At 40.2% G+C, this 288358-nt stretch overlaps 4 protein-coding genes, 1 long non-coding RNA gene and 1 pseudogene across 11 annotated transcripts; 3 read left to right on the forward strand and 3 right to left on the reverse strand.

Moving 5' to 3' along the window:
• The first annotated feature begins 2170 nt into the window (after positions 1-2170).
• Positions 2171-97536, forward strand: AHCTF1 (AT-hook containing transcription factor 1). Of its 6 annotated transcripts, none has more exons than XM_061382436.1 (36): positions 2171-2233; positions 19372-19499; positions 25683-25936; positions 29211-29391; positions 34852-35059; positions 36823-36939; positions 38342-38426; positions 39770-39920; positions 41714-41846; positions 41932-42113; positions 42531-42592; positions 43449-43577; positions 50140-50230; positions 51295-51384; positions 52547-52687; positions 53348-53452; positions 54316-54409; positions 55950-56073; positions 56230-56286; positions 57147-57293; positions 57840-58027; positions 66990-67134; positions 67215-67346; positions 68014-68164; positions 68621-68771; positions 69102-69209; positions 72813-73005; positions 74449-74652; positions 75332-75746; positions 80552-80675; positions 82598-82695; positions 83658-83866; positions 85370-87203; positions 91727-91860; positions 92925-93007; positions 95714-97536. In XM_061382436.1, the coding sequence occupies exons 2-36, from the start codon at positions 19379-19381 to the stop codon at positions 95901-95903; spliced, it is 6831 nt and encodes a 2276-aa protein (XP_061238420.1). In that variant the 5' UTR covers positions 2171-2233; positions 19372-19378; the 3' UTR covers positions 95904-97536. The 6 variants fall into 6 exon arrangements, 5 of the variants coding, with proteins under 5 accessions (XP_061238420.1, XP_061238416.1, XP_061238419.1 ...); XM_061382432.1 differs by lacking the exon at positions 2171-2233 and adding an exon at positions 2615-2699; XM_061382433.1 differs by lacking the exon at positions 2171-2233 and adding an exon at positions 2798-3135.
• On the forward strand, positions 97014-177575 carry LOC133227664 (kinesin-like protein KIF28P). Its single transcript, XM_061382439.1, has 23 exons — positions 97014-97220; positions 105220-105414; positions 114446-114649; positions 118602-118637; positions 123983-124207; positions 127107-127261; positions 135096-135207; positions 136344-136411; positions 138901-139010; positions 144161-144267; positions 145604-145694; positions 148931-148985; positions 150469-150592; positions 152076-152220; positions 156086-156204; positions 156849-156956; positions 162792-163066; positions 164976-165110; positions 165966-166132; positions 166370-166476; positions 166744-166891; positions 167481-167674; positions 176627-177575. The coding sequence occupies exons 1-23, from the start codon at positions 97014-97016 to the stop codon at positions 176777-176779; spliced, it is 3240 nt and encodes a 1079-aa protein (XP_061238423.1). The 3' UTR covers positions 176780-177575.
• Positions 177576-177872: 297 nt separating this feature from the next.
• SCCPDH (saccharopine dehydrogenase (putative)) lies at positions 177873-207871 on the reverse strand. Its single transcript, XM_061382437.1, has 12 exons — positions 207537-207871; positions 205309-205421; positions 200033-200113; positions 197702-197831; positions 195348-195397; positions 189082-189212; positions 188313-188430; positions 187124-187243; positions 186975-187031; positions 181282-181393; positions 179767-179848; positions 177873-178514 (listed from the first exon to the last, which is right to left on the reverse strand). The coding sequence occupies exons 1-12, from the start codon at positions 207724-207726 to the stop codon at positions 178409-178411; spliced, it is 1290 nt and encodes a 429-aa protein (XP_061238421.1). The 5' UTR covers positions 207727-207871; the 3' UTR covers positions 177873-178408.
• A 16419-nt stretch (positions 207872-224290) lies between these two features.
• Positions 224291-236149, reverse strand: LOC133227665 (uncharacterized). 2 transcript variants are annotated; one of them, XR_009729905.1, is made up of 6 exons: positions 235227-236149; positions 234756-234780; positions 230093-230140; positions 228793-228840; positions 226767-227364; positions 224291-226395 (listed from the first exon to the last, which is right to left on the reverse strand). It is a non-coding gene; the product is annotated as an uncharacterized LOC133227665 (long non-coding RNA). The 2 variants fall into 2 exon arrangements; XR_009729906.1 differs by having other exon boundaries at positions 224291-226819.
• A 21346-nt stretch (positions 236150-257495) lies between these two features.
• Positions 257496-261272, forward strand: LOC133227666 (histone H3.3C-like). Its single transcript, XM_061382440.1, has 2 exons — positions 257496-257913; positions 261019-261272. The coding sequence occupies exons 1-2, from the start codon at positions 257611-257613 to the stop codon at positions 261124-261126; spliced, it is 411 nt and encodes a 136-aa protein (XP_061238424.1). The 5' UTR covers positions 257496-257610; the 3' UTR covers positions 261127-261272.
• Positions 261273-274788: 13516 nt separating this feature from the next.
• On the reverse strand, positions 274789-286673 carry LOC133227669 (hypoxanthine-guanine phosphoribosyltransferase-like; annotated as a pseudogene).
• Positions 286674-288358: the final 1685 nt, after the last annotated feature.

The raw sequence follows: 288358 nt of genomic DNA on the forward strand, positions 1-288358 counted from the left end.
GGCTCAGGGCGTGTGGGATTTTAGCTCCATGACCAGGGATTGAACCCCTGCCCCCTGCACTGAAAGTGTGAAGTCTTAATCACTGGGCCTCCAGGGAAGTCCTTGGCATATGATTAAATGACCGAAAAAAGATGAATGAATGAGACCTTTAAAGTAGAAATTCAGTTTACAAAGCAATTGAAATAAAAAAGCTAATAGTTATGAGGGAAGCATTTGAAAAAAGTATAAGATCCAGTCTGTTTTCAGTGTAGCTAAGAGATGGGGGCATTGGGTGGATGGATGGAGTCAGAGACAAAAGGGGAAACATATAAAATAATACACACAGCATATTTTCAGCACAAGTTTTTAGTGATTAATATGGGCTGAAGTTGGGAAGATTTTGTGAGAAAAGAGTCTTAGCTGGACCATTTTCAGTGGAAGATATTGAGAAGCAGAAACATGTTTGCAGGGAAGTGAAGAAAAGATTCTCAGGAACTATGCAGGGAAATAAAACAGGACAGGTAGGATTGGTCCAGATTACACACAACTGTACAGAAACCATGCCAGCATTCTGTCAGTAATTATGGAAAGAAAGATTGAAATCTGAAGGATAGTTTTAGAAACTCAGTTTGGATAAGTTATGATGATTTTGAATTTTACAACTGGTAATAAAATGCTTGTCTAAGGAATCCATTGAACCTCTAAGTCATCCTTGCTCTACCAGCATTCTGGAGTTGAGAATCTACCTCTTCAGATTATAGAGAAGTACACCTATGAATTGAGGATAAAATGGTGCCAAGGAAAGGAAGTATAAAATGGAGAGCAAGGCAAGGACATGAATTCGCACAGCTGACTGCAGAGCAGTTTCTGTTTGAAGAAGTCTATTTAAAATAGTTAAGACAAACAATCAAAAACCTCTTTAACTTTTTCTCTGCCACAACTTAGCCAGTGCCTTTTGTAAACCACTATGTTTCTGAGGATCCAGTGGATAAAGAATCCGCCTGTAATGCTGGAGACCTGGGTTCCATCCCTGGGTGGGGAAGATCCCCTGGAGGAGGGCACAGCAACACACTCCTGCCTGGCCGGCTGCAGTTTATAGGGTCGCACAGAGTCGGACACGACTGAAGCGACTTACTTAGCACACACGCCTGTTACTTTTAGAGATCGCTGTCAATAAAGAGAAAAAAATGTGGGGAAAAAAGAATATTACATTTCTAAAAGACAAACTTTGACAAAAATCATATGGGAAAGGATAACAGAAAAGGATAAACTTTCCTGATTAAAACAAAAGTGGCTTGCTAGAATCCTACCCCTATCTCCCGTTTTATTATTTTTCTTATTTATTATTATTTTCACTTTCATTATGGTTATATTCCACATGTTTGTTTGAAAAGTGTGTGGTGCTGGGATTAACGTCAAAGATCCTGTGTGCTTAGTCACTAAGTCGTGTCCAACTCTTCTGCAACCCCCATAGACTGTAGCCCACCATGTAGTTACTGTCCATGGGATTTCCCAGGCAAGAATACAGGAGGAGGTTGTCGTTTCCTTCTCCAGGGGATCTTCCCAACTCAGGGATCCAACCCGTCCCTCCTGCATTGCAGGCGGATTCTTTGCCACTGAGACACCAGGGAAGCCCGTCAACTTCAAAGATATTAACCATAAATAAAAGAAATTCCACAATGAAACCCCAGGGTGACCAAATATGCAACACTGATTTGGGGTAAATTTTTGATTTAGAAGATTACACTAGATCTCGTGAGCACCTCTGGCCACGAAAGCACGCCGGCATATTAAAAAATATAGAAGGGGTGGGGGAAGAAGCTTTCCCCCAAAGTTTGGGGGCTTTCGGCACAGAAAGTCGGAGCAGGGAGAATGAAAAACACCGAGGGCAAAGATTATCATTCGGCCGCCAGCAAGCGGAGCCAGAAGATAACGTGGCGACTCGCCCGCCACAGAAGACTCTGGGAGGGATCGTGAGGCGGGCCCTACCTCGGGTACAGACTACCACTCCCAAGTCCGCCCTGGGCTCAAGGGCTGGGCGGCCAAAGAGGCTTAACGCGCAAGGCATTATGGGACTCGTAGTCTTTGTTCCCTTTAGCTCTTTGGAGGCGGGGAGCTCCTGTTTTATGTAAATACCCGGCCCTTCCAGACCCTGCTTCCTTTCCTCCCTTTCCCTCCCTCTACGTTCTTTCGCCGAGAGTTTGAAATTCCCGCAGAGTAGGCGCCCGAGGCCGGAACCCTCGCGAGAACTCAGGTCTCCCCGCCGCGATCTCCTGTCTCCCACCTCCCCGCCCTTCCCTGCCCCTCCCCTCCCCTCCCCGGTGAGTGGGACTCCGTGTGTCTGCCGGGGGTAATGCGCAAAGCCGGGCCTGCGCTGCCGGAGCGGAGGAGGCAGAAGCAGAGTCGCGTGGGGAAGGACCCGGAACCGCGGCGCAGGCAGTGGCTGCGTTTTACGCGCTGAGCGGTCGGCCGGTCTGCAGCCGGCGAAGGCGCTCGCGGGGTGGGGGGTGTGTGGATCTGAGCTGGCCGGGGCGGTCGCAGGCGGAGGCCCGCGAAGAGGCAAGCGGCTTCCCCGGGGCGGAGGTGAGCGCGCCCTGCCCGTGGCGGCCGTGTCTCCCGGGAGATGCTGTGACGGACTCGCGCGGGAGGAGCTCGCACCTCGCCTCGCGCGCCCCACTGGACTCTGCGGCCGCGGCGGCTCGGTCACCCGCCCTTCTCTGGTAGGGGGAAGGGAAGCAGGGGGTTGGGCCGGGGCGGCGGAGGGTGGGTCGGCGCGGCCTGGGCCGGGAGCCGCGGCCCGGCATCTCCCGCCGCGCCTGGCCCGCCGGGCCCTCCTCGCGCCGGGCCTAGGCCATGCTTATGGCCGTTCAGCGCGCAGCGGCGGCCGGGCTCGCGGAGCCGGCGCGAGGGAACGAAGGCGGGCGTTGGCGGGTGCGGCACGCTCTAGAGCTCCGGGAGTTTGTTATATAACCTCCTTCTCTGCCGAGCGGCGGCACATGGCGGCGGAGAGGCGCCTCGGGGTCCAATCCCCGCGCCTAACGCGCCGGCAGCTCGGTCCTCACTCTGTCCGGGCGGGCCTGGACCGCGGCGCCTCTTCCCCACGGTTTTCCGATGCGGTTGAGACCTTGGCGAGCTTCTCCCCTGGGCATCCTGCTGGTACTTTGGATCTCTGTTCCGTTGATGGGTGCTCCGCATGCTGCCGGGCATGGCTATGATGAGTCTCGGGCGGAGAAGTTTGACCGGTGATTTGAAAAGTGCAGTGAATGGGTCCGATAAAGGGGGTTTAAAATAACTGTACATCTTGGAGTGGCTATTAATTTGCTTTGCCTTGTGCCACCTGGAAACTTGAGGACGATGACTTTTGTTACTCGTTGACTGTTTTGGGGGGACGTGGGGAGGTTAATTTGTTCTCATAAGCCCGCGAGGTTCAAACTAGCCGTCATTATGTTTTTTCAGATAGGCAGTTTGAGAACGTAATTGATAAGAATCTGGGTCCTTTAGAATAAAATACAGGTCTCTTGGAAAACTTACTTCAGTTTATCCTTAAAATTAAAGAGACAGTAGATTTTAAGAACTTTGTTTTAGTGCTCTTTCATTGATTGAGTCTGGGAGGAGAGAAGAAATTAGGATCGATTTACTGATTTTGGAGGATTTGACTATGGATGACAAGCCCAGCTCAAGTTAATGTCTTGAGGGATGCTCGTGTGTTAAAGCGCAATGGGAAGCCTGCATTCTCCCCGTGCTGTAGTTTTTGATTCTGATTTTTCAATAACCTAGTTCCAAAATGTCACCAATCGCAAACAGCAATAATAATTATATTTAAAGTTTCAAAGATTGTTATACAGCAGTTTTGGGATGGACATATATTTATTTTTAATTTTAAGGAATAAAAACTTGTTTCTTTCCTAACTTTAAAAAATTTCCGGAGATTTTTCACTTTTTTCTTCAGAATAGAGTTTCGTTTCCCTTGCTGAGGTCATCGGTCTCAACAATAAATCTTGTCTACTGTCCACCCTCAACTCTTCACAGATGTATGCTTCAGCTATTCCAGAATCATCCCCAGTCCTGGGCCCGTTTTCTTGAAGATGTGCTTTGATGTTCCTTTGCCCCTGTCCTTCAGCCTGGAGTGCCATCTCTGCCTTTTCAAAGTTGCATGTGTGCTCAGTCACTTCAGCCCGTGTCCGACTCTTTGTGACCCCATAGACTGGGACCTGCCAGGTTCCTCTGTCCATGGGACTCTCCAGGACAGAATACTGGAGTGGATTACCATTTCCTCCTCCAGGGGCTCTTCCTAACCCGGGCATCGAACCAGGAGTTATGTCTTATGTCTCCTGCATTGGCAATAGGGCCATTTTCAGCTTTCAGATCCTCCTTAGCTTAAATGCCGTCTTTTCTATATACTTTAATTTCTGTGTATCCCACTTCTTTCCTGGGATCTCACAGAGTATATACCTTTACTGCAGCATTTATTTTCTTGGTTTATTATGTATCTCCTAGAATGTAAACTCCTTGAGGTCAGGAAGTAGGTCATCTTTGTGCCTTTGTATTGCCTCCCCAACGCAATATTTTAAAAGTAGCTGATGTTTGATAATTGTTTTAAGTTTGAAAGAACAACTACTAAAAGACTGGAAGTTTCTGGGTCCATGGATAGTTTACATTTATATCATAATTTTTAGTCTTTTTTAAAAAGTAAAAATGCATGCAGAATGTTTTGTAGAAATGTTTGCTCAGTATATGCTGCAATACAGTTATTGAACAACTAGTTTAGAGTTTTATTTTCTGTGGTGGAGTTCAGGAGCTTTCTAGGATGAGTGTATTTCACACAGCTGATTTTTGGTATTGTGTCAGTATCTTTCCCAGTACCTTTGCAGAGTTTGCTTTGCTTCTTAATATTGAAACAATGTATATTTACTTAAAAGTAAGTTAGATCCAATATTGAGTTTCTTCTTTTTAATACACTTTGTTTTTTAAAGCAGTTTTAAGTGGAAGGCACAGAGATTTCCAGTATTTGCTTTCCCTGCTCCAGTTCATGCATAAATTTCCCCATTATCAGGATCCCTTAGGAGACTGGAACATTTGTTACAATTGATGAACCTGTATTAACACATCATTACCCAAAGTCCCTAGTTTACCTTACTCTTCACCCTTGTTGGTATAAATTGTCTGGATTTGGAAATGTATAATGGCATGTATCTACCATTATAGTAGTTCATCATTCAGGGTAGTTTTCACCGCCCTAGAAATCCTCTGTGCTCCCCTGTATTTCCCTCAGTCTCTGTTAACCCCTGGCAACCACTGATCTTTTTGTCTCATAGTTTTACCTTTTTCACAATTGTCCTATAATTGGAATCAGGCTTCAGATTGACTTTCTTCACTTTATAATTAGAATTTAAGCTTTTTCCAAGTCTTTTTCTTTGCTTGATAACTCATTTTCTTTTCAGCACTGCATAATATTCCATTGTTTGGATGTACCACTATTTATCCATTCACCTACTAAAGTACATTTTGATTATTTCCAGGTTTTGGCAATTATTAATAAAAATATCCGTGTGCAGGTTTTTGTGTTTTATATAAGTTTTACCTAACTCCTTTGGGTAAATACCAGGGAGCATGATTGCTGGATCTTAGGGTAAAAATATGTTTAGTTTTGTAAGAAACTGCCCAGTTGTCTTCCAAAGTGGCATTGGACCAGTTTGCACTCCCAGCATCAGTGAATGAGAATTCCTGTTACTCTACATTCCCACCAGTGTTTGATTGTTGTCAGTGATTTTGGTCATTCTGCTAAGTATGTAGTGGTACATCATTGTGTGAATATGCATTTTCCTGATGACATAAGATGTGGAACATCTTTTCATGTGCCTATTTGCCATCTGTATATCTTTGTTAATGAAGTGTCAATATCTTTGGCCATTTTTTAATTGGGTTGTTTTTTCGTTGGGTTTCAAGAATATTGAGTTTTTTATAAACTTGATTTTGTTATTCAACATGTCAATTCTTGCCTTGCTAGTATCTTAACATAGTAATTTATGACATGTTTAGGACCTGTTGTAAGGCATTGTGACCCTCTGGAAATCACAGGAGTAAGATATGATTTTTGCTTTTTGGGAATTCATAGTGTTCTGGGGAAGACTGACAAATACAAATAGTGGATTTCAAAAATCATTTTTAGGATTGCTAACATAAATGTGGAAAGGAATGAGCTCAGAAATGAGATTAAATAGGAAAGGATTGATTTACCCAGACCACACTGGGAATCTCGTCGTTAAATGATGTGTGGGGCTTTGGCAGATGGAGATGGAGGATGGAACCGCTTAAATAGAAGAATGAATATGCTAGTGAAGGAAGGGCCTTGGGGAGACAAACCTGTGAAGATAGGCTGACCCTGCCAGATTGTGGAGGACTTTGATTACCTGTGGCTGAAGATGTCAGTCTTCATATGCAGTAGAGGAGTCATTGGAGGTTTTTGAGAAGGGAATGACAATCCATCTGTGCTTTATCAAGAAAATAAACAAAATTTTCATTGACATTAGGCACAGTGTTCCTGCTCTGCTTGTCTAGAACTTGGAAGAAATTGAAAGTTCGTAAAGTACTTTTTAGAGGTTGGCAATATTATGTCATCAAGGCTAGGACTCTACCTAATTTTGTACAGTACTAAACATAGCTGCTTGATGTGTTTTTATGAAGATATATATATATATATACACATATAGACATAGATGTCTTTATATAAGATGTTCTTTCTAATATACTTTTTAGAAGTTCTCTTTAGTGTGCTTAAAATGTTAAAAATTCACACTATAAATTCAGTATCTGAAAGGTCCTGAAGCCAAAACCAGTTTTTGCCCTGTATTTTCAAAATGCTCGTGTGCTCCGTTGTGTCCGACTCTTTCAACCCCGTGGACTGTAGCCTGCCAGGCTCCTCTGTCCATGGAATTTTCCAGGCAAGAATGTTGGTGGGTTGTCATTGACTTGGCCAGGGAATCCTCCCAACCCAGGGATTGAACCCAAGTCTCCTGTATCTCCTGTGTTACAGGTTGATCCTTTACCACTGAGCCATCGTAGAAACCTATTACCGATTCAAAGGCTAACTTCTAAATTTGGAAAACTTTTTCTTTCAGTGAACGTTTTTTTGAACTCCTTTTGTGTCACAATTGACCACTTTGTTGTCAGGAAATGACCCTCTTTATTCCTGATAATATTTTTTGCTCTGAATTCTACTTTGGTGTTATTAAGTTGCTTCTGTTTTTTTTCATTAATGTTAGCATGATACGTCTTCCGTTATTTACTTTTAACCTATCTAGGCTTTTTATTTAAACTTGGTCTTATTTTTTTTTAATCCAATCTGACTGATCTTTGCTTTTTAACTAGAATATTAATGTCATTTTGTTAATGTAACTAGTGATGTAATATGGTTAGGTTTCAGTCTACCATCTTCCTATTTTTTTTGTCTCATTTTTCTTTTCTTTTTTTAATATATTGGGATATAGTTGATTGCTTCCCTGGTGGCTCAGACAGTAAAGAATCTGCCTGCTATGCGGGAGACCTGAGTTCGATCCCTGGGTAGGGAAAATCACCTGGAGAAGGGAATGGCTTCCCACTCCAGTATTCTGGCATGGAGAATTCCATGGACAGAGGAGCATGGCAGATGAGTCCATGGGGTCGCATAGTCGGACAGGACTGAGCGACTTTCACTGACTCATAGTTGATTAACAGTGTTGTGTTAGTTTCAGGTGTGTAGCACAGTGATTCAGTTACATGTGTCTATTTCAGATTCTTTTCCCAGTTAGCCATTTGTTCTTTCTCTTTTTATATTATCTTTTGGATTTTATTTTTATAATGATATTTTATCTTTCATTGGCTTATACTTATTTCCGTGTGTGTGTGTGTGTGTGTGTGTGTGTGTTTAGTGGTTATTTTAAGGTTTCTAGTGTACATCTTTAAATGATTACAGTCTGTCTTTAATCAACATAGTATTTATAGTATAAGAACCTTGTAGCAACATGTTCCTCTCTAGGCCTTTCTGCTGTTTTGTCGTTTGTCTCCCTTGTATTATAAATATGTTATGAACTCCTGCTTTAAATAGATGATTGTCTTTTTTTTTGATGATTGTCTTTTAGATGATTGTCTTTTGTTTTCTTTTTTGATGATTGTCTTTTAAAGAGATTTAAAAATAAGGAAGAAAAGTGTTTTGACCGTTTTTGGTGGTCTGTATTTTTTTACGTAGATACAGGTTTCTGTCTGGCAGCATTTTGCTTCTGCCTGAAAGAATTCTTTTAACATTCCTTGTGGTGCAGATCTGCTAGTGATGATCTCCTCAATGCTCCTATGTCCAAAAGGTCTTTATTTTACCTTCATTTTTAAAAGATAGTTTCACTGGATATAGAATTCTAGATTCACAACTTGCTTTTTTCACAACTTAAAATACATTACTCCACTGTCCTTGCTTGCGATGTTTTCAATGAGACTTCTTTGAATTATCTTTGTTCCTCTGCAGTGTACTACTTTAAGATTTTTTCTTTGTCCCCTGATTAGGATGTATCTTGGTGGAGTTTCTTCATGTTTCACATGCTGGAGGTTTACTGACCTTTTTGATTTGTTGCTTTGTTCAGTTTTCAGTCATGTCCGACTCTTTGTGAACCCCATGGACTGCAGCATGCCAGGCTTCCCTGTCCATCACCAAGTCCGGGAGTTTGCTCAAACTCATGTCCATCGAGTCATTGATTCCATCCAAACATCTAGTCCTCTGTCGTCCCCTTCTGCCTTCAGTCTTTCCCAGCATCAGGGTCTTTTCTAATGAGTCAGTTGTTTGCATCAGGTGGCCAGAATATTGAAGCTTCAGCATCAGCCTTCCAATGAATATTCAGGACTGATTTCCTTTAGGATTGACTGGTTTGATCTCCTTGCAGTCCACAGGACTCTCAAGAGTCTTTTCCAACACCACAGTTCAAAAGCATCAATTCTTCGGCACTCAGCTTTCTTTATGGGCCAACTCTCACATCCATACATGACTACTGGAAAAAAGTGTAGCTTTAACTAGATGGACTTTGTTGGCAAAGTAATGTCTTTGCTTTTTAATATGCTGTGTAGGTTTGTCATAGCTTTTCTTCCAAGGAGCAAGCTTTCCTTCTGCAGTGATTTTGGAGCCCAAGAAAATAAAGTCTGTCACTGTTGCTATTGTTTCCCTATCTGCTTGCCATGAAGTGATGGGACCAGATGCCATAATCTTAGTTTTCTGAATGTTGAGTTTTAAGCCAGCTTTTTCAGTGTCCTCTTTAACTTTCATCAAGAGGCTCTTTAGTTCCTTTTTGCTTTCTGCCATAAGAGTGGTGTCATTTCCATATCTGAGGTTGTTGCTATTTCTCCCGGCAATTTTGTTTCCAGCTTGTGCTTCATCCAGCCCGGCAGTTCACATGATGTACCCTGTATATGAGTTAAATAATCAGGGTGACAGTATACAATGTTGATGTACTCCTTTCCCAATTTGGAACCAGTCTGTTATTCCATGTCTGGTTCTAACTGTTGCATCTTGACCTGCATACAGATTTCTCAGGAGGCAGGTAAGGTAAGGCAGATAATTCTCATCTCTTTAAGAATTATCCACAGTTTATTGTGATCCACACAGTCAAAGGCTTTGGTGTAGTCAATAAAGCAGAAGTAGATGTTTTTCTGAAACTCTCTTGCTTTTTCCATGATCCAGTGGATGTTGGCAATTTGATCTCTGGGTCCTCTGGCTTTTCTAAATCCAGCTTGAACATCTGGAAGTTCATGGATCATGTACCGTTAAAGCCTGGCTTGGAGAATTTTGAGCATCACTTGGCTAGCATGTGAGATTGGCGCAACTGTGTGGTAGTTTGAACATTCTTTGGCATTGCCTTTCTTTGGGATTGGAATGAAAACTGACCTTTTCCAGTCCTGTGGCCACTGATGAGTTTTTCAAATTTGTTGTCATATTGAGTGAAGCACTTTCACCATCTTTTAGGATTTGAAATAGCTCAATTGGAATTCCATCACCTCCACTAGCTTTGTTTGTAGTGATGCTTCCTAAGGCCCACTTGACTTCGCATTCCAGGATGTCTGGCTCTAGGTTAGTGATCATACCATTGTGGTTATCTTGATCATTAAGATTTGTTTTGGATAGTTCTTCTGTGTATTCTTGCCACCTCTTAATATCTTCTGCTTCTGTTAGGTCCATACTGTTTCTGTCCTTTATTGTGCCCATCTTCGCATGAAATATTCTGTTGGTATCTCTGATTTTCTTGAAGAGAACTCTGCTGCCGCTGCTAAGTCACGTCAGTCGTGTCCGACTCTGCGACCCCCATAGACAGCAGCCCACCAGGCTCCTCCGTCCCTGGGATTCTCCAGGCAAGAACAATAGAGTAGGTCGCCATTTCCTTCTCCAATGCATGAAAGTGAAGTTGCTCAGTCTTGTCCAACTCCCAGCAATCCAATGGACTGCAGCCTACTAGGCTCCTCCGTCCATGGGAGTTTCCAGGCAAGAGTACTGGCGTGGGTTGCCAGTGACTTCTCTGTGAAAAGAGCTCTAGTCTTTCCCATTCTTTTGTTTTCCTCTATTTCTTTGCATTGATCACTAAGGAAGGCTTTCTTATCTCTCCTTGCTATTCTTTGGAATTCTTCATTCAGATGGGTATATCTTTCCTTTTCTCCTTTGCCTTTTGCATCTCTTCTTTTCTCAGCTATCTGTAAAGCCTCCTCAGACAAACATTTTGCCTTTTTGCATTTTTTTTCCTTGGGGATGGTCTTGATCACCACCACCTATATGGTGTCACGAACCTCCATCCATAGTTCTTCAGGCACTCTGTCTATCAGATCTAGTCCCTTGAATGTATTTGTCACTTCCACTGTATAAGGGATTTGATTTAGGTCATATCTGAATGTTCTAGTGGTTTTCCTTACTTTCTTCAATTTAAGTCTGAATTTTGCAATAAGGAGTTCATGATCTGAGCCACAGTTAGCTCCCAGTCTTGTTTCTGCTGACACTATATAGCTTGTCCATCTTCGGCTGTAAATAATATGATCAATCTGATTTCAGTATTGACCATCTGGTGATGTCTGTGTGTAGAGTTGTCTCTTGTGTTGTTCGAAGAGGGTGTTTGCTATGACCAGTGAGTTCTCTTGGCAAAACCCTGTTAGCCTTTGCCCTGCTTCATTTTGTACTCCAAGGCCAAACCTGCCTGTTACTCCAGGTATCTCTTGACTTACTGCTTTTGCATTCCAGTCTCCTATGATATAAAGGGCATCTTTTTTTCTTGCTAGTTCTAGGTGGTTTTGTAGGTCATGGTTTTGATCAAATTGAGGAAGAGTTTGGCCATTAGTTTTCCAGATATTTCTGTCTTCTCCCTTTGGAGATTCCTAACACATGTATTAGGTCACTCAGATTGTCTTATAGCTTACTGATGCTCTCTCCTTTCTCTCCTCACCCCAGTCTTTTTTTCTTACTGTGCTTCATTGTAGTTTCCACTATGAGTGTTTAAGTTAACTAATACTTTCTGTGTCTAATCTGTTAATCCCATCCAGTGTATTTTCTCATTGCTAGAAATTTGATTTAGACTTTTGATCTTCCACATCTTTCCTTAATGTGTTCATGCTTTGCTCTATCTTGTTGGATGTAGGGACTCTAGCTAGAATAACCAACTGATTTGCGTTTCTTATCCAGTAATTCTAACTTCTGTGTGATTTCTAAGTCTGTTTCGATTCTCCTCGCCCCACCCCCCCACCCCCACCCCCCCCACTAAAGGGGGAAAGGGTCGTATTTTGCTGTTTCTTTGGATGTCTGCCATTTTTCAATTGGCAGACACTGTGAATTTTATTTTCCTGAGTACTGGATGTTTTTGCAGTCATTGATATATTCTTGAGCTTTGTTTGGGGATGCAGCTGAGTTTCTCGGGAACAGTTTTATTCTTTTGAGGCTTGCTTGTTTTAGACCAAAACAGCCTTTAAACAGGGCCTGATTTTTCTCCCCACTACTGAAGCAGTCAATACCTTTCTGAGTACTCTACTCAGTGCCCATGTGTTAGGTTTTTTCCCCCCACTCTGGAGTTATACCTGGGCCTGTGGCCATTTTGTGGATCATTTCCAGTGTCTCTGGATCATTTCCCTGGTCTTTGGTACTTTGCTTCTACGCTTATGCTAGTCACATGAAGATTCAGGGGACCCCACTGCAGACCCCTGGAGTTCTTTGTGTGGCCCTTTGTACTACAGTTCCTCTACCCTGTGAATTCTAGCCACCTTTGGAGTTCTCAACCCTGTTTCAGTTCAGGGAGACCCTTGGGCCTCATTTGGGTTCCCTCTCAGCTCTGTGTCCTGGATTCTCTATACACAGTAACGTGGGACAGTCCTAGAGGTCATTTTGTTTTTCTTCTCTGTGCTACCTATTGTCCTGTTTCTGAACAACTTGTTTTCATATATTTTGTTTCTTTGTTTTTTTTAAGGTGGGAGAATATATTGGGAATGGAAATGACAATTCTATTCTTGAATATTATGACTGAGCCGTTTCTTCTACATCATAATACTTGTTTGTTTTTTTTTTTAATTAAAAAGAGCGTAACAGAAAATACATCTAGTCTGAGAAATGAACGTTTATTATATTTCATTAAAAAAAAATTGATTATTGTGCACCTGTCAGATGAGTTTTAAAATCACTTTGTGAAAGTCTTCCAAAAATTCTTTTAGGGTAATGTTGATTGAATTGCAGTGATCATGGAACTTTTTTGCTTAATGGCCATGAACATGCCACTGATTATACTTTGGGTAAAGCTACCCAAAGTGTTTGGAATTTTGAAGGTTTTAGCTCTAGAGAAATGATTTTGGTTTCAAGTTTAATAGGAAAAATGTATTCACTTCAGTTTACCATTAAATTCTTTTAAATCAAGGTTATAAAAGGCCATCAGAGGTGAAATCTCATAACAATGAGATTGTAGCCTTTTCTACCTCAGTTCAGTTCAGTTCAGTTCAGTCACTCAGTCGTGTCCTACTCTTTGCAGCCCCATGAATCGCAGCACGCCAGGCCTCCCTGTCCATCACCATCTCCTGGAGTTCACTCAAACTCACGTCTATCGAGTCGGCGATACCTAAATTTGTGTAAAATTTTCTTTGGCACTAAAATGTTTAGAACAGGGATGTAATCAATTTCTGAAAACATAATGCTTTCAGCATCTAAACTTGAGCCTAGGATGTCATGTAAATATAAGATGTTAATATAAGAGGCAAATGAATGTACAGTACTTTTCACTGACTATGTTATAGTAATAATAGTTTAATTTATGTTTGATTATACTTTGGATGTGTTTTGGATAAAAAAAATTACACGTTTAATGACTGGGAAATCTCGAACATTACTTTTTTTTAGTTTTTTGAGTTAATGCTAACAAATATGTTTTTTGAGGTAGTTGATTAGACTTTTGTCTATAAAATAGCATTTATAGCCTGAATAGAAAATTGTAGCTCATGTTTTATTAACTTTCTGAGTAACCTTTTCAAATCTGTTTTTTCTTTTCACATAAATTGGTAGTGGGGCTAAGTACTTGCTAATTATAGAATGACCAGAAAGAACAGGAGACTGGAGATCAAAAGACCAATAGTCTAGTCTTTGACAAAGACTGAATCACTGGGATGCAGAAATTTATTTATTTGTAAAATGAGTGGGTTTCATTGACAGTTTGTATTGCACGGTAAAGGTGGAAAAATAAACCACTTACTATGTAGTTAGTCAATATTCTTTGCCCCCTCTAGTGAAACTAGTAGGGTTAAAGCAAGGAAGATTGGAGCTGTCCCCTAAAGAACTTTCTGGTTGGGGATACGAAGAGTCAGTTACAGAGTGCGATAAGTGCTGTCCGTGATAGGGCAAGTACCAGGTTCATCAGGAACAAACAGAATTGTAACTTAACCTGGACAAGGAAAGTTTTCTTTGTTTTTTTGAAGAATCATTGTTTTAACTAAGTCCTCAAAATTTCTGCCTAGTGATGGAGTCCTTAACCCAGAGAAGAAACAGAAGAATAGAAACAAATCTGTAGAGAGGACGGAGAAAGATTGTTTCATTTTGGAAATGTTGGCTTTGAGGTATCATGGTAGCATCGAGCAGCGACATAGGGAATGGTTAGTCATGTCTGTCACTTTGGAAGGAATGTGGTGTTGCTATCTTAGAATATTTGAAGCCTGGATTCTTTCTTGTGATGATCTGATGATGAGATAGAGGATATATAGCATGGCATTTTCTTTTTTTAAGAAGAGTGATATTTTATTAATTTTTATTGTTCTCTGCTCAGTCTTAGTGATGGCACTCGGGATCTTCAGTCTTTGGTTGCGGCTTGTGGAATATAGTTCCCAGACCAGGAGTCTTTAACTTGGGCCCTCTGCATTGGGAGCTCGGGGTCTCTCTGCCACTGGACCACCAGGGAAGTCCCAAAATGGCATTTTCTTGATTGTTAAGTGAATATTAATATTAGTTTGATTGGCACCTTCTTCCCATCTTAGGTTATATAAATATCGCCTGTATTTTCAAAGTTTTATTTTTATTTTAGATTTTTTTAATTCTTTAATTATTGATTTTATAAAAATGAAAGACATTAAAAAAAATTGAAGCCATATCAAAACTTAAAAAGAGAAGAACAAATCACGTCAAAGTAAATGTGCTGCTGCTGCTGCTACTACTGCTAAGTTGCTTCAGTCGTGGACTCTGTGCCACCCCAGAGACGGCAGCCTACCAGGCTCCTCCCGTCCCTGGGATTCTCCAGGCAAGAACAGGAGTGGGTTGCCATTTCCTTCTCCAATGCATGAAAGTGAAAAGTGAAAGGGAAGTCGCTCAGTCGTGTCCGACTCTTCTCGACCCCATGGACTGCAGCCTTCCAGGCTCCTCTGTCCGTGGGATTTTCCAGGCAAGAGTACTGGAGTGGGGTGCCATTGTGCTAATATGTTGTATTTCAGACATCGCTGTAGCCAGATATACCAATAGAAGATTTCATAGAGATTAGTTTTATGAAATGAAATAGACTGTAAATGTCACTTTTTAGAAAGATTTCACATACAGAATAGTTTTATGAAATGAATAAAATTAAAACGTTATTTTTTAGAAAATTAATTTTATAAGAAAAAACTGAAAGGACAGGAATTTAGTAATTCCTGTATGTAGTAATTTATGATAGTTCCTTTAACACATCAATCATTTCTTTCTAAAGGTGATAGTTTTTGGTTTGGTTTGGTTTTTAAGAAAGATCTTGTAAGCATGCGTGCATGCTCAGTTTTTCAGTTGTGTCTCTTCGACCTCTCAGTCTCTTTGTGCGTCTCTGAGTTGTGATTCTTTGTGACCTCATGGATTCTAGCCCTCCAGGCTCCTCTGTCCATGGATTATCCAAGCAAGAATACTGGAGTGGGTCGCCATTTCTTTCTCCAGGGGATCTTCCCAACAAGGAACTGAATCTGCATCTCCTGCATTAGCGGTGGATTCTTTACCACTGAGCCACCTGGGAATCCCTATCTTTTAATGATGTTTGTTAACTATTGTTTTGCCATAGATTTCAGTTTGGTAGTACTGATTTTATTTTCTGAGAACTGCTTGGGCTGAGTGTTAGAATTGTGTGTAGTCCCTACTGGGGAACCTTGTACCTCATAAAATGACTCACACCTGGTTGATATCATTCTCCAGCTAGAGACTCTCCTTTGGACATTAATGCCTTTCTCCCAAGAAAGTAGCACAGTGCCCTGGAAAATGGCACTCTAATGAGGTCCAGGGCTTTCCTGATTGTTCAGTTGGTAAAGAATCTGCCTGCAATGCAGGAGACGCCCATTCGATTCCTAGGTTGGGAATATCTGCTGGAGAAGAGATAGGAGGTCCAGTGTATGTAGTATGTAATGAGAGGCTTTTTGATCCGGTGTTTTCCTCGGGTTATCTATATTCACCCTTTTAATTTACTTCTTTCCAAACTGAAGAATATTCAAATTCTATGGATTTTTTAACTAATCTTTTTTCTTCTGTATTATTTCATTCTGTACACATACACATATAATTTTATTCGTTTTGTAGATATTAGAGGAGTATTTAGTAGTATGTGTGTGGATGACTTGTATAAATTTGGTCTGCCAATGTGTAGCTTCTTTGCTGGAAATGAGTAGCAGATTGTCCCAGTAACTTTAACTGAATAGTCCATACTTATGCTCTGGTTTGAAATATCCAAATATCATCTATATTTTTGTGGTTCTGTGTCTAAATTACCTGTTTCAGTGACCTATTTGTCCATTACTAGCATATTATAATTATTACAGTTCATCTATTTACCAGTACTTTGACAAACCATTCTTTTTGTATCTTAGAAGTTGTGTTTGATCATTATTCTATCTGAAACCTTCCTTTAGAATTCCCTTTAAGGAGGATCTGTTTGTGCAAAACTTAAAGTTTTTGTCAAAAAATGTGTTTTCATATTTGTTTGGGGGATCATTTCAGTGATATAAATTATATGTTGACAACCATTTTTGCTTAGAATTTTAAAGATATTCCAGACTTCTGACTTCCACTGTTGTTGAAAAGTCACTTCTTTTTATTTGATCTAGAATTTACTGCTCTTCCTGATTTCAGATAATTTGTCTCTACAAATCTGGGAAACATCTTTTAGAATATTGTCTCTTCCTTGCTGTTAGTATTATATTTTGGGGAATTCTGAATAAACATACATTAGATTCTTTTTCCCCTGTATTGTATGTAACTTTTAAGTACTCATCTCTGTCTCTTGTGCTACAATTTTCTCTCTACAGCTTTTCATATCTTTTGAGTTTGTTTTTGTTGACTTCAGTTCAGTTCAGTTCAGTCGCTCAGTCATGTCTGACTCTTTGCGACCCCATGAATTGCAGCACGCCAGGCCTCCCTGTCCATCACCAACTCCCGGAGTTCACTCAGACTCAGGTCCATCAAGTCGGTGATGCCATCCAGCCATCTCATCCTCTGTCATCCCCTTCTCCTCCTGCCCCCAATCCCTCCCAGCATCAGAGTCCTTTCCAGTGAGTCAACTCTTTGCATGAGGTGGCCAAAGTACTGGAGTTTCAGCTTTAGCATCATTCCTTCCAATGAACACCCAGGACTGATCTCCTTCCGAAAGGATTGGTTGGATCTCCTTGCAGTCCAAGGGACTCTCAAGAGTCTTCTCCAACACCACAGTTCAGAGGCATCAATTCTTCGGCACTCGGCTTTCTTCACAGTCCAACTCTCAAATCCATACATGACTACTGGAAAAACCATAGCCTTGACTAGATGGACCTTTGTTGGCAAAGTAATGTCTCTGCTTTTGAATATGCTATCTAGGTTGGTCATAACTTTCCTTCCAAGGAGTCAGAGTCTTTTAATTTCATGGCTGCAGTCGCCATCTGCAGTGATTTTGGAGCCCCCAAAAATAAAGTCTGACACTGTTTCCACTGTTTCCCCATCTATTTCCCATGAAGTGATGGGACCAGATGCCATGATCTTAGTTTTGTGAATGTTGAATTTTAAGCCAACTTTTTCTCTCTCCTCTTTCACTTTCATCAAGAGGCTTTTGAGTTCCTCTTCACTTTCTGCCATAAGGGTGGTGTCATCTGCATATCTGAGGTTATTGATATTTCTCCCAGCAATCTTGATTCCAGCTTGTGCTTCTGCCAGCCCAGTGTTGACTTAAGTAGGTACAAAATAATTATTTATTGAGTGGGCACACATATTTTTGTAAATAACAAAGAAGCATGGTACAAAGAATACCTATGTGCTCACTACCACGTTTTAGAAAAAGAAAGTTAATTACTTGAAGTCCCTTATGTATTCCTCTCCATTCCAGTCCCCTTTCTTTCCTGTCACTTTGTGTTTATGATATCTTTTGTTTTATTCAGTTTTGCTACATGAGTTTGTATTCTTAGGCAATATTTTGTTTAGTTTTGCAGTCTTTTAAACTTTATGTAGGGCTTCCCTAATAGCTCAGTTGTACGTGTAATTCTGCATGTGTTTCCTCTACTTTTAATATATGTTGATGTTGGTCCATATTGTTGCTTTGTAGCTGCTACATTCTCACTGCTCCATTGAGGTTTTTCCCCCCTTGAGTTCTAAATTTTACTTATTTCATTTTTCATTCCAGCAATTCTTCCCCTGTTCCCCAAATTGTTTGACCAATTTTCATTGTAATTTTTAGTTTATTCCTCATTAGCAAGCTAAATATTTGGTTTCTTTAAACCTATTAAACATACCTATTTTTTATTCTCTTATTTCAGTATCTGAATGAAGTCTTTGATAGGTTAATTCTGCTTGCTATTGATCATGATATCCTTGTTTTGTTATTTTGACTGTAAGTTCATTTTCTGTGAAACTTCATCTTTGAGAACTCTTGAGATTCCAGAAAATATTTGGTAGTTTCTGTGGGTTGCTTGGAGCATTACCAACCTGAGACTGCTTTATAAGATATTTTTCACCAGAGTATTTTCTGGTACCATGCCTTGAATTCTGGCTACTAATTTGTATGAAGGGAATTTTTCTTTTTTGTGTGTAGAAACTTTCAGTTGTGGTCAAAATGAACTGCTCTCTCTCCTGCACAGAGAGTGTTTCTATCACTCACCTATATACTGATGACACAGCCCTATGGAGTTTAATGGGGTTGCAGGGAGGGGCGCGGGAGGCCCTTAGCTTCCATTGGCTTTGTTAGCCCTAAGGTTTTTTTTCTGTGGACCTCAGGATGCTCAAAACAAGATTAGGGTCACCAGGACTGTATTTAGTAGCTAATCATCAAGATCCAAGCCAGCTTATATATCTTGCAAAATTCCTACTGTTTCTACATTTGGACTTGCCAGTAATCATTCAAAAAGATACTTTTATAGTTCAGCCATCATTTTTTCTTGTTTACAGTGGGAAAGTCATTTAGGACTTTCTAGTCTTTTATATACTGGAAATGAAAGACAATTTTTTTTTTTTCCTATCCAGTTAAAGACATATACCACACTCAATTCCTGAGGTTACTGTGAGTTTGGCATTTTTCCTGGACTTTCTCCTCTTTTACTGTGGTGGTAACTTTTCTAAAACAATATCATTTTTTTCCTGTTTTGTGTGTGAAGTGCTTATTGAGAGTGAATGTAGCAATAGGACTAATTGCATTGAACCCAGTCTTCAAAGAACCTGTGTAGCATTCATGTATATCCTTAGGACATCTGGCTTAATGAATCTTTACTCTCCTCAGGCTGTATGGGAAATACTTTCTTAGAGAATATCCCAGACTTGGAGCACATAATATGTATTTCATAATCAGATTTTAGTTTCCGTTTATTTACTTTTGTATGGTATCATTTTCTTTTTCTTTTCTTTTTCTCCTTCTGGATAGAGATAATGAAATGTCTTATGGTACAAATATATAATAATTTTACTTTAAAAATTATTTGCAGTGGAAGTATGCGAGACCTAACGGCGCAGGTGACAAGTGGTCTTCTGCAGTTCCCAGAAGTGACTATCCAAGCCCTTGGAGAAGACGAAATAACATTAGAATCTGTGCTTCGTGGAAAGTTTGCTGCAGGTAAAATAATATTGCTGAAAATTTATTTATTTGATTTGTAAGATAAATAATAATAAACATATTGTGATTCCTTTAATGTGGAAGAAAAAAAAGCAGAACCCGCTTAGAGTGGTCTTATATGTAAGTATATTACATCTACAACTACATATGTAATAATTTCTACCTACTTGAGCACATTTTCATTGAATATCCTGGGATATTATAGTTCATTTTTCTTTATTACAATAAGATCAGATCAGTCGCTCAGTCGTGTCCGACTCTTTGCGACCCCATGAATCGCAGTACTCCAGGCCTCCCTGTCCTTCACCAACTCCTGGAGTTCACTCAGACTCTCGTCCATCAAATCAGTGATGCCATCCAGCCATCTCATCCTGTGTCGTCCCCTTCTTCTCCTGCCCCCAATCCCTCCCAGCATCAGAGTCTTTTCCAATGAGTCAACTCTTCACATGAGGTGGCCAAACTATTGGAGTTTCAGCTTTAGCATCATTCCTTCCAAAGAAATCCTAGGGCTGATCTACTTCAGAATGGACTGGTTAGATCTCCTTGCATTCCAAGGGACTCTCAAGAGTCTTCTCCAACACCACAGTTCAAAAGCATCAATTCTTCGGCGCTCAGCCTTCCTCACAGTCCAACTCTCACATCCATACATGACCACTGGAAAAGCCATAGCCTTGACTAGACGAACCTTTGTTGGCAAAGGAATGTCTCTGCTTTTGAATATGTTATCTAGGTTGGTCATAACTTTCCTTCCAAGGAGTAAGCGTCTTCTAATTTCATGGCTGCAGTCACCATCTGCAGTGATTTTGGAGCCCAGAAAAATAAAGTCAGCCACTGTTTCCACTGTTTCCCCATCTATTTCCCAAGAAGTGATGGGACCAGATGCCATGATCTTCGTTTTCTGAATGTTGAGCTTTAAGCCAACTTTTTCACTCTCCACTTTCACTTTCATCAAGAGGCTTTTGAGTTCCTCTTCACTTTCTGCCATAAGGGTGGTGTCATCTGCATATCTGAGGTTACTGATACTTCTCCCGGCAACCTTGATTCCAGCTTGTGTTTCTTCCAGTCCAGCGTTTCTCATGATGTACTCTGCATATAAGTTAAATAAACAGGGTGATAATATACAGCCTTGATGTACTCCTTTTCCTATTTGGAACCAGTCTGTTGTTCCATGTCCAGTTCTAACTGTTGCTTCCTGACCTGCATACAAATTTCTCAAGAGGCAGATCAGGTGGTCTGGTATTCCCATCTCTTTCAGAATTTTCCACAGTTTATTGTGATCCACACAGTGAAAGGCTTTGGCATAGTCAATAAAGCAGAAATAGATGTTTTTCTGGAACTCTCTTGCTTTTTCCATGATCCAGCAGATGTTGGCAATTTGATCTCTGGGTCCTCTGCCTTTTCTAAAACCAGCTTGAACATCAGGAAGTTCACGGTTCACATATTGCTGAAGCCTGGCTTGGAGAATTTTGAGCATTACTTTACTAGCGTGTGAGATGAGTGCAATTGTGCGGTAGTTGGAGCATTCTTTGGCATTGCCTTTCTTTGGGATTGGAATGAAAACTGACCTTTTCCAGTCCTGTGGCCACTGCTGAGTTTTCCAAATTTGCTGGCATATTGAGTGCAGGACTTTCACAGCATCATCTTTCAGGATTTGGAATAGCTCAACTGGAATTCTATCACCTCCACTAGCTTTGTTCATAGTGATGCTTTCTAAGGCCCACTTGACTTCACATTCCAGGATGTCTGGCTCTAGGTGAGTGATCACACCATCGTGATTATCTGGGTCGTGAAGATCTTTTTTGTACATTTCTTCTGTGTATTCTTGCCATCTCTTCTTAATATCTTCTGCTTCTGTTAGGTCCATACCATTTCTGTCCTTTATCGAGCCCATCTTTGCATGAAATGTTCCTTTGGTATCTCTGATTTTCTTGAAGAGATCTCTAGTCTTTCCCATTCTATTGTTTTCCTCTATTTCTTTGCACTGATCACTGAAGAAGGCTTTCTTATCTCTTCTTGCTATTCTTTGGAACTCTGCATTCAGATGCTTATATCTTTCCTTTTCTCCTTTGCTTTTTGCTTCTCTTCTTTTCACAGCTATTTGTAAGGCCTCCCCAGGCAGCCATTTTGCTTTTTTGCATTTCTTTTCCACGGGGATCGTCTTGATCCCTGTCTCCTGTACAGTGTCACGAACCTCAGTCCATAGTTCATCAGGCACTCTTATCTATCAGATCTAGGCCCTTAAATCTATTTCCTACTTCCACTGTATATTCATAAGGGATTTGGTTTAGGTCATACCTGAATGGTCCAGTGGTTTTCCCTACTTTCTTCAATTTACGTCTGAATTTGGCAATAAGGAGTTCATGGTCTGAGCCACAGTCAGCTCCTGGTCTTGTTTTTGCTGACTGTATAGAGCTTCTCCATCTTTGGCTGCAAAGAATATAATCAATCTGATTTCGGTGTTGACCATCTGGTGATGTCCACGTGTAGAGTCTTCTCTTGTGTTGTTGGAAGAGGGTGTTTGCTATGACCAGTGCATTTTCTTGGCAAAACTCTATTAGTCTTCGCCCTGCTTCATTCCATATTCCAAGGCCAAAAATGCCTGTTACCCCAGGTTTTTCTTGACTTCCTACTTTTGCATTCCAGTCCCCTATAATGAAAAGGACATCTTTTTTGGGTGTTAGTTCTAAAAGGTCCTATAGGTCTTCATTAGAACTGTTCAACTTCAGCTTCTTTAGCATTACTGGTTGGGGCATAGACTTGGATTACTGTGATATTGAATGGTTTGCCTTGGAAACGAACAGAGATCATTCTGTCGTTTTTGAGATTGCATCCAAGTACTGCATTTCGGACTCTTTTGTTGACCATGATGGCTACTTCATTTCTCCTGAGGGATTCCTGCCCACAGTAGTAGATATAATGGTCATCTGAGTTAAATTCACCCATTCCAGTCCATTTCAGTTCACTGATTCCTAGAATGTCGATATTCACTCTTGCCATCTCCTGTTTGACCACTTCCAGTTTGCCTTGATTCATGGACCTGACATTCCAGGTTCCTATGCAGTATTGCTCTTTACAGCATCGGACCTTGCTTCTATCACCAGTCACATCCACAGCTGGGTATTCTTTTTGCTTTGGCTCCATCCTTTCATTCTTTCTGGAGTTATTTCTCCAGTGATCTCCAGTAGCATATTTGGCACCTACTGACGTGGGGAGTTCCTCTTTCAGTATCCTATCATTTTGCCTTTTCATACTGTTCATGGGGTTCTCAAGGCAGAATACAGAAGTGGTTTGCCATTCCCTTCTCCAGTGGACCACATTCTGTCAGACCTCTCCACCATGACCCGCCCGTCTTGGGTTGCCCCATGGGCATGGCTTAGTTTCACTGAGTTAGACAAGGCTGTGGTCCTAGTGTGATTAGATTGACTAGTTTTCTCTGAGTATGGTTTCAGTGTGTCTGCCCTCTGATGCCCTCTTGCAACACCTACCATCTTAACTTGGGTTTCTCTTACCTTGGGCGTGGGGTATCTCTTCACGGCTGCTCCAGCAGAGCGCAGCCATTGCTGCTTACCTTGGATGAGGGGTATCTCCTCACTGCTGCCCTTTCTGACCTTCAACGTGGGATAGCTCCTCTAGGTCGTCCTGTGCCCGCTCAGCCATGGCTCCTTGGACGTGGGGTTGGTCCTCCTGGCCTCCAGTGTAGGGTTGCCCCTCCCACCTGCCGCCCCTGCCCTCGGGCTTAGGGGCGTGGGGTATCTCCTCCTGACTGATGCCCCTGAACTCCGACACGGGGTAACTCCTCTCATCGCGGCCCCTGACCTCGGACGCTGGGTATCTCCCCGCCGCTGCCCCGCCCCGCCCCGACCTCGGACACCGGGTGGCTCCTCTCGGCCGTTCCTCCACTGCCATAGTCTGGCACTCTCGGCCGCTGCCCCTAACCTCAGACTTGGGGTAACTCTTGTCCACCGCCCTTTGGGCATGGGGGTCCTCCCGGCTTCTGCCCCTGACCTCGGATGTGGGGTAGCTCCTCTCGGCCGTGCTTAGCGCGCCAGTCGCAGCTGCCTGCGCTTAAGCGCGCCGGTCGCAGTCAATACCATATATTTTATACCTTTCAGTATTGAGTATCTGCATTTAAAAAGTAGAAATAATGCATGGCTGATTTTTCTTTATAATTAGGCAGTTTTATTGGTGATAAGTTTAAATTATTACCTGAATAATCGTATGATTATATCATGGAAAAACCTGATTGTAGTGCCCTATGTGTGCATGCTCAGTCACGTCCGACTCTTTGCGACTGTAGCCCATCAAGCTCCTCTGTCCATGGATTTTCCCAGCAAAAATACTGGAGTGGGTTGCCATGCCCTCCCCCAGGGTATTTTCCCACCCAGAGATCAAACCTGCACTGATAGGTGGATTCTTTACCATGGAGCCACCTGGGAGGCCTGTAGTGCCCTAGGTGATAAAATATATTCAGGAAGTCTCATTTCTTAATTCCATTAATCTGAACAATATCTTAATAATGATCATGTTTTAAACTATGTAATATAGCAGAGAATTATACCAAAGAAACCATTAAATTATGGATTTCAGTCTAGTGAAATATATTGCAGAAGACTTCTCTAAAAATGAATGTGATAGCCACCCTTCCTAGCACAAAGACAATAAAACATATAGAGTAGTAGTAATTTAGCTATTTATAGAGCTGTTCTCTTGACTATTAAAGGTAATAACACTACTTCTGTTATATACTAGGCACCATAACAACTTTTCATTGAGGGAGTACTAGGTTTTTCTAATTAGGCACTTGTCTTTGTAACTGAAAATCAAATAGGTTAAGTAATTTGGTCCCAGTACACAGAAAGCAAGTTGTAAAAATGAGCTTTGAACCCATGTTTTCTGGACCCCACTGTGCCATGCTAAATTTTAAAACTATCAGCTGTAGTCTAGTATATAGAGCTACCTATTTAGATGCGTGGTTCAGTTCAGTCACTGTCGTGTCCCAACTCTTTGTGACCCCATGGACTTCAGCACCCAGGCCTCAGTTTAGTAGTAAAAGTTACATTGTTCATCTGACTGTTGAAGGAGAAATCCCAGGGTCTAGTTCTTGATTCTTCACTTCCTGTATATTACTCGTCAGCAAGCAGATCCTTTTAGTTTTGCCTCTGAGATGAATCTCTAGTCAGTTCACTTTCTTTTTTGCATGGCCACCAACCACACATAGGTTGTCATCTCCCTACTTCTGCTTTGGCCCCAGCTTTTTATCCATTTGCTGTTTAGCAGCTAGACTGACATTTAAAAACATAAATCAGATTGTCACTGCCCTGCTTAAAATCCAGTTACTTTACATTGCATGCGGAATAAAATCCAGACTAGACTAGCCAGGGGCCATAAAGGGCTTCTGGTATTTCTTATTATTATACTAGTTACGTCTTGTCTCCTAGATTTTGAACTTTAAAGTGACAGAATATGTGTTATATTTTTTAACTCCTGTAACATGTAGTTTAACTCTTAATGTATAATGTAGTTAACATATGAGTTTGGGAGTTAAGGAGACTTGGTATCCACTTTTGGCTCTGGTATTCATAGCTCCATGGGTTTTGGGCAAGTTATTCATTCATACAGTTGTATGAAAGTTTAGTTGCCTTATTTCTGTATTAAAGTGTAACAAGGAGTAATGAGATAATTTAAGCATATATATAAGCATATTTAAGCATATAGCATGGTACCTTTACTGAATGGTTATTTTATTCTTATTGCAGTAGTAGTTCAATTTATTTTACTGTTTTGAGGACCACTCTGTTCGTACTCTTGCCTGGAAAATCCCGTGGACGGAGGGGCCTGGTGGGCTGCAGTCCATGGGGTCGCTAGGAGTCGGACACGACTGAGCGACTTCACTTTCACTTTTCACTTTCATGCATTGGAGAAGGAAATGGCAACCCACTCCAGTGTTCTTGCCTGGAGAATCCCAGGGACGGGGGAGTCTGGTGGGCTGCCGTCTATGGGGTCACACAGAGTTGGACATGACTGAGGTGACTTAGCAGCAGCAGTAGCTGTTCTATAAATGCTTAGATTTCAATTTGAAGATAATGAGTTATAGATTATATATGTAACAGAGCTTACTGCTGTTTAGTTTTGTTGTATACAATATTAAAATAAGCAAAATTTTTAATTTCTTTTTCCTTTTAGGGAAAAATGGACTTGCTTGCTTGGCCTGTGGTCCACAACTTGAGGTAGTGAATTCTCTAACAGGAGAGCGGTTGTCTGCATATAGATTCAGTGGAGTAAATGAACAGCCTCCTATAGTCCTCGCTGTGAAAGAATTCTCTTGGCAGAAGAGAACTGGATTGTTAATTGGATTGGAAGAAGTAGAAGGGAGTGTTCTCTGTCTTTATGACCTTGGTTTATCAAGAGTGGTTAAAGCAGTTGTTCTTCCTGGACGGGTAGGTACTGCTTAAGATATATGGTATTTTGTTTTCAAAACTAAACCCCTGCTGGTTACATGGGTATGTTCACTTTGTGGAAATTCATTGAGCTGTATACATTTATTTTTAGATTACTTTTTGGAAATTTGTTGTTTTTCATTAAAAAGTTTAAAGAGGTTAAAAATATTATCAAAACAACATAACATTAAAACTTTCCTTGGCTAAAGAAGATATATGTATATATACATACATAGTGGAATATTTCTCGGTCATCAAAAGGAATGAAATAATGCCATTTGCAGCAACATGGGTGGACCTGGAGATTTTAATACTAAGCAGATTGTCAGAGAGAAAAATACTGTATGTGAAATCTAAAATATACGGATCAACATATCTATGAAACAAAAGCAGACTCACAGATACAGAGAATAGATTTGTGGTTGCCAGAGGGGCTGAGGGGAGAATAGAAGAGGGAAAGATTGGGAGCTCGGGATTACCGTAGGCAAACTATTCATAGGATGGATAAACAACGAGGTACTGCTGTGTAGCAGAGGAAACTGTATTCAATATTCTGTGACAAACTGTAATAGAAAAGAATATATAGAAGGAATATATATATGTATAACTGAGTCACTTTGCTGTACAGAAGAAACTGACACACCACTGTAAATCAACCATACTTAAGTAAAATTTAAATTATAACTTATTTTTGGTTAGAAAATTACAAAGTAAAAATAATGACATGTTGTGTTTTAATCTTTCATATGACAAGTATCATCTAAGTCTTATTCTTACTTCCAGTTTTGTTTTACGAAGACACTGAAAATTTATAAAAATACTGTGTTCATTACTATGACATTTTTTCCTTGCCTTTTTTATTTTTTCTCTTTTAATTTGAGCCTTGGAGTAATATGGGAAGTATGTCTTTATTATCATTTATGATTTGACTAATACATTTAAATAGTGGGTTTCTTTATATTCACATTTGTTAATTCTAACATACATATGCCTTCTATATGCCAGATATCTTATCTGGTAGTAATTATAGTAATCGAGTTGTTTCTTCAAATTTATTACTCCTCTTTTTCCATGGTGAGAAAATGTATGCACTCACAAATACACACAGTCAAAAATCATGGAGGAGTAGATGCCTGTGTGAAAGAAGTATGCAACTTAGATGCACACAAAAGTATATGTAGGCTTGTATGCATATATATATGTTATGTATATAGTCATAGAACAGAATTTTTAAACTTAAAAGGGAGCTTAATGACAAAAGATAATGTTTTTATAGTGAAGAAACAGACCCAGTGGGCTAATGTAAAGTCTAAAATAATTTATAGCCGGATACCTTATATGTACTTGCCAGTGATAATGATTTTAAAGACCAAATTATTTGGCAGTTTATTGAGTGCTTATTGTAAATCAAGCTATGTGCTAGATTTTACAAATAAGTAGATGCTAGGTTTTACAAATAAGTAGATAAATTGAACCTAGTCCGTGCTGTCCAAAAAGGCTTGTAGTCTAGTAGGAGAAGACAGATTATAGGATTATAGTATAAATAAGTATTTTGATACATTTTAGCACTCGGAACATGAAGAACACCTGGATGACTTCTACTCAAAAAGATTGGACATTTCAGGCTAAGAGACCCACCATGTAAAAAGTCACAGTATATGGAACGTTTGGGAAACTAGACTTATTTGGAATGGCAGGGAAGAGTAGGAGGAGGAAGTGGGAGCCAGAGATGGTGAAGATTGAGATTGTGAATGGCCTGTTGTGCAGTTAGAGGCCTCCTTCTAAAGTCCATAGGTGAAATTTTTAATTGAAAGCAGCATTGTAGTGTAAAAAGCCCTTTGGTTGGGTAGTTTAGGTAAATAAGGATGATGAACTGAACTGAGGAAATGACATAAGAAGTGAAGACTATGGAACAGATTGCAGAAGTATGTTCCAGAGGTGACATGGACAGAACTTGTTGACTTTTAATTGGATGAGTGGTTGATACCAGATGAAGTATAGGGAAGGCAAAGACTGGGAGAGGAATGATAGACATCTTCAAAAGGAGTTCAGTCAACTGACTTTTTTTTTTTAAACAAAGGCACAGTATCCCCTCTTAAATTTGCTTTTAACTGCGTTTAAAATTACTTAAGGTAGCATTATCAATAGCTTCATATGTAGTATTTATATGAAGAAGGCAGATTACTTATCCTTCACTGAAGGAATTACAGAAAACATACTTCAGTTTTATAGACATTATTACCATAATTTAGAAAAGGAAGATAATCCATGAAATTACAGCTTTCAGAATTAGAAAGAATGTTTTGTGTACTAATGAAATACTGAGAAAGCCAGTGTTTTGTCTGTAATAATAGATTATAGCCTGAAACAGACTTTAACCTTACATTAACACGTAAACCACTGATAGCAAATTTTCTCTTTTCTTTCTAGGATGTTCATCAGTATTATAGTAGAAATCACCAAATACTTATTTATCAAGTATCGTACCAAATTAATTTCTGTGAATCAATAGGAAACAGAAGGAAAGTTAAGTGTAAACTAAAACCAGACTATTAGGTATAGACATTGAAAATTTGACTCATGAAGTGAAAAGGGAAAATAGAACTCCATAGTGCAACTACAGTATGATTTTCTTTAAGTAATTTCAGTCCTTGTTAAATTCAGTAATCCAATTAGTGTGAAAGCTTGGTGTGAAGTCCATTATAATGTAGTCCTTTTAAAGGTTAGACCTCTTCAGGGTTTACGGCATAAAAAGGACTTAAAAAAAAAAAAACCCCGCAAACAGTAAATTTTTCTGGAATGACTCATTTTTCGTCTTCTTCGGAGAAGAGGCTATATATACTTTTACAGTAGCTGGTTTAGAGTTTTAAAGTGAGAAGGATCTAGGTTTGAATTTTAATGGCTTAATGACTGTGTTACTTGAATAACTCAGCTAAACTTTCTAAGCCTCAGAGTGTTTCATCTTTAAGTGGGTGTAACTATATATAGTCCCATATCAAAGGGTTATCGTGCATTGATTAGCATAATGTCTGGAATATGGTAAATTCTAGGTAAACATCAATTGTTGTTCCAACTGCATGTTGTAATTCTTACATCTGAAGATTTCATAATGTTACTCAGATTCACAAGTATCAAATGCAGATTTGTGCTTCTGTATTAGAAATGTTAATATCTGTATAACTAGTAACCTGCTTTAACTTCAGAATTTGTTGCTTATGTATTTAATTGTGTTTTCTCACTTTGAGGAAAACAAATGATACATTCTACTTTCTAGGTAACAGCTATTGAACCTATAATTAATCATGGAGGAGCCAGCGCAAGCACTCAGCATTTACACCCAAGTCTGCGATGGCTTTTTGGTGTGGCAGCTGTGGTAACTGATGTTGGACAGATCCTTCTTATTGATCTATGTTTGGATGACTTGTCATGCAGTCAGAATGAAGTAGAAGCATCAGGTAATTAATTAGTCATTCTTGGCTTAAAACCCAAAATTGAGCACCTGAATATTCTGATGCATTGCTGCTGCTAAGTCGCTTCAGTCATGTCTGACTCTGTGCGACCCCATAGACGGCAGCCCGCCAGGCTCCCCCATCCCTGGGATTCTCCAGGCAAGAACACTGGAGTGGGTTGCCATTTCCTTCTCCAATGCATGAAAGTGAAAAGTGAAAGTGAAGTCGCTCAGTCGTGTCGGACTCCTAGCGACCCTATGGACTACAGCCCACCAGGCCCTCCATCCATGGGATTTTCCAGGCAAGAGTACTGGAGTGGGGTGCCATTGCCTTCTCCTTTAACAGCAGCTAGGCCTATTATATTGGAGCTGGTATACTTGGTGACAGCCTTAGTGCCCTAGGACACGGCATGCTTGGCCAGCTCCCCAGGTAGCAGCAAGTGCACGGCAGTCTGGATCTCCCTGGATGTGATAGTCGAGCACTTGTTGTAATGCGCCAGGCGCGATGCCTTGCCAGCGATGCGCTCAAAAATGTTGTTGACGAAGGAGTTCATGATGCCCATGGCCTTGGACGAGATGCCGGTGTCCGGATGGACTTGCTTCAGCACCTTGTACACGTACACGGAGTAGCTCTCCTTGCGGCTGCGCTTGCGCTTCTTGCCGTCCTTCTTCTGGGTCTTGGTCACAGCTTTTTTAGAGTCCTTTTTAGGGGCAGGAGCAGACTTAGCCTGTTCAGGCATGTCTATATGGATTTTTTTTTTTTTAATAATCAAAAAAGGGGGAGTCAAAAACTTGTTTATATGTCTTTTTAAAAATTGTTTGCTTGTATTGTTTTATTTTGTGCACCATGGATATTTTTTGCATGAGTTACTATGTTTTATTGATGAAGTGTTTATAGACTAAAGTAGTTCTTGAAAGAGAGACATGTTCCCAGATACGCAACTGAATAACATCATTCAGGTTATTAAGTAAATACCAGAAGAAGGGCTTGAAAGGTATAAAATCTTGATCCTTATTAGACAATATAAAATTATCCAACTATGTAGGATCTAACACTGTTTTTGGCATACTGTTTATGTTTCTGTGGTAAGCCCAAGATAGAAATAAAGTAATTTGATAGAAAACAACAGTAATTTAAAAGTCTTCCCTCACAAAATAGCATCTTGAAAAAGAACTAAAGCTTAATTAATTAGTAAGTAAAGAGAGGGTGGTGACTCAGTGGTAGAGAATCCGCCTGCCGGTGCTGGAGACAGGGCTTCCATCTCTGTCTTCCAGCAAGATCCCACATGCTACAGAGCAACTAAGCTCACGTGCCGCAGCTGCTGAGCCTGTGTCGAGAGCCTGGGAGCCGCCACTGCTGATCCCACGTGCCGCAGCTACCGAAGCCTTCTGGGCCTAGAACCTGTGCTCTGCAACAAGAGAAGCTACCCACATTGAGAAGCCACCACATCCAACCAGAGTGGCTGGTGCTCACTGCTAGACAAAAGCCTGCCCAGCAGCGAAGATGTAGCACAGCCAAAACTGGATAAATAAAAATTTTTTATAAAATGTAGAGAGACAGTTTCCCCTTTTAGTACTATTGTGCTTAGTCGCTCAGTCATGTCTGACTCTTGGAACCCCCTGGACTGTAGCCTGCCAGGCTCTTCTGTCGTTGGAATTCTCCAGGCAAGAAGACTGGAGTGGGTTGCCATTTCCTACTCCAGGGGATCTTTGCAACCCAGGAATCAAACCCGCATCTTCTGCATTGCAGGCAGGCTCATAACTCATTGAGCTAGAGGGAAGCCCTTTTTTTTCAGTATTATGTATATAAGTCTTCTCTTCAGTAGTAGTTTGCTTTTGTGATTTATGTTACTATTGATTGGTTTATGTAGGAAGAAAAGCTAACCTAAAAACTTTAAAAAAATGTGTGTATTATCTATAAAGTTTTAGGAAAGGACTATTTAACCTTGAGGACCTTCTTGATTTTTAAAATAGTCCTGTAATATTAGTTCAGATCTTTTAATTTTTGTATTAGCTAAGAAAAAGATGCAAATAATCAATATTTTGTCCCAATATATAATAATATAATAATTAAGAACTGTTGGTATGTAATAAAACTGATTCAGTCAGTTTAGTTCAGTCGATCAGTTGTGTCCGACTCTTTGCGACCCCATGAATCACAGTACACAAGGCCTCCCTGTCCATCACCAACTCCCGGAGTTCACTCAAACTCACGTCCATCGAGTCAGTGATGCCATCCAGCCATCTCATCCTCTGTCGTCCCCTTCTCCTCCTGCCCCCAGTCCCTCCCAGCATCAGAGTCTTTTCCAATGAGTCATCTCTTCGCATGAGGTGGCCAAAGTACTGGAGTTTCAGCTTTAGCATCATTCCTTCCAATGAACATCCAGGACTGATCTCCTTTAGAATGGACTGGTTGGATCTCCTTGCAGTCCAAGGGACTCTCAAGAGTCTTCCCCAACTTAAAACTGATCAAAACTACAATATTTTGGTAAAAATTATATTTGACAAGAAATTGAAGAACCAGATTATCTGATCAAAATTTAGATCTGCAAAATATTATGTGGAAGAGTTTGATTTGGTAGATATAATGGCCCCACATGCACTTAAGGGAAAAAAGTTCTCATAGTGATGGAAACTACACCTTGAAATTTGATATGTATTGAGGTCTGATTGATCTTAATAAAATCTTGGGTAAATGAAAAAGAATTGATTAGTAAGAATGGCAGTAACTAAAAATGAATTTGTGGACTATTAGAAATGATTTAGCTACTCTTTGTAGAAAATTGATGAAAGAATTAAATAAGCTTAATGGAGTTTTGCTCCAGAGTGTGTTTTGTGCATGATATCATTATAGTTATAAGGCTAATTAAAATACCTGTATTCATAGTTAAAACTCATCAGATCAAAATAGTAGAGTTGAAAACATGTTTTATTTCAGTAGTCAGTAGTTCCTTTCCACACAAGAGTAATTTTATAGTGAAATTTTATAATTTTAATTTTATAGTGAATTTTTTCTCAATTAGAATTAGGAAGCTGGTGAATTTTATAGCATACAAAAAGTTTGAGTTTTGGAGTTTAAGCAAAATGTATATTTTTGTTTACATAAATAATTTATGATTACAATTATTTAGACTTCACTGAAACACACATAACATAGGAAATGAAGTTCCTAAGATTTATCATACTGTAAGTACTGTTTTTAACTTTTCCAAACTTAACAGTGTTTCTTATACATCTTTACACATATCACTTACATAAAGAGTTCTGCTTTATTCTCTTGAATAACTTTGCAGTATTCCATTGAATGGATTAGTTATTTTGGCAAAGTTTTATCATTTGCTATTTTCTGAGGAGAAGAAAATCAGAAGCAGGATTGATTAGGGGGGTACTCAAACAAGTATAATGTGATAGGATTTTTTGCCTCTTCATTAACAGCATTGAGGGAATCTACTCTTGCACAACAGTTATAGCAATAAACGAGCCTGAATTTTTTTTATGTAAACATTTGGGACATTCTCAAGCAGAATAATAAAAGAATTCCCACAAACCTGTTACCTAAGTTCAACTTAGTTTTCAAAATTTACCATATGTGCATCTGTTCTATTTCCCTTTCCTCCCTTCTCTCTTTGAGTCTATTAATTTAAAGCAAATAATGATTATTTACTACTAATCATGATGCAATTTACCACTGTTAAAAGTATTAATGATTAATTGGTATAGCGTTAATTACTAGTCCATAATGAAATTGCTATGATTTTCTCTAAAGTATCTTTTTGCATTTGAATTGTTTGAACCAGTATCCAAACACATTACATTTGACAGTTTGCATCTCATGTCTATTTAAATGTAGAGCAGTCTTTCCTCTATCCTCTCCTTATTCATTTATTTATTTTTAGTTCCACTGTCTTGCTGAAGATATTATTTTGGAATGATCTATGTATCTTCACGTGGTGTCATTTACACTTTATATTTTCTGTAAATGTAAGTTAGCTCAGATTAGATTCAGATTTAACATTTGACAGGTATCTTTCAGAAGTGCTGGGTATTTCATAATGGTTCACAGCAGGAGGCACATGGTGTCTTGTTTTATATTTAGTGATCAGTGAGTGGGTTTAGGTGATGACAGCATGATCCATCAACCTTAGTACCAGTGGTTCTCAACTGGGGGTGATTTTTTTGCTCTCTAGATTTTTGGTCATGTTTAGAGATAATTTTGGCTGTTAATACTGGAGGGAGAAGGTGCTAGTGGCATCTAGTAGATAGAGGCCAAAGATGCTGTTGACATCCTATAAAGCGCAAGACAGCCCCCACAACAGAGAATTATCTGACACAAAATGTTAATAGGGCCAAGGTTAAAAAATCATACTTGAAATTAGTTGTTTCTCCATTGACATTGTTGCCTAGATCTCTTATTTCAATAGGGCTGCAAAAATGCTTTTAAAGTTCTGTTAATCTGAAAAGAATTTTTTTATTAATTAGGTGTATGTGTTTATCTTGAAATACAATTTGTATAGAAAAGGCAGAATAAATGCATATGTTACTGTTTCTTTAAGTACTGATTTTCCAAGTAAGAAGCTGGTACTCAGCTACTTTCAGTGGTTCAGTAAGGTCTCTTATAAGTAAAGAAGGTAGAAACTCATGGGGTTTTACATAATACTTAATATGCTTTATTTGTTTATTTTCATTATTTGTTGTTGTTGTTCTCAAAAGTGTCCTGTTTTTGCTAACGAAGGCACCTTCATGGAATCTGACACATCACCTTAGATTTTGATAGCTTCCTAGATTTCTGGCACAGGATATACCAGGCTCATTGGAGAACCAGCCATTCTCCGAGGGGAATATTTAGGTTGTTACTCCTAAATTTGAATAAAGAAACCATCAGCCTTATTTATGATTGTTATGGAAATTAATTCTTACTTACTTATTTGTTTTTGGCTGTGCTGGGTCTTTGTTGCTGGGCGCAGGCTTTCTCTAGTTGCGATGCCCTGGCTTCTCACTGCAGTGGCTTCTCTTGTTGCTGAGCATGGACTCTCGGGCTCTCAGGCTTCAGTAACTGTGGTACCCAGGCTCTAGAGCACAGGCTCAGTAGTTGTGGCGCACAGTTACCCCACAGCATGAGGGAATCTTCCCAGATCAGGGATTGAACCCGTTTCTCTCTCCTGCACTGACAGACGGATTCTTTACCACTGAGCCACCCGGGAAACCGCAAGAAAATTAATTCTGTTAAAACGGGTAACATTTGATATGTACTGTGAGATTTTAAAGATATTACACAATTAAATGTGTTTTGAAAATTATAACATTTAAAATAACGGTGGCTAGTTCATATAGTCAGTATGCTTTGTTATCACTAATCTTATTTTAATTGACCCCAGTAGTTTTCAGTTGCTGATTGAATAATGGGTGACATACTTGGTTTTATGCCATTTAGAGTTTGTTAATCTTACTTGTCCTATTTATTTTTTAGACCTTGAAGTTATAACTGGCATCCCAGCTGAAGTACCGCGCATCAGAGAAAATGTGATGCGAGAAGGACGCCATCTGTGTTTTCAGTTAGTCAGCCCATCAGGAACAGCCGTTTCAACCCTTAGTTACATAAACCGGACAAATCAGCTTGCTGTCGGTTTTTCTGATGGCTATCTAGCACTTTGGAACATGAAAAGCATGAAAAAAGAGTAAGGACAACTTTTTAATTATTTATTAGTAATTTCTTTCTGAATATACTCATTTACTAATATTTAAAGATTAGCATAAACAGGAAAAAATAGGGTAGACTAAGGATTGAATGCATAAGTTTCCATTACATGAAATCATGACTTAGTATAAAAAGGAGTGACTTAGTCAAAGTCACTCAGTCGTGTCCGACTCTTGTGACCCCATGGACTGCAGCCCGCAAGGTTCCTCTGTCCATGGGATTCTCCAGGCAAGAATACTGGAGTGGGTTGCCATTTCCTTCTTGCACATCAATTTAAGTTGAGTCAATGTATTTAAAAGGAATTTTGCTGAATTTCCTGCTAGTCCAGTGGTTTGGATTCTACACTTTAACTGCTGTAGCACAGATTCAATCCCTGATCAGGGAACCAAGATCCTGTAAGCTGCATAGCACAGCAAAAAAAAAAAAACAAAACCAAACCTGGCATTTTAGTCATTGTGGAATTCAGTTTGTTAGTAAACTTTGACTCTACTAAGATATCTGGTATGAATTCTTTCTGAAGTACTTTTCTGCATAACCATATGTGTAAGGTAGTTTAGTAGTTCTCAGTTGACAGGAAAAAATAAAGACTTTTAAGAAAATTACAAAATACTGTGTTTAAAATTTATATGCTGTCAAAAACTTCCCCCAAATATAATTGTATTGATACTTTTTAATTAAATCTTTATTAAAATTATTGAGGAATCCATTTTATTAATTTACCTTTATTTATTGAATTATTGAATTACCTCCCTTTATTGAGGGAGGTAAGGCACTATAGGTTTTAAGTCATATCTCTATTGAGTTAAATAGATACCTATTTGTCCTTTAAGTTGTCAATTTAATATTTCTTCCTTTTTCTTCCAAGTAATATTAGAATATTTTCTTGAGTAACTTGTCTTTCAGATGAGTCAACAAAATAGTCACCTTTCCAAACTTTCTGCTCAGTTTGTCTCACCAACAGATTGGTACCTACTTGGCAGTGTTTGGTTGATTATAAATGTTTGCCAAGTTTGAAGTGAGGGGGAAAGAGAGAGATGGAAAATAACAATGTATATATGCCAGACCTGTTTTTTTTTTTTAACCGTTGGTTCTTTGATGATACTGAGGTGTCAGTAGCCCCTAAAGTAAACATCGACTGTCCTTGCACGTCCTCACACTCAGTTTTTCTGCACAGTGCCAGTGATGCAGTGGCAGTGCTGTTGCCTAGTGGCTCCCTATGGGAATTCCGTCTCCACTGTCTTTGTTTATACCCTTCTATCAGCTCTTGTCTTTGAATTGCTCACAAAGGAATGCCTGGAGAACCTAGCTTCTAGAGGATTTTCTTGAACACTGTGTTCTCGTCACTAATAGCTCTTTTTCAAGGGCTTTGTGAGGCGTCTTCAGATTCTAACTCATTCTGTTGCAGTAATGGGAAACTGACCCAGCTGCAGCAACTGAAGTGAAGTGTTGTGACGGTATTTCATCTCTTTCTAGAGTACCTGTTACTGGGGAACAGTACGTAGTGGCATACATTTATATGACTGGAAGGAATAGTTCGTGCTTTAGTGATTCTAACCCTTCCCAGTTCTACCTGGGAAATGGGGTGCCATGCTCATTTTCTTGATGTCTTGTGCCCTGTGTGTTTTTGAAGATAAGATGATTGTAAGAGCAGTAACCCAAATTCTTACATGAGGCATCTTCTTCTTTTTTCATGAAATTGTAACTTAGAAGTATGAAGTGTACTGGTTTTTGTGCTTGTTATAGATACTACACACAGTTGGAAGGTGGAAGAGTTCCTGTGTATGCTGTCACTTTTCAAGAACCTGAAAATGATCCTCGTAATTGCTGTTACCTCTGGGCTGTTCAGTCTACACAAGATAGGTAAATGTGATATATCTGGTTTTTAATAGTATTTGTCAAGAATGGCATGGCAGTTAATTTCTTTTGCAAAGCTTTGTGCTATATTGCCTCTTTTTAATGAGAGCCACATAATTCAGTGAATTAGTAAGTGGCCATTGAAATGACTTTAAAAGGTAAATAATTGTTCCTATATGTTTGAGTAAGTCTGAGATATAAGTAAGAAGAAATTGTGCTTGCTTGACTTGTTTGGATATAATATATATTTCAGAGAGTAAGCTGATAACACATTAGTACGCAACTTCTTATTCCTCAGACAATTTTTATGGCCTTCTGTGTTCTCTCATAAGAACATTTTTCCTCTTTTATAATCTCATTCCTTTCTTCTCTTGATTGTATATGCCTCTCATTTTTATGTATCCCTACTTTGTTCTCGAGTTCTTCTCTTGTACTTGCCTTTTGCAGTATATTCCTAAGGTTAATTTGGTTAATTTTCCCTTCTCTTTCATAAGCTTTAATTTTATCTCAGTGTAGCTTTTGAGAAATCTTTCCTTTCAGTTTAATTTCCAACTGGTTAAGCTCATTCATTTCCAGTGCTGGAACAGTGTAAGTATTGATTTTCTCTTATTTTTCATTGATGTTTAGTGCTTTCTTTGGTGTTCCCAATACGTTCTCTTCCCAAACCTGTTCTACTTTAAATTCTAAATACCTGAATTGTGGTCAACTTAGGTTTTTGTGTTAGATTTCCTCACTTTGAGGTTTTGTCTTAAGCTTTAGTACATCAGTGAAGGAATAATTAATTGATTTAAGAATTAAGTCACTTAAATTAATTTAATTAATTAAAAATTAATTAATTCTGATTTAAAGAATTCATTAATTAATTGATTGACAGATTCACTTCTGTCAATCCTGGAGGAAAATCAAAATAAAAATATGGAGACAGCTATTGGAATAGTCTTCATTAGGTCCATATTTCCATCCAAGTGTGATGTGGGCTGGCAGCAGCTTGAGTAATGTGCCTGGTGAAGACTCCATGTGGTGAATAAGAAGACATTTATCTCAACAATTTTTGTATCCCATTTATTTTTTCTTCCAATACTGTCTAACTAAAGCACACCTATGAAAGACAGGGAGAAAGAATGAATTTTGAGTAGCTTTATAGTCTTCCATGTAAGATGTCACTTAAAATATGCAAGCAACATAAGCTTAAGTTAATTAGAATCAATAAAAATTAAATCGGCTATTATTTCAAAGGACTACATTTTGTGAAAACAACCAAGTAAAACTAAATTCTTTATAACAACTTCAGTTTTGTCACATGCACTCAATATTGTACCCAAATTAAATTTATTTGAGCAATAAGAGGTGCTTAATGCATTAATATGGTATTTAGTATTTCTCCTCAGCTAATTTCTGTTCCTTTCAGTGAAGGGGATGTTTTGAGTTTACATCTGCTTCAGCTGGCCTTTGGTGACAGAAAGTGTTTGGCATCAGGACAAATCTTATATGAGGTAAATGGTGATATGGGTTGATAGTATCAGTTTTATTGTTTGGCTATTTTAAGTCTTTGTTTTAAGCTATTGAGATATTACAATCTTTTCTTCTATTCAAGTTAATACTGTATTCATAATATAATGTAAAAAGTATTAGATTTAGGAATCAGGACACTGGTATTTTACCAAGGTGGCAATCTTAAAATCTTCAGGTATAATTTTTCTCTAGAATGAAGAGATTAGACAAGACTCAAGCTTATGGCCTAGTTGGTAGCCAGGAAAAATAACCCCACTTTGTTGCTCTAATATAACAAGCAGTAAGCCATGGGGTAGACTTTATAGTCTGGTTGCTTACAGTTGTAAGAGAGGATAAATACATCTAGCATTTTAAGTGACTATTTTTCTGACTGAATTCTTGAGGAAGTAGTGAAGTGCTGCTAATAACCAAATAACCATATTTGGTTAGCTGTCACAATACTTTCTCTAGAACAGGCTTTTTAACCTTGTATTTGAGGGTGTGTGATTGGGTTTTAGGGAATTCATGAAGCCCTTCAATTTTGTGTGGTATTTTTATGATCACAGTGTCCATGTCATCCCCGAACCCCCCTCCTCCAACTCTCCAGTTCCACATCTGTGGATTCAGTGAATCTTGGATCAGAAATATGGGGGGGAGGAATTCCAGAAGGTTTCAGAACACAAAACTTGAATTTGCTGTGCCACAGCAACTATTTATATGTCATTCACATTGTATTAGGTATTAATAAGTGATCTAGAAATGATTCAAAGTCTATAGGAGAATGTGCATAGGTTATATGCAAGTATTACACCATTTTATATAAGAGACTTGAGCATCCACAGATTTTGATATTGGAAGAAGGTCCCAGAACCAGTTCTTCATGGAGAACAAGGGAAAACTATGCATTCTTCTAGAGAAAATAGAAGCTATTCTTCATAGCTTTTGTCAGATTCTTACAGGGATCAGTGAATAAAAATTTAAGAACTAGAGCAAGAACTTCAATGAAAACAAAGAAGTAGGTTTGCTGGTTTAGAGAATATGTATTTGTAATTTCATTGCTTAGGTCCAATTTATACCCCAACCAGTAATGCATGAAGGTTCCTGTGTTTGATAACAGCTTTAGAAGATTTATTGATAATTATTTTTGAGAAACAAAATCAGCCTTTCTATTTGTGTTTTATCCCATGTGTAAATTTTAGAGCTTTCTTGAATAATTTGTTCTCTTCCGTCTTTTAACTTTTTTGTTTTCTTTATATTGTGTGGAAATTCTTGAACATTTAATTTTAGAATAACTTTTTCTTAGAATCCTATTAAGACATAGATTGGTGTACATTTTGTATTTCAGGGGTTGGAGTACTGTGAAGAAAGATACACACTGGACCTCACAGGTGGCATGTTTCCTTTGAGGGGACAGACTGGTAATACCAAACTTTTGGGATGCCAGAGTATAGAGAAATTTCGATCTCACGGTGACAGGGAGGAAAGCATGAATGAAGGTTGGTTTAAAGCACTTTTATTATATATCATGTGAATGCTTAAGATTTGTCTTGATTTAAGATATATGACAGATATTGGTTTCTAGAGTTTGTACTCCTGGCAGTTAAAAAGTTGGAATACTAATTGTGGGATTTATTTAGAATTGTGTGAGATCCGAGGTATTTCTTGTTCTCCAGATCGTGATGTGTAGAACTCAAGAATTGAATAGATTAATGAGCAACCTCTTTATTTTTATCCGCCTCTCAAAACAGACACACACAAAAAGGTCTCTAGTTGTGACTAGTATGAGTAGTCTCTGAATAATGTTTACTTCTGTATTTTTTGAGACATACACAACAAACATGCTTTGTTGTCTTGAATTTTTTGTTTCCTCTAGTTGTTCTTCCTGGTAAATATTGTGACAGAATGAAAATGGCATAGATTTTAGAATCCAACATGGATTCAAATCCCAGCTCTGTCGCTGGTTGTGAAGATGAAGTTGCTCAGTCGTGTCCAACTCTTAGCGACCCCATGGACTGCAGCCCACCACGGAGGAGCCTACAAGGCTCCTCCATCCAGGGGATTTTCCAGGCAGGAGTACTGGAGTGGGTTGCCATTGCCTTCTCCAGGGAATCTTCCCAACACAGGGATCAAACCCGGGTCTCCTGCATTGTAGGCAGACGCTTTGCCATCTGAGCCACCAGGGAAGTCCTTTCGCAAATTATTTAACATTTGTGACTAAGCTTTTGTTTCCTTATCTGTGAGTGGAATAATACATTTATACCTTCTGCAAAGGGTGGTTGTTAAGAATTGAATGGGACAACATGATAGGTTTATTCAGTTCTGAGAATGCTTAGTGGGGCCCTGGTTTAGCTTGTTCCTATTGGGATTTATTCTCATGTATAGCTTATTCATCCTAGAGATTTCCTCTGTTCTGGTCCCCATTTTTCATATCCAACTAAACATGTCAAAACAGAATTTATGGAACTCTGTCTCTTACTCCCCACTCATATCTTTTTTATATTTCCTATTAGTTATGTCTTGGATTTTTACTTTCCTTTTTCCTTCTATTGGTCTCTCATCTTTGTTCCTATCTTTCCATTCCACGTACCATTTGGGTGCTTGTCTCTCTCCCCTGCCACCAGTGCCTTAGCATATAGCTGGATCAATCCTTCTCAGCTAGAATTCTTCTACAGAGTTAAGCCCTAAAGCCCAAAGATATCCATTTTAAGTATTGATACTCTCTGGGCTTCCCAGGTGACTCAGAGGTAAAGAATCCTCCTGCCAAAGCAGGAGATGTGGGTTCACTTCCTGGGTCAGGACGATCCCCTGGAGGAGGAAATGGCAACTCACTCCAGTATTCTTGCCTGGGAAATCCCATGGACAGAGGAGCCTGGCAGGCTACAGTCCACGTGGTTTCAAGAGTCAGACATGACTGAACTTGCACATGTGTGTGTCCACACACACACATAGTCTCTGGTACTAGCAATGATTTATTTGTGGGAGAACTTTCATTCAAATCATTTTCTACTTTCTCCTTACAGCATCTTGAAGTTGCCAAACTGTTAACTGAAGACAAGCCAAAGTTACTGTTTTTCTGATGAATGCATTTTAATAAGGTCTTCTTGAAATAGAAAAACAGTCAAGATAGAAGTGAATGAACCTCTTGTTACAGAATAAATGATAGAAATGTGTTTTAACAAATCAGATATGAGTTAAACCTCTTAATTTATGGGAAAATCTTCCTACTTATATTTGTTGTATTTATTTTGAGATTATTTATTCTGTTTTTAAAAATTATCTCTTCTTTTAGCTCTGTCTCCTGACACCAGTGTTTCAGTCTTTACCTGGCAGGTGAATATATATGGACAGGGAAAGCCTTCTATATATTTGGGGCTTTTCGACATAAATCGTTGGTACCATGCACAAATGCCAGATTCGTTAAGGTATGATTTCTCTATGTATGTAAAATTCTCTAGGAATTTTTATGTGTAGTAGTTTATTGACTTAATTGTATACAATTTCTTTTAGATCAGGAGAATATCTGCATAACTGCTCTTATTTTGCGTTGTGGTCACTGGATGCTGTTGTAAGTAGGACGTCTCCACATTACATCTTGGATATATTAGTACATGAGAGAAGTTTAAGTCGAGGAGTTCCTCCCTCATATCCACCTCCTGAGCAGTTTTTTAACCCAAGTACTTACAATTTTGGTATGTATTTATTTAACATTACTTTTTGAGAAAAATAACATGTAAGAGTATGTATATTTGTGCTGTGTGTAGTGTATTATCATTCATTTCTCATTATGATTAGTTAACATGTATGGATAAGTTACGATGTTAATTTGATATATGTACACAAGAAATTTAATGATTGTATGTTTTATAGAAAAATTATCAATATTTGAATTTGCTGTAAAACATTAACTATTTCATATTAACTTGTGATAAAGTTTGGTGTCTTGTTAGGATAGAAATACAGGAACAAATTATTTTAAAATTTATTGTATGTAGTAATACCATGCCTTGCCTAGTAATTTGTTCTTAGGATAAATTTTGTTGTACTAATACCATCCCAAATATAATGTGTAACTGGATTTTTTAAAATCTTTTTTTCTTTTTTTTTAGATGCCACTTGTTTGTTAAACTCAGGAGTTGTTCATATAACTTGTACTGGCTTTCAAAAGGAGGTGAGTAAGAAATAACAATTTGGACAGAGTGTTTCTTCTTGAGCTGAAGTCAGATCATGGATTTAAACTTTAGTGTTATTTATATAAACTACTCTTTCATCTTAAAAGGTAGCTTCTGCTAGGTATATGAGATAGCAGCTAGTAGCATCAATTACTGACGGCAACCTTCTAGGAAGAGCTATTAGGGTGTTTATAGCAGCTTTATATGGATGTTAGCTCCTGAACCCTAAGCAAAAGTAAGTCAATACCTTCCTTTACTCCATCTTCTTAATTCTCTTCCTTCTTAAAAAGCGTATGGGTAAATGAAGTAATGCAAAAAAGGTACCTGGCACAGTGGCACAGTGACCGGCTCAGAGTGGATTATGTTGAAAATACTTTTCCAGGAAAACATTAAGTGGCATATCCTTAAAATGATAATCAGCTAGATATGGATGAATGTCATATTTATACTTCATATCAGATCTCTTTCACATTAGACCAAGAAGAATAAACTGCAAGCTTTTTCTTTTGTGTGTATTAAGTTTGTTAAGATCTGTTACCAAGTCTATCAGCCTTACAGAAGATAACAGGGTTACCTCATATATAAGCAATTTAAAATTGCTTTTTCAGTAGTACTGATAATTGCATTATCAGTAGTAGTATTTGTGACTGACAAGCATTGGTTACCTCAAGAACCTATGAGCTCTTTTCCTTGCAAGAAGTACAGAAAAGTAGTCTTCCACAATTTTCATTCAGTGCCTTTTAGTTTTCTTCATACTGTTAAGTGTAAAGTAGGATAATGGGTTTATTGGTTATTCTTAAATTTGATTATTTGAATTGATTATTGACTGATATCTTATTAATCATTCTGTTATAGACTTTGACTTTTTTAAAGAAATCAGGACCATCTCTCAATGAAGTCATTCCTGATGGTTATAATCGATGTCTTGTGGCTGGCCTTCTCTCACCAAGACTTATTGATATTCAACCTTCCAGTTTAAGTCAGGTGAGAGATTTTTAACTCTTGTTGTTTCTTTTGGATCATGTCATTAGCTTTCTATTACAACAAAAATCTATTAATATCTTAAAAAGTAAGTTAAGTAGTGTAATGCCAGCTTTGCATGTCAGTAGCTGTGGTTCTTGGATTTGGCTTAAAATTCATACCTGCAGGATCCCATAGGTATAACTTGACACCAGGTCTATAGGCTAGTGAAAAAAAAGCTGACTTGAAACTCAACTTTCAAAAAACAAAGATCATGGCATCTGGTCACATAACTTCATGGCAAATAGATGGGGAAGCAAAACAGTGAGAGCCTTTATTTCCTTGGGCTCCAAAATCACTGCAGATGTTGACTGCACCCATGAATTTAAAAGACTCTTGCTCCTTGGAAGGAAAGCTATGACCAGTGTAGACAGCATATTAAAAAGCAAAGACATTATTTTACTGACAAAGGTCCATCTAGTCAAAGCTATGGTTTTCCCAGTAGTCATGTATGGATGTGAGAGTTGGACCATAAAGAAAGCTGAGAGCCGAAGAATTGATGCTTTTGAACTGTGGTGTTGGAAAAGACTCTTGAGAGTCCCTTGGACTGCAAGGAGATCCAACCAGTCCATCCTAAAGTAAATCAGTTCTGAATATTCATTAGAAGAACTGATGCTGAAGCTGAAGCTCCAATACTTTGGCCACCTGATGGGAAGAACTGACTCATTAGAAAAGATCCTGATGCTGGGAAAGGTTGAAGGTGGGAGGAGAAGGGACGACAGAGGATGAGATGGTTGGATGGCATCATCGACTCGACGGACATGAGTTTGAGTAAACCCCGGGAGGTGGTGATGGACAGGGAAGCCTGGTGTGCTGTGAGTCCTTGGGGTCACAAAGAGTTGGACACGACTGAGCGAGACTGAACTGAACTATAGGCTAGGAAACATCATGGATGCATCAGGCATGTCATGAGTAGAAGTCATAGTTGTTTTAATAAGCCCTTGATGTGATTTCTGATGGTTTGAGAACCACTGCTCTATAAAAACTGCTTTTATGAAAGCCTATTAGTGAAGATTCCAGGTTTCTGCAAAACACAAGAGAGTTACGGGAGTCAAACTTAGTAATGGAAGACAGGCTTAATTTCCCAATGGATACATAAATAAAAATATTGTAAAATCCACACAGTTTTTAGAGTCACAATACATTTTACCAGTCAGGAGACATTTTTAAACAGTGTTGTCTAGTGACAACTTAAAATTCAACATTTTAACTTGGTATTTGCTGAAAGTAAACAAACCCCAGGTCGTTTTTCCTTGGAGAAGGAGAAAATGTTTTAATAACTCTTTCCCCTCAAATAATGTTTGAATTAAGTTATTTAAATAATTGCAGATATGTAGCGTAATGAATTGTTAGGGAAGGAGCCTTTTAAATATCAGATGAATTGTGAATATTGCTGCTGACGGTTTAACACCTGCAGTTGGACTCTAATACCTAATGTCATGAAAATAAGAGAAATAGTCAATCTATTATCAGGATTTTTTTTTTCCCTTTCTCCCCTCCTCCCTTTTGTATCACTGTACTGAGCAAATATTGACCATGTAGTCATGTTCAGTCAACCCTCGGTACCCGTGAGGGATTGGTTTCCTGGATGCCCATAGATACCAAAATTGAAGGATGCTCAATTAACTTATCGGAGAAGGCAGTGGCGCCCCACTCCAGTACTCTTGCCTGGAAAATCCCATGGATGGAGGAGCCTGGAAGGCTGCAGTCCAGGGGTCGATGAGGGTTGGACACAACTGAGCAACTTCACTTTCACTTTTCACTTTCATGCATTGGAGAAGGAAATGGCAACCCACTCGTGGGGGAGCCTGGTGGGCTGCCATCTATGGGGTCGCACAGTCGGACACAACTGAAGTGACTTAGCAGCAGCAGCAATTAACTTACATAATAAGGCATGGTATTTGCATATAACCTGTGCACACCCACTTATGTACTTTAAATCATCTCTAGATTAAAGTACTTAATACAACATACACGCATGTTAGTAGTTGCTGCTGCTGCTAAGTCACTTCAGTTGTGTCCGACTCTGTGTGATCCCACAGATGGCAGCCCACCAGGCTCCCCCGTCCCTGGGATTCTCCAAGCGAGAACACTGGAGTGGGTTGCCATTTCCTTCTCCAATGCATGAAAGTGAAAAGTGAAAGGGAAGTCGCTCAGTCGTGTCTAACTCTTAGCGACCCCATGGACTGCAGCCTACCAAAGCTCCTCCATCCATGGGATTTTCCAGGCAAAGTACTGGAGTGGGGTGCCATTGCCTTCTCCGCAGTAGTTGCTGGCACACCTCAAATTCAAGTTGTTTTTTTTTTGGAACTTTCTGTAATCTCCCCCACCCCCAAATGTTTCCTGTCTGCAGTTGATGAGGAACTTACTGGATATCAACATTTCAGTTTGGTTTTGCTCTTTGTAGAACCCCTTTAGACAAATATTGACTATCCTTAGTTGGTCTTATGTTAGCTTATCTTTGCTTTCCAACTGTGTGTCGTTTGCCTCTTGATTTTGCTTTCTGGGAGATGTTTTCATCTAATTTTCTTTTTTTTAGATTTAAAAAATTTAGCCCCAATTTAAAATTTCTACACGCTCTTACTCTTTGATCATTCTTTTTTGGTAGTATTCTGTTATATTTTATGGATGAAATATCTTCTAGCTCTATGTTTCAGGTTTTATTTAGTTCCTGTATTATGCCTGTTTTATCTGGAGTTATTTTTTATTATTTTAGTCTTTTTGATCTGGTTGTTATTTAGTTGCTCAGTCATATTTGATACTTTGCGACCCTATGGACTATAGCCCACCAGGCTCCTCTGTCCATGGGATTCTCCAGGCAAGGGTATTGGAGTGGGTTGCCATTTCCTCCTCCAGGGGACCTTCCTAACCCAGGGTCTGAACGTACGTCTCTTGCATTGCAGGCAGATTGTTTACCATCTGAGCTGCCAGAGAAGCCTTTTGATTTGGTGGCTATACTTAAATGTTTGATGGTTCTTTCCTTTTCATATGTTGAGTGAGTCAGTAACAGATTATAAACTGTCTTCTACATAAACAGAGCTCTGAATTGGGTTCATTAAAAAACCTTAGGTAAATTTTGTCTTGGTGGCCCTTGCTCATAGGACCCTGTGGTCAGGAAATTATCCTTCCCTGCCACAGGCTCCAAATTAGTATTAGTGTTCATCATCCTTAAGGAGCACTTTAAGTGCTCCATTTAATTTTTTTTATTTTAGAGAATTAATACCAATCCCCCCTATTCTATATTATGAAACTTAGTTACAAGCAATGATATCTAGTTTTAAAAAGAAGAGTAAAGTGAGAGGTTACTCTGGTGGTGCAGTGGATAAGAATCCACCTGCCAGTGCAGGAGACATGTGTTTGATCCCTGGTCCAGGAAGGTCCCACATGCCATGGAGCAACTAAATCTGTGCTCCACAACTACTGAAGCCTGTGCTCTAGAACCCAGGAGCTGCAACTGCGGAGCCCACATGCCACAACTCCCGGGGTCTGCGCACCCTAGAGCCCCTCTTCTGCAACAGAGAAGCCACTGCAATGAGAAGCCCAAGTACCGCAACTGGAGAGTAGCCCCCACTCGTGGCTTTAGAGGAAAAACCCATGCAGCAGCGAAGAACCCCGTAGCCAAATATAAATAAATAAGTTTTTTTAAATAAGAAAAAGTGAGAAAAAATAGCTATAATTCAACCATTCAGCCATGTTAGTCAAATAGCATTTAGTATCTTTTTGTGATTATTTTGAATCTGGTAATTCAACCCTTGGTTTCTTTCTACTTACATAGATAAAACATGAATAATTTCAATTTAGAAAATAGGCTAAAGTATTTGGAGGCATGCAAATATTGGCATTTTGTTGACTTTTTTCATGTATCTTTTTAAAAACTTTATTCCTAAAATAGACCAAATTGAGCTGAATTGGTTAGTAATGGATATGTCGAGATGAAGCAAAAAAAGCGAGGAAGAGATTCCTTCAAAATGTTAGAGTGGTTACCATGGAGGATGGGAGGAGTGAATGGAAATTTCTTTTGATTAGGTAGGAGGAGACAGGGCTTCTGGGAAATAGTCTTAATCTAGACTTGGATCAGTTTCATCAGTGTCCAGTTGGTAATTAGTTGTTAGTTGTATGTATGGTATATGGACTTTTTGATGTGTATACTTTCCTATATCTCTTTATCCTGCCATATACAATAAAAAAATGATAGTATATATACATATATTTGTTATCAGGGTTTTTTCTGTGAATGACATACTGATATACTTTTTCTCTAATTGGGTTGTTTATGGAAAAGCTTTATAAAATATGTAGATATTTATCCTGTCATAAATCTTACAGATGGTACCCCTTTTGTTTGCTCTTCACTGTTTCATGATATTTCTTACCACATTCAAAATAATGTTTTTATAGTCAAATGCATTTTATAGCTCTGACTCTGGCTTAAAATTTTAACACCCAAATGTTTCTTTAAGGCTCTAACTCATTTTCTGTGTGTCAGATAAAATAAAGGTTCAGTTATTTTTCCCCCAGATGATTAGTCTAGCTGTGTTATATCATTTGTGAAACAGGACCCAAAATATCTTTTTCTCATGCTACTGAAATATTGCCTTTATCTGATACTATATGCCCGTATCAACTGGGTTCTATTTCTGGGCTTTTATCTTGTCTCATAAATCTAGTTATCTATTTCTATATCATTTTAATATATTGCTTTGATATTTGGAAATGCAGCCTGGTTTTTTAATCTATAATTTTTGGGAATTCATAGGCACTTACTCTTTTTATTAATTATAAGATGGTTTTATCCAGTATTCCTGTTGGAATTCTTTTGAGCATTTTATTATATTCACATGTTAATTTGAGGGAGAGTTGGCATTTGTATCTTTCCATTTATTTAGGGTTAATTTTTACATCTGTCATAAGAGTTAATGGTTATTTTCCAGTGAGTTTCTATTTTTATCCCTAAATGTTTTATAGTATTTTTTATGAGTAGACCATTTTCCCCATATTCATTCAGAAATAGAGTTGGGTGTTGTATATTCATTCGATGCTATTAATACTTGGCTAGATTAGAATCTCTTAGATTTTCAAGGCATGCAATCATCAGCAAATACAGGCTTTCTGCACCCCTCCCCCCAGTTTATTACTTTATTTTCTTATGCCATTTGGTGGAACCTCTACAGATTATAGAAAAATAATGGTACTACCAGACGTCCTTGTTTTGTCCTTGATTTTAATGTAAATTGTTCTATTGAATCTCCATTTAGAATCATGCTGTAGTTTTGGGGTATCTTTATCATATTGTAGCTCTCTCTATTCCTTTTTAACTCATCTATTTATTCCTGTGATTCCTTTTTAAAAAAACATTTGTTGTAGTGAATGAAATTCATAGATTCTTAAAGTGTAAAATAAAGTGTAAATAAAGTATAAACAACTTTGTTGAGATTTAATTCCTATAATTCAGTGGTTTTTAGTATAGAGTTGTGCAACTATCACAACATTCAATTTCAGAATATTTTTATCACCTCCCTCCAAACCCCATAACCAGTCAATTCCTTTTCCTCCTCTCTTCCAGTCTTTGGTGACCACTAATCTACTGTCTTTGTAGATTTATTTGGTCTAGACATATTGTGTGTGTGTGTGTGTGTGTGTGTGTGTGTGTGTGTTGCTTCAGTTGTGTCCGACTCTTTGCAACCCCATGGACTGTAGCCTGCCAGGCTCCTCTCTCCATGGGATTCTCCAGGCAAGAATACTGGAGTGGGTTGCCATTGACATTTTATATAAATAGAATCAAATAATATGTGGCCTTTTGTGACTTACTTCTTTGACTTAGAACAATATTTTCAAGATTTATCCATGTTGGAGCACATATCAGAACTTCACCCTGTTTCATGGCTGTGTAATATTCCACTGTATGATATACCACATTTTATTTATCTGTTCTTCAGTTTCAGGGCATTTTGGTTGTTTCCATTATTGGCTGTTAGAAATAATGCTTCATATAACAGTTTTTGTGTGGATGTTTGTTTTTCAGTTCTCTTGGGTGTATATCTAAGTGTGAAACCACTGAGTCGTATGGTAACTTTATAGTTAAGATTTTGAGAAACTACCAGACTGGTTTCCAAAGTGGCTGTCTCATTTTAACATTAAATCCCATGGACGGAGGAGCTTGGTAGGCTGCAGTCCATGTTAAAGGTCGGACACAACTGAGCGACTTTGCTTTCACTTTTCACTTTCGTGCATTGGAGAAGGAAATGGCAACCCACTCCAGTGTTCTTGCCTGGAGGACGGGGGAACCTGGTGGGCTGCCTAGGTCTATGGGGTCGCACAGAGTCGGACACGACTGAAGTGACTTAGCAGCAGCAGTGTATGAGGAGTTTCTACACCATCACCAGTGCTTGTTGTTTTTTTGTTTATAGCCATCCTGGGGAATCATAATGATTTTTAATCCTTTAAAATTTTGGGTTGTGAGCTAGAACTTGATACCTCTGTCTCGGATCACATACCCTTTCTTTTCTTTTTTTAAAACATGGTTTAGGAAGAACAGTTAGAAGCTATATTGTCAGCAGCAATCCAGACAAGTTCTCTGGGACTTTTGACAGGGTGTATCAAAAGATGGATAACAGAAGGTAAGATTATGATTTTTAACAATTAAAAAATGCTTTGTAGTTTTAAAATTGTCAATTTACTGTGGGGGGGGGTGGTAAGTTACCTTTATTTTGAGATAATTGTGTTCACATGCAATTGTAAGACATTTACAGTGTACCCTTATCCCCCATGAATGATAAGATGTGGCAGGTCTCTAGTATTATATCACATACAGGACTTCTCTTCTTACTCTTTGATAGCCATGCTTACTACCGCCAGCCCCCACCCCATTCCTAATGCCCAGCACCCATTCATTTATTGTCTATTTCTATCATTTTGTCATTTCAGAAGTGATCATAAATGGAATCCGACAGTATGTAACCTTTTAGGGTTGACTCTTTTTCATTCAGAAAAATCCTCTGGGGATTCAAGTTGTATGTTTTACTCTCTGCAAACAAACTTTTCACACACACGTGTTGTTTTTATTCTGACCATTTGATAAGTTGAAGGCATCATGCTTCTTTACTCAAAATATTTCAATATGTTTCCTTATAAGAACAAGGATATTCACTTAACAAAACACTTTGGAGTTAGAAAAATCAGGAAAATTAATATTGATACATGCTATTACCTAATCTGTAGATTCTATTGGAATATCACTAATTGCCCCAGTAATGTCCTTTGTAACATTTTTAGGGAGAGGGAATTCAGAATCCCGTCCAGAATATATTTTATATTTAGTTCGCATGTTGTTTTACTCGCTCATAATATTGTGTAAATCTTAAGCATTTGTCTTTGAAGAAATTGACATTTTTAAAGAATATGGGCCTGTTATTTTGTAGCCTGCCTCTCAGGTTGTATTTGTTGATATTTCCTCATGATTAGATTTAGAGTTTACATTTTTCATAGCAGCATCACGTAAATGGATGTGCTCCCTCATGTGATACCCTGAGCACAGATGCAGCCCGTCTGTCTCCATCAATATTGATTTTAATGTTGCTCACTTGTTCAGGGTGGTTTTTGTCAGGTTTCTTCCCCAAAGTTTCTTTTTTTTTTTGTAATTAGTAACCATTCTTCATTTTTCCCTTCCATATTTACAAATAAGAACAACCAAATTCTGCTGCTAATTTACGCTTTGTTCTTGAATGGTCATGGAATAAAGTGGTTTTCACAAAAGAGGAATTTGACAGACTATGTAAGTATTATATATATAAAAAAATAATCTTGGTTTATGTTTTGAGTACATAACAATAAATTTTTAATTATTTTGAAGTTGCAAACTCTTTGAAGAAGTCCCAGAAAGAAACTATTTCATTTTATATTAGAGTGAAAAAATTATTTTTTTGATCAAGATTTTGCAGCAGATTGTTTAGATTGGCAACATGTTAGGCATGTTTCCAGTAGCAAGTTTCAGAATTATATCTTTTAATCTTAGGCATTTAATTTATAAGATATGCTGATGATGGAGTTAAGAGAATATGCCAGTTAATCTCTAAGCTTTATTCATTTTCTATTTAAAATACTTAGGAGTGTAAAGAAGCGGAATAGTAGGGCAAAAACTCAAATCACCTCTTGTCTTCTACTAACATGTCATTAGTTATATCAGGTTATTTATTAGTCTGTTGTACACCTTGAGTTTTAAAATATGCTGTGAATATTAAAAACCCATTATGTCCAACTAGTGCAAAAATAATATTAAAGGTAATATATGATTGCCTTGTGCATTGAAAGTACATTTTAAGTTTATTTAGAAGTATATGTGCATTTGTTATTACTGGTATGTCTTGAGTGAACAAATTGGACTTTTAAAAAAGTTATTCTTAGCAGAGGATTTTTTAAACCTACAAAATTTGATAGGAGGATATAGGGTTCTGTATAGTGTTTTTGTTGTTGTTTAGTCGCTAAGTTGTGTCCAAAAATGCATTTGTGAACTCAGCCTTAAGCTTGAAATGAGAGGACAGCCAAGTCTACATTATAGCAAGCATGCAGTTATATTGTATTAAGTCTCTGGATCTTAATTTCATTGTCTCACTTTTCCAAAGACTAGAGGTGGAAGAAAGAGTTCTTATAAAATAATAATCACACAGCAACATAGTACTGATTTCTAGTGAATCTGAAGTTGAATCTGTATCACTTTTGTCTGTGCTCACCTCATTGTGCATTTTTTAAAGAGAGAATTTGTAGCTGTCGTTTCTATATTCCTTGAGGATATTTGTCATTTGAAGCTTGTCTTTTTAAATCTCACAATGTATAGAATAATTCTATGATTAAAGTAATTTGAGATATTTTGCATTTATTATTTTAATTAAGTCAAGATTTAGTGTGTCAAAACTAATCTTGTCTTTTTTTCTTGAAAGGTACACCGTTATTTGATGGTTCATGTCGTTTCATCGACCCACAGACTATCCAGTCTCTCCAGCAGTGCCATTTACTTCTTAGCAATCTTAGTACAGTCTTAAGCTGTTTTGCAGCTGAGGCCCACGACATCACTGAGAGAGGTGTGCTCCTGTCTTATGTAAACGAATGTTTCATTGACTTTTGCTTCTTGAATTCGGGACGGAATACATTTCCTATGCATTAGATGGATTATTGGGCAAAGAGGCCATTATTTCTCAAATGCTAGTTTTGTTTTTTTTTTCAAATGAAAAGCTACGAATGTTGTTAGATGAACCATGAGTTCATGATTAAATAAGGTTGGGAAATTGGGGATTTAAAGATTGTTAAGGCAGTGTATTAGTGGTAGAACTTCAGATTTTCAAATTATTTTTAAGTTTTTGTGCATAGAGTTGGTCTTCATAATTTTTCTCCTCTGGTTTTCCATTGAAACAAAATAGCCAGTTTCATATAAAGGCCTGGTTTGAACAGCCTGTATTAATGATACTGTACTAGTTTGTTTTAATGTATAAATCTGATTATTGAAAATAGCTAAATGGGAGTGTAGCTAACATGGAAGCATATTTACTTAAAATGTCTATTTTAGTCAGTGAGTTGGTTTAGCATTTTGGAGATTATTTGTTCAAGCTAAATTTGTTTAAAAATACATGCATATTGTTTAAAATCACCAAGTAGTTACTGTTTTTGAGAACTATAGAGTGTCTTGATTTTTCATTTGTGGTTGATAAATTGAAAACTAAACAACTGATTTCAACTCTTTACAGGTCTTACAGATTTAAGCAATAAATATATGGTTACCCAGCTCATCTGTCAGTATGCACAAGTGGTTCTTTGGTTCTCTCATTCTGGCCTTTTACCAGAGGGCTTAGGTAAAATATTTCCTTAATCTATAAATATTAATGAAACATTCTTAAATCTTTATAATTTTGTTGCTCTATTGTTGGGGTTTCCTTCCTTCTACCGCTCTCTCGTGCTTTCTTTTATTCTCACCTTCTTTTCTTGTATTCTCTTTGTGCCTTCAGTGCTTCACCCCATGCCTGATATGCAGGTGTTGCATGCATGTTTGTTGGGTTAAAAAAAAAAACATTTGACAAAACATGGCTTCTGAAGATGGGTTCAGTGATATCACCAGCTATAATTTAGATCCATAGAAGTATGAGTTTAAAATCTAATTTGTCCATCTTTTTCTCTTCAAGGTTCTTTTAATATGGTTATTAACCAGTACTTTTTGCCATCAATTACTTACCCCGTTTTATCTAATAATTCATGCTAATATCAGGAATTAGAGAATTTGACTTTTACTACATTTGTGTAGAACAAAAGCCTCCAACTTCTTATATTTCCAGGATTCACAGACTTAGAAGTGTATCTGCCACTGTGCATAATTACTGTTGATCTTATTCTTTCATAATTCTCTTAGATTTTTACTTGAACACATAGTGAATTTGCTTACTTTTATATTATCATTTGTGCCTAAGGGAGTAAAATAATTTTCTGAAATAGTTTTTCCAGGGTCTTTAACTGGCATCCTGTTGTTACAAGACGTTCTTGAGACACTCGGTTTTCTCATTTATGCGTCTGTTAATAAAGTGTTCTTTTATTACTTTAAGAAGCCTGCAATTTAAAGAATATCATAAAATTGTAGTAAAATATCAATTATGTAACCTTAAGTTTATGGGGAGTGTTTTGGAAATATTACTAGCTTTTCTTCCAACTCTTATGAAACATCTAGATGATGCTGTGCAGTTGTCAAGGTTATGCTACAACTACCCCGTAATTCAGAATTACTACACCAGTCGTCGACAGAAGTGTGAGCGTTCATCAAGGTATAGTACATCCAGAGCCTTCAAAAACCATTTTAGAAGTTACTTGTATAAGAAATCAAAGCTTTCTCAGAATAGAATTCATTATGTTATAAAAAAAAAGATTAAAGGGGTGGAAATCTCAGTAAAGTATATGAATTTGTCACCAGCATTACTATTTTAGTTGTAGTGTTTGCCTTGACCTACTGTTTACATCTTTATTTTAGAATTTGAACACAGCTATTTATTATTTCCTAAATCGGAGATTCTATAATTTAAGTATACATTTTTCCTGAGAATTCTTATTCAGAAGAAGACTTGAAGCAACTGTTACTAAAGCTGAAAATATATCATGTTAGTTACTTTACATTCTTTGCATTAACATTTGCATTTCAGCACTTTATCCATTTTTTTCTTTATTGCCTTTTTCTCTCTTTTCTTTAAATATGAACTCCCCCTTCCCCTTAAATACATATGTGGTTGGGTCCTTTGAAATAAAGATATAAAAGTAATAAAAGAAAAAAAGAGTAATGTTTTACAGCCTGACTCTACCTTGGAATTATAAATAGCCTTCTTCCTCAAGTTGGAATGACAGAATTGTAGAGGGGATTATAACATTTAGAGCAATTATTCCCAAACCTTGATTCCAGGTTTGTTGTCTGAATCACTTGGAAACCTGTACAAAGTTGTGCATAGTTAGAGGATCCAGAATCTAATCAAGGATTAGATTAGAATAACTAATAACTAATCTAGGATAGTGAGCGTGGACTTGGGAAATTTATAAGGTGTATTTAAAATTTCTAGATCTGTTATTTCCTAAGTGTATATCCTTGAGCAGGTTGGATAAACTTTCTAATCCTATTTGTCACAAATTATAAAGTCAATATAAAGTAAATATAAAGATGAAATAAAATATCTTTCTTTCAATGCCTTATTCAAGAAAATTTCATCCAATAATTAGTAACTGCTATTGTTGTTATTAATATTAGATGAGGAAACAGACGAGGTCAGTATCTGCTTATCACCTGTATGTGCTCAATAATAAATATTAGAAGGGAACCCACTCCAGTGTTCTTGCCTGGAGAATCCCAGGGATGGGGGAGCCTGGTGGGCTGCCATCTATGGGGTCGCACAGAGTCGGACACGACTGAAGTGACTTAGCAATTAGCATTGAGGTTTAAAAACTAGTCCAGGTGATAAAACTGAAAGTAAAACTTTTTGACTTTGAGCTACAGTATTTACTTTCTCTATACTGAGATATCATGCTCTTTGGTAATTTGCTCAAGGTAGTAAAAAGTAAACAGCATTTTGCTGACTAGACCACTTTTTCCCCTGGAACCTGACCTTCACTAACTGACTTGGCTAATAACCAAACTTGAGGCTTCTTCAGGGTTTATCTGACTAACTTTACTTGATGTCCAGATTTCTCATGATGGGATCCTGTCCTCAAATTTCTTCTGCCTTTGATAGTTGAGGTCGTTACTTTTAAGAGTTGGCTGCTGGTTGTTTTGATAATAATAATTAGAACTAATGCTCAATATCCTTAATGTTGCCCTTATTGCAGAGGGAAGTGGAACCCTGACTGCTTGATGATTGATGGAATGGTTTCTCAGTTAGGAGATCGAGTAGAGAAGTTGTGGAAACGGGACGAAGGAGGCACAGGAAAATATCCTCCTACGAGTCTACATGTAGGTTCGCGGTAACACAGTATCATTTAGTCTCAAAAGCTGGGCTGGGAGAGAGAGGAATGCTTAATTGGATTTTTCATACCTGGCATGGGCTTGGGAAAAACAAGGAACATAAATGAATGAATATGTAAAATGCACTAAATTTTTTTTTAATAGGCGTTACTTGACATATACCTACTAGACAACATTACTGAAGCAAGCAAGCATTCTGTTGTATCCTTTAAAATTTTATCAAGTAATTCACATATTACCAAAATCATACAATGTCAGAGTAGTAGGACCCTTATGCATCTAATCCAATGTCAATTTCACATTTGAATTTGTTTTAAAGGAAAGATTCTTAATCCAGGACCTGTTGATTGGATTCAGATGGTCTTTCGTTAACCTTGAAACTATGCAAAATGTTTATGTTTATTTTTCTAGAGATACAGTTCTTGGCTTTCATCAGACTCAAATGTGTCCAAGACATTCCCGAAGTTAAAGACAGCTCTAGAACATTGCTAGCATGTGGTCATTCTCTATGAGATTTTATGTGCTGGATGGGAATGCATTATGTGGTCTCTTAAATAAGATTTCTGTACTAAAGTCTATTTCTTAGTCAAAATGCATAGTTTTATTCATAATTTATAAAATAAATAATGTGTTTGCTTAAACTGCCAGGGTTTATTGGATAACTGGAATTTCATCTGTGGCTTTGTTTCTTAAATTTGTTAATCTGCTAACTTGGGTGAAGAAAGTATGCTTTAGTTCATCTCCTTGTGGTGCCTGTGTGCTAAGTCGCTTCAGGCACGTGTGACCCTATGAACTGTAGCCCACCAGGCTCCTCTGTCTGTGGGGATTCTCTAGGCAAGAATGCTGGAGTGGGTTGCCATTTCTTCCTCCAGGGGACAAAGTACCTTTGTGGTGGTACTTAATACAGAATGAATGAAGTTGGTTGTGGGGTTGGCTGTACCGACATTTAATAAAACTGTCTTAAGCCTTTTTTCTGATACTTTCTGTTGTTACCTATTGCAGATATATATGTAGGAGTTTTTCTTTTTGTTTATTGTCCTTAATCCTCTTTTTTTTAAAAGACTATTTATTTGCTACTTGATATTATGTATTCCTTTCCAAACAAAACGGATACTTCCATTGAATCATTTCCAACTGCCTTTGCCATTTCTTGGGGCCAGGTTAAACTTATTCAAGGATTTTGGCTGATAGATCATAATGACTATGAGGTAAGTCTGTATAGTTCATTTAGAATGTTAAACTTTTGTAAACTATTAGAATTTTAGGAAAAATACATTTAACATTAAAGATATGGCACAGTCTACTTCCGGAGGTTTTTTAAGGATTCAGTTTAATCAGTACCTTCACCAAGCACCATTTCAGGCAACAAGAATATACAAAGATAAAATAGTTTAGAACCCCAAGAGTCTTATTGTCTAAATAACATACAAACAATTACCAGTAGTGCAAATATAGTCATTTTTATGTTACAGATATATTTGATGTGTTGGGTGAACCAGAGAAGCCAGAATTTGACATTGATGTATGAAATTGGTGATGGAAAGATTTTATATACTCACTTGACAAGATCTCAAAAGTATGAGGCTTTTGATAAGGCTTTTATTTAAAATAAAATATACAGTAAAGTAGATATTTTCAGATATATTTAAACAGGTTTTATTTTAATTTGCATAGGTTTAGTATATTCCTTTTTTTTTTTTTCAAAGTGCAAAGCATTGTATTTAATTTACCAGTTTTCATTGTCATTTTTGCAGAGTGGTTTGGATCTTCTGTTTCACCCGGCTACTGCAAAACCTGTGTCATGGCAACATTCAAAGATTATTGAAGCCTTCATGAGTCAGGGTGAGCACAGACAAGCCCTCAGATATATTCAGACAATGAAGCCAACAGTGTCCAGTGGTAGAGATGTTATCCTTCACCTCACTGTTTTGCTTTTTAATAGGTAAGTACCTGTTTTGAAAGTACAATTGAACTCTTGGCCATGTATTAATAAAATGGAACTGATGAAATAGAGCAATATATATTTCGACTTGGTTGCATTGCACAGTATTCTTATGTTCTTCATCTTTCATCATTGAGAAGAATGTAAAGCACCTTTTACCTAGAATAAGATGAATAAAAGAAGTAATGAGTAAAAGGGGAAATCAGACTGAGGTTTAAAAATTATGTCGGTTTCTACCTGGCAGTGTTGACAGTTTTCTCCTTGGACAGTTGAGGTTTGCTTATACCGAGAAGCAGCCAGAAATAGAGATAGAATGAAGTTTATGCTAAGTTGATAAATTATATTCTTTGACGGTATATTCCAGTGATGGTACTCTGATATTTTTGTTAGTCTTGCTTGCTTGGGTGTTGCAGTTCTTTAATTTTGTTGTTGCATTATAGCAGTACACAGTTGCTATAATAATGATATTTGACATGTATATACTAACTGACAATTAAGTGGCATGATTGGAAATACAGTGGTCTGGTTATTGGGTTTTCTTAATACCTAGGTAGTTGGGAAACTTGTTTGGGACTGGAATTAATTCATACTGGTTTTTTGTTGAATCTTATTGGTTGAGTCATTTTATATTTTCTTTATATATTTAAAAATTGGCCACTTTACTCACCCCAAATTGTCATTTATGAACCATACAGCTTTGAGGAGAGAGGATTGGATCTTTACATTTCAGACAGATCTGCAATTTAGTAATAGACTTGTTAGACATTGAAACTTACAATGTCCTCAAAAGTAATAAACTGCTAAAGTACTTGTTGAAATAATTTTGGTTAGTAAAAGTATTTGGCTCAGCTGAATAAATCAAGAATAAATATAAGAACAAAAAGTTAAAGAAGCTAAAGAACATAAATGTTTAATAAATGGGTTAAAGAGTTCTAGTACTTGATAATATTTACAATAATGAAACCTTTATATAATGTAATTTCAAAACTGTATTTCTCAAGTACAGTAAAGCCTCAGTTATCTAGTCTCCAAAAACATAGCATCATTAAGTGTCCTTTACAGTAAGTGCATAAGTTAAAACAAAGGACCACTCAGAATGCCATTTGTGAGATAACATGTTTTCAAATTCAGTAAATGTTTAAAATAATTACTGAGGTGTTGTTTGGTTTTCTAGCTGTTGTGTGAATTTATATTAATTAATCTACATTTTAAAATGACAATATTGGAATAGTTACTGATTGTAACAGTTGACAGTCTCAGATAGATCTGAATTTATACCTGAATTCTGCTACATTCTGAAATATGATCAGAAGCAGTTAAATTATCCTTTCTGAGCCCAGGTTTCCTCCTGGGTTAATAATGACCGCTTTGCAACATTTTGAGGTTAGTTAAATGGCATAAGCACTATTACAGTTGCAAGTAGTAAATCATTAGTAAATGGTGGTGAAAGTAAAAGTTGCTCAGTTGGGTCTGACTCTTTGCAACCCCATGGACTGTAGCTTGGCAGGCTCCTCTGTCTGTGGAATTCTCCAGGCAAGAGTACTGGAGTGGGTAGCCGTTCCCTTCTCTAGGGGATCTTCCCAACCCAGGGATCGAACCTAGGTCTCCCACATTGCAGGGGGATTCTTTATGGTCTGAGCCACCAGGGAAGCCCAGTAAAGGGTGGTAGATTGAACCTTCTTGAGTTAATCATCATTGCATCATTTATTTAACTTTTCAGCCTAACTCCTGCCTGTTTCCTCTACCACCTCTTCTTTATTAAGATCATCTTTCTCTTTCTGTGAAACCTGTATGCTGGTAGCTTTTCAGTTATATGAGCTTTCTTTATGGACATACCATCACAGTTATGGCAAATAGATTTACCTAAAAGTAATCATGATGGACAGTACACGATAGCCTAAAAGTAACAGTTTTAGATTTTTAGCTCTTAACATTACGTACTCAGTCTTAGTAAAATAGAAGTACAACAGAGCTGGAAAACCTTTTTGTATAGGTGTAATCATTATCTTTATTCTTTCCACTTTCTGTGGGTTTCATTCTGCTGTGCTTTTTAACTCAAGTTGGTTTCTCATTTTCAACCTTTTATCTTTACTAACATAAAAAGGTAAATCTGAATGTTCTGTATATTACTTTGGCATCATCCCACAATTTTTATGGTTATTTTTTTGTAAGTATTTTTAATTTTCATTATGATTTTTTTCTTTCCCAATTAATTATTTAGAAGCTTTAATGTACAAATACGGTTTAAAAAATTCTTTTCTCTTTTAATTGCATTGTGACTCCATAATGTGATCTACACATGGATCAGATGGCCAACACCAAAATCAGATTGATTATATTCTTTGCAGCCAAAGATGGAGAAGCTCTGTATAGTCAGCAAAAACAAGACCAGGAGCTGCCTGTGGCTCAGATCATGAAATCTTTATTGCCAAATTCAGACTTAAATTGAAGAAAGGGGGAAAACCACTAGACCATTCAGGTATGACCTAAATCAAATCCCTTATGATTATACAGTGGAAGTGACAAATAGATTTAAGGGCCTAGATCTGATAGACAGAGTGCCTGATGAACTATGGACGGAGGTTTGTGACATTGTACAGGAGACAGGGAGCAAGACCATCCCCAAGAAAAAGAAATGCAAAAAAGCAGAATGGCTGTCTGAGGAGGCCTTACAAATAGCTCTGAAAAGAAGAGAAGTGAAAAAGCAAAGGAGAAAAGGAAAGATATACCCATTTGAATGCGGAGTTCCAAAGAATAGCAAGAAGAGATAAGAAAGCCTTCCTTTCCTCAGTGAACAATGCAAAGAAATAGAGGAAAACAACAGAATGGGAAAGACTAGAGATCTCTTCAAGAAAATTAGAGATACGAAGGGAACATTTCATGCAAAGATGGGCTTGATAAAGGACAGAAATGGTATGGACCTAACAGAGGCAGAAGATATTAAGAAGAGGTGACAAGAATATACAGAAGAACTCTACAAAAAAGATCTTCACGACCCAGATGATCATGATAGTGTGATCACTGACCTAGAGCCAGACATCCTGGAATGTGAAGTCACGTGGGCCTTAGGAAGCATCACTACAAATAAAGCTAGATATTTCAAATCCTGGAAGATGATGCTGTGAAAGTCCTGCACTCAATATGCCAGCAGATTTGGAAAACTCAGCAGTGGCCACGGGACTGGAAAAGGTCAGTTTTCATGGCAATGCCAAAGAAGGCTCAAACTACTGCAAAATTGCACTCATCTCACACGCTAGTAAAGTAATGCTCAAAATTCTCCAAGCCAGGCTCATCAATATGTAAACCGTGAACCAGATGTTCAAGCTGGTTTTCAAAAAGGCAGAGGATTCAGAGATCAAATTGCCAATATCCCCTGGATCGTCGAAAAAACAAGAGAGTTCCAGAAAAACATCTATTTCTGCTTTATTGACTATGCCAAATCCTTTGACTGTGTGGGTCACAATAAACTGTAGAAAATTCTGAAAGAGATGGGAATACCAGACCACCTGACCTGCCTCTTGAGAAACCTGTACGCAGGTCAGGAAGCAACAGTTAGAAGTGGGCATGGAACAACAGTCTGGTTCCAAATAGGAAAAGGAGTACGTCAAGGCTGTATATTGTCATCCTGCTTATTTAACTTATATGCAGAGTACATCATGAGAAACACTGGGCTGGAAGAAGCACAAGCTGGAATCAAGATTGCTGGGAGAAATATCAATAACCTCAGATATGCAGATGACGCCACCCTTATGGCACAAAGTGAAAAAGAATTAAAAGCCTCTTGATGGAAGTGAAAGTGGAGAGTAAAAAAGTTGGCTTAAAGCTCAACATTCAGAAAAGGAAGATCATGGCATCCAGTCCCATCACTTGATGGCAAATAGATGGGGAAACAATGGAAACAGTGACAGACTTTATTTTTTTGGGCTCCAAAGTCACTACAGATGGTGACTGCAGCCATGAAATTAAAAGACCCTTGCTCCTTGGAAGAAAAGTTACCACCAACCCAGACAGCATATTAAAAAGCAGAGACCTTACTTTGCCAACTAAGGTCTGTCTAGTCAAAGCTATGGTTTTTCCAGTATTCATGTATGAATGTGAGTGTTGGACTATAAAGAAAGCTGAGTGCCCAAGAATTGATGCTTTTTAACTGTGGTGTTGGAGAAGACTCTTGAGAGTCCCTTGGACTGCAAGGAGATCCAACCAGTCTATTCTAAAAGGAAATCACTTCTGAATACTCTTTGGAAGGACTGATGCTGAAGCTGAAATTCCAGTACTTTGGCCACCTGAGGGAAAGAACTGACTCATTGGAAAAGACCCTGATGCTGGGAATGATTGAAGGCAGGAGAAGTGGATGACAGAGGATGAGATGGTTAGATGGCATCACTTACTCGATGGACATGAGTTTGAGCAAGCTCTGGCAGTTGTTGATGGACAGGGAAGCCTGGTGTGCTGCTGTCCATGGGGTCGCAAAGAGTCGGACATGACTGAGCGACTGAACTGAACTGACTGAAGGAAGGTTTGCTGGACTTCTTGGTGGTTTAGTGGTTAAGATTCTTCTAGGACAGGGAGTGAGCTTCGATCCCTGGTTGGGAAACTAAGATCCTGCATGCCTTGCAGTGCAACCAGTAAATAAACTTTAAAAAAATGAATAAGAATGAAATGTTTGCATGTTGCCTCCTCTAATATGTATGTGTCTATTTCTTGTAATACTGCTAACTTTTCGTATTTTGAATACAGTATTAGGTACATAAAAGTTTAAAATTGTTATTTTTTAATGACTTTAACCTCTTATTGTAGAATAACCTTCGTCATGAGTAATTGTTAACATAGCTACAACAACTTTCTGTTATTTATGATTCATCTTTTCCTAATATTTAACTTTTACACTAATCACTGGAAATCAACAGTTGCTTGTTTACATTTCTGAATTTTTTTTTCATTGTGATCTCTATGATCCATTTCAAAAGACTGTTTATATTTGATCTGTCATTTTTAGAGCTTGTCACAGGAGTGTTTCTAAGGCTGTCTTCTTGCTGTGTTGCCAAGAACCCTCCATACATTTCTTAACTTTACTGTTAACCTGCTAGTTTTAGCCTTTCATCAATTGAAGTGATTTTCTTACTGCTTTTATTAGCATTGTGCCTTCCTGCCATGAGGAGCAGGAGAGTATTGGGTATATGAGAGTTACTTATTTTAAAATTTATGTTTAAGTGTTGGCCCAAAATGGAGCATCAATTTCTTGAAGTTGGAGGTAACTATGCCTTCTCCTGTTGTAGGAGAAACTGAGAAAAATATACTATCATTTGTCTTTTGCTTTCAGGTATGCTTACTGTTATTAGATTAGTTTTTGATAAATCATAAATAAATTAATCTTACTCTTACCTCGTGTATCTGCTCACTGGGAGTGGATATCATACTTTAAAGTGGAAAACTTGAAACATATCCAGGGACTTCTCTGATTGTCCAGTGGTTAAAAAATCTGCCTTGTAGTGCAGGGGACATGGGTTTGATCCTTGGAAGGAGAGTAAAGATCCCACATGCATCAAAGCAACTAACCCCTTGGGCGGCAACTAGAGAATCTGAGCTGTGAAGATCTCTCATGACACAATGAAGATCCTGTGTGCTTTAATTAAGACCTACTGCAGCGAAATAAGTACATATATGTGTGTGTGGTTTATATATATATACACACACACACATATGTAGCATATATATAATATTGTATATATGTGCAACCCCATGGACTATAGCCTGTCAGGCTCCTCTGTGCATGGAATTCTCCAGGCCAGAATACTGGAGTGGGTGTCTGTTCGCTTCTCCAGGTGATCTTCCCAATCCAGGGATTGAACCTAGGTCTCCCACATTCTAGGTGGATTCTTTACCATCTGAGTCACCAGGGAAGCCTGTATGTATATAGGCTGGGAGAAGAGGGGCAAGAATACGGTTCTTTTTATTTTTTGAATAATAAGATATTTACATGCTTTTTTCTAAAATTACAAAAGGATACACAGTAAATTCCTAGCCTCCTAAGCTTCCTCACAATACTAGTGTATCTTTCCTAAGACATTCTGGGACATTCTGAGCAAATGCATATGTATGTCATTGCTGCCCCTCCCCCCTTTAAAAAATACATGCTGTCGTCCATCTGCAGTATATTTTTAAAAGTAATTTAGTTTGCAATTCATTTCCTGATAGTACATAAAGAGCTTCCTTATTTTAATCATTGCATGATAGTTCATTATGTAGATGTACCAGTATTTGTTTAACTGCCTTCGCTTAGTGAACATTTGGGTGGTTTTAATCTTATGCCATTTCAAACACTGCTGTGTATGAGTATCCACCCATTTTACACAAGTGCAGATTTATTTTGTAAAATCCTGGGAGTAGAATTACTGGGTGAAAAGTATAAGTGTTAGTCACTCAGTCGTGTCGGACTCTTTGTGACTCCATGGACTGTAGCCCACCAGGCTCCTCCGTCCAGGGAATTCTCCAGGCAGGAATACTGGAGTGGGTTGCCATTTCCTTCTCCAACTGGGTAAAAGGATATTTGCAATTTTAATTTTGATAAGGCATATTGCCTTCCATGTACGTCTCACTTTGTGTTATACCCTTTAGTTAGGCATTTATCCAGTTGATTGGTGAAAATGGTAATATTAATGTGATTAATCTCACTATAATAATAGAATGCATCTTTTCATGAAGAGCTGTTTTATGAAGTTAGAATTGCCAGTGTTTTATGACTCTTTGTCTCTTCTATTTCAATATTATTTAATCCTCTCACTGTTTCTGTTACTACTTTGTGATTTTTGTTTTATCATTTAAATTTTTGATGCAGCTGAAATTTATTTTGGTTCAAGCATTTTGTAAGAAGATTACAGAATACACAAAAGTAGAATAGTACTGTAGTACTATGAAAATTCCATATACCCATCCTACATCAGATTTAACAGATACAAGATTTTATTATACCTACTTCATCTATTTCTTTATATTAAAATTAATGATTAGATGTTCATTCATCTTCATTATCTATTTTTCTTTCTGTAGAAATGGTGTGCTCATTTTTAACACTCCCAGATTTCTGATTTAGGGGAAAAAAACTACTTCTCTTAAATACTCAGGTTATAACAACCACACTGTTATCCCTGTCCTGGTAGAAGAAGGAGTGCAAGGCAATTTCAGATGTAGATTTTTAGGTGATACACCTAAATGTTTTACTTATTTGCACTGTTGTTTTTATAAGTTTTGTAGAATATGTAAAATATTCTAGTCAAACAATAAAAATTTTAGGGTCCTGAACTGCCAGCAGTGGGATTTGCTTCCCCAAGAAACTTTGTATCTACAGGAAGTCTGGGACAGTGCTGCTAAAATTTCCTCAGATGCATTTTCATTATGAATACTAATTGCTGTAACTTGGTTCATGTATTCTGTGTTTTTTATGCATGTCAGTTATTTATTTACAAGGCGTTATTTCAATTTTTGTGATTATTTCAATAAAAACTATAGTTAAAGCCTTTGGTAGGGGTGCTGTGCCTGGTCTTAGTTGTGGCATGTGGGATCTACTTGCCTTACCAGGAATGGAACCTGGGCCTCCTGCACAGGAAACGCAGAGTCTTAGCCACTGAACTATTAAAATCAAAATTACCTATTCACTTAAAATTAGGAATGATGACTTTTTTTTTAGAAAATTATTCCTATCTACTTGCCATTTTTTATTCTACTCCTGCTTCTGCCTTGACACTTATCAGCCCTTCCAAAAATTCTACATGTGAGACTAATCATTGTTAATCTTAGTATGTGTCTTTCAAGACATTTTGTTGTTTATATAAATACATAAAGACTTATAGGCTTTGTTTATTGGTTAATTTTTAGAAAATCTTATTATTCATGTTGTTTTAAGCCTATTTTTACTTATCAGTGTATCATGAGACACATTGCTTCATTTAATGACCTATTGCTCACAGAAGGATGTTTCAGCAGCCCCACTTGGTTTCTAAAACTGTCTAATTTGACCTAAGTTCTCCAATCAGATCTTGCTATAGATAAGCCAAAATCTTACTAAGAAGATTTGCTAAGCTAAGTCCTCCACTTTCCCATAAACACAGTATGCTGTTTCTGTCTCTAGGTCTTTGCTCATTTTCTTTTCTACTCTTCTCGTGCTCAGTGTCACTTTCTTAAGAACTTCACTTGAATATTTCTGTGAGTTCTGTCCAGATCACATTAGATTTTTGTCTTCTTGAACTCTTGGGTTCAGATGGCCCCTGACTTAACAATGCTTCAACTTATAATTTTTTCAACTTTAAAATGGTACAAAGCAATATGCATATATGAAGTAGTAACCATAGTTTGAATTTTGGTCTTTTCCTAAGCTAACTATATGCAGTATGATTTTCTCTTAATGATGCTGGGCATCGACAGTGAGCTGCAGCTCCCATTAACCCACATGATCATGAGAGTAGACAACTCATACACTCAAAACCATTCTCTGTCCATTCAACAATTCTGTTTTTTATTTTCGGTGGAATATTTGATAAATTACATGGAATAGTCAACATTTTATGATAAAGTATTTAAAGATGCCTTATTTTCTTTACTACTTGACAGTGATTAGTATTCAATAAAATTTTTAAGTACTTTTAAATAATATGTACATAGTATCTTTTGGGGCTTCCCAGATGGCTCACTGGTAAAGAATCCACCTGCCAGTGAAGGAGATAGAAGTTTGATCCTTGGGTCAGGAAGACCCCCTGGAGGAGAAAGTGGCAGCTCACTCCAGTGTTCTTGCCTGGGAAATCCCATGGATGGAGGAGCCTTGCAGGCTACCATCCATGTTGGTCGCAAAGAGTCGGACATGACTAAGATGCATGCACAAAGTATCTTTGGGATTCTTCAGGTGGATATCTTGTTTTGAACATTTTAAATAGCTTTTCTAAAACTAAACTTTGATAAATATTGATTTCAGGTGCATGGTGGAGGCCTGGACTTTACTGCGACAACATTCTAATAGGTTGAATATAGAGGAGCTGCTCAAGCATACATATGAAGTCTGTCAGGAGATGGGCTTAATGGAGGATTTACTGAAGCTACCATTCACAGACACTGAGCAGGTAATGATTTGTCAGTGTAAACTTATATCTGGAAATTCAGGATAAGTTAATAGCTTACAAATCTATTTTGTTCTTTCTAGGAGTGTTTGGTGAGATTTTTACAGTCCAGTGCGAGTGTTCAGAATCATGAATTCCTTTTAGTTCACCATTTGCAGCGTGCCAATTATATTCCTGCCTTGAAGCTGAACCAGACTCTGAAGATTAATCTTATGGTACAGTTGAACTTGTTTTATTATGGGGGGACAAGAGAATAGGGAAAACAGATGACTTCATTATATAAGAGCTTTGTATAATCTTGAATTTTGAAAATCCTCACTTTCTGAAGCAGAATTGACAAACAGGGTGTTGTTACTTATCCAGTTCTTTTATATGTGCCATTTCTGTTTAGGTATCTGCCCACAGTCTTGCCAGACTAACTACTTTACTCACTCAGGAAAAATAGCAACTGGTAGAGGACAACAGTAGGAAATAAATAGTGCAAAAAGCATGGACTTTAGGGGTTGGACTAATTGTTCATTGGCTCTGTGTGCTTGGACACACTCTGAACCTTGGTTTCCTTAATCGTAAAAGGACAGTATCTTTTGTGAGGGTGCACAGACGTGTGTGTGATGGAACATGTTGCTTAGTAAATGAAAATCATTGCTTTTATTAGTTGTAAATAATCAAGGCTGGAAAGGAGAGACTTGGAATTTATCAATGGGTAAGAATTGATGAAGCAGTTAGGTTGTGTGTATGATGTCTTTGGTTTGGAAGAATGGGTATGTAGAAAGGAGGAAGGTGTTCTTGTGTATTCATAATTATATTTTAATAGTAAATAATAGGCATAGCACCTAACATTTTTGAAGATTAAATTTTTACCAGTTATGTTATGTTCTATAGAATGATCGTGATCCTCGTTTGCGAGAGAGATCAGTGACTCGAAATTCTATAATAGACCAATATGGGAAAATTCTTCCTAGAGTCCAGCGAAAATTAGCCATTGAGCGAGCAAAGCCTTACCGTCTGTCAGCATCATCAGTTTTTCGAGAAGGTAAGATTTCATTGAAAAATGTCCTAAAATATTGCACTAGAAAAGATATTGAATGATTATCTTCTGAAACCTTTGTTATCTTCTGTTTAGCTCAGTTTTGCTTTGATTCATCACAGTGATGCTTTGTGGCTTTGTTTGTTTGTTTATTGGTGGTTCTACCCCAAGAAATCAAAAGCTTCCTTGGAACTTTTAATCTTTCTAGTTTATTTAGTACAGAGTGACAGAACTCTTTTGATTTCATTTGAAGACTGCTGACTTTTAGAAAACACGTAGACAAATTATTTCACTGTCTCCTAAAAGCCAAAATTGTTAAATTTCTGCACGTATATTGCTAAACCAAATATAATTTGAACTACTCATGTTTTGTTTTCGCCAATCACTTTGCCGTATTTGTCTGGCTACTTTAAAATCCTGGTGTTAGAGATGAAATTAAATACTACCTTTTTTGTTTCACAGTTTCTAGACCAAAACCATTATCAGCAGTTCCAAAGCAGGCTGTAACTGGAACTGTGTTAACAAGATCTACTTTCATCAATAATGTGTTATCTAAAATTGGAGAGGTCTGGGCAAGTAATGAACCCGAAAATAGTATCTCTGTCTACAATAGGTATGTTTTTCTTACACCTTTTACACTCATGCTACTTGCTAATCTTCCCTGGGTTATCAGCTGCATTCATAAACAATCCAGCCTTAGAGCGTATTAGCGTATGTAGGAAAAATGTTTTGTGTTGTCTACTTTTCTTGCAAGAAGAACATTCTTTGTTCTTAAATTTGAAACCAGTTATGTTCATTGTTATTTGTAAATAAGCAGAATATACATGGTAAAAAAAAGATAGCCCCCCTCCCATCTAACCTCACCTTCTTACAGTGTTTGTATTGATAATTTAGTCTTCTTTGTGATACATAATCAAAAGTTAAATTTTTATTTTCTCTGTAGTCCTAAAGTAGAAGAACCCTCTCCTATAGCATATTCTCTCCCAGATCCAGAGCTGCCTGAGGCATTTGTTGGAACACCAATTACAAAGGCATCACAAAGAATTTCTAGGTAAGAATTTATTTAATCACTTTTAAAAGACAGTATTAGACAAGAATTACACTGATAGGATATTTGTCTTAATTTCACTTACTTCACTTAGTAATGGTATTCTCTAGGTTGATCCATGTTGCTTACAAATGGCAATATTTCATTCTTTTTTTTGACTAATTCCATTATATATATATGTATATTATATATATGTCCATTATATATTTTTTAATGAAGCTCCATTCTGTTTTCCATGGTGACTATACCAATTTATATTCCTACCAGCAGTGTTAAGAGAGTTCTCTGTTCTCCATACCCTCTTTAGCTTTTATTATTTGAAGACTTCTTGATGATAGTCAGTCTGACCAGTGTGAGATGATACTTAATACTTACACTATAATTTTAAAATTATCTTTGAAGTCTTCATAAATACTGTTTTAAATTATTGAAGGAGTTTATAATGCTTCCTTTAAAAAAATAATTTGGGCAGTTTTATAGTAATTTTAAGGAATTTTACATCAGCTGATAATCTACTTAGAATTTTGCCTAATGATTTTAGACTTTTTAAAAAAAAAGCAAACTTTGTTGTATTAAAATCATAAGCAAAATAAATTATTAATTTGTTTTCTTTAATCTCTCTGATTCAGACCCATGAATGAAGGTTATTTTTTATAAATCCCAGCTGATCTTGGTTGGCTTCTAAAAACTTGCCCCTGTTTAACTGAGCCTACTAAGATGTCTTAAGTGGCTTTAGTACAATAATACTTTTATTTCTTAAACCTATGGTTATTAGAAAAGTAAATAGTTAAATTGAAATTTTGTATCCAAGATGGAACTGTGGTTGTTTATTGGAGAGTGGAGAAGTGTTCATAATCATCAATAGCAGAGTACAAAAAGTATCTCTTAATGTAATGATTCTTTCTCTTTAATAATATGACCATAATTGTTGAAAATTTTTGACATTTTACAATTTATCCATGACAAAATGACATAATTTTGTTGAAATAGTTTTGATACTAAGAATAAAGGTACTCAGAATAAGTTAATAACTTAAAAACAATTGGGCTCAACCCATTTGTAGTGTATATAATGGACATCTTTTCAAATCATGAAAGGATTTTCCCTTTTTTGGGTTAGATTTTATTAAATTGAGGTTCTTTTCCTTTATTACCATAAGGAGATGGTGAGAAGGTTGCTTCAAATAGAAGTCATTATCACTGACATGGTATTTTTACCAATAGTTTTGTTTTTTTTTTCCCACAAATCACTTTTTCTCAGTTCCTTTGTACTTGAAAGTGAAAGTGAAGTCGCTCAGTCGTGTCTGACTTTTTGCGACCCCATGGACTGTAGCCCACCAGACTCCTCCATCCATGGGATTTTCCAGGCAAGAGTACTGGAGTGGGTTGTCATTTCCTTTCTCCAGGAGATCTTCCCAACCCAGGGATTGAACCCTGGTCTCCCTCATTGTAGGCAGCTGCTTTACCATTGAATAGGTCTGCAATTCAAGAAGGGAGAAAGAATAAGTGTTCAGGCCTACTAATGGCCTAAAGACTATTATGAGAATCCTTTAAAACTGGTGTTAATGCATATGGAATAGAGCTGATTGAGTTGTGAATATTTACCTTTTATAAAAATCATTCCACTTCTTGCTTTTCTATATTTTTCAAATTGGGTGTGTGTTAGTGTAAGTAAAATTTAATGGATTGTGGCTTAGCATAGATAATATCAATGGGCACTGAATATAGTAAGGCTAAATGCCGTTTTATGTAATTCATATGTGTATATTTTTACATATGAAAATACATTCATTTGTGTATGTGTATAATCTAAAATGCATTACCTACTTGGATCATGGTCAAAAAGTTGTTGAGGAAATAAAAGACCTAATGTGATATTTAACACTTTCTTCAGAAAACAATCAAAAATGTTTTTCTTGATATCTTTTTTAAATGTAACTTAAACACATCAAGTCTTGTTAGTATAAGAATTTTGCTTTTACTCAGTAGGTATACCACTTGTTGCACAGACCTTGCTTTTAAGAAATAATCTTTCCTAAATAGACACCTTAAACATAAATTTAAGCCCAATGCAAGGCATTTAACAAAATACCTATTTGGGATAGCTCAATAAAAAAGTGAGCAAAAGTTTACAAATATATAATTTGAATGCAAATGAAGTAGAGAAGGAAAGAAGAATCAGAAGACAACAGAGAAAGAAATGTCTAGCAGTCTGACTGAATATTCTTGGTTTGGTAGAAAGCTCAGAGCTGTGCTTAGTACAGAATAACAAATGCAAAGATGCTGTATTTAGAGGAAGAAAATACTTCCTGTAAATATTTTCCACCACATAATAAGTTGTTTTGAAGCACCTATGATTTCTGTTGGTCTGCCATCTCTCGCAGCAAAAATCTTGAACTTAAAGGATAGAATGGCAAAGAAGGCATAGCAGCAAGAAATTATTATTTCTGGGCACCAAACCTACTTTTCTGGTTATTCTCAGCTGAATCACATAGGCATCTTGGGGTAGTGTTTTTGTTGCTAGGAATGTAGCCATAAAATAAACTATTAGGAAATTGGGAAAGGAGTGACTGTATGTTGATAAATGGTCCACAAAAATTGTAATCTGAAAATTTCACCTTCAAGTTTATTTATTTATAAATTAGGTTTTTAAGCTGTTTGGACTATGCATACTTAATACAAGTCACCAATGAGATCATTTCTATCATCTGATATGATAAGAATGTCCAGGACACTGTAGGAAAAAAAAACCATTGAGTATAGTCCTGGGATTCTCTTTTGCTACTAACCTCATTAATTTGAGAAAATTAACATTTCCTTTGGTTGCTAAGTGTAGTGATCAGAACCATAAAGGTAAATAAACCAGTATTCATTATGTAAATTTCATGTAGGTGAAAGGAATTTCTAGGTTGATGAAAGTGAATTGCAGTGAATGGCTTGCTAGGGAAGCATTACATTGTTTTCTTGAGTGCTTGAATCATTAACAGTTTGTCTTCATTTGAAAATAAATGCTTGGCACATAGAGGGGCTCAGTAAATATTGGTTAAGGGAGGGAGGAGGGCTATAACTCCTCCTGAGGGGGTGGGGAGTGTGATCTGAGAAGGAAATGGCAACTCACTCCAGTACTCTTGCCTGGAAAATCCCATGGATGGAGGAGCCTGGTAGGCTACAGTCCATGGGGTCATGAAGAGTCGGACATGATTGAGCGACTCCACTTTCACTTTTCCATTGGAGAAGGAAATGGCAACCCATTCCAGTATTCTTGCCTGGAGAATCTCAGGGACAGAGGAGCCTGGTGGGCTGCTGTCTATGGGGTCGCAGAGAGTTGGACGTGGCTAAAGCGACTTAGCAGCAACAGCAGCAGTGGGAGCATGATCAAATTGCTATCTAGGTTTCATAATTCTCTTTTTTCACTACTGAATTAATTCTGATTTTTGAAACTAAGGGTGGCATTACAGACAGTAATATACTTGTCTGAATTTATATTTTCATATGGTGAATATAGAAGTTTGCATAATTAAATGGGATACTGATTCTTTTTGTTTCTTCAGTATAACTCAAATATGTTACCAGGATTTTTCTATTTATATGTATACTGTGATTACAGACTGCTGGATTTGGTTGTTCATCCTGTCCCCCAGCCCTCTCAGTGTTTGGAGTTGATTCAGCAAAGCCCCACAAGGTCTCCTTGGTCCCTGGCATCTAGTTCATTGCCAGTAAGTTCACAATTAAAAGGATCACGTCAGAATGCCTCTAGGGCTTCAGAATTACATTTACTTGAAACTCCTCTTGTTGTTAAGGTAAGTATTATATTACATATCTAGCATCTAGTATTCATAGTGAAGCTAGGAAGTTCCTTACAAATAGCAGAGAGAAATAAAACTATTTATAATCGACATCTCTGGGTAATAGGGGTTTTAAGCCTTTATTTTCCCTTTTTCTGTGGATATGTTTCCAAAATGCTTACTGTATTATAAATTAGCCTTTTTTCTTTGAAAAATGCTTTCATGTTTTTGTTGTGTGGTTTTTTTTTTTTCTGATACCATTTTGCTATTTCATCAAATACTTTCTCATTCTTAACATTTTTTAAGTTTTGTATTAAAATTCTAGCTCCTTCAGTAAAATTATAAAGTGTTACTCTTTCCTGCTATCAGTAGGAAATTGCTTTTTCCTTCACCCTTTCTGATAAATTACTAGCAGAGAAACCACAGCTAAACTTGTGATGACTGGTAACAGTGGATTTTTAGCTTCCTGTTGGAAAGCCATTTTCACATATGTTCTCTGCAAGTTCCTTGTCCGGTATTCTGGATTGAGTCCCAGAACTTATTTATTTTTTCCTTAATTGTTTCTGGATATCCAGCATTTAAAGTGAAGCCAAGAAATTCTTACTTTTCAAACTGGATAAAAGATACTTCAATAAATGCTATTCCTAAAATAGTTATTAAAAGAAATTGAAAAGGTGGTTGCTAAGATTAAGTTCCTAATATTTAATATCCAGTATAGTATTTCTAACTTTTTTCTTCTATAGAAAAACACTCATATTTTATATAATCTGCTGTTAAGTTCAAATGAAATTAAATGAGGGAGTAATTTTGTACTTGCTACCAAAAAGAATCTAGGAAAAAAATCAATATAATCTTATGATGGATCTAATGGAATTTAATAATCTAATAGGATCCAGTAATTCGTTTACGAGTCCTTTAGAGGAGAGGTTAAGTGAGGAAATTGTTTTTGCTAACTAGTTCATCTGATTATTTGTAATCATTGTAGTAAACCATAAGAATTCTCATAAGTAAGTCAGTTACTATTGAATTCATGTAATGGAATTATATTTTTTCTAAAACATTCTTAAAGTCAGTCTTATTAATTTAGATTAGCTTGCTATAATTAAACTAGATTCTGTTCTTCACACAGTACCATCTCTTTCACCTACTACAGTTTTCTAAGCAATAGTTAAATAATTTGTCTTATATCAGCACTTTATTTTTTAAGTTGAACTTAAACCTAGGAATAATCAAGGTTTAGAATGATTATGGATGCAATTTTATGTTTTGTAGCCTTATAAATAGAAAGCACTGAGTAGAATTTTATGTTTTCTTTCCAGTAATCTATAATAATACTTATTGATGTTTTTATTGGAGATGAGAATATAGTCACCATTGCCACTCATTTGGCTCTGTCTGTCCTTACGTAAGTGTCTTTTACAAACACTAATGGTGAATTCCATTTACTCTGTGTCATAGAAAGCTAAGACTTTGGCTATGTCAGTTACTTCCTCTGGATTTGCCGAGTTCACTCCTCAATCCATCCTAAGGTCTGGTCTTCGAACAACACCTTTAGCATCTCCCTCTCTGTCACCTGGAAGATCTCTTAGTCCTCCTTTACGACTCAAAGAAACTAGAATTTCATTCATGGAAGAAGGTGTAACCACGAAATGGACTGCTGCTGTAAGTTTGATAATAGTTGGAACAAAAGGACTTCTTAATAATATATTAAGCTCCTATCAGTGTAAATGATATCGCTATAGATTTTTATATACAGTCTTGCAGATAGTCATAAAATCAGAAAACGTTAATTCAGAGAGAAACTTTAGGGCCTTGGCTAAACCAAACCTACCATTTACAGGTGAAGAAAATAGGGCTAGAAGCACTATTAACTTCCCAAGTTAAGTTGTCTATAACCACATAGTTACTTGATAGAAGAAATGGGACTGAAATTAAGATCCATGGTTGGTTTTGTTTGTTTGTTTTGGAATGTCTTTGTTTTTTAACCTGTATTGTACTGCTGCTCTTAGTAAGTTCCTAGTTTGTTGTCTGTTTGGGAGGGTATGTCTTTAGAGCTTCACTGTAGGTTAATAGGAATCCATTGGTGGTTATTGGGCATCTTGCGTATTCTGTATATTAGTCTTTTGGAAGTACTGATCTATTACCAATTAGAGAATCATTAACAGTCATTAACTTTTAATCATCAGTCTGAGGAGAATGAATTAGAGTAAGTAAATTTTGATGGAGAAAGAATTTGGAGATAAACAGAGCATGGAAAGGGTGGGTGTGATTGGGATGGATAAGTTAGATTTAACTGATTTTTACTAGTAAAATTTTTTTTCTCCAAATCTTTACTTGATAGACTGTAGATGACAGCAAAGCAAAAACATTTATTACTGCATCTTTACATAAATGTGGGGCTCCAGCAGAAACTGAATGGCTGAAAAACAAAGATAAGACAACATCTTTTCCCCTGGATAGCCCTGAAGAGGAACATCAAGAAATGGATGTCAGATCACAGGATACAACTTCACAAAGTTTGGAGAAACTGGATGTGAGCGTAGAAAATAGCAATACTTCCACCAGATCAGACCAGACTACCTTAGAGTATCAGGATGCTCCATTACCAGAAGACTTTGAAGATATTTTGATAGCCTCTAAGTCAGTGAGCTCTTCCACTGAACTGGTTGCTAATTTAACTGAACAGACTGAGAAGAACAGTGATAAAGATACATTTGAACCAGGAGTGACTCCTCCAGAGCCAGAGAAACAAATGGGTAAGGACTCATCCCAGATATTCAAAATGGCCATTGATATCCTTCAGTAAAATTTGGAATAGAAGTTTCTCTACCATAAGAAAAGCAACAGGGTTAAATAATTACATGATCATAGCACAGTAGGTTCTAGCAAGAGTACACATATCTTATTCTTTCCACTTACAAACTTTGATTATAAGTATGTATGAGGTTTGAGAAGAGGAGAACTTAATGTGTGTTCTGTTTTCATTTGGAGATGAAATTTAGAAAAGAACAGTAATGATTAAGGAAGCAATGTCAAATATCAGTGTGACTTAACATCTTCCTATAGTTATGAGAAATAATAATACTACCTTTAAAGACTACGTTAACTTACCCATCCAGAAGCCTCAACTTTCTGGAAAGCTGCTTAGGAAACGAAGTTCATTCTGCTCTCCATCCCTGCCTCCAAAATAATCACTAGAAAGTGAAAATAAATGTCCAAAGACCCATGAATCTATTGTCTTTATATTCATTTATCAAAAAATGTTTGAGCCCCTAATCTTGTGCAACGGACAGGGTCCTGTTTTGTGTGTGTGTTAGGTATTAAGGATAAATAAAGTAGAGGATAAAGAATAAAAATGTGCTAGATGTTAAGGATAAACTAAGTAGACATGGCACTTGCCTGCATGTAATGTAAAGTCTAGTGAGTGAGTGAGAGTTGCTCAGTCATACCTGACTCTTTGCAACCCCATGGACTGTAGCCTGCCAGGCTCCTCTGTCCATGGAATTATACAGGCAAGATTACTGGAGTGGATTGTGGATTAAATCAAACAAGTGCGTACAACGCAGTTTGATAAATGTTGTGGTGGGAGACACAGTAGGAACCAGTGGAACACAAGAAGGGAGAAACTTTGCTTAGAATTGGTGGATCAGAAAACTTAGTCTATGTTTATCTTTCTTACTCCTGCAGATTTAACAAGCTTATTTAAAGATAATTCCTATCTTTAAATCTGTAAAACCAGTGTAAAAATGTGTGTCATAGTGGTTTCTTTGGGAAAATATTTTCTGCCTAAGCTGAACTAAGGTTTCTTAAAATGTGAATCCAGTGAAGTTGGGGCTAATACTGTCTTTATTTGATAAACGTACACATTATTAACTGGACATGGAACAACAGACTGGTTCCAAACAGGAAAAGGAGTACGTCAAGGCTGTATATTGTCACCCTGCTTATTTAACTTATATGCAGAGTATATCATGAGAAACGCTGGGCTGGAGGAAGCACAAGCTGGAATCAAGATTGCCGGGAGAAATATCAATAACTTGAGATATGCAGATGACACCACCCTTATGGCAGAAAGTGAAGAGGAACTAAGAAGCCTCTTGATGAAAGAGGAGAGTGAAAAAGTTGGCTTAAAGCTCAACATTCAGAAAACTAAGATCATGGCATCTGGTCCCATCACTTCTTGGGAAATAGATGGGGAAACAGTGGAAACAGTGTCAGACTTTATTTTTCTGGGCTCCAAAATCACTGCAGATGGTGACTGCAGCCATGAAATTAAAAGACGCTTACTCCTTGGAAGGAAAGTTATGACCAACCTAGATAGCATATTCAAAAGCAGAGATATTACCTTGCCAACAAAGGTCCGTCTAGTCAAGGCTATGGTTTTTTCTGTGATCATGTATGGATGTGAGAGTTGGACTATGAAGAAAGCTGAGCGCCGAAGAATTGATGCTTTTGAACTGTGGTGTTGGAGAAGATTCTTGAGAGTCGCTTGGATGCAAGGAGATCCAACCAGTCTATCCTAAAGGAGATCAGTCCTGGGTGTTCTTTGGAAGGACTGATGTTGAAGCTGAAACTCCAGTACTTTGGCTACCTCATGTGAAGAGTTGACTCATTGGAAAAGACCCTGATGCTGGGAGGGATTGAGGGCAGGAGGAGAAGGGGACAACAGAAGATGAGATGGCTGGATGGCATCACTGACTCTATGGACATGGGTTTGAATGAACTCTGGGAGTTGGTGACAGACAGGGAGGCCTGGTGTGCTGTGATTCATGGGGTCTGAAAGAGTCGGACACGACTGAGCGACTGAACTAAACTGAACACATTATTAATTGCTTTAAGAATTTCAGTTCAGTTGCTCAGTCATGTCCGACTCTTTGTGATCACAGGGACTGTGGCACGCCAGGCCTCCCTGTCCATCACCAACTCCCGGAGGCTGCTCACACTCATGTCCATTGAGTCAGTGATGCTGTCCAGCCATTTCATCCTCTGTCATCCCCTTCTCCTCCTGCCTTCAATCTTTCCCAGCATCAGGATCTTTTCAAATGAGTCAATTCTTCGCATCAGGTGGCCAGAGTATTGGAGTTTCAACATCAGTCCTTCCAATGAATATTGAGGACTGATTTCCTTTAGGATGGACTGGTTGGATCTCCTTGCAGTCGAAGGGACTCTAAAGAGTCTTCGCCAACACCATAGTTCAAGAGCATCAGTTCTTTGGCACTCAGCTTTATTTATAGTCCAACTTTCATATCGATAGATGACCACTGGAAAAACCATAGCTTTGACTAGACAGACCTTTGTTGGCAAAGTAATGTCTGCTTTTCAATATGCTATCTAGGTTGGTAATAACTTTCCTTCCAAGGAGCAAGCGTCTGTTTATTGCATGGCTGCAGTCACCATCTGCAGTCATTTTGGAACCCAAAAAATAAAGTCTCTCACTGTTTCCACTGTTTCCCCATCTATTTGCCATGAAGTGATGGGACCAGATGCCATGATCTTAGTTCTTCTTCACTTTCTGCCATAAGGGTGGTGTCATCTGCATATCTGAGGTTACTGATATTTCTCTTGGTAGTCTTGATTCCAGCTTGTGCTTCACCCAGCCCAGCATTTCTCATGATGTACTCTGCATATAAGTTAAATAAGCAGGGTGACAATATACAGGCTTGACGTACTCCTTTTCCTATTTGGAACCAGTCTGTTGTTCCATGTCCACTTCTAACTGATGCTTCCTGACCTACATATAGATTTCTCAAGAGGCAGGTCAGATGGTCTGGTATTCTCATCTCTAAGAATTTTCCAGAGTTTGTTGTGGTCCACACAGTCAAAGGCTTTGGCATAGTCAATGAAGCAGAAATTGATATTTTTCTGGAACTCTCTTGCTTTTTTGATGTTCCAGCGGATGTTGGCAATTTGATCTCTGGGTCCTCTGCCTTTTCTAAATCCAGTTTGAAAATCTGGAATTCACAGTTCACGTACTGTTGAAGTTAGCTTGAAGAATTTTGAGCATTACTTCACTAGTGTGTGAGATGAGTGCAGTTGTGTGGTAGTTTGAGCATTCTTTGGCATTTCCTTTCTTTGGGATTGGAATGCAAACTGACCTTTTCCAGTCCTGTGGCCACTGCTGAGTTTTCCAAATTTGCTGGTATATTAAAAGCACTTTCACAGCATCATCTTTTAGGATTTGAAGTAGCTCAACTGGAATTCCATCACCTCCACTAGCTTTGTTTAGTGATGCTTCCTAAGGCCCACTTGACATCACATTCCAGGATGTCTGGCTCTAGGTTGGTGATCACACCATCATGATTATCTGGGTCGTGAAGTTCTTTTTTGTGTAGTTCTTCTGTGTATTCTTGCCACCTCTTTTTAATATCTTCTGCTTCTGTTAGGTCCTTACCATTTCTGTCCTTTATTGAGCCGTTCTTTGCATGAAATGTCCCCTTGGTATCTCTAATTTTCTTAAAGAGATCTCTAGTGTTTCCCATTCTGTTGTTTTCCTCTATTTCTTTGCATTGATCATTGAAGAAGGTTTTCTTATCTCCTTGCTATTCTTTGGAACTCTGCATTCAAATATGTATATCTTTCCTTTTCTCCTTTGCCCTTCATTTCTCTTCTATTCACAGCTATTTGTAAGGCCTTCTCAGACAGCCATTTTGCCTTTTTGCATTTCTTTTCCTTGGGGATGGTCTTGATCCCTGCCTCCTGAACAATGTCACGAAATTCCATCCATAGTTCTTCAGGCACTCTGTCTATCAGATCTAATTCTTTGAATCTATTTGTCACTTGCACTGTATAATCGTAATCTAAGAATTTAGGACTGTCTTTATAAATAGTGTATCTTTAGAAGTTCACATACTCTTTTGATGTGCTGTGTTCCACTAAAATATTTGAATGGTAACTGTTTGATGAAGATGTTATTGGCAGTATTTTGACTCAGTTCAGTTGCCAGTCATGTCTGACTCTTTGCGACCCCATGGACCTCAGCATGCCAGTCTTTCCTGTCCATCACCAACTCCCAGGGGCTATTCAGTACTCAGACTCATTGAGTTAGTAATGCCATCCATCCATCTCATCCTCTGTCATCCCCTTCTCTTACCTTCAATCTTTCCCAGCTTCAGGGTCTTTTCAAATGAGTCAGTTCTTCACATCAGGTGCCCAAAGTATTGGAGCTTCAACTTCAGCCTCAGTCCTTCCAGTGAATATAGTGTTTTCATTGACTAGTCCTAAAATGATGAGGTGGTCTCAAATAGACATTTTTATTGTTTTGTGGGGAGTATTATATAGCACAGACTTTAGAGTGAAATCAGCTAGATTTGAATCTTGCTAGCTCAGCTAGTTGATAACCCGTTAAGCCAAAAGTATTAGTTAAAGATGAAAGAGGGGATTGGGGTGGGGTTTGGCCTAGGCTCAGAGAATTAGAAGGAACTGGTAGTCTGATGCCAAAGGAATAAACTAAAAGTATACAAAAAAGCAGACCCAACAACTTACTAAAAGGTAATAAGCCAAGACTGTAAGTAATTGCTAAACATTTAGTAAATATATATGTTCATAACTGTATTATTTACAGGCACTTTAGAAGATGCAGAAGCAAAGGATGGCTTAGTTGTGGAGGGTGTGCTTTCAGAATTAAATCACTTAAGCCCCATTCAAGGAGTTGAAGCTTCTCTTTGTGTACCATCAGTCCGGGAAGAGTAAGTTTATAGAGAAAATTTCAAATATTGATAATGTTTAATGAAGCTGTGAAACAGTAGTAAATATTGGTATTTGTTCCATGCATAGATTAACTCTTATTTAGATCTTTCTTTGTCTCTGTCATTTCCATTTTGGTACTGTATCTGTTATGTAAGAAATTCATTTGTACAACTCAGTGTTACTTAGTAGTTATTATGAAACGATACCAAATGTTTCCTAAACATACAGAGACATGATAAATTGAGGCAGAACTCTTTAGAATCACCAAAGAATATTATTTTTGTTGAAAAACAAAAGTTTCACTTACGGCCACACATTCTTCCATGCTCTCCTGCTTTCAGTGGTCTCAGAGTAATCTGGTATGTATCCTATAGCACCAAGGCAGATCATAAGGGAGATGGTTCAGAGACAGTATTGATCCTTGCCATTTGGTTGCTACAAGACTCAAGTTAAAAGTTATTGTTTTTCAGTGACAGCTTGAACTATTATGCTGCCAGTTCTTCAGTTTCATTTAGCACTTAACACATTCAGCCAGTATACTAGGTGATGTAGGACAGTGCTACTTAAAGTGTGGACTAATAAAGTTGATGCTAGTTACTGAAGACTTTATGGTCTGCAGCAAGATAGCAGCTTCTATTAAAATACTTATCAATAGCCTTTTTGGAAGTTAGGTGAACTAACCATTGAGGTAGTTGATTGACCTTCTGGCATAAACTCCTTATCTCATTGCAAGACTGGACGCATTGTGTATCAGCACTTTGGAGTAATGCAATTGTAGAGAATACAATAAAAAATTGCAGCTTCAATTATCAAGAAGTTGTAAGGGTATAATTTACTAAGATTAACCCACATAAAACATGACAATTGAAGATACTGTAAATGCTTCACTGTAAGTTCTGAGAGTGATTTCACAGACCATCCATAAAACAGTATTATAATCATCACCTCTCATACATTTAACTCAGTCATATTCTTCACTTCTGAGAGAGAAATCGTGGAAACTGCAACTTTGCCAGTCCTTCATGGAAAAGGAGGGAGAAAATAGTACGAAAGGATCATCAAGATTGTTATTTAATTCTAAGGTTTTAAAATTTTTAATGAAAATTAGTATAAATTATAATGGGTTCAGTGGATTACAGCAACAACAAATCAAAAAGCAGTCACTTGATCAGAAATTTGGCATTCATCAGTGTCAATCTAGGCGAATATTCAACATCTTGGCAAGCTAGTTCCTTTTTAAATGTAAACTTATTTTGTTGTTGGTTCTTGGTTATCCTTACTGTAAACATTGTGATTAAGATAAGTCTTACAAATATACCTATAAATAAATGTGTATATATTCCAAATGCATACTTTTTCTTGAACTTTATAATTTATTTGTCCCATTTTAAAAGTCAGCATGCTTTAGTTGGCTTCAGGGGAAGGCCACCTCAGAATACAAAGGGACCACTGTCAACTCTTCCTAGAACTTTCGTCAAGTAGATTAGTAGAGGTTACATTGGTCTCCCATTCTGAGTCATTTATCATACTTTTTCCAGTTGGCCTTAAAATATTGAATCTACTGAGTATATAGGGGAAATGTCCATACTATTTGACGGGTTTATTTGAAAAATGTTGCCACTGATAATTAAAAATTGACATCCATGTAATTTATACTGACCAGCATTTTAAAATCATTTTATTTGTAGTTTAAGGTTATGCCATTATTTTCAACAAAGTAAAATATTAGAAAATAAGAAAAATACAACATTACTTGTTTCTAAATTCACTTGTAAATTATATAGTTGTATTATTCAGAATGTACTTGCATTGTATATTCTCTGAACATTGGTTTTAAAAGTAGGAGTTGGGGTAGGATTAAAGCAGGTCAGAACAGATGGGATCTTCTTAGACACTGAAGTATATGTTTCTCTCCCTGAAGGGAACTCCTCAGCCTGAAGTCCACAGTACCTGTTTTAGACGAAGGACTGGTCTCTGTTGAAGCCTATACCTCTGCAGTTACAGCAGGTAACAATAAATGTATGTATTGTTTTGACTTCAGAATCATTTCACTTCAGTGTTTTGTCTAAAGAGTGTTCTATTCTTAGAGCAAAAGAATCTGGATCACAGTCCAGACTGTTATATGTTACGCCTCTCCAGTTGTTTCCCTAGCTAAAAATAGAATTCTGAGGAAGCGTGTCAGCTATCAGAGCAGTTGGTTGCTTGTAAAACACTCTGTAGTTCTAACAGTAGAAGTCTTAGAATGGTTTTTGTGGACGTATTTAAAGAGGAAAAAAGTAAATTACCGGTCCCCACCCAAGACTGTATACCTGGTTTTTGACCTTCTGGGTTTCAGGTATCTACACAGGGTTACTTCCATATATATTCTGTGTTTGTGATAACTTACAGCCAAGATTGGCTTATTGTTATTAGAAAATAATCACAAACATCTGAATTTGCTCCAGGGAAGATAAACAGATATGTGGAGTTCATTTGACATTTTTTTCCCCAGTGAATTTTCTTTGTTCTTCCTTGCCTTTTTTTTTTTTTTTTTTTTTTGAGTGTCTTCTCAGTTAGACACTGGCTATTCAGAAATGAGTTTGTTTTGCTATTTCATTTCTGCAGTGAATATTACTGTGTATACATCTTCACATGTTCTGTGTCAGTATTTCTTTCACATAGATTCCCAAACATGGCCTTGCTAGGTCAACAGGTGTACACAGGTTTTTAATTTTTTATTGTTTATATTTTATCTTTTTGAAAAGCAAATGCGTATTGTCTAAACTGAGTGAGTGGATACTGATGAAGGAGGAGTACTGTATAGACCCTCGTAGGCTTTTCCTCTTCGAAGCTGTTAGAAACGTTTTGACACTCTTGACAGTTGTTCAAGGAAACGTTAAGTGCAGTGCAGCCTTTCCTCTTCTGTGTGCTTCCCCAGTTGTGTATATATCTTTTTTTAATTAGTTTAAAACATGGAAGATTAACTCTCATTTTTTTTTCAGCCATGCCCGAAGTCCCTGGTGATAGTGGAAGATCTGGGCCTGTTACCTCTGAAAGCCCTGTAGTCTCTGAACATAGGCTTGACCAGGAAGTAGAGTTGAACTTAAAAGAAGATCATGAAATAGAAGTTGATGTACTAAAAGCAAGTGTTGACTTACCAGAAGAAAAGACTCCAATTTCTGATGATCCTCCTGATACTCAAGAAATTCATGTAAAAAAAATTATTTTTTATTTCCTTGTCAGTCTCTCAGTGTTGGTTTAGTTAGGTTTCAGACCATAGCTCTAATGTAATGTATTCATGCATTTCACTACTATGTAGAAATCCCTTTATAAAAATCTGTGTTTGAAAAGGTATATAAAATACATTGTGGAATTATAGAGATCATTCTTTAAGAAATTGGTTTCATGAAAACCGAAAGACTGTGTTAAAGAAGTCACAGTTTTAATAATTTTCACTCAGTATCCAGTTCAAATGGAAGGTCTTTTGGCCATAAGAAAACAGATATTAGCTACTCTTGAAACATGCATGACATCACAGCTATCCAGAGCATATATCTGAAAATAGTTGAGTACAGTTAAATAGAATTCTTTACCATCTCCCCTCCCTTCATACTTTTGGGAAAATGATATTCTGCTGCCTGGGGTTTAAATTCTTATATACTCCAGAAAGGTGGGATTTTTTTTGCTATTTAATATGACTTACGTGTCCTAAAAATCCCACCAAATCTATTATCAACAAGTAAGTTTTGCATGATAAGTGAATTTAAGGTGAAGAAAAATAATCTCTTCTAGTTATTTATGATTGTATAGTAGTTGGGAAGTTTAACTCATAAAAATGTCTTGGTTATCCATATTGAATTTCATGAGTATTCTCACTGTGAATTAGATGGATAAAGTCCCTTTTCCTTCAGCCAGGAAGCTAATAAAATTTGTGGGCATAGTGTAAATGGGAATCCTCATTTCTGGGTATTTCCAGTCTTTCAGTGAATGTGTGGGTAGTGGGAAAATGTCATTGTTTAGGTGGGTGGTAATGTTCTACCTTCTTGGTCAGGAGATCTCTCTGTTACTTTCTGCCTCCTCCTTTTTCTCCCCTTCCCTTACCAAAAGGTAAATGCAAGGACCATTCCTTCTTCCACCAAACCCTTGCAAGAGAGGTACTGAACTTGAAAGCCTTAGGAATTTCATGGTTTATGCAGCCCCAGCAAAGGGAAGAGGATTGAGTCTAGCCCAAGGGAGCTTATGTAGGTGAACTCTTCTTCAACCTTACGGGGATCATGCTATTTAGGAAAAGTGTGGTTAGTTAGGTGATTTGGGGATTATCATTAGAACATAGTTTGGGGGTTGTTTCTTTTTCTCCGGTTCATTTTTTTTTCCTTGGGTGAGAATAGAATAAATCCTTAATTATTGCAACTGTTAGCATCATAATAATTTTTAACATTTTTGTTAAGACTGTCTTTTTTAGCCAGGGAAATGTAGACTTCTACTTTAATTCCATTCAGGGTTTCGATCTTTTTCTATCTAGTCATTTTGACTGAGTGAGAAAGTCTGATTGCTTAAATGGCTATTTTAATAAAGTAAACCTATAAGTATATGCCATTTTGATGTAGTTTATGTTTAACAATTCATACACCAAGGGTGAGATGGTCTTTAAAAAAATTTATGCTATAGGTTAAAATATATATGTTAATAGTCTCTTATCTTTAATTCATTTTAGGTAATTGAACATGAAAAGCTTGAAGGTCAAGATTCAGGACAAGAGGCTAGGAATCTTTCATTTAATGAGTTGTATCCCTCAGGAACTCTTAAGCTTCAATACAATTTTGATACCATTGAGCAACAGTTTTGTGACTTACCTGATAATAAAGACTCTGCTGAGGGTGACATTGCTGAGGTGGATGGAGAACATTTTGTGGCACAGAGCAACTTTACCTTGATTTTGGAAGGTGAAGAAGGAGAAGTAGAGACAGATGATTCTGCAGCATCTGATGTGTTAGCTAAAGCAGCTAATGCAGCCACTGAGGAAAAACATGTATGCAGTGAGGAAAGTGAGAATCACAGGCATGTTGCAGATTTGCCATCTGTCATAACGAGTGATCAGAAGTCCCAGAGGGTAGAGACATTACCATATGTGCCTGAACCAATTAAAGTAGCAATTGCAGAAAATTTATTAGATGTAATTAAAGACACAAGAAGTAAAGAAATTACTTCAGATACAATGGAACAGTCCATTCAAGAAAACATACCTTTAATAAGCCAAAAGGTAAAGTGTTCCACCAAGTTAGCCAACTTTACAACTAAGACTGTTCAGGAAACAAGTACAGAGACTATAAATGTCGGCGAGGTTAATGACATGATTTCCTCCAGAACTCGCAAGAGAGGACGTGTCCAAAACCTGAATGTCAAATCAGCACAACAGGAAGAGCCAGCCGCTGTTGCTACTCCTGAGATGCTGGGGCTTTCAGTTACAAAGAAAACTAGGAAAACAAAAGAAATTGCAGGGGCTCTGGAAAGTGCCAGTTCTGATGACAAGGGAGTATCTCATAACCAGCAAATACCTCAAAATGCTATTACTCCTAGGAGAGGAAGGAGAAAAAAAGATGTTAATCAAGACACATTAGAAAATGCTAATTCTGTGGAACAAGAATTACAAGTTACTCCAGGTAGGGAATTAAGAAGGTTAAAATCATCTCAGCTGTTGGAAGCAGCAACTGAAGAAAGTTCTTTTAGAAAAGAAGTTAAGCTTTCATCTGCTACAAAAAGGACTCCTAGAAGAACTAAATCTGTAGAAAATCGGGAAAGTGTTGAAGTTATAAATGATCTGAAAGTCAGCAAAGTAGCAGGTCCTAGCAGAAGTACCAGAAAATTGAGAAGTACTCATTTGGAAGCTTCTGAAAGTGTAGGGTATAAACAAGACGGGGAGTCCGCTGAACAACAGCTGCCTATTCAACGTGGTAAAAGGGTTAAAAAGAAAGAAGTTAGTGCGTTGGATGTTACAGAAGATTCCAAACTTGATTCCTCCCAGTTGACTATTCAAGCAGATTTTGGTACGCCTGCTACACCTAGGAAACGTGGTAGACCAAGAAAAATCAATCCATCTGAAGATGTAGAATCTAAGGCTGTTACAGAAGCAGGAAGTCTCAAGAAGAGAGAAGGTCTCAGCATCCAAAGGAGATCCACAAGAAACACCCCAGCTAAAAGTGAAAATACTGATGTCGGGAAACCAACTTTAGAAGAGTCAGTTTTCATGCCAAATGAGGAAGTTGCTGCAGTGATGAGCTCTAAGAAGAAGCTTACAAAAAGGACTGAAAACCAAAGCCAGAAACGTTCATTACGTTCAATACCAGAAAAGTGCATAGATGAAGAAACGGCACACACAGAGCCAGATGCCCAAGAAGAAAGATTGCTTGCTACAGTTGCTTTGACTAAATCTTCCCGTAGCACACGGACTAGATCTACCAAGGCCATCTTGTTGCCGGACCTTTCTGAACCAAAAAATGAGTCTCTCTTATTTTCTCCTCCTGTGTCAAAGATTCCAAGGAAAGAGAAAGGTACTTTTTTTTTTTTTTTGAAGAATAATTTCCATCTCATTTAAAGTCTTCAGCTTAAACTGTTAAGGCACTGTTGGATCATATCTCCTAAAAATGATTTATAGGGAATTCCCCTCCTGAAAAAAACTTTTTAAATCTTTTAATAGTAAAATATTAATATCTTAATTTTAAAGTTTATTTTTAGATTCAAGAATTTTCTGCTTCATTGTGACTTTTTAAATCTTATAATTAACTTGACATAGGTTTAATTTTTTTTTAGAATAGGATCATTTCTTTTCATTCTGTCCTTATATCATAAGTGACTTGATTTTGGTTTTTCCCCAGATAGAACCTTCATTTTTGTCTCATATTCCAGATGATGTCCACAACTTCAAATTGTTTTGAAGGGAAGTAGCAGTAGAATTATCTTGATTATGATACAGAAATTATTTAAATCCATATTTCTTGTTGTCCATGAACTGGCAAGGCTACGTGCCCAACCTCCCTCACTGATGATACAAGCTTTGAATTGTATTGTTTGATAGGTATAGTTCATACCATCTCAACAGGAGTGAAGTCTCTCACTCTTTACGTATAGTGTGTCTGTTAGTCGCTCAGGCATGTCTTAGGCCTTGCCATCCCTTGGACTGTAGCCCGCCAAGCTCCTCTGTCCATGGAATCTCCAGGCAAGAATACTAGAGTGGGTTGCCATGCCCTCCTTCAGGGGATCTTCCCAACCCAGGGATTGAACCCCAGGTCTCCTGTCTTGCAGGCAGATTCTTTACTGTCTGAGCCACCAGGGAAGCCCATGTATAAAGCAGAGATATACATAAAGTACATAAACAGATATACAGTTTATTTGCACTTTTAAGATTTCTTGTTGGGCAGAATTCAGTGAGGGAGACAGTTAAGAAAAAAGATCTAAAAAGGTGCTGATAAAGCAGATTAGGGACGTGTAAGTAAAGTGGGTGACTGTTGTGCTGAACTCTTGCATGTATTTTTTAATGCATTGGTGAACATCCTGTATAGTTGCCTCCTGACTTGAGGAAGGCCAAGAGAAAGATGAGTCATTTAAAAATCCACAAACTAAAATTTTCTGTCTTTAGCATTCGCTGTGCAAAAACCTCTTGAAATATATTGTATTCGTGTAAGTTGTTATATTACATAAGAGCCTAGAAAAGGATGCTTTGCCATAGATTTGATCATTTGTTCTAAAAATGAATCTGTAGTTATTAGGCATTCCTTTTCCCCATCCCATCCGCCATTTTTGAGTACATTTTTATTTTTATTTTGGTTTATTCATGCTGTTAGGAAAGTGTGGTTATGCCTGTCTTTCCGTGGAGGAAAGTGAAATGACCAAATATGTGAGATTTTAGCTAACTTTATTAAGCTACTATGTTAGATAAAAGTTAACATGAAAAAGAGCAATGAATGGTAGAAGAATGTCATTAACAACTCATACTTTTTTCATGACTATCATAGCCAAACACCTCAATAATTCTGATTTTTGTTATCTTTACATTCTTCATCCATATACATTTAACTGTAACCTTTTTCTATAATAAAAATAATAGATGCCTGCCACAGAAAATTAGAAATTAAAAATATTTAATTTAGCCATCTAGAGGACCAGTAACCACTGTTTATTTACATCTGCTTATATATCCTTCTAGCTGGATATATAGTTTTTTTTATAAAACCCAATGCACAATAGTTTGTGTGTATGTATACATATTATTCCTCCCACCTCCTACTTACTTCATGAGCATTTTTCAGATACTGGAAAATATCCTCAAAACCCTGAGTGTTCATGGTTTTGTGTTTTGTTTTTTACATATTGATAATGTGTAAAAGTTAATGTGTGTAGCATTTCAACTCACTTACGTGCCACAGATAGCTCAAACATTCTCCTGGTAGGTGTTTGAATCATTTTCAGATTTTCTAGTATTAAAAATAAGCACCTTCTAAGATGAGTTAGAGGTAAGAAGTTTGGGACTTACATCTCTCATTTCTGCCTCTTAACTAGCTTTCTGAATCTTGTTTTCTCATCTTTATAGTGAAGGTAATAATGCCTACTCTGTAGGGTTCTTGTGTGTATTCACTACTTCAGCAAAGCAATTGCTGCCAAGATCCGTTTGCTCTCTTACTTTGCCCTTAGATTATAGGTTCTACACTCTTAGAATTTCTTCTTGTCCCTTGTGCCTACTAACTTTTTAAGGGAGGGATAGGAGCTCCAGGGTTCTTTCCTGGAGGATCCCAGGGACAGGGGAGCCTGGTGGGCTGCCATCTGTGGGGTCGCACAGAGTCGGACACGACTGAAGCGACTTAGCAGCAGCAGCAACAGGAGATACAGAGAAGAGTGGATACACAAATATTATATGATTAGAAAGCTGGAGGCCATCCTCTATTTAATTGAAACATGTCAAACACGTATCTTAGAAGCACTAGCTAAAAAGAATGTACAGTTTGACATTTCAGTAGATTTTCTGTAATTCCATTATTCAGCAGCAGATATTTAAGAAGGGTTTGCTTATATGCCTGAGTCTATACTAGGGTATACATTTATCAGTTCATTTGATTCTCAGTATAACCCAGTGTAGTTTAGGTACCATTATTCTTTTTTTCCACAGTGAAGAAAGTGAAGTTCAGTGAAACTGAGCACCCATGACACCCAGATAATGAGTAAATAGTGGTGTCTTGGAGCCTATTCCCGCTGGCTGATGAGAGCCAATTGCTAAATACTCAGGAATTTTTTTTGAGCCAACCATGGAACATTTATAGCACCGAAATAGGCAAATGCTGTAAGTCAGAGCTGTGTTTTTGTTGTTGTTGTTGTTGTTTTCTTTCCCAGAAAGCTGTTTACCAGTACGTTACTATAGGACTGAATCTATAGGACTTTTGAACTTCCTAGCCCTTAAGTCTCGCCATCAGAACTTTTCCCCAGGAAGCTTACAGAAGTGGGCAAGAAATTGACATACAAAGAAATATAATCAACTCTTGTCTGGCTGTTAGAAGCATATGGAAGGAATGTGGAGCTAAACATTTTTGCGTGTGATAATACATTTTTGTTCCTTTGGATGCAGAGGGAAACTCAGTGAGGAATATGAGTTTGTCTTTGAAAAGCCAAAGAGGCTGTTGCTCCAGATAGCCTGGAAGGAGAAAAATAGAATGTATCCTTTTTATAGAATATAGGTTTGTTTGTCTGTTTTTTTACCTACAAAAGAGGAGAATTACTACCAGTGCTATTTATGCCACTTGTCAGCTGGGAGCAGAGAGGACTTTTATTTCTGACCTCACTCCTCTTTTTTCTTTTATTAAGAATCACATGCTTTAAAAGCAGAATTTGGCATTTCATAGAACTCTTGATTGTCCCAGTAGATGAAATATATTGAACTCTATAATTTGGAAATTTTCTTTTGGAGATTGGTAAATTACATTCTTTATATTCTTTAATAATATAACATACAAGCATCTATAAAGCACTTACCATATACTAACATTATTCTAATCTTTAATCTTCACAGTAATGTTAAAGCACTATTATGAATATTATAGCAACTGAGGCACAGAGAGGTGTAGGTGACTTGGTTTTGGTACCACAGCTTATAAATCCAGAAGCTAGGATTGAACTTCTGGCAGACTGGTTCAGCTGTACCCTGCCACTTCCATAATTGCATTGCTAATCACCATTAATATGAATGGTGATTCATTCAAGAATGTGATAAATATTTTTAATGACATATTTTCAACTAATTCTTAAACTGTTTCTGTTTTTCTGTGGAATATCTTCCTATCAATCTTTTTCTATATTATTACTTTCTCTGCTTTTTTCCTTTTATGCTGTGGACTTATGTTCCTCTTGCCTGGAACAACTGGCTCAGAATGAGCTGAAAGGAAAGAGAGTTTGAGTTCTACTTTGTTAAGAAAATCGCTTTTTAAAATAAAACCCTTGCAGCTGGAGAAGTAGGAATTAAGGAACGAAGTAACACCATGAAAATATTTGCAGATTAGGTTTCTTACTATCATAATAAAGTGAATATCACAGCAAAGCATATCACGCAAATTTTTTTGCTTTCCCAGTGCATATAAAAATCATGTTTACACAATACTACAGTCCTGTGTGATAGTATTAAAAATAGCTCATTGGAAAAATAATGCTGATCATCATCTGAGTTTTAAGTGAGTCTAATCTTTTTGCAACAATCAGAGATCACTGATTACCATAGCAAATATAGTTAATAGTGGAAAAGTTTGAAATATTGCGAGAATTACCACAATGTGCCAGACAGACATGAAGTTAGCAAGTGCTGTTGGAAAAATGGCACCGATAGTATACTTGCCACAAACCTTCTTCACCTTATTTCAAACCTTCAAATATGCTGTACCTCACCTCTTTTATTGTGCCTTGCTTTATTTCCCTTAATTGTGCTTCACAGGTGTTAACTTTTTTTGTAAGTTGAATTTATATGTGTGTGTGTATATATATATATAAAATGCACATACATATATATGGTGTTTTGTTTTTTGTTTTTGCCTTTCTTTAGCTAAAAAAATAGAGGCTCCTGCACAGCTGCAAGAATTAGTTTCAGACTTACCTTCTCAATTTGTCTCCTCACCTCCTGCTTTAAGGACCAGGCGGAAAAACCCATTGAATACATCCAAACATACAGATGGACTGGTAAGAAATGCATGATTTTATTTGTATGCATGCTTTTATTTTTTAAGCAGTGCTTCCTAGGTGAACTTCTTCAAAAACAGCAGGTGTTTATACTCCAAGACCAAAATTATCTTTTGGGGATCCTAGCTTTAAGATAGATTGGTATATTACTCTTGGTGTATTATTGGCAGCTGAAGTTGAAATTGCCTACGGGAAAGGTTTTAAAACTGTACTGTCCCATAAGCATTACTTGAATGTATTTATTTAAAATGCAGGTCCCAGACCCCCTGGAGTGTCATCCACAGACCGCACTTGGAGAGAGTGTGTCACAGTTGACTAGTTGCATGTAACTCTACATTTAAAATAGTTTATGGATTAAGTATGAGCATGAGACCTTTATATTTACCAATCTTAATTCATGAGCATTTCTTGAATTATCTGCTATGAGCCATTACTATGCAGTGACAAAGATGCAAAAATAATTCAGGCAGATTCCTTGTTTTTCAGGAGTTCAGTTTAATTGAGGAGGCAAAAATACAAATAATTATTTCACAGCATGATAATCATTTATACTCAGATAACGCTGTAGACAGGAGGTAAAGGAGACAGGCACTGCTGGAAGAGAGGACAGCAGATGCAAAAGCACAGAGGCCTGCAGTGCATGAGGATGGGGGTGGGGCTGTTTACAAGCCAGCAGATAACCATGTGCATGTTTTAAGTAATTCCATTGAAAAATGAGTTCTAGGGAGGAAAAAATATTTGATGGTGGTCTAATCCGTATGCAGCAGTCAGAGCCTGGATTTGGACAGAGGCAGTGGAACACTGCAGTGGACAATGGAAAGACTCCAGAATAAGACTGATAAGATTTGGAGATGAATTGAACGTGTGGGGATGAGGGGTAATGAGCTGTCCTAGATGACCAAGGTTTCTACCAAAAAAATACAGAGTCTATTTGATCATTTATTGAGGTTAAATTCATTTAGCACTGTCTGACTATAGTCCTTGACTCAGGATAGAACTTTTCCAGTTTAAATTTTGAATATTTAATTAGCTAATGTTGATCTTTCAAAAATTTTAACCCATAGGAAGATGATGGTCAAACAACTGAAACTGTGGGAAAGCAACAAGTGAAAAGAATCAGGACTGCAAAAACAAAACAAGCAAGCAAGTAAGACTTTTTCTAGGCTGTAATTTTTATTTTCAGTTTTGTTTCATAAAATTATATTGGTGAATATAATATAATTCATAAATAAATAATATAACTCTACTTAAAAGAGAGAAATGAAGCTCATCAGAAAAAGGTCATTCTTTGGGGCATTTACATGCACTCAGTTCAGTTCAGTCGCTCAGTCGTGTCCAACTCTTTGTGACCCCATGAATCGCAGCACGCCAGGCCTCCCTGTCCATCACCAACTCCTGGAGTTCACCCAGACTCACATCCATTCAGTCAGTAGTGCCATCCAGCCATCTCATCCTCTGTCGTCCCCTTTTCCTCCTGCCCCCAATCCCTCCCAGCATCAGAGTCTTTTTCCAATGAGTCAACTCTTCGCATGAGGGGGCCAAAGTATTGGAGTTTCAGCTTCAACATCAGTCCTTCCAATGAACAACACCCAGGACTGATCTCCTTCCGAAAGAACTGGTTGGATCTCCTTGCAGTTGTTCAAGGGACTCTCAAGAGTCTTCTCCAATACCACAGTATGTCAGTGCTAATGAGCGCTTAAAATCTCACTAATGTAGCTGAGTGACCGAACTGTTTTATTAAAATATAGTTTATTTACAGCATGTTGTATTAGTTTTAGGTGTTCAGTTCGGTTCAGTTGCTCAGTCATGTCCAACTCTTTGCGACCCCATGAATTGCAGCACCCCAGGCCTCCCTGTCCATCACCAACTCTCGGAGTTCACTCAAGCTCACATCCATCGAGTCAGTGATACCATCCAGCCATCTCATCCTCTGTCGTCCCCTTCTCCTCCTGCCCCCAATCCCTCCCAGCATCAGAGTCTTTTCCAATGAGTCAACTCTTTGCATGTGGTGGCCAAAGTACTGGAGTTTCAGCTTTAGCATCATTCCTTCCAAAGAAATCCCAGGGCTGATCTCCTTTAGAATGGACTGGTTGGATCTCCTTGCAGTCCAAGGGACTCTCAAGAGTCTTCTCCAACACCACAGTTCAAAAGCATCAATTCTTCAGCGCTCAGCCTTCTTCACAGTCCAACTCTCACATCCATACATGACCACAGGAAAAACCATAGCCTTGACTAGATGGACCTTTGTTGGCAAAGGAATGTCTCTGCTTTTGAATATGCTCTCTAGGTCGGTCATAACTTTCCTTCCAAGGAGTAAGCGTCTTTTAATTTCATGGCTGCAATTACCATCTAGATTTAAATGCAGAAGGTTACTTTCTTATATAGCATGAAAGTCAGTTCAGTTGCTCAGTCATGTCTGACTATTTGCAACCCCATGGACTCCAGCACACCAGGCCTCCCTGTCCATCATCAACTCCCGGAGTTTACCCAAACTCACGTCCATTGAGTCAGCGATGCCATCCAGCCATCTTATCCTCTGTTGTCCCCTTCTCCTCCTGCCTTCAATCTTTCCCAACATCAGGGTCTTTTCAGATAAATCAGTTCTTTGCATCAGGTGGCCAAAGTATTGGAGCTTCAGTTCCAGCATCAGTCCTTCCAGTGAATATTCAGGACTGATGTTTAGGATGGACTAGTTGGATCTCCTTGCAGTCCAAGGGACTCTCAAGAGTCTTCTCTAACACCGCAGTCAAAAGCATCAGTTCTTCAGTGCTCAGCTTTCTTTATAGTCCAGCTCTCACATCCATACATGACTACTGGAAAAACCACAGTTTTGACTAGATAGACCTTTGTCAGTAAAAGTAATGTCTCTGCTTTTTAATATGCGTTTTAACATAGCATGAAAACCCCTTCTTTAAAAAGGATGAGTGAAGGGCTTCCCTGGTGACTCAGACGGTAAAACATCCACCTGCAGTGCGGGAGACCTGGGTTCGATTCCTGGGTTGGGAAGATCCCCTGGAGGAGGGTATGCAACCCACTCCAGTGTTCTTGCCTGGAGAATCCCCATGGACAGAGGAGCTGTCCGTGGGGTTACAAAGAGTTGGACACGACTGTGTGACTAAGCACAGTAGGGTGGAGGTAGTTGAATACTCAACAAAGCTTTGTTTTTTCACAATGAATTTGGGGAGGGGAGTGCAATGTTTCACCTTTTCTTTAGTGAAGAGGGATAAAACTATCAATAAAAGTCATTAAAAACATAGAAGTCCTGTGATTATGTCACTATTAGCAATTAAAACTTCATCCATCACAAAATTACTCCCATTTTGGATATATTTTGCTTAGATATGGTTGAATTTCATAAAAGTACAAAGTAACTCATTTTATCTTACTTTAAAAACTGATTTAATGAGAGCTTTTGACTATAATTAATAACACTACATATAAATTGGCTTTGTGTATATGTGGAAACTACTTCATATTTTGAAATACAGACATAGTTTCTAATTGCTGGTATTTGAGAATTCCCATTTCTCATATATTTTATGGCCCTGCTGGACTCTCCTTATGGCCCTTCCTTGTAAACCAGTAGTATTTATTAATGCATATGAAATATTTAAACAAAAATGCAAACAGTAATTATTTTGAGGATCCCAAACATAGATGATAATCTCTATCATGTGAATCTTTAAGTGCTTCAACTTAGTTTATTTGACTAAAGTTTTATTTTACTTCTCCTTTATAAAATGAAAGCACTAGAAAAAGGTAATACCTAAGATTTCTTCATATATTGGGAAGTGGACTACATTTTATACTGTGTAACATGTTTATTCTTACTTGAGTTATATCTTTATTTCAGAAACACAGAAAAAGAAAGTTGGTCACCTCCCCCGGTAGAAATTAAGCTGATTTCTCCCTTGGCAAGCCCAGTTGATGGAGTCAAGAGCAAACCAAGAAAGACTGCAGAAGTAACGGGAAAAACTGTTGGAAGGAGCAGGAAGAAGTTGTCTTCTTTTCCAAAGCAAGTTCTACGCAGAAAAATGCTGTAATTTTTTCAAGTTTTTTAATGTACACCTATTTGTAAAGTCATCAGAATTGTGTGGATTATTAAAAATCATTAATTTGGAAGAAAATAATTTATATAAATTATTGTAAATTTTTGTAAACAATGTCTTCAATAAGTAAAGTAACTCCATATGGAGTGTGATTCTTTTAGTCCAGGCAGTTTTTTCTATTTTATAATAAGACTTCATACATTTATATAATATGTAAATATGGCTTATTGGAATGTTAAATAAAGTATACTTTACAGTAGTCTGTGTCTGTTAGATTTTTGAGATGGGATTTCTGTTTTAATAATGATTTTATATGCTAGTAGATATTGGTTCCATTTTCTTTGTCTATAGTTAAAAGTATTAGACCAGTTTGAAGATGACTGAACTGTTTTTTTTTTTTTTAAGTTGCTATTTTATAATTTATGCACTTTGCTTCTGTGATTAAGACTTCTAATCTTAAATTGAGGAAGGCTGTTACTATGTTGAAATTGAATTATGGGCATGTAATTTTGCCACTTTTTTTGTAGTTTAACATATTTTGTGTATTCTACCTCAAATTAGTAATTTTCCAAGTAATGCATTGATTAAATATAATGTTGGCATTTCTTGTTCAGCAAGTTTAAAGGCTATTATCTTTAAAGTCTCTTAATTATTCAGAGACTAATTATCCAGGTTAGACTGACCGGTTCACTGCTCACTAGCAACTTCTTAAAGGGGTTTGAGTAGTAAGAAAGGAAATGTGTTTGTTTTTTTTTAAAAAGCTGTTTTGTGGCTATTCAGTGCACTTTGTATGTGCCTAATATTAATAGAATGAAAAGTCTGAACAAATTTTATAAACATTCTCGCTGTGAAGGAGCTTGCTACTGAGTCACAGAAATCCCTTAACATTCATTCAGGTTTTAAAATGACAAATTCTCATAGGACCTCAGGCACAGAGTATTGAGGATGGGTAAAGGGTGTGAGTAGATGTGGAAAAAGGAAAAGAAAAACCACTCTGTTTTCTGCAATGTGACTGTGCAATTAAGTGGTGATACTTGATGTGGGCTATACAATTCATCAATAAATAAGTATTGTAAAATTATAACAGGTAATTGATAGTGTGTAATGAATGGACCATTAATAATTGATTGTCTAGAAACAGCCTGCTTTTGTTGGCTAAGCTTTCAGTGTTTCAGTGTGAAGCATAAGCGGTGTACCTTCTACATTATTTTTCTACCAAATAACAGTACAAATAATGGGAAAATGATGAAAATGCCTATGCCAAGTACTGAGAGTGTGAAAGTAGCAGTACGAGTGCGGCCTTTTAGTCAGGTTAGTGTTAAATGTTACATTACCTTGTTGAAAGTTTGACTATGACTTTCATTTTATTAATTTTTTAAATAATAATTATCAAACTTGTATTGAAGCTGCTTGTCCTTTACTGAATATTAAATTTATTTAAATGAACTTGTTAAATGAGTAATTTAAAGATCTAAATTAAACATAATTCAGAAAACAATTTCATTCTTTTGCACAAGTAGCACAATAAAAAAAAAATTGACAAGAAAAATGTTTTGTCAATAATTTTTTAAACCAATGCAGTTTGGTGAATATAGACATGTGCTATGTGTTTTTACGCCCCCCCCCCCCCAAAAAAAAACAGATCATAAGCAAACAAATTTCCAGTTCTGAATGAACTCTTATGTATTTTATATGCTTTTATGTATAATTGTATTTGTATAACTTTTTACGAAAATACCAGTCATTAAACTGTTGCTACAACATTTAGGATAAAATATGAGTTATACTTATTCTGGGACCTTTAGCAATTGTCTGTCTTTGATTATCAACGGAATAGTTGAATTTTAAGATAATTGTGAACAGTTGATCCATTCAGCGGACTTTTGTTTATTTGTTGAAGATCAAACACTGAACTAGAAACTGAGGATACAAAGGAAAGTCGTCGTTCTCAACAGCGTATAGTCTTATGTATGTTAATGGTTTATAGCAATATGTACCATGGTAAGGTGAATCATCTTGGTACCCAGAGAAAGATTGGGTGCAGTTCATTCTGCTTGCACAGAACTTGAAGACTTCCTGGAGCTAGAAGAATTTGAAATGGCCATAAAGGAGATAAATAAGATTTGGATAAGAGTATGCTGAAACAACATGCAAAGGCTTATTTGATAATAATTAATTCTGAATGGGATACAATGTAGTGATGACCTCATATTATATCTACTTTCCCCCTTGTGTAGTTTGCTGCTTTTACTCTCATCCGTTAATAGAAAATATTGCTTTGCACATACTCAGTTGATACCAATTCTGTCCTGTCCCTTAACATTCCTCTATATTACAGAAAATACTTCAGGAATCAGGCAGACATATGATTAGATAACTTTATAACTAGACACAAGTGTGGTTATGTCTCACTGTAGTGTAGCCCCTAATTAAGGTTTCTAAAGTGGCATAGTTTCTCAGGGAACAGATTCAAAACATGTCATAGAGTTAATGTGTGATTAAATTAAATGACCACACTGAGGGACAGTTAACTAGGATATAGAAATGGGCAGTAAAACAATTACATAGTTAGGGCCCCTTTGATTCATATCTACCACCAAAGTTGATTATCTTAGACTGGAATAGTAGGAAGAAAGAAAATGAATTCAGGAAATGGTTTGGGGGTAGCTCTAGATCACATCCGGACAACTATTAAACCGCCTTGGTGACCTAGACCCTGCCTAATTTTCTAACTTCATATCCAGTGTTGCTTTCGCTGTGGGATCAGAGATCCAACTTTATGAGACTCCTTTGTTGTAAGACAGTGTCTGTCTTTGGGGGTCCGGGGGCATACTGGGTCTTTGTTGCGCTGCGTGGGTTCTTCGTTTCTGTGCTTTTTGTTGCAGTGGGGGCTTTCTCTAATTGCAGCAAGTTGGGGCTACTCTAGGTGCAGCGTGTGGACTTCGCGTTGCAGTGGTGTCTTGTTGCAGAGCATGGCTCTGGAGCTGCGGGCTTCAGTAGTTGCGACTTAGCCCGCTTTAGAGCACTGTCTCAGTGGTTTTAGCACACAAGCTTAGTTGCTGGCAGAATGTGAGATCTTCCAGGATGGGTCAAGGATGAAACCCATGTCCCCGGGGGTGGGTTCTTAACCACTGGACTACCAAGGAAGTCCCGACTGTCAGGAGCCTTTGAAGTCAGATGAACATGAGTTTAAAACCTGACTATCCCTTACCTACTGTGTGGCTTTGAGCAAGGTTTTAAGCTCTGAGCCTTGATTTCCTTAAGTCTAAAATAGAGATGTTGATACCTCACAGGATTGCCGTTAGAAACACTAGTTTGAAGTAATCTGTAAATTACTGAGCACAATGTTTGACACGTAAGTACTTTTAATATTAGCTGCTATAGTTATTTTCACCATCGTGTTGGTCACTCAGTATCTGACTCCTTGCAACCCCATAGACTATGGCCTACCAGACTCCTCTCTCTGTCCATGGGATTTTCCAGGTAAGAATACAGGAGTGGGTTACCATTCCTTTCTCCAGGGTATCTTCCCAACCAGATTGAACACAGGTCTTCCACATCGCAGGCAGGTTCTTTACCATCTAGGCCACCTTTTAAATGGTTTTATTGAGATAATTTACATACTACACATTTAGCTCACTTATGGTGTATGATTCAGTGACTTGTAATGTATTCACAGATGCAACCATCACCACGATCAGATTTATAACGTTTTTAATCACCTCATTTCCCTAGTCCTAAACAAGCATTAAACTAATCTCTGTTTCTGCATAGTTCCCTGTTGTGTACAATTCATGTCAATAGAATTATATAGTCTTTTGTGACTGGCTTCTTTCAGCATAGTGTTTTCAAGATTTATCTATGTCGTATCATATGATACAACATACTTTTATGTTGTGTCATCTGTGTTGTATCAAAAGTTCATTTCTTTATGGCTGGATACTAATCCATTGTATGGATATACCACATTGTGTTCATCCACTCCTCAGTGAATGTCAGGGTGGTTTCCACCTGTTCGCTGTTAGCTATTATGAATCATGCTGCTATAAATATTTGTTTACAGATTTTTGTGTGGACACAAGTTTTCATTTCTTTTGGTTATATACCTAGGCATGGAATTGCTGAGTCATTCAGTAACTCTGTTATCTTTCAAGAAATTGTCAAGACTTTTCCAAGCAGCTGCACCTACTTGGAAATTTTTATATTCCTACTAGCATTGTATGAAGGTTCCAGTTTCTCCAGTCCAGGCCAACATTTACATTATAGCCATTCTAGTTGGTGTGAAGTGGTATATCATGTTTTTTTGATTTGCATTTTCCTGATAACTAATGATGTCATGGGTCTTTTCATGTACTATTGCCCATTAGTGTGTCTTCCTTGGGGAAATGTCCATTCTGATCCTTTGTTCATTTTTAAATTGGACTGTTTATCTTTTTATATTGAGCTGTTCTTTACATATTCTAGTTACAATTTCTTATTAGATATACAACTTGCAAATTTTCTCCCATTCAAAGGGTTACCTTTTTATCCTTTGAAGCACAAACATTTTTAATTTCGATGAAGTCCATTTTTAAAAATTGTGCTTTTGGTGTTTTATCTCTCTTTGCCCACTCCAATGTCATGAAGATTTATGTTTTCTGTTTTCGTTTTAGCTCTTACATTTAGGTCTTTGGTCCTTTTTGAGTTGCTTTTTATATATCATGTGAAGTAATGATCCAAGTTCATTCTTCCGTGTGTGACCATCAAGTTTTCCCAGTGCCATTCCTTGTAAAGGCCATTCTTCATTTTGGCAGCCTTGTTGAAAATCAGTTGATCATAGACGTTTGGATTTGTATCTGGACTCTCCACTTTATTACATTAATCTGTATGTCTGTCTGTATGCCAGTGCCACACTCTCTTGATCACTGTCGGTTGTACTAAATTGTGAGATTGGTGTGAATCCTACTTTTTTCGTTTTGAAGATTGAAGATTTCGGCTATTCTGGATGCCTGTCAGGTCCATATGAATTTTACAATCAGCTTGTTAATTTCTACAAAGAAAGGGGGCTTTTGATAGAGTTGAATTGAATGTTCATCTGTTTGGGGATTTTTCTCCTAATACTAGGCTTCCCTGGTGGCTCAGAGGGTAAAGAATCTGCCTGCAATAATGCCAATTCCTTCGATCCATGAAATGGGATGTTTTTCTAAATTTTAGATCTTAGTTTCTTCCAATAGCGTTTTGAGGTATTCAGGGTATGTTTTGTACTTCTTTTGTTAACCTTATTCTTAAGTATTTTATTCTTTGTGGTAGTACTAGAAATGAAATTTTCCTAATTTCATTTTCAAATTGTTTAAAGTGTATAAAAAGTCTATTATTATATATTGATTTTACATCCTGCAACCTTACTGAACTCATTTACTAGTTGTAATAGTTTCTAGTGGATTCCTCAGGATTTTCTAAGATCATATCATCTGCAAATAGCTATCATTTTACTTCTTCCTTTCCTATCTGGATGCTTTTGTTTCCTGTTCTTGCTTAATTTCCCTGGCTAGACCCTCCCATGCAATGTTGAATAGAAACGTCACGAGTAGAAATCCTTGTCTTCTTCCTGATCTTAGAGAGTAATAGTCAGCCTTGGCTGTTGAAGTTTTTCGTAGATGCCCCTTACGAGATTGAGGAAGTCCCATTCTGTGGCTGATGTGTTTTGAGTGTGTTTATCATGAAAGGGTGTTGAATTTTGTCATATTCATTTTCTACATATTGAGATGATATGTGATTTTTTTTATTCTATTGATACATATTACATTGATCATTATTTTAAAGTGTACCCAAGATTTGTTTTAATCAGATATAATAAGGTGACAGATTCAGTGATCACTGCCTTATAATTTTCAAGAGAAAGGAGCATTCTGTGTAGCCATACAGGGAAATATCAAAGTTGGTCAGAAGGCTGAAGGAAAGGATGCCTGGCCCACACCCTTATTGTGGTTTCCACAGGAAGGGATGGGCAACGCACAGTAGGCAAGTTTGAGCAATTTTTGGATTGGATAGTTAGTATAGTTTCCTTGGACTCTAGACTTCAGTTGGCCAGGTGCAGCCTAGTTGTCAGGTACCTGGTTCTGGGGTAATGTGAGTTGGGAGAAACACTGGCTTGGGGTGTGAATTAGATAAAGGGATTAGATAAAGGCTTGAGATGTGGCCTTCAGATTGGTTGATATGCACGAAAGGTTAAGTTGTTTGCTGTTTCTGAATTCATGGATGTCAAAGGCCATAAAATTGAAACAATAGAAATGTTTTCAGATGTTAAACCCAAGCTTGCATCCCTAGGATAAATCTCATTTGGTTATGATATATAATTCTGTTTATATGTTGCAGGATTCACGGTAGTAATGATTTGTTGAGGATTCTTGCAGTATCTTATCAGAGATACTGGTTTGTAGCTTTATTTTCTTGAGATATCTTTGTCTCTACTTAGTATCAGGGTAATACTGGCTTCATAAAAATAAGTTAGGGAGTATTCCCTTTTCTATGTTTTGGAAGAGTTTATGAGGAATTGGTATTAATTCTGTAAATCTTTGTAGAATCAAGCAGTCTAGCCATTTGTTCATGAGTAGTTTTGTTTTTACTACAGTCTCTTCGTTTGTTACGGGTCTATTCAAATTGTCTATTCTTGAGTATTTCGTACTTGGTGTCTAAGAATTTGTCCATTTCATCTAAATTATCTAATGTAATAAATTGTTTATATTATTCCTTTATAATCTTTCCTTTATTTCTTTAATCTGGTTTCCTTCAGTGCTGTGAATATATTTATGGTTTTTACTTTTCTGGTAACTCCTGCATCTGATTTCTCTCAGTTTCTGTTGCCAGCTTCCCTTCCAGTGTATGGATCTTACTTGCCTATTTCTTTGCGGTCACAGTTTTTTATTGGACGGACTGGACATTTTAGATAATGCATTGTAGCAAATCTGAGTGCTGCTCTTCCCAGTCTTCTTTAGCTTGTTATTGTTATTTGCTTGTTTATTTGTTGTTTTGCCGAAAGATTTGTGTTCTGCTGAAGGACTTTCAGGTTCAGAGAATTCACTGGCAAAATAACCACTTTGTCTTTAAGAAGGCAAGAATTAAGGAAGTTTCTTATATTAATAGTAAGTTACAGTATGAGGACAAGCAATATAGCAAGAGATAAATATATGTACATCACCAGATTGGGGAAGCACTACATCCAGATTCAAGCCACAGCCCCAGTTGGAAGATCCACAAGCAGTATAGCAGAAAATACATATCCATATACATCACCAAATTGGGGGAACACCTACATCCAGAGTTAAGGAACACTGGGAAGTCCCTGGAACAGCAATCTGGAGTCAACAATTTGAAGGTACATTCCCTGGGTGAGACTTGAGAGTGCCATCCAAAGGAGTCCTGCTTTTATCACCAAGCTTCAGGCTGGCTGGTAGTCATCAGCTTACATGCAAAGATGCAGCTTCGGCTATTGTGTTAAATGTTTGTATTTCTAGTTGTCAGTCTCAGAATGTTCAGTGATCCCTGGGAACTGGCCAGATTCCCCAGGCCCAGGAAGTTTTGTGACTCTTTACCGTCCATGTTATTTATTCCCTTAACTGTTGGTTCTCAAGACCTACTTTCAGCGTTCCTGCCAGTCAGCAGTTTGGCATGTAATTCCTTTCAGGGTCTCTGATCAGTCAAAGACCTATTGCTGCTTCTGAAGCCTGGACAAGGCTACTTGTATGAACTTCCCCAACATTTGTTTAGTGATTGGCTGGATTATTTTAGTGAAGTCTTATTTCCTACCTGGTCACTGTGGGATGGTAACAGTTTTTGTAGGGCCCCCTTTCTCTCGACCACACCAAAGTGTGAAGTCCACTGATTGCCGACTGATTGCTCTATTTTCAACAATGACCAGGGGCATAAATTGCTCTACGAACTATTTCAATCAAATTCTGGTTCCTTTTAAAAAAGGATTAGTTTCTGAGATCAGTGATTGATATTTTTTCTGAGTCCGGGTGGGTTCCTCCCCAGCAAACCAGACCAAAAAAAGTGAGTCAGTTGTGTCCAACTCTTTGCGATCCCATGTAGCTCGCCAGGCTCCTCTGTCCATGGAATTTCCCTAGTCAAGAATACTGGAGTGGGTTGCCATTTCCTTCTCCAGGGTATCTTTCTACCCAGGGATTGAACTGGGGTCTCCTGCATTGCAGGCCAATTCTCTACCATCTGAGCCACCAGGGAAGCCAAACCAGAGAACCTGTACTTTAACCTGTTATCTTGAATCTCCGAGTTGCCCTTCATCACAGCCACCTCTGTTCTAAAGAGTGCTCTTAGTGTTGGACGTCTCTAAGGGGGCAAATGAAGTCAGTTCCTCTGGGAAGAGGTTAAGTGCCCAGGCAAGATCTCTAAACCAGGGCTCTGGATTTGTGGGTGGGGACACAAGGAAGCTACTCTGTATGATGGCCCTGCTCTAGAAGCCCAGTTTTTGGTTAGTGTAGAACAGCAACCTGCAGTCATCTCAGCTTGTCTCTCCTGGCAAAGAACTACCACCTCGGGAGCCAGGGCAAGTGTGGTCAGCACCCGAGTATTCTCAGCATGCTGCAACCAAGGCAGAGTCTCTGTTCCATGTATGGAAACTGGGTAGAAGAAGGAGCTCCCACCTCTTACCCATACTTTCCCACATGAAGCCTCAGTCACAGGTGGAAGGGGGCAGGGTGAGAAATGCTGACATTATCCTCTCAGGAAGAAATCCCTCCTCCTGGGACCCAGGGAGAAAGGGAGCCCTGTGCTCTCAGCTCCAGCAGTCTGGAGTTGTCTCTCCTTGGTTCAGCTGACAGTGGCGAGAGAAGGAATAGTCTTGCTTAAACACCATGGACTCTCCTTTCTTACCAAATTTTGATAGATTTCTTGAATAGATCTTTCTTCATTGGCTGTTGCTCTTAGAACCATTTCCATTTCCTTTTGTTTTTTTTTTCATTTTCATTTTTTTTGTTTAATACTTTTCACCAGTTTTGTTGGAGAGTGGGACAGTGTAGCATCTTGCGTTGCCATGTTGGGAATGGATCTCTGATGCTGTAGTTTATGCTATTAGCGTAGCTGAGTGTTGGATATGCTATTCTCAGAAAGTTAATATGACTGGAGACAAGCCTTTCAAAAGTTCTGAGGACCCATAACAGCAACTGTTGTCATAACAGCTGCTAAGAATAATCAGAGAACAAAATGAATGAACGGTAAGTTACTAGCTTAATTTCTTACTAGATGTAAAAGATCTGCAAAAAAATTGGATGACAGGAAAACTAATGATTGACTTGAATTTGTGATTTGACTATAGAGAGAGAAGAATTCTGGGAGCAAATGTGTGATTTCCATGCATTCCAGGACCACCACCATTATACAAGACCCTAAGAATCCAGGACATACGAAGACGTTTACTTTTGACCTGGCATATTGGTCTCACAGTGGATTTCAAAAGGATAAAGATGGTGTGTTTATTTCAGCTGATCCTGGCAGTAAATTTGCAGGCCAGGTAAATTACTTTAAAATAGCATCAATGGAAGTTTTTTTTTTTTTTTTTAAGTGTTAACAATATATTAGTACGTTGATTTTTTTTATGAGGTCCAAAAGCATAACTGTTGTCTAAATAATTCTTTAGACGCTTAAGTTTGTTATTTTTTTGATGTATTTACATGTTTCAAAAAAGGAATATTGGTCAAGTCAGTTATATTTTCCTCTCTGATATAAGCAAAATAAGCCAAACTTGTGTGGCACTCGGCATTTGAGAATTTTGGTTTATCGAGTATTTAACATGTGCCATACACTATTCTGCCTGAAAGTTGCTCAGAATTTGGTGTAGGGAGACAGGCAAAAAACTGCATTCAAATGTTACAGGTTGTATAAAAATATATGTGGGATACAATGGGGTACAAAGGAAAAGTCATTTCAATGTGGATAGAGCTCATTAACCTGCATAGATCTATGTGTTTGTAATTTCCACTTTGAAAAAATTTCAACCATAATTTCTCCAAGTATTTTTGGCCTCCCCTTATTCCTTCTATGACTCCAGTTACATGTATGCTTAAGATTTTCCCACAAATTACTGAGGCTGTGTTCATTTCCTCCCAACCTTTTCTCTCTGTTCTTCTTGTCTACTCATCTTTGAAAACTCAGCTCAAAGATTATAGCCTTTATTCAGTTCAGTTCAGTCACTCAGTCGTGTCCGACTCTTTGCAACCCCATGAATCGCAGCACGCCAGGCCTCCCTGTCCATCACCAACTACCGGAGTCCACCCAAACTCACGTCCATCGAGTTGGTGATGCCATCCAGCCGTCTCATCCTCTGTCATCCCCTTCTCCACCTGCCCCCAATCCCTCCCAGCATCAGAGTCTTTTCCAATGAGTCAACTCTTCCCATGAGGTGGCCAAAGTACTGGAGTTTCAGCTTCAACATCAGTCCTTCCAAAGAACACCCAGGGATGATCTCCTTTAGAATGGACTGGTTGGATCTCCTTGCAATCCAAGGGACTCTCAAGAGTCTTCTCCAACACCACAATTCAAAAGCATCAATTCTTCGGCACTCAGCTTTCTTCACAGTCCAACGCTCACATCCATACATGACCACTGGAAAAACCATAGCCTTGACTAGATGGACCTTTGTTGGCAAAGTGATGTCTCTGCTTTGTAATATGCTATCTAGGTTGGTCATAACTTTCCTTCCAAGGAGTAAGCGTCTTTTAATTTCATGGCTACAGTCACCATCTGCAGTGATTTTGGAGCCCCCCAAAATAAAGTCTGACACTATTTGCACTGTTTCCCCATCTGTTTCCCATGAAGTGATGGGACCAGATGCCATGATCTTAGTTTTCTAAATGTTGAGCTGTAAGCCAACTTTTTCACTCTCCTCTTTCACTTTCATCAAGAGGCTCTTTAGTTCTTCTTCACTTTCTGCCATAAGGGTGGTATCATCTGCATATCTGAGGTTATTGATATTTCTCCTGGCAATCTTGATTCCAGCTTGTGCTTCTTCCAGCCCAGCGTTTCTCATGATGTACTCTGCATATAAGTTAAATAAACAGGGTGACAATATACAGCCTTGACGTACTCCTTTTCCTGTTTGGAAACAGTCTGTTGTTCCATGTCCAGTTCTAACTGTTGCTTCCTGACCTACATATAGGTTTCTCAAGAGGCAGATCAGGTGGTCTGGTATTCCTATCTCTTGCAGAATTTTCCACAGTTTATTGTGATCCACACAGTCAAAGGCTTTGGCATAGTCAATAAAGCAGAAATAGATGTTTTTCTGGAACTCTCTTGCTTTTTCCATGATCCAGCGGATGTTGGCAATTTGATCTCTGGTTCCTCTGCCTTTTCTAAAACCAGCTTGAAAAACAATGGTTGCTTAGAAATAAAATTTAAGAAAGATAAAAAAAAAAAATAAAACCAGCTTGAACATCTGGAAGTTCACGGTTCACGTATTGCTGAAGCCTAGCTTGGAGAATTTTGAGCATTACTTTACTAGCATGTGAGATGAGTGCAATTGTTAAACCACCCCTAAAAATACTCTGTCAAATTTTTCTGACTTCACAAACTCACTGAAAGAATTTCATAGGTCTCCTCAGAATGCACTTTGGGAACCACTGTCCTAGAGCAATCAATAAATAAATCTATCTAAAAAAGTAATGAGTCAACTGTGGGAAAATGAAATTATGAAAGAAACTTGGAACATGGCAGGAAAAGAATGGGAGGGAAAAACAAAGAGGAGATGAAATAAGCAGAACACAAATAGCAAGATAGTAGATTTAATGCCAACCATTGGTTATTATATCAGGTGTAACTAAACATGCCAATTAGATAGTATAGATAATCAGATTTGATAGGTAAAGCTAGATCCAACTATGTCATCTTAAGTGTACACATGCTCAGTTGCGTCCCACTCTTTGCAACCCCAGGGGCCTGAGGCCTCAAGGCTCCTCTGTTCAAGGGATTCTCTAGGCAAGAATACTGGAGTGGGCTGCCAGTTCCTACTCTAGGGGAATCTTCCTGACCCAGGGATGCAACCTGAATCTCCTGTATCTCCTGCACTGGTGGGCAGGTTCTTTATCACCGAGCCACCTAGGAAGCCCATATCTGTCTACACAAACACAATTTAAATATAAATAAATAGATACTCGTGTTAACACTAAGAAGAGGAAAACTACAGATGCCATATTTACATCACACAAAGTAGACTTCAGAACAAGAAATATTTCATACATACCATCCTAAGTGGTTATGTACTTATTAACAGAACTTCAAAGTACACAAAGCAGAAGCTGATGGACACTGAAAGAGAAATATTCAAATCTACCATTGATTGGTGACTTCATCACTCCTCTCTGAGTAATAGAGCAAATAACCCCAAATCAATATTACAGATGACCAGAACAATATTATCAACCTACTTGACAACTATAGAACAATTTTGCTACCCTCCGTTCAACTACAGCACTACACACTTTTTTTCAAGTGAGCATGGAACTTTATGGTAAATTATATTCTGGATCATAAAATTAGTCCCAATAGATGTAAGATAACTGAAATCATACAAAGTATCTTCTCTGACCACAGTGGAATTAAACTAGAAAGGAATTAAACTGAAAGTTATTAGGAAACTCCACTAATATTTATAAAATTACAGTCTTCTAAATGATCCATAGGTCAGGGAATAAAGAATACAGGAAATTGGTAAATATTTTTAACTGAATGAAAATCAAAACATTTATCAAAATTTGTGGGATGCAGCTAAATCAAGGCTTAGAGCATTAAGTGATTATATTAGAGAACAATCTCAAATCAACAGTCTAGGTTCCTCCACCTAAGAATTTAGGGGAAAAAAAGTATAGAAAAAGCAAGAAAGGGATTAAAAAAGACTAATTTAAGACAGTAAAATAATAGATCTGATAGATAGAGTGCCTGATGAACTATGGATGGAGATTCATGACACTGTACAGGAGACAGGGATCAAGACCATCCCCATGGAAAAGAAATGCAAAAAAGCAAAATGGCTGTCTGAGGAGGCCTTACAAATAGCTGTGAAAAGAAGAGAAGTGAAAAGCAAAGGAGAAAAGGAAAGATAAGCATCTGAATGCAGAGTTCCAAAGAATAGCAAGAAGATATAAGAAAGCCTTCCTCAGCGATCAATGCAAAGAAATAGAGGAAAACAACAGAATGGGAAAGACTAGAGATCTCTTCAGGAAAATTAGAGATACGAAGGGAACATTTCATGCAAAGATGGGCTCAATAAAGGACAGAAATGGTATGGACCTAACAGAAGCAGGAGATATTAAGAAGAGGTGGCAGGAATACACAGAAGAACTGTACAAAAAAGATCTTCACAACCCAGATGATCACGATTGTGTGATCACTCACCTAGAGCCAGACATCCTGGAATGTGAAGTCAATTGGGCCTTAGAAAGCATCACTAAGAACAAAGCTAGTGAAGGTGATGGAATTCAGTGGAGCTATTTCAAATCCTGAAAGATGATGCTGTGAAAGTGCTGCACTCAATATGCCAGCAAATTTGGAAAACTCAGCAGTGGCCACAGAACTGGAAAAGGTCAGTTTTCATTCCAATCCCAAAGAAAGGCAATGCCAAAGAATGCTCCAACTATCGCACAATTGCACTCATCTCACATGCTAGTAAAGTAATGCTCAAAATTCTCCAAGCCAGGCTTCAGCAATATTTGAACCGTGAACTTCCAGATGTTCAAGCTGGTTTTAGAAAAGGCAGAGGAACCAGAGATCAAATTGCCAACATCCGCTGGATCATGGGAAAAGCAAGAGAGTTCCAGAAAAACATCTATTTCTGCTTTATTGACTATGCCAAAGCCTTTCACTGTGTGGATCACAATAAACTGTGGAAAATTCTGAAAGAGATGGGAATACCAGACCACCTGACCTGCCTCTTGAGAAACCTATATGCAGGACAGGAAGCAACAGTTAGAACTGGACATGGAACAACAGACAGGTTCCAAATAGGAAAAGGAGTACGTCAAGGCTGTATATTGTCACCCTGCTTATTTAACTTATATGCAAAGTACATCATGAGAAATGCTGGGCTGGAAGAAGGACAAGCTGGAATCAAGATTGCCGGGAGAAATATCAATAACCTCAGATATGCAGATGACACCACCCTTATGGCAGAAAGTGAAGAAGAACTAAGAAGCCTCTTGATGAAAGTGAAACAGGAGAGTGAAAACGTTGGCTTACAGCTCAACATTCAGAAAACCAGGATCGTGGCATCTGGTCCCATCAATTCATGGGAAATAGATGGGGAAACAGTGGAAACAGTGGCTGACTTTATTTTTCTGGGCTCCAAAATCACTGCAGATGGTGATTGCAGCCATGAATTAAAAGACGCTTGCTCCTTAGAAGGAAAGTCATGACCAACCTACACAGCGTATTAAAAAGCAGAGACATCACTTTGCCAACAAAGGTCCATCTAGTCAAGGCTATGGTTTTTCCAGTAGTCATGTATGGATGTGAGAGTTGGACTATAAAGAAAGCTGAGTGCCGAAGAATTGATGCTTTTGAACTGTGGTGTTGCAGAAGACTCTTGAGAGTCCCTTGGATTGCAAGGAGATCCAACCAGTCCATCCTAAAGGAGATCAGTCCTGGGTGTTCATTGGAGGGACTGATTTTTAAGCTGAAGCTCCAATACTTTGGCCTATGCGAAGAACTGACTCATTTGAAAAAACCCTGATGCTGGGAAAGATTGAGGACAGGAGGAGAAGAGACGACAGAGGATGAGATGGTTGAATGGCATCACCGACACAATGGACGTGAGTTGGAGTGGACTCCAGGAGTTGGTGATGGACAGGGAGGCCCGCTGTGCTGCAGTTCGTGGGGTCGCAAAGAGTCTTACACAACTCAGAGACTGAACTGAACTGAATGATATGCAGATTGAAAATGAAGAAGTATAACTACTTGCAGACAACATAATTATCTATGAAAAAAGCCCTAAGGAATCTGCCAAAAAAGTGGAGGAAAAGCTACTACAGTGAATAAGTTTGTTAACCAAGGTCAATATACAAAAATTGATAAAATTCCCCTATGCTACATGCATGCTTAGTTGTATCCAACTCTTTGTGACCCAGGGGACTCCAGCTTGGCAGGCTCCTCTGTCCATGGGATTCTCCAGGGAAGAATAGTGGAATGGGTTGCCAGTTCCTCTTCCAGTGGATCCCTACCCAGGGATTGAACCCGCCATCTCCTGTGTCTCCTGTATTGGCAAGAGGATTCTTTACCGCTGAGCCACCTGAGAAGCCATCTCTCTATGCTAGCAGTGAGCAATTGGAAATTAAGATTATAATTTATTTATGTATTCAAATCCCTGGTGGCTCAGATGGTAAAGCGTGTGCCTACAATGCGGGAGACCTGGGTTCGATCTCTGGGTCAGGAAGATCCCCTGGAGAAGGAAGTGGCAACCCACTCCAGTATTCTTGCCTGGAAAATCCCATGGACTGAGGATCCTGATAGGCTACAATCCATGGGGTCGCAAAGAGTCAGACACAACTGAGAGATTTCACTCACTCACTCATAATCACATATAATTACAAGATCCAACCAGTCCATTCTAAAGGAGATCAGTCCTGGGTGTTCATTGGAAGGACTGATGCTAAAGCTGAAACTCCAATACTTTGGCCACCTCATGTGAAGAGTTGACTCATTGGAAAAGACACTGATGCTGGGAGCGATTGGAGGCAGGAGGAGAAGGGAATGACAGGATGAGATGGCTGGATGGCATCACCAACTCGATTGACATGAGTTTGAGTAAACTCTGGGAGTTGGTGATGGACAGGGAGGTCTGGTGTGCTGTGATTCGGACATGACTGAGCAACTGAACTGAATTGAACTGAATTGTAATTAAGATTGTAAAATATTTACAGCAACATCAAAACCATGAACTAGTTGGTTAAATTTACAAAATCTATGCAAAATCTGTGCACTATAAAAACATTAAGAAGAGGAATACAAATCAGAAGACTCAACATTATTAAGAAGTCATATTGATCAACGGATTCAAAAAAATCTCAACCAAAACGCCAATGGTAACTTTTTACAGAAATTACACTATTTCAATAATTTACATGGAATTGTAAAGGACTTACAGTAGCCAACATTAATTTGAAGAACTGAAACCCACTGTAGACAGATCTACAATAATCAAGACAATGGATAAAGAAAATGTATGTGTGTGTATATATATATGTATGTATATGCAGTTCCGTGCTTAGTCACTCAGTCATGTCTGACTCTTTGCAACCCCATGAACTGTAGCCCATCAGGCTCCTCTGTCCATGGGATTCTCCAGCCAAGAATCCTGGAGTGGGTTGTCATGCCGTCCTCCAGGGGATCTTCCCAACCCAGGGATTGAACCCGGGTCTCCCGCATTTCAGGCAGATTCTTTACAATATGAGCCACCAAGAAATATATATGTATATATACATATATATACGTATATGCACATACGTATGTAGCCAATAGAGTATCATTCAGCCATTAAAAAGAAGGAAATGCCACCATTTGCACCAACATGGATGGACCTTAGGGACATTATGCTAAGTAAAATAAGTTGTACAGAGAAAGAAATACTTACTGTGGAATATTTTTAAAAATGAACGTGATAACAGAGAACAGATTGTTGGTTTCCAGAGGCAGGGGATTAGTGTTTGGGGGTGGAGTTGAGGGGGGTGAGACTGGTATATGGGTGAAAATGGAGAAGATCATCAAAAGTTACAAACTTCCAGTAAGATAAATAAGTCCTAGAGATGTAATATATAGCATGGTGATTATACAGGTGCTTTGCTTTATTGCACTTTTCAGATACAGTATTTGGGCATTTTGTTTTCACTAATTGAAGATTTCTGGCAGTCCTGAATCAAGCAAGCCTGAGTCAATTGGTGCCACTTTCCCAACATTGCTCACTTCATGTCTCTGTGTCACATTTTAGTAACTTTCCCAAATATTTAAAACTTTTTCTTTCTATTTCTCATAGTAATCTGTGACCAGTGAACTTTGATGATACTATTACAAAAAGATTATGACTCCTTGAAGACTCAGATGATGGGTAGCATTTTTGAGCAGTGAGATATTTTTAAACTGATATATCCATTGGTTTTTTTTAGATGTCATGCTATTACACAATAAATTACAGTATAGTGTAAACATAACTTTTATGTGCACTGGAAAACCAAAAAAATTGTGACTCATGTTACTGCATTACTTTCTTTATTGTGATGGTTTGGAACTGAACCCATAGTATCTCTGAGGTATGCCTGGAGTTAACAATCCAACGTTGTATATTCGAAGGTTGCTAAAAGAGTAGATCTTAAATGTTCTCATTGAAGAAAAAAATGTTTAACTCTGTGAAGTAATGGGTGTGAACTTCTGGTATTCATTTCTCAATAAATACATAGATCAAATCATTATGCTATACATTTGAAACTATTTAATGTTATGTGTCAGTTATGTGTCAATTCTATCTCAGTTTTCAAAAGACAGTTTTAAAAGACTGCAAGAATTGTGATAGTTGACCTTGAACTTCAAGTGGTCTACTCGACCATGGAACATGTCCAGGGAAACCACAAACCACTTTTAACACATTCGATCAGTCACAGCACCTTCTCCATACACTTCATAAATTTTTTTACTTTTCTTGAAATAATACACACAATATGCCAAAATGTTGCTTTTATTTTTCCATCTTCAATATTAAAATGGTTATACAAAAATTCACCAATTTCTGATAAGTTTTTCTAAATGTACACTGAGATGACAACTGTCACAATGCAATGTAACAAAATTGTTTCAAATGAAGTTAAAGACTATTAAGGACTACTACAACCATCTTTTAGATAAAAAACAAATGAACACTTTGGTCAACCCAATAGAAAACACTTTGGCTGGTCTGTGTCCCTTGGAGCCTTGAAATGTTTGTCTAATTGCTGAATTTTAAAGACCTAGCCCATGTTTTGTAAAATACATAAGTCCATTACTGATGGGTACTAGCTAGTTGATGGAGAAGGCAATGGCACTCCACTCCAGTACTCTTGCCTGGAAAAATCCCATGGACGGAGGAGCCTGGTAGGCTGCAGTCCATGGGGTTGCTGAGGGTCGAACACGACTGAGCGACTTCACTTTCACTTTTCACTTTCATGCACTGGAGAAGGAAATGGCAACCCACTCCAGTGTTCTTGCCTGGAGAATCCCAGGGATGGGGGAGCCTGGTGGGCTGCCGTCTCTGGGGTCACACAGAGTCGGACAAGACTGAAGCGACTTAGCAGCAGTAGCAGTAGCTAGTTGAAGATATGCGGTGATCCCATGGTGATCAGTATCTTCCAAACTGACAAATCTATTTTTGGTTTCCAGCTTTATTCCATTGGTTCTAAAATAGCATATGAGTTATATTTCAAGTAAGTTGAATGATACTAATTAAGGTGGAATTCATCAAAACCAGAATGTTAGATTTTAAAAGTACTGTGAAAAGTCTGTGCTGAACATAATACCTGCAATTTTCTTTCCAGAAAGAGGTTTTTCATGATCTTGGCAGGGGAATTCTGGACAGTGCTTGGCAAGGCTATAATACTACTCTCTTGGCCTATGGGCAGACTGGCTCTGGAAAAAGCTATTCCATGATTGGGTTTGGTGCAAACAAGGGTATCATTCCAAATGTGTGCGAAGAGCTATTTCAAGCAATTGAGAACCGGGACAAAAATCAAGAATACCAGGTATGTATTATTCTAGAATCCCTTCTTTAAGGAAAAAAATTTTTTTTTCATTTTGGAAATTCTTTGCCCCCAGTGGAAGTTATCAGTGTATCTATTTAGGATAATGTTAATTTTCCATACCAAAATCCTTATATCATTACAAAATCAAATAAAATGTTCAATTTTTCTGGTTCTATGGAGGCAAACTCAGGAAAATATTTTTTAAAGGCATTTTGAGTGTCATAGAAGCAGACATCTTAAATGATGACAATAACAAGAGACCGCTGTGGAGTCTTATAAGACAAAACCCTAGCCAGCTCAAGTTTCTGGTTCCCTTTGCTCCCCTCTTCTATCAAGGTGTGTTCTCCTCTTAATTTATTCTTATTTCTAAATTAAGAATATTATCTTGCTTCTTAATTGTCCTAACATAGCTTCTTACTTTCCCTAGAAGGTGAAATACCCCACACAGAAAACTCTAGTACACTGATGAAAGAAATTGATGAAAACGCAAATAAATGGATATGCAGCCCATGTTCATGAATTGGAAGAATTAATATATTTAAATGCCCATACCACTCAAATTTATCTGCTGATTCAATACAATCCCTATCAAAAGTCTAGTGACAAATTTCACAGAAGTAGAATAATTCTAAAATTTGTATAGAACTGCAAAAGATCCCCAATAGTCAAAACAATCTTGAGAAAGAAGAACAAAGCTGAAAGCATCACACTCCCTTGTTTCAAACTGTACTACAAAACTATAGTGATCAAAAAAATATGATACTACACTGCTATATTTAAAATGGATAACCAAGAAGGACCTACTGTATAGCACATGGAACTCTGCTCGATGTTATGTGGCATCCTGGACGGGAGGGGAGTTTGGGGAGAATGGATACATGTATATGTACAACCGAGTCTCTCGCTGTTCACCTGAAATTATCACCACATTATTAATCAGCTATACCCCAGTACAAAATAAAAAGTTTTTTAAAAAGTGAAAAATAATTACAATATTCTTCAATGTCAATTACTCACCTTTTCAAAAAGTGTTTTTTATGAAGTTTGCTCTGATTTTATCTTTTTCTTTCAATGGTAGGTTTTTAAATACTTTCTCTGGAATTATATTTTCAAATATCTAGGAATTCATTAAATTTTTAAATTAAAGAAAGTATGATACTGGTACAAAAATAGACACAGAGATCAACAGAACAAAACTGAGAGCCCAGAAATCAACTCATACATACATGGATGATTAATTATGAAAAAGGCATGAAGAACATGCAGTGAGAAAGGAGAGTCTGTTCAATAAACAGTGTTGGGAAAATTGGCTAGTCGCATGCAAAAGAATGAAACTAGACCACTGTCTTATATCATAGGGTTTCCCTGGTGGCTCAGATGGTAAAGAGTTTGCCTGTAATGCAGGAGACCCAGGTTCAGTTCCTGGGTCAGGAAGATCCCCTGGAGAAGGAAATGACAACTCACTCCAGTATTCCTGCCTGGAAAATTCCATGGACAGAGGAGCCTGGCAGGCTATAGTCCATGGGGTTGCAAAGAGTTGGACATGACCGAGTGACTAACACTTTGCTTCATCTTATACCATACACAAAATTAACTTAATATGTATTAAATACTTGAATGTAAGACTTGAAACCATTCAATTGCTAGAAGAAAGCATAAGCAGTAACCACATTGAATTCTTAGCAGTGTTTTTGTGGCTCTGACTCAAAAGTAAGGGAAAGAGAAGCAAAAATAAACAAATGGGATCAATAAAATGAAAAACCTTTTGCACAGAGAAGGAAACCATCATTAAAATGAAAAGGCAGCCTATTGAATGGGAGAAGATATTTGCAAATCATATATCTGATAAGAGGTCAATTTTCAAAATATATAAATAACATACAACGCAACAGCAAAAAAACAAACAACCCAATTTAAAAACGGGCAGAGGACCTGAATAAGCACTTATCCAAAGAAGATATACAGATGACCAATAGGGACATGAAAAGATGTTCAATATCACTAATTATTAGGGAAATGAAACTCAAAACCACATTGAGATATTGTTACCAAAAGTGGGCTAACTGCTCGCTGCTCAAAAGCCAGTATAGATGACTGCACAATTTTTTTTTGTTTTTTGTCTTTTGTCTTCATGAAGCGACGTGAAATGAAAGTCGCTCAGTCATGTCTGACTCTTTGCGACCCCATGGACTATACAGTCCATGGAATTCTCCAGGCCATAATACTGCAGTGGGTAGCCTTTCCCTTCTCCAGGGGATCTTCCCAGGGATGGAACCCAGGTTTCCCGCATTGCAGGCAGATTCTTTACCAGCTGAGCCACAAAGGAAGCCCAAGAATACTAGAGTGGGTAGCCTATCCCTTCTCCAGTGGATCTTCCAGACCCAGGAATCAAACCAGGGTCTCGCATTGCAGGCGATTCTTTACCAACTGAGCTATGAGGGAAGCCCGTTTATCTTCATACTAGTTTGTTTAATTGGTTGATCCACAGCCTTTATTATATATTTACCTTTACTAGTGGGATTTTTCGTTTCCTAAAGATTCTTACTGTAGCCTTTTCTTTTTCCACTTAGAGAGACCTATTAACATTGCTTTTAGGGTTGACTTAGTATTGATAAATTCTTAGTTTTTGCTTGTCTGGGAAGCTCTGGAAATGGAGGGGTTAGGGTCAGAGCCAGGTGTGAGCTGAGGCTTCTCCTCTGCTCAGTGGCTGTCACTGCCCAGTAGGGGGCGGCGTTGAGTCCCCAGTTGCCAGAGCCGAAGCCTAGAGGGTTGGGTCCCAGATGGCTCCTGCATTCTAAGTGTGCGTTCTTCCCCCTCCCAGCACCAGCAACCTTACCCGCAGGGGGCAGCAGTGCTGAGACAAGATGGGGTGGAGTGGTTGCTCGGCTCTGGCTGGGGGCGGGGCTCGCCAGGGCAGTTGCAGGAAACTGACCAGAGTCCCATGCAGTTTTAATCCGTCTTCTGTGCCTTGTTTCTGGAGTGAGCAAGTGTGGGGACGTTCTTAGGAGTGGAGTCTAGGTTGCTTACAGCCCTCTGTCAGTCCCACTGGTTTCCGGCCCCGCTAGGGGGACTCATCCTCCTGGTGACAGATCCCGGGCTGGGTTGCCCGTTGTGTTTTCACACCTCTCACTCCCTTCAAGCCTGCAATATCTCTCCTCTTCTGTGTCCCTCCCAGGGGAGCAGACCCCAAACGGATTCCTTCTCTTCCTTTCCTACCTAATTCTGTGTGGATCTCTTCTACTACCTTGGTTGTGTAAGAGTCTTTCAGCCAGTTTCTAAATTTTGGTGAGAATTGCTCCATGTGTAGATGTGTTACTGATGTGTGAGTGGAAGGAAGTAAGCTTCATGTCCTCCTATTCTCCCATTTTGACCTTCCCTCCCATTTGTTCATTTTAAAACTGTGATGCTCTCTGAAGCTAGCTGGAAGTTCTTGGGAGGTGGGGTTTGACTGGCAAGACTCACCGAAGGGTGACTAACAGGCAAGCCAGCTTTTCCCAAGGAGGGTATAGTGGCGGCAAAATGTCAGTGTCTCAGAGCCTTTTCTCTAGACCAGAGTCACTGAGTTTCCTCCCATCTTCTGTTTAGGAGGTAGGAGATTGGCTAACGTTGCTCCAAAGGCATGGTAGGGGTAAAGACCAATCTTTTTCTCTGCATGTGTTCAGATTGGAGAGTGAACAATAAAGAAAAAGCCTTTTTTTCTGGTCACAATCGAGACCAAAATACACACACACTTTGGTACCTGTTTTTAGTTTATGTTAAGAACTTCCTCCATGTCATTAAAATTATTTCAGAATCTCATATTGCATGTGAAATTGAGTGTCGCTATTTTAATATTTAGGTTTTTCCTTTGTTGTACATTTATGTTGTTTCCATAGTCCTTTTTTTTTTTTTTTGTCCCAAAGGTGACTGTTTCAAGAGAATCTTAATTTACTTTATGCTCTTTCCTATACAGGTTACATTCAGCATGCTGGAAATTTACAACGAACAGGTAATAGCGATTATATTTTCTGACAGACAATTCTGAGTGATTCTCTGCAGCTTAAAAAATGGCAGGGGCTCTCCCTCATCCATCCTGCAGATAAGTCAACACCCGTTAGCCTGGTATCGGCTATCCAGCCCTAACCTACCTCACTTTAGCTGGGTTCCACTTCGTCTTATGGCCTTCTACCTCCACACACTCCTTGCATCAGCCACATAGAACCTTCCTCTCTTTCCCAATATGTCCTCTCCTACATCTGTCCTTCCTCTGCCTGGAACACCCTTCTTGTTTCTCTGGTCTTAGAGAAACCACTGAACTGCAAGTCCAGTTCAAATGTCAGCTTATCTATAGATCCTAAAGCAGTTGGCTTCAGTACAGGGGTTGGCAAACTTTATCTTCAAAGTACAGACAGAAAGTACTTTAGACTTTGAGGGCCTTAAAGTCTCTATCACAACTACTGTACTGTGCCCTCAGAGAGCAAAAACGGCCACAGCCGAAGTGTAAGTGAAGTGTAAGTGAGCTGTGTACCAATACAACTTGGTTTATAGACACTGAGGCTTGAATTTCACATAATTTTCATGTGTCACAAAATATTTTTCTCTTGATTTTTTTCAGCCATTTAGCAAATCTGATCATAGTTGGAATATGGTTTCAGACCCCTGCTCTCTCAGTTACTAGCTTTGTGACTTTGGACAATTTATCTCAGAGCTCAGATTGCTTATTTATAAAGCAGAGAATTTAAAATAAGACACAACGAGGGACTTCCCTGGTGATCTAGTGGCTAAGACTCCACACTGGCAATGCAGGAGGCCAGGGTTTGATCCCTGGTCAGGGAACTAGAGCCCACATGCCGCAACTAAAAATCCTGCATGCTGTAATGAAGGTCAAAGATCCCCCAGCTGCAACCAAGACCCAGCACAGCCAAATAAATAGATATTTTAAAAAATAAATACAGTAAACTAGACTACACATTGAGATGTAGTGTTAAGCAAATACTAGGTATTCAGAAAGTCCTTTTTCATTCTACCCTTTCCCTTTGCCCTTACACTATAAAATTTTATTTCCATATTTATATTTCTAGAAGAAAGGATTACACCTTTCTATTTGCAATACTTAGTATAATATTTGGTTTAAAATGGATGCCCCAAGGTTTGCTGACTGGATAAATTCACAAAGGTATCTATAATTGTAAGTTTCTTAAGGGCAGTTTCATATCCTAAGATTTCTTATATAACTCCAAGCACTATCCAAAGTCTTGCGCTTAATCATTGCTAAATAAACATTGATGGAATAAATCCATCCATGTTTTTCTCTTTATATTAAGGAGAGAAAATACCCATTTTGTTTCTCATATGCTTCCACGAGACATTTATTATTGTTGAAAGTTGATGGCAAATTCAAATGGGTTGTTATGCTAAGGTCACTGATTAAGTTTTTATTTCTTTCAAAGTGATGGGCCTGGAAGACAGTATGACTCCTTTATTTCATACCAAATAGGCAGCTTCACTTTGTTACCAAGTTCAGACGGAAGGAGCAGGGAAATGGCATCACGTTGTGGGCCCTCTACTGATACCTATTAATGAAGATAATCTCTCTGGTTTTGTTTTCTCATCTCTAAAATAAGGACATGGACATGCTTATAACCTCTTCATGTCTCACCAGCTAGGGGTCTGGTATTTTTCCAGTAGTACTTCAATAGTCAAAGTGAAGTTTATTAGAAACTTTTAATGTTTCAGACATCACACTAGACTTTGAGGATGAATAAAACCTAAGATGTGATTTCTGCCATGGAGAAGCTTGGTGGGAGATTTTACATCCTCTCCAGACAGTAATAAAATATATCATGTATGCTGCATGAATGCTAAAAAGGCATAGAAGAGAGAGCAACTAACATACCTGCGGTTGTTGGTGTTGTTTGTAAACAGAGGAGTTAGACTGGATCTTGAAAGATGCTATGAGTTTGGTGAGCCAGGAGGAGGGTTGCTGATTAGTACCAGCAAGTCCAGGGACACGTGAAAGCACATGGCGTTTAAGGCAACAGTGAGGGCGCCAGGTAACCAGAGTGAGAAGCATGCAGGGAGGTGAGAATGGGGAAGCATCAGGACAGGGAGCTGAACATCAGTTGCCAGAAGGCAAAGGCCCTTTGGTAGGCAATGGAGCATCAGCGAAAGATTCTAAACAAGGAAATAAGAAAATCAGCCTTGGGTTTAGAAGATTTCTCTAGCAGCAGAGTGAAGTTGTATTTGAAGGAATGCCAGATAGAGGCAGAGCTAGGAGAGTCCTGTAGGGGCTGAAGTGAGTGAGGAAGGTCTCATCATTGACTCAATCTCCAGGTACTACCTGGAGAGTCCAGTGCCAGGAACTGCCCTCATCTCTGGGCCCTCACACTTCCATTCTATCTGGTTAAACCTACTTAGCTTTTTTTTCTAATGAGCCCTATTCAGACGTATCTTTAGCCTTAGATGCCACTTCTTAACAATTTACATCGCTCAGTGGAAGTTATAGGAAAGGCTTTCTAGCTAAGGCAGAAGTTGTCACCATTTCAATGTCTTCCTATCTCTGGCTATTCTATCCACTGTCCTAGTTTTTCTTGCCTGAATTCAATCTGTGTGTGATCTTGCCTCTGTTGCAGGAAAGTGAAAGAAAGTGAAAGTGAAGTCGCTCAGTCATGTCTGACTCTTTGCGACCCCATGGACTGTAGCCTATCAGGCTCCTCTGTCCATGGGATTTTCCAGGCAAGAGTGCTGGAGTAGATTGCCATTTCCTTCTCCAGGGAATCTTCCCGACCTAGGAATCGAACCCGGGTCTCCCGCATTGCAGGCAGATGCTTTACCGTCTGAGCAACCAGATAGGAAGGGGAACTCTTTTCTGGGCCAAGAGCGGGTTCTCATCTAGCCCTCAGAAAAGAATTATCCATAGGACAAAGCTAAAGCCCTTATTGGGAATGGGGCCCCGGGGAGGAGAGCAGCAGGGTAAGGGGATCCAGGAGAACTGCTCGGCCATGTGGCTGGCAGTCTTGGGTGTTGTGGTCATGGGGTTAGTTTCCAGGTGGTCTCTGGCCAGTCATCTTGCTTGGCCCATATTTGGCCTAACTCAGGGTCCTTCCTTGTGGCGTGAGCATCTCTCAGCTAAGATGGACTCCAGCATGAAGGATTCTGGGAGGTTAGTAAGACATATTATGGGGTGGTGTCTGTTCTCTCCTTTTGGCCCCTCCTGAATTCTCCCAGTTAGTTTTATGTGCCAGCACCAAGTTCCTTATCAGGAGGGACCTCCTGGTGTGAGACAGCTCATGCAAGTAGTTATCATTGTGCCTGGCCGAGGCCGGTGGTTTCTGTCAGTGGTTCCCTAGCGACTTGACTCTAGGACCTAAAGCTACAGAATATTTGAGCTGGGGGTGATCTTAGAAACCATTTAGTCCATTCCCTCCTCCTATGAGGGAAAAACTGACCATGTAGGAGACTCTCCAAAGCTCTCACAGTTTGGAGGCAGGACCAGAAGAACCCAGGTCAGATTCCCAGCCCAGACCTCACTGCATCATGTAACACCAACTCCCCTCTGCAGGGGCTCAGGCTGTAGCAGGCTCCCATAGCTCGACCTGCTGTGGCCGGGCAGAAGTGGCTTTCTGGGGGGAAATGCAACATGGGCTTTCACCTGAGGCCACTAAGTGTGACATCACACAAATCTCCAATAATAATAATAATAATGAGATCCAAAGAATTACCTATATTCCTGTGTTAGGTTAGCCTATGGCAAATCCTGTTTGGGTTAGATAAATTTCTTGGAAGTAGAGATTCAGAGTGGTGGCAGTTGTGGCAGCATAATTTAACCAACCAGTCCATTCTGAAGGAGATCAGCCCTGGGATTTCTTTGGAGGGAATGATGCTGAAGCTGAAACTCCAGTACTTTGGCCACCTCATGTAAGAGTTGACTCATTGGAAAAGACTCTGATGCTGGGAGGGATTGGGGGCAGGAGGAGAAGGGGATGACAGAGGATGAGATGGCTGGATGGCATCACTGACTCGATGGACGTGCGTCTGAGTGAACTCTGGGAGTTGGTGATGGACAGGGAGGTCTGGCGTGCTGCAATTCATGGGGTCACAAAGAGTCGGACATGACTGAGCGACTGAACTGAACTGAACTGAACTGAACTGATTTAACCTAGGCAGAACATTAGGTACTTTGAATGTTATGAACTTTTAATTAAGTTTCATTTATCACTGTTCTTAGAAAAGTAAGACTTCATTATTTTGTGATATAAAATTTGTGACAATTCAGAAAGAGATCATTTATTTTTATGTTTTCCACAAAGGAGTTGCTAATCAATTGCAAGAGTTAACAAGATTACTAGGAGCATATTTAGGTTAATAAGAGAACAATATTTTCAACCACAAATGCTTTAAAATCACCACTGGGGCTTCCTCAGTGGCTCAGATGGTAAAGAATCTGCCTGCAACACAGGAGACAAGATTCAATCCCTGAGTCAGAAAGATTCCCTGGACAAGGGGATGGCTACCCACTCCAGTATTCTTGCCTGGAGAATTCCATGGGCAGAGGAGTCTGGCAGGCTCCATGTGGTCACAAAGAGTCAGACATGACTGAGCAACTAACAGTTTCACTTTCATTTAAAGTCAGACAACTGTAGATACCAACTAAAATTTTTTTCAAGCTCCAGAAGCAGTTCCCCCAATATCCTACATGCAATGTATTAAACATTTCTTGTTGACTTAGCTCCAGTTACACTGTTCTCTCCAGAAGCATTTCACTGGGTGCCTACTATGTGTCAGGAGCTATGTTAGGATTTACTAGTCAACTCCCACCCTCAGGGATTTTGCAGTCTGGTTGAATTGCTCTTGTTTTTGTTGTTTAGCTGCTCAGTCATGTCCAATTCTGTGTGACCCCCATGGACTGTAGCCCACCAGGCTCCTCTGTCCATGGGTTTCTCCAGGCAAGAGTACTGGAGTGGGTTGCCGTTTCCAGGGGATCTTCCACACCCAGGGACTGAACCTGTGTCTCCTGCATTGGCAGGCAGATTAATTCTTTACCATCTGAGTCACCAGGGAAGCTCTGAAGTGCTCTAGGTACTTGAAAATAATAAAACTGAATTCCTTAAAAAAAAAAAAAAAAGCTTCTGATTTCACTAACTACAACAGGTTTCTCTATTTTCTTACTTGTCATTTCTTTGTTTCTTACTTATCTAAGTTATGAGGCTGTCTGGTACCTACAGAACTTTAACATTTATTTATTCATCCACTATATATTTACTGAGCATGTAATATATTCTACGAGGAGCTATAGCAGTGAAGTAAACAAAACTCCGTGCCTTCCTGAAGTTTGCATTACTTGTTTTACCACAGGTAAGAGATTTGCTATCCAGGATCAAGAAACCCGGAGGGCTAAAAGTAAGGGAGGACCAACAGCTGGGCTTTTATGTGGATGGTCTGCGGTCAGTGCCTTGTGAGAACTATGCCCAGATTGAAAGACTAATGGAACAGGGAGCAAAAATAAGGACCACAGCTTCAACCAACATGAATGCCAGCAGCAGCCGGTCTCACATGGTCATCACCATTCAGTTCAAGCAGGTAAGATTCAATTGGATGCCAATGTCCCCACCTCCCACCAAGGTCGTCAGGGGATGTGTTCCCAGTAGCATTATGGGCTGGTGAGTATTATGGAGTTTTTTAGATTTGATCTATGGATTAAGATAGCTATTTCCAAACATAGGCTATAGGGTCAGAAGCAGGAGAAAGTAAGACACTTGTCTTTTCCTGCCTCCCTCTTCCCACACCCATGCCCCACTCTGGCCTAAGTGATCCCATTACCAATAGAGGGTCGCTAGTAAGGTCCCAGAAATGCCCGTAGGGCTAAAGGCTGTTTTCCCTCAAGTAAATTATATACTTTGAGAAACAGGTTTTGACCCCCAATTTGATGAAATTTTGGAAATAGGAGAATGAGTCTGTGGTTTGTCGTGGGGAATTCCTATTAACAGTCCTTCTGTGCATCACCAATATAATGATGGTCAGCTTTCAGATCCATGAGGCTAGAGGACAACCAGATACTGAAGTGTCTTTCTGAAATTTGTAAGTCCAAGATAAAGCCTTTGAAACCACATCATCCATGTAATGCTCCACTAGCTAGAATCTTTGATAAGCTAAAGCACACTTTTCTCCTCCATTCTCCTTGGTTGGGAATGATGTAGGGAATGATAGCTACAATTATGGACAATTTGATTCAGAAATGGTTATCATAAAGCCTAGGTAAGCATGAGAGTTAGCTACAATATTACCACCTCCTTCTCCTAAGCCACAGCATTAGTAATAGATAAAATAGTAATAAATGAAGATTGTCCTGTTCTAGCCAGGATTGGTAGAAGAACACTAGACCATGTATGACTCCATTTACCAGCTCTGAAATTGTGGTAAATAACTTACCTTTCCTGAGTCACAGCTTCTTGTTCTGTAAAATGAAACAAATAGTTATCCTCATAGGAATGTTGGGAAGTTTAGATAAGATATTACATTTTAAAATTTTTGTTTATTTTATTTTTGGCTGGGCTGGATCTCCGTTGCTATGCAGGCTTTTCTCTGGTTGCAGTGAGCAGGGTCTGCTCTCTAGCTATAGTGCACAGGCTTCTCATTGAGATGGCTTCTCTTGCTGTGGATGATGGGCTCTAGAGAACAGGCTCTATAGTTGAGGCACATGGGCTTACTTGCCCCCTGACATGTGGGATCTTCCCACACCAGGGTTTAAACCCATGTCTCCTGCATTGGCAGGTAGACTCTTTACCACTGAGCCACCAGGGAAGCCCAAGATACTACATTTTAAAGAACTCTGTAAACTTCCCTGGTGACTCAGACGGTAAAGAATCCACCTACCATGCAGGAGATCTGGGTTCTATCCCTGAGTCAGGAAGATCCCCTGGAAAAGGGAATGGCTACCCAACTCCAGTATTCTTGCCTGAAGAATCCCATGGGACAGAGGAGCCTGGCAGATTACAGTTCATAGAGTTGCAAAAAGTTGGACACAACTGAGCAACTAAGCACACAAGTAAACTTTTAATTATTATTCACTTGATTTTACAATGTAGGTAAGATGTTACATTGATAGACTTTATATGAATGTAACATTCACTCTATGTGAATGTAACATTCACTCTATATTCATAGACTTTGTATGTACTATATTTACAATGAATATAAAGTGTTGCATTCATAGACTTTATATATGGTTTTCTGTGCTATTTTTTAATTTGGTATTTTAGAGGTAGGAGACAAAATTGACTGGATATAAACGAGCATACTCTGTTTATTGATGTCAGTAGCAATATTAGCACCTAACAGTGTATGCCAGGCATGATTAGAACCATTACATCTATTATACTTTCTCCTCATAACATCCCAATAATATGCTATCATCCTGATTTTACAACTGAGAAAAGTTAAATCATAGCTCAGAAAAGTTAAATCATTTGCTCACTGTTACATGACAGCAAGAGAACCTGTAGCGTTCTTTCTGCTACATGACTACACCATCCTGAAGAGTTACTTATTTTGCAGATTTCACATTATCTTTAAAATATTTATTGAGTGGGAAGTGGTTAGGACTCTGCACTTCCACTGAAGGCGGCACATGTTCAATCCCTGTCAGAGAACTAAGATCCCACATGCCACCTGACATGGCCAGAAAAAAAACAATGATTACAGAAATATTAGGACAATAGTTATGACCAACCTAGATAGCATATTGAAAAGCAGAGACATTACTTTACCAACAAAAGTCCGTCTAGTCAAGGTTATGGTTTTTCCAGTGGTCATGTATGGATGTGAGAGTTGGACTGTGAATAAAGCTGAGTACCGAAGAATTGATGCTTTTGAACTGTGGTGTTGGAGAAGACTCTTGAGAGTCCCTTGGACTGCAAGGAGATCCAACCAGTCCATTCTGAAGGAGATTAGCCCTGGGATTTCTTTGGAAGGAATGATGCTGAAGCTGAAACTCCAGTACTTTGGCCACCTCATGCGAAGAGTTGACTCATTGGAAAAGACTCTGATGCTGGGAGGGATTGGGGGCAGGAGGAGAAGGGGACGACACAGAATGAGATGGCTGGATGGCATCATCGACTCGATGGATGTGAGTCTGAGTGAACTCCGGGAGTTGGTGATGGACAGGGAGGCCTGGTATGCTGCAATTCATGGGATTACAAAGAGTCGGACACAACTGAGCGACTGAACTGAACTGAACTGAATACATAACTGGAAATAACGTTACAGAAGGGAAGGGGCAACTGAGATGTTTGGACCTAAGAATGTTATTGTAAAATGTCATCGTAAAGAGGATGGCATTTTAACTTGCAAATTTTATTATATCTTTTTTGAGTGTGAAATACAATTAGAAAAATATTTCAGAATGTAAATGTGAAATAGATTGACTTCTCATGTAACCTGCTACCCCACTAATAGCATTACTTGTGGTGCTTTCCTGCAGGTTTTCCCAGACAGAGGCCTCACCAAACAGTCCAGTATTAACTTGGTAGATTTAGCTGGAAGTGAAAGGCAGAAATCTTCAGGATCAGAAGGAGACAGACTGCGGGAAGGATCACGCGTTAACCTAAGTTTAACCAATTTAGGAAATGTCATCAGGTAAATAATCAGTGGACAGGTACTTATTCGTGCCATAAACATGACCTCAAATATCAAAATTTAGATTAATCATAACCCTTGGTTCATGACCAACTCGCATCATTGGTTTATTCCTGGTCCTCTCCTAGATTTTATTTTAAACTAATTAATTGCTTTTAGATGAAATAACAAACACTAATAAAACTACCACCAAATCCAAAAAACAGTTGGAGGTGATCACCATCTTGCTCCCCTTGGAGGTGACCTTCATCTTGAATTTTATGTTTTATGTATGTCCCTCCCGCCCCACATTCTTTCTCCCCTTCCTTGCTTCCCTCTTTCTTTCTTTTCTTATTTTATCACACGTGAATATTATATTCAGTAGCACTGATTTTTGAATTTTATAAAAGGGTAAAATATATTGTTTTCTGGATCTTGCATTTTTAAAGTTATTTAGATATAAATTATGTTATAGTAAAGTGCACAGATCTTGGAGAAGGAAATGGCAACCCACTCCAGTGTTCTTGCCTGGAGAATCCCAGGGAGGGGGGAGCCTGCTGGGCTGCTGTCTATGGGGTCGCACAGAGTCGGACATGACTGAAGCGACATAGCAGCAGCAGCAGCAGCACAGATCTTAAATGTTCAGCTCAATGGATTTTCATATATGTATATATCTATGTAATTAATGACTAGACTGAGATATAGTACATTTCTAAAACCCAGAAAACCCCCTCATGCCTTCTCCTTGGCTTTTAATCCCAGCAAAAGAAATTAACCTGTTATCAAAGATTTATTTTTGCCTAGCTGTATTGATTTTCATATAAATGCAATCACTTATATCAGATAATTGTCTTTTTTTTTAAATTTTATTTTATTTTTAAACTTTACAATATTGTATTAGTTTTGCCAAATATCGAAATGAATCCACCACAGGTATACCCACGTTCCCCATCCTAAACCCTCCTCCCTCCTCCCTCCCAGATCATTGTCTTTTATATCTGGCTTCATTCACTAAGGATTGTTTCTATGGGACTTATCCATGATGTTTTGCTTAGCAATTATTAGTTCTTTTTCATGTTATGTATTATTTCTTTGTAGGAATATACCATTATTTATCCTTTCTTCTATTTCATGGGCATTTAGTTTGTTTCCAGGTTTTAACTATTATGAATAAAGTTGTTACAAACATTCTTGCACATATAATTTGGGGGAAATAATTACTCATTTCTCTTAAGTATATACCCAGGAGTATAGTTTGTTTTTAGATTCAACATTATTAACAATATCCATCTATCTTATGTGTGGCTCTAGTTAATTTATTTCTGTTCTTTTACTAAACATTGTGTCTATGAGATTCATCCATATTGTTACAGTAGCAGTTGTTACAGCATCCATGTTATTACTTATTTTTCATTCTTATGTAGTCATCCATTGTGGGAATATGCCACAATTTATTCCTTCATTCTCATGTTAATTGTTAATTTGGTTGTTTCTAGGGGTTTTTTTTTGCTTTTACAAATAGTGCTACTATGAACATTCTCATAAAGTCACTGAGTATCAATATATTAAAGGATTTTTTGATATCGGCAACTGAAATTATTGTGCTTTATATATAATGTGTGTGAATACCTAATTTTTCAAGATGGTGATAAATTGTTCCCCAAAGTTGTTGGTCCAGTTAACACTCCCAGTGGCAATGTATAACATATCCCATTAATCCACATCTTTTCTAAGGCTTGATGTTGTCAGATTTCTTGACATTTACCAATTTACTCTGGGCTTCCGGGATAGCTCAGTTGGTGAAGAATCCGCCTGCAATGCAGGAGACCCTGATTCGTTTCCTGGGTTGGGAAAATCCCCTGGAGAAGGGATAGGCTACCCACTCCAGTATTCTTGTGCTTCCCTGGTAGCTCAGCTGGTAAAGAATCTGCTTGCAATGCTGGAGACCTGGGTTCTATCCCTGGTTTGGAAAGATCCCCTGGAGAAGGGAAAGGCCTGGAGAATTCCATGGACTGTACAGTCCATGGGGCCACAAAAAGTCGGAGATGACTGAGCGACTTTCACTTTCAAACATACTTTACTGTGGTCTTGAGAGTCCTGGTTACTAGCAAGCTTGAGCAACATTTTATTTCTTTTTTAGCAATATATTTTCTCTCAAAAATACCTGTTCTTATATTTTCTCCTTTATTCTATTTATTTATTGTCTTTTTCATTGATCTGTAGATGTTTTAAACATATTTTTATTACTCTTCTCTCAGGTATATATATCATAAGTATCTTTTCCCAGTTAGTAGATTGTGTTTTCACTTGTTAAAAGATGTCTATTGATAAGCAGAAGTTATGGTGTACGTTTTGCATTTTTTCATTTTCTGTGTCTTGTTTAAGAAAATTTGTACTTAAACCCTATCTATCTGGAGTTGATTTCTTTATATAGTATAAAGTAGGCATCCTTTTCATTACTTTTTCCTTACAGATTACCAATTTTTTTTGAGTCTCATTTGTTGAATAGTCTGTCCTCTCCCTGTGATCTTCTATGCTACCTCTGTCATATGTCAAAATTCAACATGTTTTTTTTTTTTTTAACTATTTCCTGGCTTTTTCGTCTGTTCAGTGGTCAAAGTCTGAAAATAATAAATGCTTCAACCTATTCATGGATAATGGGCTTCTCAGGTGGTATAGTGGTAAAGAATCCACCTGACAATGCAATAGATGCCAGAGACACAGGTTCCATCCCTGGTCAGGAAGATCCCCTGGAAAAGGAAATGGCAATCCACTCCTGTATTCTTGCCTGGAGAATCCCATGGACAGTGAAGCCTGGTGGGCTACAGTCCATGGGGTTGCAAAGAGTTAGACATAACTGAGCAACTGAGCACACACATCCTTGGATAATATGAAGATCTTCATCTTCCATATGTCATTGTTGACGTGTATTCTATTCTTTCAGTTCAGTTCAGTCGCTCAGTTGTGTCCAACTCTTTGCGACCCCATGAATCGCAGCACGCCAGGCCTCCCTGTCCATCACCAACTCCTGGAGTTCACTGAGACTCACGTCCATCGAGTCAGTGATGCCATCCAGCCATCTCATCCTCTGGCGTCCCCTTCTCCTCCTGTCCCCAATCCCAGCCAGCATCAGAGTCTTTTCCAATGAGTCAACTCTTCGCATGAGGTGGCCAAAGTACTGGAACTTCAGCTTCAGAGCTGCTATATAAAATCAGTTTCTTTCTGATTGAAATATTCTCTAGATTTTCCCTTAATGACCATTTGCTGACAGCAAATTTAGTTTTTGTTTGGTTTGAAATTTCTTATTTCAATTCATTTTTGAAAGATAATTTTGCTGGGTATATAATTCTAGATAAGTAGTTTTTTCTTTCAGCTTATTAATGATACCATTCTACTGTTTTCTGTTGTTGACCTAATTACTGTTCCACTGAAGACAATCTTTTTTCCCTAGCTGCTTTTAAGCTCTTCTTATTTGGTGTTCTCCAATTTAATTCTGTTGCATTTTATTTATCCTGCTTGGAATTTTTTAGTCTCCATAGCTCTATGATAGTGATTTTCATCAACACTAAAAAATTCTCAGTCATTATTTTTCACATATTGATTCTGCACATTTTTTTTTCTCCTTTCTCTCCTGGAACTTCAATTACCCTATTTGAATCTTCTTTTCCTGTCCTCCATGTCTCCTAACCTATCTTTCTGATTTTTCATCTCTATGTCTCCAGGCTGCAATCTAGATTTCTTCCGAAATCTAGTGAATCTCTAGTTCACTAATTAAATTATCACAGTGTCTACTGGTGAACTTAGTTTCATTGAGTTAGACAAGGCTGTGGTCCATGTGATCAGATTGGCTAGTGTGGGGCCATGACGTGTGGGGCCACCCAAGATGGACAGGTCATGGTGGAGAGGTCTGACAGAATGTGGTCCACTGGAGAAGGGAATGGCAAACCACTTCAGTATTCTTGCCTTGAGAACCCCATGAACAGTAAGAAAAGGCAAAATGGTAGGATACTGAAAGAGGAACTCCCCAGGTCGGTAGGTGCCCAATATGCTACAGGAGGTCAGTGGAGAAATAACTCCAGAAAGAATGAAAGGATGGTGATAGAAGCAAGGTCGAATGCTGTAAAGAGCAATATTGCATAGGAACCTGGAATGTTAGGTCCATGAATCAAGGCAAATGGGAAGTGGTCAAACAGGAGATGGCAAGAGTGAACATTGACATTCTAGGAATCAGCGAATGAAAATGGACTGGAATGGGTGAATTTAACTCAGATGACCATTATATCTACTACTGTGGGCAGGAATCCCTCAGAAGAAATGGAGTAGCCATCATGGTCAACAATAGAGTCCAAAATGCAGTACTTGTATGCAATCTCAAAAACGACAGAATGATCTCTGTTCATTTCCAAGGCAAACCATTCAATATCACAGTGATCCAAGCCTATGTCCCAACCAGTAATGCTGAAGAAGCTGAAGTTGAACAGTTCTATGAAGATCTACAAGACCTTTTAGAGCTAATACCCAAAAAAGATGTCCTTTTCATTATAGGGGACTGGAATGCAAAAGTAGAAAGTCAAGAAACACCTGGAGTAACAGGCAAATTTGGCCTTGGAGTACAGAATGAAGTAGGGCAAAGGCTAATAAAGTCTTGCCAAGAGAACGCACTGGTCATAGTAAATACCCTCTTCCAATAACACAAGAGAAGACTCTACACATGGACATCCCCAGATGGTCAACACCGAAATCAGATTGATTATATTCTGTGCTGCCAAAGATGGAGAAGCTCTATACAGTCAGCAAAAACAAGACTGGGAGCTGACTGTGGCTCAGATGATGAACTCCTTATTGCCAGATTCAGACTTAAATTGAAGAAAGTGGGGAAAACCACTAGACCATTCAGGTATGACCTAAATCAAATCCCTTATGATTATACAGTGGAAGTGACAAATAGATTTAAGGGAATAGATCTGATAGACAGAGAACCCAATGAACTATGGACGGAGGTCCGTGACATTGTATAGGAGACAGGGATCAAGACCATCCCCAAGAAAAAGAAATTCAAAAAAGCAAAATGGCTGTCTGGGGAGACCTTACAAATAGCTGTGAAAAGAAGAGAAGCGAAAAGCAAAGGAGAAAAGGAAAGATATAAGCATCTGAATGCAGAGTTCCAAAGAATAGCAAGAAGAGATAAGAAAGGCTTCCTCAGCGATCAATGCAAAGAAATAGAGGAAAACAACAGAATGGGAAAGACTAGAGATCTCTTCAAGAAAATTAGAGATACCAAGGGAATGTTTCATGCAGAGATGGGCTCGATAAAGGACAGAAATGGTATGGACCTAACAGAAGCAGAAGATATTAAGAAGAGATGGCAAGAATACACGGAAGAACTATACAAAAAAGATCTTCACGACCAAAATAATCACGATGGTGTGATCACTGACCTAGAGCCAGACATCCTGGAATGTAAAGTCAAGTGGGCCTTAGGAAGCATCACTACAAACAAAGCTAGTGGAGGTGATGGAATTCCAGTTGAGCTATTCCAAATCCTGAAAGATGATGCTGTGAAAGTGCTGCACTCAATATGCCAGCAAATTTGGAAAACTCAGCAGTGGCCACAGGACTGGAAAAGGTCAGTTTTCATTCCAGTCCCAAGGAAAGGCAATGCCAAAGAATGCTCAAACTACTGCACAGTTGCACTCATCCCACACTCTAGTAAAGTAATGCTCAAAATTCTCCAAGCCAGGCTTCAGCAATATGTGAACCGTGAACTTCCTGATGTTCAAGCTGGTTTTAGAAAAGGCAGAGGAACCAGAGATCAAATTGCCAACATCCGCTGGATCATGGAAAAAGCAAGAGAGTTCCAGAAAAACATCTATTTCTGCTTTATTGACTATGCCAAAGCCTTTGACTGTGTGGATCACAATAAACTGTGGGAAATTCTGCAAGAGATGGGAATACCAGACCACCTGATCTGCCTCTTGAGAAATTTGTATGCAGGTCAGGAAGCAACAGTTAGAACTGGACATGGAACAACAGACTGGTTCCAAATAGGAAAAGGAGTACATCAAGGCTGTATATTGTCACCCTGCTTATTTAACTTATATGCAGAGTACCTCATGAGAGTCTCTGGGCTGGAGGAAGCACAAGCTGGAATCAACATTGCCGGGAGAAATATCAATAACCTCAGATATGCAGATGACACCACCCTTATGGCAGAAAGTGAAGAGGAACTAAGAAGCCTCTTGATGAAAGTGAAAGAGGAGAGTGAAAAAGTTGGCTTAAAGCTCAACATTCATAAAATGAAGATCATGACACCTGGTCCCATCACTTCATGGGAAACAGATGGGGAAACAGTGGAAACAGTGTCAGACCTTATTTTTTTGGGCTCCCAAATCAGTGCAGATAGTGATTGCAGCCATGAAATTAAAAGACGCTTACTCCTTGGAAGGAAAGTTATGACCAACCTAGATAGCATATTAAAAACCAGAGACAGGTCGTCGCGGTGGCACCGGTGAGAGCAGGGCGCGGGGCTTAGAGTGCGGCCAGCAGGCGGACGGGAGGCGGCGGTCTCGCACCTGCAGTGGCGGAGAACGCAGGTGTTGTCCGTTGGGTGCGAGTCCGGTGAGCAAAATTTAAAAAAATAAATAAATAAATAAATAAATAAAAACCAGAGACATTACTTTGGCAACAAAAGTTCGTCTAGTCAAGGCTATGGTTTTTCCAGTGGTCATGTATGGATGTGAGAATTGGACTGTGAAGAAGGCTGAGCGCCGAAGAATTGATGCTTTTGAACTGTGGTGTTGGAGAAGACTCTTGAGAGTCCCTTGGACTGCAAGGAGATCCAACCAGTCCATCCTAAAGGAGACCAGTCCTGAGTGTTCATTGGAAGGACTGATGCTGAGGCTGAAACTCCAATAGTTTGGCCACCTCATGCGAAGAGCTGACTCATTGGAAAAGACCCTGATGCTGGGAGAGATTGGGGGCAAGAGGAGAAGGGGACGATAGAGGATGATGGCTGGATGGCATCACCGACTAGATGGACATGAGTCTGGGTGAACTCCGGGAGTTGGTGATGGACAGGGAGGCCTGGAATGCTGTAATTCATGGGGTCGCAAAGAGTCAGACACAACTGAGGGACTGAACTGAACTGAACTGTTGAACTTATCCATAGGGTTTTAAATTTCAATTGCTGTATCTAATCCTTTCTAGATGATCATTTTGTTTCTTTTCTAAACCTGGTAGCTTAATTTTTTTGGATTTCTTTTCTTTGTTTGTGGTTATAATTTATCAGAGATGGGATTTCCTCCCTCTTCCCCACTCCCTTCAATGCCAACACTGCTTCCTCTGAAGTACCCTGAGTGGCATTTATTTCTCATTCACTCTTACTTGATTCTGTAGCCTATCAGGTTCTAACTCTATGGGATCTTCCTAAGGCAGTATGAGAGAAAGACCAGAAAGGACTTAAATCTGCTCCCCTATCTGTCTCCACACTGCTAGCCTACCACCGTCTCCCTCGAGTCAAAACCCTTCTCTGTACAGACACAAAAAGACCCTTCTCTGCAGGCTCTGGGTTTTCTTCCCAAGGTTGACTATGTTAGTGCCCCAGATCTGGGCCTCCCTCTCTGTTATGGTTTCCCCGGAGTTGACCTTGGAGAGGGAGCCAGCTGCTTCTATCTTGCAATATGCCAGTATCTTTGTACAGAAGGTATATCAACTATTGGATGTTCTTTAATGTCATGTCTGGTATATGGGGTTGTCAAGGATATTTGAGGGGTGTTTCTGACTCATCCACAAAGAGGCAGATTTCTTTTTGATATATTTAAAACTTTTTATTGTTTTACATTTTCTTTTCATTTAGTGCTCTGGCTGATGCCGCCATGGGGAAGAAAGTCCTCCATGTTCCCTACAGAGACTCTGTACTGACCAAACTGCTCCAGTCAGCTCTGGGTGGGAACAGCAGAACTACTCTGGTAAAGTGGCTTTCCTACCACATCTTAGACTATTTAGACTCATGCAGCTGTCATGATTGCTGTTGCTATTATTATTAAAGTTATTCTTCACAAGAATCTTGTCAGTTCTTGACAAGATTCTCAGTTTCAGCACACTTACTGTGGAGCTTCATTTCCTTCCTTCAAGTGAAGATAATGATCTCGCCTTGAAACTGGGGTTGTGATGATTAAATGAAATATAATGAACAAGCTTTAAAAATTGCAAAGCTGGACAAAGATAAATGATTATTCATCAGGCCCTTATGCTCTAAATCATGGCCTCCAGATCCGTAGATTAGGAGCTACCCCGTGGGCAGTCACACTCCCTCCTGTTCACTCTCAGTGATCCTGCTCACCTCCAGCTCATCAAAAATTTTATTTTCTCATTTGAATTCTTATTCAATTCAGAACAGTTAAGCTGAAGTCAATACCAGATTTGTAACCATTTAGGTGGGTACTCAGTAATGATTTATTTATTAGTCTCTGCAGTGCCACCATTCAACTGTCATTTAAATTCCTGAGGAAATCTGTTGCGGACTCAGTGCTGAGGGTTGCATAGTACAGAGGTTAGCAGCACAGTTGTTCAAGTCAGGGCAGGTTCAGGTCCCAGCTCTGCCAGTTATGGGTGACCTTGGCACCTCAGTTTTCTGAATTGTAAAATTTAAACAAACCACAAGTTCCAAGATATTCCATGAATGTTAGCTGTGTAAAATCAATAATAACTATCTGCTCTGTGTTTAGTCGCTCAGTTGTGTCTGACTCTCTGTGACCCCATGCACTGTAGCCCACCAGGCTCCTCTGTCCATGGGGATTCTCTAGGCAAGAATACTGGAGTGGATTGTCATGTCCTGCTCTAGGGGATCTTCCCAACCCAAGGATCAAACCCAGGTCTCGTACATTGCAGAGGCATTCTTTACCATCTAAGCTACCAGGGAAGCCCAAGAATACTGGAGTGGGTAGCCTATCCCTTCTCCAGGGGATCTTCCTGACCCAGGAATCAAACTGGGATCTCTGGCATTGCAGGTAGATTCTTTACCAGCTGAGCTACCAGTGAAGCCCAACAATAGCTATATATCCTATATAAAAAAACAAAATCTGAAAAGGATATTTGTTTACAGATAGCAGCAATAAGTCCAGCTGACATCTGCTATGAGGAAACTTTATCAACACTAAGATATGCTGAAAGGTATGATTATGAATACTTATTATCTATAGTGGTTCTAAGTTCTAAATCTGGCAAATTCTTCTAGTACCCTTAAACTTGATGAGCTGGTGTCTTGGGAATGGGTCCAGAAAAAGGAAGAACAAAATGATCTGTGAGAGAAGAGAGAGAGAAATAAAATAAATAAGAGGAGACAGAAATAGGGGCTCAGGGCCCTCCTAGCCTGTCATTCAGTCACTGCAGTCCTGGATCGGGGAGGAGCCACAGGCTCAAATTCATGGGAGGATGCATTGAACCCACCCCTGAAGTGCTCAGTTCTCTGTCTCCCTGCATTTTTCTGTCAAATAACATGGCCATTCACAGATTCTCCTTTTGTCCTATGGGTCACAGGTAGAGAATAGTGGCAGGCAGGGAATTTTTGTGCTAATGATAAAGATGAGCGTGTAAGAGGCTCCCAAAGTTGGGAACCAGCCCTGGGCCCTGCCCCTTTCCCTCTGTTGTGTCTCATATCTCCAGGCCCCACACAGCAGGGCAGAGGTGGCTCCTCCCAGGGAGAGGCTGTCCACACACGTTCCTGCCTTCCCACTTGGCCCAGGAAGCAAGCCCACTTCTGGCAGTTTAGTCCTGGCAGGAGGCTATGGCCGAGCCGAGTTTCTGCTTTTCAAGGCAGGCAGAAGCCTGCTTCCCCTGACCCTTTTGGGAAAGTGAGGGTCTGGGGAGACGGAGGCTCTAACCAGGGGTTGGAACCCCATGGTGTCTCCACCCCTCCATCCCATTCAGCATGGCCGACATGGAGAATCCCCCTCTGCAGCTTTCCCGTCAGCTTCATTCAGGAGCTTGAAATTCTCGGCCAGTGTTCCAGGTGACTGGAGCTGGCATGTGAAATGAACCTGGTTCCTATTCTAATATGTCACTTGTCAGGTCTACGGGCCAGTGTGTCAGACAGAATCTGGCCCTACTCCCTCCGAGACCTGAACCTCCCTGCCCTTGGTGAGCTCACATGCTGAAGGAGGTGATACCACCCTCTCTGGGCTGAGTGAAGACTGTGTGAGACGGTTCAAGAACCGTTCCTGGCTAAGTTCTGCCTGGCATGGGGCTGAAGCTCAAAATAACAGTTGTTATGATGTCTCCAAGTAGTTCTCTTGGTTTTTCCTTGGCCTCTTCTCTAGGGAAAGGCCTTTGCATTTTAGGGACAAACCCTTGCATTCTCATTCATCACTGCCAGGCCTCAGTATCATTTTGCTTCATTTGTTTTTCTCTGTTTTCTTCCAACATCTGTGCTACAAACTCAGAACTTAGGTTGAATTTTGCCTTTAGTATTATGTGCTGTGCTGTGCTTAGTTGCTCAGTAGTGTCTGACTCTTTGCAACCCCATGGACTGTAGCCCTCCAGGCTCCTCTGTCCATAGGATTCTCCACGCAAGAATTCTGGAGTGGGTTGCTATGCCCGCCTCAGGGGATCTTCCCAACCCAGGGATCGAACCTAGGACTCCTGCACTGCAGGCAGCTTCTTTACAATCTGAGCAACCAGGGAAGCCCTTAGTATTATGTAGAATGTTCATTTCCTTCCCACTTGTCAATTCTAAACTGTTGCTAGCACTTTTTACATGAGAGACTATGTGATGCTGAGGAAGGAGAAAATGATCCCCAGGGGTCCTGGGCTCCAGGCCTGGATCTGTCGTGGACTCTGTGACTGGGAGCAAGCCTTGCAAACCCTATTCCTTAGGGAAAGAAGTAAGGGTGCCAGATGTAGCAAATGAAAATATAGGATGCCCAGCTACATTTGAGCTTCAGGTAAAGAACAAGTCATGTTTTAGCATAACTATGTCCCATGCAGCACTAGCCAGGAGTGAATGAGGACAGCGGTCCCCAGCCTTTTGGCACCAGGGACTAGTTTCATGCAAGACAGTTTTTCCAGGGACTGGGGGTCGAGAGGTGGGGGTGGGGAGCAAGGGTGGTTTGGGGATGAGTCAAGCACGTCACATTTATTGTGCACTTTATTTCTATTGTTATTATATCAGCTCCACCTCAGATCATCAGGCCTTGGATCCTGGAGGCTGGAGACCTTAACTAGGCCAAGTCCAAGCCCACTCCTGGCCTGGCACACTTGGCAGAGCCGTTGCTGGCAGCCTCCAGGGTTTGTGTTGTTACAGAAACAGTAGAGATTGAAGAGACTGTTTTCATTAACCAAGTCAGCCCAACGTGGGGAGTGTGTCTGGGGCCCAGAACACGTTGGGGGTGGTGGACTCCAGGCTTGGGCTGAGTCCACAAGAGGCTCGTGTGGACATGTGACACTTGTCATGTGACAAGGGGCTCATGTTTGAGCCCTGGATGTCACTGAGTCCCTTCTGGTCTTAGTGGTTTACTGGAAACTTACGCAGTGGAATCTCAAGTTACTAGGAAGTGAAAGGTTCCCATTTCGACCATTCGAGGCCAGTTTCCGGCCAGTCCTCTGGTAGTACTGCTCCAGCTGTGAAAGACCCAGGGCCTGAGTGTGTGTCCACCTTTGCACAGGGCTAAGAAGATCCGGAACAAAGCTGTTGTCAACACCTCCACCCTGATGAGGGAGTCCAGGGCAGAGAATGACAGACTGCTGCTCGGGTGTGGAAACTGCAGAATGGCAGGTAAACTGAGTCAGGAGTCAGCGCAGGTCCAAGGCAGCAGTCAGGAGGCTAGATGCAGGAGGGAGGGAGAGAGGGGAGTGGCCAAGCCCTGTTGCAGGGTCGGGGCTGCGGGGAGATAGGGGAGTGGGTGGTGTTGCGCTGGAAGGGCAGGGGCCAGGAGCCATTGTGTTTAGTCTGAGGGGAGCCCTAGGGCAGGCCAAGACATCCCTGGACCTTTCTTTGTCCAGGACATTTTGGCCTGAATGTAATTCTCATGCGATTGTATGAAATACTGGCCCTGGCCTCTTGAAATGGTCATTTTAGTCTCATTTTTTAATTGCCATTTTTATTTTGAGGCTGTTCTTTCCCCTGGGACTACTTTCTCCTTAACCAGATTTAAACAGTGGCCATACGGCATTTGTTCTGCTGATGGCCTCCTGTAGTTAAGTGATGTTTGGGGGCCCAAGAAGCACTAGCCCCTGAACCCTCTTCTAAGACTCTGCTCAGTGCTGGCTGCATGTTAGAGTCACCTGGTGACTGGGCACCACTCGGACCAATTACCCATCCCCAGGGCAGCAACTTGCCTTAGGATGGCTCCACTGGGCAGTTATTGAGAACCATTGCTTTGAGTGAAGGCCTTAGTTTTCCGTGTGGCAGCTTGAGTTGTGTGTAATTTTATGTGCGTTAACAATTTAGAATAGGATTTGTGAAAAGGGCAAAATATAAAACTGTTCAAGTAGAATTGGTAAAGGCGTTCAGTATCAAAAGAGCCAGACTGGACGGTTAGGAAGCCCTGTGCTCAGTTCTCTTAGCGGAGCGTGATGCATTGTCCTGCCCTCGGTACCTGTTCCCCCTCCCCAAGTTGGGCTCCCTCAAGTCACATGGGCTCTCTCTCTGGTGTTAGCGGCTCTTCCGACCCTAACACACGCAAACTTCATGGATGTTCCCCTTGAGGGCAGGTTGTTGCTACCTGGCATACCTCTGGGTTCCCATGTCCTTACTCAATAAGGCTTCAGCCTCAACTAGGAACTCCCTAAATTAGAGTCTGTGCCCATGTCTGGTCCAGGGTGACACTGATGGGTCACAAATCTCTACACCTGGACAAGCCAGATGTTGACCTAAATGTTGCATCTGATTCCCATTGTTCATAAGCATAGGCACAGAACTCATGAAAAACAAGGGAAGATAAATCTTTGATTCTTCCTAAATCCCCTGACTTGACAGGAATGCCCTGAAACTGTCTTGCATGCTCACACAATTGAAAAACATAATGTTGAGCTTCCTGTTCTTCTGATAAAGGACCTCTTTGCTCTGGTTTCCTATGAATTAAGGGGTGAACTTAGTCTTTTTTTAGTTTTTTAAAAAGATTTTTTATTGAAGTGTAGTTAATTTATAATGTTGTGTTAGTTTCAAGTGTATAGCAAAGGGATTCAGTTGTATATAGATAGATGAGTACATACATATAAATATACATAATTATTTTTCAGATTCCTTTCCATTATAGGTTATTATAAGATAGTGAGTATAGTTCCTTGTGTTATATAATATGCCCTTGTTGCTTATCTATTTTATATATAGTAATGTGTATCTATTAATCCCAAACTCCTAGTTTATCTCCCACCTCCATCCCCAGCTATCCCTTTTGATGATTATGTTTTTTTAAAATTTATTTTAATTGAGGCTAATTACTTTACAATATTGTGGTGTTTTTTGCCATACATTCACATGAATCCACCATGGGTGTACATGTGTTCCCCATCCTGAACCCCCCTCCCACCTCCCTCCCCATCCCATCCCTCAGGGTCATCCCAGTGCACCAGCCCTGAGCACCCTGTCTCATGCATTGAACCTGGACTGGCGATCTATTTCACATATGATAATACACATTTCAATGCTATTCTCTCAAATCATCCCACCCTCACCTTCTCCCACAGAGTCCAAAAGTCTCTTTTTTACATCTGTGTCTCTTTTGCTGTCTCGCATATAGGGTCATCATTACCATCTTTCTAAATTCCATATATATGCATTAGTATACTGTATTGGTGTTTTTCTTTCTGACTTACTTCTCTCTGTATAATAGGCTCCAGTTTCATCCACTTCGTTAGAACTGATTCAAATATATTCCTTTTTATAGCTGAGTAATACTCCATTGTGTATGTGTACCACAGCTTTCTTATCCATTCATCTGCCGATGGACATCTAGGTTGCTTCCATGTCCTAGCTATTGCAAACAGTGCTGCGATGAACATTGGGGTACACGTGTCTCTTTCAATTCTGGTTTCCTTGGTGTGTATGCCCAGCAGTGGGATTGCTGGGTCATATGGCAGTTTTATTTCCAGTTTTTTAAGGAATCTCCACACTGTTCTCCATAGTGGCTGTACTAGTTTGCATTCCCACCAACAGTGTAAGAGGGTTGCTTTTTCTCCTCACCCTCTCCAGCATTTATTGTTTGTAGATTTTTTGATAGCAGCCATTCTGACTGGTGTGAGATGGTACCTCATTGTGGTTTTTATTTGCATTTCTCTGATAATGAGTGATGTTGAGCATCTTTTCATGTGTTTGTCAGCCATCTATATGTCTTCTTTGGAGAAATGTCTATTTAGTTCTTTGGCCCATTTTTTGATTGGGTTGTTTATTTTTCTGAAATTGACCTGCAGGAGTTGCTTGAATATTTTTGAGATTAATTCTTTGTTAGTTGCTTCATTTACTATTATTTTCTCCCATTCTGAAGGCTGTCTTTTCACCTTGCTTATAGTTTCCTTAATTGTGCAAAAGCTTTTAAGTTTAATTAGGTCCCATTTGTTTATTTTTGCTTTTATTTCCAATTACTCTGGGAGGTGGGTCATAGAGGATGCTGCTATGATTTACATCAGGGAGTGTTTTGCTTATGTTTTCCTCTAGGAGTTTTATAGTTTCTGGTCTTACATTTAGAATTTTAATCCATTTTGAGTTTATTTTTGTGTATGGTTAGAAAGTGTTCTAGTTTCATTCTTTTACAAGTGATTGACCAGTTTTCCCCGCACCACTTGTTAAAGAGATTGTCTTTTCTCCATTGTATATTCCTGCCTCCTTTGTCAAATAGAAGGTGTCCATAGGTCCGTGGATTTATCTCTGGGCTTTCTATTTTGTTCCATTGATCTATATTTCTGTCTTTGTGCCAGTAACATATTGTCTTGATGACTGTAGCTTTGTAGTATAGCTTGAAGTCAGGCAAGTTGATTCCTCCAGTTCATTCTTCTTTCTCAATATTGCTTTGGCTATTCGAGGTTTTTTGTATTTCCATACAAATTGTGAAATTATTTGTTCTAGTTCTCTGAAAAATACTGTTGGTAGCTTGAATCTATAGATTGCTTTGGGTAGTATACTCATTTTCACTATATTGATTCTTCCAGTCCATGAACATGGTATATTTCTCCATCTATTTGTGTCACCTTTGATTTCTTTCATCAGTATTTTATAGGTCTTTTGTTTCTTTAGGTAACTTTATTCCTAAGTATTTTATTCTTTTTGTTGCAATTGTGAATGGAATTGTTTCCTTAATTTCTCTTTCTGTTTTCTCATTGTTAGTGTGTAGGAATGTAAGGGATTTCTGTATGTTAATTTTATATCCTGCAACTTTACTATATTCATTGATTAGCTCCAGTAATTTTCTGGTGGAGTCTTTAGGGTTTTCTATGTAGAGGATCATGTCATCTGCAAACAGTGAGAGTTTTACTTCTTCTTTCCCAATCTGGATTCCTTTTATTTCTTTTTCTTCTCTGATTATGGCTAAAACTATGGCTAAAACTTCCAAAATTATGTTGAATAGTAGTGGTGAGAGTGGGCATCCTTTTCTTTTTTCTGACTTTAGGGGAAATGTTTTCAGTTTTTCACCATTGAGGATAATGTTTGCTGTGGGTTTATCATATATGGCTTTTATTATGTTGAGGTATGTTCCTTCTATGCCTGCTTTCTGGAGGATTTTTGTCATAAATGGATGTTGAATTTTGTCAAAGGCTTTCTCTGAATCTATTGAGATAATCATATGTTTTTTATCTTTCAATTTGTTAATGTGGTGTACCACATTGATTGATTTGTGAATATTGAAGAATCCTTGCATCCCTGGGATAAAGCCCACTTGGTCATGATGGATGATCTTTTTAATATGTTGTTGGAATATATTCTATTATATAACAGAATAATATATTCTTTTTAATATGTTGTTGGAATATATTCTGTTATATAACAGAATAATATGTTCTGTCATAAAAATACCAACAGTATTTTTCATAGAACTAGAACAAATAATTTCATAATTTTTATGGAAATACAAAAAAACCTTGAATAGCCAAAGCAATCTGTTGGAATATGTTCTGTTTGCTAGAATTTTGTTAAGGATTTTTGCATCTATGTTCATCAGTGATATTGGCCTATAATTTTCTTTTTCTGTGGCATCTTTGTCTGGTTTTGGTATTAGGGTGATGGTGACTCTGTGGGAGAAGGCGAGGGTGGGATGATTTGAGAGAATAGCATTGCAACATGTGTGAAACAGATTGCCAGTCCAGGTTTGATTCATGAGACAGGATGCTCAGGGCTGGTGCAATGGGATGACCCAGAGGGATGGGATGGGGAGGAAGATGGGAGGAAGGTTCAGGATGGGGTTTAAATAAATTAGATTAAGGGAAAAAAAATAGAATGAGTTTGGAAGTTTACCTTCCTCTGCAATTTTCTGGAAGAATGACTATAAATTTGTTTTCTAATTCTGTGAGTCTGTTTTGTAAATAAGTTCAATTGTATCATTTTTTAAAGATTCCACATATAAGTGATACTATATGATATTAATATTTGTCTTTATGGTAATCTCTAGGTCCATGCATGTTGCTGCAAATGATGTTATTTTTTATGGCTGAGTAATATTCCCTTGTATATATGTACCACATCTTCTTTGTCCATTCCTCTGTTGATGGACATTTAGATTGCTTCCATGTCATGACTATTGTGTCTAGTGCTGCTATGAAGATCCTAGTCTTTACAGTACTTTCCAGACTCAGTTAGTGCAGTTCCATTTCCCACTCCTGCTGAGAGTCCCTTGTTTTGACTCAGAACAGAATGGCAACATTCTGTGCCTCACCTTTGACACTGCAAACCTTAAAGCTGTCCTTCAGTTGCTTAAAATACCTCCCTCCTTCCAGAGCTGCCAGCCTGTTTACTTGGGCCTCCCAGTGACCAGATGAGCTGGGCGAACCAACTGGAGAAGGCCCGGTGGGAATGGCAGCAGCAATATGTGGCCATCGCCAAGGTGAGCTCACCACCTCCACCTGCTGAGGCCGACTGCCTGGGAGGGGATGGGGCAGCCTTGCATCTTAACCAGACACTCAGTGATGCCTGGGCTGCTGACAGGTGGATAATTGGGTAATTGGATAGTATACCTATTATGTGTAATGTGTGATTGTGACAAATTGTGATATGTGACATATGACTTTAAATTATTGGCAGAGTTGGGGATAGAATGGCAGGACATGAAAAGGAAGGAAGCAGAGAGGCCTTGGTGCCTCTGATGCATGAGGCTGAGGATAGAATTCAAAGCTGTTGAAAATTAGAGGGATGGTATGGGGAGGGAGGAGGGAGGAGGGTTCAGGATGGGGAACACATGTATACCTGTGGCAGATTCATTTTGATATTTGGCAAAACTAATACAATTATGTAAAGTTTAAAAATAATAAAAAAAAGAAAATAATTCAAATTAAAAATGATATCTAGTTCTAAAAAAAAAAAAAAGAAAGAAAATTAGAATTTGGGGAGAATTTGAGGAATGTGATTGTCTTCTGGGGACTGTGTTGTGATCCTGAACCATGGATCTGGCATTCACTGCCAGCTCCGGATCATAAATGGGCTGTGATGTGAACTTTGTTCCTGGGCCAGGGAGATGCCTTCTCTGCCTTCTGTCAACACAACCCCTCCCATAACCTTACTCCCCAAAGCTATGGGGCTTTGGACAAGCTCCAGAGTCATGGGCCAGCCCTGGAGGACTTTAGCAGTGGTGGGAGGGATCCAGTCCATATTCCAGAAGGTTCCTGGAGCCAGAATAGATGGGAGCCTCAAGTGTTGGGAGTGGAGTGGGGGTGGAGGTCTGTGGCTGCAGGGGGTAAGGATGAGTTAGGGTCCAAGGACTTAGAGATGTGGGCATAATGTGGCTGCATATGTTAGAGAGAAATGCCAAGAAAATAACCTCCTCTGTAACCTGGGTTTGTGCCTCTTGGCTGCAAATGTCAAGAGGATCGATCCACAGTGAAGAACTTAGGACTCTTGTTTTGTGTAGATAGTTACAATCAGAAGGACTTTCATCCTCTTTATCAGAACTTCCAGATTCAAAGCTTTCCTTGTGCCCATATAGTTTATTCCAGTTCCGTTTGACTGTCAATCCTCTATAATCACAATACCAATCACTACCTGTATTAAAGAATGAAATGCATTTTCATAACCAAGAGAGGGCGATGTCACAGCCCCATTTTGCCATCAGCATCTTTTGGGTGATGAGGTCACTGGAGGACTGGGAGCAGTGGATAGGAAGGAACTTTGCCCTCTGTGCTGTGCTGCCCCGTCTGGTGAGGATACCCTCTCTGTTTCTCCTCCAGGAGCAGCAGATGATAAAAACCTTCCCCCACCTTCTCAACGTCAGTGAAGACCCGCAGCTCACGGGGGTTCTCAAGCACTTCATTCAGGCTGGTACTTACTTACCCCTCTCAACTCGCACCGAGGGAAGGCAGAGGGAAGAGGGTCAAGAGGCACTTGCCTGCTGGCTTTGGTTCGTAAGGTCTCTGGCCGAATTGTCTGGGACCTTCTAATTTGCAGAGTGATGTTAACTGACCTGGCACTTCCTCAGCAGTTGATTTTGGTTCTGTTCATGCCTCTTGCCCCTGAGCATATTTCTTTTTCTTTTTAAAAATTTTTAATGGTAAAATACACATTACAGAAAACTCACCATGTTAACCATTTTTAAGTGTACAGTGTGTGGCATTAAATGCCTTTGCATTGTTGTGCAACCATTTTGTGTGTGTGTGCACACACATGTGTGCAAGCACTCAGTTGCTCAGTTGTGCCTGACATTTTGTGACCCCATAGACTGTGGCCCATTAGGCTCCTCTGTCCATGGGATTAGCCATGCAAGAATACTGGAGTGGGTTGCTGTTTCCTCCTCCAGGGGATCTTTCTGACCCAGGGATCAAACCCACGTGTCCTGCATCTCCTGCACTGGCAAGCAGATTCTCTACCACTGAGCCACCTGGGAAGCCCTGGGCAACCATTACAGGCACCCATCTCCAGATTTTTTTTGTCTTCCCAAACTGAAACTCTGTCCCCATTATGCAATAACTCCCTGTTAGCCCCTCACCCAGTCCTTGGCAACCATCATTTTACTTCCTGTCTCTATGAATTTAACCATTCCAGGTACTTTTATAAATACAATATTTGTCCTTTTGTGTCTGGCTTACTTAGCATAATTTCTTCCAGCTTCATCCATATTGAAGCATGTATCAGGATTTTCTCCCTTTTTAAGACTGAACAATACACGATTTTATGTGTTTACCACATTTATTTATCCATTCATCCACTGGAAAATGGCACCAGTATTTGGTCACATCTGGCTTCCGCACTTTAGCCCTATGCACACTCAGGACAGGAGAGGCTTTTGCACGACAGTAGTTGGGGCTGGAGATCAAGACTGACATATACTCACTACTATATATAAAATAGATAATTAATAAGAACCTACTGTACAGCACAGGGAACTCTACTCAATACTCTGTAATGACCTACATGGGAAAAGAACCTAAAAAAGAGTAGATGTAGATATATGTATAACTGATTCACTTTGCTGCACAGAAGAAACTGACACAATATTGTAAACCAACTATGCTCCAATAAAAATTAATTAAAATTAATTAAAGTAACAATAATAAATCCATTAAGATCAGATCAGATCAGATCAGTCATTCAGTTCTGTCCGACTCTTTGCGACCCCATGAATCGCAGCACGCCAGGCCTCCCTGTCCATCACCAACTCCCGGAGTTCACTCAGACTCACGTCCATCGAGTCAGTGATGCCATCCAGTCATCTCATCCTCTGTCGTCCCCTTCTCCTCTTGCCCCCAATCCCTCCCAGCATCAGAGTCTTTTCCAATGAGTCAACTCTTCGCATGAGGTGGCCAAAGTACTGGAGTTTCAGCTTTAGCATCATTCCTTCCAAAGAAATCCCAGGGCTGATCTCCTTCAGAATGGACTGGTTGGATCTCCTTGCAGTCCAAGGGACTCTCAAGAGTCTTCTCCAACACCACAGTTCAAAAGCATCAATTCTTCGGCACTCAGCTTTCTTCACAGTCCAGCTCTCACATCCATACATGACCACTGGAAAAACCATAGCCTTGACTAGACGAACCTTTGTTGGCAAAGTAATGTCTCTGCTTTTGAATATGCTATCTAGGTTGGTCATAACTTTCCTTCCAAGGAGTGTCTTTTAATTTCATGGCTGCAGTCACCATCTGCAGTGATTTTGGAGCCCCCAAAAATAAAGTCTGACACTGTTTCCATTGTTTCCCCATCTATTTCCCATGAAGTGATGGGACCAGATGCTATGATCTTCGTTTTCTGAATATTGAGCTTTAAGCCAACTTTTTCACTCTCCACTTTCACTTTCATCAAGAGGCTTTTGAGTTCCTCTTCACTTTCTGCCATAAGGGTGGTGTCATCTGCATATCTGAGGTTATTGATATTTCTCCCGGCAATCTTGATTCCAGCATGTGCTTCTTCCAGCCCAGAGACTCTCATGATGTACTCTGCATAGAAGTTAAATAAACAGGGTGACAATATATACCCTTGACGTACTCCTTTTCCTATTTGGAACCAGTCTGTTGTTCCATGTCCAGTTCTAACTCTTGCTTCCTGACCTGCATACAAATTTCTCAAGAGGCAGGTCAGGTGGTCTGGTATTCCCATCTCTTTCAAAATTTTCCACAATTTATTGTGATCCACAGAGTCAAAGGCTTTGGCATAGTCAATAAAGCAGAAATAGATGCCTTTCTGGAACTCTCTTGCTTTTTCCATGATCCAGCAAATGTTGGCAATTTGATCTCTGGTTCCTCTGCCTTTTCTAAAACCAGCTTGAACATCAGGAATTTCACAGTTCACATATAGCTGAAGCCTGGCTTGGGGAATTTTGAGCATTCCTTTACTAGCGTGTGAGATGAGTGCAATTGTGCGGTAGTTGGAGCATTCTTTGGCATTGCCTTTCTTTGGGATTGGAATGAAAACTGACCTTTTCCAGTCCTGTGGCCACTGCTGAGTTTTCCAAATGTGCTGGCATATTGAGTGCAGCACTTTCACAGCATCATCTTTCAGGATTTGGAATAGCTCAACTGGAATTCTATCACCTCCACTAGCTTTGTTTGTAGTGATGCTTTCTAAGGCCCACTTGACTTCACATTCCAGGATGTCTAGCTCTAGGTGAGCGATCACACCATCGTGATTATCTGGTTGGTGAAGATCTTTTTTGTACAGTTCTTCTGTGTATTCTTGCCACCTCTTCTTAATATCTTCTGCTTCTGTTAGTTCCATACCATTTCTGTCCTTTATCGAGCCCATTTTTGCATGAAATGTTCCCTTGATATCTCTAATTTTCTTGAAGAGATCTCTAGTCTTTCCCATTAATGGCACATTCTTAAATAAAAAATATTTTCCTAAGCAAACAAACAGAAAGTTAGGAATATCACAAAAAAGGCAGAAATTAAAGCAATTTTCCCCCAGGCAAGGTGATGTCCATGTACCATGATGATTGAAAATCACAGTGAGAAAATCCCTTCAAGTGATCCAACTGGAGAGGAAATGGCACTTCCCAAACATCAGATATGTTACTAAGATCAAATCCTGGAAATTTTGGGGGAAAAAAAGGTTATTTTAATTCTTTTCAGGTTCGTGTGATGCTGGTAAGGCAGCCTCAAATGCCATTACTCTTCAAGGTTTGGGGTAAGTGAACAGACTCAGTACCTTTGTCCAGCATTACAGAATTGAGACCACTGCATCCAGAGGATACTCTCAAAATTCATCTAGTCATTGTCGGGGCAGGCCACAAGCCCTGCCAGACAGCCAAAGATGAGAACTGACCAGATGTATCTTGGGACCCACTCTAATACTTATTATGGAAGGTCACATGGGAGGGTTTTCTTCTCTCACCGAAATCCCTCTTGCTGGGCTCAGTTTGTTTTCTTGGATCTGGTCTGGGGAGAAAGGGACTTATTCTCACAAATGGACCTGAGCAGAGGGGGGCAGGAAATAAAGAGAGTTAAGAGGACAGGCCCCATATGGTGGCGTGGGCCTTTCGTGGTCTCACCACCAAGAGCAAAGGCATCTCTGTGCTCGGAGCCCTTGCCAACTGGACTAACACGAAGCCCAGACTTGGAGCTGATCCCTCCCCGAGGGACCCAAGGCAGGTTTGTAAACTCAGAGTAGGGGGCTGAACTTCTGTGGCCTCTCTCCCAGGGAGGCTGCTGCTCCAGGGTTCCTCCCTGATTCCAGCCCCACTGTGTCATGACTGCCCACAGATTTCCAGCCAATAGACTTGGGGCATTACTCACCAGTCCCCCATGACAGACCTCAGCCCTCCACAGTCCACCCCAGCCCTTGTGTGTGGGTGTGTGTGTGAGTTGGCAGCAGAGGGTGGGTGGGTGGTGAGAGGGACCTGTAGGGAGGGGCACTAACTCACCCTGACCAATGGCCTCTAGCCCCTTTCCCCCAATTCTTCCTGGGGATCCCCTCATCCCTTTTTCCAGATCACTTCCTGTGGGGACCTTGGTCCACAAACCCACAGGTCTGGAATTGACTGAACTGCAGCTGAGCTGAGGTTAAAACCTTGCTCCTGAGGACCCCTGGGCCTGAGTGTGTCTCAGCTTCTCAAACATTCACAACATCCGAGGAGCCCAGGGACATTCTAGAACAGTTAGGGCACATAGGTGACATCTGTTGGGAGCCAAACTGATGCCTCTGATACTGGCCCCAAATCTTGTAACATCTCAGGTCTGGATTTGTGTAGATAAAGACGAAGAAACAGACCTAAACTTCTTGGTGATATGTAGGCTTGTTATTAAATCTCCTTCCCAATAGTCTCCTCTGAAACACCATTCTTTCCATTTCTCTTCACTCCATCCCACCAACTTGTGAGTGCCTGCGGGCTCCAGCTTGACTCTGTGTCTCCTGGCCCCAGGAGGGTGGGGAGGAGTCAGGAGTGGGGTTGGTTCTACTAATAAGCAGTTGCTTTGTTGTCTCCCCTCTTGGTCAAGGCAGGGTCCCTTGCACCCGCCTCTCCACCTCCACCCACTGAGCAACAGGAGCCCCACGGGCCTCCCTAGCAGCGGTAGGCCTTGCCTAGTTGTGCAAATGACAAAGAACTACCTACACTGTTCACCAAAATTGTGATTTATTTGGTCACTTAGACACATTCTTGTCCTTTTAGAATTTCAGAGAAACATGCTTCCTTCACGAATTCGGGTGGTAAAGTGATGGTGACTCCATACGGCAAATGCAAGGTCATCGTTAATGGGGTGCCCATCACGACCAAGACAAAGCTGCAGCATTTGGTAAACTCCCCTGCGGAGCCACAGGATTTCCTAAGTCCAACCAGGAGAGCTGGAGTGAGGTCGGCAGGGCTGGGCGCTAAGCCCCTTCTGTCCCTCTGCCACCGTGTCCCAGTGATGACGAGGTCACAGCTGTGGAGTTGGGATATTAACTCCCTGAGTGTCTGGGGGAAGTCGTTTCACCTCCCTGGACCTTGCTTACAAAGCAGAGAAGGGTGAACTAGGTGCTCGCCAAGATCCTTCCAGCTCTAATGCTGTATGATATTTTCGATTTTAACAACCTGCCATGGAGGGACTTCCCTGATGGTCCAGTGGCTAAGATTCTGAGCTCCCAATGCAGGGGGCCCGGGTTCGATCCCTGGTCAGGGAACTAGATCCCAGATGCTGCAACTAAGACCTGGCACAGCCAAATAAATGAATAAATATTAAGAAGAAAAAAAAAAAAATCTGTGCTGGAGAGAACTGCCAGCACCTTGCCAACATTGGGCTCTCTGCATCTCCCCACCACCCTGTCAGTAGCACAGGGGCTCAAGACCCTTCTCCTGTCCCTTCTCCACACTGAAGCCACAGAAAGCCTTCTATTTTATTTTTTTAATTTGAGGATAATTGCTTTACAATGTTGTGGTGGTCTTTGCTGTACATCAAATCAGTCATAATTATATATATAAAACCCCTCCCTCTTGAGCCTCCTCCTGCATCCCGCCCATTCCACCCCTCTACACAGAGATCCTTTTAGACTAGCACACTGGAGCAAGCCACTCCTTTCTTGGAAATCCTTCAGTGACCCACCCACTTTTAGGACACCAGAGTGAATGGGCCCATCATCTGCTTCTCTGGCCTCACTACTCTGCCTGGGCTTCCCTTGGTCACATGACTCTCTGATGCTCAGACCTTCCAGGCTCTGGTCAACAGTACTCTTCTCGGCCTCACCAAAACTTAGCACTCGTGAAAGTTGCTCAGTCGTGTCCGACTCTTTTCGACCCCATGGACTATACAGTCCATGGAATTCTCCAGGCCAGAGTACTGGAGTGGGGAGCCTTTTCTCCAGGGGATCTTCCCAACCCAGGGATCGAACCCAGGTCTCCTGCATTACAGGTGGATTCTTTACCAGTTGTGTCACCTTAAATAGTGCACCTTCCCCGAGGTGCTCTGTAATTCCCAGTGTGAATTAGCCCAGTACATTCTGTGGAAGCCCTGCCCTTTTCCTCCCCATCCTGCACAGGCTGTTACATCATTAGTTTATCAAGTCCTGGAGGGGAGGGATGGGTCTGTCTAGTCCCCACTGACTCCCCCAGTGGCTGACAGAGAATCCGGAATAAAGGATTAGTCAACAAAAGCACAAGAAAGCAAGAGGCCCCTCTTCCCTCCTCATTTACAGGTCTCTCCCCTGCTTGGGGATTCACGAGGTCCCATAATGCACACAGAGCAGCAGGCTGACCTCACCCGCTCTGCCCTCCTCCCTCTAAGCGCACTGTCTCCTTCCTAGGACCGGATTATTTTGGGATCCAACAGCGCCTACCTTTACATTGGGTTTCCTTCCGAGCGAGGCAGTGAGGACTTGAGCAGATTTGATTATGACTTTTTCCAGCTGGAGAGAGCGGCTGCTGAGGGAGTGAGCGCTGACAAGCTCGGTGAGCAGCCCAGGCCAGGCTTCTGGCATTTTCCATGGGTGGATGTAAAAGCAGTGCTTTCACTTGTGTGCAATCCTGCTTTCCTTAAGAAAATAATCTTTGTGTCAAAATACAATGTTTAGAAGATTAAAGTATGATTTTCATAGAGTAAGCACACGTGGAAGATTTATTTAATTCATAAAATTAATTATGAGGGTAAAGATGCTGATGTAGGTTCAATCCCTGGGTTGGGAAGATCCCCTGGAGGAGGGCATGGCAATGCATGGAGAATTGAAGGATGCTCCAATATTCTTGCCTGGAGAATCCCGTAGACAGAGCAACCTGATGGGCTACAGTCCATGGGGTCACAAAGTCAGACATGACTGAGCATCCTTAAACACTTCATTGTGTTACTCCTAAGGAAAAGGACTTTCTCTTAATAACTACAGTACAATTCTCAATATCAGAAAATTAACATTGATACTATTATTTAATCTATGAATTCCATGCATATTTACCTAATTGTTTCAAAAACCTCCCTTATAAAAAATTGGGATACAGGGTCCAATCCAGGACCACATTTAGTTGTCACGTCTCTTTGGTCTCCTTAAATCTGGAACAAGTCACCAGGTCTGTTTTTGTCTTTCATGACCTTGACATTTTTGAAGAGTAAAGACCAGTCATTTTTTTAGGTTTTTAGGATGCTTCCCCATGATTGGATTGAGGTGATAGGTTTTCGGCAGGAATGCCAGCAAAGTGATGCTGTGTCCTCTGTGCCTCACAGCAGACACACCTGGTGTCAGTTTGTCCATCTTTGGTGGCGTTAATTGTGATCACTTGGTTAAGGTGGTGTCTACCAGGTTTCTCCATCGTAAAATGAGTTATCCTGAGGCAAGAGGTAAATGCCGCCCCAGAGTTAAGTGACTGGAGATTCACTCCCTGTGGATCAAAGCTCCAGGAGAGAACAACAGGACAATTAAGAGAGGAGGCGGGACCCTGACCAGACCACATATTTCTCATTCTCGAAGTCAGAAGACTTCCTTGACCAAACATGCGCAGAAAGGCTCCTAAAAGTTTCAAACGGGAGTGACCTTTTGCCTTCAATCTTTCCCAGCACTATCCACATGTACTGTACTCTTTTTCCTTCCTGATAAATACTTTACTTACTTCCCTGCTGCTGCTGCTGCTGCTGCTAAGTCGCTGCAGCCCACCAGGCTCCCCCGTACCTGGGATTCTCCAGGCAAGAACATTTTTCTGTCTTTGTGGGAATTCTCTTCTGGAAAGCTGAAGGGCCAGGGGCCTGCTCACTGTCCTCTGGTCTAGTGGCGAGGATTTGGTGCTCTCACTGCCACAACCCCACAACCCCACTTCAGTCTCTGGTGGGGGAACTGAAGCTCCGCTTCCAGCCGCTGCAGGCTGAGGCCACCTGAGAGCAATCCTATCTTTTCAATTAATATTTTATGGGGAGAGACTTTGATATGTGGATATCCTATACCTCATTACAATTTCATCCACTAGTTTTATCATCCTTTGATCATTGGATAATCAGTATGGATTTTTGTCAAATGGTGAATTCCTAGCTTCACAATTTCCTCTACCTATATTTGAAAAAACAAAAAGGTACTATAAGAAATGTTTTATCTGTTGATTTGTTTATTCATTTAGTTATATCAGTGTGGTCTCAGAGTCCTGTTTTAGTCAATAAGTTATCTGTTGCTTTCATAATTCATTTTGATGTGCAAACCATCCCCGTTTTGGTCAGTGGGCACCCCTTCAAGCCGGACTCTGTGTCTCCCGGACGTTCCTCACCAGGCACTAGCTTACTTTCTGGCATCAAAAATGTTCCAGGTGTGGTCTCTCAGCCCCAGCTCAGGTGTCATTTCCCCCAAGGATCCTGATTCCTTTTGGTAAAGAATGACATTTATAAATCAAGATCTGGAGCTACGTGTGCAAACTGCTACATTAACACATGTGTTCCCCCACACATATTACAGCTTCACCTATTCTGTAAAGCCATAAGTTCATCCTCATATGGCCAATTCCAGTTCAATACCACAGAGTTTATTTTCGTTTTCCCTGAATGGGCAAACATAATACATCTGTCAATTTTCCTCCATCTGTTCTCTGGATTCTCTCCCCTCTCACTATCTCAAGCACTTGTCTGTGAAAAGCCCCTCTTTTGCATCACTAAAGGCTCTCCATGAATCATTCCATCACATGCAAACATGCTCCACTATCTTCTGCCATAAAAACAAACTTACAAAGCCCTACCTGGACCCACATCTCCCTTTGTTGTTGTTCAGTTGCTCAGTCATGTCTGACTCTTTGCGAACACATGGACTGCAGCATGCCAAGTTTCCCTGTCTTTCACCGTCTCCCAGAGTTTACTCAAACTCATGTCCATTGAGTCTGTGATGCCATCCAACCATCTTGTCCTCTGTCGTCCCCTTCTCCTCCTCAGTTCAGTTCAGTCGCTCAGTCTTGTCTGACTCTTTGCTTCCCTGTCCGTCACCAACTTCCGGAGCTTGCTCGAACTCATGTCCATCGAGCTGGTGATGCCATCCAACCACCTCATCCCTCTGTCGTTCCCTTCTCCTGCATTTAATCTTTCCCAGCCTCAGGGCCTTTTCCAATGAGAAAAGACTTCTAGCTACTCTAGCTCCCTCTAGCTCCCTCTCCCTCTAGCTACTGCTGTATTTCAACTCCCCCACAACGACCTGGGAGTCCTTGTCCGCAAGAACACTCAGGAGCTTTGTCATTTCTCTTTGTTCATCTCTTCCCTTGCCTCAGATGGAGGTTCTTGACCACCTTGCTTCCCCTCTCATTCCCAGACCCCAGATCACTCCCCTCAGGGGAGGCTGTGGTGCCAGGGCCCACCTGCTGCCCACCTGCACCCCCAACCCTGCCCAGTCAGGTGAGTGTGGGCTCCACCGAGGTCTCTGGCTATGCTGAACTCGCAAAGGTGGAGCATCTCACATGGCGCCTGTGCAAACTTGTCTTCTAAACCTATGAGCAGTGTTGTGGGTGCACTACATATGTGCAAAATAGATCCTCCCTTTTTCCTGCACCAAAGGTTTCTCTTCAGAATTTTAGCAAAATAAATGGATTTGAAAATGACCTCTTTGTTCATTGTCTGCAAGTTTCTGAACAAAACAAGTCAATAAGACTCTAATACCAAGCCTGGACACCCTATATATTCATTTATTCATTTACAGGGTTGAATTTTCCAGCCCAGGGCTGGCAACACAGTGAGGTTGAACAAGCCCTGACCCTGGTCAAAGGTGCTTAGCACCAGCAAAGACTGATTCTTCAGCAAGGTGGCTGTTGGGCAATTCTGGGGAGTCAGACCTCAGCACAGGAAATCCCTAAATAACTGAGAGTTCTTGACAGGAGGCAGCACCAGCCAGGGTCTGGCAGGGGGGATTGGCTCACCCATCGTGTCCATGATCCCCTCCTCCAAGCCACCCCAAACAGAAGTAAGGACAAGTTGCTTCTGTGCCAGCTGTGGTTTCAGGAGAAGCCCCCAGACCTTCCTTTAGCCAGCTGTATTATTCTTGGCCCAGCCTCTTCACTGGACAGTCTGGAGCTACCTTGGGTCAAGGACGCAGGCCAAGACTGAAAATCAGAGGCAGGGAACCTCCTGTCACAATGCTGCCGAGATTCATGGGTTGAGATGAGCAAGGGAGGCAGCAACTTTTATTCCCCACTTAGTTTTCTTCCTTGTTTTTTAAAAAATTACACGTTTATAAATTTAAAATATAAATATTTGGTGAACAGTTGAATGATTGACTGAATGAAGGAAGCAAAGAGCATGCAAGTTTATTCATGGATGAAAGGTATCCCAGAACCAGTGAGTAACCTCCCCTCCCTCTCCGATCTTTCCTAGGTGCTGTGAACAGTGGGGATGGGAAAGCGGACCCCAGTGTCCTGGCTGTGTTCCAGGACTACGTCAAACTGATGCCACTGGTTGCAGAAGCAAATCAAATGAGCGAAGAGCTGAAAAAGGTAAGTGCAGAAAATGGTAAAATCTCAGCTCTAGAAAGGACCTTAGAGGACAAATTCAATGAGCACCACTTTCCCACTGCCCCGAATTGGCTTCATGGTGTAGACATGCCAGACCCTCGGGCCTGGAGACGGCAGGTGCTTTGCCCGAGACCCCACAGTGAGCTAGTGACAGGGTCTCAGTCAACACCCCAGGCCTCCCCAGTTCCAGCCTCGAGTCCGCTCCTTCTACCTCTGGCCCCCACGGCTCCAGAACCACCAAGATGCCAGACCAATGCTTGCCCACCATGGCCACCCCACCCCAGATTGTCCTCGAGTCCTTCTCTGGGTGCACACACCCTGAAGGCTTCTCTGCCCCAGAGAAGGCCTGGATTTGGAGTCATTCCCTGGTGACACAGGATCCAAATCATCAGTAAACTTGCACAAGACTCAGTCCCTTTGGTGAGGCTTACACATGAAATAGTTCCAGGATGCTGCTGAGAAATTCTGGGTGCTTTGTCATTTCCCTTGATGAGAATTCCAAGGAGCAAGAGGTGGACCATCTTCTTTCAGAAAGTCCGAGTGTGGAGAGGATGAAAAATAAATTGCAAAGATGGTATGTGCTGAGAAATGTAAAATTATTTAGTGAGAAGTGTTTTTCTTACCAGGGACTTAATATGGAGCTGAAGGTGAAGAATTTAGCTTCATCAGATTCCAGGGGCTGTGACCTACAAAAAGAGGTCACGGTGAAGGTGACCCATCAAAGGACTCATCAGGTGAGGCTGCCCCTGGGGGCTGGTGTGCGACTCCACAAGGGGTTTCTGAGGAGGTTTCCTAGGGATACAGGTTAGTTTTACCTGCTACAGCCTGTGGAGCTCCAGCAAAGGGGCAAGATAGGCTCCAAGTATGGGTGGGATTCTGGGGGACCGACTCTGGGGAGAGGAGGACCCTCCAAGTTTCCTCTTCTGGTTCCTCTATCCCACACAACACCGAGACCTGGAATCTTTCCCACCCACAGGCAGTGAAAACTTTCTATTTATTTTTATCATGACTCCAAAGTTTTAGTACCCGAAGGGAGCCTGAACACCAGCTGAAAATGGTGTTTGTGTGAGTGCCCGAGAGAGAGGGCTACCGTTTTGAGCAATGAGAAAACGCACACTTTCATTAAGACTCCAGAAGGTGGGCTTTCCTGGTGGTCTGGTGGTAAAGAATCTGCCTGCCAATGCAGGTGTTGTTCAGTTGCGCAGTTGTGTCCAATTCTTTGCGACCCCATGGACTGCAGCACACCAGGCTTCCTTGTCCTTCACCATCTCTTGGAGCTTGCTCAAACTTGTATCCATTGAGTCAGTGATGCCATCCAACCATCTCATCCTCTGTCGTCCCCTTCTCCTCCTGCCCTCAATCTTTCTCAGCATCAGGGTCTTTTCCAATGAGTTGGCTCTTCGCATCAGGTGGCCAAGTATTACAGCTTCAGCTTCAGCATCAGTCCTTCCAATGAATATTCAGTGTTTATTTCCTTTAGGATTGACTGGTTTGCTCCCCTTGTAGTCCAAATGCAGGGGACATGGGTTTGATCCCTGGTCCAGGAAGATCCCAAGTGCCTCAGGCAACTAAGCCCATGTGCCACAACTACTGAAGCCCACACGCCCTAGAGTCTGTGCTCCTCAACAAGAGAAGTCACCACAACGAGAAGCCTGTGTGCCAAAGCCAGGGAGGAGCCCCTGCTCTTGGCAACAAGAGAAAAGTTTGAGCAGCAATGAAGTTCTTTGAGCATCTTTTATTTGCTGACAAAGGTCCATATGGTCAAAGCAATGGTTTTTCCAGTAGTTATGCATGGATATGAAAGTTGGACCATAAAGAAGGCTGAGTGCTGAAGAATTGATGCTTTTGAACTGTAGTGCTGAAAAAGACTCTTAAGAGTCCCTTGGACAGAAAGGAGATCAAACCAGTCAATCCTAAAGGAAATTAACCCTGAATATTCACTGGAAGAACTAATGCTGAAGCTCCAATACTTTGGTCACCTGATGCGTAGAGCTGACTCATTAGAAAAGACCCTGATGCTGGGAAAGATTGAAGGCAGGAGGAGAAGGGGACAACAGAGGATGAAATGGTTGGATGGCATCACTGACTGAATGGACACAAGTTTGAGGAAGCTCTGAAAGATGGTGATGGACAGGGAAGCCTGGTGTGCTGCAGTCCATGGGGTTGCAAAGAGTTGGACATGACTGAGGGACTGAACAACATGATCGTTACTTATAATTCTATATTGGGTAGGTTGCTTATCTCCACTTCACTTTGTTCTTGTTTTTTTTTTTTTTTTAATCTTATTCCCTTATTTGGAACATATTTCTTTATTGCCTTATCTTGACTAATTTTCTGTTATATTTCAATGTGTCTGGTAGGTTGGTTACATCTCCCAGTCTTGGAGAAGTGGCCTTTTGTAGGAGACATCCTATGTGTCCCAGAAGTGCCCTCCCCTCTGGTCTCCAGAGCTGTATGCTCTAGGGGTGCCTCTCTCATGGGCTATGTGGGCCCTTCTGTTGTAGTGGGATGACTACTGTGGGTGGTCTGGTAGGCATGGCTGCCTCCTGGTCTGGTTGGTTTCTAGGGCCTGCTTTTTGGAGGCTGCCAGCCACTTGTGGTTGGGGCTGGCTAATGAGGTGGCTGGCTGTGGAGCCCCAGGGGTCCTGGGCTAGTCCTGGCCCATTGATGAATGGAATGGAGCTGGGTTCTGTTTGCAGGGCTAGGGGTCTCGGTGTTACTATTGCCTGTGGGTGGGTGAGGCCGGTTCCTGACATGGCTTCCAGTGGGACCTGAGGTGTCCCATTGCTGGTGTCAGCCCACTGGTGAGTGGAGCTGGATCCTGAGGCAGCTCTTGAGATGCCCAAGTTTCTCAGAGCTGCCATGGGCTTGCTGGTGGGCTGGGTTGAGGCTTGTGGGGTCTCAGGGCTAGTGCTGGCCTGCTGGTGAAGCCAGGTCTTAGGTCTCTGGCTGCAGAGTCCTGTGGGTCCTGGAGTTGCTGTGGACCTGCTGGTGGGTGAGGCTGTGTCCTGCAGGCTCTGGCTGCATGGTCCTGCGGGACCTAGAGATGGTTTTGATGCACTACTAGGAAGGGCTGGGGCCTGGGCCCTCTGGTGGATGGGGCTGGCTCCCCTGGCAGCTGGGGGTTCAGGGGCTCCTTAGCAAACAGCCCACTGGTGGTTGGGGCTGTACCCCTGCCACTGCCTGCTTGGCCTGAGGTAACCCAGGACTGGTGCTGACTAGCTGGTGGGCAGGGCCAGATCCCAGGCCTAATAAACTAGAGGGAAGACTCAAACCAGTGCTTGTCAGCACTTGTATCCTCTTGGTAGAACAACCCTCTGTGCCCTTCCCAAGGCTTCCATCAGCATCTGTGTCCCCCAGGGGAGCTCCAGTTGCCTCTTGTGTCTCCAGGTGGTTCTCCAAGATCAGCCAGGGGATCTGACCAGGAGGGTCTCCAAGATCAGCCAGGGGATCTGACCCAGGCATATTTCAAATTACTACCTCTGTACTGGATTTTGGAGCATGTGAGATTTTGCATGAGTGCTTTAAGACTAACCCTGATGGTTCAGACAGTAAAGAATCTGCCTGCAATGCAGAAGACCCAGGTTCGATCCCGGGAATGGAGAAGGGAATGGCAACCCACTCCAGTATTCTTGCCTGGAGAATTCCATGGACAGAGGAGCCTGGTGGGCTATAGTTCAAAGAGTCAGACACGACTGAGCGACTAACACTTTCACTTTAAGAGTGAAGTCTACATTTCCCACAGCCCTCTAACTCGCCTGAAAATAAACCCGGCTTGGCCTTCAAAGACAAAGGAAGCTGGTCTTCCCAGTGCAGGACTCCTAAGCCAGGGTGCTGGATGTGGGGCTCAGACCCCTCACTCCTTGGCGAGAAGCTCCGTAATGGTAATCATCTTCCTGTTTGTGAGTTGCAGACCTTGGGGTGGGTCTTGATTATGTTGTGTCTCTGCCCCTCCTACCCATCCTCTTGTGGTTCCCTCTTTATACCTTCAGTTGCAAGGGATCCTTTCTGCTAATCTTCAGTTCTTCCTCGCCAACAACTGCTCTGTAAATAGTTTTAATTTTGGCATGCTGAAGGGAGGAGGCAAGCTCAGGACCTTCCTACTCCTCCATGGTGGCCACGCCTCCTGGTAACCACTTCTGATGTGGCAATTATCATTAAGCAATTTTCTGCCTACCTGGAATTCTTCTTATTTTGGCTTATGCTTTTGTCCACTCTCTCAGTAATCACTGTTGGTACGTGGCCCTGTCCCTCACTTACTGAGGGGACAGACCAGTGCCAGGCTCTTTTCCTGGATTTTCTGCTCACTGGGTGTGAGCACACCAATTTATTATCTTCTAGTTCAGTAGGTTAAAAGCCCAACACAGGACTTCTCTAGTTGTGTGCCGGGGACCAGCCCCGGCTGATCCAGGGTATTCGAGGGAGAGACGGCGTAGGCGAAGATCAGGAAGCAATTGCTTAATTAAACGTTAATTAAGGATATAAAGAGAAATAGAATGAGGATAGCTCAGTGAGGAAATTCAGTGGAGAAAAGAGGCTGAATAATTCAGCCAGAAGGTAAGAGAAAGAACGACATGGTGAGACCAAGTTTCGGTGAACAAGGCCCCGCACTTTATTTTCCAAAGTAGTTTTTATACCTTAAGTTATGCATAGAGGATAATGGGGGAAGGGGTAGAGTCAGGCAGCAAGCCAGGCTTTCTTCCTGCAAACTTATCATATGCAAAAGCTTAGGTGATTTGCATCATCTTCTGGCCCGGAGGCCTGTTAACATTTTAAGACCTTTTCTTCAGAAAACTTATTTTTCTCTAAAGGTGATTGGTCAGGAGCTACCCTCCAAAAGCATTAGATAAAGTTGCATTCCTACAGAGCAAAGGTGTGGTGGGCTATAACAAGAAAAAGAATTAACTCAAGGGTCCCAGGTTACAAACATTAAAGCTACTATTTACACCAACTATATTAATCAATACACTGCCAGGGACACAGCAGGTAAGGGATATGGAGACTTAGCAGCAAACATTGGCCCAACAAGTGAAAATCCCTTCACCAATACAATTTCTAATCAATCTTTTAACTACTCAAAAGAATCTGTGTTTACACAGTTTAGAACATCTCCTGCCTCTCACAGATGGGAGGCTCTGAACAATCACATGTGGCCGGAAAAACCTATTCAGGCAGGCTAGAGGATTTCCAAAGGAGTTTGTAGGTTAAACACTGTCACACCCAGGAATTATTAACTGGAGCTGTAAGCTAACTTTTTTCAGAGAGGTAGTGGGGGACAGCCCCCGTAAAGTCAGAGGTGTAGGTGAAAGCACAAAGCAGAAAGTAGGCAGACTCTGGTTTTGGGGGTATATGCTCGAGAATTTCCAGGGGGACTCCTGAAGCTGGATCCCGCCTTTGCGTATGCCAAGCCTCCTTCCTCATGACCTTTGTCATGGGCGGAGTTCCTCACACTGGCTACCGGCAGTGATAGAATTCCAGTTGAGCTATTCCAGATCCTGAAAGATGATGCTGTGGAAAGTGCTGCACTCAATATGCAATATGCACTCAATATGCAATATGCCGGCTCCCAGCAGTTGTGCAGTGGATAAGTTTGCCTGCCACTGTGGGGGACAAAGGTTTGATCCCTGGACTGGGGAGATTCCATATGCTGCAGAGCAATGAAGCCCATGTGCCACAACTAGAGCCCAGGAGCTGCAACTCCTGAGCCTGTGTGCTGCAACTGTGTGAAGCCCACATGCCTAGAGCCTGTGCTCCGCAACAAGAAAAGTCACTGCTATGAGAAGCCCATGCATCGCAACGAAGAGTAGCCCCGCTCAGCACAATTAGAGAAGGTCCACACAAAGAAAGCCCAGCACAAACAAAAATAAATAGAAGAAATAAATGAATTTGTAAAAAGCGCAACACAGATGTTGCTGGGTTGAAAGCAAAGTATCAGGAGGGATATTTTGCTCTCTGGAGGCTTGAGGGGAGAATACGTTTTGTTGCTTTTTCAAGCTTTTAGAGCCACTTACATTCCTTGGGTCATGGTCATCTTCAAAGTTATCCACATAGCATCCCTGACCCTGCTTCTGTTGCCATCTCTCTTTCTCTGACCCTCTCTTTTGCCTCCCTCTTCTACCTTTAAGGCCCATGTGATTACACTGGGTCCATCTGGATAATGCAAGCTAATCTCCCTATGTTAAGGTCGGCTGATAAGCAAATTTAATTTCTCTTTGCCATGTAAGATAACATATTCCCAGGTTCCAGAGACTGGGACAAGAATATCTCTGAAGGTCTTTCTTCTGTATACCACAAGCTCAAACTTTCATTTCTCCTGGGAAAGTGTTTTCTAAGTCCATCATTTCCTCTAAGTCATTTCCTGGGATCCAGCAAAGCTGAAGTAGACAGGTCAGCAATGAATGTAGTGCTCTTGAAGTTCCCTCACCTAAGCTGAGTTTGATGAGACTGTCATTGGTATTGGGTACCCAAAACCCAACCCATCAGAGAGAGCATGCTGGGAAAACCATAGAAATGAATTGTTAGAGCAGCAGATGGAATCAAATATTGATGATGTACCTTTGTGTTTCCAGGTGTGGATTTGGTCAAAAGCCAAATTTATCAATAGGAAATTCCTAATGGAGGAACTTTACCAGCGTTTTCTTGATGGAGAAGACAGCCAGGTAGCCCAGGAAGATGACCCTTTCTGGGATCCTGTAGAAGTTGTTCACCTGGGCTCCGCTCACATCTGGCTCCAATCTCTTGCCTACTGCATGAAGTTCGAGGAACAAGTGGAATTTCTGAACTGTGACGGGCTGGAAGAGGCAGTGTTGCACATCCACATAAAGCCCTGCTCCCCGACAGGACAGTGGGTATCTCTGCCACCCCCTTGTTTAGTTCTGGGTCACACAGAAAACTCACAGCAAGCCTGAGTTCTCCTGGAAGGGGAGAACTTGGTACCCTGAAGAGGTCACTCCTGAGACAAACAAATGAGCTCGTTCATTCATAATCTGGCCTCATCATATCTGATTTTGCCAAGGCAGCCAAATCAGCTGACCTGGACTATTTAAAACCGCACATCCAGCAGTCTTTGAGCAGCTCACACTGCCCTAAAGGACCAAATGAATGAGAATACCCTGCAGAGGCAGGACTGTAGTAGAAGGAAACACGGACACAAGCCCAGTGATCTGGGTCTGTAGAGAAGCCAAGGGTGCCACAGAACCTTCCACCCTCCCCGCCCTTCCTGGCGCCTGTGAGGTCTGGGACCCACCACACACATTTGTTCTTTCCAGCATTAGTCCTCAGCCCTGCTGACCAGGCCCAAGTGCCAGAAGCAGGAAGCTGATTTTGTAGCTCACCCTGCCTCCCTGGACAGGCTCTGTTAATTTCTTTGTTCCTTTTCTCAAGGAAGGAACTGTGGTATCTTTGTTTCCTTATGTGGCCCCATTCTGAGCTGTTATCTGATCTTCATGCTAACTCCACTGTATAACCTTTACTGTCCCCTCGGGTTGTCTCTGGGGCTTCCCTGGCTCAGATAGTAAAGAATCCACCTGCAATGCAGCAGACATGGGTTCGATCCCTGAGTCAAGAAGACCCCCTGGAGAAGGGAATGGCAACCCACTCCAGTATTCTTGCCTGGAGAATTCCATGGACAGAGGAGCCTGGCGGGCTACAGTCCACGGGGTCACATAGAGTCGGACACAACTGAGAGATTTACACACACACAGAGGTTGTCTCCCTGTTTCCTCTCTTTGGGCCAAAGGCAGTTGAGAGAGTTTTTACAAAGCTAACACCTCTTAGCAATTCTAAGTAAAGAGGCCAGCAGGGGGTCTGGTCTGGGTGCCAGTGTCCTCAGAGGCTAGCCGATGCAAGCTTTTTGTCTTTCTGAAGAAGAGAGTCAACAAGTGAGCAACAAAACTGCCAAGTCTTGTGACTAAAAGACTAAGATGACCAGTGCCTCGCTGTCTTTATTGGAACTCTAAGTAACTTCCTGGGCATTTTGCTACCCCAGGCTCCTAGGCTGCCCGATGGTTGTATTTCTCACTCTGAATTAGTGAAGTGGCATTATAGTTTACAGGTTTCAATCTCTGTGAGCTCACTTGATGTGAGAGAAGTACCCTGCTGGAAAGCTGTCCAAACTGGTTTCTGAGCCTGTGGGCCTGGAGTTGACTCTGGACTGTGAAGGGTTCACAAGGAGAATGACACCTGAAGAGGCTGCCTGTGGCCAGCCAGCTGGCTTTCTCTAGGTGGCAGGCCCTCTGCCCACTGGGGAATCTACCTAAATCTTCAATGGCAGTTTGGCATCCACACCTGGGTGCATTTATTGCAAGAAGCTGTTATATTCCTGTCTCCTCTTTGAGAAAGTCCGTATCTTGAAGTACAAGAGCACAGTGGGCTCTTGTGATATGTCTCTTGAATGAATGAATTCTACAGCTGGTAATATTACCCATCCTTCCTTCAGAAAATTTAGCTGTCTCTTAGGGCTTCCCTGGTGGCTCAGATTGCAAAGAATCCACCTGCAATGCTGCAGGAGACCCGGCTTCTATTCCTGGGTCAGGATCCCTGGAGAAGGGAATGGCAACCCACTCCAGTATTCTTGCCTGGAGAATTCCATGGACAGAGGAGCCTGCCCGGCTGCAGTCCATGGGGTCACAAAGAGTCCACCACGACTGAGTGGCTGGCACACACAAGGCGTCTATGTAATCTTCACCAACATCAGTCTCTCTTGCTTGGGCCCAGGTTAACCTGTGATCAATGTTTACCTCTTCTGTTTACAGAGCACATGGTGAGGAAGATGTGGTTACTGACCCAGTGGACCTGCTGGGCAAGAGGATGGATTTCCAGATTCGCCTTGTGCAGTGCCTTGGCATCAAGTGGCTAAAGGAGGATGCGGAGAGGGGTGTTCAGATGGGGTACCAGCCTGCCCCGCCAAGCTGCTGAATGTGAACCACCCGGCCTGTGTGCCCTGATGGGAGGGAGCCTTTCCTCAAGTTTTAGGAATGAGTTGATCATGACATTTGCTTAAGTTTTTCTGCTTGTTCAACTCCCAAATGACTATTTCCTCCTTCTGCTTAACAGAGGGAGAAGTTCCATGTCCCTCCAGGTCACTGTGTACAGGTCAACATGTGCTGACTCTTCTAAGGAATTGAAGCCAAGAGCCAGGAATTTTAATTATCAGAAAGAGCGTCTAGTGAACCTGTGTTATCAAAGTAGGATGATTGGGTTTATTTTCTTTTTTTAGTTGGAAACAAAAGGACTGTGTGTGACGATATGATGGAGGCACCAGATGTGCTTAAACTAATTGGGTTAAAAGGATACTAAAAGATGAAGCAATAAAGAAGGGAGATTTTGAAGGACAAAAAACAAACCACAAAACAAACTACAGTGGAAAATTAATAACTTTAGATTAAGTAGAAAGTATCAAAATGCTTTTCTTTTTTTGTTAGACTTTTAATAAGTATTATCTATGTAATGATGATATCTATGTTGAATAGCTGAGATGTTGGAGGTGGCAATCAGGAGAATCAACTGTAGGTCATCTTTTATCAACTAAATGGCAACCCACTCCAGTGTTTTTGCCTACAAAAGTCCATGGACAGCAGAGCCTGGCAGGCTACAATCCATGGGGTTGCAGAATTGGTCACGACTGAGCATGCACCCCTTTATCAACTAAACAAAGCAGGCTACAATTCTTTGGCTTATCTGATACTTTCCTGTAGAAATGTATCCCTTATAGTTTTGAGTTATGTTTTCTGTTCTTTTCTCAGGTACAGAATTTATGATCTTCCAAACACTTTATATACCAAGCCTGTATGGAAAATTGTGAATCCCCAAATTGATGAGACTGTCCAGTTTACAACCTTAAATGCATCTCAGGAGTTTCTGAATTATTTACAGACAAACGCTCTCATTGTTGATTTATGGGGTCTTCAAGGTACCATGCTTACCTCCCCTTTTGCATGGTGCATTCCTCCGTCAGATATCATGTTGTATATCTTAGGGCTGCAGAGGGAGGTTGTCAGGGTCTTGACAGCAGTGGCCAAGAGCTGTCTTCTCCTCAACCTCTGGGTTTCAGTCCACAGTTGATTACATGGTTTAAACCTCCTCACACAACACTGTGAGTGGAGGATGAGACATTTCTTTCCTTGATGGTATCTACTTCACACTACAGAAGGCTGTGCTGAACTGAGCTGCTCTCGGCTGGACCTCATGGTCACAGGTGAAGGCCACATCCTGGTGGACATGAAGAAAATTTCCACAGCGATGGATACAGGTCAGGTGTGTTTATTTAAGTCACATTAAAAATAGATGTCACAGATGACTAAAAAAAAAATCTCAGATAATAGTTGCTTGGGGATCATCAGTGTTCCCTCCCGTTAAAAAGCCTCTTTCTTGATTTACTCCTGTGTATCTTGAGGGTCTTAAATCTTGGTTATTGCCCATCCCTCACTGCACCCCATCCAGTTTTCATAACATAGGAACAACGGCCAGTCTCAAAGGATATGCAAATAATGCACACAAGACTAACCCAACTTGTTTCTGTAGAGTACGTCAAACCAGATACCAGAGCTTTATCTGAAGCTGCTCAAGTTAGAACAGGAGACGGAACTGCTCAGAAACATAAACAGAGTCCTCAGAGAGGAAAATGTGCTTCTTAAAGAATCTATTGAAAGAACCAGTTCTAGTCAACAAGGTGAGAGGCCGCTCAAATCTTGGTGTTTAGACTTTCTCTAAACGCCTACATTTGTGATGTGTATTTTCTTTCTAAGAAATGAGCTTTTAAAAGAGTTAATATCTTGTTTCAGTTTTTTAAAAAAAGCAGAACATTTTTTCCTTGTAAGATTTCTTTGGATGGGTCCCAATTGGTACCTGATAAATGATGATGTAGTACAATGCCACCAAGATAATTAAATATATAAATATGTGGATAAATAGTTGTTGGTCAGTCACTTAGTCATGTCCGACTCTTTGAGACCCAATGGACTGCAGCATGCCAGGCTTCCCTGTCCTTCACAACTCCCAGAGTTTGCTCAAATTCATGTCCATTGAGTTGGTGATGCCATCCAACCATCTCATCTTCTGCCACCCACTTCTCCTCCTGCCCTCAGTCTTTCCCAGGATCAGAGTCTTTTCCAATGAGTCAGCTCTTCACATCAAGTGGACAAAGTACTGGGGCTTCAGCTTCAGCATTAGCCCTCCCAATGAATATTCAGGGTTTATTTCCTTTAGGATTGACTGGTTTGAGATGAACAAATGAACGTTCTCTTATCTTCCACCTTCAGCACATCAGCCTTCCAGTACCCGAAAGATCACTTGGATGACAGCACAAGGGCCACTAGCCAGAGACATTAATCAAATATGCACCACCCAGCAAGTCAGCTACGACAGAGAATTTGCCAGAGCTCTTAAGGTGTTCTACCAAAGCATAAATGTGGCCAGAGGGCAGTTTCTCAAACTGAGACATTATAAACCTCCTGTGAGTATCCGGCATCCCGGGAGCCAAAGGATTATCTTTCCATTAAATGTAACTCTTGGATAGAAAGGCATTTCCTGAGGGTGGGGTGGATGTGTGTTTAAGAAAAAGAGCAGGTCAGGCCGGGAACACTGTGAGTCTGCTGCTTTCAGGCTTCCACCCATCTCTGCTTCCATTTTTCACTTTAGTGTACATCTGGTTGGTTCAAGGAGGCTGTGGCCCCTGCAGGATTGAGATTCCTGCACTTTATGACATATAGAATATCCCAGAAGTGCACGTTTGCTTTATTGTTACAAAACCAAAGAAATATAATTCATCACATTACGATATTATAGGAGAAAAATCATGGTTACTTCAATAGATACCGAAAAAGCATGTGATAAAATTCAGCATCCTCCCACGATAAAAACTCTTAGCAAACTAGGAACAAAATGGACATTTCTTAATCTGATAAAGGCAGTCTTAAACAGAGAGGAAGCATAATCTTAATGGTAAATCATAGATGTCAGCTATCTTCACTTTTTTTTGACATTTACTTTAGGTTCTAGCCAGTGTAGCAAGGGCAGAAACAAAAGGTATAAAGATTGGAAAGGGGGATAAAAAGTAATAGTCATAATAGCAAACATTTATATAACATTTGGGGGCTTCCCAGGCGGCACTAGTGGTAGAGAACCCGCCTACCAATGCAGGTTAGATGTAAGAGACATGGGTTCGATCCTGGGGCAGGAAGATACCCTGGAGAAGGGAATGGCTACCCACTCTAGTATCTTGCCTGGGAAATCCCATGGACAGAGGAAACTTGTGGAATATAGTCCAGGAGGTTGCAGAGTTGGACACCACTTGGCAACTAAAAACAACAACATAATACGTACTAAGTGTTTTTATATTTATTGAGTTCTCACAACAACCAGATGGGTATGTATATGTTAGTCGCTCAGTTATGTCCAACTCTTTGTGACCCCATGGACTGTAGCCTACCAGGCTCCTCTGTCCATGAAACTCTCCAGGCAAGAATACTGGAGTGGGTTGCCAATCCCTTCTCCAGGGGACCTTCCCGACACAGGGATTGAACCCGGGTCTCCTGCATTGGCAGGCAGATTCTTTAGCACTGAGCCACCAGGGAAGCCCATAAATCAGAATAAAAACTTTAAAAATTGTTGCCATTTATCTAATAAAAGTCAAAGATGCACCTCCCCTCAGTTCAGTTTAGTTCAGTTCAATCGCTCAGTAGTGTCCGACTCTTTGCGACCCCAAAAATCACAGCACGCCAGGCCTCCCTGTCCATCACCAACTCCCGGAGTTCACTCAGACTCGTGTGTATCGAGTCAGTGATGCCATCCGGCCATCTCATCCTCTGTCATCCCCTTCTCCTCCTGCCCCCAATCCCTCCCAGCATCAGAGTCTTTTCCAATGAGTCAACTCTTCGCATGAGGTGGCCAAAGGACTGGAGTTTCAGCTTCAGCATCATTCCTTCCAAAGAAATCCCAAGGCTGATCTCCTTCAGAATGGACTGGTTGGATCTCCTTGCAGTCCAAGGGACTCTCAAGAGTCTTCTCCAACACCACAGTTCAAAAGCATCAATTCTTTGGCGCTCAGCCTTCTTCACAGTCCAACTCTCACATCCATACATGACCTCTGGAAAAACCATAGCCTTGACTAGACAGACCTTTATTGGCAAAGTAATGTCTCTGCTTTTGAACATGCTATCTAGGTTGGTCATAACTTTCCTTCCAAGGAGTAAGCGTCTTCTAATTTCATGGCTGCAGTCACCATCTGCAGTGATTTTGGAGCCCAGAAAAATAAAGTCAGTCACTGTTTCCACTGTTTCCCCATCTATTTGCCATGAAGTGATGGGACCAGATGCCATGATCTTCATTTTCTGAATGTTGAGCTTTAAGCCAACTTTTTCACTCTCCTCTTTCACTTTCATCAAGAGGCTTCTTAGTTCCTCTTCACTTTCTGCCTAAGGGTGGTGTCATCTGCATATCTGAGGTTATTGATATTTCTCTTGGCAATCTTGATTCCAGCTTGTGCTTCTTCCAGCCCAGAGACTCTCATGATGTACTCTGCATAGAAGTTAAAAAAGCAGGGTGACAATATACAGCCTTGACGTACTCCTTTTCCTATTTGGAACCAGTCTGTTGTTCCATGTCCAGTTCTAACTGTTGCTTCCTGACCTGCATACAAATTTCTCAAGAGGCAGATCAGGTGGTCTGGTATTCCCATCTCTTGCAGAATTTCCCACAGTTGATTGTGATCCACACAGTCAAAGGCTTTGGCATAGTCAATAAAGCAGAAATAGATGTTTTTCTGGAACTCTCTTGCTTTTTCCATGATCCAGCAGATGTTGGCAATTTGATCTCTGGTTCCTCTGCCTTTTCTAAAACCAGCTTGAACATCTGGAAGTTCACAGTTCATATATTGCTGAAGCCTGGCTTGGAGAATTTTGAGCATTACTTTACTAGCATGTGAGATGAGTGCAATTGTGCAGTAGTCTGAGCATTCTTTGGCATGTCCTTTCTTTGGGATTGGAATGAAAACTGACCTTTTCCAGTCCTGTGGCCACTGCTGAGTTTTCCAAATTTGCTGGCATATTAAGCGCAGCACTTTCACAGCATCATCTTTCAGGATTTGAAATAGCTCCACTGGAATTCTATCACCTCCACTAGCTTTGTTTGTAGTGATGCTTTCTAAGGCCCACTCGACTTCACATTCCAGGATGTCTAGCTCTAGGTGAGTGATCACACCATCGTGATTATCTGGGTCGTGAAGATCTTTTTTGTATAGTTCTTCTGTGTATTCTTGCCACCTCTTCTTAATATCTTCTGCTTCTGTTAGGTCCATACCATTTCTGTCCTTTATCAAGCCCATTTTTGCATGAAATGTTCCCTTGGTATCTCTTATTTTCTTGAAGAGATCTCTAATCTTTCCCATTCTGTTGTTTTCCTCGATTTCTTTGCACTAATCGCTGAGGAAGCCTTTCTTATCTCTTCTTGCTATTCTTTGGAACTCTGCATTCAGATGCTTATATCTTTCCTTTTCTCCTTTGCTTTTCGCTTCTCTTCTTTTCACAGCTATTTGTAAGGCTCCCCAGACAGCCATTTTGCTTTTTTGCATTTCTTTTCCATGGGGATGGTCTTGATCCCTGTCTCCCGTACAATGTCACGAACCTCAGTCCATAGTTAATCAGGCACTCTATCTATCAGATCTAGACCCTTAAATCTATTTCTCACTTCCACTGTATAATCATAAGGGATTTGATTTAGGTCATACCTGAATGGTCTGTTGGTTTTCCCTACTTTCTTCAATTTAAGTCTGAATTTGGCAATAAGGAGCTCATGATCTGAGCCACAGTCAGCTCCCGGTCTTGTTTTTGCTGACTGTATAGAGCTTCTCCATCTTATAAGCCTGTAATTCAACTCCTCTTCTCCACAGAGTAAACTGGTTGTGCAGAGAACTGCACCCTCATGCCCTGAGGCAGAGGTTCTCAAAGTGTGGTCCTCCCAGTCAGCATCTGCAGCATAACCTGGAATATTGTTAGAAATGCAAATTCCAGGGTCTCCTCCCAGACCTGCTGAGTCAGAATCTCTGGGTGTGAGGCCCAGTCAACTGGGCTTTAATGAGCCCTCTAGATTATTCTCAGAGAAGGCAATGGCACCCTACTCCAGTACTCTTGCCTGGAAAATCTCATGGACAAAGAAGCCTGGTAGGCTGCAGTCCATTGGGTCGCTAAGAGTAGGACACGACTGAGCGACTTCACTTTGACTTTTCACTTTCATGCATTGGAGAAGGAAATGGCAACCCGCTCCAGTGTTCTTACCTGGAGAATCCCAGGGATGGTAGAGCATGATGGGCTGTCGTCTATAGGGTTGCATTGAGTCGGACACGACTGAAGCAACTTAGCAGCAGCAGCAGCAGCAGCTAGATTATTCTGCCTTCGACTCAAGTTTGAACCACCTTTCTTGGTATGCTATGTATGTAATGAATTAATTTTTCTCCTACCTATCTGGAATGGTCCTTGTTATAAACCATTCCTGAGAGAACTGGGAAGATAGTCATTCAAGTCATTTTCTGTTCTGTGGTTCAGATGGTGGTCCAGGTGAATAATCCTGTAGAAACCCACGCATATATGCATAAGATGGTATTTTAACCATTTTCCGTTATAGCTCCCCAAATGGAAACATCCTAATGCACATCCACAGAAGATAAGTAAATTACGGCACAAGTGGCCAGAAAACAGGCAAAATATAGGGCTGTTTAGGGCTGCATTCTAGGTGGCAAGAAAATGATGATGGACTTAGGTTAGTGGTTGCTTCTGGGGGTGGAGAAATGGGTGTGACCAGGAGGAAATCAAGAGACAGAGTGTTTTCTTGAGCAGACGTGTTTAACTTGTACCCAGAGATCAAATTGCCAACATCCACTGGATCATGGAAAAAGCAAGAGAGTTCCAGAAAAACATCTATTTCTGCTTTATTGACTATGCCAAAGCCTTTGACTGTGTGGATCACAATCAACTGTGGGAAATTCTGAAAGAGATGGGAATACCAGACCACCTGATCTGCCTCTTGAGAAATTTGTATGCAGGTCAGGAAGCAACAGTTAGAACTGGACATGGAACAACAGACTGGTTCCAAATAGGAAAAGGAGTACGTCAAGGCTGTATATTGTCACCCTGTTTATTTAACTTCTATGCAGAGTACATCATGAGAGTCTCTGGGCTGGAAGAAGCACAAGCTGGAATCAAGATTGCCAGGAGAAATATCAATAACCTCAGATATGCAGATGACACCACCCTTATGGCAGAAAGTGAAGAGGAACTCAAAAGCCTCTTGATGAAAGTGAAAGAGGACAGTGAAAAAGTTGGCTTAAAGCTCAACATTCAGAAAACGAAGATCATGGCATCCGGTCCCACCACTTCATAGGAAATAGATGGGGAAACAGTGGAAACAGAGTCAGACTTTATTTTTGGGGGCTCCAAAATCACTGCAGATGGTGACTGCAGCCATGAAATTAAAAGACGCTTACTCCTTGGAAGGAAACTTATGACCAACCTAGATAGCATATTCAAAAGCAGAGACATTCATTACTTTGCCAACAAAGGTTCGTCTAGTCAAGGCTATGGTTTTTCCAGAGGTCATGTATGGATGTGAGAGTTGGACTGTGAAGAAGGCTGAGCACCAAAGAATTGATGCTTTTGAACTGTGGTGTTGGAGAAGACTCTTGAGAGTCCCTTGGACTGCAAGGAGATCCAACCAGTCCATTCTGAAGGAGATCAGCCCTGGGATTTCTTTGGAAGGAATGATGCTGAAGCTGAAACTCCAATACTTTGGACACCTTGTGCGAAGAGTTGACTCATTGGAAAAGACTCTGATGCTGGGAGGGATTGGGGGCAAGAGGAGAAGGGTATGACAGAGGATGAGATGGCTGGATGGCATCACCGACTCAATGGACGTGAGTCTCAGTGAACTCCGGGAGTTGGTGATGGACAGGGAGGCCTGGCGTGCTGTGATTCATGGGGTCGCAAAGAGTCAGATACGACTGAGTGACTGATCTGATCTGATCTGATGCATACATTTGGGGCACTCTTTTGGATGTATCAGTTCAGTTCAGTTGCTCAGTCGTGTCTGACTCTGCGACCCCATGGACTGCAGCATGCCAGGCTTCCCTGTCCATCACCAACTCCTGGAACTTGCTCAAACTCATGTCCACTGAGTCAGTGATGCCATCCAATCATCTTATCCTCTATCATCCCCTTCTCTTCCTGCCTTCAATCTTTCCCAGCATCAGGGTCTTTCCCAATGAGTCAGTTCTTCCCATCAGGTGGCCAAAGGATTGAAGCTGAAGCTTCAACATCAGTCCTGCTAATGAACGGTCAGGATTGATTTCCTTTAGGATTGATTGGTTGGATCTCCTTGCAGTCCAAGGGACTCTCAAGAGTCTTCTCCAACACCACAGTTCAAAAGCATCAAGTCTTCAGCGCTCAGCTCACAATAAAGAAAGAAAGAAAAACTACTGTGGTGAAAGACACTAAAAATAAAGTAAAAAATAAGCCACAACCTGGGAGAATCTATTTGTATTGTTGTTGTTGTTCAGTTACTCAGTCATGTCCAACTCTTTGTGACTCCATGGACTGCAGCACACCAGGTTTCCCTGTCCTTTACCATGTTTTGCTTAAAACATGTCCTTTACCAGGGTTTGCTTAAACTCATGTGTGCTGAGTTGGTGATGTTAGTATCCAGACTAAACAAACAACTACATATTTATTAAAATAAGAAAGACAACACGTGGCAAAACACATTGGAAAAAATGGCCAAAGTCTTTGAGCAGGCATTTCACTAACCATCAGGGAAACAGAAACTAAAAGGAGGTGCCATGACACACTACCTGCCCCCTGCCCACTCCCCATCTCTGTGAGCACCGTCACCTCCTCTACCATTGCTCACCAGCGCCCTGGCCCACAGGGGTATCTGCAGTCCCTTCTCCTATGGGGCAGGGGACCCATATCAGTCAACCCTATTGATAGGAGAATCCCCACCCACATGTCCTTTGCAAACTTCAGAATGTCTACAGTATTATGCCAGTCCCAAATATTTGGATTCTCTCACCAGTTTTCCCTGTTGACAATAAGCAATGGTTAGAACTGGACATGGAACAGACTAGTTCCAAATAGGAAAAGGAGTACATCAAGGCTGTATATTGTCACCCTGCTTTTTTAACTTCTATGCAGAGTACATCATGAGAAACGCTGGGCTGGAGGAAGCACTAGCTGGAATCAAGATTGCTGGGAGAAATATCAATAACCTCAGATATGCAGATGACACCACCCTTAGGCAGAAAGTGAAGAGGAACTCAAAAGCCTCTTGATGAAAGTGAAAGAGGAGAGCGAAAAAGTTGGCTTAAAGCTCAACATTCAGAAAACTAAGATCATGGCATCTGGTCCCATCACTTCATGGCAAATAGATGGGGAAACAGTGGAAACAGTGGCTGACTTTATTTTTGGGGGCTCCAAAATCACTGCAGATGGTGATTGCATCAATGAAATTAAAAGACACTTACTCCTTGGAAGGAAAGTTATGACTAACCTAGACAGCATATTAAAAAGCAGAGACATTACTTTGCCAACAAAGGTCCATCTAGTCAAGGCTATGGTTTTTCCAGTGATCATGTATGGATGTGAAGGTTGGACTGTGAAGAAAGCTGAGCACTGAAGAATTGATGCTTTTTAACTGTGGTGTTGGAGAAGACTCTTGAGAGTCCCTTGGACTGCAAGGAGATCCAACCAGTCCATTCTAAAGGAGATCAGTCCTGGGTGTTCATTGGAAGGACTGATGTTGAAGCTGAAGCTCCAATACTTTGGCCACCTGATGAGAAGAGCTGACTCATTGGAAAAGACCCTGATGCTGGGAAAGATTGAGGGCAGGAGGAGAAGGGGATGACAGAGGATGAGATGGTTGGATGGCATCATCGACTCGATAGACATGGGTTTGGGTGGACTCTGGGAGTTGGTGATTGACAGGGAGGCCTGGTGTGCTGTGGTTCATGGGGTTGCAAAAAGTAGGACACAACTGAGTGACTGAACTGAATTGAAAGGGTCATTTAGGCAGGCTTCCTAAACCAGACCTGCTCCTAGGTGAATTGTTGCCTCTGGTAGCAGCTTTCAAATGCAGCTTTCCAGCTCAAAGGGAGACCTTACAGGGCACCCCCTCATGTACACACACCATCCTTTTACTATAATGAAGTGAGTCTACTAAGACTGAAACTGAGCAGGACACTTCAGGCCCTTTTGAGTACACATCCCCTCGTTCTTGTTGGGAGAAAAAGACTTTCCTCTCTTAGACCTTCCCTGAGTTCCAAAGAGCAGATTCAAGCAATTACTAACTAGAGGAGTAAGGGAACACAGACACAAAGGAAAAACAAGCCCAGCAACATCTTTTCCATGATTGTCAGCTTAAAACAATGCGTTGACTTATGACCCCAAACTGTGGAGATAATGCTCTATCAAATGGCCCCAAGTGTGAGGGGAATCACACGGACTGAAACTCACCCTGGCCAGGCACCATAGTTACCATTTGTATGAGTTATTTTATGACAGGAGGTCCTGGTAAGGAACATGAAACTACTAAGCCACCCCAACCGGAAGAGTTCAGCAAAGGTCAAAAGGTGACACCACGTGTCCAACCACCTCCAAGAATCCTTCTCACTGCCATCAACCTTTGCTGAGCAATGTACGCACCACCAGGAAAGACTCTGAACCAGAATGATTGGCCAAAGACAACCAGGAAACTAATCCCATCACCATAAAACCCACTGTAAGCCATGTAGCAGAGCAGTTCTCCTGGGTTCCCTTACCTTACTGCTCTCTGCCTGGGCATCCCTACCCAATAAAATCTCTTGCTTTGTCAACACATGTGTCTCCTCTGACCATTCATTTCTGAGTATTAGACCAGAGTCCACTTTCTGGCCCTGGAAGGGGTTCTCCTTCCTGCAACACAAGCAGTCTTAAAATTAGTGACACTGGGTCAATTAAGAACTGAATTCCTGAGCCATCATGAGGTAAATAACCATCATTGCTTTTGCTGTCTCTCCAAAAGAAGTTAAGGGATCATGAGACCATGATATACTAGTTTGCCAGGACACAGATCAATCACAATGACAGACTCAAGTTACAAGATGATGCTCAGAAGTCTGCACCTGAGGTCTTATAGGGGAGCTGAAATCACATACCACCCCCACCCCCTTTACTTTTGCTTTTAAAACCCTTGCACCCTGGCTAGCCAGTAGGATGGATTTGAGATGAGTCTAGGAATCCCATCTTCAGAGTTGGCGCCTCCTCAACTAATACAAGCTTCCTTGCTCCAAACTCCACTATTTCAGTTTGTTTGGCTTCACTGTGCATTGGGCATATGAATTTGGGGTTTGACAACAATATCATTTTTTTCTTTCATATATTTTTAGGAAGATGATCAAATGCTTCGGCCATTTGTACACCAACAGTCACAAATGTTAAAGGACTTTGGGGACCTACTTGAATCCAGCTTGTGGAAACTGAAAAATGATGTTGCTCTTATAGTGAAACAGAAGAAAGAATGTTTACTGCATGTGGAATAGTGTTCAGTTCAGTCGCTCAGTCCTGTCCAACTCTGCGACCCCACAGACTGCAGCACTCCAGGCTTCCCTGTCAATCACCAACTCTTGGAGCTTGCTCAAACTCATGTCCATCGAGTCAGTGATGCCATCCAACCATCTCATCCTCTGTCGTCCCCTTCTCCTCATGCCTTCAATCTTTCCCAGAGGATACACCAACTGAAAACATTTGCGCTTTGAGTTGTCAAGATTATTTAATTAACTTGGCTATCGGAGCTGAATTGTGGACTCAACCTAGTCAACCCATTTCTCACTCACTCAACCTATTACACTGCTTTCAAGCAAAATTCCTTTTTATTTGATTTAAAATCATGTAAAAATGAATTCAGGCTGAAGGTGAGGTGGAAAATATGAGCAGTGAATGGTTAGCAGTCAGCAAGAGGATCGACTGCCTGGAGCTGAATCCATGACTAATCAGTTCTGTGGTTTGGAGCAAGCCATGTTCCCTCTCTAAGTCTCTTTCCTTATCTGTTCTTCTTTAAGTTAAAGACCCTCTTTCTTCTGTACAGTTTTTCCAGCTGCTGCTGCTGCTAAGTCGCTTCAGTCCGACTCTGTGCAACCCTATAGACGGCAGCCCACCAGGCTCCCCCGTCCCTGGGATTCTCCAGGCAAGAACACTGGAGTGGGCTGCCATTTCCTTCTCCAATGCATGAAAGTGAAAAGTGACAGAGTTGCCGTCTAACATGAGTAAGATTCTTATCAGTTTCATGCCTCTCACTGTATTGTAGAAATTCCATAAAGGAAATGATTGTCCTCTTTACATGATGAATGTAACAGAACACTTATTTGTGTTTATGGTATGATTACAAAAGGAATAGTCTTTGCCTTATTTTTAGGCTTCAGTGGAAAATGTAGTTAAATATAAAAGTAAATTAGAGAAAAGTTTTGCTTAGGCAGTGAAAATCAGTAGCAATTTACCAGCTACATCTTTCAAACTAACCACAGGTATAGAACCAGGGAAAATGAATGATAAACCCAGTTATTAGCAGGACACAGACTGCTTGGGAAGCACATTTCTACCATTACTCAATTACACAGACATGTCCAAACACAAATCCACTGTTCAATTGACAATCCTTTATTATTAAACTTTAGGTAAGAGTCCAAAATCAGTCAGTGTAGATGGGTGAAAAACTAGGCTAAAACAGCAAAAACTGCAGTTTCATTTGGCAAAGGCCTACACTATGCAGAGAAATTCATGGGAAAGTGAGATCTCATTTGATACCATGACAAGGAAAACAGCAGCCACTATCTCACATGACCACCAGCCTGGGTGTGTCAGCAACACAGACAGAGCCACCCATCCCATCCTCTGATCTGCCAGCTCACTTATAAAAAATGACCATGAATTCTTCAATGAAAAAGTCAGTCAAATATTAAGTTTTCTCTCAAAAGCAATAAAATCACAAAAACCAGCTAAGATTTGAAATCTGGGGTAAGCTAGTACAATTTCCTGCTTTTAATGTATACATATTTTAGATTTGACAATCTTTTCCACATATAGTCAGATAGGTTTATAGAAGCATTTCAACACACCAAATTAAAAAGCTGTTAATTCATACATTTTATGACTTCAATTAATTATTCAAATGTTTAGACTTCAGTGCTGCTAATGACACTAAATTCAATGCCATGTTCATTGAGTCTGTCAATCAACTTTGTTCTGGAGAAAGCTGCTCCGGGCGTGAAGACTCCACCCCTGTAAGACAAGATAAAAACAGTGCACAATGCCCAGCCCCAGCCCCTTCCTCTGCTAGTATGATCTGCTGGACAGCTAGCTATCAAAGCAATGCAAAACTTATAAAAACCCGATTCTTAATTTCATCATGGACTGTTTTTGGTTCCACTTCTAAAACCAGCCAAGTGAGCAAGTAGCTATTATTTAAGAGGAAACTAGTACCTAGCAAACCTGTCTCGACTGTTTCAGTGATAATGAGACTGTTTCCATTACACTGGTGTGTGTGTGTTGGAAGGGCCACATGGAGGGTTATCAACCCAAGTAACAGTTGCTGTTTATAAAGTCAGCCCTAAGACTCAGGAAGATTAAATATATACATGCATGCATGCTAAGTCACTTCAGTTGTGTCCAACTCTTTGGGACCCCATGGACTGTAGCCTGCCAGGCTCCTCTGGGATTCTCCAGGCAAGAATACTGGAGTGGGTTGCCATGCCCTTCTTCAGGGGATTGTCTCTACCTAAGGATTGAACCCATGTCTCTGTCTCCTACACTGGCAGGCGGGTTCTTTACCACTTGGGCCACCTGGGAAGCCTCTAAATATACCCATGGACAAAATAAACTTAGGTAATCAATTATTAATAAAGCATAAACAGGACAAATAGGATGAAAAGAAGTTTTTTTTACATGTAATGGCTACCATTCAGAAAATGCTAAATATTTTCAAAGGGTATACAAATATTTGAAGAAAATATAATTAAGTTTCACTTTATATAATTTTTATGTTTATTACTTACTAGTTTCTGGTCATACCTGATTTGTTTCTAAGCCTGCAAGCCTATGCTTATTTGTAAAGCTGGCCTACTTTTAGGCTAACAGCTAAATCCTCCAGTAATATAGTGTACTTTATAATTATCTAGCCAGGATGCCATGAATCAAGGCTCTCACTGGCAGCTGGGTATCATTCAGCATGGATTAAGGGCTCCTGTCAATAACAATGACCTACGGGGACATTTTTTTGAGTAGCTAACTTGGGATCTGAGTTATTTTTCGAAGGAACTGAAGCCAACTTACATGGCTCTCAACTTCTTTCTCCTCTCATTTCTTTCTGCACTATTTCTAGAAGTCAGTAAGGAACTTCCTCACGGTTTTAAGTTCATCTCTCTCTTTGGATCAAAGATATTGTAAACCCAATACCTGAAAACTGAACTAAAATAAGCTAAAATATAACATAAATGGAAAAGATATCTTTAAATTTGAAGAAAACCAGACTCACGCCTTAGGAAGATCAGAGGCATCATTTAAAAGAATCATGGCTGCCTGGACCATGGCTATGGAGGTAGATACATAGCCAGCTTCTGCAGAAAACAGGTGATCAAGAAAAAGAAAGTATAAACTAGACATTCAATAGCACCAAAAAATCAAATGGTAGATTTTATATCTTAGTGTACAGAATTTCCTTAATACTCTGTTCATGAAATAACAAAAATAACAATTAACACTTATATAGTCCTTATTAAGTGTTAGGAACTGTATTAAGTGCTTTAAATCTATTAAACTCATTTAATCCTCTTAACAATCATACAAGGTTAGTACTATTTTATATCCATTTTACAGATGAGGAAACTGAGGCATAGAGAGGTTAAGCGCCTCATTCACATTCACAGAGTTAGACAGTGGTTGAACCAGAATCACATGAGGGCAGCTAGCTCAAGCCAACACTCTTACCAATGATCCTAGATTTATTCATACACTGTGCAATCTTTGCGACCCCTTAGACTGCAGCCCATTCAGCTCCTTTGTCCATGGGATTCTCCAGGCAAGAATACTGGAGTGGGTTGCCATTTCCTCCTCCAGGGGATCTTCCTGACCCAGGGATCAAACCCTGGTCTCCTGCATTGTGGGCAGATTCTTTACCATCTGAGCCACCAGGGAAGCCCAACTCACACTGAACTGACCTTTATCAATCAAATTCACTTTAAAAAAACAGACTCAGTTTCTTAAAGGACAACTGAGTAACTCTCAAAGAAGTCTAACTTTAAGAAGTAACTTTAAAAGAAGTCTATAAACCAGTATAACATTGGTGTTTATATTCATGTCAAATAAGAACATAGCTTATCCTAAAAACCCAAGTAGAAATTTGAAAAAAAATGCAAGATGCAAAGATATCTTTGCTATTTGGCTTGATTAAAAACTGTACAACAGATGCCCGTGATCTATTAGGAAGGATGGTAATGAAATGTAACTCACAGTGGGGCTGTCTCTATATAGTTCTCTACAATTTGTACTCCTAGTTACTGAATGTTTTGGGGTGACAGTTTTTTAACAACCTATCAAAATTTTTACCCTCCCTGGAAAAACACACATGTGCACATATTTTACAAGCAATGTCAGGGTGATCCCAGACTCCAAAGAAAGCTTGGACCACAGCCTTGATTATAATTATACTACTGTTATAAGTAAAAGGCTTTAATGTGACCCTTGAGTATGAGAGTAGAACAGATAAATATCAATCAGCCCCTTGTCTTCTTATATTAAAAATTCCATTCAGAATTACTGAATCATACTGAAAGAAAACAAAAAAATCAGAGAGAGGTATACAACAATAAAACTGAATGATACCAGTAATTCCAATCCTTCTTTTGACAGAATTATTTATCATTATTAACTTAAATAACTGTGTAAATTGATTTCTAAAACAAATTTTAAAAAGAAATTATGACTAGTACACCACTTTACAGCTTAAGACAATGTAAAACTCCCAAACGTTCTTCAGTCACATGTGAAATACCTGGTCCTTTCACCTGAGTACAAATTCTGATGTTTGGTTTGTTCTTAACAGGGGAGACGCCTTGGCTGAACCCTTGACCAAAAAATGTCATCGTAAATGAGGAAGCGTCAATCTGAGGAACAGAAAGCAAAGAGTTTATTAAATAAATATGTCATTTCCTCCTTGAACACAATAAAACATTCTATCAACATTATACTTCATATAATACATTTTTAATAGATACCACAATCAATATTCTATTAGATAGAATATCCTGTCATCCTTAACTAAGCATGGAACAAAAAATAATTCTTTGAAGAACTGTAAGTTTTGCTGACTGGTGTAATGTTCTGGGGACAGAGGTAGTGAGGAATATAGCTGAGTCTTAGTGAAGAATAAAGATGAATCTTAGGCTGTGGCTGAAAGAACAGCATTACTAAAACAGGCAGTTTCAGAGGAAAAGCTGGAGGTAGTTTTTATTTTAGGACAGAATATGTTACTCTGGCTTTAGATATGTTTGAGGTGAGAAGACAAAAATAGTCAGCAAGTAATGGTAATATTGGCCTAGGATATAGACACAAAACTGCCCCATTTAGAAGTATAAAAATTTGATTCAAAATTAAATTATAGAAGATTTATCCAAGCATCTGTCATAATCACTAAACTTAGAAATAAAGTAACAAAGCCATGGTGAACAAATTTTTATTAAGTATAAACCAACTGTCAGACATTATGTTAGGCCCTGCCACATAAAGTATTTATAAAATAAAATATGTGGCATTTCTAGAGCTTAGTTTAGGGGAAGGGGGAAGATCTAGTAACAATATGAAACATGAATTAGAACTACAGGGTTAGTTTAGTGGAGAGCATTATTAAATTTACTGAGCAGGAGGCCAGGGTCTTGAATTGTCTGTGTCCTCACAGCACACATACATATCTAATAGAGAAGTTTATTACAAAGAAAAGTAAAGTAGGTACCAGAAAAGAGAAATCATTATTTAAAGGCAAAACCAGACAAGGTGGCTACAAGAAATGAAAATTACAGCCCATATCTCGGATAAATGTAAGTGCAAAATGAAAGCAAAAGTCAGTCAGTTGTATCCAACTCTTTGCGACCCCATGGACTGTAGCCTGCCAGGCTCCTCTGTTCATGGAATTCTCCAGGCCAGAATACTGAAGTGGGTAGCTGTTCCCTTCTCCAGGGGATCTTCCCAACCCAGGAACTGAACCCAGGTCTCCTGCATTGAAGGGGGATTCTTTACCAACTGAGACACCAGCGAAGCCTCAGCTTCCTATGCAAAGTCCTCAGCAAAATATTAGCAAACTGAATTCAACAATACATTGAATGGAACATAAGCTATAATTAAGATCTGGCTGTCACGCTAGTGGTAAAGAACCCGCCTAACAATACAGGAGGCATAAAAGACATGGGTTCGACCCCTGGGTCAGGAAGATCCCCTGGAGGAGGGCATTGCAACCCATTCCAGTATTCTTGCCTGGAGAATCCCATGGAGAGAGGAGCCTGTCCATAGGGTCACAAAGAGTTGGACACAACAGAAGTGACTTTGCACAGCACAGCACAGCATATACTCTACTTAAGTGGGATTTAGTTTAGGGATGCAAACATGTTCAACATCCACAAATAAGTCAATGTGATATTCCACATTAACAAAATAAAGGATAAAAATCATATAATCATCTTAAACACAGGAAAAGCACTTGACAAAATTCAACATCCATTTATAATAAAAAGTCTCAACAAAGTGTATATATAGAGGGGACATATTTCAACATAATAAAGGCCACATATGACAAACCCATAGCCAACAGCATACTCAATGGTGAAAAGTTGAGAGCTTTTCTGAAAGCTTTTCTTCTAAGATCAGAAACAAGACAAGAGTACCCACTCTTGCCACTTCTATTTAACATAGTATCTGGCAGTCCTAGTCACAACCATCAGACAAGAAACAGAATACAAGGAATCTAAATTGGAAAGTAAGAAGTAAAATTGTCACTGTATGCAGAGGTCATGGTATTATATATAGAATATCCTAAAGATCCCACAAAAAAACTATTAAAACTAATAAATGAACTCAGTAAAGTTGCAGGATATAAATACAAAGTTAACATACAGAAATTTATTGCATTTCTATATACTAACAACAATCAGAAAGAGAAATTAAGAAAACAATCTTATTTACAATCCCATCAAAAGGAATAATACCAAGAAATAAATCTAATCAAGGATGTAAAATACTTGTGCTTGAGAAACCATGACACTAATGAAAGAAACTGAAGATGACACATAGAAATAGATACCATGCTCTTGGATTGTAAGAACTAATATTGTTAAAATGACAATACTACCCAAGAAAATCTACACAGTCAATGCAATACCTATCAAAATACCAATGGCATTTTTCACAGAATGAGACCAAATAATTCTTAAATTTGAAGTCAAAAGACCTCAAAGAGTCAAAGTAATCCTGAGAAACAATAACAAAGCTCGAAGTATCATCTTCTCTAATTTCAAATTACAGTACAGAAGTACAGTAATCAAAAGAGTATGGGGTACTGAGAACTCCCTGGTGGTACAGGGGTTAGAACGCCATGCTTCCACTGCAGGAGGCATGGGTTCAATCTCTGGTTGGGGAACTAAGATCCTGTAAGCTGTGCAGCATGGCCAAAAAAAACCCCAAACCAGTATGGTACTGGCACAAAAAAAACAGACACATAGATCAATGGAACAGAATAGAGAGCACAGAGATAATCCCACACTTACACGTTCAATTAATCTACAACAGAGGAGGCACGAACATACAACAAAAAAGACAGTCTCTTTAATAAACTGTGTTGGGAAAATTGGACAGCTACATGCAAAAAATCAAACTGGACTACTGTTTCACAACATATAGAAAAATAAACTCAAAATGGATTAAGAACTTAAATGTAAGACTTGAAACCACAAAACTCCTGAGAGGAAAATATAGGTAGTATGCTCTTTGACACCAGTCTTACTATTTTACTGGATGTCTTCTTAGCAGAAACAAAAGCAAAAATAAACAAGTGGAACTACATTAAACTGAATTTTGCACAGTGAAACTATCAACAAAACAAAAATACTGCCTACTGAATGGAAGAAGATATTTGCAAAAAATGTATCCAATAAGGAGTTAATATCTAAAATATACAAAAATACATACAACTCAACCAAACAATCTGATTAAAAATGGGCCTGAATAGACATTTTCCCAAAAATACATACAGGTGACTAACAAAACATGCTCAGTGTCAGTAATCATCAGGGAAATGCAAATCATACAATCCAGTAAGTCCACTTCCAGATATTTATTTGAAGCAAACCAAACCCTAATTTGAAAAAATATATGCATCCCCATGTTCACCACAGCGTTATTTATAATAGCTGAGATATGGAAAACAACCTAAATGTCCACTGATGTGCAAAGAAAATGTAGTGAGTGTGTGTGTGTGTCCGTGTCCACACACAGGGATGTTATTCAGCCATAAAAAAGAATGAAATCCTGCCATCTGTGATGACACGGATGGACTTCAGGTAAAGTAAGACGAAGATAAATACTGTACGTTCCGTCATTGCTGAGAACGCAAATGGGTGCAGCCACCATAGAAAACAGGATGGAAGTTCCTTCAAAAACTAAAAACAGAGCTGCCATATGATCCAGCAATCCCACTCCTGGCCATATATCCAGAAAAAAGGAAAACTTTAATTCAAAAGATAAATGCATGCCAATGTTCATAGCCGCACTATTTATAATAGCCAAGACATGGAAACAATCCAAGTGCTCATCAACAGACAACTGGTTTAAGGAGATGTGGTATGCACGGTGTGGTGGTGGTTTAGCCGCTCAGTCATGTCCGACTCTTGCGGCTCCATGGACTGTAGCCCACCAGGCTCCTCTGTCCATAGGATTTTCCAGACAAGGATACTGGAGTGGATTGCCATTTCCTTCTCCAGTGGATCTTCCCAACCCAGGAAACGAACCTGGGTCTCCTGCATTGCAGGCAGATTCTTTACCACCAGAGCTATGAGGGAAGCCCCTAATATGTATATATACAATGAAATATTACTGTTATAAAAAAAGAATGAAATATTGCTGTTTGAAGCAACACAGACGGACCTAGAGAATACCATACTAAGTAAAGTAAGTCAAACAGAGAAAGGCAAATATATGATATCATTTATATGTAGAATTTAAAAACTGATACAAAATATAAACAAATTCAGACATAGAAAACAAATTTATTGTTACCAAAGAGGAAAGGGGGGCAGATAAATTAAGAGTAGGGGATTAACAACTACAAACTACTACACGCAGAATAGATCAGCAACATGGAATTACTGTATAACAGAAGGAACTATATCCAATACCTTGTAATAACCTATAATGGAAAATAACGTGAAAAAAAATATATGTATAACTAAGTTACTTTGCCATATACCTGAAACTAACACAATATTGTAAATCAACTACACTTCAATAAACAATTAAATCTGACCCTGTTATCACCTTCTTTAAAATACTTCCCTGACTTACTGCTTTGGCAATGACTTTCACACCTGGGACATTATATATCAGAATCACTCAGGGAGCTTTTTTCAAATACATGTTTTGACCCTGGCATTTGGACATTCTGATTCAGTAGGTGTGAAGTGGGGCCTCATAGCAGAGATCTCAACTTTGGGAGAGAACCCAAAACAGATGATCAGAGATTCAGGTTTGATTGGTGTAGAATGTGGCTTGGGCACTGGACTTTTTGAAAGCTCTTCAGTGATGTTAATGCACACTCAATTTCATAAAAGCATTATTTAAAATAGACAGAAGATAGAAGTAATCCAAATGTCAACGCACAGATGAGTGGATAAGCAAAATAGGGCATATACAATCAGCCCTCTGTATCCCTGATGAACTAAAATGGTAAAGATGGGAAATTTTATGTCATGTGTATTTTAATTTTAACACAATTAGAAGGAAGTGGCGGAGAAGGGAGACAGGAGAGAAGAGAGAGGGAACTAAGGTAGTTGTGATGGATTTGGAGAAAAATCTAGAATGATGCCTACGTTCTTGATTGGGCAGATGATAGTGCCACCAACTGAGATGGGAAACATAGAAGGAAGAAGAGGGTTTGGTGGAAAGAAGTTCAGATTTTACACATTATATTTTAAGTGCCTAAAGCAGTCGTACTGAGGATATTGGACAGGTGACGATTCAATTTATCTACCATGGGAATCCAGGGTGTGTGAAAGAGGAAAAAGGAAGTAAGTTTCGGAGAGAGGGACAGAGGAGGTAAAAAGGATGAGATAACGAAGGAGTACAACTGAAGAGTAAAAAATCTGAAATTTCTACGATGTAAAGAGAACACAATTTCTGGAGCCAAACAGCTCAGTTCTCATTCTAGCCTGGCTATCTACTTACTACAGGACTTTGGCAAATTTCTCAGCCTCTCTGTTACTTCTGTTACTTATTTTCCTCATTTATAAAATGGATATAACACCTCCCTCAAGGAGTGTTTGAAAAGATTGAATATTGTAATGTATATAAAGAACATAAGAATGTCTGAAACACAGTTAGTGCTTCATCAAGTCTTAGCTATTATTATCACTGCACTGAGGAAAAGTAAAAACAAAATTAAGAAAAATATTATTTTAGAGACCTGGATACAAAGGAAAGGATTACCTGTTTTTGTGTTGGACCTTGTTTTGAAAAATAACCAAAGGAGAAGAGCCATGGGAACTACAGGGAAAAAAAAACACCAAACTTTAGTCATATTTTTAAAAATTCATAGAAATACTTCTATAGGTTTAATTTCATAAAAACTTACTTACTTTTATGAGAAGTTGCCTTCCGATGCCAAACCTCACAAAGAACAAAAAGAAGAGTCCAGCAAACATCAGCTTAATAACAGAAGTGATGCCTCCCACATTTATATAAGCAGCATACTGAACCTAGATTAAGAATATAAAATCAGGATATTATGCCCTTCTTAGACCAAGTAATAAAAAAATGTTAGCTACTAATAACTTATTCTACAGTCAGAAATATCAAACGAAAGCAGTTTTCACTTTATGAATGTGTTATGTTCTAAAAGCTTGTTCAGAAAACAGACACTAGAGGGACATTTTTTAAAAGGAATTGTTGGAAACAATAATTAGCTCCCCCTCCTTGAATACAAATATGAAATGTTCATAATCATATGCCTGAGTTTAATAATTATACATTATAGAATGTATACTCCACTTACAACCTCTTCAAGAAATTTTTTTTTAACTTGAAATAGTTTCCTCTTCAAGTCTCGGCAGTGGGAATAATGACTTCCCTCACTAATTGAGTAGGATGGGACTCCAGAGGCAGCAAGGACAGGAGAGAGAAGAACCCAGATATCTCCATAAGCAACAGAAAGTATTCTAGCAGCTCAAACTCCCAACAGGACTGTTGGCTGATTACAACACCAGGATTTCCTGCACTGAACTTGCTTCTACTGTCTCATGTAAAAAACATATTCAGAAGGTCAGATCTGAATTGTGGGAGGAAGCTATTGCTGCTGCTGCTGCTGCTAAGTCACTTCAGTCGTGTCCGACTCTGTGCGACCCCATAGACAGCAGCCCACCAGGCTCCCCCGTCCCTGGGATTCTCCAGGCAAGAACACTGGAGTGGGTTGCCATTTCCTTCTCCAATGCATGAAAGTGAAAAGTGAAAGTTAAGTTGCTCAGTCGTGTCTGACTCTTCGCGACCCCATGGACTGCAGCCTACCAGGCTCCTCCACCCATGAAATTTTCCAGGCAAGAGTACTGGAGTGGGTTACCATTGCCTTCTCCGGGGAGGAAACTATTACCACGCCCATAAAATGCAAAATGCTCTACACTACTAGTTCTTTATGCTTCCAGAAACTGAAACATTCACTATTCAACTCTTTCTTTTTTGGATTTATAAACATAAAAATCCTACATTACACTGATAGAGGAACTGAAACAAACTAGAATACTCTTTACTAAAAAATAAATCATATATACTTACAGGTGACTGCTCTAAATTTTCATGCAAGTAACGCTGAGTCCGCTTCACAACAGACACATCTGCTCCCAAGAAAGGAATGGAATAACTGTTGAGTTCTCTGCAGTAAGAAATTGGCCACCTGCAAGACAGACCCAAGTTGCAGCTTTTCCATTTACAGTGACCACAACTTTAACTGGGAAATTTCTGAATAAAAACCTTAACTCTTGCTGAGGCAATTAGTGGTAACAATAATGATGGCAGATCTGCTCTTCATTAAAATTTACTTTAGTATTCATCCTTTGTTCTCTACACTTGCACCCAAATAAGTGAAAAGTTAGAACACTAGTATTCTTCATACCATGGGCACTTAACACATACATAATTTAACCATGTTTTGTACCCCAACAATTTCTTCAGATAACGATAAAAAGAACACTCATTTCAATAGCCAAACTCTGAGTTCAGGGTTCTCATATATAAACACTATTAATATATTGATTAACATACATAAGATCATCACATTTTTATTGCATAAAATTTAACTGATGTTTAATTTTGATACTGATAGTGAAGAGTCATAAAACTAATTTTTCCCAGAATCCAAATGTATTATTATATATGAAGTAGTTAAACTTAGTGTAACATATTAATTATATTTTATTTATCTTTGAAAATAACAGTGAACTCACTATAACAGTCTCCAGGCTTTTTTAAGAGCACATGCTATTAACAGTCAGATAAACAACAATATGCTTAGATAACCTGAAGAACAGATTTTGAGATAATATACCTTCTTTTCAATTTTGGTCCAACAATTGGGACAGGCTTCATATCTGACTCATTTCGTAGCTTTTTCAAATTACTCTTATCTCCAAAACCATAAACTGCTGACTTCCAGGTACCATCATGAACACACAACCCCTAACAAAATAATTCAAGAGTTAAAGAAACATGTAAACTCATACAACACTGTAAATCAACTACACTCCAAAAAAAATTAAAATATTAAAGAAACATGTCTTAAGGGATAATTACTAAAATGCAAAACGAAGTCATTTATAATTGATACAAAGAACACTGCCTCTTATTTGAGCAAGGCATAATCTCTAACTCAATAATCTTGAGATGAGTTTTTATGACCAGCTAGGCAGCAGTAACATTCACTAGTACAATCATATTCGCTGTTTACATCCTTTTTACATACTACATATTTATAACACATGCCCTTTCTTCTTTCCTCCTACCATCATTTATCTTCTTTTTAACAAGCCAGTGAGTTTCACTTCATCATTTTCACTTAACTATCACTGATTTCTTTAAGCAGGAAAAAAGAAATAATAAAATCATCAGAAGATTCATGTTTTCACAAAACAGCTTTGATGAAACTGAAAGGTAGAGAGATACCAATCTAACTTCCATTTTTTTACAAATTAATCACTTCTGTTTTGCTAAAACTAAAACAGAGCTAAAAGTCTTCCAAGTTTAATTTGGGAAACTATTCTCAATCTGTACCTAGCCAATTTGACCTATTTGCAAAGATTTCTTAAAATCAGGGGAAAACAGATTTTTTAAAAACCTAAGAGTATCTTCTTGTACAAATAAGCCATTAAAAAGACAAAAACTACAACTCATTTAAAAAACCTTTTATTTTGCTATAAAATAGAAAAGTGCACAGAACATAAAAGCATAATTTAATGTAATTATGAGGCTAACATCTATTTAAGCCCAGAAAGCCCTCCTTCTTTCCTGCCTTTGTGATAATCAAGAAAAATTCTTGTTTTTTTTTTTTTTTAATTTTACCACCTAAGAATTCATTTCTAGACAGTGTAGTAAATTTTGCCTGTTTCTAAATTTTATAGAAATGGAACCATATAGTGTATATTTCTTGAGTTTTGCTTCTTTTGTTCAAAACTGTGATGTCAGGATTCATCATGTGTTAGAAATACCTCTTTACTTTGCAGCTGACCTTAACATTTTCTTAATGGTGTCTTAGATTAAAAAATTACTCAATTAAATATTTTTGAATGTATACAAAAATATTATACAGCATATTAGAAATTTTCTGAGAGGTTTTATAAGTTCTCATCACAAGAAAAAAAATTATAACTAAATATGGTGATAGATATTAACTATCCATGGTGATCATTTTGTAATACATACAAACACTGAATCTGTTGTACATCTGAATAGTATAATGTTATATGTCAATTATACATCAATAAAAATAAATTAATAAAATAAAATATATTTCTGGGCAAAAAGAAGCCATTCCCGACCTTGAGGCCATGAAATGCCACCTTCTAAAAGCTTAGTGTTTTGCCTTATTCATCAAGGTCTATAACCCATCTCAACTTGATTTTGTACACAGTGCAAAGTATGAGTCCAATTTCATTGTTTCTCCATACCCATCATCTTCCGAAGAGACTCTTTACCATAAATCAAGTGCTCATATATGCACAAACTACTTTGAGCTCTTTATCCTGTTCTGTTGACCTATTGCTATCTCCCTGCCAATATTACACTCTGACTTGATATTCAAGAGCATTGTTCTACCTTATTCTCCTTTAAGAAAGTGTTGTCTATTTTCAGCCCTCTGCATTTTCATACACATTTTAGAACTAGTTTGTCAAGCTTCACACTAAAAGAAAACAAGCAAAAAAAAAAAAAAAAAAACCTGTTTGGGATTTTGATTGGAATTATATGGGATTATAAATCAATTTAAGGAAAACTGACATCCTGACAAACTCGAGTATTCAAATCGATGAATATGGTGGATTCTCATATTTGCTTGTCTTTAAGGTCACTCAATAACATTTTATAGTTTGCTTCAAAGAACTCTTACACATTTTGTATCACTTATTCTTAAGTATTTGATCATTTTAATTTTTTAAAGTGCTGGCTGCAATGGTTCTTTGTTGCAGCACACAGGCTTCTCACGTTGTGGTGTGTGGGCTTCTCTTGTTGCGGGGGCCGAGCTCTAGAGCACACAGCCTCAGTAGTTGCTATGTATGGGCTCGGTTGCCCTGTGTCATGGGGATCTCAGTTCCCCAACCAGGGATTGAACCTGCGTCCCCTGAATTGGGAGACAGTTTCTTAACCACTGGACCATCAGGGAAGTCCCCTAGTTCTTGATTTTTTAATGCTACTATGCTGCGGCTGCTGCTGCTAAGTCACTTCAGTCGTGTCCAACTCTGTGCAACCCCATAAATGGCAGCCCACCAGGCTCCCCCATCCCCAGGATTCTCCAGGCAAGAACACTGGGAGTGGGTTGCCATGTCCTTCTCCAATGCATGAAAGTGAAAAGTGAAAGGGAAGTCGCTCAGTCATGTCCAACTCCTAGTGACCCTATGGACTGCAGCCTACCAGGCCCCTCCATCCATGGGATTTTCCAGGCAAGAGTACTGGAGTGGGGTGCCATTGCATGGTCTTTTTTTCAAAACAATTCATTTTCTAACTGTGGCTGGTATATAGAAATGCAACTGATTTTTATATTTCTGCTTTCCATTCTAGTCTTCTAGCAATAATAAAGACTCAAGTGGAATTAAACAAAGAAAAGAAAAACAATAAAGTCAATGAAACCAAAGTCAGTTCTTTAAAGAAATTCATCACATTGAAAAACCTTTAACTGGACTGAGAGAGAGGGAGAGGGCTCAAATTACTAAAATCAGGAATGAAAGAAGTGGGATTACTAATCTTACAGAAAGAAAAAGGAGTATAAGGAAATACTGTGAACAGTTGTATGCCAAACAAATTAGATAACCTAGATGAAATGAACAAATTCTTAGAAAGATACTGTTATGGATCAAATTGTGTCCCTGCCCCAAGTTTGTATACTGAAGGCCTAACCCCCAGCACCTCAGAATGTGCCTTATTTGGAAATACGGTTGTTGCAGATTTAACTAGTTAAGTTGAGGTCATACTGGAGGAGGTGGACCCCCCAACCCAAAATTACTGGTGTCCTTATACAAAGGAGAAATCTGGACACGCACACACATCATGTGAAGATGAAAACGAGGTCTGAGTGATGCATCTACAAACAAAGGAACACCAGAGAGTGCCAGTGAACATCCAAAGCTAGGAGAAAGCATGGAGCCCCCTCACAGTCCTCAAAAGAAACCCACCCTGCCAACATCTTGATCATGGACTTCTAGCCTTCTAGCTAGATCTGGCCTTCTTAAACACTGTTTCCCTTGTTTAAGCAACCCAGTCTGTGGTATTTTATTACGGCAGTCCTAGGAAACTAACACAGACACAACCTACCAAAACTGACTTAGGAGTATAGAGAAAATCCTAAACACCTGTAAGAAGTGAAGAGACTGAATTCTTGTTATCTCTTCACTGATTTCTGGTGTACAATTTCTAGACTGTAATAGTATTATAGCCTGAAACATACAGCGATTGGCACACTATTTCTGTAAAAGGTCAAACTAAGTATTTTGGGCTGTGTAGGCCACATATGGTCTCTGCTACACATTCTTCGTTTCCCACTATAGCTCTCTAAATATAGTAGAATTATTCCTAGCTTGCAGCCATATAAGAGCAGGCCGGGGCTGACACCTGCACTGGAGCTGCGCCATCCGGTATGGAAGTCATTATACAGCATATATGGAAACCTGCATCATCGTGGGAAGATGTACTGGACAGCACTGTCTTGAGAACATGATTTCAATCCTCGGATATTCTTTGAGTCGCTTTATGGTCCAATACATTGTCTATAATTCAATTTTTACGTAAAGTAATAAAGCTTAAGGGGAAAAGCAGGAGAAGGAGCAGGAGGAAACCAATCCTGGGCCAAGGGATGCTTCTTCAAGAGAGTTATCTTTGTCCATCCTTGGGAAATTAAGGCTTCATATTTTGCTTTAAGGGGAATGAGAAGGAGCTGCATTGAATCTGATGTTTTCAAATCTTTGGTCCTGATCAAGCCCCAACTTTGAGTCCTTATAAAAACAGGACTTAACAATATTTATTGAGTGATTACTAAGTGCCAACCACTGTTCTGATTTATATTCATTGACTAATTTAATCTTCATAACAATTATATGAAGGAGAAAGTATTATCATTTTGTATTACAGATCATCTCCTGCTGCTCTTTCAAAAGAAGCCTCTTTTTTTTTTTTAGCTCTACTTATTTTCTCATTATCTCCCTATAGTGGACATCTGTTTTTGTCAGTTCTACACTGGTCCCCTGCAGGGAATTTTTAATTCTGCTACCCTGTCTTCTACTTAGAAAACTCTCTTTCCTATTTGGAATTTGTTCCATGGTGTTCAGAAGGGCTTGGCCCTATGATTCCCCCTCCAAAGGCCCATGACCCAGGCCTGGGCTATCTGAGTACTCCATTATACCCCAGGTCTCACTGTTTGGCTCAAGAATGACCAAATAACCCAATACTTGAGTTGACTCATTGGAAAAGACTGTGATGCTGGGAGGGATTAGGGGCAGGAGGAGAAGGGGACGACAGAGGATGAGATGGCTGGATGGCATCACTGACTCGATGGACGTGAGTCTGAGTGAACTCTGGGAGTTGGTGATGGACAGGGAGGGCTGGCGTGCTGCAATTCATGGGGTCACAAAGAGTCGGACATGACTGAGCGACTGAACTGAACTGACTGAGTAATCTTCCCTAATTTTGCATACTCAAACTCTGCCAGCTGTCCCTGGGAGATCATGAACCTTAAGTACAGTGTATATCTGCAGCCACCAGCACTTCCCCACCATTGTGAGAACCTACACTGAGGAACACAGAATTACTGAAGAGACACGAAGAGGACGAGGGGTAAAAATGAGTTCTGATAACATCCAGAACATCCAGATCCAACCATACTGTTTACCTGCAGACGTTTGGTTACAAGAATCAGTAAATTCTTTTCTGTTTTGTTTAAACCAGGCTGAGTTGGCTTTCTGTAACTCATGCTCCCCAGAGTTCCAGACATGTCTTTCAATCTCATTTCTGTGCTTTTGCTTTAGGTTGCTGCCTCTCATCTTCCAAACGCTATGCACCTTTCAAGGTTCAACTTAATAAGGCCTTTATGAGGCACTCTCAAATTACTCAGTCCCACTATTACTTCCCTTCGCTCTGATACTCTAGCGGATATGATTTGTAACACAAATTTTAGCATGTTTTACAGAGTTCTTTGTGTTCACCAATCTGAACCCATAATCCAAAGGAACAGACCCATTACTTAAAACATGCACCATACCACCCCACAGTTACATCTTGATTAAACTATTTCCTCTCCCTTATCTACATCTCCTCAGCATCAACCTTTAAAATTCAGTGCATATCCCAGCTTCTCCAAAAACTCCATGATTTCTGGCTTCCCAGGTAGATGTATTTATTCCCCAGTCTCAGAATCCTACAGTATTTCACCTGACCTCTTTAATAACAATTCTTGTCTCCTGCTAGTCTAAGTTATTACCTCTTTAAGGGTCTGCTTGTTGTTCATTTATATGTCACACTATCTTGCAGTATTACATATACTTGCATTACACAATACCTGAAATACTGAGTATTTTTTTTAAAGAGAACAAATACTTATGGAGCCTTAAGTATGGACACAGAGTTGGGTTAGACACTATTAGCAATAAAAGTACTACCACAAAACATGGTCCTATCCCCAAAATGCAATATCTTATGTTCCCAAATAGACCATAAATTCAGTAAGATTACATTTACATCATATATTTCCTGTATGGCCACAAGAGCATCCAACTCCAAATTAGGCACATAATAAAAATGCACTGATTTGCACTAAGGTGATAATTTTCTAGGGTGACAACATTTCACCACATAACAATGACAAATGCTTAGTGTTAGGATGAAGGTAGCTCATTCTAATATAAAGAATTGTGCAACTGTTTTAAATAAATTCTATTTTAAGTCAAAATAATTCTCAGCAATTTTTAATTTTTAAAATTAAATATAGTGACTTTCATGCACTAAAAATTACAACTGTATATACAATTTAATTAATCTAAATCTTTTTAACAGGCACGTATCATTTCCAAAATGTTTTTTCATATTAACACACGAAACATGTGACAGACAAAAACTAACCTCAGGTCCTGAAGATATGGTCAGGAAACTTTCCACAGCAGTCAGTGTACCTAAGAGAGGAGGAAAATGGTAAAAGTAAAATCAAATAAAAATCTATTAACCCGGGACAAGTAATAATAAGCTATGCCTATTCATTTAGGAAACATTTTTACTAAACTTATAACTGATATAATCAGGAAAATCTGTGCTATAACAGTATTATTAGCTTACTGTAAACAGATTTAAGGAGTGGCTAAAGCCAGACAAATTATCAGAAAAAAAGTACTTTAACATAAACTAACTGCTGGTACTGACAAAATGTTTTCTAGCAGTCAAACTGACACTGCAAAAAATCTCTTCCAATAAGGCAACAATTTAGCTCATTCATTCTGGAAGCCCATCAGTTCTCAAAATGACACGTATGGGAATTCTTCTATTTTCCAATATGAAAGCTTTCAAGAAAGCTCATTAGTAGTGACTTATAATAAATGTACAGAAACCCTACCAAAGTGGGCGTTTGTGATGGCTTATTAAATACTTAAAGTAAGGCTGTTTAATTGAAATAAAAATGTACAGAGTAAAAATAAAAGTAGAAAACTAAGCCCAGAAAAAAAGGGGAGAAATCAATTATATTAATCATGAGGACTAACATATATGTAGAGTGGTTAAGAATTTAATTAGTCTTTGAGCTTACTGAGAGCAGTAAGACAAAAGAAAAATATAATGGGCTAGCTAATTCTCAAAATGTGATAAAATGAAATACATCCATTTCTTAAGAGAGAGTATTCCCAGCTTTAATTCCAAGAGAAAATTAAAGCATTAGGCCTTTGAAAGCTGACAATGAGTAAGGTAATGAATAACTATGTCATCCATGACGATGTTACACCAGAGAAGAACTAAAGCCACATAAACATCTTGCTTAACACAATGAATGTCAAAAAGCAGTAGCCAACATCATACTTAATAATGAAACACCAGAACCATTCCTAATAAAGAGAAGGGCATGAATTGAACAACTTTAAAATATCTTGACAAAACCAAAAATAAATCATTAAAGTCTAGCTCACTGGAGAGGATTCTGAGAGCTGTTAAGAGAATGTATTTCTTAAAATACTACTTTAAAAGTAAAAAAGGACCTATCCAAAATAACAACTACTAAATATTTAAGAATGACCTCAATGAGAAACATGTAGGAACATCATGAAAAACAGTCCAAGCTTTTTTAGTAAATGAAGATTTTTAGTAAGTTGTTTTTTTTTAAAGTGATAAACATGTTTTATTTTCATTTACATGAAAGGAGATAAAAGAAGATTTTCACTTTTACTAGAAACATTAATATTACTATACAGTACGAACATTACAGGTCACAGGAAGTGAAGTGGCTCAGTCGTGTCCGACTCTTTGTGACCCCACAGACTGTAGCCTACAGGGCTCCTCCATCTATGGGATTTTCCAGGCAAGAATACTGGAGTGGGTTGCCATTTCCTTCTCCAAGTAAGTTTTTTAATAAATGTAAATATACTAGATCCATGGGTTGGAAGACTAAGTATTTTAAAGATGCTCAATTCATGCCCTTTTCTTTATTAGGAATGGTTCTAGTGTTTCATTAATAAGTATGATGTTAGCTGCTGCTTTCTGACATTCACTTTCTGACATTCACTATGCTGCTTTCTGACATTCACAATTTCTAAAAATCTAAAATCAGTAAATGGTATGCATGTGCATTACATTTGTTGAGCTTCGGTTTCAAAGCTACCTCTCTAACATAAACTGGAACACATTCCATCTTTTTAAGCTCTGGAATGATTTATACAGAACTGGACTTACGGGCTTCAGATCATTTTCTAAAGGGACATTTTTTTGTATATGTATGACATTAGCAACTTCCATTGTTTTACTACATTAGTAATTTTTCCCATTCTTATTGTCTCCATTTTTATACATGAGCTAAAAAAAAAAAAAGATATCAAAAACTTTGTTCAATACTTCCTAGCTTCATTCATTAAAAAATTAACACTTTTCAATTTAGTATGATACTTTAAGATGTAGTAATTGCTAAACAAAGCAAGTTTGAATTTATAATGCTTGCTAAAAAATTTTTCCACAACTAGATTTCCACAACTATAACCACAACTAGATTCAAAAAATGGAGAATTCCTTCCTTTAGAACACTTATAGTACTATCCATACCTCAAAAACCAATAGTGTCAGTAGCATTTTCTAACATGCAGAGTTATATTAAAACAAAGTATGTGTTTTAATATTACCCATTAATAATTATGTTTCTTTTCCCAAGCAAATTTGAGTTCATCACAATTACCAATAAGAAACCACTCTATTTTAAATTTCATTATTGCTTATTGATCAATAATTACCATTCATTTTATTTCTGGTATATATTACTCCCAGATCTGCTGGAATGGAGTCAAAGCCACTGCTTCCAATGATATAAACCCCCTTTTCTGCAGCTTTCTCATGATACTTCCAATACATTAGTTCCAGAAACTAAAGATTCAAGACAAAAGATCTAAATCAGAGCTACACAGAAACATCTAGATCAATACTAAAAAACAAACCAATTAAAAAGCAAATTTAAATTTAAACAATTTAAAAAACAAAGCAATTAAACTGTGAAAATGCTAACTAAGATGCCTCTGCAGTAAAACATTAACTGTGAAAATAGTCCGCACTTATTCAGCAAACATACCTACTCTGTTCCAGGTGAGAGATATGCTGATCTGAATTAATTCATTTTTTAGAACTATTTTTAAATGTAAAAGTAATTGCTATTATGAAAAATTAATATAAAAATATACAAAGAAAGCCAAACAAAGCTATCCCAAATCACATCTTCCTGATGAACATCATTACAAACATCTATCTGTGCACATACATACATAAACAGAAAGATAAGAATGGTCAGAAAGGAGGGGATGCAAGAAGGTTAACGTCTGTTCAAATTCTTTGTCTGTTTTTTAATAATTACTTTTTTAAAACAATTTTAGATTTACAGGGGAAAAAAATGAGTAGTAGAGTGTTCCTAGGCACTCTGTACTCAGCTAACCCTATCATTTAATCTTTCACATTAATGTGTTATAATTAATGAAATGTACCGATCTTGATACATTATTACTAACTGAAGTCTATACTTTGTTCAGGTTTCCTTTGCTTTTACCTAATGTCCTTCTATCCAGGATCCCATTCAAGATACTGTTCTACATTTAGCTGTCATGTCTTAGGCTCCTCTGGCTGTGACGGTTTCTCAGACTCCTAGCTTTTTATGACCTTTACAGTACTGCCCAGGTAGAATGCCCCTCTACTGGAATTTATTTCATGATTTTCTCATTACTATAGTGAAGTTATAGGTTTTGGGGAGGAAGATCACAGGGGTAAAGTGCCATTTCATGATGTCATATCAACAGTATATACTATCTCACAAATATATGGTTACCAAAGCGGGAGGGAGGGTGGGAGAGAGTGATAAATTAGGAGTATGGGATTAAAAGATACACCACTAATCTAAAATAGACAAACAATAAGGATTTACTCTATAGCACAGGGAACTATATCCTATAATAGAAAAGGATCTGAAAATACATATAGCTGAAACACTTTGCTATACATCTGAAACTAACACCATATTGTAAATTAACTGTACTTCAATTAAAAGAAAAGAGTACATACTATCAACATAATTTATCACTGTTGATGTTGACCCTGAATACCTGGCTGAGCTAGTGTTCTCCAGTTTCTCCACTGTAAAGCTTGTCTTTTCCTTCTCCTTTCCATACACTGGAAGGAAGTGACTGTGTGCAGCCCACACATAAGAAGGCAGGTGTTATGTTCCCCCTCCTTGAGGGTACAGAAGCTACGTGAATTACACGGAATTCTTTTGCACAGGAGATTTGCCTCTTTTCCTCTCTTGCCCTTTTTTTAAACTGAGTTACTTAAATTTGCATTTTCGGTGTACACACTTTCTGGATCACTATTAGGTTTTTTTTTTTTTTTAATTTTTTTAAAATTTATTTTATTTTTAAACTTTACAATATTGTATTGGTTCTGCCATATATCAAAATGAATCCGCCACAGGTACTATTAGGTTTTGATACCACATTTATAGTACTTTACAAGATAACTTGGAAGCTTTTCACCATTTTCTTTGTTCTAGAATATTTTAAGTAAGAGTCAGTTTTTCTAACATTCATGCTTCTGACTTCTTCTTGCATCAGTCTTGGTAACTTACACTTTCTCAGCACTTTCCAGTATCACCAACTGATAAGGTCTAAGTATGTATATACTATACTGGCACACTGATGAAGGACTGAGATTATAGGAACATAGGAGATTATAGTTATAAAGGAACTAGTGTAGCTTTGTTCTTATACTACTCCACTCCCTGCAGTCAGGCAAACCTCAATTCAAGTCCTAGCTTTTCAACTTAATGGTTGTATGACTCTGAGCAAGTTTTATTTTAATTAATTCTGTTTACAGCATGCAGTAGTTATATAAATCAACACATACTACACACAAAGGCTTTGAAAGCAATCAGGTTGTTGGGAACAAAAGCGAATACCTTATCACCATGCTCTCCTTCAAGCTTTTAATGAAATACCATCTTTAAATGCTAGGGAGGAATCATTCATTACCTTCTAAAATATGTCCGCAAAATTGCACCATTTTTCATGTTCCCTTTTCATTTTACATACCTGAGGTTCTCCAGAGATGTCAATACAGCTAGTTCCATTTTCAATACATGCTTTTATTACAGGTTCTCCATAAAATCGGTACTGGGAGAATAAACAATACCAACAGTTTAGTCTTACTTGGCAAGCGTAAATGAAGGAATACCATTGAGTTTTGGAGGTACAGTCTTGGTTATCAAGAAATCAAATATGAATAGTCTAAATAGAAAATGAGAAAATAATATAACTGCAATATACTGACATTCACTATGTAAATAAAGGACTGATGGAATTATCTCTAACTGAAGATAAACTTGGAAGTTTCATAGAATCAGTGACTCATTTGAGTTGAATTCTGAAGAACAGTAAGGATTTGCCAGGAAAAAGAAAATCCAAACACAAGAAAAATCATATGTAAAAGTGTAAAGAAGATGTGTGAAGTGATGCTCAAGATACCTGAAGCTCAGAATATTTGAGAGGGAAGTGTAAGAGATGAGTCTGGAGAGAAATACTTGGGCCAGATCAGGAATGACCATAAGTGACATGCTATCAAGACTGAACTTTATCTTTTCTGCATTGCTGAGCCCTCCTGGAGGATTTGAAATAGGACAGTGATGAAAAATTTATAGTGCAGACCTATCACTCTGCCTGTGACATTAGAAAACAAAACTTATGGCAAGGAAGAAATGAAGGACAAAACTAAGAAAGGGGAAGGATTTACTAAGGGTGAGATACACTTAAAAGAAATGATTTGACTTCCTGATTAGCAGGACACGTAGGCCAAAAACCAGTGGCTGTATTAGACAAAATAAAGAAAAATAGGATAAAGAGGTTTGGAAGGGATAAGTTTAATCTCGGACATAGTAGATAATCTGAGTGATTTTATCTCCCAAACTATTTGTTGCTCAAACTCAAGGAATTGCACATTTTAAAACTGTATACAATAGTTAATACATCAGAGTCAGTCCCATTTCAAAAGAAGCATGATGAATTTTTCCTTTTGAGGGTAGGGTAGGAGAAGAACAAGCTCCCCTGCTTCTCTCATTCCTCACAGCAAAAGATGGAGAATGGAGATGGTCTGCTTCTTCTAGACTTTAAGAAACTGGCAAAGGGACACTTAAAAGACAAGTCAGGGCACTGCAGGGACTGACCTTTTCAAGTAGGTTACAGGCTCCTCTCTACCTAACTCCACAGCCTCATCTCCACAGCCTTCTCTCCCCCTTCTTAAAAACAGCAAAAGACACTGGAATGACAGGACTGGGAAAGTGTGTTTAAATTCTAGTTCATCCTCTGCCACTAACCAACACTAAAATTACTGAAGCACTTCACCTCTGAGGCAACACAGCGTAGCGGAACTAACAAGGGCTTTCAAGGCACCAAGAACTAAGCTCACATTTTAAAATCCATCATCTACTAAATTGTATGAATTTATTTACACATCACGGACATGGATTACTATACTAATATACATTTTTAAACATACATAAAAGTCAAAGGTCTTTTCTTCTTGTACTCAATGGATCATCTTAGGTAATATTTACACACATCCATTTGAAATTCATTTAGTGACTTCCTTGGCCTCCTGATTATTTTACCCCCAAATATCTCAAGTTACCAGTAGTCTACTTGTGTCAGAGTCACCTGGGCCCTCATTAAGCCTGCTGGTTATTCAGTCCCACCTCAATGCCCTCCAGTAAGAAGTTTTCTGGGGTAGACTCCAGGAACCATCATTATATATAAGCCTCACTGGTGACTCCAATGTACATTAGAGGTAGAGAATTGCCTCCCTAGACATTCTCCCCAGAAAATCTCACCAACTTTCTGGATTTCAATTAAAATATGTACGCTGATGACTTCCAACTCCTATCTTCAGAGCTGCTCACTGATGAGGTTGCCTCATCTGCAGCTTCTGTCATAAAATTCAGGATCCACAAAAGCACAGAACATTTGGCAAAACTAATTTCTCTTAGGCTTCATTTTCCTTCCTCTATTTCCTCTTCATCTTGATTTTGTCACTTATTTACAGAAAATAATTCCATTATAATTCCATTACATATTTCCTGTCTTAACTTAAAAATATCTAGCATACACCTCAGTTTCAATACATCCAAAATCAGATTCATCATCTTTCTCTCAAAAGCAGTTTTCCCCTCTCCACTTCCGAGCACAGAATACCATAAAGAATAATGCTTAAAAGTATTCATTCAGTCATTTTCTGTATATTTTGACATACTGCTTGTTTATAAATGCCTGATTAGTTCTACACATATCATTTAGTTCTCACGAAAAAGACCCTCACAAAGTAGAGAAATGGGTCTTAAAAAATACCTTCAAAGAAACAAATTATGACACCAAAACTAGCAAACTGGCATCTACCCTGGGAGAATAATCCATATTACAAAGTAAAAACAACCTTCAGAGCAGAGGTTAAGGAGCAGAATGTTTTGGAGGCAAAAAGCTAGAGAAGACTGTAAACCATCCAACTGGACAAACATCCAGAAGGTAATTAGATCCAGCAGTCTGGAGTTTAAGGGGTAGGTTTTCAGTGGAAATAACTTAAAGTAGGCATCATCAGCATACAGACAATATTGAAAGCCATGGATTTCTAATCTTTCTGACTATGGCCCTAAGAAATTCATTTCACAGTGACTCCATACACAAATGTTACCTGACATGAAAGCTTCATGAACCAATACTTACCTTTATTATGTGTAATTCATCCTATTTTCTACTTCAGTCTATCTGATTATTTTCTTTTTATTGCCTAGTCTTAATCCACTGAATTGATTTCACAAGGTTTAAAAAATATTGGCCCAGTTACAATTTCTGTTTGGGGTAATGAAAATGTTCTGGAAATAAAATGCTGATAGTTCTATAAGACTGTGAATGTACTTAATGTTACTAAAGTGTATACTTAAAAATGGTTAAAATGCTAAATTTTATGTTATATACATTTTACCACAATCATAATCACATTTAACACTGGTCCAGCAAATGTAAACAGAAGAGAGTTTCTAAGGCTTAAGCTCTGAGGCCTCTGGCCTCACAGGAGGATAAAATGCTGTGGGGTTGGGGAGGGGGACTAGGAAAGGGCAAGAATTTAGAAACTAAATGAAGAAAGGAAAAAGTGATCAACTGGAACAAATGCTGAGAGGCTTGACTAAGAAGAGCAATGGGAACTGACAACTGGATCTGACAGGACAGGGATGTCGGCAGAGTAGTCTCATTGAAGGCCTAAGGATAAAAGCCTGACGAGACTAGAGAGACGAGAAGGTGAGGAAGAGAGACAATGAGTAAAGAGAAGTCTTTCAAGAAGTTTTGCTAAAAAACAGGCACAGAAAAATGTGAGTAGTTAGAAGGGTATGTAGAACTAAGGAAAGTTTTTCTATAAATGAGAGATATAATCCCACATTTATCTGTTGAGAGGAATAATCCATCAAGATGGAAAATTTGATGATAACAAGAACACATGTAACTATAAACCTGTAACTATAAAGTCTTTGAATATGGTGCCCAACAGAAGCAGGGGCAGTTTTTCCTCATAAAAGGAGGTAAGGCAAAGTCAAGGTATAATGCGATAAGTAGGTAGTATAAATTCTCCCGACAGGCAGGGAGAGAAGGAGGGAGAAAGGGAAGGAGAAAGAAAAGAGACAAAGAAAGGAAGAAAGTTACCAGGTAAGAGAGAGAAAAAAGGAAAAACAGAATAGGATGTCAACAGTATGAGAAAAATGAAGTTATAAAACTGTTGCTTCAGAGAACAGAAGAGGAAATAGCCTAGGGAAATAGAACTGCTGGAAATACTGAGACTGTACATGAGGTTTGTAATCACACATTTTAAGCGGGACCAGTCAGCATCATGATGGATTTTTCTCCAGCCACGCTGGGTTACACATGTTCAGGTAAAGAGTAAGCAGGGAGCTGGAACAATCAGGGCTCAGGTCTTTCCAGAGTATGCGGAAGGAGGGACAAGTTGGTTGAGGATGTATATAAGACAGTGATTCAAGCAACAAACCACAGAGCCACATTCTAAGCTAGTTAAGAACAAAATAAATTGAAATAAACAATAGAAATTTGTTTTATTTTATGACAATCAAAAAATTTCTGGTTTCATTTAACAAAATTATGAACAATTTCCTAAATGCTTTGACAATTAGGATTGCTTCCTCAGATCAGTAAATGTCATCAACATTCACCATGTTACACAGACCACAAGTATCTCTTTCTCATCCAGGCCAACAGCAGCAGCTAAAGGTTCTCTTGTCAAAATATCTGGACCCAACCACTTCTCTCCCCCTCTAACACTCCTACTCTGTCCTTGGCTTGCTTGTATCATTCTATTCTTGGTTCCCTACCATCTATTTTCCTCTCAGAAGCCAAAGAATTTCAAAACCGTAAATCAAATTATGTCAACCTGCTTTCAACCGTTCAATAACTTTGTCATATTTAGAAGAAAAATCCAAACCCCAACCTTGACCTTTCAGACCTAACCACCTAGCTCCTGCATATCTCTCCAATCTAACTCCCCACCTCTCTGCCCTGTTCACGCCCAACTACACTGGCCTCTCTCACACTCCTCCATCTCTCCAAGAACATGCTCATCTCACGACCTTTGTATTTGCTCTTCCCTGCAATCCCCTACCCTCCAATACACACACGGTTTATTCCCTCACTGCATTCAGGTCTCTCTGCAAAGTTCCTATAGAGACTTTCCCTGACCATCCACCCAATAGAGACTGGTGTGCCAATCTTTTTCTCTCTCTTCCCTGTTGTATTTTTCTTTAAAGCACCTGTCACTTACCCACTATTATAACATTATTTTTCTGTCTCCTCACTGGACCATCAGCTCCATGAGAGATTTTCTGTGTATTTTCTATATATATATTTCAATAAATATTTATTGAATAAATGAATGAGTCCTTTTAAAATATCTTTCTTTGTACATGCATTAACATATACACTGGTACAGCAGTACACAATGCAATTTTAAAAATAAATAAAAAGCAGATTGTGGGTACATGCTCACTTTTTTAGTTAAGGGGTATATAGCACACAACAATTATAGTTGTAGCCACTAAATAAAACAGCAACATTCCTAGAGTCTAGTGTCACTCTCTCTTTCAGGAGACTTTGGTCATATTCATTTGCTTCTCGTGAGAAGTAAAAACTCCTCGTAAGGGGTTAATGTCCTCAATCAATTCTTCTGTTCCTTGCCCTTATGTTTCTCTGGAATACAAAATACCAGATTCTGCTAGAAATGAATAGATTTTTTGTTCTGATACAAAGAAGGGCAGATTACTTACTGGGCCTACACAGTTGAGGACAACTGTTGCCTGTTTAGCCATTTCATCAAGTGAGGCTGGATTAGTGATATCACAAATTATTATTCCAACTTCAGATGACAGTGTCGGTCTTCCTGAAATAAAGAATAAATCGTTTTAGGCAAATCCCAATACAGTATTAGATCTCCCAGATTCTCCTTTCATAATAACAAGTGATGGAAAATGTACTAAGAGCTAATTCTTCCTCTCAAACAAAAGATAAAACTGTTTTTAACCAGGTAATTTTAAAAAGGGAAAAGACTATGAGGAAAATGGAGTTCATACGAAGGGTTAATAAAACACGTTGCTGTTGTTTAGTTCCTAAGTTGTGTCTGACTCTTTGCAACCCCAGGGACTATAGGCTACCAGGCTCCTCTGTCCATGGGATTTCCCAGGCAAGAATACTGGAGTGGGTTGCCAGTTCCTTCTCTGGGGGATATTCCGGATTCAGGGATCGAACCCTGTCTGCTGCACTGCAGGGATTCTTTACCACTGAGCCACTGGGGAAGCTCCCTAATAAAACAACTTATTAACGTTTAAAAGAAAATCTAACATAAGGAATGTGTAAATGACAACTCTATGTAAAATGCCAATTTTACAAGTTTTCAGAAGATGATTTTCCTGACTTCCTCTGCAGGAAGAATTATAAATGTAGTTTCTTATCTTCCCTTAGCTCAGTCATGTCTGACTCTTTGCGACCCTATGGACAGTAGCCTATCAGGCTCCGCCGTCCATGGGATTTTCCAGGCAAGAATACTGGAGTGGTTTGCCATTTCCTTCTCCAGGGGATCTTCCCAACCCAGGGATCGAACCCGGGTCTCCTGCACTGCAGACAGATGCTTTACCGTCTGAGCCACCAGGGAAGCCTATTAAATAAACTACATATGATAAAATTATAAGGTGGAGGGGAGTTAACATTAACATAACGAAATAAAAGAGGATTGACGTGTAAAACACAGTCTAGGGAAGAACATTCAGGTTCATAATAAGGAAATAACTGAAATAAACTGAATCAATAGAGTAGGAAGGTTTCATGGGTCAAGGTGTATTCCCTGCAGTAACTTGATGTGTGCATTATAAATGGTAGCCAACTAGGCTGTATCCGTACCATCTTCTTGAACAAAAAAAAAAAGGAGGAATTTTTAAAAGGAAATTTTAATAATGAAAGTATTTCTTCTGGAAAAGTAAAGAAAGACCAGAAAGCTCTTTGGGAAAGATTCTGTACTTGGTAGTGGTAGCAGGAGAGTTGTAGAAGAGTCAGCCTACATGCTATCTCCTGTACAAATCACAAACAAAATAGGTTCCAAATTCCCACCATAACAGGACTCTGTGTAGAATTAGAAGGAAGTGAGATGAAGCTTAAACAGAAGAATGAAGAATATCCAGAACTCTAACAGGTGTTATTTGTCTGTATGAAGGGGCAGTAGGGTGGAAAATTACAGTTAAAAGCAACTGACTCCTCACCTAAAGGTCTCCCTGCAATCCGAGGGCCATGATATTAGGGTGTTTGTGTGTATGTGACTCTCTCCTCCTCATCTGAATCCCAGCATTTAGGATAGGACCTGACATTTAAAAGACCACTCAATAAAAAAATGTTTCAATGAATGCAGAAGGAGTAAGTAAACGCCCAAAACAAAATCACACCAAAAAAATTGGGGACGGTTTAATAGAGGGACTGCTGGAGAATTCTTACAAGCAAAAATGAAATTAAAAATTAAAGCCACAACAATGTTATCATTAAAAGTCCTAAGCTTTCTCTCCCATTTCCAAAACCCGGCAAAGAGAGTACAAACAATGCTGAAGAAGCCAGTGCTCTACCGTTCTATCCGATCAAGTATCTAGAACTTCCAGCCCTGCAACCCTGGAAACAGGGTACAAGGTACCCCTGGCTCTAGAGGGGTAGGGAGCAGAATGGAAAAATTAAAGTTCCTGTTTCGCCAGCGGGGATTCCGTAAGGGGGAAAATGAAGGGGGGATTTCTCTCTTTTTTGTTTTAGTAAATGGGGAAAAGCTCTGACACCATGTGAAGCATCGCTCTCTTCTTCCTGACCTCTAGCAGGTTTGGGAACCTCGAGGGGCACCCAAGGGAGAGAAGCGCTCATTTAAGGCGACGGGAACCCCTCAGCCGGGAAAAGGGGGCTCGTGGGGGTGAGAGCCGCGGCGGCGGGGCCGAGCCCGAGGTCCCGGGGCGTCCCAGCCTGCCCCCTTTACCCAGCTTCATGGCAGCCCTCTCCAGCACTCGCAGCAGCTTCTCCCGGGAACGGCCCGCCACGGCCCAGGGCAGATGGGAAGTTCGCTCCGGGGACACCTGCTCCCGCGCCACCTCCTCGGTCACGAACTGGCCGGTAAAGCCAGAGGCGCCGAACACCACCAGGTGGAAAGGCCTCTGCTGGGTCGCCATGACGAACCCACAGCGATGCAAGACCCGGGGCGGGCTGAGCCCACGGCGCCTGCGCCTCAGGCAGCTACCACAGTACCGGGCGCAGCAACCGACTCCGCCGCGGCCGCTGCGGTCTCAGCCGCCTGCGCGCCGCGCTCCCTAAGTCTCGCGCGCGCAGCCTCTCCACAGCCACGCCCACGGCCCCGCCCACGCCGTGGGGTGCCCAGGGGCTGCCACGCCCACTCCTCGCGTGTGTTCGCTGCCCGCGAGGGTTTTGTGTTTCCCAAGCTTCCCAGGTTGGCGGGAGCAGACGGTGACTATCCTCCGACCTGTCGATGGTCTGGCACAGCTCTGACCCCCTTAGGTGTCGCATCTTTTCGCTCTTCCGTAGGCTGGAGGGGCGGCGGCTGCAGCCAGTTATTCCTTTTTTTTTTTTTTTTTGGCGAGAGGATGCTGCTCAAAGCGAGAGTTTGCGAAAACCTGATGGACTGCAAGGAGATCCAACCAGTCCATTCTGAAGGAGATCAGCCCTTGGTGTTCTTTGGAAAGAATGATGCTAAAGCTGAAACTCCAGTACTTTGGCCACCTCATGACTCATTGGAAAAGACTCTGATGCTGGGAGGGATTGAGGGGAGGAGAGGAAGGGGACGACAGAGGATGAGATGGCTGGATGGCATCACCGACTCGATGGACGTGAGTTTGAACTCCGGGAGATGGTGATGGACAGGGAGGCCTGGTGTGCTGCGATTCATGGGGTCGCAAAGAGTTGGACACTACTGAGCGACTGAACTGAACTGAACTGATGGATGGGAACTCTGCCCACGCCAAAAACCCTTATCTTTTTGTTTGTTTGGTTACGAAGCACATTACCTAGAGAGTGTCTACTGAGCCAGGTGGAAGTGGAGGGTGGACATGATATCTATGTCCCCCTCCCAGGGCCGACTCTGCAGCGCCCTCTGACCAGGCTCCGCCTCCACCGTCTGAGTGCCCTCCGGTCACCTCAGGGACCCTCCTTGGTGATGCAGAACACAGTTAATGGTGAAGCTCCGTTTAATAAGGACTATAGTCCAGGACACCGCCTCTCAGATGCCTCTGAGGAGCTATTCTGAAGAGGTGGGGAGAGGTCAGTATATATGGGACTTTAGTGAAGGGGAAACAAGCACACATTTTGCCAGAAGGTTGTTGCTACTTCGGAGGCAGAGATGTCTCCGTTACTGATTTTAGTGCTTTGCTGCTGCTGCTGCTGCTAAGTCGCTTCAGTCGTGTCCGACTCTGTGCGACCCCATAGACGGCAGCCCACCAGGCTCCGCCGTCCCTGGGATTCTCCAGGCAAGAACACTGGAGTGGGTTGCCATTTCCTTCTCCAACGCATGAAAAGTGAAAAGTGAAAGTGAAGTCGCTCAGTCATGTCCGACTCTTCGCGACCCCATAGACTGCAGCCTACCAGGCTCCTTTGTCCATGGGATTTTCCAGGCAAGAGTACTGGAGTGGGGTGCCATCACCTTCTCCATAGTGCTTTGCTAGGTATGAGAAAATGTAAGAGATTGGGCTCATAAAATCTCCGACTATCTAAAGATCTATTCTGCCAACTTTTCCCAGAACACAGAGTGTTTTTTGGGGGGAGGGGAGGGGGTGTGGTTGAAGGTCAGTGATCAGGCTAGTGACTCCATTCTTGTAGAACCAGATGGCGAGTGACAATTTTTAGTTGACTGTATGCATATGAAATGTTAGAAGAATATATGACAAATCTTTATTTTTAAAAAGAGCTGTTGGGGGAGCTTCCCTGGTGGCTCAGTGGTAAAGAAATCACCTGCCAGTGCAGGAGACAGGGCTCCATTCCTGATCTGGGAAGATCCCACATGTTGCATAGCAACTAAGCCCATGCACCACAACTGTTGAGCCTATGCTCTAGAGCCCAGAAGCCGAAACTACTGAGCCCACACGCCCTAGAGTCTGTGCTCTGCAACTAGAGAAGACAGGGCAATGAGAAGCCTTGGCACCACAACTAGAGGCCCCTGCTCTCAGCAACTAGAGAAAAGCCCGCACAGCAACAAAGACCCAGGACAGCCAAAAATAAATAATTTTTTTAAAAAAAGAACTGTAAAATGCTTAAAAACACCTTACACATCTTAAATAGTCAATACATGTTAGCTATTGTTAATAGTAATAGCAATAATTATTGAGGAGTGGGTTTGTATGAATTAGGGAGGAGGAAAGGGACTTGTACTTTTCACTTTTTAACCTATTTATACTTCAATAACTTTTGTTTTTATCTCTTTGACTGTGCCAGGTCTTAGTTGCTGTATGTGGGATCTAATTCCCTCACCAAGGATCAAACCTGGGCCCCCTACATTGGGAGTGCAGAATCTTAGCCACTGGACCACCAGGAAAGTCCCTAAACTTTTTGTTTTAAACAGGAAGTATATTACTTTTATAATCAGAATTTTTTAAAAAGGAACAGGAGCGGGCTTTGAGAAGGGGCTAGGGAGCAGCTGTGGGGATCACCCTGATGGTTTGCAGTCCTGTTGCTGGGGCCAGTTCCTCTTGCCACCTGGACAGGATTTTTGGTCCACTGTCACGCACAATAATATGAATGAATCTCATAAACACTAATTTGGATAAAGAAAGTTGGGTAAAGAAAGAATACATCTGTATGATTCCCTTTATTTGAATTTCAGAACCAGGCAAAACCCATCTATGGTGATGGGAGTCTTGGAAGGATTTGCTCTTGTGTTGAGCAGTCCCAAGTACTGCATTTCGGACTCTTCTGTTGACCATGATGGCTACTCCATTTCTTCTAAGGGATTCCTGCCCACAGTAGTAGATATAATGGTCATCTGAGTTAAATTCACCCATTCCAGTCCATTTTAGTTTGCTGATTCCTAGAATGTCGACATTCACTCTTGCCATCTCCTGTTTGACCACTTCCAATTTGCCTTGATTCATGGACCTAACATTCCAGGTTCCTATGCAATATTGCTCTTTACAGCATCGGACCTTGCTTCTATCATCAGTCACATCCGCAACTGGGTATTGTTTTTGCTTTGGCTCCATCCCTTCATTCTTTCTGGAGTTATTTCTCCACTGATCTCCAGTAGCATATTGGGCACCTACTGACCTGGGGAGTTCCTCTTTCAGTATCCTATCATTTTGCCTTTTCATACTGTTCATGGGGTTCTCAAGGCAAGAACACTGAAGTGGTTGGCCATTCCCTTCTCCAGTGGACCACTTATGTCAGACCTCTCCACCATGACCCGCCCATCTTGGGTGGCCCCACAGGGCATGGCTTACTTTCATTGAGTTAGACAAGGCTGTGGTCCTAGTGTAATTAGATTGACTAGTTTTCTGTGATTATGGTATCAGTGTATCTGCCCTCTGATGCCCTCTTGCAACACCTACCGTCTTACTTGGGTTTCTCTTACCTTAGACGAGGGGTATCTCCTCACCGCTACCACGTGGGATAGCCCTTCCCCGCCGCCGCCCCGTCCCATCACTTCATGCCAAATAGATGTGGAAACAGTGGAAACTGCCAGGGTCCAGCCCCGGCTGATCCAGGGTATTCGAAGGAGAGACGGCTTAGGCGACCTATTCAAATGTTAATTAGAGATATAAAGAGTAATAGAATGAGGATAGCTCAGTAGGAAAATTCAGTGGAGAAAAGAGGCTGAGTAGCTTGGTTTACGCGGAAAATCAATATAACCCGTGACACCAGGTTAGCTCTGACCACGGAGGCCGCAGGCGCCCTCTTGAATAGCGGAAGGTGCCCCACCTTAGACACCTTCTCGAGTGGGTCTTAGAAGCCCAGGCAAATAAATGGTCGCAGAGGATATCCGCGCTCCAGATGGAGACTCAGCTGGAAGTTAAAGGAGTAAAATGACATGGGGAGACCAAGCGTTGGTGAGCAAGGCCCGTAGCTTTATTTTTAACAGGGGCTTACATACCCTAAGTTACACATAGAGGATAATAGGGGATGCAAAGTCAGCAGTTTTTGATCCTTATCAAAAACCAGGGTTTCTTTCCTGCAAATTTATCGTATACAAATGGTTTAGGTGATTTACATCATCTTCTGGCCAGAAGGCCTATTAACATTTTATGACTCTTGACAAGGACTTATCAACAAAGACTTATCAACAAAGACTTATTTTCTCTAAGAGTAATTATTTTAAGGTTTGGTGCCATCTTCCGAAGATAAAATTGCATTCCTATAGGGCGGATGTGTAATGGGTTTACAACAAAGGAAAGAATTTATTACCTTAAGGGTCTAAAGTTACTAACACCAAGGCCACTACTTATTTTTTCTATGTACCAACTATTTTAATTAATACATATTCAAGGATACAATTCAGAGGATGTGGAAACTTGGCAACAAGCATTGGCTCATCAATGAAATCTTTTACTAGTTTTATTCTGACAGTTTCTAACTCTCTGAGAGGCTCTAAGCTATTTGAATATCTTAAACTTCCCGTGCCTCTCGAGGCTGGGAGACTGTAAACAATCGTATGCATAGCTGTAGGAGTCTGGGTAAATTTGTCAGGTGAGTTAGAGAGCAATCTCAGGGGTTTGGATTTAAACACTCTTAATTGCCCAGGAACTTTATTAATTGGAGCTGTAAGTTAACTCTGACAGAGAGAGCGAGATGGTGGTGGGGGACAGCCCCCAGTAAAGTCAGAGGTGAGAGCACAAAGCAATAAAGTAGGCAGACTCTGGTTTTTTTGGGGTAGATGCTCGAGAATATCCTGGGGGACTCCTGAGGCTTGATCCCACCTTTGCGTATGCCGAGCCTCCTTCCTCATGACCTTTGTCACGAGTGGAATGTCTCTCGCCGGCTCCCAGCAGGAAACAGTGTCAGACTTTACTTTTCTGGGCTCCAAAATCACTGCAGATGGTGATTGCAGCCGTGAAATTAAAAGACGCTTACTCCTTGGAAGGAAAGTTATGACCAACCTAGATAGCATATTCAAAAGCAGAGACATTACTTTGCCAACAAAGGTCCGTCTAGTCAAGGCTATGGTTTTTCCTGTGGTCATGTATGGATGTGAGAGTTGGACTGTGAAGAAAGCTGAGCACCGAAGAATTGATGCTTTTGAACTGTGGTGTTGGAGAAGACTCTTGAGAGTCCCTTGGACTGCAAGAAGATCCAACTAGTCCATTCTGAAGGAGATCAGTCCTGGGTATTCTTTGGAAGGAATGCTGCTAAAGCTGAAACTCCAGTCGTTTGGCCACCTCATGCGAAGAGTTGACTCATTGGGAAAGACTCTGATGTTAGGAGGGATTGGGGGCAGGAGGAGAAGGGGACGACAGAGGATGAGATGGCTGGATGGCATCATCAACTCGATGGACGTTTGAGTGAACTCCGGGAGTTGGTGATGGACAGGAAGGCCTGGCGTGCTGCAGTTCATGGGGTCACAAAGAGTCGGACAAGACTGAGCGACTGAACCCAACTGAACTGAACTGAGCAGTCCCAGGTCAGGCTCTTTTCTTTTTTTTTAAATTTACTTTATTGAACTAGAGTTGATTTGCAATGTTGTATTAGTTTCTGGTGTACAGCAAGGTAATTTGCTATATATATATATAAAAAAATATTATTTTTCATATTCTTTCCATTATAGTTTATTATAGGATATTGAATATAGGTCCCTGTGATATATAATACGATCTTATTTCTTTATCTATTCTATATATAATAATCTGTATCTGCTAATCCCAAACTCCCAGTCCATCCCTCTCTCATTTCCCCTTCCCCTTGGCAACCACAAAGTCTGTTGCCTGTATTTTTCTGCTTCTATGTCATAAATAAGTTCATTTGTGTCATACTTTAGACCCCATGTATAAATAATATCATGGTATTTGTCTTTCTGGCTTATTACACTTAGCGTGATAATCTCTATGTACCCGTGTTGCTGCAAATGGCATTATTTCATTAATTTTTATGGTTGAGTAGTATTCCATTGTATGTATGTACCATATCTTGTTTATCCATTCATCTGTTGATGGGCATTTAGGTTGTTTCCATGTCTTGGCTATGGTAAATAGTGCTGCTATGAACATAGGGGTGCATGTATCATTTCAAATTATAGTTTTGTCCAGATATATGCCCAGGAGTGGGATTGCTGGATCATACGGCAAGTCTTTAGTTTTTTAAGGAACCTCCTCACTGTTTTCCATAGTGGTTACACTGATGTCCATTCCCACCATGTAGGAGTGTAGGAGGTTTCAGGCTGTTCTTGAAGTAATCCTCTATCTGATGGATTTCCAAGGAATTCCTTCTCTCCAGGGACCAGCATAGAGGTTCATTTCGATCCCAACATAGCACCAAGAAGAAGGGGAAGATGCCTGCCCCTACAGCAGAAGATGGGTTGACTTGTGGACAAGGCTGCTGACCTTCACAGAGATGGAGACCCTGTCCTCTGAGGCTCAGGGGTGAAGGGTCGGAAGTAGCAGGGGAGGGGAGTGAGAAGGGAGAATTCAGCTGTGAGTGGTTGCTAGGTAACAGCTTTTCTCCTTGACCATCAGCTGGGAGTGGTTGCTAGGTAACAAAGCTTTTCTCCTGACCAAATTCTAGCCAGGCTCCTCTGAGCCCTCTTCACAACCAGGCTTCAACCTTGGCCTACAAAGACCTGGGAAAACACTGACATAGTTTATAACAGCTCAAGGATACAGCCCTAGAATGACACTGCTGCTGCTGCTAAGTCGCTTCAGTCGTGTCCGACTCTGTGCGACCCCATAGACAGCAGCCCACCAGGCTCCCCCGTCCCTGGGATTCTCCAGGCAAGAACACTGGAGTGGGTTGCCATTTCCTTCTCCAAGGCATGAAAGGGAAAAGTGAAAGTGAAGTCACTCAGTCACACTCCCTTAAAGTGCCTGCAGGAGAAAGATCAGGGCTGCAAAAATAATGTACCGTGTATTACAGCCAACACCTGAAGACAGGGCCTCTGTCTCCCAGCCTCAGTGGAAGGGTAGGAGCCTGACTTCAGTCAACACTGATTAGCAAGCCCAGATTGGTAGCACACAGACCAACTGCTTACCACTTTTTGTGATTTTTTTTCCCCTGACTCTACTGAGTTCATCTCCCTCCCTATTCCCTCCTGATCTCTTTAAATGTCCAGACACCTCTGTTGAGTTCAGTTTACACTGGACTCTTTTTCAGGCTGTAATAATGTATTACTGATGAAAATCTGTCGTTACACATTAACTAGTATCTGGCTTTGTTCATCTTTGATGTAGTAAACCAGAAAGAGATAAATATAGGAACATTGAGGTCATCCTAAGGGTCCATTTGCAGCTGAAAAAAAGAGAAAAACCGACTTGTGCTATGCAGGTGGGGCTGCAGCACTCTAGGGTTCAGCAGGCAGAAAGCAGACATGGACACGACCCATATGAGGACACAGGGAGGCTCTTGTGGGTAAATGTGAAGGGGCAGAAGGATGGGGAGTCGTTTAGAAGGTGTTTTGATTGCCAGAGTTACCTGCTGAGCTCCAGTGAGTAAATTATGCCTCTAAACGTAAGCAGAAAGCAAGGAAAGCAACAAATCCAAGGCAGAAATTCCCTCAGAGCATTTAGAACACATTGTTCTCTCAGCATACTGCAAGCTGCAGAATGGTGCAACAGTCTTTCCACCAACCTCTGCCCATCCTGCTGGAATGACTCAATGAAAAGGAATTCATTTGGGTTGATCTTATAACAAATCAAAAGAAATTAAGATTTGGTTTTCTTTTTTTACCAACTAAAGTAGCTATTTCTTTTTTTTTCTTCCCTTTATTTTTATGTATGATTTCCTCCTTTTTTCTACAATTAATCTAAAGATATGTCTGTTCATGAAAAGTTCTTTGTACAAATCCTCAGAGATCTGTGCTTTATTATTTTTAACAAATGAAGTAGCCAGTGGTGCGATAAGATCAGTTATTAAATTTTCAGAAATTTTGTGAGCCAGTTGAAGCCATATTGGTAATTTGAAATTAGCCGTGGTGGGTGTATTCACATTATGAAAATTGGGAAACACTAGAAATCCTGAGTTTTCCCTTAGGAGATTGTTCATATTCACCAGCATATCACCAGAAGCATTGTAAAAAAAAAAAGGAAAGGAAAGAATCAAGAATATTGTAGAAAGCAAGAGAAGTCTGGAAAAAGCTCTTTGATGATAAAATTAAAGATCAGTTTAATAGAGAGAAATCTAATTTTCCTGACCCTGTCAATGAATCAATTTGTTATAGGCTAATTATTCAACCTCTGGTTTCTGAGTTTCCTTTGGGTAAAAAGATAACAGGACCTGATGACAAGCCCTTATTTAATAAAAGTATGATAAAGCATATATGTATTTAAGCAGTGATAATTTTCTATTTTGAAATGAATGTACCTCATCTTATAAGTGATGTAATTTGGTCAGGAAGTGCCATCCTCAAATAATGACCCGAGGTATCATGAGCAGTCTTTTTCAATTTGCCTATTTCTCAACTAAGAATTAACAAAGACTGTAAAGACAACATCCCATGAAGCAATAGATAATATCTTAATCTTCACATATGTTAAACAACTTAATCCTTTAAAAACATTTTACTTGTATCTGCCTGCCAACTGACAAGTCAAACAGCTTTCCACCCTTCAACAGTGAGAACAATGAGCCTTCAGAGAGATCAGGGACCAGCGTAGAAATCTCACAGGTGCTTCTATCTTCAGCAAATGGCATGACATTCAGGCTGAGGCCCTCGGGAGATCACCACTCCGTCTATAGAGTACTGAATTGACATTTTTGTACTGCTGTCATTTTTAGTGCATGTGATACTTGAAAAAAAAAAAAGCCACACTCCCTAAGATTAACATTGTGTGAAACTGAGCGCCTACTATGTGGTAGGAACCATGCGTGTCCCTTTTAGACACTGGTGTGGCCGCCAGCAAGTAGAGACTTTCATTAAGCTGTAGTGAACAGAAGTTCTCCGATCAACCTTTGAGCCTTGTATTACAAAGATCAAATTTTGAAACATTGATTTCAGGAAACTCTGCATACCACACTGCCAGCTTACTGGTAAGACGGGCAGTTAGAATATTTGGTCTGTATTTCCAGAGGACTCACAATAATAATAGCTACCTAATATGTACCAAGTACATGCCAGACACTTTACAAATATTTACAGCTCTGGAAGTTACACATGTGACTCTCATATGGTTGCCAGACTGAACTTGGGTCGGCTTGCTCATGTGCAACAAAGCCAAAGTAGTCACAGCGTACAGCACAATGTAGAGGAATGGGCAGCTAATGCTCCGAAGACCCACATTCCCTGATGGTCCTCCAGGCAGGCTTTTGAAAGGTGATATTTGGGATGAGTGTTGTAATTCATTGACTTAATTTTGATTGGTTGGTGTTGAGGTAACAAGGTGCTGTTTTGGGAATCTTAATCATCAGCTTTCTGGTTCCACTCAGTCTGGGGTCTACATAATGTGGTCAGCATGTAGGCACCATCCTCCACCTGGGTGAGGGGCTTAGTTTCTGCAGAATAACCCCAAATATGCATCAGATTGTTATATGTATCCCTTGAGGAAGAACTACGACATTGTTTTATCCCTGAAGAATTGTTTAAGCTGTCATTAATTTTCTTGCTGGACTGCTTTTCCTTTTTATCCCTGTTTCCTACTTCCTTAATTAGTAACTGCTCTTTGAAAGTTAGAGAAGGTCTAGGAGACTAAAGCCTTTTTTCAACAAAGAAGAAAAGAGGGACAGTGATACCTCATTATAGTTTTGATTTTCATTTCTCTAATAAGTAGTGATGTTCAGCATCTTTTCATGTGCCTATTGGTCATCTGTATGTCTTCTTTGGAGAAATGTCTTACTTAGGTCTTCTGCTTACTTTTTGGATAGGATTGTTTTTTGTTGTTGTTGAGTTGTACAAGCTGTTACCCCTCTGTCCATGGGGTTTCCCAGGCAAGAAGACCGGAGCAGGTTGCCATTTTCACCTCCAGGGGATCTTCCCAATCCAAGATCAGACCTGTACGTCTTGCATCACCTGCATTGGCAGGGGCGTTCTTTACCTCTGCACTCCCTCGGAAGCCCTGATAATATGTTATGTAACATGTTATGCTATCTTGTTCCCCAACAGCCTTTGTCCTTCCACTCAATAGTTGTGATGAACATTCTTGTACAAATATCTAATTGCTTCTGTGTCCTCGTGTCCCGGATATATATCTAGGAGTGAAGTGCTGAGTTACAAGATTGGTATATGTTTAGCTATAGTAGATACTGCTAGACAGTTTTCAATAGTGGCTATTTCAATGAACATTCCAGTAATTTAAGAGAATGTTCCAGTTGCTCCATATCCTTACCAGCACTTGGTGTTGTTGGTCTTTTAAATTTTTAAGTCATTCTGGTTGGCATATAGTGGCATTTCATTGTGTTTTAAATTTTGTCTTTACATGATAATTACTGATATAGATCACCTTTTTTATTGATCATTTGCTTAGAGCAGTTATTTTCTCACTTGTAAAGAATGTGTTCAAAGCATTCCCTTTCCCCAACTTTTTGGTCTTATCGATGATGTTAAGTTTGATTACTTGATTAGGTGGTATCTGCCTTAATTCTCAACTTGAAAGATTCCTTTTTCTCCTTTGTCATCGGTAAATGATCTATGGGGAGAAACTTGGAGACTGTATGAATATTTGGTTCTGTGGTGTTACCATCTACTGATAATGTTTGCCTCAATAAGCAAACAGAGATAACAGTGATAGTACAATGGGCACTCGTATTTTTTGGTTTTTTACTTGGTTTATTTGGGTCTTCTCTCTTTTCTTCTTGGTGAGCCTGGCCAGAGGTTTGTTTTGTTTATCCTTAAAAAAAAAAAAAAAGTCAGTTTTATTGACTATTTTCTATTTTTTTATCTCTATCTTATTTATTTCCTCTCTGATCTTCATTATTTCCTTTCTTCTGACTATGCTTTGTCTATTCTTCCTTTTCTAATTCTTTTAGGTAGTAGCTTAGGGTGCTTACTTGAGATTTTTCTTATTTTTGAAGAAGGCCTGTATTGCTTTGAACTTCCCTTTTAGGATTGGTGTTGCTCCATCCCATAGATTTTGTATGGCTGTCGTTTCATTGTCATTTGTCTCGAGATATTTTTAAATTTGCACTTTGATTTCACCATTGACCCATTGGTTCTTTCATAGCATGTTGTTTAGATCAACTGTATTTTTGAAGGGACTGCAAGTGATCCTGATATTTTTGCCAGTTTTTAAATTGGGTTGTGTGTCTCTTCGTGACTTGCAGGAGTTCTTTCTTAACAGAGGTGCTTTATCAAAGATAAGAAAGCAAAGTGTCTCCAAGTCTGTGGCTTTCACTTTAACTGTCTTAATAGTATTTTTCCTGAACAGAATTTCTTAATTTTTGTGAAGCTCAGTTTATCATTTTTCTTTTAAGGTTAGTGCCTTTTGTGTTCTGTTTAAGCCAACCTCGCCTACTCCAAATCTATGTGTTCATCTAAAACTTTGTTTTCCTTTACACATTCAGGTCTGTGATCCACCTTAATTGTGTGTGTGTGTGTCAGGTAGAGTGTCAGTATTCATTTTTATACAGATATCCAATGATTCCAACACTTACTGAAACAAATGTTTAAATTTATTAAAAACAAAACATCTGAAAAAATTTATGAGCCAATTGGAAAGATGTGAACACTGAATATCTGGTGGTATTAAAGTGCTGATGTTATTTTTCTTAGGTGTGACAATGGTACTGTAGTTAAAATTTTTAAAAACTTGTAGAGATGCCAAGTGAATTTTTTTACTGATACAATGATACAATTTCTAGGTTGGCTTCAAAATAATGCAGAATATATATTGGCATCACAAGTTAAAAGTTCCTTGGCTCCCCCCCCCCCAAGGTGGAATAATTACTTCTTCTCTCTGGATAAATTTGTTATGAAAATTAAAATCCCAGGGTGAGTTAGGAGGATTATGTTACATGTAATAATACATACTTCGGAGAAGGCAATGGCACCCCACTCCAGCACTCTTGCCTGGAAAATCCCATGGACGGATGAGCCTGGTGGGCCACAGTCCATGGGGTCGCTAAGAGTCAGACAAGACTCAGCGACTTCACTTTCAGTTTTCACTTTCATGCATTGGAGGAGGAAATGGCAACCCACTCCAGTGTTCTTGCCTGGAGAATCCCAGGGACGGGGGAGCCTGTCGCACAGAGTCGGACACGACTGAAGTGACTTAGCATAGCATAGCATAGCGTATGTGCTGTGTTTAGATTAGGCATTGTAGGTTTTTGAGCAGCAGTGTGATATGATGGGAACAGTTCTATCACATGTGGACAATTCTTAGATACCTACAATCATTGTACAGAAAAGTTTGCTTCCTCTCTCGTAATTAAAGCAATGAAATTTAAAATTACTTTATTGTACCATTTTATACCACCTTATTTGGCAAAACAAATGAGATAATGAAACAGTACTGGTCAGGTATTGAATATGGATATATGCAAACATTGTTAGCATCTTCAGTTTATTGCAAGAGTTAAGGAAAAAAATTTAAAGAATTTAAAAATAATCACATTCCTTTATTCAGTAATTAATACCTCTGAGTATATTCTTAAAGAAATGATTTAAAATAAAGATTTATCTGTTTAAGGTAGTATTATCATTATTAATAATTATACAAAATATTAATTTTAAAATTAATATTTTAGTAATATATTGACAAAATTAATGTTATAACTATTGTAAATTCATGAGATTAATAATTGAAATAATTTTAGAAATAGAATGCCCACATGTCCAATGAATAGAGAATGGCTATGTAACTGAAGATATGACAACACCAATTTAAAATGATAAATGTGAAAACTACATGCAAGCACAGAAATATGAAGATAAAATTAGGCAAAATGAAAATGAAGCAGAAAAATAAAATTTTTTTTAACTTTGGAGTTAATGAATATTCTAAAAACCACTGAACGGTACACTTTAAAATGGTGAACTTCATGATATGAGAATTATATTTCAATTTTTTAAAAAAATTCTAAAGGAGACTACCAAGATATGTAAAATATTTCTATGGTAAAGTAAGGAGATATTTTGCTTATGTTTTCCTCCAAAGTTTAATATTTCCTATTACTTAGCAAGATTCATTGTACAATAGCAAATGCTATTTTTGATATTTGTTAGTGTTGGAGAAGGCAATGGCAAGCCACTCCAGTACTCTTGCCTAGAAAATCCCATGGATGGAGGAGCCTGGTGGGCTACAGTCCATGGGGTGGCCACTAGTCGCTCGTGACTGAATGACTTCACTTTCACTTTTCACTTTTACTCAATGGAGAAGGAAATGGCAACCCACTCCAGTGTTCTTGCCTGGAGAATCCCAGGGACGGCGGAGCCTGGTGGGCTGCTGTCTATGGGGTCGCACGGAGTCGGACATGACTGAAGCGACTTAGCAGCATAAGGAGTTAAGAGACAGCAAGAGAAAACTCTGGGGGCCAAGTGCTCCTGCCTCCCCAACATATTCCTTCAGGAAAGAAGGTAAGATTGAGTCATGAGGACATGAGTGTCAGCATTGAAAACATTTAGGATTGTGGGATTCACAGGACAGAGTGAAATAGGACACACCATGAGAAAGGAAAAAACAAGGCGTTTTGTACAATTGATGAGCATTAAGTACCAGACAAAGCATGTTACTCAGTCCCAATGCCCATTGAGAAGTGGAAAAATGCTTAATAAGTTGCCAAACATCAATGATAAAAACAGTTATCAACAGGGTTATGACTTTTGACTCTGTCAACACACATACACCTTTAGCAAATAGGCATTAGATCAGAGACCGAACAAGCCAACAGAACCCTTCAAACAATGTTTCCATGTTAATTATTATAGCCCGTACCCAGACATTGCTTCTTTATAGTCACACACATGTATCCTGACCAAAATACAACCCATTGTGACCTTAATGAGCTAATCATTTTGGTCAGTGCTGAAATCATCACAAATTCAGGTTTAATTGTAATTTTAGTTCATAATGGAGAATATAAGTTAGAATTATCTACCAAATACAATGCAAGAATGATTCATTTTTTTCAGCTATAATAATATCTATGTGTATTTTGTCTTCTTTGAAAATACATTGTTCATAGCAGCTTGGGTAACAAGATGACAACACAATTAGTTCCAAAGAAGTTTGTGAGTCACTTTATTATATCTGAGCCAGTATAAATTTATTGACATCAAATATGCAGATAAGTTTTAATATGTAATATTCTTTAAAGAACAAAACAAAGTCAGAAACTGAATATAAATTTATAGATTTCTTGACATGTGACGCATGCTCAGTCACTTCAGTCATGTTCAACCCTTTGTGATCAATGGACTGCAGCCTGCCAGGCTTCTCTGTCCATGGGATTTTCCAAGCAAGAATGCTGCTGTGGGTTGCCATGCCCTCCTCCAGGGGATCTTCCCAAAGCAGGGATCAAACCCACATCTCTTAAATTTCCTGCATTGCAGGCAGATTCTTTACCACTGAGCACCAGGGAAGCCCAGATTTGTTAATACTTGGGATTAAATTGCAGATTTTTAAGATGGGAAAATACTCTTTCCACCAAATCCTACAGCAGGATATTTTCCTTCTTTACACAAATAATTTTTTCTCTCTGTTCTTTTGCAAAGAAATCTGCCTTTTCATGCATTCCAACATTTTCTTTCTTTTCTCTATAATTCTGCATTCCAGCCTTTATCCTCTCAGTCAATCCATTAACACAGAAACAAATTTGGTTTGCAATCAACATTTTTTTTATTAAAGTTGGTTTTAGAGTTTGTATATGTGTACCATTCAGTGTCACTCTCAATAAATCACAGTTATAAAAAATACCAACTTTAGGTATAGGAATGTAAAGAAACATCAGAACTTCAAAAAAATTCATGAACTCATTCCTAGTTTCAGCAAATTATGTGTATGAATCAGGTTAAAAAATATGTCCTAAATTTTTTTCTACTTAAAAAAAATATAATAGTAAAGAAAAAAGGAAATATTCATTAAGAGCTTCAGAATGAGGTGAAGTATAGTAGGCTGCATTATTAGGCAATATGTTAAGTAGTATATCAAGTATAAAGCTTTCTCAAAAAAATTAAAAATAGAACTACAATACAGTCCACCAATTCCATCCTGGGTATTCTGAAGAAAAAAAAAATAATTTGAAAAGATATAGTTAGGTCTGTGTTCATTGCAGCATCATTTTACTGGCCAAGATAAGGAAGCAACCAGTGTCCATTGATAGGTGAATGGATAAAGAGATGTGGTTACTCATGGAATGGAATGATATTCAGCCATAAAAGAGAATGAAATCTTGCCATTTGCTACAACGTGGATGAAACTAGAAAGTACTATGCAAAGTGAAATAAGTCAGATGGATACAGATGAATAGCATATGATGTGACTTATATGTGGAAATCTAAAAAACAAAATAAATGAAGAAACACAACAAAACAGACTCATAGATACAGAGAGCAAACAACTGGTTGCCAGGGGGAAGTGGGATTGAGTGATATAGAAATTGCTGAAGGAGATTAAGAGTTGCAAACTTCCAGTTCCCAAAGAAATGAGTTGAGGTGATGAAATATACAACATAGGGAATGTAGTCAGTAATACTGTGGTAATTTTGTATCACAGCACATGGTAACTAGTCCTGTTGCTTGATCATTTTGTTCTGTACAGCAATATGGAGCCACTGTGTTGCACAGCTGAAAGTATCAGGATGTATGTCAACTGTACTTCAGTTAACAAACAAAAAAGGACTTGGAGTAGTGAACCCCTACACAAATGCTTAGCAATTCTTCATGGGTGTGACCATTCTCTTTTCATGGGTGATGCTATGAATTAATAATGAACACTACAAGTACATCATAGATGAGAATTAAGAAAACTCAGAAATGAAGACGTGAAACTCCCAAAAGAATAAGAAAATATTGAAAAGTACATGTAAATGAAATTTAAACAGAAACCTGCTATCAAATAATGCCTTGTAAGGAATGAAACAGTAAGGAGGTAGAGCTTAAACACTGTTTAAAAACACTTCTGGAAAATAAATTAAGCAAAAATTTATAAAATATTTCATGAGTGTGTTAAAAGTGAAATATAATCATAAGAGATCTGATATTTGAAAGATTCAAGGACCTGAAAGAGAAAAATCAATAAAAGATGCAAAGCAAATAATAGGCATTATTGTCCAAATTTTTCTGATAATTTTAAAAACAACTTTTAAATTGTCTTTTGAAGAGAACAATGTGCATTCACTTGTAATGACTAAAGGCAGATGATATTCTAATAAACTTACAGGGCTTTAAAGAAAAAAATCTTTTGGGCATCTAGAACAAAATAGCACATGACATATAATGGAACAAAAATCAGAATTCGATCAGACTTTTTGGAGAGACATACTCTGTGCCAGAAAAAAAGTAGAGCAATGTATTTGAACTGCTCAAGGAGAGAAATGATGAGGCATGAATTTTCTAGCAGGTAAGTAACTGGGTACCAAAGGCCCTGTCATTCAAGTCATCATGAAGATCTTGGGAAATACTGAAAATAGAATCCTTAGAAAGACACATCAGGACAGATGGTATGGACTAAATTCATAGTCACCTGATATAATGAAGACTGAATGACGGTGACATAAGAGAGGGGGTGACCTTGGTGGTGGACACGAGGGTGAATGCCGGACAGCAATTCATTTAGTCCTACCTCTGATTAAGGTGATTTTTATAGGAAAATATGTTAAAAGCAACTGGATAGTTGAATGTCATTTAATATAGAAAGCTTCCACAGTATATATAAAACATATATCTGAACATAATACTAAAGCTATACAATAAAAAAAAACTAAGCTGTACTAAATTAGGTTCTTTAGGAGATAAGCAGTGAGGCCGACCCTGTTCCTTGTCCAGTTGGAAACCTCCTGACTCTGTTCTGCTTCCTTTCCCTCTGAGGCCCAGGCTGAGGCCCCCAGGTCAAGGCCTTCACAGGTGTCAGGGCAGGACCTGCAACACAAACATGAGGGCTGGAATCACTGAGGAGGCTCAAAGACAAATGGAAGAAGGCTCCCTGGGCCATGTGTGTAGTGAGTGTGCAGGAGCCAGAAGACTCCGCAGGCCGGGGAAGTAGCCTTGGGTCCTGACCTCCCCAGAGGTCAGATCCACAGGGCACTGGGGTCTCTTTGCTGAAGGTGTTGTCTGTTAGCAGAGAGGGAATATGAATGTCCCGTGGGAGCAACTGAATTGGTCGTTTGTCTGGGTAGCCTTCAAGTCCCTGGACAGTGAAGCTGGTGCAGAGGAAAGGGGAAGGCCTGAGGCTCTGGGGCAAAGAAGCCGAGCGCCTCTCCCCTGGAACCTGTGAGGTTGTGAGGAGCAGGGGGCCTGATGACACAGGGGGGAAGAGTGACCCTGCCCCTCCAGCCCACACTCAATACCACCAATCATGAGATCTGCCCGGTGGAAATGACAGAGACACGGGCAGCTCCCTTTACCCCTGATCATTCCTTCTAGATCCCCTGGAGAAGGAAATGGCAACCCACTCCAGTTTTCTCGCCTGGAGAATCCTATGAACAGAGGAGCCTGGTGGGCTACAGTCCATGGGGTTGCAAAGAGTTGGACACGACTTAGCAACTAAAGGACAACGATTCTAAGCCCCCAGCAAAGCTTTGCCTGTGCTTTTAATTTAAAAAATCATTAAGCTATAGTAATAAAAACATGGGTTTATCTCAGTGGTATATTGCAACATGAAAAGTTTACAGAAGACACTGCTTTTTAAAGTGTAATAAAAAAAAGTGGCGTTCATGTTAAAATAAATACAAATAAATAAAAGGAACAAAAGTAACTTGAATCCTGCCCTGTAACTCATCCCAGGTGAACCCTGATTTGAATTATTCTCAGGTGTTTAGTGGGAATTTGACACATAGACCAGAATCTACAGAACTTCAAACTCCAGTTTGAGAAATGGTCCCCCTGGGTGACCTAAGCGCTCCCCTGGCCTCCCCAGAGGCTTGGACAGCTGCCACTCAGGTTGCGATCCTTCAGTGTCCTCTACTTGATGCAGGGCCTACTAAGCACCACTGGGATGCCAGGCTGGGCAGTGGGGCTGTCCTGCTTTCTGAGCCCTGGGGTGCCTGTGTCTTCTTCATTCTTTTTTTCTCCAAACCTTTGGAACTGAGGAAGTCAATGCCATCACCTAGTGATTAAGTGGGGGTGCTCTGGGCTGACAACACTGGGGGCTTGAAAGGGCAGATGGCGATGATGCACCACTCCAGTGGTGCTCTTCACAAAGAAACAGTTTGAACAGCATCTCCTGGAGTCATACACACGCTGGCTCCTCCCCTCCAAAGTGAGAGCTACTGGAGGACCACACCTAGGAGCCTCGGGGGCTTCTGTGAAAGGATACCAGTCCCCCTAGGAGATGTGCTCAGCTCACAGCATTCTCCGCTTGTCTGCATGAATCATTACAATCCTCTTTCCCCCACATTTGTGTCACACGTGATAGCAGCAGCCTCAGTGTTTGTGCTGGTCTTCCTGAAATGCCATCAAGTAAGTTAGGGACATGACGAGGACACGTGTGCTTGTGTGCCTTACCTTTCATCCCCACCCTCCATATTTATGTCTCCTCCTCCCTGTCCTCTTCTTCACTGACTGCAGACCCAAGAGCTTCTCTTAAGAGGAGAAGGAGAGAATATCTTGACATCTGGAGGGAAGAAAATGGTTGCACATGTCCAGAGCTGTCCAAAGCAGCAGAATACCCATGTGGGGAACCCCAGGGCAGGGCCAGATTTCAAAGGGGTCTGACTCAAAGCCAACTTCCTGCCCAGACCACTCAGAGTAGCTCTACCAGATTCAATGGTGCAGAAGTGGGGTCAGAAGCCAGGGGGATGCTAGCAAAGTGGGGGAGGAGGGCTGCAGAGAGATTTTATAAAAAGATCCCAGGACACATGTGCCTGCATGAGACCAGATCCTTCAGGACAAGAATCATCCAAAGTGGGGATGCGAAAGCACTACAAAGAGGAGCTTATGATTAGAAGAAAAGAAAATGAAAAAGAGATGAAAGAAATAAATTACATGCAGACTGTTGCTCTCCTGATCCGATTCTTCATTAGACTCGAAGTAGTATTCTAGTGTCCGAGGGCAGCAAAGATGTGGTGGCCAAGAGAAAAGAAAGCAGAGAATTAGAGTCAATATGAGAACTAGGGGCCTTGATGCTCCTGGGATCCTGTAGCCTGCTCTCAGAATCCCTTCTGTCCTTGTGTCCATGGTCCTCCCAAGGCATCGATTGTTTCGCCCCTGCAATGAAGGAGTGGGTCTCTGACCTCTCACATACTGTTGCAGCCCTCAGATGCCCTACATGTGACCACAAATGAAGGCCTGTGTCATCGTGTTCCTCCTTCAGGCAGCCACTGTGTTCAGCATCTCTGTGCATGAGGTTGCCTTCCCCTCTCTCCATCGTCCTCCTCACTCCTTCCTTTCCTTATTTCTCTCTGAATTAGTGCTTCTTTCCTTTCTCCTGTCCCCCTCCATCAATCATAGAGTTCTCCAGTACGGGCACATTGGAGGAATGTCCGTGGGTACACTGCCACCGTCTTCAGTCAGACAGTGGATCAACAAGGCAGTGCATCCTTTCCGTGCAGCAGCAGGCATGGGCCTGACGCTGTGTCGGTCCCTGTGGGAGGGAAGCGCAACTAAGTCCACGTAAGAAGCGACGGTCCTGTGCCCGGGCTGACTGTAGGCACCTGGGAGATACTTAATCCTCACACCAACCCCACAGATCTCCTACCCCCTTACAGAAGATGAGAGTCAAATCAGAGGGAAAGTTAGTAGTCCAAATTCCCTTAACGTGAAAATGATTCAACAGAGATCCTACATGAATACACCATACCTGCCCATGTTTGCCCTGAACCTTAGAGACAGAGGGACAGAGCAGGGCAGGCCTGAGGAGAGGTCACAGGATGAGCATAACAGAGGCTGGGGGCCTCTGCAGAGGCATGTCTGGTTGGAGCAGAGGGATCTAAGGTCAGCAGGGCCCTCTGGCTTTGCTATCCTGAAGCTCTGTCCTGAGACCTGGACAGTCACAGGTGACAAAGGTCGGCAGTGGGCAAAGCAAGCCCAGCAGCCCCTGCACACAGTCCACCAGAATTCCTGCCTGCCAGGGAGGGTCTCTAGAGGCCACTGGATATGGACATCCCAGAAATGGATGTACATTCATGACATAAGCCTTGGGTGAGGTGAGGAGGCAGGGATGAGATCAAGGATACTGGAGCATATGCAGTAACCCCAGAGGACGGATCCTTTAACTCCTCCACACTGGGGGTGCCCTTTATGTGAGCAACAAACAATGAGGGCAGAACATGAACGTGATGCCACGAAAGGACAGAGGGAGAGACTTCTCGTCCACCTCCTCACACTCAGCAGAAGAATTTGGTGTCCAGGTTCAAGTGCCAATGAGAGTTTTGTGTCCCAGCAGATTATGTGCATCATAGACCAATAAAGAAAACAACACCAAAATCTCTCTTGCATAATAATACCCTCAGGGTGCTAATCAGAAACCAAACTTTCACACTGGGCAGTAACAAAAGCAGGAAAAATCGTAGGTAAATACTTCTTGCATACCAAAGGCAAAAAAGATGATTGTAGACACAGCACAGTCAAAGACCATGGACTTTACCAAAGACCATCCATTTACTCTTATATGTTTAAAATACAAAGGGCTTCCCTGGTGGCTCAGTTGGTAAAGAATTTGCCTGCAGTGCAGGAGACCTGGATTCAATCCCCGGGATTCCCTGGAGAAGGAAATGACAACCCACTCCAGTATTCTTGCCTGGAGAATTCCATGGACAGAGGAGCTTGGCAGGCTACAAACCATGGGGTCACAAAGAGTAGGACACGACTGAGTGACTAACACTTTCACTTTTCATTTAAAATACAAAAAAAAAAAAAAAAAAAAAACCCACACCAAATCCGATTTCTACCCATATTTCAACATTTCCCCCCATTTCACATCCACCTTCCTCAGTCTCCAAACAAGCAGGTGTAGCCCAAGTGTTCCCAGGACCCCTCTCCTGTTGGACCCTACCTGAGTGTTGTTCCCTACCTGTAGCATCTTCATCCTGGCTGCTCCATGTGCTCTCCAGCATCTGGTCTGTAGAAACACAAACATGAGTGACAGAGTTGTTAGAAAGTGTGACCAACCCATTTCTCCTACTTCACTTGAAGTTATTGTGGGTCTCAGAGCATCGCTCTGATTTTTCCCTCCAGGTTCTCAGGTCCTCCTTATGTTTCGTGGAGTCAGACCACTCGACAAGACATTGCTCACAGTTGAAAAGTCCATATGAGATAAAGATTCTGAAGATGCACCTCAAAACTTCTCACTTCTGCAGACCCATGACAGCTCTTCCCTCTAAATTAACAAACCTGGAATTCCAACTGTATGAACAAACTTGAAATGTGCCTAGTGGGACTGAGCAATTGGATGAGTTTCGTGTTTTATATTAATAGAGTGAGTTAATTACTGATTGAATTAGACAACTGTGAACAGGTACCTCTGGCTAATGGCTATCACACTGTATAACACAGATCTAGAGTATCAAAGATGAGGGAGCTATTATTGCTCTTCCCATGATTGTTCCTACTGCAGAGTAGTGTGCTGGTCTGATCTGATCATCATTTGTAAGTATTTCCTGAGCTCATGCATACAAGCCACCCATTCTCAAAGTGTAGAGGGAGAGAATTTATTCTGGTCCAACAGCTGGCACTCAATAGAAGAACTTGGTGTCCAGGTGCAAGTGCCTATGGGAGTTTTGTGTCCCAGCAGATTATATGCCACATGGGCCAGTAATAAACACAAAACCACAATCTCTTGTACACAATACCCTTTGGGTACTCATCAGACACCAGTCTTTCAAATTGGCAGTGACCAAAAGAAAGAGCAGACCTTACAGAAAAGATGGTTTTTGCATACAAAGGAAGATGTGTGTGGGTGGTAAGTCACTTCAGCCGTGTCCCAACTCCTTGTGACCCTATGGGTTGTAACTGGCCGGGCACCTCTGTCCATGGGATTCTCCAGGCAAGAGTCCTGGACTGGATTGCCATTTCCTCCTCCAGGGGATCTTCCTCACCCAGGGATCGAACCCTCGTCTCCTGCCTTGCAGGTGGATTCTTTACCACTGAGCCATCAGGGAAGTCCACAAAGGAAGATAAGCAGTTATAATCACAGCACAGACAGAGCTCGTGGCGAGAATCCTTCTTACTTTTAATATTAAAATATGAAATGGACTTTTCTACATATATTTCCTGTTTTTCAATGTTGTCTACCTCTTCCTCAACAGCAGGTGTAACCCAAGTGTTCCCAGGAGCTCTTTCAAGTTGTATCCTACCTGAATGTCATTCCCTACCTTTGTTGCATTCATTTTCACTGTCATATATGCTTTCCAAAATGCATTCTGAGAAACAAAAATATGAGTAGTAAAGTTATTAGGAAGTGTGACCCACCCATTTCTCCTGCTTAATTTAAGGTTATTCTGGATCACACAGAGAAACCCTGTGGTTTCCTCCAGGTTCTGAGATCTTCCCTGGGCTCTGTGAGCTCAGTCATCTTCAGTAAGACATTGGTCACAGTTGTAAACCTTCAAAAATAGGGAGAAGCTGAAAAATAACCTTTCAACTTCTCACTTCCAGGAATCCATCTATAGTTCTTACCTCCAAGTTTACAAACCAGAAATTCCAGCATTTGAAATGTGCCTAGTATGACTAAGCAATTGGATGTTTTGTTTTGTTTCCCTTTAATAGATTGAGTTAGTTATTGATGGAATTAAATTAATTGTGAACAGGTACACCCACCTAGTGGCTGCCATTGAATAGAGCAGCTCTAGAGATACAATGCCAAAGAGTGCTCAAACTACCGCACAATTGTACTCATCTTACACACTAGCAAAGTAATGCTCAATTTCTCCAAGGCAGGCTTCAACAGTACATGAACCGTGAACTTCCAGATGTTCAAGCTGGATTTAGAAAAGGCAGAGGAACCCGGAGATCAAATTGCCAACATCCGTTGGATCATTGAAAAAGCAAGAGAGTTCCAGAAAAACGTATATTGCTGCTTTATTGACTATCCCAAAGCCTTTGACTGTGTGGATCACAACAAACTGTGGAAAATTCTTAAAGAAATGGGAGTAGCAGACCACCTGACCTGCCTACTGAGAAATCTGTATGCAGGTCAAGAAGCAATAGTTAGAACTGGACATAGAACAACAGACTGGTTCCAAATAGGGAAAGGAGTATGTCAAGGCTGTATATGGCTACCCTGCTTGTTTAACTTATAAGTACATCATGAGAAATGCTGGATTGGATGAAGCACAAGCTGGAATCAAGATTGCCGGGAGAAATTTCAATAACCTCATATATCCAGATGACACCACCCTTATGGCAGAGAGTGAAGAGGAACTAAGGAGCCTCTTGATGAAAGTGAAAGAGGAGAGTGAAAAAGTTGACTTAAAACTCAACATTCAGAAAACTAAGATCATGGCATCTGGTCCCATTACTTCATGGCAAATAGATGGGGGGAACAGTGGAAACAATGAGAGACTTTACTTTTTTGGACTCCAAATCATTGTAGATGCTGAATGTAGCCATGAAATTAAAAGACACTTACTCCTTGGAAGGAAAGTTATGATCAACCTAGACAGCATATTAAAAAGCAGAGACATTACTTTGCCAACAAAGGTCTGTCTAGTCAAAGCTATAGTTTTTCCAGTAGTTATGTATGGATGTGAGAGTTTGACTATAAAGAAAGCTGAGCACTGAAGCATTGATGCTTTTGAACTGTGGTGTTGGAGAAGACTCTTGAGAGTTCCTTGGACTGCAAGGAGATCCAACGAGTCCATCCTAAAGGAAATCAGTCCTGACTATTCATTGGAAGGACTGATGTTGAAGCTGAAACTCCAATACTTTGACCACCTGATGGGAAGAACTGACTCATTTGAAAAGACCCTGCTGCTGGGAAAGATTGAAGGCAAGAGGAGAAGGGGACAACAGAGGATGAGATGGTTGGATGGCATCACCGACTCAATGGACATGAGTTTGAGAAAACTCCGGGAGTTGGTGATGGACAGGGAGGCCTGGCGTGCTGCAGTCCATGGGGTCGCAAAGAGTTGGACACGACTGAATGACTGAAGTGAACTGAACTGAGAGATACCCTGATGAGGAAGGGGCATCCACCCCTCTCCTGTTTTTTTCCTTGTTGCAGAGTAGTTTGTTGGTCTGATCTGAGCATTCGTTTATATTTCCTGCTTTCATCCACATGTGCCAGGAATTATGTGAGGCCTTTGTGTTGTTGTTGTTGTTGTTTAGTCGCTAAGTCATGCTGACTCTTTTGCGACCCCACGGACTGTCCATGGGGTTTTCCAGGCAAGAATACTGGAGTGGGTTTCCATTTCCTTCTGCAGGGGATCTTCCTGACCCAGAGATCAAACTCACAGCTCCTGCCACGTCTCCTGCATTGCAGGCGGGTTCTTTACTGCTGAGCCCTGGGAAGCCCCATTTGAGGCCTTGGGGGCACACTCAAACAGTAATGTCAACACCTAGGTCGTAGATGAATTCCTAGCAGGGGTCATATAAGCTGAGGTGCTGGGGTTTGCCCGGTGCACCTGTGCTAGACATAATCCAAGAGGAGGGGCAGGCGGAGGGTGGACATTTTCCTTGAATCACAAACCCATCCTTCTCACCCCAGCTCTGGAAGGGTCAGGAGGTCAAGGACAAAGGTCCCAAGATGGTAAACAACTTGTATACAGAAAACTTCAAAACATTGCTGAAAGAATTAAATAAGAACTGGAATGATAGTATCATCAATTCAATGGCCATGAATTTGAGCAAACTTCAGGAGATGGTGAAGGACAGGGAAGCCTGGCATGCTTCAGCCCTTGGGGTTGCAAAGAGTCGAACCCAACTTAGCGACTGAACAGAAAACAAAGTTGGAATGAAATGCCATGTTCATACACTGGAAGCCAATATTGTTGAGATTTCCATACCACCCAAAGTGATGTACAGATTCACTGCAACACCTAACAGAAATCCAATGGCATTTTATAGAAAGGGACATTTTTTTCTTAAAATATGTAGGGAACCACAGAGAACCCCAAAGAGCCAAGGCAATCTTGATAGCAAGAACAAAGATGGAAGCTTCACACTCCTGAATTCAAAACATATTGCAAAGTCACAACAATCAAAAGAGTGGTGTAATGGCATCGAAACAGGAAGAGAGACCCATAGACCAGAAGAGTAGCTTTCAAAAACATTCTTATAGACTGAAACAACGACCTTCACCAATGTTCTAAGACTGTACAATGGAGAAAGCATAGTCTCTTCAGCAATCAACAGAATGAAAAGACATCCTACAGCATGGGAGAAAATATTTGCAAATCTAATATTTGAGAAAGGAGCTAATATCCAAAACATATAATAAACTACTAGAACTCAATTGCATCATAAGGGACACATAATTCTGTTTTAAAATGGGCTACAAACTTGAGTAAACATTCCTCCAAAGAAGATATATGAATAGCCAGCACACATATGAAAAGGTGCCCACATCACTCATCGTCCTGGAAATGCAAACCCAAACCACAGTGAGGTATCACCTCACACCCATTCAGATGTGGGTGTGAGTTAAAAAAATTTTTTTTAGAGAAAATCAAATTAGTGAAGATGTGTATAATTGGAAATTTTGTACACTGTTGGAGGGAATATAAAATGATACAGCCATTACGGAAGACAGTATGAAGTTTCCTCAAAAAAATACGAACAAACCGTACCATATGACCCAGGAATCCCAATTCTGGTATATATCCAAAGGAAGAGAAGTCAGCATCCAGAAGACAGATCTGCAATCTCACGATCACTGCAGCACTATACACCATATACTATACACGATATCTGAGATAGAAATACAGCCCCAGGTCCATAAGCAGATGTATTGAGGAAGAAAATGTGGTGAATATATACAGTGAGGTGCCATTCAGTCTTTATGGAAGATGGAGAGCCTGTCATTTGCAGCATCATGAACAAAGAGGACACTATTTGAAGTGAAATAAGCCACTCACAGGAGGATAGATACTGTATGAGACCATTGAAATGGGGTATCTGAAATAACACTCATAAGCAGGTTGTAGAAGGGTGGTTGCCAGCAGCAGGAGGAACTGGAAATGGGAGTGTTAAGTCCAGCAGGATGAAAATTTCTAAATACCTGCTGTACAAAAATGTGCATATAGTTAAAAATAATGTACTGTACACAAACAGCTTGATGTTAGAGTTCACGTTGTGTGTTTTAAATCACAACTAAAAATAAGGGAAAATACAATACAAAGAAAAGAAAGGGGGGAAGGAAGGAAAGAGGAAAATGGAAGGTGTCTGGCATGTCGCAAAGACACCTGGAGACAAGCACAGAACAGGAGAAAGTTCCTCTCCCAGGTCTTAAAGAAGATGCCTGTCCAGTGTTCAACAAGATGGCCCTGTGCTTTCTCATCCCCAATCAAGAAGGATCCCAAAGAGCATCCTATGTGAGGGTCTGACTGGGCTCAGGTGCTGTACCCTGATTCCTGATCTTGAAACCAAGCACCTGATCATCACGGGGACTGGGTACCTTCCTCTGTCTTCCTTCGGCTCCTCTAAAGTGTTTCCTCTTCAAGTCATGCCCAAGGATCTTGGTGCTGTTTCCACACATGAGACCACTAGCCTCATCTTTGAGTTCTTATTTACAAAGTTAAGATATGGAAGCAATGCAAGTGCCCATCAACAGAGTCACAGCACATGAATTCGTATATAGACACACCCACACCCATGTACACAGACTGACATCACCTAACCAGCATACAGCTGCCTCCTGGGATGCTAATTCTTGGCCTCAGTTCTTTACCTGGAAAATCACATTCCATCCCCAGGTCCCGTATTCCCAGTCCCAGCAGGAAACTGGAATCAGGTGGCTCTCCACAGGAAAACCAGCAAGAAAGCCCCATCTTTCACACCTTGTAAACTTTTCTCCCCGAGTGATTTGAGGATACATACCGTTTTCACTTTCTACTGAGACCACCTGCAATTACAGAAGAGAAAACACTGTGAGGATCAGATTACACTGTGGCCCATTTGCACAGGGTTTTGTTCATTTGGTGACAGTGGAAAACCAGGTGGGAAAGACAGGCAAAGTCAAGGGAACCCAGCAACAGAGCAAACCTCCTCAGGCCAAAAGGCATGAACTTTTCCTGGAGGATGTGTCTCCCAAGTTCATTTGTCTTGGCTGTGACAAGATAGTTTTCCTAGGAGGAAAAATTGCTGCAAGAATAAGAACTCACTACTGTACAGTGTGCAGCTGATGTTGTCAATTTGCTAATTCCCTTTGGAATCCAGTATCATGAGTTTCCCCCACCCAAGGAAATTGTATGCATCATCCGGGATGCACATGCTCACTTCTCCGTATCTTAATGCCATGGAAAGAGATATAGATTAACCTTTCTATCTCGGTAAGAAAGGTGAGCTTACCTTAGAGATGGGTGAAGCTTCTTCCTCTGCTCTGTCCTTCAATGAATCCTCCGGGGGAGCTAAGAGGACACAGAGTAAATGTCAGCACCTTAGTTGTGTTCATCAGAAGCTACTCAAGTAGTTTGGCTTGATGTGGACAAGGGCTGGGATTGTGTGGACATGTGTGAGTGTATGGCATGCTCAGTCACTTCAGTCACATCCAACTCTTTGTGACCCTATGGACTGTAGCCTGCCAGGCTCCTCTGTACATGGGATTCTCCAGGCAAGAACACTGGAGTGGGTTACCACGTCCTCCTCCAGAGAATCCTTCCAACCCAGGGATCAAACCTGCGTCTTCTGTGGCTCCTGCATTGCAGGGGGATTTTTTCCGTTGAGCTACCGGGGAAGCCCTGATTGTGCGTGTGCGGGTGTTTAATATGTTTAGATTAGGCTGCCTTTGGGGAATTTGGATGATGAAGACAAAAGAGTAAAAAAATGAAAACAGAGCCACTGACTTTCCATCTCTGGAGAACCTAATCACGTGAAATAGTCTGTAAAAGAGTAAACACTAAAATGCATGCTCTGTTTCACTGACAGAATCCCGTGACTCCTGCTGTCTGCTTCGAAGCTGAACTAAGTGCTATTGTCTCCTTATCTTCTTCCAAGATCACTTTTTCCTCCTGGATTCACAGTTGGTGCTACTGTATTTATAACCACATCTAGAAGATTTTGTACTTGATTAAAAGCAAACGTCATTGGGGAACCGAATTCCATGTGAGGCAAATCATGCTATTATATTTATTTCTTTTAGCTTATCATAAGGAAAATAAAAAATGACACCCAGTTGTGGATATGACTGGTGATAGAAGCAAAGTCCGATGCTGTAAAGAGCAATATTGCATAGGAACCTGGAATATTAGGTCCACGAATCAAGGCAAATTGGAAGTGGTAGGAGATGGCAAGAGTGACCATTGACCTTCTAGGAATCAGCAAACTAAAATGGACTGGAATGGGTGAATTTAATTCAGATGACCATTATATCTACTACTGTGGGCAGGAATCCCTTAGAAGAAATGGAGTAGCCATCATAGTCAACAAAAGAGTCCAAAATGCAGTACTTGGATGCAATCTCAAAAATGACAAAATGATCTCTGTTCATTTCCAAGGCAAACCATTCAATATCATGGTAATCCAAGTCTATGCCCTGACCAGTAATGCTGAAGAAGCTGAATTTGAATGGTTCTATGAAGATCTACAAGACCTTTTAGAACTAATACCCCCAAAAGCTGTCCTTTTCATTATAGGGGACTAGAATGCAAAAGTTGGAAGTCAAGAAACACCTGGAGTAACAGGCAAATTTGGCCTTGGAGTACAGAATGAAGCAGGGCAAAGGCTAATAAAGTTTTGCCAAGAAAGCGCAGTGGTAATAGTAAACACCCTCTTCCAACAACACAAGAGGAGACTCTACACATGCTCATCACCAGATGGTCAACACCGAAATCAGATTGATTATATTCTTTGCAGCCAAAGATGGAGAAGCTCTATTCAGTCACCAAAAACAAGAGCAGGAGCTGACTGTGGCACAGATTATGAACTCCTTATTGCCAAATTCAGACTTAAATTGAAGAAAGTGGGGAAAAACACTAGACCATTCAGGTATGACCTAAATCAAATTCCTTATGATTATACAGTGGAAGTGAGAAATAGATTTAAGGGACTAAATCTGATAGAGTGCCTAATGAACTATGGACGGAGGTTAGTGATCTTGTACAGGGAACAGGGATAAAGACCATCCTCAAGAAAAAGAAATGCAAAAAAGCAAAATGGCTGTCTGAGGAAGGCCTTACAAATAGCTGTGAAAAGAAGAGAACTGAAAAGCAAAGGAGAAAAGGAAAGATATACCCATTTGAATGCAGAGTTCCAAAGAGTAGTAGGGAGAGATAAGAAAGCCTTCCTCAGCGATCAATGCAAAGAAATAGAGGAAAACAATAGAATGGGAAAGACTAGAGATCTCTTCAAGAAAATTAGAGATATCAAGGGAACATTTCATGCAAAGATGGGCTTAATAAAGGACAGAAATAGTATGGACCTAACAGAAGCAGAAGATATTAAGAAGAGGTGGCAAGAATACATAGAACTGTACAAAAAAGATCTTCACAACCCAGGTAATCACAATGGTGTGATCACTCACCTAGAGCCAGACATCCTGGAATGTGAAGTCAAGTGGGCCTTAGAAAGCATCACTATGAACAAAGCTAGTGGGGGTGATGGAATTCCAATTGAGCTATTTCAAATCCTAAAATATGGTGCTGTGAAAGTGCTTCACTCAATATGCCAGAAAATTTGGGAAACTCAGCAGTGGCCACAGGACTGGGAAAGATCAGTTTTCCTTCCAGTCCCAAAGAAAGGCAATGCCAAAGAATGCTCAGACTACCGCACAATTGCACTCATCTCACACGCTAGTAAAGTAATGCTCAAAATTCTCCAAGCCAGGCTTCAACAATACGTGGACCATGAACTTCCTGATGTTCAAGCTGGTTTTAGAAAAGGCAGAGGAACCAGAGATCCAATTGCCAGCATCCGCTGATCGTGGAAAAAGCAAGAGAGTTCCAGAAAAACATCTATTTCTGCTTTATTGACTATGCCAAAGCCTTTGACTGTGTGGATCACAATCAACTGTGGGAAATTTTGAAAGAGATGGGAATACCAGACCACCTGATCTGCCTCTTGAGAAACTTATATGCAGGTCAGGAAGCAACAGTTAGAACTGGACACGGAACAACAAATAGGAAAATGAGTACGTCAAGGCTGTATATTGTCACCCTGCTTATTTAACTTCTATGCAGAGTACATCATGAGAAATGCTGGACTGGAAGAAGCACAAGCTGGAATCAAGATTGCTGGGAGAAATATCAATAACCTCAGATATGCAGATGACACCACACTTATGGTAGAAAGCAAAGAAGAACTAAAGAGCCTCCTGATGAAGGTGAAAGAGGAGAGCGAGAAAGTTGGCTTAAAGCTCAACATTCAGAAAACTAAGATCATGGCATCTGGTCCCATCACTTCATGGGAAACAGATTGGGAAACAGTGGAAACAGTGGCTGACTTTATTTTTTTGGGCTCCAAAATCACTGCAGATGGTGACTGCAGCCATGAAATTAAAAGACGCTTACTCCTTGGAAGGAAAGTTATGACCAACCTAGATAGCATATTAAAAAGCAGAGACGTTACCTTGCCAACATAGGTCCATCTAGTCAAGGCTATGGTTTTTCCAGTAGTTATGTATAGATGTAAGAGTTGAACCATAAAGAAAGCTGAGTGGCAAAGAATTGATGCTTTTGAACTGTGATGTGGAGAAGACTCTTGAGAGTCCCTTGGACTGCAAGGAGATTCAACCAGTCCATCCTAAAGAGATCAGTCCTGGGTGTTCTTTGGAAGGACTGATGTTGAAGCTGAAACTCCAAATCTTTGGCCACCTAATGTGAAGAGCTGACTCATTTGAAAAAACCCTGATGCTGGGAAAGATTGAGGGCAGGAGGAGAAGGGGATGACAGAGGATGAGATGGTTGGATGGCATCACTGACTCAACGGACATGAGTTTGAGTAAACTCCAGGAGTTGGTGATGGACAGGGAGGCCTGGTGTGCTGTAGTTCATGGATTTGCAAAGAGTTGGACATGACTGAACAACTGAACTGAACTGAACTGAAGGAAAATCAAACATAAACGTTAGAAAATACTGAGATCCTACTGCTTAAAAATTGACGCTATCAATCACGTGCCATTTTCTTCCCTTCTTTTTGTGAACAATGTGTGCATGTCCACTGATTGGTGGCAGTTCACACTCCCATGAGCCATCCAACCAGAGGAACAGTTCATTACAGAGAGGAAGGCTGGAGTGAGTGCTGATGTCTCTAACCCAGCTGTGCAGGAGGTTTGTAAAAAGGCTGATGGGCACCAGGACTAACAATCAAATTCAATTAGACTTCTTTGCCACTGTGCCATCGGTGAGTGTTTACAGGATTCTAGCATTTCTAAGGCTTGTGTTAGTATTATCCAACATAATAAATACCTCCCTCATTCTTGCTGTGTTTGGTCAAATGCTAAAAAATGACCCCAGCACTGAAAGATGTTGGCCTGCATTGTCCTATGTGGAATCTCACACCTCTCAGAATCTGTGAGCTTTCTGGGTGTGTTTCACATGCTTGACTCTGCCCAAGTTGGCTGTTGAATGTACCAACAGCTGCCCTGGGTTCTGTGAGCCACCTTACAGTGATGGGCAGTGTCTGGGACCTCTGGAGAGTCTAGTGCTGCCAGGCATGTACACGGAGCAGAGACCCCCTTGCCCCAGGACTGATGATCCTGTGGCTGTGTGACCTGTGTACAGGTCAGTGGTCCAGAGCATCACATTGGGACCCTCGTCTGTGTTCCCATTTTGACTTTTCCCTTTAGGAAGTCAAGAGTTTGGGCCATTTATCTCTGTCCCATCTCTCTCCGAGGAGAGAGAATATTATCCAAATCTCTGGGAACAGCTGTGGTGAAGGAGGAATGAGGCGTTGTTTTTTTTTTTTTTAACAGAAAGTTGACAGGAGTGTTCTGTGTAAGTGGGAAATAGATCTTGGGGAATCAACACATTTATACACACAGATTGACAATCATACCCGTAACCTCACATGTGGACAGCCTGTTAGTCCTCATACACACAAGCCAACATCACCTAAGTGATCTCACAGTTTCCAGGGACTATACAACAAGTTCAACGCTCTTTTGAGGGAAGTTCATTTCTTTCACTAAATCCTTCACCCTCTTTCCTAGTGGGAACCCAGAATCAGGGTGTTTCTCCAACCAAAGCGGGCAAGACAGCCCCACATTCTTCATCACTTAGCTTTCTCCTCTGAAGAGGAGTGGTTTCAGAATACGTACGGTTTTCACCAGCTGTTGCATCCTCCTGGAAAGAGAGAGGAGAGGACACTGAGGACTCACAGATAACGGAGAACAAACTAGAGGTTACCAATGCGGAGAAGGAAAGGTTCCCCCTTCCTCAGGGCCATGAGTGTTGTAAGGATTTAAAGAGTACAAACTACTTTGTATAAAACAGAGGAGCAACCAGGATGTATTGTAGAGCTCAGAAAATTAGAGCCATAATTTTTTTCTTTTTTAAAAATTATTTATTTAATTTCTGGCTGTGCTGGGTTCTCATTGCGAGGTGCAGGCTTTCTCTATTTGTGGCGAGTGAGGGCTTCTCTTCATTATGGTGCGTGGGCTTCTCCCTGTGGTGGTATTCTTGGTGTGGACCACAGGCTCTAGGCGTGTTTCCTTCACTAGTTGTGGCTCACGGGCTCAGTATTAGTAGCTCCTGTGCTCTAGAGTGCAGGCTCAGTAGTTGAGGCACATGGGCTTGGTTGCTCTGCATCATGTGGGATCTTCCCAGACCAGGGATTGAACCCATGGCCCCTGCATTGGCAGGTAGATTCTTAACCATTAGACCACCAGGGAAGCCCGAGCCATTATTTTCCAACAACTTTTTATGCAGTGTAATTGGAAAAACACTGAACCACTATGCTATACATTTAAACTAATATAATATTGTAAATCAACTAAAATTCAATTAAAAAATTTTAAACCTCTGGGGATGGCATCATCCTATGAACGGTGGGTACAGTTAGTTATTTGGGTGACTTTAGGAAACCAGATTGGAAACAGGTTGTAGAGTTTATGGCCCCAGTGAAAACAGTGAAGACACCTGCAGAAAACTCTCTGACTTTTCATGGAAGAACTTCCCAAGTCCATGTTGACAGGCAAATACAAAATTCTTTTTCCAGTGGAAAAATATTCTGTTTGGGGAAAAAGCTCATTATCTTCCAATTTGTAAATGATGCTGTCATTTTTGAAATGTTCTTGCAACCAAGTATCTGTTGGTAATAGACTTTCACTCAACATTCCCCCGATCAAGGAAATTGTAAGTATCATCTATATTGAACATTGTCAGATGTCTACATTTGATTGGGAAGGAAAAAGAGATTAACCAACATTTTCATCTCAGGTAAAGAAAGGGGAGCAGTAAGTGGGATCTCTTCCTCTGTCTTGTCATTAGTCACGTCCTCCAACAGGTCCGCAGGGGGAGCTAAGAGAACACAGAGTAAATATCAGCATGCTGGTGGTGGCGCTCAGGAACTAGAGAGAGTTCATTGCTGTGGAAGAGGGATGGGTGTGTGTGGATGTGAGTGGTTAATAAATATAGACTGAACTGTGGTTTGGCATTATGTTGGTGGACTGAAGGAAGGCAAAGGTGAGAAGAAAGGGAAAACGTGAAAAAAAGAAGCCTTTGGTTTTCTAGCTATGGGGATCATGCTCAATATGAAATAGTCTGAAAAACAAGGACCCCTCTTGACCCAGGACTGATGATCCTGTGGCTGAGTGATAAGTACAGGTCGGTGTTTCAGAGTGTCCACATTGGAACCCTTGCCTGGGTTCCCATTTTGACTTTTCCCTTTAAGAGGTCAAGAGTTGGGCCATTTGTCTTCTGCCCCATCTCCATCCGAGGAGAGAGAATATTATCCACATTTCCAGGAACAGCTGTGTGAGGGAAGAATGAGTGACTGTACAGACAGTGAGCAGTGGTGATGAGATTTTTTTTTTTTAACAAAACCTTGACAGGTGTATCGTGCTGTGTGAGTGGGAAATAGCTCCTGAGGAAACAGGCACTCCTCCACACACACAGATGTACAATCACACCAACAGGCTCACAGAGGGACACTCAACTTTCATAGACACAAACCCACACCCGATAACCATTCTCGTGTTTTCCAGGGACTGTGCAACATGGGGTTGCTCTTTGTTGCATGCATGCTCGTTGCAACCCCATGCACTGTAGCCCACCAGGCTCTTCTGTCCATGGTGTTCCCCAGGCAAGAATATGGGAGTGGGTTGTCATTCCCAGTGGGAAATCAATTTCATTTGCTGCATCCTCACCCCTCACTCCCTGTAGCAACCCAGAATGGGGTGAGTGTCTCTCCAATCCCAGCAGGCAGGAAAGTCCCACCTTCTTCGTCAGCATCAGCTAGATTTCCCATCAGCAGAGGAGTGGTTCCAACACATGTACCGTTCTCATCGTCTGTCCCATCCACCTGCAATCAGAGAAAAGAGAGCACTGTGAAGGTCACAGCATCCTCTGCACTGCGGGCTCAGGTCTGCTCTCTATCGCTGACCTTAGGAAACCATCTGTAAAGCCACAGTTGAGTCAGTTTCCTCAAAAGAAAACTGTGAAGACACTTTTGGAAAACACTTGAGCTTTTCATGGAAGATTTTCCAAGTCAGTCCATGCTGACCAAAAAAAAATCATTATCAAGAAGGAATGTTTTCAGGCTTCTCTGGTGTCTCAGTGGTAAAGAATCTGCCTGCCAATGCAGGAAACATGAGTTCAATCCCTGGTCGGGGAAGATCCCACATGCCGCAGAGCAGCTGGGGCTGGATGCCAAAACTATTGAGCCTGTGCTGTGGAGCCTGGGAGCTGCAACTGCTGAAGCCAGCGAGCCCTAGAGCCTGTGCTCCGCAGCAAGAGAAGCCACCACAGTGAGAAGCCCCCACACTGCGACTAGAGAGTGGCCCCTGCTCTCTGCAGCTAGAGAAAAGCCTGCACAGCAGTGAAGACCCAGCATAGCTAAAAATAAGTAAGTAAATAAAAATTATATTTTTAAAAAGAAGGAATATTTTCTGCAGAAGGAGATGCTCACTCTGCTCAGTTTGTAACTGATCCTGCCAATCTTCCAAATGTTCTTTGAATCAGTTATTTGTTGATAACAAACTTTTACCCAGCATTTCCCCAAACAAGGGGTTTGTATATGTCATCTATAACGTACAGTGTTACATTTTCATGTCTGAATTAGTTAAAAAGAAACAAAGCAAATTTTTATCTCAGATAAAGGCGAACTTACCTTGGGGGTAGGCGGGGTCTTCTCCTCTGCCCCGTCACTGGGCAGATCCTCCAACAGGGACTCAGTGGGCGCTAAGAGGACATAGAGTAAGAGTCAGGATGTCGGTGGTGCTGCTTAGGAATTACTCAGCAAGCCTTGTCTGACTGGACGTGGGGTGGGTGTGTGTGGATGTGAGGGGTTGAAAAGTATGGACTGAGCTGCTACTGGGCCTCGTCCTAGGTGGACTGAAGGAAGGCTAAGTGGTGGCTCAAATCGTAACGGATCTGCCTGCAAGGCAACAGACCTGGGTTCAATTCCTGGGTCGGGAAGATCCCTGGGAGAAGGAAATGGCAACCCACGCTACTATTCTCTGGGAAATCACATAAACAGGGGAACCTGATGGGCTAAAGTCCATGAGGTCACAAACAGTTGGACACAACTGAGCGACTAACACTTTCACACTTTCATGGAAGAGAGGAACTTGGAAAAAATGAGCAACTGAGCCTTCAGTTTTCAAGTTCATGGGAACATATTCAGTTGAATAGAGTCAGTCTCAAAAAGGGTACACTAAAATGCAGGCTGTTTCAGTGCGAGTGTCACATGGCTCCTCCTTCCCGTTTTAAAGTTCAGCCAAATTTCCATTTTTCCTGAAATATTGCAGGATAGTTTCACACATGCTGCTCCTATGTTCCTCATTTATTGATTGGATTTTTTTTTACTTATATATATATTTGAAATATACATAATATTTATCCTTGTAATAATTTGTAGGTAGTCAGTTCAGTGATATTACCTTCACAATGCAATGTACCCTTCACTACTGTCTGTACATAATTTTTCTCATCATATCTTACATAACCTCTGTACCCATTCAGAAATAACTCACCTTCACCCCTGCTTCTACTTCTTAGTAATCACTGCTTTCTGTCTTTGATTGTCTGGCTATTCTGTTTACCTCATATATATGGAATAATATTTTGTTTGTTTTTCTATGCCTGCTTGATGTCACGACTGATATATATATATATATTATATATATTGTCTATCCATGTTTGAATATGTAACATATTTCAAAATTTACTTCCTCTTTCTGGCTGAATATTATTTAACTGCAAGTATATATTACATTTTATTTATCCATTGATCACAATGAAGTTTGGGGTAGGTCCCATCTTTTGATGCTTCTGAGAACAGTGGTGTGCAGATATCTGTATGGTGACACCTGACATTATATATTTGTTAGAACTCACCCAATGTCACAGCACAATGAGTGAATTTTAATGTAAACTTGGACTTTTAATTAATTAATAATGTACCAGCATTGTTTTGCTAATTTTAACAAATGTACTACAGTAATGTTAGATATAGTTAATAGGGGAATCTGGAGGGACTGGATATGGGAACTTTCTGTATTATCTGTTCAACTTTTATTTTAGTATGATTTCATGCTAAATAACATTTGCTGCTGCTGCTGCTAAGTTGCTTCAGTCGTGTCTGACTCTGTGCGACTACATAGACGGCAGCCCACCAGGCTCCCCCCTCCCTGGGATTCTCCAGGCAAGAACATTGGAGTGGGTTGCCATTTCCTTCTCCAATGCATGAAAGTGAAAAGTGAAAGTCAAGTCGCTCAGTCGTGTCCGACTCTTCGTAACCCCATGGACTGCAGCCTACCAGGCTCCTCTGCCCATGGGATTTTCCAGGCAAGAGTACTGGAGTGGGGTGCCATTGCCTTCTCCGGAAATAATATCTAATAATATTTAAAAATCTGGAAATGTGGCTTCAGAGATAGATCTATTTCAGCTAATATTCAAAAACCAGCTAAAGTCTAAACATGACTGAGGCCATCTTAACTATTAAACATAAACTGAATTTTGAGTTTTAAATTCATCATCACTTTTATAGTTATAAAACTACCAACTGAGTCAGTCAATTTGAAGTTTCAAATAATCTAAAGGAAGAATATGGCTTAGAATTTTTATAGTTCTTTCTTAAATATGGAACACTGAATGAACTAGAATAATCACTCATGAATGAACTTAGAGTCACTTTTCACAGTACCTTCTTCTGAGTCATTGATAGGGTGCACCCTGTTGTGTGGCCAGAAGTGGATTATTCTGGCCCAGCTACTGGGTGATTTTTTTGACATCAGATGAATGTTTCTTCTTTCATCCCTGAAGCAAGATCCTGGAAAATGAATTACAACAGACAGAACTACTACCTTGATTTCAGAAGATGACAATGAAATTGCTGATAATTGGCCAGTCTTTGATCCCTTATTAACGGACAGCCCAGCAGAGCCTCCAGAGTCAAAGTTGAACTTAGGAAGATCTTGCCTTTTAGATTTTGTGGGCAAACACCTTTGTGTAGCAGAGACATTCTAGATATACAGCAAAGCACAGTGACCATGCCTGACGGCCTGATTTCAAATCCCCTTTATTAGAAGCACATGCCTGAGAAAGTGACGTAGATTTATCTGTACCCCAATTCCCTGTTCTGAGATGTAGAAATGTTAATATGACCCACATATTCATATTGTGTAAAGTGGCCAAAAATGACTCATTACAGGTAAAGCCTTAAGAAAAATAAAGGGCTGCTGCTTCATGATTTTTTATGAGTATTCACTTATTGAATGCCTGCAAGAATAAGCTAGACATGTGCTAGTGACTGAATCCAGAGAGGTGATTTGGATGGCACCAGAGCAAGGGAGGAAGGAAGCTTTCTCTCCAGTCTATGCACAGGAAGGATGCTTTACAGCTCACAAAGAACATCTATTACTGTCTCCTCTGATCCCCATATCAGTCCAGTTTCAGATGAAAGCCATAAAAAGCAGGTGCTGTAATCCATGTGAAAACAGTGGTAGACAATGAAATTTAGAGAAACTTTCCAAGAGTCACAACTATGATGACTGATGCATCTGGGACAGGAATGTACTTGCTTGCTGATGACAGAGTTCCCTGAATCCCTGAGAACCACCCAAGACTGAGATAATGTGCTGCACCTTTGAATCAAGAGCTCCCCTCCCCTTACTCACATTCTCAAATCCTCCCACCCCAGGTTTACAGTGGGTGAGACTTGAAGCCCCGAGGAGATGTCTGAGCCAAGATGACAGTCTACATCCTCTTTCAGAATGTTGCCTCCATGTTTCAATCCCTGATCCATATACAGGAGTTTCCTCCAAATAAATCCCCTCTAAAGGACCAACATCACTGATTCAATGGACACGAGTTTGAGCAAACTCTGGGAGATGGTGAAGGACTGGGAAGCCTGGTGCGCTGCAGTCCATGGGGTCACAAACAGTCGGACTTGACTTAGTGACTGAATAGCAACAAAGGACCAGAGGAAGTTCAGCTGTGGCCATCCTCCCCAGCATCTCCACATTGTCACTGTCGCACATGATACCTTCACAATGACCAGGTGACCACCTCAAGTGACCAGTGAGTGGTCTGTTTGGTCTGAAGGGCTCTCAAGATGGCTTCTGAGCATCAGAGGGCTTCAGATCAGCCATCAGATGGCTTCACAATGGCCTAAGCCAAATGTCCCGCTCTGTCAAGAATTATCTCTGCCCACTCTGAGCCCACCTGCTCTGTCTAGACTAGTGTGTGTTCCCATGGACAAGTGTGGCATTTCAGAGTGAACACTTCACTTCAAAAATTGAATCCCAGCCTCACACATTATTGCTCTCTGATTAAGAAAACAAGTTATGTGAGAGGAAAGTTCAGTTCAGTTCAGTTCAGTTGCTAAGTCGGGTCCGACTCTTTGCGACCCCATGAATTGCAGCACGCCAGGCCTCCCTGTCCATCACCAACTCCCTGAGTTCACCCAGACTCACGTCTGTCAAGTCAGTGATGCTATCCAGCCATCTCATCCTCTGTTGTCCCCTTCTCCTCTTGCCCCCAATCCCTCCCAGCATCAGAGTCTTTTCCAATGAGTCAACTCTTCGCATGAGGTGGCCAAAGTACTGGAGTTTCAGCTTTAGCAGCATTCCTTCCAAAGAACACCCAGGGCTGATCTCCTTCAGAATGGACTGGTTGGATCTCCTTGCAGTCCAAGGGACTCTCAAGAGTCTTCTCCAATACCACAGTTCAAAAGCATCAATTCTTTGGCGCTCAGCCTTCTTCACAGTCCAACTCTGTGATGCTGTGATGTCTGTGATGCTGAATGTCTCACTGACTTTAGATCTAGGTATATGTTTGAGCAGCCTGGACCAAGGCCTGTCTGAGAATGGACAAGGGCTCAAGTCTTTCTTCACCAAAATCCAGTTTCTATAAATTCATCCTTCTATAGACCCTGTAGTAACAGGGTCTATATTCCCATATTCCCTTTGAGCGTCCCTTCCATATCCTCAGCCTGAACACCTCATCCCAGGACTCTCTTTGAGTACTGCAGACAGACACTCCTTCCCTGAACCAGTTGCCAAATGTTCATTCCTTAATGCAATGGCACTGTCCCTTCTTACCACACTCCCAGGTAACACCCAAGCAGCCTGTGATCTTGTCCTTATCAACCCATGGAAATCCTGCCTGGAAAGTCCAGTTGCTTTCCTTTTTACATTTCTCCTGATAATATTTGGTTTCAGATTTTGACATATACATTCAGAAAAGTTGAGCTGTAATTTTCCTTTTCTGTCTATTGCAGGGGTAGCATCAAGATTCCCCTGTTTTGATGAGAGCTGTGTGGTGTTTCTTGTGTCTGTGCTCTGCAAGAGTGTGTACAAAATTGGCATTAGGAATAGCATATTTTTCTAAATTTAGGAAAATATTTGAGGCAGCCAGCTTGACAGCAGAATTGTAAAAATACCTTAAGTAATACAACAAAGCTGTATAATAGACTTATAAGTCTATAGAAAAATTACAGTGGCAGAAATGGGAAAAAAAGGTGAGAAAAAATATGTTTTCACTCAAAGTTAATCATCCATTTGAAGAAATAACCTGCCTTTAGAGTATCAATATAAACGTACCTCCAAAATAACAATTCAGATTTCCCATTTCAAACACTTGAGGTGTGAGGGTGACAGCTTCTCATCTGTCACTAAATTTGAATCTCACTGACAATTGGAATGGAACGTAGGATGCGCATCATCACATTACCATGGAAACCAGTCATCATAGAACTTTCAGAGTGAAGGCAGACCTGCTCTGTGCAGACTGTTGTGTGTTTTCATGGATGAGTGTGGCATTTCAGAGTCAACATTTTACTTCAAAAATTGAATCCCAGAACCACCTATTATTACTCTCTGATTAAGAAAACAAGTTATATGAGAGAAAAAGACCTCCCCAAATAGAGTTGCTACTGAAATTTTCAAAGTGAAGAGAAAAAAACGAATATGTTGAGAATAAAAAGAAGTTTCATTCTTGGTGGAAATACCATTTTTACTATTTCTGAGTCAGTAGACATTTGTTTATCAAACAACTAAAATTTTTTTCCAGACGAAAGCAGCAATAATAGGAATTCAACTGTAAAATGTCACATTCTCTCTGAGCATATACTTATCTAATTACATTAATCCTTGTCTTATTCGTTATCACTTTCTTTTTCTCTGAATGCAACTGATTTTGTAGACTTGATTATGTCTCAGTCTCTGTGTATTCATTAAAAAAAAAGTCCCTGTCATTGTGTATGCACAAGACTGTGTAGTCAATGAGCTAAAATAATAGTGTATTTTCACCAGTGGGTTGAGTAAAAATATATAATTAAATCTTTCCTATACAAAGAATTTTGGATAACCCAAAACTGTAGGATTAAATATATGTTCTGGCTCAAAATTTAACACCTAATCACACCATTCCTGTGTTAGGTCATGAAATTTAGCTATGAAAAGGTAAGTAGCAGCCCCACCCCCACCTCCAGCCTCGGTAAAAATGAAAATTCTAGAAGATGAGAGAATTGCCGTGTTTAAAACAAAGCAGGTAGTGTTCAAGTTTTGGAATACTGTAGTACAAATCTCTATCATTGCTGATGCACCACAAAAATCTGCAAGAAATCAAATGGATCATTAATGAGGTATATAACAAGAAGATAGATGGTGTCATATTTTCTCCAGGATTGCCCTATCTCAATTGCTGTTCCTCAGAGTGAAGAACAAGGAGGCAAAAGAAGGGGTAAAATAATACATCTCTAAGTTAAGAATTTTATTGCTTCCCAGCTTGGTAGAAAATATATGTGCTGCTGCTGCTGCTGCTGCTAAGTCATTTCAGTTGTGTCCGACTCTGTGCAACCAGGCTCCCCCGTCCCTGGGATTCTCCAGGCAAGAACACTGGAGTGGGTTGCCATTTCCTTCTCCAATGTATGAAAGTGAAAAGTGAAAAGTGAAAAGTGAAAGTGAAGTCACTCAGTCGTGTCCGACTCTTCTCAGCCCCATGGACTGCAGCCTACCAGGCTCCTCCGTCCATGGGATTTTCCAGGCAAGAGTACTGGAATGGGTTGCCATTGCCTTCTCCAAATACATGTGCTACCATGTATAAAATAGGTAACTAATGAGAACCTCAGTTCAGTTCAGTTCAGTTCAGCTGCTATGTCTGATTCTTTGCGACCCTATGGACTGCAGCATGCCAGGCCTCCCTGTCCATCGCCAATTACCGAAGTTTACTCAAACTCATGTCCATTGAGTTGGTGATGCCATCCAACCATCTCATCTTCTGTCATGCCCTTCTCCTCCCGCCTTCAGTCTTTCCCAGCATCAGGGTCTTTTCAAATGAGTCAGTTCTTCACATCAGGTGGCCAAAGTATTGGAGTTTCAGCTTCAACATCAGTCCCTCCAATGAACACCCAGGACTGATCTCCTTTAGGATGGACTGGTTGGATCTCCTTGCAATCCAGGGGACTCTCAAGAGTCTTCTCCAACACCACAGTTCAAAAGCATCAATTCTTTGGCGCTCAGCTTTCTTTGTAATCCAACTCTCACATCCATACATGACTACTGGAAAAACCATAGCCTTGACTAGATGGATCTTTGTTGGCGAAGTAATGCCTCTGCTTTTGAATATGCTATCTAGGTTGGTCTAAGAGTGGTGTCATCTGCATATCTGAGATAACTGATATTTCTCCCAGCGATCTTGATTCCAGCTTGTGCTTCATCCAGCCCAGCGTTTCTCATGATGTACTCTGCATATAAGTTAAATAAACAGGGTGACAATATACAGCCTTGACGTACTCCTTTTCCTATTTGGAACCAGTCTGTTGTTCTATGTCCAGTTCTATCTGTTGCTTCCTGACCTGCATACAGATTTCTCAGGAGACAGGTCAGGTGGTCTGGTATTCCCATCTCTTTAAGAATTTTCTAGAATTTGTTGTGGTCACTGTATAGCATAGAGAACTCTACTCATGTTCTCTGGTGACCTAAATAAGGAAATCTAAAAAATAAGGGATATATGTCTAGGCCTAACTGATTCACTTTGCTGTACAGCAGAAACGAACACAACTTTGTAAAACAACTACACTCCAATAAAAATTATTTTTTTAAAGAAAGAAAAGTGTGTGTGTAGATAGGAAACTTGAGGAATGAAATAAAAAAGTATTAGGGAATATATTATGAAAAATATACTTATCTGAGGAGAGGAACAGCATTCAAAAGACAACACTGAAAAACAGTTAAGATTTCCATTCTTGGAAAATGATGGGAACAGAGGATTTCCCTTCATCCTGCCACCTGAGTATCTGTGGTAAATGAAGAAGACATGAATAAACACAGGAAAAGCCCTGAGAAAAATGCTTGTCAGAGTGTCAGTGCTATATCACTGCTCAATTACTAAATCTGGAAGAAATACAGACATGTAACAGTTGTTGCTTCCAGATACAAACCCAGGAGAGGAAGGAAACAGATTGCAGTGTATGTGCTATGGAACCTCCTGAACTTGCACATTTGTGTTATTTTTCTTGCTCTTAAAGTAATTTTTAATGAACTAACCTCCAAAATTGTGGCATTGAATATTTGTTCATGGTCACAGGGCAAGGAGTTTACACAGGGTACAGTGGGAAAGGCTCTTTTCTGCTCTCTGATCCTGGGCCCTCAGTAGAGAAGGCTCTGGGCTGAGGGATCAGGACAAGTAGAAGCTAGAATCCTCTGGAGGTAACTTCACTCCCATGTCTGCAGTTGAAGCAGGATTTTCTGGAGCACTTCCATGATACCTCCCCAACGTGGCCTGGACTTCCATGCACCAGGGCAGGCTCAGGGCAATCAGACCTCTTACTTGGTGGCTGAGGGCACCACAGGGAGTAACTTGAGTGACCATAGAGCCATCTTGCCTTTTCAAGCAAAACCTTGGCTGTTGTAATGTGTTATTTCCAGGAGATCAAGAAAAAAACCTGTCTGAAGTCAAGATGAGTGGACAGACAAGGCCCTTTTGATAAGGTCCTCATCTTGACCTTATAAATACTTGAGGGAAAGGCAAAACTAAGCCAGAGAAAAATCTGAAGACTTGATAAGAAATGCACTGCTGATCGTTTTATAGATTTGTCAGTTACTGTGTGACACTTGATGAATTATTTCATGATCAGGAACATCTGAATGAATTAAGTAGCAAAAAAAAAAATCTTTACACATTCCCTATAATACCTCCTTATTAATACCTGATTTACCATTCTACATTTTTATGAGAAATAAGTACACTAATGACCATAAGGCACAGCTTCTGAATGTTTTTATATATGAAATAATATAATGACTATTCTTACAATGGTAAGAGTATGAAGGGCTGGAAATAATATTTAGGCATGCCAGATTTCCTGTTGGCTTAAGATCCCACCCAGACACCTCCATCCCTACATACATGTGAATGTCTGCTTATTCTTCATTTTCCTGAATAAAGTTAAAGAAACTTTATTAAAAGTAGGACTTTCCTGGCGGTCCAGTGGTTAAGACTCCACACTTCCACTGCAGGGGACACAGGTTAGATCCCTGATATGGGAACTAGGATACCACATGCTGAGTGGTGCAGCCAAAATAAATACATATGATTTTTTAAATGATGATATAAGCTATAGGGTATTAGGGTTGTAACCAAACCCATTAGTGAGTACCTAACATAATTTATTTCTCACTGAAAAGATTTCCTATGGAATATAATTTGCTAGCTATGAGAGTGTAATCAAAAAGGTCTTGGTTTCAGTTTTAAATCTAAAATTTATCAGTTATTATGTGACACTGTATAGATTATTTCATGATTTTTGCCTGAGTATTTTATATGTAAGATTGAATTAACCATGTCACCTACTTTCAGCAATGTTCTGAGTATTAAATGAGATTTGTTTAAAAGCTAATTTCAGTTTTGGTGCGTGTTAGGGATTCAATGAATCAGAGCCAGTAAATAGCTATAAAACAGTGACAATGGTAGCAACAGTAGTAGTAACAGTACTCAACAATGCCTCAACAGTATTGCAAGTATAGTAGTATAGTATTGCAGCTAGTGCAAGTATACCTTTTGCACTAAACTTTGATATTGTGACTAGATAGTTAATTCTTTGATTGTCTTTTTTCAAACATGATATCTTCACATGTAATGTGGTTGGCTGAAGTCTGTAAAGTGTTTATATCCATATTCATCCATAGATAATCTAATAAATTTAATAATTTATTTATTAATAAATAAATAAATAATTTAATAAATTGTAATTCCTTTCCTGACTAGTAAACACTATGCTCTTTCGCAGCCTGTGAGTTTATTCTCTACTCTTTTTATAAGATAGATTATCAGAGAGAATCTTTATGAGAAACAATCACCAAAAAAATATAATTTTTTATTTTTGCTCAGTTGCTCAGTCATGTCTGACTCTTTGGGACCCCATGGATTGCAGCATTGACAGAATTCACCCTTGGATAACACTTTGTTCTTTTTGGAAGCATGGTTAACTAGAGTAATTTTAGAAATATTCAATATGGTAGAACTGAATGATAACGCATGAAGAAAAACAGAGTATTTAAAAAAGCCTTTATTTATGACTTTTCTAAGTAGAAACAGAACATTTCTAAGTAGAAATTCACCAAATAACTTGATAGAATTAATAGAAAAATAACATCTTACCAGCATGAAGTATTAATAGCCAACCCAGCGTTGGGACTGAAAGGCCAAAAGGATAGTACTTGATACTTGAAACTACCTAAATAATTTACTAAATATAGACATCTGTTTCTATATATATCAAATTTACGTAATCACATAGGAATTTGAGGCTATATCTTAATTAAAATTCTACTTATTAAAGCATTTATATTGAATGAAACAGTATAAAACTAAATATTCAGTATCTGAACAGTCTTCCTTGATAAATGGTGCTTCAACAGCTAGAGAACCTACTCAACAGAAAGGAGGTAAGATCTGCAGAAAATATAATCTGAGCTTTAGATTTTTAAGTTCTAATAGGATCAAAAAGAATTTTTAAAACCTAGGAATAATCTTAACAAAGAAGATGAGAGATCTTTACAAACTATAGGACACTGATGAAAGAAATTAAGGATGACAAAATAAATGAAAACAAAAAGGTACTCTATGCTCGTCAATTGGAAAAATTAATATTGTTGAAATGTCATATGTGAAACAAATCGCCAGTCCAGGTTCAATGCAGGATACAGGATGCTTGGGGCTGGTCATCTGGGGATGACCCAGAGGGATGGTACGGGGAGGGAGGTGGGAGGGGGGTTCAGGATGGGGAACACGTGTACACCCGTGGCGGATTCATGTTGATGTATGGCAAAACCAATACAATATTGTAAGGTAATTAGCCTCCAATTAAAGTAAATAAATTTATATTTTAAAAAAGAAATGTCCATGTTACCCAAAGCAATCTACAGATTCAATGTAAGCCTTACCAAAATTTCAAAAGCATTTTCTACAAAAATAAACCAAACAGTTCTAAAATGTGCATGGACCCACAAAAGACCCAAAGAGCTGAAAGAGTTTTGAGAAAAAAGAAAAGCTGGAGGCATCATGTTCTCTGACTTTAAATTATATTAAAAGTGATAGTAATCAAAGCAATTGATTTTATTGACTACGCTAAAGCCATTGACTGTATGGATGACAACAAACTGTGGAAAATTCTTAAAGAGATGGGAATACCAGACCACCTGACCTGCCTCCTGAGAAATCTGTACGCAGATCAAGAAGCAACAGTTAGAAGTGGACATGGAACAGTGGACTGGTTCCAAATTGGGAAAGCAGTACGTCAAGGCTGTATATTGTCACCCTGCTTATTTAACTTATATGCAGAGTACATCATGTAAAATGCCAACCTGAATAAAGCACAAGCTGGAATCAAGATTGCCAGGAGAAATATCAATAACCTCAGATACGCAGATGACACCACCCTTACGGCAGAAAGTGAAGAAGAACTAAAGAGCCTCTTGATGAAAGTGAAAGAGGAGAGTGAAAAGGCTGGCTTAAAACTCAACATTCAGAAAATGAAGATCATGGTATCTGGTCCCATCACTTCATGGGAAATAGATGGGGAAACAATGGAAACAGTGGCAGACTTTGTTTTCTTGGGCTCCGAGATCAATGCAGATGGTGACTGCAGCCATGAAATTTCTTCCAAGGAGCCATGCTTGCTCCTTGGAAGATGACCAACCTAGACAGCATTTTAAAAAGCAGAGACATTACTTTGCTAATAAAGGTCCATCTAGTCAAAGCTATGGTTTTTTTCAATAGTCATGTGTGGATGTGAGAGTTGGACCATAAAGAAGGCTGAGCGCCCAAGAATTGATGCTTTTGAACTGTGGTGTTGTGGAAGACTCTTGAGAGCCCCTTGGACTGCAAGGAGATCAGACCAGTCAATCCTAAAGGAAACCAGTCCTGACTATTCATTGGAATGACTGATGGTGAAGCTGAAACTCCAATACTTTGGCCACCTGATGTGAAGAACTGACTCATTTGAAAAGACCCTGATGCTGGTAAAAAATGAAGGCAGAAAGAGAAGGGAATGACAGAGGATGAGATGGTTGGATGGCATCACCGACTCGATGGATATGAGTTTGAGCAAGCTCCGGGAGTTGGTGATGGACAGGGATGCCTGGTGTGCTGTGGTCCATGGAGTCACAAAGAGTTGAACATGACTGAGCAACTGAAATGAACTGAATCAAAGCAATATTGTATTGACATAAAAACAGACACACAGATCAATGGAATAGAATAGAGAGCCCAGAAATAAGTTCGCACATCAGTGATCAACTAAAGGAGCCAAGATAAAGTGAAGAAAGAATAGTTTCTTCAATAAATGATGTTGGAGAAAATAGACAGCCACATGCAAAAAAGGTAACCAGACCCCTATCTTATGCCATACACAAAAATCAATGCAAAACAAATTAAATATTTGGACATGAGACCCAAACCATGAAATTCCTAGAAGACAATATCAGAAGTAAATTCCATGACAGTCTTGGCAAGAGTTTTTTTGGATTTGACACCAAAAGCAAAAACAAAAGCAAAAATAAATGAGAAGACCACATCAAACTTAAAACCTTCTGCATAGCAATCAATTTTAAAAATGAAAAGGCAACCCATAGAATGAGAGAAAATATTTGCAAATCATAAATCTGATAATAGGTTAATATCCAAAATGCTTGTAATCATGCAATTCAATGGGTGGGGGAAGGCAATATGATTTTAAAATGGACAAAGGACGTAAATAGACATTTTCCAAAAGAAGACATACAACTGGCCAACAGGTACATGAAAAGGTGCTCAGCATCACTAAGCAACAGGAAGTACAAATTAAAACTGCAGTGAGATATAACCTCATACCTGTCCGAAAGCTTATCATCAAAAAGATAAGACACTACAAGTATTATAGAGGATGTGGAGATAAGGGAATCCCCGTACACTGTTGGTGGGAATGTACGTTGGTACAGCCATTATGGAAAACATTATGGTGTTTCTTCAAAATAAATTAAAAACGGAACTACAGTGTGATCCAGTAATTCCACTTCTGAGCGTTCATGCAAAGGAAATGAAAACAGGGTATCAAAGAGATGTCTCACTACCATGTTCATTGCAGCCAAGGTGTGTGTGTGTGTGCTAAGTCCCTTAAGTCATGCCCAACTCTGTGCAACCCTGTGACTGCAGGCTGCCAGACGCCTCTGTCCGTTGGATTCTCCAGCAAGAATATTGGAGTGGGTTACCGTGCCCTTCTCCAGGGGATCTTCCTGACCCAGGGATCTAACTCTTGTCTCTTATGTCTCCTGCATTGGCAGGAGGGTTCTTTATAGAAGCAACCTAAATGTCCATCAAAGGATGAATGAATAAAAAGCCACACAAACATACTCAATGGAATATTACCCAGCCATGAAAAAAAGGAAATCCTTCCATTCTCAAAAACATTGATGGAATTTGGAGGCATTGCACAAAATAAATAAGCCAGACTACATGCTATCACATATATGTGGAATCTGGGGAGGGGGTGGAATGTCAAATTCATAGAAACAGAGAGTAGAAAAAATGATTTCCAAGGGCTAGAAGCTGGGAAATACAAGGGAGTGGTAAATGTTACAGTGAATAGATTACAGTGACAAGATTAATAAGGTTTCAGGATCTAAGGTTTTTGTAACTGAAATTTGCTAAGAGTAGAATTTGTATTTTCAAATACAAAAAAAGATAAATATTTGAAGTGATGGATGAGAATTCCACCATGAGACACACTTTAAATATTCTACAGTTTTACGTCAATTATGCTTTAACAAAGCTGAAATTATAAATTTATAAATAAATAAAATTCAAAGAATGAGATTTAAAATCTTTTCACTGGCTTTTTTTCTGTCATTAGCTTAGTCATAATTTATTCTCTAAAAACATAACCAAACCAAGAAATACACTTCATATTTACTGAGACCAATTTGATCCAGACTCTGATAAGAACAGAAGTTGAAAACAAAATGGAAAATAAGATTTGATGGTGAATTGATACAAATTTACATACTAGCTCTGTAGAAATGGTTGTGAAAACTCTGGCAAGACATTTGCTTAATCGGAATCTAAATTTTCACATGTATATATTTAAAATAACAAGAAAGTGTTGTTGTAACCACTGAACTTGGGAAAATATTTTGAAAACTGAGAAAAACTTCTATGGAAAGCAAGTGTATTATTTGTTTTGTATGAAACAAATAATAATCTGTATTTTATTATTTTGTTATTTACTGAAGTGACAGATAAAATGTATTGATGAAATGTATTTTACACATAAAAGGTATGCCCAAATGGCATTCAGTGATACCTGTCTTAGAAAATTTTATCAATAACTGTATTTTAAGCCTAATCCACTATTTATGAATACATAGTTTTTCTAAATTATTTCATACTCTTCAAGATTTTTGTTTTGTCTAATCTTTAAAAAACTGCCAGTCCATCAGGGTAAGGCTAGAGTATTTATTTAGGAAGAACACCCCGGTAAAGCGGTTTGGTTGTTCGTTGGAGGGGGTTCCGCGCTTCGCTCGGCTCTCCGTTGGGCAGCAGACGCGGCGCCGCATTCGAAGAAGTGGCCTAAGACTTGGGCAGCGGTCTCAAAGAAAATGGCCCGGACCAAGAGGACAGCTTATAAATCCACGGGTGGGAAAGTGCCCCGCAAACAGCTGGTCATCGAAGCGGCCGGGAAAAGCGCCCCCTCTACCAGCGGGATGACAAAACCTCATCGCTACAGGCCCGGGACCGTTGCCCTCCGAGAAATCCGTCCTTACCAGAAATCCACCCATTTTCTGATTCGGAAGCTGCCTTTCCAGAGGTTGGTGAGGGAGATCGCCCAGGATTTCAAAACCGACTTGAAGTTCCAGAGTGCCGCCATCCGTACGCTGCAGGAGGCTAGCGAAGCGTACCTGGTGGGTTTGCCTGAAGATACTAATCTGTGCGCGATCCATTTGGAGTTTCACCATCACGCCCCAAAGACATCCAGTTGGCTCGCTGGATAGGGGAGGGGGCAGGAGGGGAGCTTTCAGTGAAAACAGTTTTTATGGTGTTTTGTAAATTCTGTAAAATACTTTGGCTTAATTTGTGACTTTTTTGGTAGGAAATTGTTTATAATATGTTGCGTTTGTACTTAAGTTGTTCCATCTTTCACTCAGGATGATGGGAAAAGTGGCCCTTCACAGACCTCAGCTAATATGAGCGTTGTTGCTCAGAAAAGACAAGTTGTTAATATGCAGAAGGGACGAGTGATATTTCTTGCTTCTCATGATGCATGTTTTCTGTAGGTTAAGGGCTTGTTGGGTAATTATTATGGTACTAGAATTGATAAATCTATACTGGGTCCTTTTGCAGTAAAAGTGATTATGACTTGATCCAAGTGTTTTTAACAGTTGGGGCTGTTAAGTCTGACCATACATCACTGTGATAGAATGTGGGCTTTTTCAAGGGATGAAGATAAGTCTTAACCACAGCATAACTTGCAGTTTCCTTAAAAAAAAAAAAAAAAAAGTAAACCTCGCAGCTATAGAATACACTATACACATTTATAATAGCTATTTTGTATATTGTAGAGTCAACATTTTAAAATTAAGTGTTTCACATTGACATGTGGGGGGAGTCTTGCCATTAAGATGTGTGGGATTCAGAGTACAGTTGGTTTTCTCCTAACTAGACTGCACCTGTTTTAAAATTAAGTGTTTCACATTGACATGTGGGGGGAGTCTTGCCATTAAGATGTGTGGGATTCAGAGTACAGTTGGTTTTCTCCTAACTAGACTGCACCTGTTTTCCTACATAGTTCAAGTGCTTTGCACATTATACCTTCTATCAGTCCTCATTGTACCACATGTTAACTAACCCTCTAGGTGATAATGCAAACACTGATGGGGGGATTGATTTATAAGGGCCCTAGAATATAATACAAGCCGAGCTATTCACACCAACCAGTCCATTCTGAAGGAGATCAGTCCTGGGTGTTCTTTGGAAGCTGCTGCTGCTGCTGCTAAGTCGCTTCAGTCGTGTCCGACTCTGTGCGACCCCATAGATGGCAGCCCACCAGGCTCCGCCGTCCCTGGGATTCTCCAGGCAAGAACACTGGAGTGGGTTGCCATTTCCTTCTCCAATGCATGAAAGTGAAAAGTGAAAGTGAAGTCGCTCAGTCGTGTCCGACCCTCAGCAACCCCATGGACTGCAGCCTACCAGGCTTCTCCGCCCATGGGATTTTCCCTGCAAGAGTACTGGAGTGAGGTGCGATTGCCTTCTCCAATATGACCTTTACTTTTACTTATTTATACACAAAATATGCTTAAATATTATTATATGTATAAAACCATACAGAAGCTAACATTAAAAATAAACCATCTTATAAGTGGACCAACAGCCTCTTATATCTAATCCTTTCACAGTATTTGCTGATTTTTTAAATTTAATTTTATGGAAATAAATAGATTTTTTAAAATGATACCATAAACTAATGTTTTGTTTTGCTGCAAAAACTACTACGATTTTATCATAGGAAAAATTAAGGGAAAAGACTTTTAGTTCCAGTTCTGAAAACATACTAATGTTCCTCAACATAGTTAATGTAACTGTTAATACACATTTATAGCTGGAACTAATATAAGTTGTTTTTTTTTTTAGTTATTTGGCTCAATATTTCCTCAGCATAGTAGATGTATTAAGAAATTTTTACTATTATTTACATCATTTTGGTTGTTGTTACAAGTACAATCACACAATCACTAACATTTTGTGTATGTATTTAATTAATTTATTTATTTTGGGGTCTTCATTGCTTTGCATGGGCTTTCTCTAGTTTCAGCGAGCAGGGGCTACTCTTCGTTGCAGTGTGCAGGCTCCTAATTGTGATGGCTTCTCTTGTTTTGAAGCACAGGCTCTGGAGGGTGCAGGCTCAGTAGTTGTGGTTCAGGGGCTTAGTTGCTCTGAGGCATGTGGAATCTTCCCAGATTAGGATCGAACCCATGTCCCATGCATTGGCAAGTGAATTCTTATTCACTGCACCATCAGGGAAATCCTATTTATAGATGTAATTATTTATTAAAATGTAAGCATTAACTGACAACATAAGATTATCTCATCAATAATTAGATATTGACATGATACTGAAATGGCTATAACACACTTTTGTAAATACTGATTTTTAAATTTTATTTCTTTGTAAAATTTGAAGCTATGATAAAAAATAGTTTACCCAAATATAAAATAAAATGAAATTTAAAATGTAGACTAAAAGTTATTTGTCTTCTAATAGGTAATTTTTAAGCAAGTTATGCCATCAATAATTAGGTTACTATTATAAAATGATAATGCTGTCTTTGATCACTCTTTTGTATTTGCTGATTGATATTACAAAATACAAACATTTTTCTGAGGGATGACCTGGTTTTGGCTTTTTGCATGGTCAAATAGTTCATTTCCTATGTTAAAAATTTAAGGTGGCTTTGTATGATTTTATTTCATTGTGTTTTACTTTAAGGATAGAGAAGCTGTGCAGCTGCCTAGAAGGGTTGTCATTTAGGTGATATTGAGCTACTGAAATGAGAAAAGGTCAAGACCTTGCAAAGTGAAAAGCTGTATTCAGATTGGACTCTGCTCTTCTTTTGCATTACTTTCTTCAGGCTCTTTCTTAGGGCTTGTGATTCAGTATGTGCTTGTGTGTGTGTGTGTGCTTAGTCAAGTCCGTCTCTTTGCGCCCCCATGAACCGTAGCCCAGCAGGCTCCTCCATCCAGGGAATTTTTCAGGCAAGAATACTGGAGCGGGTTGCCATGTCCTACTCCAGGGGATCTTCCTGTACCCAGGGATTGAACCTGCATCTCTTGCATTTCCTGCATTGGCAGGTGGATTCTTTACCAGTGTGCCACCTAGGAAGCCCTTGTGGCTAGTGGGCACTACTAAAGCAGCCTCATACTGTAACATTCAGTAAGATTTCTTAAGTGATTACTGGCTTAGATGAAGTTTCTTGATTATTTTTTTAATCTATTTTCTTTCCACTCAACAGGTTGTATTCCTTGAGTCCAAGCAGCACAGTAATCTGGCAAGAATGTACTCCCAGAATAAGAGCTTTCCATGGCTTGAAGGAAAAAGGAGACAGCCACAACCCATGTAAGATGAGAACGGGGCCTGAGAAGAGCTCTGGGACGCCGCTGGAGTAGCCCTGAGCCTCTGGTGGAAGTGCTCATTCACATCCCCAAGTTTACTGTGAAACAAGCACTGTCTCAAAACACAAAGAGAAAAATAAAAAATAAACAGGAATCCCTGTCTCTCTGGTATTTATGTTCTAATGGGAGTGGAGAGGAAGCAGATGGTTAATAAATAATGAAAGCAGATTACATTAGTGAGGAATAAGTGTGACAGGGAAGAATAAAGCAGGAAATTGAATTTGCTATTATTAGAAAATTGAAACACTAAAAAGTAAAGTCCGGGTTGAATCAGTAAAAACTTTACATTTAAAAATAGACATAGACTTCCCTGGTGGCTCAGTGGTAAGGAATCCACCTGCCAATGCAGGAGACATGGGTTTGATCCCTGATCCGGGAAGGCCCCACATGCCACAGAGCAAGTAAGCTCATGTGCCACAGCTGTTGAGCCTGTGCTCTCGAGTCTGTGCTCCACAACAAGAGAAGCCGCCCCAATGAGGAGCCCGTGTGCCACAACTAGACAGTAGCCTCCACTTGCCACAGCTGGAAAAGAGCCCTCGCAGCAACGAAGACCCGGCACAGCCAAAACTAAATAAATAAATAACTTAAAAAACAGACGTCAAGTAGGTGAGGTTACTGGGGCTTCCCTGGTAGCTCAGCTGGTAAAGAATCCGCCTGCAATGGAGGAAATCCTGGTTCGATTCCTGGGTAGGGAAGATCCCCTGGAGAAGAGAGAGGCTACCCATTCCAGTATTATTGGGCTTCCCTGGTGGCTCAGATGGTAAAGAATCTGCCTGGAATGTGGGAGACCTGGGTTTGATCCCTGGGTTGGGAAGATCCCCTGGAGGAGGGCATGGCAACCTACTCTAGTATTCTTACCTGCAGAATCCCCAAGGACAGAGGAGCCTGGCAGGCTATATAGTCCATGGGGTCACAAAGACTCAGACATGACTGAGCAACTAAGCATAGCACAGCATAGGTGAGGTTACTAGCCATATGAATAGTTCTGGGAAAAGTCTCAACAGAGGAAGTATTTGTGCAGTCTTGGACATCTCCTTAACCTCAGGAGTGATAGATGTGGTCATCTCATCTCTTTGCTCCAGCAGAGCTCAGCTCCTGCCATTAACTTTGTCCTTGAGGTATCAGAGGAAACAAAACTCCAGTTCACTCCACTTGACGAATTCCAGTTACTCAATCCAGGGGCACAACTACCTCCTACCTCAGTGTGAGACCAAGTTTGTTTTATCCTAAGCTTAAATTGAAGAAAGTAGGGAAAACCACTAGACCATTCAGGTATGACCTAAATCAAATCCCTTATGACTATACAGTGGAAGTGAGAAATAGATTTAAGGGCCTAGATCTGATAGATAGAGTGCCTGATGAACTATGGAATGAGGTTTGTGACATTGTACAGGAGACAGGGATCAAGACCATTCCCATAGAAAAGAAATGCAAAAAAGCAAAATGGCTGTCTGGGGAGGCCTTACAAATAGCTGTGAAAAGAAGAGAAGTGAAAAGCAAAGGAGAAAAGGAAAGATATAAACATCTGAATGCAGAGTTCCAAAGAATAGCTAGAAGAGATAAGAAAGCCTTCCTCAGCGATCAATGCAAAGAAATAGAGGAAAACAACAGAATGGGAAAGACTAGGGATCTCTCCAAGAAAACCAGAGATACCAAGAGAACACTTCATGCAAAGATGAGCTCGATAAAGGACAGAAATGGTATGGACCTAACAGAAACAGAAGATATTAAGAAGAGATGGCAAGAATACACAGAAGAACTGTACAAAAAAGATCTTCATGACCCAGATAATCACGATGGTGTGATCACTCACCTAAGGCCAGACATCCTGGAATGTGAAGTCAAGTGGGCTTTAGAAAGCATCACTATGAACAAAACTAGTGGAGGTGATGGAATTCCAATTGAGCTACTTCAAATCCTGAAAGATGATGCTGTGAAAGTGCTGCACTCAATATGCCAGCAAATTTGGAAAACTCAGCAGTGGCCACAGGACTGGAAAAGATCAGTTTTCATTCCAATCCCAAAGAAAGGCCATGCCAAAGAATGCTCAAACTACCACACAATTGCACTCATCTCACACGCTAGTAAAGTAATGCTCAAAAGTCTCCAAGCCAGGCTTCAGCAATATGTGAACCGTGAACTTCCTGATGTTCAAGCTGGTTTTAGAAAAGGCAGAGGAATCAGAGATCAAATTGCCAACATCTGCTGGATCATGGCAAAAGCAAGAGAGTTCCAGAAAAACATCTATTTCTGCTTTATTGACTATGCCAAAGCCTTTGACTGTGTGGATCACAATCAACTGTGGGAAATTCTGAAAGAGATGGGAATACCAGACCACCTGATCTGCCTCTTGAGAAATCTGTATGCAGGTCAGGAAGCAACAGTTAGTACTGGATATGGAACAACAGACTGGTTCCAAATAGGAAAAGGAGTTTGTTAAGGCTGTATATTGTCACCCTGTTTATTTAACTTATATGCAGAGTACATCATGAGAAACACTGGACTGGAAGAAACACAAACTGGAATCAAGATTGCCGGGAGAAATATCAGTAACCTCAGATATGCAGATGACACCACCCTTATGGCAGAAAGTGAAGAGGAACTCAAAAGCCTCTTGATGAAAGTGAAAGTGGAGAGTGAAAAAGTTGGCTTAAAGCTCAACATTCAGAAAACGAAGATCATAGCATCCGGTCCCACCACTTCATGGGAAATAGATGGGGAAACAGTGGAAACAGTGACTGACTTTATTTTTCTGGGCTCCAAAATCACTACAGATGGTGACTGCAGCCATGAAATTAAAAGGTGCGTACTCCTTGGAAGGAAAGTTATGACCGACCTAGATAGCATATTAAAAAGCAGAGACATTACTTTGCCAACAAAGGTTCATCTAGTCAAGGCTATGGTTTTTCCAGTGGTCATGTATGGATGTGAGAGTTGGACTGTGAAGAAGGCTGAGTGCTGAAGAATTGATGCTTTTGAACTGTGGTGTAGGAGAAGACTTGAGAGTCCCTTGGACTGCAAGGAGATCCAACCAGTCCATTCTGAAGGAGATCAGCCCTGGGATTTCTTTGGAAGGAATGATGCTGAAGCTGAAGCTCCAGTACTTTGGCCACCTCATGCGAAGAGTTGACTCATTGGAAAAGACTCTGATGCTGGGAGGGATTGGGGGCAGGAGGAGAAGGGGATTACAGAGGATGAGATGGCTGGATGGCATCACTGACTTGATGGACGTGAGTCTCAATGAACTCCGGGAGTTGGTGATGGACAGGGAGGCCTGGCGTGCTGCAATTCATGGGGTCGCAAAGAGTCGGACACGACTGAGCGACTGATCTGATCTGATCTAAGCAGCTTAAAAGATAGGTATGAGAAGGTTGTAGCTGATTTCTGGTTTAAGTAGAGAGAAAGAGGTCAGAAGTAAAATTTTAGGCATGTTAAGTTTGAGAAGTTTCTCAGACAGCCATGTGGAGATGCTCTTAGAAAGCTTTTAGGATAACAGTTCAGTTCAGTCACTCAGTCGTGTCCAGCTCTTTGTGACCCCATGGACTCACAGCACACCAGGCTTCCCTGTCCATCACCAACTCCCAGAGCTTGCTCATACTCATGTCCATCAAGTCAGTGATACCATCCAACCATTTCATCCTCTGTCATCCCCTTCTCCTCCTGCCTTCATTTTTCACTAGCATCAGGGTCTTTTCCAATGAGTCAGTTCTTTGCATCAAGTGGCCAAAGGATTGGAGCTTCACTTCAGCATCAGTCCTTCCAATGAATAGCCAAGACTGATGTCCTTTAGGATGGACTGGTTTGATCTCCTTGCAGTCCAAGGGACTCTCAAGATTCTTCTCCAACACCACAGTTCAAAAGCATCAATTCTTCAGCGCTCAGCCTTCTTCACAGTCCAACTCTCACATCCATACATGACCACAGGAAAAACCATAACCTTGACTAGATGGACCTTTGTTGGCAAAGTAATGTCTCTGCTTTTGAATATGCTATCTAGGTCGGTCATAACTTTCCTTCCAAGGAGTAAGCGTCTTTTAATTTCATGGCTGCAGTCACCATCTGCAGTGATTTTGGAGCCCCCCAAAATAAAGTCTGACACTGTCTCCATTGTTTCCCCATCTATTTGCCATGAAGTGTTGGGACCATATGCTATGATCTTTGTTTTTTGAATGTTGAGTTTTAAGCCAGCTTTTTCACTCTCCTCTTTCACTTTCATCAAGAGGCTCTTTAGTTCTTCACTTTCTGCCATAATCGTGGTGTCATCTGCATATCTGAGATAATTGATATTTCTCTCCGCAATCCTGATAATTCAGTTGGTAAAGAATCCGCCTGCAATGCAGTTTGATTCCTGGGTCGGAAAGATTCACTGGAGAAGGGATAGGCTACCCACTCCAGTATTCTTGGGCTTCCCTTGTGGCTCAGCTGATAAAGAATCTGCCTGTAATTTGGGAGACCTGGGTCTGATCCCTGAGTTGGGAAGATCCCCTGGAGAAGGGAAAAGCTACCCACTCCAGTATCCTGGTCTGGAGAATGCCATGGACTGTATAGTCCATGGGATTGCAAAGAGTCGAATACGACTGAGCAACTTTCACTTTCACTTTCCTGGCAATCTTGATTCCAGCTTGTGCTTCATCCAGCCCAGCATTTTGCATGATGTTCTTTGCATAGAACTTAAATAAGCAGGGTAACAGTACACAGCCTTGATATACTCCTTTCCCAATTTGGAACCAGTCCGTTGTTCCATGTCCGGTTCTAACTGTTGCTTCTTGACCTCCATACTTATTTCTCAGGAGGCAGGTCAGGTGCTCTGGTATTCCCATCTCTTTAAGAATTGTCCACAGTTTGTTGTGATCCACACAGTCAAAGGCTTTAGCATAGTCGATGAAGAAGAAGTAGATGTTTTTCTGGAATTCTCTTGTTTTTTCTATGATCTAACAGATTTTGGCAATTTGATCTCTTGTTCCCCTGCCTTTTCTAAATCCAGCTTGAACATCTGGAAGTTCTCAGTTCATGTACTGTAGAAGCTCATACAAAGATCCATGTATCTATGCATTTACTTATTACCTATAAACCTGTTTTATTTTAATTTTTAATTCAATTGTTTTGCATGATTATTCTTTTTATATTATGGTCTAATGAAACTTCTACTTTATTTTGTTTGTCTAATGTGAGTGAATCAGTAATTGGCCAATTAAAAAGCTCAAATTCACAGATGCATAGCTGATTGTTCCCTTGAGATCAATGCTCACAGATAGATGTAAACTATATGAAAAAAATCCTCATTTGATATTTTAAGGATTATGGTAATATATATTTTCTAGAAATGATTAAGGCAAAAGGAGATGAGAGCAGCAGAGGATGAGATGGTTGGATAGCATCAAAGGACATGAATTTGTGCAAACTCCAGTGGATACTGAAAGACAGGGAAGCCTGGTATGCTGCAGCCCATGGGGTTGCAAAGAGTTGGATACAACTTAGCAATAGAACAACAACAATAAATATTTTCTAGAACCTAAATTTTTCCCATGGAACAAATATAATTGGTAACATTACATATTCAGATAAATATATGTTGTGTTTTCATATGTAATTCAGTCATATATGCATGTAAGTGGTATAGATTTTAGAAATACAATCCCATATTCCAAATTTAAAGAATGTTGGTCTTTACTGAAAGAGATACTGTCTGAGTTACTGGCCAATTGGTCACCTGAATCAATCAGTACTTACTGTAGAAAAAGACATATTTACAGGTTTTCAAGTCAAAGGTATCAAATATAGGGAATCAGACACTTAGAAAATTGTTTAGGTACTAAAGAATTAAAAGCCAAGGGGAGAATTTGTAGGTTTCAAATTTTACTCATGAGTTTTGGGGCTTCCCTTCCCTTCCCTTCCTCAGATGGTAAAGAATCTGTCTGAATTGCAGGAGACCCGGTTCGAACTCTGGGTCAGGAAGATTCCCCCGGGAGAAGGAAAAGACTACCCACTCCAGTATTCTTGCCTGAAGAATTCCACGGACAGAAGAGCCTGGTGGGCTCCAGTCCATGGGGTCACAGAGCGTTGGACACGAGCGAGCGACTAATGCTTCACTTCACTTCTCTCCTCACCACTTTGTCAAGATACTGCCACCATTACTGCTCCTGCCTTGTAAAGCCAGGCAAGTGCATGAGAAATAGGTGGGGAAAGACCCAGAACCCTCACATAGAAAAGCACTCAGTTCTGGCCTTCCAGCTGGAACCACCATCTTCCAGTAATTCACCAAAACGACCGAAACTAAGGGAAAGAGGGGAAGCACCTGCTGTGTGATCTCTGTGCGCTCAGTTGCTCAGTCGTGTCTCTTTGTGACCTCATGGACTGTAGCCCACCAGGCTCCTCTGTCCAAGGGATTTCCCAGCAAGAATACTGGAGTGGATTGTTGTCTTCTTCAGGAGAATCTTTCTGATCCAGAGACGGAACCCACATCTCCTGCATTGGCAGGCAAATTCTTTACCACTGAGACACTGGGGAAACCGTAGGCCTTCAGAAAACATGGAAATGTTCCTTTGGCCACATACATTTGAGTCTACAAGAAAGCTGATATTGCAGACATCAAGGGAATGGGCATTGTTCAAAAAGGAATGCCCCACAAATGTCACCACCGCAAACCTGGAAGTCTACAATGTTACCCAGAATGCTATTGCCATTGTAATAAACAAACAGGGGCAAGATTCTGGCCAAGAGAATAAATGTGTGATTGAGCATATTAAGCACTCTAAAATCCTAGGTTGCTTCTTGAAACATGTGAAGGAAGATGATGATAAAGAGGAAGCCATGGGACTTCCCTGGTGATCCAGTGGCTAAGATTCCACACTCCCTAGGCAGGGAGCCCAGGTTCAATACCTGCTTAGGGAACTAGATCCTGCATGTTGCAACTAAGATCTGGCTCAATCAAATAATTAAATATTTAAAACGAAAAAAAGAAGGAAGGCAAAGAGAAAGATTGTTGGGTTCAGTTGAAGCACCAGCCTGCTCCACCCAGAGACACACACTTCATGAGAACCAATGGAAAGGAGCCTGAATTGTTCAAATCCATTCCCTGTGAATTCATGGCATAACAGGTGTGAGAAAAAATAAAAAGACCTGGATGGTTAAAAACACGTATAAAAACAAACAAACATGTACTTCTGCTCACTACTACTAACAGGAAGAGAAATAAGACATCCACTTCCTTTCTCCCTTCTCAATCTCAAGCAAGCTTATCTCATTGATAGAACTTAAACAACCCATCCAGAAATCTGGAGGAAAGGAAACTGAGATATGTAATTCCAAGGCTTACAGTCCTCCTCCATTCTGAAGGAGATCAGCCCTGGGATTTCTTTGGAAGGACTGATGCTAAAGCTGAAACTCCAGTACTTTGGCCACCTCATGCGAAGAGTTGACTCATTGGAAAAGACTCTGATGCTGGGAGGGATTGGGGGCAGGAGGAGAAGGGGACGACAGAGGATGAGATGGCTGGATGGCATCGCTGACTCAATGGACGTGAGTCTCAGTGAACTCTGGGACTTGGCGATGGACAGGGAGGCCTGGTGTGCTGCAATTCATGGGGTCGCAAAGAGTCGGACACGACTGAGCGGCTGAACTGAACTGAACAGTCCTCCAACCAGAAGGGAGAGCAGAGAAGGAATTTGGATTTGATGTTGCCAAAATGCATTCTTTCCCAGAGTTCAACCCAACGGCTTATATTTTAACTTTTGAACAATGGCAAAATTGACAATAGCATGTGTTGATCTAAGATAATACAACCCATTCCTCATTTAAGTGAAAATGTCCTGAAACTCTCTCAAGGTAGAGATCCGCAGTTGAATCAATCACTGTATCCATCTCTGAGGAATGGTTATGTCTTGTTTTTCCTAAAGAAGATACACTGTTCTATGATAATTAGAGATAAAATTATAAGGCAGAGGTGCACCAACACATCTTACATGTAATATTTAGGAAGAAAGAAAACAATGGCTAATATATGCTAATTAAAATGAAGAATTTGTTGCTGCTGCTGCTGCTGCTAAGTCACTTCAGTCATGTCCGACTCTTAGTGACCCCATGGACTGCAGCCCACCAGGCTTCTCTGTCTATGGGATTTTCCAGGCAAGAGTACTGGAGTGGGGTGCCATTGCCTTCTCCAGTGCATGAAAGTGAAAAGTGAAAGTGAAGTTGCTCAGTTGTGTCTGACTCTTAGTGACCCCATGGACTACAGCCCGCCAGGCTCCTCCGTCCATGGGATTTTTTTCTAAATGCTTAAAACTAGTAATGAGATGCTGGTGCTTTTAATTTCACTTTTCCACTACATAGTCTGTCTCTTTCTTGCCCTCAAATCATTTTTGTTGTTTATGATTATTTGCTTGGTGAAAATTTCTCAACAGCCCTACATGCACTAGATTCAGGAGTCTTCACTAATTAGACAGGAAGTACAATGAAGTACCCTTTGGAAATCTTCTGGATTCCAGACACACATCCTTTCATAACCATTAGGTAGCAGGATCAATCACTCCAACCACCATAATAACCCACACAATTGCCTGCTGGTTTCAGAGCCATGAAGCACAAACTATCTAGGATGCAGTCTCAATGCTCAAATCAATCTAAATCCTTCCGTATATATTCAGTTGAAATTTAAAGGTGATACTTCTTTCTAATTAATGCTCTAAATTTCATGCAAGACTTAGCTATGCTATTAATTCATTCACCTCTTAATTCTGGGACCAAAAGTATTAGATGGGGCTATAAAAATAGCTGTGTTCTGCTACTATAAAAATATAAAAGATCAGGACTTCCCTCGTGGTCCGGTGGCTAAGACTCCACACTCCCAAAGGAGGAGGCCTGAGTTCAATCCCTGATCAGAGAGTTAGATCATGCTACATGCCACAGCTAAAGATCCCACATGCTGCAACTAAGATCAAAGATCCTGTGTCCACAACTAAGACCTGACCCAGCCAAATAAGCACGTTTTAAAAAATAAGTAAGAGATCACTTAACTGCTGCTAAGTCACTTCAGTCGTGTCCGACTTTGTGTGACCCCATAGACGGCAGCCCACCAGGCTCCCGCGTCCCTGGGATTCTCCAGGCAAGAACACTGGAGTGGGTTGCCATTTCCTTCTCCAATGCATGAAAGTGAAAAGTGAGAGTGAAGTCGCTCAGTTGTGTCTGACTCTTAGCGACCCCATGGACTGCAGCCTACCAGGCTCCTCTGCCCACGGGATTTCCCAGGCAAGAGTATTGGAGTGGGGTGCCATTAAGGGTGATTGAAATGCTCTTTTTATCACATTGCTTGAAAGCTTGAAAGCTCTTTTTATCGCATTTTGACTGAGAATTTAAATTCCCAAACTAGTAATTTCCCACTTACAGGCGATATCATGTTGACAAAGTCAACCAGTCCACCATCAAGTCTTGTAGTGATTAATCTTTCATACTGTTTCTTTTATAACAGCTAGTTCACCTCCCTAACTAAGCCATGCCGTCAAAGAGCACATTATTCAGGCACTCATAATAATTTAAGTAGTTATTTGGTATTTCATACTGTGGAAAACCCAGTATATATTTTCCACTTAGGACCTTCCAAAATCTGCAGAAGTAAAACAACTTCCAGCTGCCATTTTTGATGATTTAGTTCTTGGAAACATTTTTGGTTCTCTATTCTATTGTATTCAAGTCGTGTAAAGAAGCCAAAAACCTCTAAGTATTTCAAGCAAGCAAAAGTTAACATAGAGAATTGGTACTTACAAAACCATTGGAAGTATTAGATGAATGAAATCTTCAGATTGCTTTTGGGTTTTTTAGTTGTGATCGAATTAACCAGAAATTTACTTTTAGGACAAATGTTATAAAATGACTGGAAATCTTCACTGATTACTGAGACTTCCATGAATATTTGTGGAGTCAAGGGAGAATAGGGGCTTCCCAGGTGACACACTGGTAAAGAATCCACTTGCCAATGCAGGAGATGCAGGAGACATGGGTTCAATCCCTGGGTCGGGAAGATCCCCTAGAGAAGAAAATGGTAACCCACTCCAGTATTCATGCCTGGAAAATTCCAGAGACAGAGGAACCTGGTGGGCTACAGTCCGTGGAGTAGAAAAGAGTCAGATACAACTGAGGACAGCACATACAAGGGAGAATAACTTGCAGGACCTGTAATGTGTGATTACAGGACTCACACAGAAGGGAAGGAAATAAATTCCACTGAAATAAAAGAGAAAAGAAAAGACCTCAACATAGACGTCCACCTCAGGGTTTTGATGTAAAGAACATGGAAAAGATGATAAAGATTGTTGCATTTTGATTCACATTTTTATGGATACTCTCTAAATGATACAATACGAAAAACAGTTAACCTTGAGAAAGTTACAGCAAACATTCTCTCTCTTCTCCCACAACTTACAGTCCAGGGAGAAATACAGATGAGTAAGCAGAGTATCTAGGGACACTTTTCTAGATTCATGAATTGATCCTTCTCACCCCTGGCTCTGAAAGAGCCAAGAAGGCAGGGGCAAAGGGCCCTAAGGAAATAAACCACTTGTATACTGAAAATTTGGAGAAGGCAACGGCAACCCACTCCAGTACTCTTGCCTGGAAAATCCCATAGACAGAGGAGCCTGGTAGGCTGCAGTCCATGGGGTCGCTAAGAGTCGGACACGACTGAGCGACTTCACTCTCACTTTTCACTTTCATGCATTGGAGAAGGAAATGGCAACCCACTCCAGTGTTCTTGCCTGGAGAATCCCAGGGACGGGGGAGCCTGGTGGGCTGCTGTCTATGGGGTCGCATAGAGTCGGACACGACTGAGGCGACGTAGCAGCAGTAGCAACAGCATACTGAAAATTTCAAAACATTGCTGAAAGAATTATATAAGACTCATTAATTGGAATGACATGCTATGTTCATACACTGGAAGACAACATTGTTGACAGTTCCATGGGTAATGTTGACATTACTCAAAGTGATGTACAGATTCACTGCAACACCTAACAGAACTCCAAAGCCATTTTAAAAGAAATGGAAAAAAACATTCTTAAAATACATATGGAACCACAAAGGACCCCAAAGAGCCAAAACATCTTGACAGCAAAGAATAAAGATGGAGGTTTCACATGTCCTGACTTCAAAATATTACAAAGTCTGTAGCAATTGAAACAGAATGGCACTGGCATAGAAACAGGCAGATAGACCTATGGACCAGAATAAAGAGTCCCCAAGTAAACTCACACAGACGTGGCCAAGTGATAATCTCTGAGTATCTATGATAACACAATGGGGAAAGGATAGGCTCTTCAACAGCAACAGAATGAAAAGGCAACATACTTGCCATCCTTATACCTTAAAAAAAGACTTATACTCCAAATACATAAGAGCTACTACAACTCACTTTAAAAAATATTTTAATGAACAAAAGAATTGGATATATATTACTCCAAAGAAGACACACAAATAGCCAACAGACATTTGAAAAGTTGCTCAGCATCACTAATCATCATGGAAACGCAAATCAAAACCCCAGTGAGATATCATCTCACATTTGCTAGGATGTGTATTATAAAGAAAAAAAATTATTTAACATAGCAAAGTTGGCAAAGAAGTCGAGAATTAGAACTTTTGTCCGCTGTTGATGGGAATGTAAAATGGTGAAGCTGTTATGGAAAACAGTATGGAGGTTCCTCAAAACATGAGAAAAGAAGTCCGACTTCCAGAAATATGACCAAATGAAACGAAATCGTTACAGCAGAGAGATAACTGTCATTCCCTGTTCATTGCAGCATTTCAAACAATAGCCAAGAAAGGTCAATCTCAGGTGGAGTGGGAAGCCTGGAACTCACATGTTCCAGGACCAGGGGAGCTTGTCGTTGCACTGAGAGGACGCAGCAGGCAGAGCTCCCAACCCTGGCCCAGCCTCAGAGCATACCCACCCTTGCCCGGGACAGGCAGGTATGTTTACGTAAACTATTAATATTTCCAAGCCATTGTCTGGAGACTGGGACACCTTTGTTGGCATACACTGTTCCCCAGAAGTACTCCAGGTACTTCCAAGTATGTCTGCACAGCCTGAAAAGCCTTATAAATACCCTATCTGCAACACTCCTATTGCCACAGACAAGAGGAAAGATGAGATGGTAAACACAAAGAGCTGTGTATTCCTCTGCGAGAAACTATTCACACGTTTGTATTTACAGACGACATCCTCCCTGTGATTTCAGGCCCTTGGGTAACTGTAAGCTATTTGGAAGGCCCCCAGGGGTTACTCCTGTGCAAATGAGCAGCCCTAAGATTTCCATCTCCCTCACAACAATCGTTTTCTTTCTTCCAGGCCCTTCGATTCATTAGTAAGGTGACCATATTTCCCAGTTTGCCCGGGACAACCCCTGTTTGCATCTGCTGTCCTGGAGTAAGTAGAACAGCTCCAGAGCATCCTAGTTTGTTCCATAAATTGTAGACCATCCTATCCCTTAGCCACACCTGTGTTTCAAGTTAATTCTGTCCTCTAGTGGTTAGAGAGTCTCATTACACATTTCCCAGACGCAGATGGCCCTGGAGGAGGACCCTCTGGGGTAACATCTCGGCCCTCTGGGATCCCAACTTCAGTGAAAAGCTGAGCTACTCTAACTGGTGTAGATGGAAGTGACAATGAGTCTTTGTCCAATTTAAAATGCTGATTATTAATGAACTCCCAGGGCTACCCACGGGCACTCACCAGGGAGGTGATCTTTCTGGGGGAAGGGGTGACTCAGGTCATACATTTGCATAACTGGGTCTACTTGCTTTCTTGAGAATTTGAGGGATTCTCGGTCAACTGCTGAGCCATATCTGGAAGACTCCCGTATTCCACCTACTTCCTTCCCCTGCTGGTCACCTGTTCAGCCACTGACTTGATGGAGAAGACCTAGGTCACTCAGAATGACCTCAGGCACCTTCTAACCTTTCTTCTCTGTCCCCTCACCCTCACCGCTCTTCTCTGCAGAAGTTGGTGCCTGCCCCTGAGCCCTTGGTCTCTCTCTCCCTCCTCTTCTGGGGAGCACAGGCCATCAGTCATTCCTCTCCCTCATCCTCATCCCTCCTCCCCACACACCTCCTCTTATCTGCACACTTCTCTTGACCTTGCTGTTCCTTCCAGTTACCTCCTCTTTCTTTTTAATTTCAAACTTACTTTTTTCTGTTTGAAAAGCATTATCTGTATATTAGAGAAATATGGAAAATACAAAAAGGTATTGGAAGGAAAAAGATTACCTATTATTCCACAACCGTAAGACAACCACTTTTAAATTAACAGTCCTGTTGATGCCTAAATTCCTGTGTGTGTACAACATACATCTTCATAAACTTGGTGGCCTGTTGCATTTACTATGTTATAAAATAATTTCCCATTTAATAGATCTTGGACATTTTGTCATATGATATTGTTAAAATATATATTTTATGATTGCTATCTCAAAATGACTGTATTTAACCCATTTTTATTAGATATTTAATGTTTTATATCTTTTTTCTTTTAAAGAGATAGTTATTATTTTAAGAATTTTTATACTGAAGAGTTCAAAAGAGGTGAAAGTAAGTGTTACTCATTTAGTTGTGTTAAACTCTTTGCGACCTCATGGACTATAGCCCGCCAGGCTCCTCTGTGCATGGGATTCTCCAGGCAAGAATACTGGAGTGGGTTGCCATTTCCTACTCCAGGGGATCTTCTTGACCCAGGGATCAAGCCCACGTCTCTTGTACTGCAGGCAGATTGACCGTCTGAGCCACCAGGGAAGCCCATCAAAAAGTGGTAGGTTTTTTCAAATTTTTTGATCTGTATTTAAAAGGAATGTTTGACAAAGATTCATTGGAAATAATCTGAACAAACAGGAGAATAGTTATTACTACTGAAACCTACAAAAACAATTCCAGGACATACAGTTTATCCGATATAACAACACCTCTAAATACTGTCACTGATATAAAACCCTGGTTCTCACTTTTCTAAAGACACAGTGGTATAATTAATAATATCCAATCACTTCTATTCTTTATTCAGTATATAGAAATTAAAATATCAATTAAAAATGAACATATCCTCTTTAAATGCTTCTCACAGATATAATTTCAATATTTTTATTCAATAGTGGTGTGGTTTAAGAGATTTTTCATTCATGAGTCCAACAACAATCCACCTCAAAGGGAACTGACAGGCTATAGGCTCACAGTGCAAATAAAAGAGTTCAGGAATGCAGCAACAGACATTTCTAAAATACAAAACAGATAGAATTCTTAGAAAATACATGCAATAAGCTCTGCTAAGCAGCTGGCCACAGAACTAGAAGATTTAGTAATTCTACTGATGATTTCCATGGGACTCCAGATGTTACCAAACTCAGCCTGAACTCTCAGCTTTAGATTTGTATTTTGCTTTTCCAGTTTCACTAATGACACAAACATGATTCAAATCCCTGAAGTATTCATTATAGTCAAGGGCATATCCTATTACAAACTTGTCTGGAATTTCAAATCCAACAAAGTCCAGTCTATAGCCAATGCTTCGAGGGGTCCTTTTCACCAGCAAGCTGGCAACCTCAACCATCTTTGGATTATGCTGCTGGACGAGGGATAGGAAGATTTGCATTGTTTTGCCAAAGTCAATTATATCTTCAACAATCAAGATGTTCTTTCCAGCTAAAGTTGAGAGATTATCTCCACCAAGGACTTTGATGGCACCTGTTGACTGGTCATTACAGTAGCTCTTAAAAAATCTAGTCTGATAAAATCTACAGTCACAGGAATGAACCTATCACTATTTCTGTTCAGCTTTAACGTAGTCCAGCAGGTCCGCACAGAACGTATAGCCCGCCTTGAGCACACGGAGGGCCACGATGTGGTGGCCTCCCATATCCCCCATCACATCTCGGGCCAGCTTTTCTGTCCTGTCCAGAATGAGTCCATGAGGAATAAACACCTTTTCCAAATCCTCAGCATAATGGTTAGGTACACAAAATAGATCTAGGTCATCACCTGGCTCCTCATCACTAATCGTGACACAGGTGCTGCGGCGCGCCATAACGGAGTTGGCTGGTGCGCGGGCTGAGGGCAGCCTGGCGAGGCGGCGGTGGGGTGGTGCAGGGGAAGCCAGAGGGCCCACCCGGCCTAGCGTCTTCCTAGTGTCTGCTGTTTTCTGCTGTCTTAACTGTGGCCATCGTTTATTATTTATGGGAATAAATTCCTAGAAATATAACTATGGGCATATGTCAACATTTTTCAGGCATTTTCTATTTTATCAAATTATGAGCCAAAATATTTGCATAAATGTGTATTCTCCCAACAACTCTGTATTTGGCTTTTCTGAGCACCCCCTGGGGATATTCCTCCCTCAATGGGGTATTGCCGTTTTAGAAAGCAAGCTATACAATAAAAGAATATGGAAAATAACATATATATATGTGTGTGAATAACTGAGTCACTCCGGTAGACAGCAGTAATTAACACAACATTGTAAATCAACTATAATTTTTTTTAAAGTTGCTAATCTAGCAATGTTCTCTGTCTCCAGGTTTTCCATGTTTACACCACCTATTTATTTTTTTAATCTCTTGCAATGTGACTTCTGGTATCATAGCTTTTCTAATCCAAAAGTCTTTTTCAGACTTGATTCTTCTTGTTCCTTTGATTTATTTTCTCAATCTCTTGAGGCTCTGCATGCCATGCAGCCTGGAGCCCTGAAGTTAAACCTTCTGCTCTGGGGCTCCTCACTGGCAGCCTCTCTCAGTGAGCTTGAGATTCCAGACTTTGGGGGCAAAGTTTAATACACCCCACATCCAGATGGATGGATGGATGGATGGATCATAAACCTATGTCCTCTCCTTGGGCTCTGGCTCTTCCTACACCTTCAGCTTTCCTGCTCAGACTACAAACACCCGTCTCCTTCTACCACCAGTAGTCTCCTTTTCTGCTCCAGTTGGGGGTGACATCTCTAGGGATGGATCCCAGCTTACCTCTCTACCCAGATACTCAATCCTGAGACCTGGACAATTTCTATGTCTGCTGAACGTCTTCTTCTGGATGTCTGTCCACTTCATCAACTCCTGTCAACAACTTTGATATCAAAGTCTCCCTCTTTCTCTAGGATCCTCTTCCTTATTTCTTCTACTTCTGTGTGTGGCTAAAGGGACCATGGCACACTTGACTCCTCTTCCCCCCTTGCTCTCTATCTACCACCTATTGTCCACCAAGCCCCATAGGAGAACATCTTCCTGGTGGGTTTCTCCATCTGCAGCCCTCTTGCCAGTCTCACGGCCACTGCTTTAGCTCAGGCCTTCGTCTTCTCTTCTCTGGACAATCTCATTAATTTCTTTGCTACTGGTACCCTTTGCCTAACCTCTCCTTGCTCCAATTCAGCCCATATGCTCAGTGGTTACCAAAGGCTCTTACCTGAGCCGTCTCCTTGAAGCATTTCTAATCATCTAAATTATCTGCTTAAGATTTGTCACCAGTCAGTAGTTCCTCACTAACCACAGAATACCCTCCTCAACCTCTTCAGCCTATCTTTTAAAAACACTTTCAGTTTTAGCTCTGGCCTTTACTCTTAGCCTAAACTCCCACCCCACCCAGCAAAGCTCAATCTGACACCATCACTCACATGTTATAGGAACGTGCCTTACTCTCACCCATCTATACATCTTTGTTGATGTCATTCTTTCCAATTGCTTTGCCGTGCTTCAGGGACCAGATTAAATCTTACATCTTCCACAGAAACAGTCCTCATTCTTAAAAAAATTAAGTGACCCTTTACCCTCTGAATTCTTATATCATTTACAAGTAACATACTTGAACATCCTTGTGTAGGTTTGTCTGTCACAGAGGAGGGTTTCTGAGATGAAGGTTGGAGGCTGGAGGGACTGGGATGAGCTAATCACTACACACTCCTAGTACTTACTACAAAATGCCTTAATAGTGCTAACGTTTACTGGGCATTTACATGAGAAAGCATATTGCATGCATTGCCTCGTTTAATTTTCACAGTATATGAGGCAAACAGGAAGCTATATAGGAGGGACTTAAGGGCTGCCGTCTAACTGGAAGCAGAAAATGCCAAGTAAATATGTTGTTTTTACTTAGATTTTATACTGATTCAAGGTGGCTTTGGAGGATACTGAGAGCAGTTATGGAAAAGAGGGACAAAATCTTCCCAGCCTACCACTTGGAGATGCAAACTGCTAATGTAGGAGTTATTCTTATGCTCATTACACAAATGAGAAAATTGACACTTAGAGAGGTGGAGTGACTTGCCCAAGGTCATACTGCTGACCCAGGTGGAGCTGGACCTTGAGCCCAGTCCTTGTGATGACAAAACCCAGGCTTTATGGCATCATCATTATCACAGTACAGCTTGTCTTACCAAAAGTTTCCCTCTTTGGAGGTAGGAGTTTGCTTTTTTCACAGTTATTTTTCTCAAATCAATTGTCACAATGCTTACCATGTAGTTAGAGCCCAATGATTATTGTTTGAATGGATGAATAAATGAATAGGGAGTGAATACAAGAGACAAAGCCATCATAGTAGCCTTTTTCTTTTTATACTCAGATTACTATCCTCAGAAAATCCAGTGATCCTCTTATGTCCAGAAACTCCCCTTGTCCCTCCTTGGGAATAGAGTCTATGTTTGCCTGCATGCTGCTGCTGCTGCTGCTAAGTCGCGTCAGTCGTGTCCGACTCTGTGCGACCCCATAGACGGCAGCCCACCAGGCTCTCCCGTCCCTGGGATTCTCCAGGCAAGAACACTGGAGTGGGTTGCCACCTCCTCCAATGCATGAAAGTTAAAAGTGAAAGTGATGTCGCCCAGTCGTGTCCAACTCCTAGCGACCCCATGGACTGCAGCCCACCAGGCTCCTCCGTCCATGGGATTTTCCAGGCAAGAGCACTGGAGTGGGGTGCCATTGCCCTCTCCGGTTTGCCTGCATACATTGGTGTAAATACATTGGCTGGCCTGGCCAATGCTAAGATTTCCTGGGTGAAGTAGTGTGGATATAATGATACCCATAGCTACTAGATAAGAAAACAACAGCATTTTAAAAAGCTAAGATTGTGGCATGACTCACAGCTATCAAGCCTCCTTTATTCCTCTAAGGGAAGGAACCATTTCCTGTAATTTTCAATAAAACTTATAATAAAGAGAAGCCATGTATTTTAAAAAGGCTACGATTGGCTTCTTGTTTAGCAACTTTAATTATGTAGCTGTACAATTACTCCTTCAAGCATAACCTGGCTAGCTCTGTTACTGAGTTCGATCTTTTACAACACTGGGCTGGATGTGTGCTGAAGTGTACTGTTGATCTGGAATACAGTAAAATCTCGGGATTTTGTTATGCACTGAACTGTAGCCTTCCAAAATCCTTATATTGAAGTCCTAACCCCTGTACCTCAGAATGTGACTATTTGGAAGTAGGGCCTTTAAAGAGATAATAAAGGTAAAATGAGGTTATATGGCTGGGCCCTAATCTATCATAACTGAAGTCTTTATAAGAAGAAGAGATGAAAACACAGACACAAGGACTTACCCAGTGATTAAGAGTCCACCTTCCAACACAGGGGCGTGGGTTCAATCCCTGTCAGGGAACTAAGATCCCACACACCAAAAGGTGTGGCCAAAAATTAAAAGTAAGTAAATAAAAAGTTTGCATGTATGCACTTCCACTTACCACCTCACTCTGCTTGACTCCCTCAAATTGTATGTAATCATTTTATACTGTTAAGTTAGTCATGTTCCCATTATGGCTTGCAATTGTAATTATCTTTTATTTTTTTGTCTGGCTATTGATTGTGAAAACTGATAAACATGTTTTACTATTGTGGGGAAAAAAAAAAAAAACAACCAGGGACTTCCCTGGCAGTCCTGTGATTAAGACTCACTTTCACTGCAGAATCTGTCTGCAATGTGGGAGACCTAGGTTCTATCCCTGGGTTGGGAAGATCCCCTGGAGAAGGGAAAGGCTACTCTCTCCAGTATTCTGGCCTGGAGAATTCCATGGACTGTATAGTCCACGGGGTTGCAAAGAGTCGGACATGAATGAACGACTTTCACTTTCACTTTCCACTGCAGGGGGCGCAAGTTTGATCCCTGGTGAGGGAACCAAGATCCCACATGCCACGTGGCCTAAATAAATAAAATTAAAAAAAAAAAAACAGACACAGAAGGAAGACTATCTGAAGACAGGGAGAAAGCAGTCTTCAGCTAACCTAAGGAGAGAGGCCTCAGAAGAAATAAAACCTGCTGACACCTTGATCTTGGACTTCTAGCCTCCAGAATGGTGAGGAAATAAATTTCTGTTGTTTAAGCCACACCGTCTGTGGTACCTGGTTATGGCAGCCCTAGCAAACTAATACAGATCTTAAGGTCTTGATGTGGGAAAAAACCTGGAGGCCATCCGGTACATTCACCCTTAGGAGTCTTGCTTTCACCACTTCACATCCCCCTCATCTTTCTAACAGTGTTTTCCTTTGAACAGCTCCTCTTTGAAGATCTCCTCACCTTCACAAGATGCTTATTTCATCTCAGGCAGCTTTGACTAACAGTGAGCTTTGCAGATAGAACAAAATCTTTGTCCAAATTCTGAAGGCAGCTCTGCAAGTGTGCTATAACCAGCATAGAGCAGAGAACTGGCACAATTTCTTTGCAGGATGGGTTCCCTGGAATGCAGACTCTGAAGTGGAGTTTAGGGGACAGGATGTTTATAAAGAAGCGTCCTCAAGATCAACACCTGTGGAAGAGAGGGGGCCAAAGCAGGAGTGGGCAGAGGGAGACATGGACCTGAGTACAGCCCCAACCACAGCCTTGCAGAACCCACAAGGGTCTCTGGCTTTGACTTATCATTGGATGTGGCCCCCTGGGTGGGGCTGTGATCTTGAGAGGCAGCTCATGGAACCTGAGGGAATTCCAGATGCAGAAGAGACATGTATGCGGAAGAGCCGCCTCTCAGTCAAGGCCTAGCCTGTGGAATCTCTTATCTGAGGATGAACAATGTGAGCCTGCCATGGAGTTTGTGAAACAAACTCACTCACAGAGCTTCCCTGAGCAGCTATCTCTAGGAATCTTTACAGCTCAACTAGAACTGGAGCTGGGTCACCAAGTAATCTCAGCATAGCACCCCAGCAGTTGAAGCATCAAGTCTGGGTGGGCTCTGGAAGTGCACCACTGTGTTTACCACAGAAGCCTGGGTTTACAAAGGACATTTGTATGGAAGCACATACCACTACTGGCTTTTAATGACTGCCTGTGCACGCATGCCAAGTCACTTCGGTCGTGTCTGACTCTTTGTAATCCTATGAACTGAAGCCCACCAGTTTCCTCTGTCCGTGAGGATTTTCCAGGCAAGAATACTGGATTGGGTTGTATGCCCTCCAGGGGATCCTCCCCACCCAGGGAATCGAACCCACATCTCCTGCAGCTCCTGCATTGCAGGTGGATTCTTTACTGCTGAGCTGCTAGGGAAGTCCTAATGACTGTCTACTGAACCCTTAATTTTTTAAAAATCTCTGCCTGCCAAGATCCAAAGGACCCATGAGACTGGTTTTCTTAGAATGCAATTAAAAAATTTTAAAATTTTGTAACCTGTACCTGGTTCTTCCCTCGTCCTCACCAAATGCTTCCCAAATAAAACTCCACTTGCACAAGAATTTTATTAGGCAGTGACTGCAGGGACTATACTAGACTGATTTCTTTAATCAGAGATCTGTATTGCAAAGGGCAATAAATTCCATTTAATGAATTAGGAAAAAATTTTCTTTGTTTGCAATGTCAAAAGTCCTGGGAACATTTGTGTGGAAGTGATATGCTTTCGATTTATTCCTGTGATGATTCAGACTCTTACTGCCCAGTGAAATGGTCTGGAAGGGCTTCCATTAATCTGGTTTTATGGGAGCAAAGGGGAATGTGAAAGACAATGTTCCTGCAGAAGTAGGAAAGGAGCCAAAGCAAACACTCCCAAACAGAATCAACCCAAATGACTGGAAGGAGGAAATAAGGGGAAAAAATAGCTGAGCATGTGGTCCAGAGTGGGACCATGCCCACAGAATTCTGGGCCTTCTGACAGAGGGAGCTTGAAGCCACATGTGCAGCAGGGAGGGGTGGTCTCTACCTGTTTTGCTCTGCCACCCTGCACTCTGTTTTCAAGACACACATAGGGGTCTTTAAAAAAGACAAAACAATCCTATTAAATTTAAATTCTAAAAACTGTCCTCCCTTGCCCTGCCCTCCCTTCTCTTTGCTCTTCTCTTCTTTCCTGTAATCATAGGAACAGAGCAACAAAGACCTGGACTCACAGCATTTATGCAGAGTCACCATCAACCTACAGGACGAAGCTAATTCCCATGGGCTTTGATGAAAAACGCTTTCTTTTTGTCTGTAGCCTCGATTGGTAGATAAGAGTTAGAAGGTTGGCTCTGCTTGGCAGGGGAATTGATGGGCAAGGGGGAGGGTGAAAGCCCTGATTGGAGGAAAGATGAGGAGATGAGGGCCTGGCTCTGATTGGTAGGGGAGCCTGCCATTCGCAAACCCTTGAGTGGTGGTGGAGAGAGGAGTCATGCTCTGATTGGCTGGGAGTTCTCTGGGTGTAAGCCATGTTTACCTCTGTGCCTCTGAGAACTGGTGTTGCCTGTTTCAAACCTCTTGTCCCCAGCGCTCCATCTCTCCAGCATGGGGTCCACTTTGGAATCTGTCTGGGTGCTAATCCCTCCTCACCCCAGAGGGGTGCTGCTGAATCCTCACCTGCCATGCTGTCAGCCTCCCCAGGTTGTAAGGAGGGCTGTCTCCAAGCCACCAACTCTGCACTTTTTTCAAGGGCAAGGGTCCAGCTTGGCCCCAATGATCAGTGTTGCAGAAAAGATGACAGGCATTAAAATGGCATGTCAGTAATTCTCTTTGAAACTTACTAGAAAATATGAAAAATAATGCACCTCACCTCCTTGTCCCCACCTGTAGATTTAGAAACATTACTGAAGAAAGCAAAAGGTTTTCTTCCCAGTGCCTGACTCCTCATTGGTTTAACTGACTTTGAGGACATGCATTAACATCTGCTGAAGACAGGCTTTGTGCCCTTTCCAGCCCCCACTTCCATCCCCTTCTCCAGCAGTCCATGTGTTTTCATGAGGTCTTCAGGCTCAGATTGGTGTACCCACCAAACATTCCTCCTTGTAATCATGTGAGGCAAGAGCTGATGTCTCAGAAAGGCATCTGGAAATTGAAAACTGGGTTTCTCTCCTTTTGAGGTCTTCTGAGGCTTCTCACTTCTCTCAGTTTACCCTTAATGGGAATAATAAAACTTTTCGTTTTTACCAGAGTATTTCACAGAAGAACTAAAACAAAACAAAACAAAACAAAAACCTATAGGTGACAATGTAGGGAAAAACAATACTATTAGAAATAGGAGCTAGAATATTTAAGGAGGAAAGGGTGACGTGTGGGAAGGTCCTAACCCATAAGTTACCCAAGAAAGAATGTGGTGGCTGACTGCACTTTCCACCTTGTAGCTAAGACAACACGCAGAATGTGAGGTCACAGAAAGGTTGCTGTGGAAGTTTCCCCAGGGACACTGTCTCTGGGCCTCTGGGGAAGGGAAACACAGGCGCTGGGGCAGAGGTCTGTTGGCTGTGTGAGCACCTTCTGAACAAAGGCTTTTGCAGACAGGTACCTCTCATCTCAGGGCTTCCCTGATAGCTCAGTTGGTAAAGGATCCGCCTGCAATGCAGGAGACCCCAGTTTGGTTCCCAGGTTGGGAAGGTCCCCTGGAGAAGGGATAGGTTACCCACTCCAGTGTTCTTGGGCTTCCCTTATGGCTCAGCTGGTAAAGAATCCACCTGCAATGTGGGAGACCTGGGTTTGATCCCTGAGTTGGAAAGATCGATCCCCTGGAGAAGGGAAAGGCTACCCACTCCAGTATTCTGGCCTGGAGAATTCAGGGCGTCATCTGAATGTAATGACCCCAGTTTTCAATTTCCAGATGCTTTTTCTGAGACATCAACTCTTGTCTTACATGATTACAAGGAGGAATGTTTGGTGGGTGCACCAATCTGAGCCTGAAGACCTAGTCCATGGGGTCACAAAGAGTGGGACATGACTGAGTGACTTTCACTTTCACCTTTTCACCTCTCATCTCTTCCCACTCCGTCCTCATTCAGGCCTGCATTTGGGATTTTTGTTTTTTACCATTTCGATGTTAGCCATATGAATTTATTGTTATTTAAATGATTGATCTCTTAAGTGTTTATGCCTTGCTAGTCTGAATAGTAATGAACCAGACGGGGGAAACACACACACACACACACATGCTCAAAATGCATGATTTCTGAAATCCTGTTTATCTTTCATTGTTTTCCCCTCTCTTCTTACTATATTTGCCTCTGACAAATCAAGGCTGCTTTGCAGACGTGTAGGCAGACATGGCATTTACGTGTCCTATATTATATCTGCTGCAGCCAGAGAGCTCTGGGGAGGGTGCTTCCCAGGCTGCACCAGGAGCCTAGCATCTGTGCACAGACTGTGGCTCTGCAGGGCCCGGCCTCGCCTGCTCCCGCACCCTCCCCTTCCTGTCCTTTTGCCAATTCATCACTCTGCGCAGAAGGGAAGCGACCAGATGGATTTTGGCCACCGCTAATGTACTTCTATTTATGAGTAATCATTTTAAACAGAAAATGGGGTTTGCTGTCCTGAGAGAAGGTCAGAGAAGACCAAAGCTCTCATCCTGAGAATCCGGTTTTACTGAGTGAAGACAAAAAGGTAGAGGGGCTAAAAGGTAGTTGTTGGTGAAAAGCAGTGGCAGCCGAAAGCTAAGCCTATGGATACACCAAATGGAAAAGCCATCTTTTTTTCATTAGAGGAGGAAATGAATAATTTAGTTTTGGCTAGGTACAACCACCCCAGTCATATATCTGGAACAAGGGCTCAATAAAAGCTAGATGACCTAGGAGCTAAAACAAAAGGAGTAGTAGAGACTATATCTTCTATTTGCGTTATTGTTGTTCAGTCACTCAATCGTGTCCAACTCTTTGCGACCCCATGGCAGCACACCAGGCTTCTCTGTCCTTCACTATCTCCCGGAACTTGCTCAAACTCATGTCCACTGAGTCGGTGATGCATCCAGCCATCTCGTCTTCTGTCGTCATTAGGTGGTGCCATCTGAAAACCAGGAGTAAAACACAATTCCGTGAATTCAGATTATTGACAGTCATGAGCACCGTAGGACAAACACCACACAGATCCACATTTGGAAGGCTTTTCACCTCAGGTAAAGTCCTACGTTAAAGTTTTTGCATCACATTCTAAGCTCTGATTAAACTCTCATTTCTGTGTTAGATTGAAAGCGCTTTAAAGCCTACAGACTAAGTTTTGGGTACTCCTCGTGTGTGCGTGCTCAGTTGTGTCCGACTTGTTTGCAGCCCCACAGACTGTAGCCCACCAGGCTCCTCTGCCCATGGGATTTTCCAGGCAAAAATACTGGAGTGGGTTGCCATTTCCTTCTCCAGGGGATCTTTTTGACCAACAAATTCTGGCCGCGTTCTGCCCTTTTGTAGACACGTTGATTCTAATTGCTGAGTTGATGTGCTGTCTTCTGTTTATACACCAAGACTGCAGGTGCTGAGGGAATCCGGAAAGGGGGCTGAGTGCTGGTCCCCAGAGCTCCGCGCCTAAGCCGCTCTGCTTCTCTGGCTCTCGTGAGCCCCTCCCTCTCGTCCTCCGTGTCTGTGCTATGCTGTGGCACCCATAGGGGTTGCCTTCATTTAGTAAACAAAGATATAGAATGCCCAGTTAAATCTGAATTTCAGATAAACAACAAACAATTGCGTAGTATAAATTTGTCTCATGCGATAACTGGCATCCTGTATTTTATCTGGCATCCCTAGGCTATGTTTAGATGTCTGCCAGGGAAGCCCCTGCCTTCTCACTAGGGTCCCTAGAGTCCATTACAGCAACTGCCCCATGCCTGTGGCCTGCAGTACAGAGTAACTGCCTCTGCTGTTTTTTCCCACGTGTAAGACCCAGAGTGGACTTCCCTGGTGGCTCAGTAGTAAAGAATCTGCCTGCCAATGCAGGAGTCACAGGTTTGATCCGTGAGTCAGGAAGATCCCCTGGAGAAGGAAACCCACTCTAACCCACTCTAGTATTCTTGCCTTGGAAATCCCATGGACAGAGGAGCCTGGTGGACTACAGTCCATGGGGTCACAAAAGAGTCGGACACAACCGAGCAACTAAACAAAAACAAAGACCCAGAGTAACAGTGATCTAGGGCACAAAGTTGTAGCTAATAAAAAACAGGAGGAGGAAGATGCAGTGGCACCCCCAGGAGAAACGCTCTGTAGATATTTCCAACTTCATGTTCATAAGTGGAAAATCTTTGACTTATTCTCTTGATCTTGACCTTAAGGAAGTCACTGGAACTCCTGGGATCCCAGCTTCATTTCTGACACAATTCCCACCTGATAACTCTAAAGGAACATGGTTTTAAAGAGCCAGGCAATACTTACATACAAGAACTGTTGCTTAGCTAGTTTTTCCTCTTCATTTGCAGGAAAGAGACACTTTCCAAGGTCATCAAGTGCCAGGGCTTCTGGAAATGGAGTGTTGTTTGGGTGATGGATCTTGGTGATTCCAGACGTTTCTGCTCTGCTCTGGAGGCTCTGTTGTTTGGGGGACTGCAGCTTATGTGGTTTCTCTGATGTCTGCTCCACTTCTCCTTCTTCCTGTTTGCCAGGGCTGGATGCATAGTCTGGACCCCAAATTCTAAGGACCTGAGAGAGGATCTGCTGAGGCAGATACTATTAACTGAAACTCCTGATTCGATGTTGTTTTGGAGACTAGACGTGTGTCCAGATCACCATCCTTCCTCTTGTTCAGGCTTGAAGGAATGCATCAGGCTGGGGCACCAAGCCCCAGATCTAAACAACTGTGGCCTGAGTTTCAGGATGATGGGACACAGCACTTAGCACTTTATTGAGAAGGGACCACCTGGCAGTCTCTTCCTCCAAAGGGGCTTTGGGCACAGTGGGCACTTCGAGTTTCTGAGTGGATTTCCACCTTTTATCCTCATGCACAGCTTCAAAGAACCTCCGCTGACCCTGATGCCACCGTTGCATTTATCCACCAAATACAGACTTCCAAGTGGTCCCTCCTCCGTGATGGCAAATAGAAAACTTTTGGTTATTCAAAAGATCATGAAGTTACATTAGCAATATATAGAAGAAGGAGTACTTCCCTGGTGGTCCGGTGGCTAAATGCTACACTTCCAGTGCAGGGAGCCTGGGTTTGATCACTGGTCAGGGAAGTAGATCTATCATGCCACAACTAAAGATCCCAGATCCCATGTGCTGCAACTAAGACCTGGCACAGCCAAATAAATAAAATAGTTTTTTAAAAAAGAAATATATAGAAGGGGAAGCTGACTAAACAGCTAGTTGCTGTGATCTCATTCATCATCCAGATTCCAACTGTGGGGACTGCCTCCCGTCTTTGCCTTTTATTTACCATTAAACTATCCTATATCCTAATCTCCTCTCTGGTGATGGCTGAACTACTATTCCTATCTAGATAATTTAGTTTTTCCAATCAAGAAAAAATGAAATTAAAGAAAAAGCAGACTGCCTATAGTTATAGTTACTTTTAGACTCAGTTCCTGTCTGGACCAGAAGCTTAGTCAAGGATTTTTTTTGTTTTCTTCCTTGTTTACTTTGTGCAGATCTTGTCAACCCCCCAATCTTGTACTTGGAAAATAACAAGCAGCCATTTATGGGCTGTCATCATTCTGATGAATGGTATGAGCCTTCTCTGTTCCCTAAGTGCATATCTTCTTCCTGACCCTTGATCTGAGGCAATTAAGAAAAGCAATAAAATCACAAAACCTCACTCTTGATCAATGTATTCTGGCCAGAGGGAGATCAGGTTGTCCTTACAGAATACCTATAATTAGATTGGGTTTGAAATTTGGACTGCTGCATCAAGTAGGAAAAAAAAAAAAAGCATAGTCTTTTTTCTATGCATTTTTTAAGCATAGAAAAAAAATCACCATCCCAACATTTCTGAAAGAGCCAGAGAGATCCAAAAGCTGTGAACAGACTTAGGAGTGAAATCAAGGCCTTTCGAACTAGGGACCTTATTGTGACACTTTCTAAGTAGCCAGTTGTGTAGTCGTTAGGTCTTGTACA

This window comes from Bos javanicus, chromosome 16 (assembly GCF_032452875.1).
Source record: "Bos javanicus breed banteng chromosome 16, ARS-OSU_banteng_1.0, whole genome shotgun sequence".
Lineage (NCBI taxonomy): Eukaryota > Metazoa > Chordata > Mammalia > Artiodactyla > Bovidae > Bos > Bos javanicus.

What these genes read in the sequence shown, in the direction of transcription:
- AHCTF1 (XM_061382436.1), top strand. Translation starts at nt 19,379, where the DNA reads ATGCGAGACCTAACGGCGCAGGTGACAAGTGGTCTTCTGCAGTTCCCA. An exon ending in ACTGTTTTGCTTTTTAATAG is followed by an intron (nt 58,028 to 66,989) that starts GTAAGTACCTGT and finishes TATTGATTTCAG; the next exon opens with GTGCATGGTGGAGGCCTGGA. An exon ending in GTACCATCAGTCCGGGAAGA is followed by an intron (nt 80,676 to 82,597) that starts GTAAGTTTATAG and finishes CTCTCCCTGAAG; the next exon opens with GGAACTCCTCAGCCTGAAGT.
- LOC133227664 (XM_061382439.1), top strand. Translation starts at nt 97,014, where the DNA reads ATGAATGGACCATTAATAATTGATTGTCTAGAAACAGCCTGCTTTTGT. An exon ending in GAGTGCGGCCTTTTAGTCAG is followed by an intron (nt 97,221 to 105,219) that starts GTTAGTGTTAAA and finishes ATTTGACTATAG; the next exon opens with AGAGAGAAGAATTCTGGGAG. An exon ending in CCCTGCTCCCCGACAGGACA is followed by an intron (nt 163,067 to 164,975) that starts GTGGGTATCTCT and finishes TTCTGTTTACAG; the next exon opens with AGCACATGGTGAGGAAGATG.
- SCCPDH (XM_061382437.1), bottom strand. Translation starts at nt 207,726, where the DNA reads ATGGCGACCCAGCAGAGGCCTTTCCACCTGGTGGTGTTCGGCGCCTCT. An exon ending in ACATCTCTGGAGAACCTCAG is followed by an intron (nt 197,832 to 200,032) that starts GTATGTAAAATG and finishes TTGAATCTTTAG; the next exon opens with TTTCTGGAACTAATGTATTG. An exon ending in GAAGGCAACTTCTCATAAAA is followed by an intron (nt 187,032 to 187,123) that starts GTAAGTAAGTTT and finishes TTTTCCCTGTAG; the next exon opens with TTCCCATGGCTCTTCTCCTT.
- LOC133227666 (XM_061382440.1), top strand. Translation starts at nt 257,611, where the DNA reads ATGGCCCGGACCAAGAGGACAGCTTATAAATCCACGGGTGGGAAAGTG. An exon ending in AGGCTAGCGAAGCGTACCTG is followed by an intron (nt 257,914 to 261,018) that starts GTGGGTTTGCCT and finishes TCCACTCAACAG; the next exon opens with GTTGTATTCCTTGAGTCCAA.